General features: G+C 44.8%; 1 protein-coding gene across 1 annotated transcript; it reads left to right on the forward strand.

Moving 5' to 3' along the window:
- Positions 1-313: 313 nt before the first annotated feature.
- Positions 314-231,156, forward strand: SPIRE2 (spire type actin nucleation factor 2). Its single transcript, XM_078670918.1, has 15 exons — positions 314-664; positions 116,309-116,358; positions 140,611-140,967; positions 154,941-155,024; positions 160,259-160,423; positions 172,269-172,355; positions 180,754-180,877; positions 184,859-185,022; positions 189,391-189,607; positions 198,662-198,801; positions 199,273-199,410; positions 204,291-204,358; positions 212,213-212,240; positions 216,246-216,361; positions 222,465-231,156. Exons 1-15 carry the CDS (start codon positions 424-426, stop codon positions 222,679-222,681), a joined length of 2,196 nt encoding a protein of 731 aa, XP_078527044.1. The 5' UTR covers positions 314-423; the 3' UTR covers positions 222,682-231,156.
- The last annotated feature ends 57,202 nt before the right edge of the window (positions 231,157-288,358 follow it).

Consider the following 288,358-nt stretch of genomic DNA (forward strand, 5'->3'; position numbering starts at 1 on the left):
CTCCCTCATCTTCCCCTCATTCCCTCGATGACCTGGACTCTCCCTTCCTTCTTTGTGTATCCTTCCCCCTCCTTTTTTCATCCCTCCTTCTCTCACTCTCCTTCCCTCGTGTCCAGCCTCCCTCCGTAATTTCCACGCTCCCTCCACCCTCCCTCTCGGTGCGTGATTCTAGCTGCCGCCGCCTTCTCTGGCTCACCCCTCCGCCTCTCCCTACACCTGTCCCTCCCTTCATCCTTCCCCTGTCCCTCTGCCCTCCCTCCCGTCCCTCCTTCTCCCCCTCCCCCGCCCCGCGGCTCTGACGGGCCTCCGCAGCCCTCGCACAGTCCGGCGGCCCTGCACGGAGCGGCTGGAGCCCTGCCCCGCAGCCCGTGGATGGAGCGCAGGGGCCCGGCGGGGACCTGGGGCGGCCCGTGATGGGCGGCCATGGCCCAGGCCGGCGGCAGAGAGCGCGGCGCCCCCCCGGCGGGGCTCCCACCCGAGCCCGAGGAGCTGTCCCTGGAGCAGGTGCTGAAGTGCTACGAGCAGCCGGTGAACGAGGAGCAGGCCTGGGCGCTCACCTTCCAGGGCTGCCGGGGGCTGCTGGGTCCCGGGGGGGCCCCGGCCGGTCGCCTCTCGGGGCCCTCCGCCCTCGTCCTGCACCGGGATGGCACGGTCACCGTGACGGGTGAGTGACTCCGCGAGGGCGAGTCCGGGGGGAGGCGGTGGAAGTGCCACTGTGATTTGTTTCTCCTGGGGGGCTCTTTGGGGGCACAGTGGATACCACGGGAGGGGTAGCTGAACAAACCTCCCTCTGCGCCGTTCTCCTCTGCAGCAAGGTGTATGTGTGTCTTGGAACCGTACTATGAAATGTGAATTCCGTGGGATTTTATTTAAACAAATATTTGTGGTACGGTACGGGTGGAGGAGTCTGTCGCCATGAGGGGTCCGATGGGTGGATCCCCGTGAGGAGCAGGGGGTGCCACCCCAAGAGATGATACTCTCAGTGAGGTAAAGTGGGGCGCTGTGATGGCCCTGGGAGGGAGTCCTCAGGAATGTGGCAGTTAAACATGCTGTGAGTTGACGGGGCGTGTCTAGAGGCAAGGGCACATTAAAGTCAAAGGGCTTGGTGGGTACCACTGATGTGCAGGGTCTTGGTGGAGAGGGCTGAGGGGATGTGTGGCTGGAAGAGAAGTCAGGAGGTAAAAGGATTAGTTAGAAAGACTAGGTCTCGGCTGCTGGAACCTGAGTTAGCAGGTGGTGCTGCAATTCATGCTTTTCGCGCCAAGAAGCCGCCGAGTGCGTGCGCTCTCATTACGTACTTTATTCACTCACTCCTTCATTCATGGTTGCAGCTCACTGGACGTGGGCTTCTCTTCGGTGTTATCGGAGGTGGGGGTGCTTAGGCGCGCTTTGCATTAGCATGGCAGCATGGTCTCACTCCTGCAACAGCAGTGCCAAGCGGCAGGAGTGAGGTGCACTGGCAGAGCTGCGCGTGGGTCTGCGCATTGGAGCAGTGGGGTCCACTGCAAGAAGCATCAGAGGTGCCACTGGGAGAGCTGTGCTTAGACCTCAGTGGTGACATGACAGGGACGTTGCAGGACGGGAGTGAGGTGCACTGGCAGAGCTGCGCGTGGGTCCCAGCACTGGAGCAGTGGGGTCTACTGCAAGAAGCATCAGAGGGGCACTGGGAGAGCTGTGCTGAGAGCTCAGTGCCAGCATAGCAGGGGTGCTGCAAGGCAGGAGTGAGGTGCACTGGCAGAGCTGCACGTGGGTCCCAGCACTGGAGCAGTGGGGTCCACTGCAAGAAGCATCAGAGGGGCACTGGGAGAGCTGTGCTGAGAGCTCAGTGCCAGCATAGCTGGGGTGCTGCAAGGCAGGAGTGAGGTGCACTGGCAGAGCTGCGCGTGGGTCCCAGCACTGGAGCAGTGGGGTCTACTGCAAGAAGCATCAGAGGGGCACTGGGAGAGCTGTGCTGAGAGCTCAGTGCCAGCATAGCAGGGGTGCTGCAAGGCAGGAGTGAGGTGCACTGGCAGAGCTGCACGTGGGTCCCAGCACTGGAGCAGTGGGGTCCACTGCAAGAAGCATCAGAGGGGCACTGGGAGAGCTGTGCTGAGAGCTCAGTGCCAGCATAGCTGGGGTGCTGCAAGGCAGGAGTGAGGTGCACTGGCAGAGCTGCGCGTGGGTCCCAGCACTGGAGCAGTGGGGTCTACTGCAAGAAGCATCAGAGGGGCACTGGGAGAGCTGTGCTGAGAGCTCAGTGCCAGCATAGCAGGGGTGCTGCAAGGCAGGAGTGAGGTGCACTGGCAGAGCTGCGCGTGGGTCCCAGCACTGGAGCAGTAGGGTCTACTGCAAGAAGCATCAGAGGGGCACTGGGAGAGCTGTGCTGAGAGCTCAGTGCCAGCATAGCAGGGGTGCTGCAAGGCAGGAGTGAGGTGCACTGGCAGAGCTGCGCGTGGGTCCCAGCACTGGAGCAGTAGGGTCTACTGCAAGAAGCATCAGAGGGGCACTGGGAGAGCTGTGCTGAGAGCTCAGTGCCAGCATAGCAGGGGTGCTGCAAGGCAGGAGTGAGGTGCACTGGCAGAGCTGCGCGTGGGTCCCAGCACTGGAGCAGTAGGGTCTACTGCAAGAAGCATCAGAGGGGCACTGGGAGAGCTGTGCTGAGAGCTCAGTGCCAGCATAGCAGGGGTGCTGCAAGGCAGGAGTGAGGTGCACTGGCAGAGCTGCGCGTGGGTCCCAGCACTGGAGCAGTAGGGTCTACTGCAAGAAGCATCAGAGGGGCACTGGGAGAGCTGTGCTGAGAGCTCAGTGCCAGCATAGCAGGGGTGCTGCAAGGCAGGAGTGAGGTGCACTGGCAGAGCTGCGCGTGGGTCCCAGCACTGGAGCAGTAGGGTCTACTGCAAGAAGCATCAGAGGCGCCACTGGGAGAGCTGTGCTGAGAGCTCAGTGCCAGCATAGCAGGGGTGCTGCAAGGCAGGAGTGAGGTGCACTGGCAGAGCTGCGCGTGGGTCCCAGCACTGGAGCAGTAGGGTCTACTGCAAGAAGCATCAGAGGCGCCACTGGGAGAGCTGTGCTGAGAGCTCAGTGCCAGCATAGCAGGGGTGCTGCAAGGCAGGAGTGAGGTGCACTGGCAGAGCTGCGCGTGGGTCCCAGCACTGGAGCAGTAGGGTCTACTGCAAGAAGCATCAGAGGCGCCACTGGGAGAGCTGTGCTGAGAGCTCAGTGCCAGCATAGCAGGGGTGCTGCAAGGCAGGAGTGAGGTGCACTGGCAGAGCTGCGCGTGGGTCCCAGCACTGGAGCAGTGGGCCTACTTCAGGACGCATCAGAGGCGCCACTGGGAGAGCTGTGCTGAGAGCTCAGTGCCAGCATAGCAGGGGTGCTGCAAGGCAGGAGTGAGGTGCACTGGCAGAGCTGCGCGTGGGTCCCAGCACTGGAGCAGTAGGGTCTACTGCAAGAAGCATCAGAGGCGCCACTGGGAGAGCTGTGCTGAGAGCTCAGTGCCAGCATAGCAGGGGTGCTGCAAGGCAGGAGTGAGGTGCACTGGCAGAGCTGCGCGTGGGTCCCAGCACTGGAGCAGTGGGCCTACTTCAGGACGCATCAGAGGCGCCACTGGGAGAGCTGTGCTGAGAGCTCAGTGCCAGCATAGCAGGGGTGCTGCAAGGCAGGAGTGAGGTGCACTGGCAGAGCTGCGCGTGGGTCCCAGCACTGGAGCAGTAGGGTCTACTGCAAGAAGCATCAGAGGCGCCACTGGGAGAGCTGTGCTGAGAGCTCAGTGCCAGCATAGCAGGGGTGCTGCAAGGCAGGAGTGAGGTGCACTGGCAGAGCTGCGCGTGGGTCCCAGCACTGGAGCAGTAGGGTCTACTGCAAGAAGCATCAGAGGCGCCACTGGGAGAGCTGTGCTGAGAGCTCAGTGCCAGCATAGCAGGGGTGCTGCAAGGCAGGAGTGAGGTGCACTGGTAGAGCTGCGCGTGGGTCCCAGCACTGGAGCAGTAGGGTCTACTGCAAGAAGCATCAGAGGCGCCACTGGGAGAGCTGTGCTGAGAGCTCAGTGCCAGCATAGCAGGGGTGCTGCAAGGCAGGAGTGAGGTGCACTGGCAGAGCTGCGCGTGGGTCCCAGCACTGGAGCAGTGGGCCTACTTCAGGACGCATCAGAGGCGCCACTGGGAGAGCTGTGCTGAGAGCTCAGTGCCAGCATAGCAGGGGTGCTGCAAGGCAGGAGTGAGGTGCACTGGCAGAGCTGCGCGTGGGTCCCAGCACTGGAGCAGTAGGGTCTACTGCAAGAAGCATCAGAGGCGCCACTGGGAGAGCTGCGCTTAGACCTCAGTGGTGACATGACAGGTACGCTGCAGGACAGGAGTGAGGTGCATTTCATGGGCCAAGACATTCCTGCCACTGAAATAGCAGGCGATTATGCAGGGCAGTGCTGATGTAGCCTACAAGAGTTGTGCTTGGAAGTCCGTGCTAAAACAGCAGGGGCGCTGCAGATTGTGGTGCACGGGCAGAGACGGGTGCGGGTGTCAGCACTGGCACAGCTGGGCTAGTTCCGAGGTGCACTGACAGAGCTGCGTGCTGTTTGTGGACAATGGAATTCATACAGGACCACGCAGGAGTGAAGCATCTTCAGAAAATGGTGAATCTTTGGCCTCATGTGACACACATCTCTGGCTACAAGGGCCACACTCACCACAGGTTGTGTTATGTTAAATACAAATAAAGCGCTTGATTACCCAAAGGTGTCCTGGCGCTAGCTCACATGTTTGAACAAGGAACGACTGTAGAACAGAACAGGGCCTAGTTGTTAAAAAGCTACATTTTCAACTCCTTCCTAAATGTGAGAAGATTGAAGGCAGAACGAATAGGGTAAGGTAAAGGGTTCCATGCCTTCGCTGTGCAGGGGATGACACTTTTGCCACCCCAGTTAGTTCTCTTAAATCTGGGGACAGCAAGAGTTTTAGCTCCCAATGAACCAAGGGTTCTGTTCGGTTCGTACCATGAAAAGTATAGCCTACGGTGGAATTGACCTGTATTGTGTAAAGCCTTAAAGGCAATGAAAAGAGTTTTGAATTTGATCCTGTGCCTTACCGGTAGCCAGTACAGTTTTTTGATTTCCATTTTGACAGACTTAAATCTGAGGGTGCCAGCGTTTTGGAGCGTATGTCATTTATTAAGATGATGCTGCTGTATGTTGAGGTAGAGTCCATTACAATAGTCCACTTTTGACAGGGGATGAACTTAAGAATCTTTTTATTCATCCTCAGTGTGAGGAAGGTGGAGGCTGGGACTGAATTTACCTGGTCACCAAAGGTGAGTTTATTGCCCATCTGGACACCCAGGTGTTTGGCCTTCCTCACTGGTGTGGGCAGGGAGCCTAATTCTGCTGGCCACCAGGCTGGAGACCAGAAGGAAGTATTGTTTCCAAAAAGAATGACATGAGTTTTTTCGGAGTTCAATTTTAAGCATTTATTGCTCATCCAATTGCTAATGGCCTGCATGCAGTCATGAAATCTACTGCCTGTGTCTATACCTTGGTTAGATAGTGACCCAACAATTTGTGTGTCGACAGAAAAGGAAGTCAGTGAGAAGTGAAAGATCTTATTAAAGGAACCAGGGAAGGTACATATACATGAAACAGAGTGGGACTGAGTGAGGACCCCTGTGGGACCCCGCAAGGGAAAGAGAAAGGCTCAGAGACAAATGCATCCACTGCCACCATGTCGCGTCTGCACGGGCCCCGCCCCAGGCACCTTGCACGCAGGTATAATTTACCATCATATTGAATCTCATTGGCAGATGTGAACTAGGAGTCGTCCTACTCCATTGTGGGTGTGTGGGGTGGTCCTTTCACCCACAGCCTGCGCAGTACCACAGCACAGTGCTCAGAGACGACAAAGGTGTTGTCCAGGTGTGCATGCTCTAAACGCAGCCCAGTCTGTTCATTGTTCCTTTTCCCGAGAGCCCCTCCACCAGACTACTGCATTCCTCCCCCAAACTCTTCTCCATCACTGTCTACTGTACCTCCAACCTCTCCCCTTGCCTCATCCCATCACTGCGCATTCCACATCGAGGCACTTCACCAGTGCTGCCCGTTCCTCATCTAGCCTCTTCACCATCACTGCCCTAGCCACATACAGCTTCTTCACCTTCACTGCCCATTCTACATCCAGCCTCTTCACAATTACTGCCCATTCCACATCCAGACTCTTCCCCGTTCCTGTTATTCTCCATCCAGCCTCTTGCATTTTACCACTGCATATACCCATCCATCATCTTGCATATTGACAAAGCACATTCCGCATCCATCCTCTTGGATATCACCACTGCACATTCCCCATCCATCCTCTTGCATATTGACAAAGCACATTCCGCATCCATCCTCTTGCATATCACCACTGCACATTTCCCATCCATCCTATTGTATATCACCACTGCACATTTCCCATCCATCCAATTGTATATCACCACTGCACATTCTCCATCCATCCTATTGCATATCACCACTGCACATTTCCCATCCATCCTATTGTATATCACCACTGCACATTCTCCATCCATCCTCTTGCATATCACTACTGCACATTTCCCATCCATCCTATTGTATATCCCCACTGCACATTCTCCATCCATCCTCTTGCATATCACCACTGCACATTTCCCATCCATCCTATTGTATATCACCACTGCACATTTCCCATCCATCCAATTGTATATCACCACTGCACATTTCCCATCCATCCTATTGTATATCACCACTGCACATTCTCCATCCATCCTCTTGCATATCACTACTGCACATTTCCCATCCATCCTATTGCAAATCACCACTGCACATTTCCCATCCATCCTATTGTATATCGCCACTGCACATTCTCCATCCAAACTCTTGCATATCACCACTGCACATTCCCTATCCAGTGTCTTGGATATCACCACTGCACATTCCCCATCCATCATCTTGCATGTTGACAAAGCACATTCCACATCCATTCTCTTGTATATCGCCACTGCACATTCTCCATCCAGTCTCTTGCATATCACCACTGCACATTTTCCACCCATTCTCTTGCATATCACCACTGCACATTTCCCATCCATCCTATTGTATATCACCACTGCACATTCTCCATCCAGCCTCTTGCATATCACCACTGCACATTCCCTATCCAGTGTCTTGCATATCACCGCTGCACATTCCCTATCCAGCGTCTTGCATATCACCACTGCACATTCCCCATCCATCATCTTGCATGTTGACAAAGCACATTCCACATCAATTCTCTTGTATATCACCACTGCACATACTTCATCCAGTCTCTTGCATATCACCACTGCAAGTTCCCCATCCATCATCTTGGATATCGACAAAGCACATTCCACATCCAGCCTCTTGCACATCATCACTGCACATTTCCCATCCATCCTCTTGTATATCATCACTGCACATTCCCCATCCATTCTATTGCATATCATCACTGCACATTCTCCATCCATCCTCTTGTATATCGACAAAGCACATTCCACATCCATCCTCTTGCATATCACCACTGCACATTCCCCATCCATCATCTTGGATATCGACAAAGCACATTCCACATCCATCCTCTTGCATATCACCACTGCACATTTCCCATCCATCATCTTGGATATCGACAAAGCACATTCCACATCCATCCTCTTGCATATCATCACTGCACATTTCCCATCCATCCTCTTGTATATCACCACTGCACATTCCCCATCCATCATCTTGGATATCGACAAAGCACATTCCACATCCATCCTCTTGTATATCATCACTGCACATTCCCCATCCATTCTCTGCATATCACCACTGCACATTCCCCATCCATCCTCTTGTATATCACCACTGCACCTTCTCCATCCAGCCTCTTGTAAGTCACCCCTGCACATTCCCCATCCAGTATCTTGCAAATCACCACTGCACATTCCCCATCCATCATCTTGCATATTGACAAAGCACATTCCACATCCAACCTTTTGAATATCACCACTGCACATTCCCCATCCATCTTCTTGTGTATCACCATTGACGTACCCCATCCAGCATCTTGCATATCACCACTGCACATTCCCCATCCATTCTCTTGTATATCACCACTGCACATTCCCCATCCATTCTCTTGTATATCACCACTGCACATTCTCCATCCAGCCTTTTGTAGATGACTACTGCTCTTTCCCCATCCAGCCTCTTGCATATCACCCCTGCACATTTCAGTCCGTTCTTTTGCATATACTCACTGCAAATTCCCCTTCCATCATCCTGCATATCGCCAATGCACATTCCCCTCCATCCCTTTGCATATCGCCACTGCACATTCCCCATGCATCCTCTTGCCTACCACCACTGCATATTCCCCAACCATGGTCTTGTATATCACCACTGCACTCTCCCCATCCAGCGTCTCGCTTTTCACCACAGCACGCTCCCCATAAGCGTCTGGCGTATCATCACTGGATGTTCCCATCCATCTCCTTCCGTATCACCACTGCACGTTCCCCATCCATCCATTTGCATATCACCACTGCACATTCCCATCCATCCTCTTGTAAATCACCACTGCACATTCCCCATACACCCTCTTGTATATCACCACTGCACATTCCCCATACATCCTCTTGTATATCACCACTGCATATTCCCCATCCATCCTCTTGCATATCACCACTGCACATTCCCCATTCATCCTCTTGCATATCACCACTGCACAATCTCATCCATCCTTTGCATATCACCACTGCACATTCCCCATTTATCCTCTTGCATATCACCACTGCACATTCCCATACATCCTTTGCATATCACCACTGCACATTCCCCATCCAGCCTCTTGCATATCACCACTGCACATTCCCCATCCAGCCTCTTGCATCACCACTGCACATTCACATCCATCCTCTTGCATATCACCACTGCACATTCCCCATCCAGCCTCTTGCATATCACCACTGCACATTCCCCATCCATCCTCTTGCATATCACCACTGCACATTCCCCATCCATCACCCTGTACACCATTACTGCCCATTCCCCATCCTCTTGTATATCATCACTGCACATTCCCAACCATCCTCCTGTATAACACCACTGCACAATCTCATCCATCCTTTGCATATCACCACTGCACATTCCCCATTTATCCTCTTGCATATCACCACTGCACATTCCCATACATCCTTTGCATATCACCACTGCACATTCCCCATCCAGCCTCTTGCATATCACCACTGCACATTCCCCATCCAGCCTCTTGCATCACCACTGCACATTCACATCCATCCTCTTGCATATCACCACTGCACATTCCCCATCCAGCCTCTTGCATATCACCACTGCACATTCCCCATCCATCCTCTTGCATATCACCACTGCACATTCCCCATCCATCACCCTGTACACCATTACTGCCCATTCCCCATCCTCTTGTATATCATCACTGCACATTCCCAACCATCCTCCTGTATAACACCACTGCACAGTCCCAATCAGCCCTTCCCATCCTGCCCCTACCCCTCCAGAGTCCACCATCATATTTCTGCCTATCCCATCCACTCTTCATCTTCAGTTCCCATTTCTCATCCACTCCCCTTCCCCAGGGGCATCATTCCCACCTGCCCCAGCCTCTCTCCACCACAGCATCTTTCCCCATGCAGCCTCTTCCCCACCACCACCCATTGTCTAATCAGCCTCTTCCCCCTGAAGACTCTACTGCATCTAGCCCCTTCCCCAGAGGCACGATGGCCCATCCCCTCCCACTGCACCCAGCCTCTTCCCCATCAATGTCCCTTTCCATCCATCTTCTTCCCCATCACTTCCAAATGACCATCCAGCCTCTTCTCATTCCCGAGCAAGCCTCTCCCAGTTGTTGCTGCCTTCCCCACCCATCACTGCCAATTCCCCATCTCTCCCCAGCCCACCACTGCCCCTTCACCACCCAGCCTTACCACTGCTCTCTCCCTCAGGCCTGGTCCATGCCAACCAGCCGTGCCTGGCATCATGTGCCGACTCTTTTATTGCACAAGCATCCTTGTCTCGGTTTGGCTTCCTATTGCCCAGTAAGTAGCCTCCTCCAGGCCCTGAGTCTTTCTATCGCCAGCGGCAGCTGGAGTCCTGGGCAGGGGAGGGCTGCAGGGAGCAGTGCCGGGAAGCCCTGGGCATTGTTTACACTCTGCTGCATCAACGCGGATAAAAAGACAGGTCAGCAGAAGCGGCCACGCTATCTCCCTCCCTCCCTCCCCCCTCTCCCTCATATATCTGGAAGGCGCTGCGCATCTCTGCCAGGGCCTCGCTCATCTCCTGTGACGCGGCTCTCCCTTCATCATGTCCTCTGGGCGCCCTGCGCGCCTCTGTTTATCTGCCTTGCTTTAAAACGCACGCGGGCGTCAGTTGTGGGCGCCCTCTGGTGACCCGGACGCAGTCCCTCCTTTCCTGGTCCCAGGGGTCATGGAGGCGGCAGCAGGAACTGAATGTAAAGAAAGAGCCTTTCAGTTCTTGATCTCCCCCTGCCTCTCAGCAATTACAGGAGGCCATTGAGGAACCGAGAGTGGAACAAGAGATAAATTCGAGGATTGTCACCGACAGTTAAACCCTGCGTGTGACGTCACTTCCGTTACTGGTAGAATATTGCTGATTCAATGTAGCTCACCCCCTGCAGCACACTCTTTCTAATGGTCACTCGGTATCATAGTCTTCATGAATTGTGCTGTCATTAAAGTCCTGTCTCTGTGCTCCTCGTATGCCGCAGAGTTTCTCTCAGTCTCCGTCTATCATGGCATCCGTGCCTTGTCAATGCGAATGTCTTTTAGCCATGTTGTCTAGCAGCACATCTGCTGTTCAGCACTGATAAAAAAATACTGAAAGCCCAGAATCAGTGTTGAGGAGACATTGGGTCTCTTCCCCCCTCATGTTGAGTTTATTGTCCTGCCCCTCCTAACACCAAAAAAGCGCTATGACATGGCCTGCGTTGGCCGTATCAGCGCTTTTTTCAGGGACTTTCAGCCATGCTGAACAAAGCCGATATACTGCTAGACAACATGCCTAAAAGACATTCACATTGACAAGGCCAATAGCTTGGGCATTGCCGTGAACTACTAGCTTTGCCAGTGCTTGTTTGGTGTTGACAGGGTCTCACTGAACAAATATTGAAAGAATAGTGAGAAACAGTTGAGGAGCTTTGAAGTGAGGATATTGAATAATGGCCAGAGCTGCTGAAAGGTGAACTGGGGAACCAGGTTCGAATCTAGGGGTTGGCTGAATAATTTGTGATTCTGGGCAAATCACTTAATCTTTCTCCTGCCTACGACAATGAATGTGTCATTGTGTAATGTAACTGGTGAGCAATGAAAGCGCTCCAATACCATTGGATCATGCAATTAAAAAAATAGCAGCGAGGAGGGAGGTTGTGGGGGGACAGGTCGAGCAGGAAGGCAGGAGGAGATGGGGATATGGGCAAGCAACAACAGTATAAAAAGTAATTGAAGCAGGTAAATGTGCCATTGTGTAATGTAACTCGTGAGCACTTAAAGTGCTCCATTACCATCGGCTTATGTTTGCACTGTGGCAAGATGGACGACTGAGAGAGCGCTCCAATACTATGGAATTGTGCATAAAAATAAGTAAACAGGTGCTGTTCGTGTTTAACAACTTTTTAAGAAATGCATTTTCTATGTACGTGCATGCTTTTTAGTGGTATGTGTGTATGTATACAAGGGAGACGGCCTGAAAACAAAAGTACTCCTATGGAGTGCTTGAAAAAACAGAAAAAAATAGCTCCACAAATCTGGAGCAGTGTAAGAAGACATGTAATTGGTCCTTGCGCTATAGGACGGCCAAACACAAGACAAGGGCATGACGCCCACATGCCATGATGAATGGCATCAAAGAAAATGAGAGCGACACTGAAGCTTACCAAAGGTAGGAGATGGACGATCTATAAGCCCACAGAAAGAAACACGTCTCTACGAGAGAGTGCATGCACTGTCTAGCCGAGGCCTGAAAATGAGGGCAATAGACCGGTACGGAGGGGTGATAGAAGTGAGGTGGAATCCCCATCGTTAAAACTCAGGGCCCCAAAACTATTCGGAAGGCTAAAACCCCCTTATCATTAAAAAAGGGGGACAAAACACTAGCTGTAGGACCAGAATCACTGCCACTACAAATGAGGGCCACAGACAGGTGCAATGGGGGATGATAGAGTGGGGCAGAACTCCCATCAATAAAAGAGAGCCCCGAAAGCATTAGAAAGACCAGACACCAACTGTTATTAAAACCGAGGTCCATTGATGTTATGGGAGGGGGGAATATCCCTTCTATCATTAAAACTGAGGTTTAGAGTAAGACCAGAATCCCTCTTTCATGAAATCAGAGAGACCCTCAACATGACCAGTAAGTCCAGAATCACACTGCCGTTAATTCAGATGGTCACAGGCACAAGGCCCGAGACACTGTCGGTAAGACAGAACTCCACTGTCATTAAAACAGTTTTTTTTGTGGAGAGGGGAGGCTAAAAGTGTCTCACTTGTATTTGGGCAGCCATCTGTTGGGTGTCCAGAGAATCTCAGACCACTCTCCAGGGGCCTGGCTGTCATAAAATCACAAACAGTAGCACCCCAGTTCTGTCTTCTGCTACTCAGCAGGAGGGGGCATATTTTCCTTGCTTGTACTAGAGCCCATGGTACCCTTACTACATCATCACAGCGGCACTCATTATTCAGGATTTCCCAGGGCTTCCCAGTCATGTTGCATTACCCCAGAGGTGTCACTTCACTTCATTTACACTAAGAGAGAGAGACGGAATAATGATTTGCAGTGAATTGTTTGCACACAGAGAGGTAGAGTATAGGCACCAGCCACAAGCCTGCTGGAAGACGGCGGTGTTCTGAAGCTTACTTTTTTCATTTTTCATTTTCTTTATTGAGTGTTTGACATAGGCCAGCAAATCACAGATTTAAACAAAGAAAGCAGAAAAATTAACTTAGAACATCGAAAGCTTTCTGAACCTTGCATCATCCTGTAAGGAGTTTGATTCTGGTTGCTGGCCCACTCACACACAGAAGACAAAAAAGTGGGTTTTGCTTTTTTAACATACAGTTTATGCGATTCTTTGCAAAACATAAAGAAATCATGTTAAGAAAACACAAACATAAAATACAAGGACCTCACATCACTTTATTTAGGAGATTAAGTTAGTGCTACACTTCATCTCACAGTGCGCGTGGGATAGTGTGATTCAAGTCCAGGTTTGTGGTTTAGGAGGAGCTCAAACACCTGCAGCCCATGACTCCTTTCCAGTATTCCTCATTCACTACTATCCAATCTGTGGTCGCTGAAAAAGTGTCAAAGTCTATCTTTAGTGGTGTCCTGAAGTACTGATAGTGAGATAAAGAGTTGGGAACAAGATAAATGTTGGCAAGGACTGGATGCAGTGAAGTTCTGCTCAGCTTCCTTCTTGATTGCTCAAGGAAAGGGCCACGCCTCCCAGTAGCCACATTGTCACCCTGCACGGTATTACACAAATGAATGGCGTCAAGTGTATCCTGACCAGGGTCCCAGATTGGAGGAAAAAACATTAAAGTAAAAAAACACTGCTTTGGCAATACTTGCTTGGAGATGGAGGATTGTGTTGCAGTAGATTCGCCAGGCACCAGGCTCTCCCTGAGATCAGGAAGAGAGAAGAGCCCTACCAAAGAATCCAGAAGAAGAATCCAAATAGCATCCAGCTGCAAAAATACAAGAATCAGGTGCAAGAATTCTGAACAAGTGGGTGATGAACTTGCCTAAAAATATGGAACAAATGCGTTGCAACTTCCTATCGTAATTGGCTTACTTATATATGATTTAAACAGAAACTGACCTCACAAGAAAAGCTCATAATGCATCTGTGACTGGTAGTTCATAAGCCTAACCACGCCTCTTCCTTCAGAATCATGAAGTTGGCTGTGCTATTTGCTAATGCACCGACTACTGTCTTGAATTTATTTTGTTATACTGTGTTAGAACATTGGAATGTTGGGAGCTCCATTGAAGACAATGGAGTTCTGCGGGCTGCTAATGGCTGGTAAAACCTCGGAGCTACAACATTCCAATGTTTGCCATTCACAGCTGTTGCTGTGAAAAAAGGCCTCATGGAGACCAAGGGGATTAAATCCCCTCTGACTCACAGAGGCCTTTGTTTTATTTGTTAAAACATTCTGCCCTCTAGTGGCGGAAACTTACAATAGCCTAATAACCCATCGTAGCTGGGCTATACCGGCCATTAAAGGCCCGCGTCCTTGTTAAAGGCCCGAGCCGATATAGCCTGCTACGGTGGGCTATAAGGCTATATTATTATTTTTCCATTCCAAGAGGTCTGATAACCATTTTAGAACAGTAAATTCAGTGGTGCTGGAACAATTTTAAAAGTGGGGGTGCTGCCATCAATGTTACATCACTAAAGTCATAGGGATTGTGAAAAATCCAAGTGTCAGTCAAAAACAAATGTATTCAGTAGTAGAGTGGTAAGGGTGCAGCATGAAGCTGATGGTGGATTTTCGGGCACATTGTGGCAAATATATTACTAAAGTATGGTGAGGTAGAACACTGTCATTTACAGAGCACATTTGTCACTGAAATGGCCACTAAATTTGCACATTCGTACAGTTTTACTGATAATACTATACACCAAGCAAAAAAAAAATGTGTGGAAATTGGGGTTCGGTAAATATTTCATTTGCACATCACCAAGTGTATTGATTTATTTTGATCCTTTTAAAATCTTTGTATCCATCACACTTGAGAATTACAGACAAAAAGCGTAATTTGTGCTTTCATAACTGCTGATGTATTCTGAACAATTTGTACAGTTAATTTGCCATTTTTTAAATCTGAATTTTGTTTTGTATTATGAAAAAATTACTTCCGATAGCCTTTTCATACACACTCACTGTACCCAGCAAAAATTGTTGCATAGTTCACTATACAAAATCCTCTAACTTTGAAGTCAAAGAAAGAAAAGTAGACACCAAGCCCCCTTTTAACCCCTTCGACGCTCATGACGAGCTGGGCTCGTCATGAGGTAGCCTCCTCGCACGCTCATGACGAGCCCAGCTCGTCATGTAAAGTGCGCTTTCGCAAAATCCAGCGTACGGGGGGGAATCATGCCGCACGCATGCGGTTAAAAGGATAAGCAGCAAGTTATCAGAAGACATAGTGTGACATTTGACCTCTGTCTTTGACCTCACAGCAAATGTGATAAGATAAAAACTACATTTAAAGACAGCTATGTTGCTCATTCATTTTCTGAACTCCAGAATAGATAATTTAGGGGCACTACAGCACCTATGCACTTCTACTTCCAGCACCTATGAGTAAATTAAGTATAAACTAAAAGTGATGTCAAAAACAAACAAGCCCTGTCAACGCCAATAGCTTTGTGAAAGAATAATTTATTTTGGCAGTGCTTGTTCATTGAGGACTCGCATGAATAAATAATGACTGTGAAATGGATGATGGACAAGGTGGCTATGCCTCTTATTAAGAGGATATCCCCAGCCATCAGTAATGTTCAAGGGACAGGTACTCTTTCACTTTACAGACTTTTGCATTGCTAATTTGGGTTCCAGGCCATTTTCATGTATGTTCCTGAGTGGTCTGCCCTTTTTTTGTGTTTATCATGCCTGCTTGCTGTGTGCCCTCTTTCTTGAGATCGCCTGAGTTGTGCCTTTTATCGTGGTATAGCCTGTATTCACGAAGTCCATGAACTCTTGTGTAGTATTGCCTGGGCAGTGCTCTGAAAAACGATGCAAAGGGTAAAGCCACCTGTAGCCAAACTCTCTGTACATGAGCTTGAGAGTAACCTCTTGCATCTCACTTCTAGTGCTTGACGTGTTTTGAGAGAAATGTATATGTATGTGGGATTGCTACCTTTAGAACAATGAGGTGTCTATCATGGTTCCTCTTTAAAGATATGTTCCGCAAATGAACATTTGGATAGGAGGAAGTTTGATGCAAATGTCTCTGGACCATAAATAATGTAATGGGCTTATTGGGGCAGATGTATCAAAATACCTATTTGCGATTCTCAAATAGCGATTTTTTGAGAATTGCAAAATGGTATGTATCTAAAAAATCGCAATTTTTGAGCGATTTCTTATTATTCCTTATTTGTGAATAGCAAATTGCGAATTCGCAATTAAGGAATAATTTCCCATTCATTTCTATGGGCCAGGAGACCCATAGGAATGAATGGGAAGTTATTCTCAATTTGCGATTCGCAATTTGAGAATCGCAAATTGAGAATAATATCAAGGGTGCTAGGGTGTCATAAGGACACCCTGATGCACCCCTGAAATTCACATGTGTGTGCATAGGGCATGTATGTGCGCCACATGACACCTTCACAAATGCAAAAAAGTGCTTTTATGGAAGAAATCGCAAATTACCCCAACTTCAAGTTGGTGGTAATTTGCGATTTCTTAATGAGAAATCGCAAAACCTGGGTGCTTCATACATTGCATTTAACGAATCGCAAAATTTGCGATTCCTTAAATGCAATAGCAAAATAAGGAATCGCAAATTTGCGATTCCTTATTTTGCACTGAAATTTGCTACATACATACCATTTTGCGAAAATGAGTTCGCAAACGCCGAAATTCTGTGAATTTCGGCGTTTGCGAACCCATTTGAGCTTCATACATCTGGCCCATTATTCCCATCGTGTGGGCTTTGTCAGCACTGCTCACGAATAGATCTGGCCCGTATAGCAATTCCCTGAGAGAACATTTAAATAGACCAGTATTTTACTTCTTTCATTGTTTTCTTTGACGATCTTCAAATCTCCATATTCTCTCCCAGATTTATCCACAAATTGTCACCTTCATATTTCAATGTTCTGGTGCAGTCGTCCGGGGACTCTCTTTCCTGCTTCTCTTCATCCACTGATCCTCACAGTTGCATCAGGGAGTTTCATTCAATGAACTCGATCTCCAGTTTGCTGGATTTGTCTTCAAATATCTGATATGGATGTAAACATTTTCCCTACCAAAGACTGGAGCTGTGCATTGAATATCACTGCCCAGTGCCCTCAGAGGTCTCACACACACAATGTCAGGCCTTCAGATAGCGCTGCTTTGTCCTAGTTGAGGTTCACTTCAAGGGAAGTCGGAGTTATGCAGGATATACAATGTTGTAAAACTTCTTGCTTTGCACCTTTATCAATTTGTTTAAAAAACTCCAGTCTTCATGATATTCTCAAAAGCTGCTAAGCAGTTAGAACTTGGTAGAAGTCTTGCACACCAAGTAGATGTGCAATGATAAAATCCTCAAGTTAAACACTATTTGTGCAGGAATCGTCTTGTAAAGCGAGTTGTGAAAAATTAGAAAGCTTGGCAAATTGCACCCTTCACAAACGCTGAAGTTTGCCAATTTCGCCGGGGCAGTTTACGCTTTGTCCATGCTATTCTGGGCCAATATTGTGATTAGAGCACCACTTGGCATCCACTTTCATGATCTTATTGTTTGTGATAACCCCTTGCAGTTTTAAATACTTCCTTTCTGCACGTGGACCGTTCTTTCCGTCCTCTCTTGGATGCATTGTCCGTAGAGGCTCTTCTCAGGTCTGGAGATCAAGCATTGATAAAGCCAAAGAGACTAGAACCCAACGCCAGACATATTAGTTTTGCCAATGCTAGGTTGTTTTTATTTAATGAAAGTGGAAAAACAGCGATAACTGTTTCTAGGTCAGACTTAACAAGAACAGCTCTATTGGCTGTAACTGCTGCAATAGTCCGCATGCAACCCACAGGTAGCAGATTTGCATCCCAATGAGTCAATTCCACCTTTCACGCTTTTAATTTTGACAAAAGAAGTACCAATAAATTGACTAATGGGTAGTATCTAACCACAAGAATATGGCAGCAAGCACTGTATAAAACAAGTTAGTTATCATACAGGATTGGTCTTGCTTACTCAATGGAAATTGTAATTGCCACACACTAGCGAAATATGCCAAGAATGCATTCATAGTGTGCATTGAATATATCTGTCGGCAAACTGTTCTCCCTCTTAGTTGCCTTGTAAGCGTAATAATCCCTTGCACCAATGCATTCTCTTAGAAGCCCTGAGTTCAGGCTTGGCCCTGTAGGGTTGCTTGCTACAGGTGAAGTTGGGTTCACAGGGGCACCGTGTCTTACAGGCATCATTGTCTAAAGCAGTCTGTGCTTTCAGCTGGCACTGGAGAAGACTTTGTCCCCAGGCTGGTGAAAGCATGGTGGGTGGGTTGGAAAGAGACAGATCTAAAGCGCATAACCTGTTATATAACAGGCTCTTTACTGCAAGGCCTCAGTTAACAGCCAGGAAGGGATGCAGGCACAACTGCATCTCTATGTCTGTAACTTGGCATCTTTGATTTCAAGTGCTGGTTTGAATGGTTGCTTATGACGCAAACAATGGCTGTATAAGTGCATAAGTTTATCTTCCTGTTAACCTGTATATTGTGCTGACCATGTCTATATCCACGTAAACTGTACTTGCATCTTTATCCTGTTGTTAACCTGTTTGTTGGACAGGGCTCTAAACCCCCAGAGGGTTAAGTTTGCGATTAGTGGTCGGCGAAACTCATTGAGCTTCACTCTGTGGAATTCCGCAGAGTTACCTAAAACCTCTACGAGATTCCGCGAGTAGGCGGAATTTGGCATGTCGTGCTGCTCGTGTTGATTTTTATTGCCGGGAGATTGTTCCATGCTGTAAAATCAGCACGAACTGCACCACGCGGCACACTGCTTCTTTCTGCCACTTGAGTCGATTTTCAACTCGAGCGGCAGCTTTCTCAACACGAACTGTAGCGACCTGCCGTGACGCCTACATTGAGAGATCTCGCTGGGAAAGGGTTCTAGTGCTCGAAATTACGCTAGGGGATGCACATTCTTGCTCACATTCACCAACTTAACGTTGGCGAGCCATGGGCAAGAAAAAACACCTTCATGCAGCACTTGGCAAAGCTTTGCCGGAACTCCATGCTCCAAGCGGAGCACGGAGTGGGCAAAACTCTGCAAACAATGCTGGCGAAGCAGATTTTTTCACCCACCCCTATTTGTGATACATTTTTGAATGAATCCCTGGTCCTTTCATAAGGGGAAGCATACAGGATACTGAGGTTCCCACAAAAAATTTGGACAAAAGGTCCTCAGGTGAGAACTCTTGATGCTCTTGACAGACCAGTCTCATCTGTTCTTTTGGTAGCTCAATCTGTGGTTATGGAGGACGCAGAAGAGCCCAGCCAAGTTTTTGGCTCTTGTTCCCTTGATCCCAGCAGTAAGGATCATATGTTTTATGAATATGTTAGGTTTGTAAAATACAAAACAATTATACATAAAATAAAGAAAAAAATAACCCTAGTGATTAACCCTTTTCTAAGGGAAAATAAATGTCCTGACATATTAACTGAACTACTAGGGATCGCACACTTTGGCAAAGTCGGCAAGTCGAACTCGACAAGCATGTTTATTTGGTTTATTAAGATTAAACACCCATAAAATATTACCCTAATACATAATCAATAATAAAAAGCAAAAAAAGTGATTTGATATTTGAATACAGTTTTAAATAAACAATAATAAGTCAAGATAATAATAAAACAAGAAGGCAAGAAGAAGTTCCATAGGATTAGCTCCAGGTTAGAGTTCTCAATCCATTAACAAGCCTAGATTTAAATATAAGATTGTCCCTAGAATGTAATGTGTCAGGGGAGGGACACATATCAGGGACCTCTAGGTAAAAGAACAAACATTTTATTTGCCTGATCCTTGCAAATGATGCAATGCCCTTACTAGCAAGTAGAGAACTCACAGTAGTTTTGAAAACATTTACATCAGGGATAGTCTATAGCAGTGCTTAATTTGTAAAAAAAAAAAAAAATGAGCGCCAGGGCTTTTGTCAGGAGGTCACTGTAGCTTCCTTCACACATTGCCCCTGCCATGCTGCCAAAAGTAGTAACAACACAACTACTAACCATCACACTCCTCCAAGTGTGAAAATTCGGAGTATTATTCACCTGAAGCTACAAGAATGGCTTAGTTGGCAGTCATTTTTAATGTATATTGAATTAATAATTAACTGTTGCTGATGTCATCTTTAATTAGCCAGACACCGCCACCTTGTGGCAGACTTTCACAAGTACCGGTGTTGACAATTAAGCACTGGTGGTGAGAAGACGAAAGCACAGACTCAAATTAAGCACTGGTCCAAAGCCGTACCCATAAAGAAGGGCTCTAAAATTAGCACAGCGAGAAATGCTTAAGAAGCCAACTTTTTCCTAGAGGACCAGAGTGGGGTGACTTGAGGCTTTGACAATAGTGGTGTAAACAATTGTTTACAGCAATAATCAAACTGTCCCCCAGAGTTCTGCCACATAAATTGATCTGCCAAGGCACCTGGCGATGTAAAGAGTCAAGGCTCAGCTGCCATACTTGCGGTTAAAAAAACTACAAGCCAGCAACTGTTATGCTCATATTATTTCGGAATTGTTTAATTTGGTAGTGCCATTTGCTCGATGCAGCAAACCAAATTCCTATATAATCAAACTCCTAGACTTTGGCCAAAGCAGGTCCATTAAGACAAAAGTTTTTTCCACCTTTGCTTAAAGACCACAGCCAGTATCTTAGACTCTTGCATGGTAATATAATGAGTTTGAATTCAGTGCAGTACCTGTCAAAGCGCGCCAGAACCACATCAGGCCAGGCTATTGTCTGTCTGACCGAAATAAACAGGAATGTTGGCAGAAGTTAACGCGGCATTTTGACGAATCCCAATTTAGGATCATCATACTGTGTTTCCTTTATGGCAACATCAAGGCAATTAATGTTGCTAATGTAAAAGAAAGGGGGCTAAAATACAGCCTTTGATGAACTCCCTTTATTGTACTTAAAGCCCTTGTATATTCCCCATCATTGCCTTATCAGATGCAAGACAGTGCGCGGGTGTATCGGCAGACCACCTTTATCAGGCCTAGATCAACCCCAGTTCTCTTCATGGTATTAATTCGAGATCTCTCCACCACATCAACAGCACTTTTTAGATCCAAAAAAGCAATTCAGATAGTCTGGTTTTTAAGATGGGTATACATCATAATAATGGCTTGCAAGCAAAACGCTAGGTCGGCTGTCCCATGTCCTTACCAAACCAAGACTTGTGCCCTGCTCAGAAGTCTGTGTTCCTTACCCCACTCCTGAAGCCTCTGTAAGACGAGTCTCCCATAGCCTCACAAGCCTCAATAGTGCCCTGGGTCTGAAGTATTGCCATTTTACTGTCTCAAAACAGACAGCTACAGTTGTCTGTCAGGAGAAAGCCTTGTATACAATACTTCACAGAGCAAATTGTTTCTCAAGATTGGATGGCTTTTGTGTCGATCTCAGTTGCTTTGCTTCTGTTTTTGCTTTCCTCCCTTTCTGTGTTTTTGATTTTGCGGTTGGTAGATTTGTCGTTCTTCTTGCCCTGAACGCAGCATTGCAAACAGAGCTGCATTTTCATAACACTAGTTCACTGTCTTTCAGTGCCACCTAGTTGTCACTACAGCAGCAGAAATGTGGAATATAAAACAATGATCTTGAAAGAATACTATAAACAAGCATTGGCAATGTCAATAGGTCGTCCTTGTATGTAAGGATTAGTAAGACCATAGGCTTGCCAATACATGTGGGGGCTATTTCTGCTTTCCTCTAGGGTCTGGATAAGTAACCAGACTTGGCAATTGCATCAACAGTTTCAATATAAGGCAAGACCAAAGATCTGGGTTGTTCACATGGAAGTCCCTGGGTGACCTGTCGGGATCAGGCACTTTCCTACAACCGGTGGGTTATGCTCACTCAACTTCACTGATTTTATTCTGGAAAGACTATCCAAATCTAGGATAATAACAGTGTCGATCCTAAAGTCTGTACAATGTCTGGAAATGCGGCAGAACTTTATGCTGACAAGGAATAGATTAGTATTCATAGTCAGCATCATCTTCTGCCTCAAACATCTTAGACCAGGCAGTAGTAATACATCCATCATGATAACTGCACACTAATTGCACTCTGTTGCAATTACTTCACAGAGAATTGTCTCAAAAGAGCTTTAACCAACATTGTAATGAAATTGTCAGAAGGACTAATCATCGGCATACTGCTGGGCTTGTCAATCCACACTACACACACACACACACACAAACACACAGTGCCTTTGCAGAACTGTAATCCCCCTTTGGAAGGTAGCATTGATGATTTGTGATCATATTGCTGTCTGCACTGATAAGTTGACTTTCTTGTTAGTGGCCATGAAGCTTTCTAAAGAAAATGGCCAGTTAACCTCCTCACCTATACCCGTGTTTAAAACAGAATAGCCACACCGCTAAAACTTCCATTTTTTGTATTTATGTATTGCTTTACAATGTGCCACAAATAGAGCCAAGAAGCCACCTTTTGGTTGCTCTGGAACTCATTGGGAAACTGTAGACACAGAGAAATAGAAGAAAGATTGGTGAACTGCTGCAGACAAGTCAAACGTTGTGCATCACCGTGCCACCGAGTACTTGTAAAAATAAGATAAGCAGACAGAATCATAGAGGTGTTAGAAGCATTGGTGCATTGCAAATTATCAGAAACAACAATGCAGAAATGGAGTGTGCATAGAAAACCACCATTAGTCGTGAGCAATTTCAGTGAAAAGGGGAAAAGGGGCAAGAAAAACAAAGTGAGGATAGGTGAGATTGCAGAAGGCACAAAGGTAGCCAGTGCTTAATTTACAAAAAAAAGGAAGTTCCAGTGCCCTCGTCAGGAGACCACTGCATCTTGCTCCTCCTACTCTCCCACTACTGTAGACAGAACCTTTGAATTATAGGGCACAGCCAAACACATGATAAAAATTGGCAGAGCATTGCCACACCGAGGGCATGAGGGCTCGGGAAGCAGACCTGCACAGTGCAGCCGAGCTGGAGAGAGACAGGCACTATATAAGTAGTATGTTTGGAGCAGGTGTAACTTGGAAGAGGTTGTGACCATCCTTGGTGCCATAAGTGGGTCCCACCAGTCGTCATCCTCAAGAGGCCTTAGCCACGCCTTCCATCGGCCCCATAGGTGGTCCAGGGTACCTGCTGTATTAATTATGAGGGTTTGGTACATTTTTGAGACTCCCTTTTTGCCTAAATTACCCATCAACAGCTTAGCCTCTTGTGGACTAAACTACAGACGTGAGTCAATTTGAGAGAGATGCGACTGAAGTGCATGTCTTAATTGGAGGTATTGATAGAATTGTGCATGGATCAAGGCATATGTGGTTTGCAGTTCCTGATAAGAGTGCATATGGGTCCTGATCTGACGTCCCCAAGCTGTGTGATCCCAATAGGGTCCCATCGTCCAAAACCCTGTAAAGACACTACCTCTCTCAGCCCGGTACCATGCCAGAGAGGTGTTTGCTGTGTGAGTTTGGTGTCCCAGCGGGTGAGCCGTAAAGCTGCCCTCCATGCCTGTAGGGCCAATTTAGTCACTGAGGGTGTAGAGTTAGAATTAGGAGAACCATACAGCATAGACAGAAGTTGAAGGAATCCCATTAGGGTTAGCAGGAGTTCCCAGCAGCAATCCTGTTGGCACTACAGCTATCACAATACAAGTTGATTGTGAACCAAAAGACATTAAATTCTAAAACCCATATCCAAAGAGGACTAAGAAATAAATAATTATTTTAGGACAAGGTCACAAATATCTGGTGGATAGGAACGCAGGGGTTTTGTAAGCAGGGCCGGACTGGGAACCACAACCCCGGCCCTGGCAAAGTGCTCGGCCGCCCCCCCCCACCCCCTCCCTACTTGGAGGGGGGGGGAATGGGGGCCGGCCGATCTCTTTGCCGGGGCAGGTTTTCGGCCGATTTTGTTACAGGGCCGATTTTGCAGCTATGCTGCAAAAACGGCCCTGTAACAAAAACGGCCTCCAGGGGCCCAAAACCGGCCCCCACCCGAGATTGCCCGGTGCCCGCTATGGCCAGTCCGGGCCTGTTTGTAAGGAGAATGCCTGAGTGGCTACGTACACATCTTTTCTTAATATTGATCTACAAATAAGAAAGTAATCATAGAAACCAGTGTCTTTTAACCACTGAAAATAGACTGTATCAGCGACCTTTCCGTAACTTCATCATACTGTGACACCTGATGTGGATGTTGTGTCAGGAAATCAGCACACCCATCCGGGATCTTTACACAATGTACAGGCCTTATGCTCACTGTTAATGATACATTATGGACGTGGAACAATGGACAGTAAATTAGGGGGACAACAATAAAAGGTATTTTGGGAAACAACAAAATAGGGTAATATGCGTTAAATGACGTCTTTCAAATTCCTAATTTAACTATTTAGTGGAAATTTCACCATAAGGCTGTACCTCTGAATCGCCCATGACCAACTAGATGGTATACCAGAATTGATCTGTTAAGCGAGTGGCGGTGAGAGTGCTGGTTTATCGCTAAGTTTAAAAAGGGCTCCACTAGGAAAGCGAAGGTACAAAATACAGCATAAAGGAACAAGTAGGAATTCTTAAGAGACAAGAAACAAGAAAAGTTATCTTGTGAGAAACTGGCTAGCCACATTGTATTCCCTTCTTTCCCTTACAAACACACACAGGTGCACACACACTTTCTAATAGGGATCTGTTGTGGAATTAAAAAGTTAATGTAAGATTCATCTAGGTGCTGAAGAATGCCTCCCACTCAAAGAGAAGACAAAGGCTGAAACATGTTGACAAATACATATTTAGCAGATGCGTAGCGTCCCCATAGCTCTCATCTCTGCTGCTTTTAATCTTGTCAACAGATGTATTAACAAAGCAAATATGTCTCATACTTAACTGAAAGTGTCTGGATGATTCCATCAGTGCAATAACTCATCCATCCATCCATCCCTGCACCTAATCACTCATATTTGCGCTCATTCATCTACTCATCCACCCATTGACTCTCTTTTTAGTTTTGATATGATCAAAAGGTCTTGACTAATACTACACCTAGAAAGGATGTCTGTTTAGCTTGATGTAGCATTATTTTTCATTTTTCTGTTGATACTATATTGAGACAGGGCGTCTGGACTGCTGATCCTAACAATTACCCTCTCACTACTTCTTTGTTTTTTAATATTACTTGTTTTTTTGCCATAACGTCACTCTCTTCAAGGCAACTACCTTCAGTTTTTGTGCATGCTCTCCGGTTCTGATATACATTCAAGGTTGCAACTTAAATTTAATATAAACAACATTCACCAGGTTTGTACAGTTCACACTGACACCAATAAATCGCTTTCCTAAGCACATACTGATACCTTAAATGAAATATATGCATCGTGATGCGATCTATAGTCTTTAAAGGTGACAAGGAATCTTCCCATCCCTCAAATGTTTATAGTCCTTCAAGATAATCTATTAATTAGTACTTTAAACTATTCAAATTCATTTTCAAAATGTGATTAAATTCCTTTGAATACTTCTCTGTGTTCAACTTCAATCATGCTTCCAAAATGGCAACTATCCAAGGTTTTCTCAAGGTGTGGTATCAGGCATTGATCAATTTGTAAAAACATAAGTACTGGCCTTCTCGTCAGGAGGCAGCTTGCACCAGCCCATTTCTACTGTAAGCGCCACCTAAAACAGAACAAACTACTAACCATGAAAGTGGGGAGAGGATGTAGCATACCAGCCTGAGCTGCTAACTTCGGAGCTGGGGAACCACGTTCAAGTCTCGGCGTAAGCTCAACATCCTGTGATTCTGGGCAAATTACTTAATCTTAATAAAATAAATGAATGTGTCCTTAACTGGTGCTCGTGAAAAGCTCTGGTGTTGATGATTAAGTGCTGTGCTGATTACCGGAAATCACCAGCTCAAATTAAGCACCGTATCAGAGTCATGGAAGCAACATCAAAATATCTTGATTGCCTAGCAAGGACGCTCTGATATCTTCAAAATGGCCGCCGAAAGTTCCAAACATTAGGCGAGTCCTGCGGCCTTATGCGGATTCTGGTTTCTGAAACTGTGTTCAGCTGCCTATGCACAGTGCATTCTCCAGTGATGCAATGCCTTTCACAAGGGCGCCGGTTTTCCTGGTGCAGGGCCAGCATTTTCTTCTCCTGAATGACTCCAGTGCTAACATGTTTAGAGCATTATGCTGGGTAGGTGCTCAAACTCATAAAGGTGCATCTGTGCCAAAAATCACGACAGATGGAATATAAAAGCAAAATACCTATTATGACACATGCAGATAAATCGACAGAGTTTGTGAGAGATATTCCTAAAAAGTGTACTTAACGGAATGAGAAGTGAGATGGCCAATGAGCAGCACACAAGGACCCATGGGATTATTCAACTAAAAACACCCAATCCCTTTGGAGACTCTACATTACTATTACAATGTAGGTACAATAAACAAAAATAAAAAAAACTTAAAGAAACAGTGTGCCATTACATTTATTTTATACAAATTTGCAAACGTAGCTGCTAACCTTAAAAATATAGAACCGATTTCCTCTGTGTACAGTCTTTATGATGTTTAATCCAAATTATAACGGGAGAGCAGATTAATTTATATTTGCAGTGCACGGGGAACGTTGAGGAGAGGTGAGCTAAGGGATAAATCGTCAGGATCTGGAATACTTTAACAAGTTTCTTAACCATTGCCAAGTCTTTTTTTTCAGTCCAGCTGCTACTGTTTCATTATCTGCCAAAACCGAGAGTGCTCCACCTCACCAGCATTAGGCGCTATGTACATTTATGTGTTTTCTTTACCAAGGGCCCACTGTCTGTGCCCAGTGTATGAGCCAGATTATTTCTTGTGAAAAGCATTGCTAATGTAAATACCTCCACAAGTGTAATTTCCATTGAGGGGTCTCTTCTAGGAGAATTACCTCTTCCATGCAGTACCGCAGTGCTGCCTTTTCAAGGATTTTTGCAGTGCACAACTTACTGCTCCCATTCTCTAGCACAACAGTGGTAGTTCCTTTGACAGACCCTCCTCTGATAGAAAACACACTTCAGAAGGAAAACAAGTTACCACTGCTTGTTGAAGGGTTTTATGTTTCCACCATTCCCTAAAACCTTCCATTTAGCTTCATTTACATGTGGGCAACAATAGAAAATCCTTCCATTTTGGAGCCAATGCTAAATGAAAGGAGAATCAACCAATAGAATGATGGGGGGGCGGGGGAGCAGGGGGTTCTAGTTTGAATCTCCCCAGACATTGGCGTTTGACCCCTAACACTCAACCCAAAATTAGGCCCGAAAAAGTATTTGGCAATTGATAATCCCCTAATTTCTGGACAATAATGGCAGATGCAGAAGAGAATGCTTAGGTTGAATTTCCTCCATCACATGATTCCAGCGTTGCTGGAAATTTGTTTGGTGGATCCTTCTCTTGAGCTGGCAAAATTCCTGCAGAATTTAGAGGATTTCCCACCTCCAACTCAAAATCAGGCACTGGACTCATTTGGCGGCATTGGAAGATGTGCCTGCCTGTGAAGGGGGCACAGGTCTACGGTGGTAGGGCGGGAGCCATGCAGTACTACTTACATGGAATCCATACACGTTCTTGTGCCACGCGGCACAAATAGGACATCTATGCCGAATGTATGCGGATGAAGGCCTATACCGCCTTTCTTCTTAAGAGATGCATTACTTCAGAGTATCAGATTTATCAGCTCAGGAAGCCTCCCTGGAGTCATAACAACCCCTGTCCTTCCCTACAGGTAGGATGGGGGTTGACACAGTTAAGAGAATAGGCGCCCATTGTTCCAGGATCCCTGTGGCATTCCCATGCATACACAATACACGATGCGCTGCCGCCTGCCCTGCTTTTAGTTTCCTATGAGGTGCACAGGCCTACTGGGTGTGTGTTTTCAGTGCTAGACTGGGTACAGGTTTCCAGCCCGAAGCCCCTTCCCTCTGGCAGATGGATATCGATTTCAGGACACAGAGGGGTCTTTGATTGAATGCCACTGATACTCCTGGCCTTATGAATAGGCTGCAGTACCATTGTCCAACAGAAAGGCCTTCACTGGGGACGGTGGGCCAATGGCTGTTGTTGCTGCTGGTCACGTGTAGGGTTAGTATTCCGTCCTGCTCATTGGCTGTGAGCCTCACATCTAGGAGCAAAGTTCCACGGTCAGGCAGTCCAAATCCCTCGCTGACTGCAATGGAGTTTGGTGACCTTTTTTCTGTTACAACAAAGTTTGGGGACAAATCAATTTTATGGTCTCCTTTTTATTATTCTTGAGATAATGATGCGATATGTTGAATAATTACAAAAAATAGCCAGTGCTTAATTTGTGCAGGAGGAGGGCACCAGAAATCATTTTTTGGGACAGGAACTTATTTTTCTGTATCAGACACTGATTCGGAGTAAGAAAGACAGAAATTGAAAAAGTAAGAAGGAGGGATTAATATAGAAAGACAGAGACAATGTGAAAAAAGAGGATGTAAAAGGATCCGCAACTGTGAAATAAAGAGACAGGAAGCATAGGGGGGTGGATGAAAGAGACTAGAGGTGGAAGCCAGACTAGGCAGCCTTGATATTTGTTAACACCACTGGCGAGAGACTCCTACGAAAAACTATGGGCATTTCTACTTTAAAAAACCCCCCAAAAAACATTTTTTACAAGTGGTTATGTAAAGTTTCATAAAAATCAATCGATTAAAAATTATAGTTAAGACTTAGCCCCTTTTATTCCGAAATATAATTTAAGTTTGTATAATCTCATCATAGATCCAACTCATATAAAGAGTCAGAGGCTCCTTCCAAAGCGGCTCAGCAATCTCCACTTACGCGCTGCGCCTTGTCTGGCGGCTCAGTGGATTAATGCGCCCACCGTAGGGGCCTGTGTTTGAACTCATGGTCACAGGTTCAAATCCCGGCGGGTCCACTCAGCCTTTCATCCTACTGAGGTCGATAGAATGAGCACCATTGAGTTGGGTAACAATAAACATCTGTTATTCAGCGCAAACATACCCGTCGTGGTGAACATGCACTTTACAAATACACGTTATGTTATGTTCTCTGTTATTAATGGAGGGTCAAAAGTTGCTATTTTTTTGGACTTGAATATTTGAGAAGGTCTTTGGAATTCTTTGCTTAGTTTGAGAGGCTTTTTGCTATGAGACGTGTTTATTAAGTATGGCTTTTGCGACATATTATGCTGCAGATATTGTTGTATAGCGCTAAACATGATTCTGCAGCTGGTATAATGCACAGAAAAGAGTTCATGCTCTTCTAGTGATATAGAAATCGTCGTTCCTGTAACCTTGCCCCTCGGGGAAATTATGAATAAAGTATGTCAATGGCCTAAATGGGGAACAGCCTTTACAACGCGGGCATTACCACGCGCTGCCATTACTACGCTGCTTTTACAACGCAAGTCATTTCAACGACTTGCGCTGGGGGGCGCTGTTGGACAAGGAATAGTTTAATTTTCTATTCCAACACCTTCCCTACTGTAACATGGGCTGGAGTTGAAATAGAAAATTAAACTATTCCACTATCCAGCGCTTACAGCGCAAGTCGTTGTAACGACTTGCGTTGTAAAAACAGCGTTGTAATGGCACGCGTGGTAATAGCCCACGTTGTGCTGACATACAACCCCATAAATAGCACTCCATAGCTCGTTTGTATATGCTCTGGGCTCTATTAAAGTGAAAATGACCTTGCTTAGGGCAGAGACAACTTTAGACGTGAAGTCGAGAAAAAAAACCTTTAACAACCCCTCTCCCCCCACTATGACTCAGAATTTGTACATCATACCCATAAAAATGTAATGATGTTGCCTGCGTCTTTGTGCAATATAAAAACTACAATGGTTCAGGGAAGAAAATTATTTCATAAACAACAAATATAAAAAGAAAAGAAAGAAAACAAGGTATACCCACAAAACAGACATTTTTCAAGGCCGCAAGGCTTATTATTGGAAAATCTATACAAATATAACTCAACAATACAATATACAAACGAACAATTTGTGCTCACAGTGTTACACTAGACAATTATATACTAACAATATACAGAGTAAATGAAAAAAATACTATCACTATGGCGAAGGATCATTGATTCAAAAAAAAGTTTGCTGTATTTAAAACTGGAACATGACCCTGTTGATACTTTTCCCAATTTGCCAGAGGTATGTCGACGGCATTTCGACCCTTTACAACTTGTTAGGTCATCATCAGGACACAAAGAATACTTTATGAGCAACCACACACGAAGCAATTAATAGTATATAGCACTCCGAGCTCAGAATGAATTCTCGAAGCAGGGGCGGCCTTAGTTATGTGCAAGCTGTGCACCTGCACAGGGCCACCAAACCCCAGGGGCCACCACACCAATATATATCCTTAATATAATAATCCTCTGAGGATGGATACATATTTGCGTGGCGGCCCCTGGCAGGGGTTTGGAGGCCTCCGGCTCTGTTCCACTTCCAAACACCCTGACCTCCCCTCTTCACTGGCCTCCGCGCTCCACCCCTCCCGGACCCCCTCTTCCGGGGCCCCCTACCTACCCTCCCTGCCCAGGGCCGCCATGAGCCTAGAGCCTCCCCCTGCTCGAAGTCCAGTGCTCTTTTTGGGACACATACACAGCCAATTTTAGGCCATCACCGTTTAGACTTACCAGGAACAAGCTATCCGGGACAGCATAAAGTCAATCCAGGTGAACTACATAGCTCTATTATTTTAACACGATCAATGCCATGCAAGAAGTTCACTTCCAGGAACTACATTTTGAATGTTGTCGTGGCATTGCAGGAGTCCGTGGCAAACTTAGTTCCCCCAAATTGAACTTCTTGGATGGCATTGATTGATGGGATTGTTTGCTGTGGGACCATTGGTCAGTTGCTTGCAACATTGTCAATCAGAGCAATATTACAATTTTTCCGCTTTTCTATTGACTGTTTGAGTGTGTCCTGCTCCTTCAACTGGAACACAAGAAGGACTATTTTACAGTCTTCAACCAACTCCGTATACTTAGAAACCGAGCAGTGACAAAAGAGCATCTGAATGAAAAGAGAATGCTACAGAAAAAGCGTTAATTTATTTTCTGTGATATCCGTTTATCAGATGTTCTGCAGTACACAAACAATCACTGGTAAGGCCAGCAGCACGCTGCGCAAATGTGAAACCTTTTTTGCTTTACCAGTGCTTGTTTTTGTCTTTATAACTTAATACCGGGATAAGACTTCTTCTAAGTACTCTCAGTTTTTTGCAGATAATGTTACTGAGATGCAAGCAAATTAAGTGATTTGTCTAGGATGCCACAATGTGGTTAGGTGGTAAAGCCAAGATGAGGGCCCTATTCCTCTGGTTCCAGGACAGAGTGCAAGATAGCTGCTGGAACACATTGTTTCCACTTTCTGGGGAGTAGTGATAGGCTAAGTCTACATTTTGAGGTCTTGCCTGAGTCCACAAAAGGGGCTTGGAGCACACCCATCACTTATCATTGTTTGGCCTCATAGTCACTGTCATTACATTGCTTCTCCTTGGTCAACACTTCTCCTTTTTTTATGGCGCACTCTACCAAATACTGCATGCTGTTGGCAGCCAGTGTCCTTCCACTGGTTGCGCACTTATGGAGGTACTTTTTTTTTAACGTGTAGCACTCCATAGGATTTCATGTGTTTTCAGGCCGTCTCCCCTCCTCCTCGTCTCTCCATCTCCACCCTCACTGCTTGCCCATTACCCTCTTGCTTTGTTGCCCTGTCATTATTGCTTGCTCCCTTCCCCTTCCCCCTCCCTACTGTTGCCCTGTCCTCACCGTCCTCATTGTTTACTCTGTCCCCCTACCACCTCGCACCCCTCCACCATCATTATGTGCCTCATCCAACCGCCTCCCCGCCCTGAAATTACTTGCTCTGTACTCCCGCCTCTCCCCCCAGTGTGGCTTGCCAATTCCCTTGCCCCCTACAGCCAGAAAAAAAAATCTCTATGGGGCAGCAGTCGCTGGCTGCACCATTGTGCTTTTTAGTCCGAGCCTAGCGTAGTGCGCATGCGCTGCACTACGGGAGGCTTCTTATGAACACTCAAAACCTCCCCTAAACTTCTCTGTGTGAGTTTGGTAACTCCCACACATTCTATTGGCCTTTGCGTGTGGCTATCAATAATGAAAGCACGCAAATTGCCAAACGCGGGTGCATGTCCCACCTTTCTCTAAAGGTTCCTTCCCACAGCGTTTGGGTCTCGGGAGCGAGCAGCGGTGTGAATTGTGCAGTTGCATTCCTCCCTTATCGTGGCTCATGTTACTAATTAAACACAGCACGGTCGCTTTCACTTTCGCGGCCACGCTTGTTTAATGTTTTTTTTGTTTCCTCTGCTCCCGCCCCCCACCCGCTGTCCATGTTCTGAATGCGCCTACCCCCCTCCCATTCTCCGCATTCCGTTTGTGTCTTGAGAGGTGGCAACCCTATCCATGACGTATGATACCACACGGGTGGTTCTGGGGCAGGAGAAGGTGAGGAGGGCCGCAGTGTGCTCCTATTGTAGTTGCTAATACTTATCTCCCTCCAAATTATTCCCTCATACAAAGCACGGCGGAGAAATGCGCGGACTGGGCTCCTATGGCACGATTAGCATCCAAACCACGAAAGCTACATACCTGGCAGAAACTGAAAGGAGACTTCAAAGCCTGCAGGCGACCTTTGAACACCGCTCCTCGTCCCTGACCTCCACCCGCTTCTTCACTCTAGAGGCTTCCCTGGGAACACGAGCACTTAAAAACCATTTCAGCATGTCTGGCTGCAGTCGTGGGTGCACACACACAGTCCTGGTGTGATTTCGCCGCGCGAACTGTTGGCACTAGTTTGTTCCTCCGACAGGTCATACAAAGGTATTATCAAGTAGGTGGGTGGGAGAGGCGAGACAGCAGATAATCAGGTGTGATGGCCCATCGTCAGCCAACTCAGACGGACCTCAGCGTCTGAGGATTCCAGAGTGCACTGCATACATACACACACTGTACTCGAGGCCTTCATTTTTAAGGCTGTGCTTTTACCTGGTTACACCAAAAGATTTCTGCTGGTTGTATGTCCATTTGTTGGTGGTGAAAGCTTTCGATACTTGAATTTGACAACTGTGATTGTGGTATAAACACCCTTACAGTAGATGGACCCATTACCTGAGGGTGAGGATTATTAATATGGAGATAAAGTATGTCATTGTGGGTAAAGAAATTGAGCGCACTTCTATGCAAGATTATGTTTATTTGTTGTATAGCTCCAAAATTCTTGATGGCACACCACCCAGAATAATATCCTGCATAGCTAAACACTTATAAGGTCCCAAAGGCAAGACCTATTGGCTATGCCAATGCTTGTTTACACTTTCAGCCATGCTTCAGAGCAGCCAAGCTGTGTTACAACATGTCTAAAAAAATTGCCAGAGCTAATAGATCATGCATAGGGTGAGACCTATTGACTTTGCCAAGGCTTGCTGTATTTTTCATAAACAGTGCATCAACTATTTGGATGACAGCCATGGCATATGGGGGCAAAAATACTGACGCGCCACAAAAAACACTTTTTGCTGCAGAATTTGTTGATTTACGGAGTAAAAAAATATAGCTGCGGTTTCAAACACATACTTGATGGAAAGGATCATTCAAGTAAAGAAAAATGGTGCCCTTTTAAAAACCTTATTTTGCATATATTCTCCGGCATTAAGATACAGTGGTTTATGAGGTAGACAAATGGACAGCGGGCTGACAACATATTTACGAGTTTTACATTATCCTCTTTGCAAATGATGCAGTTCACACCAGTTACGGTTAGAAAGCTCGACAACAAAACGAGAATATGCACACGGTCATAATGCTAATTTAGTTTAGCTGGAGTAGTTTGGACATGTTTGAAAACCACATTACCAAAACTAGTGCTTATATGCTTCCACGGTGTGACAAAACCTTGGGGGTCTCTAAAAGGGCGTGTCCTATGTAATTAAGGGTGTGGTTTATACATGTAAACGACATCTTTGTGATCCCTATAATCTGCCAATTAACCGGTATTTTTGTGAAAGATAATACATGTGAAATAAGCAGAGACGAAATCGCTACAATTGAATATTTTACCGTTTTTATATAAATTACTAGCAGCCCGTCCCGACGTTGTCCGGGTATGAATTGCTGCCGGCCAATAGTATATTGTTTGGTAGGATTTCGTTTTGATAGCATTTCTTATCTGTGACAGGCCTGTGAAACGCTCCGATTCACAGTGCACTGCTGATGCACTTAAGAGTGCGCGTTCAGTAGTGTGTGAACTCGAGTTTCCCTACTTTATTTTTCCTTGCAATATTATATAGCGACAACATGGCATGAGCACAATTTACATTACAGAAGAACACATTCATTTGTGGTAGGCACGGGGAGACAAAGCGATTTGCCTTGAATCACAGGATGTTGAGCTGATGCCGAGATTCGAATGTAGCTCCCCAGTTCTAAAGTTCGCAATTCTAGAACTTGTGGCGGGAGGTGTGTCTAAAAGTGTATGTCGGTGCTGGCCATCAATGAGAGAGACCTGTGCATTTTTCAAATCGTTGGTGAAAAAATATGAGTATGTTGCTGGAGATGTGGGCCGCCGTGCCACCAATGTACTTACCAGGGGAGGGTAAACACCCATTATTCCGCAACTTTCTTTCCGCATACCATCACTCCGCATACTTTCATTACGAAAGTACCATGACTCCGCAATGCCATTATAACGCATGGCATTACATTGTATATGCTTTTACCACGCATACATTTACAACGAAATTCGTTGTAAATGCATGAATGGTAAAAGTATGTTTTTTTTATGTTTGGATAAGGTAAGTATGGGTATAGGGATATATGTTTTAGGGTACTGAGGTATATGTTTTGGGGTGTTTGGGTATTTTAAGGGTTCAGATATAGTTTTGGGTTATGGGGTACAGGGGTAGTTTTAGGGTTTAGGGATAGGTATGGGTTTTGGGGTACAGGGGTATTTTTAGGGTTCAGGGCTAGGTTTGGGATTTGGGGTATAGGTGTATTTTTAGGGTTCAGGGGTAGGTTTGGGTTTTGGGGTACAGGGGTATTTTAAGGGTTCAGGGCTAGGTTTGGGTTGTGGGGTACAGGGGTACTTTTAGGGTTCAGGGCTAGGTTTGGGTTTTGGGGTACAGGGGTATTTTAGGGTTCAGGAGTAGGTTTGGGTTTTGGGGTACAGGGTTATTTTTTATGGTTCCGGGCTAGGTTTGGGTTTTGGGGTACAGGGGTATTTTTAGGGTTCAGGGGTAGGTTTGGGTTTTGGGGTACAGGGGTATTAAGGGTTCAGGGCTAGGTTTGGGTTTTGGGGTACAGGGGTATTTTAGGGTTCAGGGGTAGGTTTGGGATTTGGGGTACAGGGGTATTTTTAGGGTTCAAGGCTAGGTTTAGGTTTTGGGGTACAGGGATATTTTTAGGGTTCAGGGGTAGGTTTGGGTTTTGAGGTACTTCTGCTGCAACTGACCTTTCCAATGCTGTATTGGGTGTTGTGATTGGTGCTGTGGTTCCTGAGATTACCCGCCTCGAAGGTTTGGGCTCTCTCTTTATTATATTAGTATAGATACAGAAATCGATCGATGTTTTTTAACCAGTAAAGTTAAGGACATGAATCTAGGGCCCGATAGGGTTTGTTTCAATGGTTGTTTATATTTACTAGCGGGTCTGAGTGGCCCCGCTTTAACCTCTGAGATACAGGCTTCTATTCAAGTCCCTGTAAGTAGTGCACCCAGACCTGTCATCTCACACAGTGCCACAGTGTGTCACACAATTTCGGTTCCCTTCACACAGTCACCTGTTGAGGAGCTGAAATCACACCGCGGCAGGAAAATTGAGATGAAAAGCAATGTAAACATTTGATTTCCAACTCGTTTTAAAGCCTGTAAGCAGCTGATGTCCATTAATAGGTGTGAGAACCCCCGAGGACATAGGTGACAGCCTTAATGACCGTTGGATTTTTCTTTTCGTTTTTTTTGGGAGGGTTTGCGGGGGCTTGGTGAGGGGTACCTCTTAGGAAGCTCTTGGCAAGAGGCCCCACCCCCTACAAGGCCCCACCTTCTCCTCACACCTTTGCAAGTTGGCAGGTATATGCACCCAAAGAAGAAGAATGGGCTTGTTGAAAGGATTAACAGGGCTCGAGTTGGGGGTACACGCAGGCACACGGCGTCCCCCCACTCTTTTCACAGGGTGGACGCAGTCCCCCCTCTCAAGAAGCTGGGCCCCACAGAAATATGGTGAACGTGTCCCGGTGTATTTTTCAGACACCAGGACACGTTCAGCACGTGACGTCATGCGGTCGTTTGCATATTGTCAGTCCCCCCACTTCTTTTTACAGGACTTGTGCCCTGAGTATTAATATGCCGTCATCTCCAAAACAAAATAAAATGGTCCCTAGCCAGTACAGTATCCACGCTCAACAGAACCCCAAAATGGAGATGAATGTCTGGGCTTTGCGCAGACCTTCTTAAGTTTCTTGTAAGTGACCGCAAGACGCCACAGAGGTGAACCACAGCAGAAAGTAATGTTTACCAGCACTGTGGGCGTGAACACAATATGACTGCAGCGCTGCAAAATGGCTGCCAGCCAGTCTGCTTGCAGCACAAAGCATTGGAGAACAAAGTGTGGCATTTTTCTAGCCTGGTCATGACAATGAGCAAGCCATATGCGCACAAATGAGAAATAAAGTAACTATTACTTAAATATACTTAAATCGTATTCATTATGCTACGGCAAAAAAAGTAAATTTGATAATATTCCCTGGTTCAGAGATATTAAAATTTAAGCCAGTGTTGATATCGCTGTATCTGTAACTTTACAAATTGACATTGTGTAGCAGGGGGCTGCTTGGATCCACTTTAAATAAGCTTTGGCAAAGGCAATATTTCTGGCCTTTGACAAAAGGCGCTGACCTACTGGCATTGCTAATGTTTTTTTTCACCAGATAACCGCTGAGTCGGCTTGTACACGCTCGGCAGCCATTTTGCACTGCTACTGCTTGTGAAGCAATTCAGCAAACATTGGCATAGCCAAAAGCATGAGTAGTGCCTGTGCTACATAGGAGACTGCACCATATGGCAGCGGGGGTCACATCCTACACAAGGGAAGGATGGGCAGAAGGATATTGTCAGTAGTTAAGAGGTTATCATCACTGAGGACAGTTTAAAACCTCATGTACCCAACCATGAAATGTCATGGATTTAAGGACAGCCCACCCAGCCAATGGCAACTGTTAAAATATACTAAACCACCAATGGCTGAACTGGGGACTGTCCAAAAGCTCATTCTCATGCCAATACCTTTGGTCAATTTAGGTGTGAAATCCCTACTAACCAGACAGTCAGAACTGGCTACCTGCTGCCCAGCAGAGCCATTCCAAATAGCGCACCTTCTTGGAGGGCTCTTGTGCCCCTTGTTAGGTGTCGCCTGCACAGTGCTTGCGAAATCTCTTGTATTAAAAAAAAATCTCAAAAGGGGCTTAGAACCCGCCCAATATTTATCTGAACTTATCATTCGTTGATTCCAACATCACTCAAATCTAATTGCTTATGATTGGCCAGCTCTTTCACTTCCTGCTCTGCTTTAACGTTAATGCCGCGGTGTGGAGCTTGGCCAAAGTAAAGCTTCCGAACCACTGGCTACTCACTCAGAAGGTACTTTTTTTTCATTTCTGAATAAGCACCCCGTCAGAGTGCATGTGTTTGTTGTCTTCCTGCACCACATTGCATTTTAACTTTTAATAGCTATTCAAGGACTTTTTTTTATTTTTTATTTTTTGTTGGCTCATTTATGTAGCGCAACCATGTGGTATTGGCGTGCTTTAAATAAGCCTGACTTACATTTCGTAGGGACAATTAGCAAGCACTCCATAAGAGTGCATCTGTAGCAGTCTTCTCGCCATGCTGACATGTAACCCCACCACCCACCGCCACTGCCGTTGTTTTGAACAACCCTCCCCGCTGCCTTTAATTCACCACCTCCTCCTCCATGCTCCTGCCACCTCCCTCGTGTCCCCACCCTCTTACCTCATGTCCTTTTCATTTCCATTCAGGGACTTTCATTTTTATTTAATAAAATTTTTGCTGATTTTTATGTAGCACAAACTCAACTCGAAGATACACTTATATTCTACAGGGACACTTTTCTTTTTAAAAACATGTTGCAAACTGGCGCTAGCTGCTGTATAACATGTTTTACTGTTTTTTTTTTTAAGTGCTATGACGCTGCCAATGTCGACCGCGTCACAGGGCTTTTTATTTTTTTACTTTAAGCCATGCTGCACAGCAGCTCATGCTGTTGTGTAACAAGACTAACAAAAAATTGACAAATCCAATAGAATTTGCAGGGGCGAAACTTATTGACTTTGCCAGTGCGTGTTAATACTGCATCAGGGCTCCTAAAAATAACCTCTGCCTCCAATCGAGACGTGGGGAAACCCTGCTCCTTTGGATCCTTGGAGATGAGCCCTGACTACATGAGTGGCACTGAGAGAATGCCATGGGCCATAATTCAGGTCAAACAGACACTGGTAAAGCCATTAGGTTTGACCTGGGCAAGAATCCTGGGTTTTATTTTTGCAAACATGAACAGTTGACATTAAAAGTAAATAAATACCCAAAATGCCAATTTCTGATGGTGGCAGGCATATGTTTCTAAAACAAGCAGAAAAAAAGCCCCATCACAAAAACAAATGTTAAAACACATGAAATTAAAGCAGGAATTGAAAAATAAACAAGCACTGGCAAAGCCAATCGGCCACACATTTGTGACACTGCCAATTGTTTTTATACAAAATGTTTTTTTTCCAAGGCTTGGCAACAGTGGAAAAAAATAGAAAATAAAAAGACATGATGACACAACAAGTGCAGGTATGTGTCAGGACATCATATGGCCATGTTATTCAGTGGGCGTACAACGTGTGATGCATGTGTGTTCCTCCAGCATGACAGGGCGCCATTTTATTTATTTTTTATTTACCAATCGAAAAAGGAAGATGCCACTTGGAGCAATAAATTAAAAAAAAATTCAGTTGTGCTAAAGCATTATTTATAACAGAATATCACCTCAACAATTTGGAGCTGTTAAGTCTTCCAAAAGATGTAAAACAAACTATTTTGAGAGGTAGGGGAGCAATGAAGAAGTGGGTAGTGGGAGCAGGCAGGAGAACCCTCGGGGAGTGGAGCGCAACAGATGGGAGGGCAGATTATATAAAGATTAAAAAAGCCAGTTTAGGGAAAAAGGGATCGAAAAGGCTGATAGCGGGCACGCATCAACAGGAAAAGCAGTACATGAGGGATAGAGCAAGTTGGTGGAGCAACACAGAGCACGGAGGTGAGTATTTAGGGGGAAGAAGCACAGAAAAGAGTGGACTGTAAGACACATGCACTCCCATAAAGCTCGTACAGAACAAGAAAAAAGCAGTTTCCAACATGTGAGCATTTGAATTATGCTAGTTAGCCAATCAAAAGGAGTGTGAAGAGGCAATGCTCCAAGGGAGGGACAAATACACTAAGAGGAAGGCTAACCATGAAATAAGAAGCAAGCAAATGAGAGTGACAATAAAGCCAACAAATGGTAAGCAGTGGGCGGTATTTTAGTCCACTGTAAGTTTTTATATGGTTCAAAGTGGGCTTTCGCCATCTGAGATGCAAGACCTAAAAACAAAAATTGGGCCTCAAACCGCGTCACTTAATTGAGCTACTTTTTTTTATCAATACATTTTATTAGATTTTATAGCAAAAGGTGGTTCATTGTGAATAAGTAGTCAACAATGGAGAAGAGGCACAAGTTATTTAAAGGACAGGTTGTAGGGCCATCCTGCCTGGCAGTGTGGCCAGTGTTGACCCGTCTACATTAAACAATAAAAAAGCAATAAACATGGCAAACAACAATCACAACCCCAGGGTATCCACCGTTGAATTAGCTACTTCTAAGGCAGATGGGCTGAGTGCACTTAGTGAGCCAATGGCTGAAGTGGGCACACCCACTGTCCCCATGATGCATGCTGTGGTCGGGGGGAGTAAAAGGTGATTGGCACTCTAACAGACCATTGAGTAAAGAGGGCTGCTAGAGGAAGCCCCTGTATGTGTGACACAGCTAAAGCCATCTTTGGCAAGACGTAAAAATACTACCACTGCCTCTGACATATTATATTTTGCGGGCCAGAACGTCACTCACAGCCCTGGTCCTCGCTCAGTGCCTCTGCACCTGCTGCACTAAAATAAGTGGATAATAAGTGGATTTGCCCCAGAATCACGGGATGTTGAGCGCCCCTGCCGAGACTTTGTTCCAGAACTTCGAGGTTGACCGCTGTAGCCGTTAGGCCACATCGTCTTGGAGGAGATAGGAAAGGAGGAGAATGGAGGAAGGAAACCTCAGCAGTGTGCAGTGATTGGTAGCCGCTGACATAAATCACCCTGTAACAGCAATCCAAAGAGGGCAGTTAAGTGCTAGTTTGCTTTGAATGCAAAGCGGCTCAAATGATATGCTTGCACTGTATGTTTTGGGCTGTTTTTAATTAACACTTCAGTTTATCTTGCGACGTGTATGCTGCAGTCCTCCTACCACGGCTCTTTCAATGACAGGCTGCCAGATATACTGGCGCATCGTCATTGTTAAAGCATAATTAATTAATGCGAAAATTGCCGCAGAGTAAGTCAGTTTCCTGCTGGGGGAAGACGGCTCCGCTGATGTCGAGGCTGCTCTGGCGGAGTGTGGCGGGAATCCAAAGTGCCTGGTTATGTCGAGCGCTGAGAAACACCCGAAGAACCTGCAGTGAAATGACAAGCGCCTCCGTTATCATTAACACAGACAGACACGAGAAACAGGCTGCTGAGGCCGGATACAGAGAGCCGGGCTTTCACTGCAGCTGGAAAACACATCCCAAAGGTACTGCAATGAAGCGGGTACAATGGAAGGCCCTGCTTAATATTATGTATTTATTTTATTTATTTATTTATGCATTTTTATATAGCGCGGACTTTACCCGAAGGTGTCAGAGCGCTTCACAATAGGAACAGAACTGATACATGAGAACATTACAAGTGAGCAAAATACAAAATCAAACGTTACATTAAATGAAGCAAAAATGACAATTGTGCGCCAACAAAATATAAGAGGTAGCAAACGGTGCATTACAAAAGTGACAATCGTGAGTCAACAAAATATTAATATTAAAAATATTAGCACTGGAAACACAACACGGGCAGACTGCAGGCACACGCGTTCGCTTAGTGTTCCTGGCAATCACTTACACTGGAAAACAGGTCACAAACACATTAGAAAACAGGTCACAAACACACTTGAAAACAGGTCACAAACACACTAGAAAACAGGTCACAAAGCCACTGTGGGAAACAGAGGTAGATTCTCAGTCCCCACGGTGTCACTATCCCTGGAAAACACAAAAGAAAGTACAATCTATGGTCCTGCCTGTTTCTAACTCTTGAAAACACAACACAACTGCACAGCAGTGACTCAGAGCCACAGTTTGTGGTCCTGTGTCACAAACACTATGGTGCCGGTTACGAGTTTGACGGTGGTCCGCCGCATTATGACTGTCACTGGCGGGCGATTCCTTTGGCATTCCCTTGGTAGTGCCTATAAAAGGCACTGCCATGGAAACATCAAAATCAGTTCCAGCAGTCCATGCTGTCGCGCTGCAGCCCGCCCAAGGAGACACAGGACACAGAGCTCAGGTAGGGCAACCTTCTTTATTCCCTGACAGGAAGTTACTGGCTTACAATCTACTTACTCCTCCTTTTCCTGTCCTTCATTTCCGCTTCCTCCTCGCCTGACCTGTCTCTGTGTGGTCAGGCATGACGACATGACATCTCCCCCTTTTGTACAAAGAATCGATGCTACATCTCTTCGACGAGTCGCCGTGGTTTCCTCACCTGGCGTCTGGGACGAGCTTCTCGGTCTGTCATGTAGCTGCGCCGATCGGGGCTACTGGTCATCCTTGGAGATGGATGGTAGTGGACCTCATTGCTGTCACTTTGACTGGCGGGGTCACTTGATGTCTGACCTGAGGACGTTTCTTGTCTGTTCACAGGATTGTGTCTCTTGAAGTGGGATATGTTCCTCGTTATTTGCTTATGGTCAGCTTTGGCTGTGATCATGGTCCCTTTCTTCTTGTGGACCTGTAGGGGAAGATTCAAGTATCGGCTGTCCGCTTTCGTTCGCCGGTCACCTCTTACTATGACCCAGTCTCCTTCACGGATGTCGGCGTCTTTGGCATGTCGGCGACGGTCTGCATACGTTTTCATCTTCTGTTTCTTCTTCCTGTCGATGTCGACCAGTGTGTCGTGGTCAACAGTGATTGTTCGTGGTTGAGCTGTCGTGTTCATCGTGGGTACTCATGTCCTGGGTGTTCTCCCCAACATTATTGTGGCCGGGCATTGATTCGTGGTATTGTGAGGAGTGGTCCGGTATGCCCGCAGTACTTCGTTTAGAGTTTGTTGGACGTCTCGGCGTGTCACTTCCGCTTGTTGGATAGCTCTCTTCAGTGTTCCCATGAACCGCTCCACCATGCCGTTGGCTTGTGGCCACAGTGTGGTGATCTTTTGATGTTTAAAGTCTAGATGGTTCGCGAACTCTGCGAATTCATGGCCATTGAATGGGGGTCCGTTGTCGGACTTGACTCTTGAGGGGACACCCCATGCTGCGAAGATGTCATCCAGTACGGGAATGACGGCCGTTGCTCTGGTGGATGGTATCATGTGTGCAAAAGGAAATCTCGAATACTCGTCCATGACAACCATGATGTACTGTCCGGATTGTAGGGGTCCGAAGAAGTCAACCGCCACTTGTTTCCACACTCCATCTGGTAATTCGGACATGTGGAGTGGTGCTGGGGGTTCTTCGCGACTTACAAGTTGACAAGTCATGCAGTCTCTTAGGGTTGTCTCAACCATTAGATCAAGAGAGGGGAACCAGACTCGTTCTCTCAAGGTCTTCTTTGTGGCGTTTATGCCTCTGTGGCCTTCGTGGGCTAGGTTGACAATTCCTTGGCGTAGCTTGTGCGGGATCACAATCCTCCCCCCTCTCAAGAGAAGGCCATTGTCACTGATGGACAGTTCATCGTGAACACGTTGGAATGCCGTGAGGTCATGGAGGAGTGGTTCCGAGCCAGGAGCAATGTTTTTGGCATGCCGCCAGGAGTTGGCGCGCACGTGGGTCATGACTGTTTGAATCAGTGGGTCTGAGGCAGATGCTTCTTGAATGGCCTCCAGGGGGACCGCCGGAGGGCACGCAGCATCAATGACGAAGTGAATGTAGTCATCAGCTAGTGATTGGGCGGTCGTGGCACTCGGCAGAGGGTGTCGAGACATATAGTCCGCTGGGTTTTCAGCTTTTCCAGGCTTGTGAACGATCGTGTACACATAGTCTTGGAGTCGCAAACCCCATCGTTCGATGCGGGGGGGCATCTTGGCGTTAGGATTCCCAAATATGGTGAGTAGGGCTTGATGGTCAGTGATGATGGTAAAGTGTTTTCCATACACGAAGAGGTGAAAGTGTTCACACGCCCATACTACAGCTAGGCTTTCTTTCTCCGGCTGGGAGTATGCTTTTTCCGTGTCCGTGAGGCTGCGACTGGCATATGCAATAATGTGTCGCTGGTCAGAGTGTTCACGATATTGAGCCAGAATGGCGCCCAGGCACACCGGACTGGCGTCTACGGTGATTTCTGTCCTCTTGTGTGTGTCAAAGTATGCGAGGTTGATGGCAGAACCAACCGCTTGTTTGATTTCAGTGAAAGCTCTGGCACATGCATGGGACCACTCAAAAGGTTGGCCTTGGCGTGTTAGTTCTCGAAGTGGGTAGCTGATGGTGGCGTAGTCCCAGATGTATCGCGCGCAGTAGCTTGCCATTCCCAGGAAAGAGCGGAGATCACTCACGTCTTTGGGTGTCGGAGTGTCGGCAAGTGCAGCTACCTTGTCGGGGTCTGGCGTCATTCCTTCACTGGAGAATGTGTGTCCGTAGAATTTGAGGGTATTTTTGTGGAATTCGCATTTGTCGGCGTTCAGCGTCAAGTTTGCTTTCAGTAGTGCATGGCACACTCTGTCCAAGGCAGTGTCGTGCTCAACCTGATCTTTGCCAAAGACCAGTAGGTCGTCGCTGTAGTTGAATGAGTTCGGGATCCCTTGAATGATCCTTCGGATTGTTTCTTGGAAGATTTCGGCGGCAGATGAAATGCTGAAATTGAGACGCTTGTAGCGGAACAGGCCTTGATGCGTGGTGAATGTAGTGATATATCGTGATTGTTCGTGGAGCTCTAATTGGTGGTACCGTTTATTCAGGTCGAGTTTAGAGAATATTGTGGCACCATTCAGCTTCGTGATCATATCACTTATGTGTGGCCCTGGGTGGCGTTCTCGCTCGATGGCGGTGTTGGGCGCTCTCATGTCCACGCACAGCCTGACTTTGTTGTCTTGTCCTTTCTTCGGGACCACCACGACAGGGGAGACCCATGGGGTGGGTCCAGATGTGCGCTCTATGATGTCCGTTTGCAAGAGGTCTTGTAACTCGTCATCGACGGCTTGTTGTAGGTGAAACGGCACTTTCCTGTGGTGCTGGGCAACAGGTGTGACGTTTTCGTTGATGTGAAGCTTTACTTTGAAATGATTCAACTTGCCCAGGCCTTTGAATAGCTTTGGAAATTTCGCCACTATGTCAGGGGCGTCTTCAGTCATGTACAACAGCTCTACCAATTTCAGTCTTTCAGCTGTTGGCAAACTGAGCAGGCAGTCGGCAAAGTCGGGTCCTTCCACCACGTGGACATATGCTGGGATTTTCCTATTTTTGAAAGTCAGTGTGGTGTGGAATCGGCCGAGACATGGTAATGGTTTCCGGCACATCCACGTGAAGATGCGAACCGCCGCTGGCTCTAGTTTGGGCCGGGTTTTCATCTTGTGATACTCCAGCGCACAGATGTAATTTAGTGAGGCTCCCGAGTCCAGGACGAACTTTGCTGGATGGTCCCCTATCATGATGTCTAATTTAGGGTATCTTTTGAGCCGGTCCGGGTCAGCCACCATACAGATGTATTCGTCACTGTCCTGTAGCATTGTGGTGAGTGACGACGAGCCGCTGGACGAGGATCGGTGAGCTTGGCGTGATCTCGTGGCGTGTTGTCGAGAGCGAGGCATGCTTGTGGATCTACTTCGCCGTTGGTGAGAGCGGGTTGAGCGAATGCTGGAGCCTGATGAGTCGGATGAGTGGCTCTCTCTTCTTGTCACGGCACGTGCATGATGTCGGGTGTCAGATCGTGGAGCGGGAGACTGACGAGTAGATTGTCTTGCTTGACATGCGACTTCAAAGTGATTGTCCTTCCCGCAGCGGTGACAACGCTGGCCGATGGCTGGGCACTGTCCCGAGTGAGGATAGTCTTGGCCACATCGGTAACATGCAGGCGCAGATCTGGTGGATTTTGTGTGTCGTGATTCACGTCTGGGTGACGTTTTCCGGGAGCTGTGATGATGCTTGCTTGTCCTGTGCGTGCTCATCACCGGCCGGGTGACCTTGCGCGTCTGTACTCGAAGGGCGTGCTCCTTGTGTTCTTTGTGGTCGGGCTTGTGTGTTTCTATTCTCTTGGCATGGTCTTCCGCTTGGTCGTTAATCCTTGTGAGTTCCTCGATCTGTTCTAGAGTGTATGATTTCTTTAAGAGGCGTCTGCGTAGTGCTTCCGAACGGCAGCCGTCGATGATGCGGAGCCGCAATGCGTCTTCCGTTTTGAAGTTTTCAAAATCGCAGTGGCGCGTCATCCTCTTGATGCGTGTAATGAAATCACCCATGCATTCTCCTTTCTCTTGAGAGGCTAGGTTGAAGACGTAGCGTTCATAATCTACGTTGCGTTTGTGCAGGAATCGCCTGTCAAGGGCAGCTTTGACTTCGTCGTAAGTAGCAGTGGCAGCGTCGGGCATTTCTTTGATTATTTGTGCTATTTCCTGGCCTGCTAAATTTCGCAGTGCAACCAGCTTGCGTTTTGAGTCTTGTACCAGGGACCCTTCCATGTAGTCTTCGAAGTCCTCGCTCCAGGTTTTCCAGGCAGGCCCCATGGTGTTACCAGGCGTCAGCACCAGCGGCTGTGGTTGTCGCATGAAGGGTGCTCCTACGGACGCTGCTTGAGGCATCATCGTTGTGCTGGGTCGCGCAGGCGGGCCTCCGGTTGTGGAGGTGCTCTGAGCGTCAGTATCAGACATGCTGTTTCTGTAGGCTTCAGCAGTGAATTGTAATTATGCACCTTATTGCCACTCCTGGCTTGGTATTGGCGTCTTTTGCTTGCTGCTGCTTTTCTTTTGCTTGTAAAGAGGCTTAGTGGTGATGTTCCCGCTTTTTCCTGCTTGTTTTTGTGGCCTGGAGTGGTCCTGCCTGACTCCAAGATGGCCGCCGTAGTAGAAACGTGGGTTTCGATAGGGCTGGCGCCTGACTTCAAGATGGCCGCCGTGTGAGACGTCGTCTCCTTGGCCCCGGCCGGCTCTGGCACGTGTCTGGGCCACGCTTCACTCGCCTGGCCGTCGCTTGCACTGCGGGGCTCACTCTCGCAGTTCTCTGGCCTCGGAGGGGGGGGCGGGGCACTCGCGCTCACCTTGAGGTTGCTTTGCCGGCTTTTCGCGTCTTCTGCCACGCGACCACGCGGCGCTCCCCTCGATGCCGCTCTGCAAGGCACTTGAGTGTCGCGGGAACACTTTCCTGGCGTGCGCTTCTGCGAGCGCTTCTTCCTTCGCTCCCCAGGGTAGCGGTCAGTCTGTTTCGCGCTCTTTTGGGAGCGGAGCTTCCGGAGCTGCTGGCTTGTCTTTGGGGCCGTTTGTTCAGCTGGGCGGCGCGACGGTGTATGTGGGGTCAATGCATCCCACCCTCGTCGCCATTGTCGCGCTGCAGCCCGCCCAAGGAGACACAGGACACAGAGCTCAGGTAGGGCAACCTTCTTTATTCCCTGCCAGGAAGTTACTGGCTTACAATCTACTTACTCCTCCTTTTCCTGTCCTTCATTTCCGCTTCCTCCTCGCCTGACCTGTCTCTGTGTGGTCAGGCATGACGACATGACACATGCCGTGCTGGAACTTCTGTGCATGCTCACAGGGCGCACAAGTTGTACCCCCCTTTTTGTATTCACAGGGCGTGAGGCAAAAGGGGGCCCAGCAGGGCCCCTTTGTTTCCTCTCCACCAGGGTTTTCATGGAGGAGGGACCGCCATGAAAACCCTGGCGGAGAGGAAACTCCTAATATGCTTGGTGGGACCACGACGGTCCGGCCAAGTATATGGATGCCTATGAACCGCTGTGCCACCACCGGGAAACGGTGGTTCCCTGGTGATGTCGGCAGTCCCAGGGCGGCACCACCACTAGGGTCGTAATGTGGTTGTCGCAAGACCGCCACTGCTGCCCCACTATGAGTCGTCAGTCCGAGGACCGCAAGACTCGTAATGGGCCCCTAACAGGGCTGGACTGGCTTTCCGGCTTTCCTTAACAAACAATGCAAAACACTTGGTTTTTTAGGAAAAAAGTATGCTTTAAAGCTATTTGTTTTGTATTGTTCATATATAAGCGCTGGCAGCTCCTCAGCAACAAAAACAGCCCCTCAGCAGTGAACCTGGGCCCCACCCTGCCACCCCAGCAAAAACACCCCGTAGCCAGTCCGGCCCTGGCCCCCTAATTTTGGAAACACAACACAAATAGATTGCAAAGGCACATGGGTACAAGGAAAGGGCTTAGGCAACAGTAATAATGGAAACACAATACAAATATATTGCACAGACAGAGAGGTACACAAGAAAGGTCTGAGTAACACTAACACTTTAAAACAAAAATATTCAACTGGAATGACATGGGCTAATTTAATGCCACTGCTATCAATAACACTCGAAAACTAGTATGACACCGAACTGTTAATATTGACTAGCTCATTATCGACTCCATATTATCGATTAGCAACATATTGTCAAGGTAAGTAGATGTGGAGTTAGAATAGTAAGGACCAGATAAATCACAAAGTACGGTTTGTGCTCTGTCTGGGCGACTGAGTAAAATATTCCATCGCCTTGACTGAGCAACTGCTGTCATGGCAAACTTTTCACAAGTTTTTTTCTTTTTTTGAAAATAAAATCCTAAAGGGGTGTTTCATTTTTAAGAAAGAAAAAGCAAGTTCCTCCCAACACAATAGAAGTTGTTTCCTATGGTGTGGGGGTAATTATTATTCTTTTTTACTGTCCCTCACTACCTTTACCTGGAGGTGACGAATGGCAAAAAAAATAACACCATTCAGTGTAAATCGGGTGGACGGTGTTACATGTAAATCTCTGATGGCCTGTACTCCGCGGGGCCATTAGAGGATTATGTCAGCGACGCACTGGAGTAGGCTTTATCGCTGAAACACTTATAGTCCAGTCCACCTGTCTGGAAGTCAGGCAGGCCGACCAAGGGCTTGGTGGGAGCATACTTTGTTGGGCAGTCGGCGGAGTATGTCAGCAACGCATGTGGAATAAGCTGACATACTTATGGTCCAGTCTGCCTATCTGCAAGTCAAGCAGGCAGACCGAGGGTTTGGTGGGGAGCAGACACCGTTGCAATGAAGTACCCTCTCTGCCAAACTCTAAATCAGGCCATACATCTCCAGTGCCCTTGACAATATGGTGGTTACTGATCTTGTGCAGTTGATGTTGGTGCAGGCTAATATTAATTACCTTGATGTTGTGATATACAACTGGATGATCTCACTACACATAGGCACTGACTAAGAGTTTTTAGCAGAGGGGTGGTGCAGCGGTGCAAACAGCTGTGTCATTTTTCCACCAAAACTCCCGCCGGTCAACTGCCTGCCTACCAGGGTACGACTTTCTCATAGTCTGGCAGGCGGGCAGCACGGCGGTCCCATGACTGTTTTTAAAGGCAGCAATGCCATTAAAAATGGCACCGCAATGGGACCGCATTGCAATGTTCCTGCACTGTACGTACTCGAAAGTACATACCCTGCTGGCCCTTATATGCATGCACACAGTGGGCCACATGTTATGCCCCCCTGTGTGTATCCAAATATGTTTGAGGCACAGGAGGACTACCTTTGTTTCCTCTCCACCAGGGTTTTCATGGTGGCACACCACCATGAAAAGCCTGGCTGAGAGGAAACTCGCAACATACTTTGCGGGACAGTGGTGGCCCCGGCAAGCATATTGCGGCCTCTGACTGTTGCTCCTATGCCAGGGAACAATGGTTCCCTGGCAGAGCCGGCCGTCTGACTGCCCAAGTTGTAATCGGGAGGTCGCCACTGCCGCGCCACCACGAGTCTGGCAGTCCTCGGACCACGAAAGTCATAATCGGGCCCATAGAGTGCGTCCACCTGCACACAGTCCACTAATGATGATGGATCAAGTTAGCACCCCAGCCAATATGTTCCCATTAGTAACTAATGCTGTCACTCAATATCATCAACACCAGCTGAGAAGCCCCTGACTCCTCTGCGAGTTTTGGCTTTTCAGAAACACACCACAAAGTGATTAACTGCTCTGACCGCAGAACTAAAAGGTGCAACTGCATATGACACAGGTGGCGTTTTCTTTGTCAGGAATAGGCATTTTGACAAGAGATGCTGCACAAAGTAATCCACCAAGGGTACAAAAGATAATGTACAATTTGAGTGGCAACATGTAAATTTTTTAGGATAAATGCACTAGGAGTGCTGAACGGGGGCCAAAATACAAACAAGGAAAAAATGTAACAATGCACAGGTTAGGCTACATGTACATACCTAAAAACATAAAGATAAAACGTAAACATAACATAAAAAGCATAACGTAAGATAAAGGTGTATTTGTAAAGCGCACCTTCACCCAGAAGAGTACTTGGTGCTGAAGAATAGATGTTTATTGTGTATATCTATTTACACGAGTACACTAGCGGGTTTCCCAAGCCCTCTCTAATTGCCAAAATTGGGGGTGTTCTGAAACAAGCTAACCCCATATTTAGGTTCTAAATGTAGTATTTCTGTGTATGGTCGCAAGGTAGTATTATATAGCTTGGTTACAATGCATTAAGCTGGCCTCCAGTGTGGTCAGTGCACGGGCTGGTCCCATGGGACCTTATTAGATTAGAGTCCTTGGTGTAGATTAGAGGTGGGAGGTCATGCAGGGCCTGCTCTCCCCTGCAGGTGTGGCATGCTGAGGAAAGATCAAAGCAAACACAAGGAGATGATGGACGGAGAGCTGAAACTTTTTAGGCACTCACCCCCAGTCACAGATCTGGGTTGAATCCATCAACCTAGCTCACTCCGCCAGGATGGTGGGGGCAGGCTAGGGGTGACGGGCGACCACGCTGGTGTTGTGTTAAAGGCTCATGTGCCTCCTCGCCGAGCCCTGCCAGCTGTTACCAGCCCTTTGTGCTGGCACTGCGGTCAGGCTCCGCGGGGGCCTCGATGTGCCCGATCTTCAGAGATCAATACACCTAACAATAGGTTCAGGGAGAAGAAACACTGAAGTTAAAATATTTCCAGCAATTCAGAGAGAAATAAACAAACAAAAGAAAAGAGATGAAAAGAGTGGTTAAAGAGGCCCTTTGAAACAAAGTACTAGTATCAAAAATCACATATTTATTGTGTCATATATCAACAGTTCCTTAAAAAGAATTAGTTAACGTTCAAATGTGCTCAAGACAAAAAATGCTGGTATACAAAAAAGGGGGGAACATACAAACCAGACTGTGGCATTCAAAAACATTACATATCAGGATAAAGGAGCAACATAAACATAAGTATTGTGTCCTTAATTCAAATTGAGCCACAAAGGAGCGTCGATGGCGTTTCGACCGATATATTATTGTACGGTCATCTTCAGGACTTGGAATTATTCTTGAACAATATTTATCTGTACAATAAGAAATAGCAGTTAATTCCTTCTCTCAAATATACAATCATATCATAGTAGGCTTCTTCAGAAGAAAAGGGACTATATAGAGACCACGTGGAAGTTATAAAGACGAGAAAATAGAGAAGAGAGTAACCCAATCACAGACACCAAACTGACTAAAAAGGTCCTCGAACCAGAATAAAAAAAGGGGAAGGCAACATCACCTTCAGCTTAAAACAGGGGAAGACCAATCTTTAATTGAGGTCATCCAAGGATACTTTTAGTGGCTAAAAAGACAGACAAAGCAAAGGTTACATCGTGAACCATTGCAATATGGGGGCTCTAAATAGATCCACAAACTGTTCCACTTACCACATATAGCGGATACAGACACCCTTCATTGGACTGGCTTCACAGTGTCAAGGCAGTGGCCACAAAATTTCAACCAACTGCTCGCCCCTTTATATGGCTATTAAAAAAGGGGCGGAAAAAGGGGAGAAGGTTTGTGTTGTCATTTACTGCAAAAACCAAACTGTAATGACACTTTAAATATAAATCATAAAAAATGATGTCATTGTTAAAGCATGTAAATGCTGTGGGTTTCTCACTGGGATTCAGGAGAAAAGCTCAGTCAAGGAAGTAAAGGGTTTTGGACTGAAATTGCCACATCCTGAGGGAAGTGCAGAGATTCGAACTAGAAACAGCACAAGCCGAGGCTGAAACGGCCACAGAGAGATGGAGAAGTTTACAAAGAAAGCCCATCATTTTCAGTTAAAAACAAGAGAGGAGCGCTCCACACCGCCATGTTTCTCCGAGGTCATGCAGAAATGCCTCGGAGAAAGGCCCCGTCATTTTCCGACTGGGGGCGTGTTTTTCTTTCTCTCCTCTTCCCATTGGCTGGAATGTAAAATTCCAGCCAATGGGAAGAGGAGAGAAAGGACATGAAAAAACACACCCCGAATCCCAAAAAGACGGGGCTTAAACGGACAGACGCCCCTCTTCTCCAATGGCTGGCCTACGTTTAGGAAGCCAGCCAATGGAAAAGAGGGGTGGGTTCAAGCCCCACACTCTAAAACATAAGATCTCGCCGGCGAGACTGCGCAAGCGCAGCCTACGCAGGCCGAGACCTAAAAATGAGTGACAGGGCCCTTGTCAGGAGGCCACTGCAGCTTGCACTGCCAATTACAGTACCAACACAACTAATTATCACACTTCTACAAGTGTGACAATTCAGACTTGTAATATACATTAAAAATGACTTAATATTTGCCTCCCAAGCTATTCTTGTAGCCTTGTGTAGTAGAGTTTAGTTATGTTAATGTATATTGAGTTATTAAACAATTGTTGTTGTGCTTATCAGAAAATTAGATAAACAGCACCACCATGTGACAGGCTAACATAAGTGCTGATGTTGACAATAAAGTGCTAGTACCAAGTACCAGATATCACTGGCTCAAATTAACTATTGACCTAGAATGCACTAACGCTGCATTACTTTCTATGGCTCTAGTCCGTGTCGGACGGCCTATCAGGCACTCAGGCAGCGCTCTATTGGCAGGTCTGACAGTCAGTGTGTGAATAATTTTTTTTGCTCTTGTAGGCCTGTTTTATGGTCTGCTCGGCTGGTTTTTACTGTTGATTTCCCTGGTATTAGAACAAACATAGGCAGCAGTAAGCTCAAATGCATGCATTCTTCTGTACCCTGCAAAACACTTATACAGCGTGTCTTTACAAATTCACCACTGTCCCAATTTACAAACATTGGACTACTTTTTTTTAGTTACCTAACTCACAAATGGGGACACTTATATTTTGGTGCCCAGGCTTATTTTCTGCCCCAGTCCGACCCTGGCTCTAGCTGTTTTTAGATGGCACTGGGATGATGGGCGCCTCTGGCCCACATTATCTTCCTCAGGCTACAGTGCCAGGTCCCTGAAGGAGCCTGCTCCCCCCGCACTGATTATTCAGTTACTAGCTGAAAGGTCTCCGGCCGCCAGAAATGTTATTAAATCTGGGGCTGCGGCTCAGCAAATGGCTGACTCCAGATATTGGTATTGATTAGCGCCTTCGTCTCATTCTCCACCTGTCAGCGCCAGTCTTTTAATTCAGCGTGGCCTCTGGGCAAGGCCCGTGAAGAGGCCTCAGAATGAGTTATTTCCTGTGATTCTTCTGTGCAGTGGAGCAGTCACAGCAGCCAGTGGTGTAGCAATGCAGCCCTGCTGTAAGCAAGAAAAATGGGCCTTATAAGTAGTAAAATTCAGCAATAATGGGTTTTCTGTGGGTCTCCAACTCTCCTGGGCCCTGGTGCTACTGCACCTGCTGCACTATGTATGTGTAAATGTATGTATACTTGTAAAGCGCACTATCACCTTTCAGGCATCCTGGCGCTGTATACCGCTGTAGAACCCTTCCTGGCTTTTCCTGTGAGATGTCCCCTACTGGGCACCCCCAAGGTGAAGCCAGGCATCCTAGCGCTTTCAGGGCCGTTGTGGAGATTAAGCAAGCTATTGCCCAGAGTTGCAGAGTGGGACCCATGATTAGAGTAGGCACCGAGGCGAGAATTATCGAGTCCGTGGACATTGAGCCCAAGACCCTGCCGCGTCGGGAATTGAACCCTGGTCCCGGGCCAGACCTCAGCCTCAGGGTCTGCCGCTCTAATCGGTGAGCCACACTTCTCCACTATATCTCTATGATGTGCACTCTGACCAAAGCTACCAGGATGACAAGGCTGGACAGAGTGAGTCACATACATAACGAGGTTTAACAACAGCTCATCGCCTCTGGAAGTACAGAAGAATAACAACATAGGACTTTCAGTGAATCAGGATTTTTCCTGCCAGGCTGGTACCTCTCAGCAGCCGTTCGAGCTCGGTCTCAGCCCACCTGGCTAAAGGTGGGTATGGGGAATATTCTCAAACTGAATTAACGAGGAGCCAACATCATTTCTGCAGAGTAAAGCATGGCACCCTAAATGTATTTCCATAAAAAAAACTACAAATATGCAGCAATTTCGTTGTCTTTTGTGGTCTACCTGGACTTTCATAAAGCACTTGACAATGTATTGTATTGTATTAGATGACGAACAGACATGTCAATCATTTTGATTGGCCTGGGTGTGGTGATAGGGGCCTAGAGGATATGGGGAGATGGAGCAGAATCAGCAGAAGGGTGCAAGAAATGGGATTTACTCACCGATTGGTACTAATTATTTAAATTCACTTAGGTCTAAACGAATGTGGCACCGGTGTTGTTCAGGTCTTTTTTGCCGGATAGATGTTGGTGGTGCCTGAGCTGGCCAGACCTTTATTTGTGCTTAGATGGCTGTGGTGTGGGATGTCCAAACATTCCTCTGGAAATAGATCGCTTTGATAATGGATTATAAGCTTTCCTGTGATTACAGCTTGCTATAATCCTGGTTTATCAAGCCTTTCGGTGCTAACAGATCATCATCACATTGGCTTCTTACTGTTAGATGACCAAGATCTTAGGTTTGAGAAGTTTTCGACTAGAGATAAATGCTTAACTTATCAGTTGGTCAAACCTTCTTGGAAAGGTTCTTTGAATGGATAAGGAGTGAACCAAGCCATGTACTTGAAGATAAATGGAATGGCAGGAATGCAAACTTGGCAAGGCTTAGTTTACTTTTAGGAAAAGAATGTACCAATTTGAACTCGGACAATCCTCCTGCCAGATAGAGCGGAGTGTAGATTTGGTCATCCATTTTTTAATGCACCATGTTGCATGCCAAGGATTTTGTATAGCAAGGCATATGCCATTTACGCGATCCCTTAACTTGTCGTAGTAGAGGTTAATTCTCACCAAACGGATATATGTGAGTTTTTTCTTTCAGCCTTGGCATATTCTTGGTCTTGCGTTGCATGTTCATGGCTCACTGCTGCTCTGTTCTTTGAGGTTTATTTGCTTTTGCATGTTGGAGATGTTCCTCAGACCCTATGTGGCTTGCTCAGAGCCTCTGGCATGCCACCTTTTGCTTTATCCCGGTTGATATACCTAGAGGGAAACCGGCTTTGCCACCTTCCATATCCATGTGGTGTGATTCTGAGTCATGTGTGTTGGTAGTCCATGTGAAGGCCTCTGAATCTTTCATCCTTGTGCCCCCATACGCGGAGCCGCATGTGGGGGCACAAGGATATTTTCTCTCATTGAGATCCTAGCCGATTGGCATGCCAACCCCCAACGTTAGAAGGCTCATGAGGCTCACAAGACTAAAGAGACAAGTTGTGCAAATAGCAGATACCTTTGATTTTTCGCTGTAGGTACATTGTAGCCTGCATTTCATTTTCACTTTTCTGTAAATAGCAACCACATTTTTACATAGTGAAACGTGAGTAAGGTGGGGATTTGTGCACCCCGTCCTGAAGAAGGAGTTGATCTCCGAAACATGTCGACGCACACAAGAGTTGATGTACATCACGTAACATAGACACCTCGCATTTCACTTTTTTTAACAGTACCAGCCCGGGGGCCCATTAAAATTTTTGGGGGGAGTATACCCCACGAGCCAGGCACTTTTTATCTTTATCACTCACTTATAACCCCAACACTCACTCACATCCAACCCTCACACACACCACGCATTGTCATTGAAATAAGTGCTCCCGTGTAGTCGTAGGTAGTAGCACGCCGCATCCAGTAGAGGGGTGCGAAGACCCCAATGAAAAAGCATGACACCAAGGGTCCTTTTGGTGTGTGAGGGGTATTTTAAAAACACAATGTGCTCCCCACCATTGTAGGGAACACCTGACAGCTATTGGTGGATTCTTGTTGTTTATACATACTCAGCCAGGGAGGACGAATCCACTCAATTAGACTCTCTCTCCTTTTTTGTTATTTTCGTGGTTTTGAGGACGCCAGCTTGTGTTCTGTGGTGTGGGCTTGTGAGTCGTACGGTGTGATACACATCAGTATGTAGTGGCAGGATGAGGTATGTTGTGATAAGGTGAGTGTTAGACCTAGCACCATTGGCGTGGGTCTCCCTTCCATTTTATTCTGTTGCCTCATGTGTTTTTGCTGTTGTTAGATGCTTTGGGCACTGCCACTGCTGTCCAGTGCCACAGTGCAAGTGCTCCCTATTGTAAATTGATGTATGGATTAGTGATTCCAAGATTGGATGTTTGGTTTACTTGTCAGACCCTAGTACAGTGCACTGAGTGTGCCCAGGGCGTGTAAATCCAAATGCTGCTGGTGGGCTTGCAGCACTGGTCGTGCCACCCACAGAAGCAGCCTTGTAAAATGTGTCTAAGGGCTGCCATTGCAGAGCCTGCATGCAGTCTGGTACTGTCATGCTGACTGGGGAAGTGCACCCACTTGCCAGTCCCTAAACCTTTCCTTTTCTTCATATCAGTCACCCCTATGGTAGGCCCAAGGGCAGGGTGCATTGTAAGTATAAGGTAGGGTAGGACAAGCCCTGGTGTGTGTGGCATGTACTAATAGTGAATTACAGCCATTTTCGTTTTTCACTATTGCAAGGCTACCTGTTCTCCACTGGCCAGAATGGGCTGTTAGATTATTACATGTTTATAACCCTAACTGTCTCAGAGAACATGGTAGAAATTTGAGTTTAGTATGCCTGAACTCAGAGTAATAAAATACATCTTTTAGTGAAGTTTATTTTAATATTCTGTGTTTGCAAATACCACTTTTAGAAAGTAGGTATTTGCTTGTCGAACCATTCAAACCTGCCTCTGCTAGGTTGTGTATTCCTTTGTCTGGTTTTGTGAGTGACAGGGCTGGGGGATTTCAAGAGACAGGCTGAGTCACCCAGTGGTGAATAGAGAGATCTGCATCTAGATGGGAGGGAGGAGTTGCACCTGAACCTTGAATATGGTTGTGCCTGCCTTCCACAATGCTGGCTCCACCCCATGGGGAGTGGCTAATGTCTCTGCCCTGCACACTGAAAGAAGAGAAGGAGTCCTGCAAACAAAGTGCTCCAGGTCTGTACTTGCGTTCCACAATGCTAGCTCCACCTCCTGTGGGGCGTCTGGTGTTTCTGCCCTGCACTTTGAAAGGAGAGGAGAAGTCTGGAAAACAGAGTGCTTCAGAACTGGTTTGGACTGGGCAAAGGCCCCTCTCCCCTCAGAGAGCAAAGGATTTTGGGGTATAAATATTGGGACCCTGATCCCATAAAATTAGATCACTTTTGGACTACAAGAAGAAACCTTTACTGAGGAGAGGAACCTGAAGAAACTGAGGAGAGACTATTCCCAAGCTGAAGTGTTGCTTGGGGGATTAGCCTGCATTGGTTGCCTTACTGCCAAAGGAAGGAGAAAGGAACTTTGTGTACTTTGCTTTCAACTTGTGAAGGATCTCCAAGGGCTTGGAAAAGAGCTTGCCTCCTGCTGAAGTCTCAGGGACAACAGACTTCAACCCCCAGCTCCCCAGAGTTCTTTTGGAAGTGCCTGCTGCTGTTTTGGGCCTTCTGAGGAACTGCGTGTCGCAAGGAGCTGGAAGCGCGACTCAACAAGAAGAAGCGCGTCGCCATCGCTGTGCCTGCCGTCGCAACTCCGAAGGAGGGTGTCGCTGCTGGAACTGTGGCACTGCACTGCATCGAAGAGAAGCATGCTGCAACGAAGAGGAAGCGTGTCGCCGTCGCTGCTGCTGCCGTCGCAACGCCGAAGGAGGGTGTCGCCGCTGTAGTTGTCGCACTGCACCGCATCAGAAGAAGAATCTCGCAACGAGGTCGGAGCGTGTCGCCGTCGCTGTGTCTGCCATCGCAACTCCGAAGGAGGGTGTCGCTGCTGGAACTGTCGCATTGCACCACATCGACCAAGAGCACCTCGCATCCCTGAGAAGCGCGCCGCCGTCGGAGCTGCTGCCGTCGCATCTTGGATGTCACCGCTGTAGTTGTTGCATTGAGCAGAAGCTTCACGCATCGTGGGAGAAGAGCGTCGCTGGTGGAGCTGCTGCCGTCGCATCTTGGATGTCGCCACTGTAGTCCACGCATCGAACCGAGAACTTCTCGCATCCCCAAGAAACATGCCGCATCTGGAAGATCTTCACGTCTTTATTTCTTTGTATCTGAACTTTGTTGCATTTCCCATCGCTGCGACATTGCTCGTCGTGGAAGAGCAACGCAACTTAAGGTACATTGATGCAGAGTGTCGCATCTAAGAACTGAACTGAACTAAGCTTAAATCTACCATCTTAAAGTAATCATAGAGTGTATTTTTGTCGTTTATGGTCTTGTGGTAACTCTATATAAAGCCTACTTATTTTTTTATATAAAACCTGTGTGGTGTCCATTGTAGTGTCGTCACTGGGTTACTGTGTGTGGTCACAACTGCTTAACTTACAACGCCTTTGAAGTAAAGCCCTTCTGCTCGTGCCAAGCTACCAAGGGGGTGAGCAGGGGTTATTTTGGGAGTGTAATCCCCTTATCCTGACTAGAGGAGAGGGTCCCTATTTGTCACAAGTACCTACCTGTGCCAACTAGAGAACCCCAAATCCATCAGTGAGGTATAAAATATGGTGTCAGGACGGTTGTTGTGGTGGTTTGTTGTGTGGACAGTGTGGTGTGATTTGGGTGGTGTGTACAATGTAAACTAGTGTGCCGTTTTTTTCTGTGGTGTTGAATGTTTGATTTGATGTGGTATCGATTAGTTTGATGTAGCATGGAATGGTATAGTTTAATAACTTATGGTCTGTTGTGATGTGGTGTTCAGAGGTGTGATGTGGTGCTCTGTCGCGAGGTGTATGTGTGTGGGGGAACAGCGTTTACAATGCAACTTTTACAACGCAGTACCTTTACCACGCAACTTTTACAACGCAAGTCGTTACAATGACTTGCACTGGGGGGCACTCTAGGATAGGGAATAGTTAATTTACTATCCAAAACCTTCCCTACTATCCACGGGAACTGGAGTTGGAATAGTAAATTAAATTATTCACTATCCAGCACCCCCCAACGCAAGTCGTTGTAACGACTTGCGTTGTGAAGGTTGCGTGGTAAAGGCATGCGTTGTAAAAGCATGCGTGGTAATGACATACATCCATGTGTGTGCTGTGGTGTAGCATGGTGTGGTATAAGATGTTGTGGATAGCAATGCAGTGTTAATGGTTGTACTTGCTCTTTTTACTTAACAAAATGGTGTGCGTGTGCGTGCGTGCGTGCTTCTTTCGTTTTCTTTCGTTTCCATGTGTGTCCCTGTCTGTGATGCTCCCTTGTGCCTGAGTGGTCATCTGTTGTGTTTTAGGTAGTGGACAGTCTTACTGCGGTCTGGGCAAGGCAGTAGTGAAAGTGATGAAACGTGGAAAATGGACTCAGGGCAGTAATGAGACGTAATGAGCCTCGCTGGAAAAAGAAATCACCTTTGTAAACAATCCTCGAACTGTAAACCAGCTCTGCATGCCACAGTATGGGAGTCATTTCATCTAACTGACTTATGGACAGATCCACCATTATTTAAATGGCCTCCTGTCACAATTCTTGCAGAATTGGCAAGAACAGCCCCGCTCGCTCTATTAGTGTCGGATTAAAGAGGAAAGAGTGAGATTTTCCGAGGCAGCAGAACTGAAAGCGGCGCACAGTGGGGCGATCTGTCAGGGTGGGAGACAGAGAAGCCCCCAGCTGAGATCTCTGCAGTCACCCCGCCTTCGGGATTTTCTATTTCCATTCATCAATGAGTTTTATCGTCCCTGTATTTTGCCAAAGCCTCCACGGCTTGCTCAATCACTCTGGGGAGCCAGTCGAGAGAGTCTGCGGATTTAGTCCATTATTATTGTCCCCATGTTAGCAGAGATGAAAAATGTACACTTACAAAAACTGCAAATCTGAAAGCTGTGAGCTACAAAAAGGTACTTTTGTTCGTCTGCTTTCATCCAACCCAGAGAATGGAAATGAAGTGAAGGCCTCTCAGCACATCAAACTTAGGGACACCGATCAATCCATAGATAATTATATCTTCAGGTCTTATGAAGCTACCTTATAAGCCAGCTGTTCGTGCTTTTTGCCAGGTTATCCCTTTTGTTGATGTGAAGGGGGTATGCAGTGCAACACTTGCAAAAAAGACCCCAAATTACAGATCAGCAACGCTGACTCCCAGGGTGCAGATCAAACACAGATTTTCTGATCTGTCGAATGAGACACACTGACATATAATGATCAGTGGTTTTCCTAAAAATCTCTCATGGCTTCGAACCTTGTGTTCCAGAGCAGGAAATACTTACACTAAAGTTTCTGATACATTTCCCATATAGAAATAACGTATCCAACAAGAAGCAAAGAAGTGCCCTGTACTGTCCGGTCACCCTGAGATTTCTTCCCCCACGACATCAGAAAAAATGTGAACGAGTGGGAAGGCTAAAATCCTGTGTCCCACGGGGAACAGTCCCTTGTCCAGAATAGCACTGTATATGGCAGATATGAAGAAGATGTACTCCTGTTGCTTCTCCTACTCCATTCCAGTGAGCCCCACAGTATTCAGGAGGCAGGGTTGACAGACCATCTACTGTGTCATGTACCAGAACACCAGGGCTGGACTGGCCGTAGCGGGCACTGGGCATTTTCCTGGTGGGCCGGAAGCTTGGGTCGGTTTTGGACCGGTTGGGGCCGTTTTTGGTACAGGGAGCAATTTCGGCTCCCTGCACCAAAAGCAGAAACAGCAGTGTTTCACACCAGCACCGCCCCCTATCCCCTGTGGTCGGTCTGATTTAATTGCCAGGGCGGGTCTGTGTTATCAGTTCGGCCCTGCAAAACACGTCTCTCAGTCATGCTCCTTTTTCCTCCAGAGAGGAACAGAACATTCTGTTTCCTGTTGGTCCTACCAAACAGGACCCAAGGATTGCATGGATGCACTGGCTAACTTTTCTAGGCCCTCCAGGAAATGACATGGGCCGGACTGAAATTATTATATGTACAACATGCAGTAACTTCTGCATTTTAACCAGCCTTGGAAAAGCTTAAAATTACCTTTTGATCATGCCTACTGCTTAACACTGAATGCCTATTAAACAGAGGTATTGATTCTGGGAAGTGACCATCTTTCGAAATTGTTAGAACTGTCAGCCTTAGGATGGTCTGCCCCCAAACATTTTGCTTTACTCTTTCATTTTGTTTGCTGATCTCGTTTTTGTTGGCTTTAGGACTCTGTACATTTTACCACTGCTAATCAGTGCTAAAGTGCATATGCTCCTGAAACATGGTAATATTGGCTTACACCCAACTGGCATATTTAATTTACCTGTAAGTCCCCTAGTAGAGTGTTACTACATGTGCCCAGGGCCTGTAAATTAAATGATACCATTGGGCCTGCAGCACTTATTGTGCCATCCACTTTAGTAACCCCCTGAACATGTCTCAGGCTTGCCAAAGCAGCCTGGGTGTGCAGTTTAAAATGCCATTTCAACATGGCAAAACAAACTTTTTGCCAGGCCTAAACCTCCCTTTTTAATAAATATGTCACCCCTAGAGTAGGGTCTAAACAGCCCATAGGGTAGCGTGCAGTGTATTTATAAATTTGGACATGTACTTTTAACTTTTACATGTCCTGATAGTGAAAAACTGTTGAATTTGTTTTTTTGCTACAGCAAGGCCTACCTCTACCATTGAATAACATAGGATTACCTTATTGCATTTAATAAGTTATAACTTTCGATTGGGAGTATGTAGGAATATCAAGTGGTATCTAAAGAATTGTAATTTAAAACCCTCTTTAGTGGTAAAGTTAGATTTTAAGTCACAATTCTGAAAACTGTTTTTAGAAAGTTAGCATTTTCTTGTACTGACCATTTCATGCCTGCCGCCTGTTTCCTGGGCCACATGACTAGGTGTAGCTGGCAGTTGGTCTATCTGGTTTGCTAGCTGGTGGTGAGACAAAGTGGTAATAGGTGTTGGCAAGATGGATCATCCCTGACTTAATGAGGGTGAGAAGCTGTCACCTACCACTTATGTACAACACAAAGACTCTGTCTAAACACACTCACAAAGAGTTTGACACTAGTCTTTTGTGACCCCAGACAAGCTCGGACCATGACAGGGAGGCAGGAAATTCCAAAAACCTCTTGGGGTGGACACCTCCAGAACCTTCTCCTACTTCAAAGCTGGCACCAAGGATAAATGGTGGGCCCTCAGGTCCATTTCTTCAGTACACCTTTTGACCTGTGGAAGAATGAGAAGGACTGCTGTGCAGCTCTGCCGCAGGGACTGCTACTTTGCTACTCTGGTACTCTTTTCCCTGGTGCCTGACTGAAAAGGACCATACCTAAATCTTGAACCCAGGACCGCCAGAGTGTCAGGTCGTTGAATCCTCGGAGACGTATGAAGCTCTAGAGGGTCCACCTCCTGATAGCTCAAAAGGCCTGAATTATGTCCACAGACACTATCGAGTGATCAGGTGAGGGAAGGAAAGGGAGGGATCAGCAGGGAAGGAGACCTGCAAAGATAAGCACAAAAAAGATAAATATTCCTTGCAGTGAACTCTAGTGGAACACACAACATATTTAATAGCTGCACTGAATGTTCCCTCACAAGTACCTGTAAAGCAAATACCTGTACTTTAATCCAGGGTATAGATGCTGCTACGCCACTGCCTCTATTTGATCTAGAGATAGAAGAACGGCTTTACGATATACATAGTAGCATTGCACAGCCAGAATTCACTATATATATCATCTATGTTCATGGCATACCTAGAGGTGCGTAGAGGCATGGATCAGGGGATTTGGAGCTAACATCCGTGGAGCTCAATAAGCCCCTGCTAAAGAATAATTAAACAGAGACACTATTATTTGTGGTCCAAAAGAATACTATGAGAAAACAGTATCAAGTAGATGAACTCAAAGGGCAACTCAACGTAATGTCTCTCAGGTAAGAATAATCTAGCAAGAATAGTGCTTTCTCTTAAAATATGTATGTGCTGCATAACTCCCAGTTCCATAGGACAAAAGCAGCTAGTTATGCAGAGGAGTGTTTCCAATGTCCTTGCTGTATTACCACATACATGCCAAGGAAAATGTGGATTTAACTAACGTTAATGCAGCTAGGCGGTCGCGCAGCTGTAGATATCAGAATGTTCCCCCCGTATCGAGGGCTAAGCCAGAGAAAGCTGAGTGCTCCTAGCAACCCGGCACGAGCCACAAAAGCTCAGCCAACGGGGTTACGGAACGTTAATGAATAAAGGTGTCTGACGCGATAATCCTCGTGTTAGAGAGATACTAGATACCACAAGGATAAAGAACAACCCCGCAAGAGTCAATCATTCGACTCATCCAACGGGGCTGCAAAAGTCTGTTGACGCTCATGAACGGAGCAAAACACGAAAGGAAAAGAACACTTAAGGCAAGGGACTTCGGTGCATGTGCACCCCTACCGAAATACTATTGCCGCCTCCACCGCAGAGCATAATCCAAGAATTAACTGCACCATTCTCCCAAACCAGGAAGCACTTAACCCGGCTTCCAGCGTGTATCAGGATGACATCGACGGCACGTCCCCCATTGCCTCATGGGATGTGTAGTTCAGTAGTTACAGTTTCCGTCTACACGGAGCTGCACGTCTTGGCAGTGTTCTCCTGTGACCCCTGGAGTGCGCCGTGACACAGAGTGACTCCAAGGGTTAACTGGCAGGCCTCCTGATCAGAGCCTCAGGGACAGAAAAGGATCCAACCACCTTCAAAGTAGCACCTTGACTCTGTCTGCTGTGAGTCTTGCACTCCCAAGTAGTGCCATCCCAGTCCTGGACACTTGGAAGTGAGGGTGAAGGTGCTCTGACAGCCCAGCTGTGATCCTGTGGGCAGAACCGACACAGCACAATGCATCTCCTCATAGCACTGCACTGCACAGACTGAGACCAGCAAACCCAGCGCCTGGATACACTTGCGGATGAATAGCTGTGCTTTACAAATGTGATTTGATTGACTGATCGGAACCGCTGCTGCGCAGTGCATCCCCAAAGCATCCAAGATTCAGGGTTTTGCAGCTCCAAGGAACTGTCACTGCATGATGCTTCCTCGATGCAGGACCTCGCATCTCATCCCGCAGCTCCCCAGGACTGCAGCTGTGTAAAGCATGCGCAACGCAGGATCTGACAATGCTCTGCAACCAGGATTTAAGAAACTTTGTTCAGCAAGCCTAACTTGGTCCCTGTACCTGGCCCGCGCTATCGTGGTTGAGCTGAACTTGTGACTTTGTCTCGGTCAAGTGCGACCAGATAAACACATTTGGTGCTTTGAGCTTTGAGGCACTATTTTCACTTAAATCTTTAAAATTGCATATCTCTGGTTCTACTGATTGATTTTTTGTCATTTTGGTCTCAAATAATTTATTACGTCTTAGTCTATTGTTCTAAATTGTGTGGGATTTTTCTTGTGTCATATTTTCACGTTATTACTGTTTAAAGTGCTGTGTAAATACTTTACACATTCCCTGTATGTTAAGCCTGACTGTTTTGTGACAAAGTACCAGAGGGTTGAACACAGGCTTAATTTGGGGTTTTCTTGTATTTCACCAAGACAAGAATTGTGGTTGCCGATTGAGTTGGTCCCCCTCCTCAACCAATAACCCAATTTCCTGTAGAAATCCTCTTTCTGGGTAGCACAAGTAGGTGATATCCCAATTCCAGTAGCCAAGTCCAAAAGCCTGGGTTTCTTCTTGGATAAGAGTCTCTCAATGACTCCCCAGATAAACGCTATAATCGCCTCTTACTTTCTTCCAATTAGGCTATTTTCTCCCACAGAACCTTCGGATTGCATTGGTGGCTGCTAACATTGTGTCCAGGTTGCATTCTGTGACTGCCTGAGAGCATGTTTATCATCAGACTCCAGTTAATTTAGAATATGGCTCTGAGGCTTTGCCTTCAAATATGCACTCAGGGCAGCACTTCACAGCAATTCGAAATTGCATCTTTTAACCTTTTTTAAAGTACTTGGTGAACTTTTAACTTTCCCTAAAATATTCCAGGACTAAAGATAGACGAATAAAGCGGCTTCCTGGACTATTTTGGGGAAAATTGCACTTTTGTCATAGCCTACTTAGGCTGCATGTCACACGGAATTCCAATTCAAGGCGCTTTGTATGGTACATTGCACATTTTATGGGTCTTGCCCCAGACGTCTTCATGCCAGAATAGCACATAACTCTCCTGGTAGAAATCGAAGCTCAGAGGCTTCCAGTGGTGCTCAGAGTTAAAAGAGCACGTGCAGGAGGAAGAGCACTGTCTTTTGTGATCCTCCCCAATTCCGGAACCACTTGCCTTTTGCCTTAAAGCAAGTAGAAAGCCATTCTGCATTTCACAAGGGCCTAAAAATACACCTGTTCCCTTCGGTATCTGATTGGTGTTTATTGCAGTCTAGCGCCAACAAGCCTTTGGGTGAAAGAGCACTTTATAAGGATTCCACTTACTCATTTAAATCCGAACTAAACATAGGATGACAGATGACTGTGGAAGCGGCCATCTGCCTGTAGGATATCCTTAGATGTTACAGCAAAGCTCGTCATTAACTGTGAAGTGGTTCTGAAGTGGTTTCCCGCGCTTGACGGAAGCCCAGAGAGACGGCTCCATGAATGGACCTGTGCACGCGCCGCGCCCTTCCAGGTTACAGCGCGTGTCTGTGGGTGACATGCACACTTATTCTGTTTCCAGGGCTCTTAAGAGCTCAGTAAGCCGTGTATCAGCCCCAAACACCCGGCCTCTCAGCCGGAATCCCCCGGTGACAGATCTCCATGAAGTGTTTCGTCTCTGTTGTGCTGAATCATTCCGATAGAAAACAGACTGCGTATTTCGTGTCTGTGTTTAAACTAGTATATCAGAGTTAGTCATGTCAATCATCCTGTCTTCGTGTGTGCTCGCTTGGTCCTTGTGCACCACGTTTTGTTGGAACAGGGCAGGGAGAGAGAACAAAGGAGAAATTATCATATTCCACCCAATCGATCATTCTCTGACCCAGGATTTGATTTTACAATTATAGCAATAAAGCCAGTTGTGAAGGGGGGTTTACCTGTCATTATAAACATCTGACAATGGGCATATGTCACGTTTTAAAATTATGATGACTGAATGCGCCAAACACCTACACAGTCAGCTTCACTTGTTGCACGGTAAACAAACATCTAGAACTACACGTACAAAATTGTTTTTTTCAATGCTTGTTCAAGGTTTCCTTCAAAATTGGACCCAGGTCTGCCAACATCGAGTGATAAAGAGTTATTGTTTACTGGGAGTTCTATTGGCAGAATTTTATCACATCTCCCACCTCCACCACTGGCATATCACATGGTAACCCATGTGCATGTTTCTATTTACCAAGCCGTGTGTGTGCCTCCCTTCACCAGAGCAGGCTTGTACAGAAGAAGAGTGCACTTAGAACAGGGGTGTCCCACATAGGTCCAGGGGGACGAATGCTTAGAAGTTTGCCAGATTTTCAGAACAAATATCATATAAATAAGCTCTTTTCTGATCCACTGAATCTGTATTTAACTTGTGTGACTACCCTGAAAATTTGGCATATATATGTCCATTCTGGCCATATGTTATGGCATCGCTGATACAGAATAACACTACTGGGTTCGGGCTCCCAACAGTAAGGCCAAGCCACTGAGCACTCAAAAACTGAACAATTGCCAATACTGTTCTTTTAACTTGTTTCTTTTCCAACACGCATTTGATTGAAACTAAATGTGAATGTGAGCTATATGCTTCACTCTGAATCGATCATTTACTTTATTATAATCTTTTTTTGTACATTTGTTGGTTAAATTTCACCAAATTTTCATAATCAACATCTACAATACAAAACACATTCCATTAAAATACACCTTACTTTTGTACATATTCACAAATATTCATAAATCCCAATCATTCAAACATTCAACCGTTTGTCATCCACAAGCACCCATACACTCATATATACATCTTAATCAAAAATAAAAATGTTTACAATAGCCATAGCAAAAAAAACCAATCTTTCTTATTTCCTTCAATTTGGAACTGTGAATTATCTTAGATTCAAAATTCTTATGGCTCTACGATAAACTGGTCTACGCGTTTCGAACTCCTATCTGGTGGGGAGTTCTCATCAGGACCCAAAGCTTAAGTCCAAAAAACCTGGCTCCTTTCTAGCCGTCGCTTGACAAGTAATCCAGAACTGTCACCCTCGTCTAGCTTGTATGCTTTTGGCTGTGCTCTTATTATTCCAGAAGCTGACCTTATCGGATTTGTAGATGTTTGAGAGGAGCTTCCGGCTACGCCTCTGAGGGAAACCAAATTTCGTGTCCGCAGCATGGGCTCAATCGCGTACTGCAAGGCAGTACACAATTGAGCCCACGCTGCGGACACGAAATCCGATAAGGTCAGCTTCTGGAATAATAAGAGCACAGTCAAAAGCATACAAGCTAGACGAGGGTGACAGTTCTGGATTACTTGTCAAGCGACGGCTAGAAAGGAGCCAGGTTTTTTGGACTTAAGCTTTGGGTCCTGATGAGAACTCCCCACCAGATAGGAGTTCGAAACGCGTAGACCAGTTTATCGTAGAGCCATAAGAATTTTGAATCTAAGATAATTCACAGTTCCAAATTGAAGGAAATAAGAAAGATTTTTTTTTTTTGCTATGGCTATTGTAAACATTTTTATTTTTGATTAAGATGTATATATGAGTGTATGGGTGCTTGTGGATGACAAACGGTTGAATGTTTGAATGATTGGGATTTATGAATATTTGTGAATATGTACAAAAGTAAGGTGTATTTTAATTGAATGTGTTTTGTATTGTAGATGTTGATTATGCAAATTTGGTGAAATTTAACCAACAAATGTACAAAAAAAGAGTATAATAAAGTAAATGATCAATTCAGAGTGAAGCATATAGCTCACATTCACATTTAGTTTCAATCAAATGTGTGTTGGAAAAGAAACAAGTTAAAAGAACAGTATTGGCAATTGTTCCGTTTTTGAGTTGTTTGATCACTGATACAGAGCAGTGTGTTGCGGGAAGCTGGCGCCGCAGGGATAAGCAGTTGAAATGTTATTCAAGTAGCAAAAAAAAGCTAGAAGTATTTAGAACAATCACAGAGGCTTAGTCCTACATGTAGCATGTCTAGAAAAGGATATTTATAGCACCGATGTAGGTCCAGGAGGGACGGATCCATTCTGGATTTGTTCACATTAGTTACATCCACAATTTTACAAAGGCAACAGTTATCCTAAATATTTCGCATAGATCCGGCTATCTTGGAACCTATGTTGGACACTCCAACTACAGCGAAGGTTTGCAGTCTAGGTACTTAAATTGGCAACCCAAGATTTTCTCCTAAATGTGGAAGAGGCAGGATAGTCACCACGATGATCATCTGCAGGTTTGAATCTCAATCTCCCAGACATCAGTGGAAGCAAATCAATTACCTTTGAACTTGATGAACAGGACTACAGTTTTATTTTAGTAGAGGCATGTGGTAGGGTAGTGCTTTGCCTTGTACTTTATGGGGGTCAGATATCCCTTTTTGGAATGGGGGCCCATCAAACCTTCACCTGTCTCTGTGATGGCGTTCCCTTGGTATATCCCAGCATACCCTCTGCAGTGATACGAATTGCTGCTTCAGTGGTTTCTATTTCCCCCCCATCATCATAGCTGCAGGGTTTAGTGACCAACATCTTTTAAGGATGAAAGTCCAGAGCTCCCTGTTGCAGCTGCATCACCTTCAAGCCTTTTGCTCCTACCTCCACAAAGTCCCCCTTTCCACCTGGTTGCCTCCGTCTGCTCAATGGCAGCTTTGTTATGTTACCAAGCAGCACGGCTTTGCCTGGTGAAGTCACCACCAATGGCGTTCCTCCTTACATCTACCAGTGACTAACAACAGAAACTCTGGGGCTGAGTCACAAAGCCATTTTCAGCCGTAAAAGTACTTTTCAGATTAAAAATAGCTGAAGCTATGGTTTTACAAACGGTGACCAGGCAGGTGAAGGTCCCGTTTCGCTTGTGTTGTATTACCACACAGTGCCGCGCCATTACGAAAGAGTAAATCCCATGCAAGTGGTGGGGAGTGGGCGGATCAGCAGCTGGCTTTGTTTGAGAGTTTCTGAATGTTCACAGTCACAAATTCATATCAAACACTTTTACACCCTGAACATGGGCAGAGATTTAAACCAGTCAAGGGCTGGAATAAAGCCTTTCTAGGTTGGGAAGGGGAATGGAACCCCCTTAACTTTCTTGAGGGAATAGGGAAATACGTTTCTCAAGGGGGAAATATATTTTCCTGGTGAAGAATAGTGAAAAGAAAATGTGTAATTGCATAGTGGCGCTGCTGTTCCCTCTGTCGGAGTTGTACTATGACTACAATTCAAGACTAGGGAAATGCCTAATCAGAAAAAGCATTGGCAAAACCAATAGTTCTTATCTATGCGAGAGATATTGGCTTTGATAATGTGTTTTAGGCATGTTGTACACCAGTGTAGCTGCTGTTAAGCATGGATAAAAGTTAGTGGTGTGAAGAGGGGCGGGGTGGGGTTCAGTGGAGTAGATCAGTGTAGATTGATGTAGAGCTCGGTACAGTAGATTGTAGTGGTTGAGATTGGGGTAGACTATAGTGAAATAGAGTGGGGTATATTGAAATGGAATAGAATGGGGTACATTGGAGTTGCGCGGAGCAGAATAGAGTGGGGTGGAGTGGAGTGGACTAGATTGGAAAGGGGGAGTGAGGTAGATTAGAGTGGGGTAGACAAGAGTGGGCTAGATTAAATGGGGGTAGGTTGGGGTGGGGTAGATTGGAGTGGGGCATACTGGGGTGGAGTGGAGTGTGATTGATGGGGTAGATTGGAGTGGGGTACCCTAGGGTAGATTGGAGTGGGGTAGATTGGGTGGTTTAGAGTGGGGTTTGGAATGGAGTGGGGCAGATTGGGTTAGGTTGGAGTTTGATAGGGGGTTAGATTGATTTGAGTTGGGTAGATTGGAGTGTACTGGGGTAGATGTGGTCGAGTGGAGTGGGGTAGACTGGGTAGAGTGAAGTGAGATAGAGTGGAGTTGATTGGGTGGATTGCACTGGAATAGATTGGGTTATATTGGAGTGGAGTGGGGTAGATTGTGGTAGATTGCAGTGGGGTACATTGTGCTAGACTGGTCTAGGCTAGACTGGGGTGGGATAGATTGGGGTAGAGTGGACTGGCATGGGATAGATTGGGGTAGAGTTGAGTAGACTGGGTGGAGTGAAGTGGGGTAAACTGAAGTGTGGTAGATTGTAGTAGATCGGAGTAGGGTAGATTGTTGTAGACTGGAGTGGTGTATACTGGGCTAGACTGGAGTGGGTAGATTGGAGTGTAGTGGAGATTAGAATAGAGCGGAGAAGACTGGAGTGGGGTAGACTGTGGTGGAGTCGGGTTGATTGAAGTTGGGTAGCTTGGATTAGATTAGAGTAGATTGGAGTGGAGTGGGGTGGATTGTGGTAGATTTGAGTGTATTGGAGTGGAGTGGGGCAGCTTGGAGTTGAGTGGTGTAGACTGGAGTGGAGTGGGGTAGATCGGGGTACAGTAGAGTGGGGTAGATTGGAGGGGAGTGAGGTAGATTAAGTGGAGTATGGTAGATTGGAGTGGAGTAGAGTAGAGTGGGTAGAGTGGAATAGATTAGAGTGGAGTGGGGTAAATTGGGTTGGAGTATATTGGTGTAAACTGTAGCGAAGCGGAGTGTGCTTGATTGGAGTAGATTGGAGTGGAGTGGATAGGGGTAGAGTAGAGTGGAGTGGGCTACATTGTGGTGGAGTATAGTGAGGAATATTGGGGTGGAGTCGGGTAGATTGGGGTAGACCGGAGTGGAGTGGGGTAGATCGGAGTGGACTGAAGTGGAGTAAGTTTTTTTTGTTTTTGTTTTTGCAGAGTTTTATATAGTGCGAACTTGACCCTAATCGGGTATCAGAGCGCTTTACATAGCACCAGTTACGTTACATGAGGACACACATTCATTTTTTGTTGGGCATGGGGAGATTAAGTGATTTGCCCAGAATCACAGGATGTTTAGCGTCATTACCGAGACTCAAACCCAGTTCCCCAGGTACGATGGTGTTGTGCTACAGACACATCACCATCAGTGCCCACCCTCTGCATGTCTGAACCAGATGGCAGAAAAAAAACTATCTAACATGAAATGGATGTCAATGCGCATTCTTCAAGCAGAAGAGTCACACTATACCTCGGGACTCAAAACACTTCCCCGAAGAAAAACAACCTGCAAACATCCAAACCCAACACTGGAAAGCAGGAGCATGCCAAGCATGTTATTCTAAAAGACACGACATGCAACGAAGATATCTTTTAAAAAGCAAAGAAAGCAAAGGTCAAAAATATAAGAAAACAAATAGAACCTTTCAATAAAGTTTGACAACACAGCAAAAGCTTAGAAAAAGTCAAATAAAGTATTCTAAAGCACACGGAGAAGAAGGACAGACAGATGTAGAGTGGAGGGGCATAGAGTGGTGTAGAGTGGCATGTTGTAGAGTGGAGTGGAGAGACAAGTTGTGGAATGGGGTGACATAAAGTGTAGTAGAGTGGAGTGGACTGTCATAAAATGAAGTGGCATGGTGTAGAGTGGAGGGGCATAGAATGGTGTCGAGTATTTAGAGTGAAGTGGTGTAGACTGGAGCGGCGTATTGTGGAGTAAGCATGGTGTGGTAACGCACTGCCATTACAGACAACATATTTTGAATTGAAATCTTGCAGAATCAGAGCCTTACCGGGACGAGAGGAGCACGTAGCGCCATCGGGCTGAGCCGTGAGGTGAACGGCTGGGTTGTGGGTGGTCCAGGAGCGCCGCTAGCCACCATTGGACTCCAGCCCCCAGCAGCACCAGGGGCGACGCGCCCGTGACGCGTAGGGAGCGCCAGGAGGCGCTGAAAAGGAGACGCTGCCGGGAGCTCAGGGGAGTAATCTGGCAGAATCAGAGCCTTACCGGGACGAGAGGAGCACGTAGCGCCATCGGGCTGAGCCGTGAGGTGAACGGCTGTGTTGTGGGTGGTCCAGGAGCGCCGCTAGCCACCATTGGACTCCAGCCCCAGCAGCACCAGGGGCGACGCGCCCGTGACGCGTAGGGAGCGCCAGGAGGTGCTGAAAAGGAGACGCCCCCTCTCGCCCCGCAAGTCGCGCGCGGGACGCGCCCGGGCTAAGCCCGGGACAAGGGCGGGACAGTCTTAGACAGTCCGAGACTGGCCGTGACTGGACTGAGCCACTCCCTTTGTCTCACAAGTAAGGACAATATAATTATCTATCAATACCTTTCTTCCTGTGTGAATGCAAAGCGGAGTATTTCATTCTCGGTGTATGACTTGTATGTTCTAGTTTCAATGTCTTGGTATACTCATTTCTGCTTAAGCCAACACGTAATCTGATACTGTCTGCGATCCTATTGGGCCATTTATATGCCGGTGAAGTAAGAGCCTCTGTTTGCTAATTCTTCTTGCCAATCGGGATAAGCAACAACGCAGTGTTCAACATGCCAAAAAATATGTCAAAAAAACTGCCCCCAGATAACACAAAAACCATAGACAACTATATGGTCCAGGTGGTTGCTAAAATTAATAACGAAAGGAGACAGTCATTGGGTCTAAGTCAGTCTCCCAATTTACAGCTATTAAGCCCAACCCAAAGTCCACAACAGACAGTTTTCACAGCACTTGATGTCCCTACGGATCTGATAGATATCACGGTTCATTCGAATCAAAATCATGCTGACCAAAACAGTCTCATGTTGGACGATGTAGTAAATATAGTGCCATCAGATTTAGAAAACAATAATGACTCTGATCATGAGATTACGGCCCACAGTTCTGATGAGCTTTCATCTCCCGAACAGGAAATTCGACCTGCGAGAACACGTAGAAAAACCCAGCAAAAACGGACAGGTCTACGCTCGGGAAATAGGAAAACAATAGCAATACCCACAGGGAAAAATAAGGTCAAAACCACCGAATATGGAGATGACCACGACCACGATAAAAGCTACAGGGACGATGATCTGCTCCAGAAGATAGCTGATATTATAGACTTTAAAATTAAAACCATAATTAAACCTCTAGTTGCTAAGATCGACAAACTAAATGCCGAGGTAAAAAGAATGAGTGGTCTTCAGTCTAAGGCTGTGGATGGGGTTGACAAGCTAACAACTCTGGTAACAAAATCGGGACATCCAACTGAGAATAATGTGAGAAGTTCCACAGAAAAGGGGAGTGGGTTGACGCTCCCTGTTTGTGTAGTCCAAAATCCAACTAACCCTACCAACCAGTCCCTGGCTATTGACGGTGCACCAGCAATAACAAGAATCCCGCCAATAATATGTCAGGAAACGGACCCCCTCCAATTTATTGAAGAAGCCTCTCCAGTGGTATTAGTGCTGGCTAACGTTCCTCCATCAATGGATGGCCAAACGGAATCGCCAGCATTTTTTTCCAGTAAGGCACTGCACTGGCTAACGGGAAACATGCAGATGGCACCAGGAGGCAAGCAACAGCTTGCATGCGAAATTAAGTCAGTGAAAAGGGTCGCTTGGATTGGGAATCGACCGAAAAAGTTTAAAGGAGACTGTGTTATAGTGACTTTTTCTCATCCGGCTGTTCTACCCAATGTCTTAAATCATATTTTCCCCCCACAAAGAAGATCTGGGACTGTTGTCCCCCTCACTCTTAAATTTTTCTATGGGGAACAACAAAATGTAACATTTCCCAAGACTCCGGGACCTGTGTGGGACATTGTGAGAAACAACAGAGGAATAAAGGTTCCACTTAACGAATGGGGTATGGCCCTAGGAAACAGATATGAAGCTCTATCAGGGCTAAATGATTGTGATTGACTGGGTAGATGTAATTCTGCTTTCCTCACTCCCTCTGGTGATCGAGCAGGGGGAGACTCGATAGATTCGATAGCCCAGACAAATGTTGAGACAGCCGATACACTGATAAATGTTAGTAACATACAGGCCGATCTGGGCGCTACAAAAGATGATCATCACCCCATTGGCCAATCTGACCACATTGTTGAAAGTGATCAAAATGTAAATTTATCCCCAAACTTGATTGTAAGTGGGAATAATACAAATGAATATGATCTTCCCCAACAACATAGGGAGAGCCAATTTAGCAGTATGAAACCCAATAATGACAATGTGCATGCTCAATTTATTTTAATGTCATGGAATGTTGCAGGTTTAAAAAGTAAAATTCCATCACAGGACTGGTCAACTTTCCTGGATTCGAAGGACATAATCCTTTTCCAGGAAACCTGGCAGCCAGATCCAGAACCTATTCAAGGCTATTTACATTTTTATGTCTCAGCTATACCGAGTTTAAGGGGAAGGTCTAAGGGTGGCCTGGTGACATGGGTCAAACAGAACAGTGAACATTCAGCTTTTCAATTGGTTACTAACAGTCCTGATATATTGTTGGTTAAATTACAGTGACCCCATTGTAAGGATCTTTATATCTTTAATATTTACTCGAGGGGTTTACCAGGTGGCAAACCTACTGAGGCGGTTGATCAGCTAGATTCTCTTTTAAAACAATATTGTTTGAACGCTAATGTTATTGTTGGCGGTGATTTTAATTGTTGTTTTGAACCACTTGATAACCAAGATGTAGATCTTACGACAGAAGAGGACTATATCTGGGATATCCCTCAGCTTTCCTTAATACCTACTAAAAAGTGGTCTGAGGCTGCACTACAATTAAAAGTCCTATGTGTAGAGCATGGTTTGCGGGCCACTAACGGAAGAACGGGCTCGGATAAACAGGGTGCCCCTACTTTTACCAATGGCACTTCACATAGTCGCATCGACTATATTTTGATTAATAAAGAGAACTGGGCTAGCGTTGATGATATGTGGATTGAGCCAAGGGTTGAAAGTGACCACGACCCATTAATTTTGACATTTAAATTGTTTGACCTATCGAAAGGAAATGAATTGAGAGAAAATGTTCAAGTAACTCTCTCAAATGATAATAGACGTATCAGATGGTCAAATTGTGCAACTAATGAGGAAAGCATAATAGCTATGAGGGACTTAACAACTCAGGCCATTAGAGAATTAAGGAGAAAATCTACTATGGACCCTCCGACATCTGAAATAACTATGATCCATGATGAGTTTTTTAATAAATTGAAATCCTTTTTTGTAAAAAAAGTTACTAAAAGCAGTGTAGGCCAATAAGGAAGGAAGATCAGTGGTACGACAAATCCTGTAGGGTTGCCTATAGGGCCCTATCCGATGCAGTAAAAACAAAAGATAAAAACAAGATAAGGGACGCCCGAGTCACGTATAAAAAAATGCAAACTAGAGCAAAGGGGGACTGGGAGGAAGGCTACTGGAGGGATCTCCTAAAAGCTAGCAAAGAAAGGTCTATGACCTCCTTCTGGAACATTGTTAAATGGGGAAGGGGGGCCAAAAGAGGTGAACCCATGAACCACGTGTCACCAGAAGCATGGGTTTCTCATTATTCGACCCAGTTTTCTGCTGAGGATAGAGATGAAGAAGAGTGTGTGGCTCCTGTAAACACCACTATGAGCCACCTACTCTTTACTAAAGCCGACGTCCTAAAAACATTAAATAACATACCCAAAGCTAGAGCTCCAGGATTGGATTTTGTTCCTGCAGACTTGTTTATACATGATAAAGACCTATGGGCTACCTATATCCAGCTGCTAGCCAATGGTATCGCGAAGGGCTCGCCCATTCCTGAGACTTGGAAAGGAGCCGAGATAATCCCCATCTTTAAAAGGGGGGCATGCTCGGATCCAGGTAATTATAGGCCTATTAGCCTGATCGCATGTATACAAAAAGTATTGGCGAGGCTTTTACTGCAGCGCATCCATGGATGGATTGACGAACAGGACATATTGTCACCCTTGCAAGCAGGTTTTCGTAGCCACACTAGCACTATTGATCAAGTTTTTAGATTTGTTTTAATATATTGGCGCGTTGTTCTTCTTGGGGGGGGGATGCTATTTGCAGCTTTTGTTGATTTAAAATCTGCATTTGATTTAGTTCCTCGCCCCAAGTTGTGGAATACTCTACAAGAACAGGGTATTCCAAATGAAATTTTGTCCTTATTAATTAGAATGCATGAGAATAATTTTGCGCAAGTTCGCTGGAACCAGCAGGGCAGCATTACCGATAAATTTCCTATTGAAAAGGGAGTACGCCAAGGATGCGTTTTAGCTCCCAACGCTCTTCTCGCTATACATCGACAGGGTGATCAGGTACTTCAAACAACAACCTACAGATGCCCCAAAGTTGGCAGGAAGACTGATCCCCCTGTTGATGTTTGCGGACGATACCCTGCTGATATCTAAGACTCAACAGGGACTCCAGAGGGCCATTGGAGTTTTTGAATCGTTTTGTGCAGACCATGGTCTTGTTATTAATACAAGTAAAACAAAATTTATGGTCTTGCACAAACGAAGACACATTAGAGGGAAGGCTATTATGGACGGGGTCCAACTTGAATAGACCCAGGTCTTTAAGTACCTCTGTATTACCCTGTCTTATAACCTAGACTGGAAACAACACACTAACGAGCTAGCCACAAGGCATGCTCAATTGACAGGAGCCCTTATCAAGGAATTATTTTCCTCACATTCTAAACCTATTAGTCCGGCTTTAAAAATTTATAACGCAAAGGTTGGAGCGGCGGTTCTATATGGGGCAGAACTTTGGGGGCCTAGTAATCTCACAAAGTTGACGGTAGCACAAAATAAATTTCTCCGCAACATCACTGGCTTACCAATGTCAACCCCTTTTCTACCTCTAAATTATGATCTGGGATTCCATAGCTTCGAGGATATGGCCAGGTATAGATCAGTTGCCTACTGGAGGAGGTTATGGGTAACCCCAGAACTCTCTCAGTACGCCCAAGGCTTCCTTGAGGTTAGAACCCAGGACACAAGACACAAAATAGTATGGATGAGAGAGGTAAAAACTATCTATAGGGCTATGGGATTATCTCAATTGTGGGATGACCCTGTAAATAATGTTTTCCCACCCAAAAAAATACTTCGAGATTTGTATTGAAGCATGATTGAGACTAAGTGCTTTGGAAGTCGTATTGATCGATCTTTTACTAATGACTTCCTAGAACTCAAGCATGCACCGGCCCTAGAATCTTATTGGGATTGGATTACCATCCCAGGTGACCGGAAGAGGTATCACCAATTGAGGGTGGGGACACTACCATTAAATGCCCTAACTGAAAAATGGTACAAGAACCAAACTTCAAGGTGCCCCTTTTGCCCTGATCATAAGGAAAATATTGGACATGTGTTGTTTGCTTGCCCCGAATATAGCGCCCCCAGACGATCATGGCTAAAACCGATTTGTGCCCAGTTAGGCTTAAAATCAGCAAACGAGGCTGCTAGGATCTTAAGAACTGACATCTCCCAGCCTGTTGTTATAGCCATGTCGAAATTCCTCCACTGGATGTAGATAATTCGGGCACGTAAAATGAGCTTGGAGTAGCCATCATATCCTGCTATTCAAATTTGCACATTGTATTTAGTAAGTGACATACTATGAATACTGCATAAGTAACTGATATATTTTGTATTGATGAATTTTGCTCTTATAACTGTTTTTATAATTGTTTTAATACTATATATTTAAAAATATGTAAATATGTAAATAGGATGAGTTAGGTTGATATATTCCTTTTTAGATTAGACTGAAATGATTCATTGTGGATATTGTATTCTTGTGGGGTGTGGGTGGCAACAAAAAAAACTTTTAATTGTAAAATGTCTTTTTATGATTGAAAAAATATCGAATAAAGACTAATTTGAATTGAATTGAATTGAATTGAAATTACCATTACATTTGAACAGACCTACAGATTTACTGCAAGCTAAGGGTAATGTCTGGAAACATTATCACCTACTGTATCAACATATTTTAATTGTATTCAAATACTTTATTCCACCATACTTCATAATTTACAAAAAACAATGCTTGATTTGTAGTTTCCTAATTCTGATATATTCTGAAATATCACCACAGTTAATTTTTATTACATGCTATAAAAAAGCTTTTTCACAGCAAGATTGTCACATAAATTCTCTCACTTCGAAGTCAGAGACAGTAAAGTAAACACCAAGCTCCCTCAGAAGATATAGTCTGATATTTGACCTCTGTCTTTGAATGCACAGCAGATGGGACAAGATAAGAACGAGATTTAAAGACGTGTTTGCAGAAAGCAATTACCAGTAAACCTGTGGTGATTCATGGAAGGGATGACATCAAGCTGGCCAGCCTAAAACAAAAAGAAAGTTAGTAAATAGAAAGCAAGCAACTGTGAGTTACAAACCACAAAGCCAATGCTAAGCAATGGGCGGAATACATTCCCAGGGAAGCTTTCAGAATGCGCATAAGACACTGTTAGCAAACCAGACAGCTGTGCTGTCTGGTAGGCTTCAAACTTAAAAGGACTAGAAAGTTTTCAGGAGTATTTCTGAAACGCTGCTATTCTGTGGATAGCCAAAAGGCATATATTGGCGTCTCTGTGTAGATATAAATGGGCGGGTGCAATTTAAAGACTTTACTGTGTGAATCCAATAGTTTCCTCTTGGAAGAAACCCGGAACTTTAAACAGCTGGTGCTCATGAAAGCAAAATATGAAATGGTTGACAAGGAGACGGGCGCATTTATGTCTTGTGCTTGTCGTGTTTTATCCCATCTCCTTTTGAGTGTGTTTTTCTTTTTTTTTTATTAATTCACTATGAATCTGGATAATGAGGACCTGGTATCCAAGCATCTCCCGTAGTGGCAGCAAGAGCTCATACTCCTAATTCAGGGTGACATTGGCAAATGATCAGCTACATACATCTCCCCCCCCCCCCCACACTCCCACTTAACCCATAGAATGAAGGGGTTTGCTTACAAGGGAAAATGAGGGTTGCAGGCTAAAACTTGGCTGCAAAATCCAGTTTTTGTTCCAGATGTGCTCAAATTATTAGGAGTTTTTGGGTGGGGAGTGTACTATTACACTAGCAGTGCTTAATTTGAGCCAGTGGTTTTCCATACCGACACTTAATTGTCACACTGGCTCTTATGGTAGTCTGCTACATAGTAGCGCTGTTATATAATTTAGAGACGAGCACAACAAGAGTTGTTTGTTCATTCAAAATACCTTAAAAATGACTAATACCGGCCTCCCAATCCATTCGTATAGCTCTGGGAGCTGGAAAAGTCTGAATTGTCACACTTGGAGAAGTGTAACACATAGTAGTTTTGTTGGCACTGTCACTGACAGCACTGATAGGGGGAATGGGAGGTGCACGCTGCAGTGGCCTCTTGACAAGGGCCCTAGCACTTATTTTGTCACAAATTAAACCCCTACGAAATGGCACATTATCGCTAAAGGGCGCCGGGTTACATATATTTACATTGAACAGTCATTGGTCAATATTGGACTAAACTTGTGCCCCTGCAAGTGAAAGGCTTGTAATACACCACTGCCCATAGTAAGACCATTATATACGTGCAATATGGTGGCATTGTCTATGGACAGCCATGATGAATTGAAACACTGTGTTTGGATTGGACGCCCCTAGAATCAACCGAAGAGGGATCTGGCATTTCAAGCTATACGACCACTGGCCATGCTGCATCCTTGGTTCGAGGGCTCCTATGATATCTGTTCTGAATAAATAGTCCAAGTAGTAGACCAGATGGTAAGTTCCAAGTAGTTCTTTTATTAAGTTACAATTGTAGTTGTAGGAAGATGAAGATTAGATGGAAATAAGATAGAAGTATAGCTGTATAGCCCCACCAGGAGCAGTCTCCCTCTGCTCAGCCTCTCATCTTCAACTGACACTCTTTCCACCAGTCCACACACCAACATTCCATGACATCACACAGCATTCTCCAGCTATGCAGACTGAACAGAAGAGAGAGGATTGATATAAAGAAAGAAGAGAGGAATTAACCATTACAACAATATCCCTGTAGACAATTCCGAATCTTTAGGTCTTCATGAACACCTTACTAACATCCAGATCAAGGGAAAGCACATGAGAATGAGGGAATCTGCCCATTGAGAGAGCCTCATGGTTTATGCAGTTTCCGGCCCTGGAACCTGGTACATCTGGACATTTGCCTTGGGCAGCAGGAGATCAGGAACAACACAATCATTTCATCCAAGGGAAACTCTTTATCTCAGCTTGACTGCTTTATTGCCTGGCTTCCTGATTGTCATGTAAAAGTGATCATTGTGCTCAAGGTTGCTATTCAGGCTCTTTCATGCACTGGCTGGCTTGCCCTATCTGAGTAATTAAAATATGCACCTTGTATTTTATGGTTTTATATGCCATCTAAACAAAAAAAGCCATTCCCTGAAAAAAAGAAGCAGTACATTTTATTTATTCAATGCCAGTGTAAAGTCCACTCTTTATTTGTGCTGGCCAAGGTCACTTGCGATTTATACACTCCATTAGTCCCTTAAATGTTGAAGAGACATAGGTGGTTTACAATAAGTTAAAACAGCATTTGTATCTAGGCCTGGGCACCCACATGCCTCGAAAGGGCAGGTGTGATGGGGTGCACTAGGGCCATATTACTTTGGGTGGCCAAAAACTCCAGGCCTGGCCTGCAATATTGCTGCATGAAAAATTGCAGCAAGTATGGAGGAAAATACTATTTATCATACCCCATTTGGGGGCTACAGAGCAGCTAGATGCTACCAAACCACAACCGCTGTGGTTAAGGTAATTTACAAGTTCAAGTTTGTTTATTATGTTTTGGAACTCCAAAGAGGCCCACATAAAAAGATACATAATACAGGGTACTCGTACAAATGCAAAAGACATTAACAAATTTTTACCAAAATACAATATAATCAGTACAACACAGTTAAATAAAACCCTCTAGTAGATATCTAAGAAACATTTAAAGAAATTAAAAATGCTAAAACAGAACATTTCATTAGGAGGATTATATAAAGCATATAAGAAAGAATTGGCTGTAAGGATATTCAATTTCAAACAAATTTGTCTTAACCACTTGCGACGAAATAAACGAAGTACAGGACATATAAAGAGAACATGTATAAAGTCCTGGGTAGACAAATTACAAAAGTTGCAAATTACAGAGCAACCATACCACCTAGCCATAAGCTTATTAAGAGGGAGTAAATCCTGCCTCAAGAGCAGCCAAAAACGCCGTATGGCATGGGATAGGTTCCAGGCGACATAGGGTTGCTTGCGTTTTAGTATGTAAGTATCAGTGAGGGGGGATACTCCCTTCTTCGCAAGGATAGATTCCCTGTCCAACCTAAAACTAAGATCCCACGAGGCCTGTTTCAAAAGTGATTTTAACTGTACGGCAGATAAAGTGAAGAGAGTGCTCTCCTCCAACTGTAAAAGCACAACAGCCCTCCTGAAGTTCTTCACAATTGAGGAGAACTCCCTTAGAGTGCCCAACAATTCCAACTTCATTAAGTGTCTCAAAGTCCCCACTTCCCCTCTGGCCAGACTGGCTACCCAACGCACTAACCCTGCCAAGCCCTGCACCCAACTACTACGGATACCGAACTCAAGTCTTAGGGACGCCACTGTGCAGGCAGTGTTAATAGAAGCTAAAAAACGTAGAATTTTTCCTTCTGTAACATGTAAAAAAACCCATTGCCCTATATCAACTATTTCAATTCCGTACAGAAGGGAAGATGGGATTTTCGCCCTAAAGACCTCTAGCAGGTAAGAGAAATGTCTTCTCCCTGTGGCAGAGTACAATGCACTCAAACTTTTACCCTGAGACAGGGCCTTCCAGGAATTACTATCAATGTGGGCCTTGTCACTTAGGTTATCAGATATTATTTTCCCCAGGAAGACATAGGACTTAACCACCTCCAGCTTATGACCTCCTATGGACCAACCAAAATTCTCATATTTTGTTTTTTTCCTCCCTGAGATACTCATAATTTTACTTTTAGCTGTATTTATCTTGGAGTTCGCATAAAGATGTAGAGCATGTAGACGATTGTTTAACCCTTTGGGCGTTAAATTCAATATAATGATATCGTCCGCATATAACAAACAGGTAATTGGAGATCCCCCTAATGATGGTGCAATACCATCACTAGCAGATAAAGACGTAGGAAGATCTGAAATGTATAAGGAAAAGGCGCCAAAAGACAACCCTGCTTTAGTCCGTTGATGGAAGGAATGATTTGGGATAACCCCCTTTCCCCTCCTTGAAGGACTTGGCCCCATGTATCTGAATGAAGGGCCTTAACCAAATCTAACAGGAGAGGAGGCATGCCTAGAGCGGCTAATTTTCTCCACAGCAACGGCCGATCCACTTTGTCGAACGCTGTGGAGAAATCTATAAACGCCGCATGTACTCTTCCTCCACGAACCCTTACATATTTATCAGAGATTATCTGAAGTGCAGTGAGGTTGTCCAAAGTGCCATGTCCCTTGCGAAAACCTGTCTGTTCTAGAGGTACTATATGATTCCTCTCAACCCAGTCGTTAATAGAATATAGGAGACATTTAGAGAAAACTTTACCAATTGCGTCAAGAAGGGCGATTTGCCGATAATTCTTAGGTTCGTTCCTATCTCCCTTCTTGAACAATGGCACCAATATGCTCCCTTTCCAGGATGAGGGGACAGATTTATTCAGGAAACAAAATCTAAATATAGAGAACAAAATTTTGCTCCAGGAAACTGGGTCCTGCTTCAGGACAGATATAGGGAGCTCATCAGGCCCCATAGCACCTGAAAGGCGAAGTTCTTTTATGGCCAATTCAATGGTTTTTTCGGACGGGAAATCTATTAGGAGATCACTATCATTGCAGGATCCCACATTCTCGGCCGCAGGCCCATTACTGGCATATAAATTAGCAATATATTTAACCCAGATTTGCTCGGAAATGTGGATAGGGCGGGGACTAACTCTAGTTCCACAACCCTCCCCGATTATAGACCAAAATAGTCTAGCGTGACCATTTACTGCGGCCTCTCGCAGATTGATCCAGAAAGAATCCTCTTTTTCTTTTTTTATTTTAATCTTGGCCCTTCGTCTCCTTCTTTTTAAGAGGGCTATTTTGCGGTATCTTTCGGGAGATCTGGACAAGTATTGCTCCCTCACCAGTTTATTTATTTCCTTATTTAAGGAGATGACCGAACTGGGGAGTATGGACTTTTTTGTAATTAAGTTGGATTTTCTTGCAGCTAGAGTAACCTCCTTCATACAAACCTCAAAGGAAATTAATTCAGCCCCTAGCCAATTATGGAGATCTTTTAGTGTTATATCTAGAATATGTTCCAGACCCCTCATGGCTCTTGAATTCCAAAAACACCTTCGAGTTTTAGCACCAAAATTGACCAGATCACCATAAAGAGCCCAAGGATCAGCGGGAGGCAGAAGTATAGAAAGGGTTAAAGTAATTACCTTATGGTCACTGAATGCAGTCTGTGAGACCACCAGATCCCTCAGAAGATAGAAAAGGCAATATTCAATGATTATATAATCCAAGATCGACTCACTGTGATTGGATTTATGCGTATAAAGTGCAGGAGTGTCGGAGGGAAGCCTTCCGTTAGCAATAATACCCTCGGTTTCGGACAATTCTTTCAGGAGCAATTTCCCTCTCTTATTCGTTCTGATTTTTACTGGAAAAAGAGCTTGTGGGATCTGGAAATATTCCTCTTTGAGCTTGTTTCTAAATAGATCCAAGCTTAAATTGGAGACTTTACAGTTAAGATCACCCAGTAAGATTACATGGGGGGAGGGAACTGTATCCTTAATTTGTTTAATATAGACAAAAACTTGTTTTAACACTCCATTAAAACAGTCATCGGGGGGATATAGGCATTTATTATTACCAGGGGGTGTTTCTTTTCCACATTGTCAAAACTAAATAGTGTCACAGCCTGAAAAAGGTTACTCGGATCTAAGTGGTGTGAATAATTCCACTTTATTTGATTAGATAACAGGCATGCAATTCCCCCTTTAGCATGTCCCCTCTTAGAAGCGACAGCCCCTCCTTCTAGGGCGATATAATCCCTCCCCACAATCATTTTGTCCACACACCACGTCTCTTGAATACAAATCACATTAGCCTTCAAGGAATAAAGATATTGCAACTTTTCAGGGTTATTATTGATTCCAGCAGCATTCCATGAAATAATTTTTAAGCTATTGCTAAAGATGAGAAAATAATTTGGGATTGTCCGTAGATTTGATTGATAAAGCGCCAGGTAACCAATTCCATTGCTGACTATCTTCTACTCTATTTCCATTAAGGGATAAAGATGGGGGAATTATATGTGTTATTAGGCGTTTAGATTTAGAAAGGCAGATCTTTAAGTCCTCAAAAGGGAAAGGAGGACCGGCTTGTCTCGAGCCAGGAAACCTCTTGTCAAAGGAATCAACTCTACAGATGGGAAGAAAGGGTATTACGTCAATCCCGCGGCTCTGAAAACTCTCGGCCTGCTTCAAAATGTGGTTCACAATAAGTTTGGAGTAGAACCTTACCCTGGTGCAAGAACTTGCCTCGACTCTCAAAATTGATACCAAATCAATGTCGCTGGTTTGGATTAACTTCAGACTCTCCATCTCTTTAAAACACTTAAGAAGCCAACTTCTATTCATTATTAATTCAGTATCAAAGAGAGGGAGAAAATCCAACGTCAGCGTATCTATAATATCCTCTATTGGAGTTACCGGGGGTTTATTGATACATGTTGCATCATCTACCAAGGCGAAAAAGGGAGGAGCAGTTGGGTTAAGAGCAGATGCTAATCCAGGAGCAGATTTTATCGTCTTCACTATCGGAAAAGGGGTCGTTGACCTCCCCAGTCCGATAATGGAGCTTCTTAAATTGGGATTCGTACAACTGGAAGTGTTATCGTTGTACTCAACAAGAGGAGCTGGAGCATCATCTCTTTGCAAATTGGGGCCCTGCTTCAAATTTCCATCTACAGTCCCAACAGTAGCCGGCAAAGAAATATTATCATCACTCTTAACATATTGGTCTAAAACCTCATCAAAAATTATTTGTCTCTGCCTCTTTTTTTTGATTCTGCGAATAGGTTTCCTCTTTTTTCCTCTACACTTTTTTGGCTTTTCCATTTTTTCTTTTTCCCCCTTCTCCTTTGTCTCTTGGGCAAAGATAGGAAAGAACTCTTTGACAGTATTTAAGTCAACTACTTCGCCAGTATCTTCTACAACTTCAAGAGCTAAGTCCACAATACAATTGTATGCAGATGATTTAGGGACTGAAAAAGTCTTATTTGATGTAAGCTCATTTCTGACGAAGGCAGGCGGAGTATTCTGGGTTGAGTTATGGGGAAAGTCTAAGTGCCTAGATCCTGGAGAGACATCACCACCGGATTTAGGCCCTAGCTAACATTCTTGAGAAACTATACCGGGTATCTTTTCCAAAGAATTATTTAAGAGGACCTTCAATATCTGGGTAACTGTTACTAGAACACAATCACTACTGCCCACAAATTTACCCAATAGCAATAATATGGAGGACAGCAGATGTTCTAAAGCGATCAGGGACTCAGAGATAGGTTTATCAAGACTCTCTGGACGAGGGAAGACAGTTGGATGAATGCCAGATATATTCAGCTCAGGGCTTTTTGAGATGTTGGACTGGGAGGAAATATCTTGGGATTTAATTGAAGGGGTGCTACTATAGAGTCGGAGACCCGAGGGAATGGAACCAAGCGGGGTTTTTGTGGCCTCAAATAACTTCAAAGATCCATCTACTAAGTAGCGCCCACAGAGTTCCAGATCAATATCTAGCATTTGAGAGTCCTCATTTCCTACTTCCCTATGAGGGGAACCACCAGCTAGTTCTTGAATCCGGTTGACCCTGGGCATTGTAAGAGTATTATGCTGCTGCGCACACTCAACTCTAGGTGCGGGCAATTTAATAAAACGGGAAGCAGTGAGTTGTGTTGGATTAATTTCTTCACAAAACGGTGAGTTCATGGCTAATTTATTTTCCACAAGTGGACCCTCCAATGTCGATTTGGGAGACCCCCCAGGGGCACACACTACACCCATATCTGTAGGATTGTTCTTATCTTTAGGCTTCTCCCATAATTGGAATAATTGACACTTGCCCTTTAGTTGCAGATTTTGGACCTCCTTGTTTCTGAGTGGGTTAGACTTGGTTTTTGCACAAGACCTTCCCATCAGAAGTCTCCCTGAACGAAGCTTTTTAGCTGTCATGATTATATTTAAAAAAGTGAGATATCAAATGTAGTCCTTAATGCAAATTAACTAATAAATAAGATAGTTGTAAGGAATTGGGCAAGAAAAACAGTGCAAAGCCAAAACTAACCAACAAAGAGACACTGTCTTGGCAAGACACAGATAGAGGGACAATAAATTCAAACGTAAAATGAAAATGAGTGGGCCCAGCCCAGCCTACTTCGGCCTCTGAGGGCCTAAGAGGGCCCGCCCTTTGCCCGGGCTAGGTCCCACGCGCGTCCCGCAATGCGCGTTGGGAGTATCAGTTAAGTACAAAAAAGTAAGTAAAGGTGGGGGCGGCGCGCGCCCGGGAAGAGGCACCAGCTGTTGATGGAATGGAGAATGCTGGTCCTCGCAGTCCCGGGCGGCCGCTAGTTCTCCTTGCAATCAGGTACTTTCCCCGTGTGCTCACAGCCTCGCAGCGCCCAATGTCAGTGACACAGCAAGAATTAGAATAACTCCAGGCGAGGTAAAACAAAAGCTCCAATGGTCCTGCAACTGCTACGAGCGGTAGATGGGGGCGGAGCGCGCCCGGGAAGAGGCACCAGCTGTTGATGGAATGGAGAATGCTGGTCCTCGCAGTCCCGGGCGGCCGCTAGTTCTCCTTGCAATCAGGTACTTTCCCCCGTGTGCTCACAACCTCGCAGCACCCAATGTCAGTGACACAGCAAGGATTAGAATAACTCCAGGCGAGGTGAAACAAAAGCTCTAATGGACCTGCAACTGCTACGAGCGGTAGATGGGGGCGGAGCGCGCCCGGGAAGAGGCACCAGCTGTTGATGGAATGGAGAATGCTGGTCCTCGCAGTCCCGGGCGGCCGCTAGTTCTCCTTGCAATCAGGTACTTTCCCCCGTGTGCTCACAGCCTCGCAGCGCCCAATGTCAGTGACACAGCAAGGATAGGATAACTCCAGGCGAGGTAGAACAAAAGCTCCAAAAGCGCGCACATCAATCAGTGAAGACTCCCAGAGGGAGTTGTAAATAGAATGCCCAACCGGGCCAGCAGCAGTCAGTAGGTTTAAGCTCCCATCGGGAGTCTGTCCATTACAACGCCCGCGGGATGAAAATACATTACAAGTGGTGTCCATCCTAGTATGGCTGTGTAAACTGGGCCAAGCACAAACGCTTCCACACCTAACTCTCAGGGTAGTGAAGGCGAGCAGTCACAGGCTTCTCTGGGAAGAAGTGTGGGGGTGTATGAGAACAGAACTCACCAAGCAACCACCTGACGCATTCACTTCAATGTCCAGCTCAGCTGGTATCTTTTGAGGAATAAAAAACTACTTGCAATCCTAAAATGTTACTAAATACTACACAAGTCAATTTAAGGTACAAGTCAGTGGCCCACCTGGGCCAAGCACGCAGTTTTATCCCTGGTCAGGACAATGTTGGGATACAGCAGTTGCAGCCCCAACTGGGCTAAGGAGGCAGTTGTGGCCTCAATCAGACCGATGTCATTGTGCTGCAGGTGCAGCACTGGCCAGGCCAGCTAGGCCATAGCAGCCTCAATCGGGCTGGGGTCATCGTACGGCAGTTGCAGCCTTGACAAGGGCAATTAGACAGGTACAGCTGTGACCAGGCTACGTCATCGCACAGCAGTATCAGACTCACTCGGACTGATATGGTTGAATGGCAGCTGCAGCCCCAATCAGCTCAATCACTCAGCTGCAGCCCCAATCAGCTCAATCAGTCATCTGCAGCCCCGATCGTGCCAAACAGGTATTACACAGAGAGGTGTCAACCAGGAACTGGGTAGGCGATACTACAACTACCAACCACAGCAGAGATCACTCCTAGCTCACTCTCAGCAGCCTACTTCCTCTGGATGTCCCACAGCCCTGAGGTCATACTGGACATTTAATTCTGGATAGCCTCTTCTCTTCCAGGGTGAAGCTGTCTCCTTCACTCTCTCACAGCCATGCAGGGTTCTAGGTACTCAGACTGACCCTTAGCTTCTCCAGCATACAGTTTAGACATCATGCGATGTCCCCTCACCACTACGCGACTGGATGTCAAGCAGAGCACAGCCGTGGTTCACAGCAGTACTTCAAGTGCTCAGTAGAGCACTCCCTGGGTCTTGAATTACTTGGAACTGGAACAACGTGGGGAGGTTTGGGTACCACTTTTACACATATGTTCTGTAGAGGGGATGTGAATCCACTGTCTTAAATTTCACAATGGGTAGGGATGGTTCTCCTTTCAAGTGTCCTTCTCAGGCTGCTCTTCAGACAAAGCCTTTGTGTAGAGTGATGCTTCTCACAACAGGTAGCACTAGAGCGGTCTTCAAATCACAGCATTAATAAGTAAGGCACAATGACGTATGAGGTTTCTGCACCTAGTTGTCATCAGCTCAACTCAAGCAGTAATCAAGGACAGACAAAAAGGCAGGCCTCACCTAAAAACGTCTTCACCTTACGAAGTGGTAACTGCAGTCCTACCCTCACCACTACCATCAAGAAGCATCAAGTGAAATATTTAACAACCCCTTGCTAACAAAAGTCCTCTAGGAATTTCTAAATGCAGCACTGTTTCCGTGTTCCTCACTTCAGTGTTTGGACCTCCACCCTCCCGCCACATGAACGCAAACAATACACTGCCACTGTCTGGGGAAGCTGTCCTCATCCCCTATCTTGTGCTATGCCAAATGTCAGCTCACACTATCAAAACACAGTATACTGACACTTGCTCGTTATAAACTATACCAAGGACAATGACATTAGTCTCCTGCCAACAACGAGGGCACACTTGGTGAACCCCTCCATGTCAATGGACACGTCCAGGACCACATACAGTCAGGGAAGCATAGGTCTCTGCAGATATGCTGAGATTAGTGTGATGACAAAGCCAAAATAAAAGCCAGGATACCTGAAATGCATGAATTTGGGTACTCAGGCCAGAGAAACACACCCATATGCCATGTAGAGGACATTTCTTCCCAACACTTTTGAGTGAATGATTAACTACAGTCTTACAGTGCACACTATCACTGCTGTCGTCTCTATACCGGGGTGTGGAGCATATCCTTACAGATTAAGCTATAAAAAATTTACGTAGTCAGAGTTTATCCTAAAAAACTAGAATGGATCTGACACTTCCAGACCTACACAGGACAAGCTTTATCTTAGGAACTTTGTCAGGCTTTTTATCTTTGTTCAGTACCCACATTGTGTGTTGCTTTCTGAAGATAGCCATTGTGGGACTGCTGTAAACTTTGAAGGTCATGGGTTTCAGACTTTTGGTATTAGGACCAAAAATAATATTCAGGCCTTTAAGTTGAGGGCAATGCTGTGATAGGTAGTGGTATGTTTGTCGCACAAACCTAGCTAGATTGCAGATGACCACAGAACAGTGGGGGTAAGAGCTGGGATACAATTCATGTTCATTTACAAGAACCAGGTTATTTCTGTTAGTAGAGTCCTATTGTATGGGCATGGAGTGTTACCATGAATTAATGTGCCTTCAGTCTCTGAATTGCCCAATGGCTGGAGCTGTTATGATGTCAATGGGGATATTATTCCTGATCTTGGTGAGTAGGCACCAAAGTCCTGCTCTCTGGTCTTTTCCTTCTACCATTTCCTTATCTCCAGTCTGGTGATGTTCCGGCAACTGATTTGGTGCTGTCTGCCTGAAGGAGTCATTTTCTATGACAGATGCTTAAGAATGCCATTTGTGAGTGATGGGCAATATAAATAAAATAAACAAAATAAAATGAGGGAGCAGGCCATAGTAATGTCACTGGACTTATAATGGTGTTCGACACATTAGAATAGAACTATATGTTTGCTGTCTTGGACAGAATGGGCTTAAGACGACTGTAAAGCCACCCATTGGCCAAGGTCTAAGTGAATGGAACGTGCTCGGATATATTCAAGCTACAGAGGGGCATTAGACAAGGATGTCCACTATCAACAAGGATCTTTTCATGGGTGCACAACCTCTGGCGGTGAGGATTAGACAAAACCATCTGGTGAAAGGAATCTACTGGGAGAGGGCATAGGGGGACTGTATATCCCTATACGCTGATGACATCCTACACTGTATGGCAGACCCCGAGCTAACCATCAATAGACTAATGCAAATCGTGCGGAACGTTGGTAAATATGCTGGATACAGTATAAATTGGGTCAAATCCCTAGTGTACACCCTGAAGGAAGCCCATCTGGTGCTACCCCGAGACTGCAAGATGCCCATCGTGAAGGATGGCTTTAAACATATGGTGATATACATAACCAGTGACCCAACTAAATTCCTAAAGCACAATTTATATACAGTTCTAGAACCCCTCAAACAGGACGTCCGTCACACTTTTGCACAACCCAGGAGAGGGAGGTTCGACTCCTGCTATGGGATGGGAAACCCCCTCAGAATTGCACTGCCAAAGCTAATGGAGAAGAGTATATGAGGGGGGAATAACCTTACTGGATGTCTGTAAATACTACAGGGCAACCCAACTGGCTGTAATAAATTATTGGGTATATGCAGACCAAACGGAGCCAGCAATGCGAATAGATAGACACGTAATAAGGGACAGAGGCTACCCCGCAGGGCTCTCTGGCAGGATGCCCTTGGCCAGCCTCCCTCCTCACACCAGAACAGTGTCAGTCAGTCAGTCAGTCAAAATACTTTATTTCGATAAATCAATATAAAAAAAGGCGCAGTACAATAAATACACAGTGTCAAGAATTCATACAAAACAAAACACACATCATTCAAAATGTTAAAATATACTTCAGTGTTTTTTTTTTAAAAGACAACCATGTTAAAAAGAAGAGGAGTAAAATTTTAAAAATACATCACTAATTTCATAAAATCAACATTTATCACAATATAAATTAATCTCTCCTCCATTGTCCTAAAATCAACATTTACCACAATGTAAATTGATCTCTCCTCCGTTGTCCTTACTCCCAATACACGGTATCCTTTATATAACAAGATGCAAACTTCATAAGTATATAGTCAATCTCGCGTTTCCCAGGAGCCTGTTCTTTGAGCGCACAGCACCCACCAAGTAACTGGCTACGTGGAAGATGACACTAGGGTTATTTAGTAGCTGCAGGTAAAGGAGTGCTGGCCTAACCTGCAAAAACCCTGCCTTTTTAAGAACAGGCACAAGAAACTTTCTCCTCTCCTCTATGAAATGACCACAAAACATCATGAAGTGCATGGTGTCCTGCGAAGAAAAATTATCGCAGGAACATGGTAGTGACTGTTCAGGCTTACACCATGTTGGATATTGACCTAATATCAAATGTATCATGTTTAGACGGAAGCAAGTTAAAAGAAACCTATGAAAGCGGCGGTTAACCAGGGTGAGGTAAAATTCTGGACCGGGGTGATTGGCAACCAAAAGGTTAGCTCTTACAGTTGGTTTTATGAGCTCCTTTTCCTCTCTTACTGAGGTCAACCTCGTATACATATCCCTTTTGGTTATGGCAATGTCTTTATGTGTGATTATTTCCGGTGAGGAAAAGAGCTCCGGTCTTCCCAGTACATTAAACCCATTTTTTACATAAGTCAGCCACTTAATTTTATGTACATTATCAAGTGAGAGACAATCTTTGAAGATAGACCGATTAAGGGACAGTTCGTCGTTCAGCCAGGTCTTAAGCCACATAATTAAAGGGGCCACTCTGATTATGTCTGTTATAAAACCAGCCCCCAACTCAGAATGGACAGAGTAAGATGGCGTAGATTGGGGCACAGACAGAACTGATCTAAAAAATGTATTCTCTGTAACTTGAAGACAGTCTGTCGGACCATAGCCCCATAATGAACAACCATAGGTGGCCACAGACAGGCACTTGGCTTTATAAATGTTCATAAGGGCTGAGATTGGCCTTGCCCCCAATCTTCTGCTAAAGCCCATAATAGCCGACGATGTTCTTACAAGGGCGCTGTTTCTATTTTTTATTTGTGGGCCCCAGCTTCCTTTGTTCTCAAAAATGATCCCCAAGTAAGGAAATGTGGGCACTCTGCATAATTCTTCCTTGCAACAATAAAAAGTTTTCACTCTCTTACACCGTGAGCCACCTCCCGTTATCATTATTTGTGATTTTTTAGCATTTATTTTAAGGTCTAGGGAATTCATGAATAGACCAAAGGTGTCTAATAACCGTTGTAGCCCGACCCCTGTACGTGACAAAAGCACAGCGTCATCCGCGTACAGGAGGACCGGTACACAAGTCTCCCCTATGCGCGGTATATCAGGGGTTGCTTCCTTAAGCACAGGTTCAAGGGCATTAATGTAAACTGTGAACAGCAGAGGGGCCAGAATGCACCCCTGCCTCATCCCTCTTTTAGATTTAAAGTGGCTGGTGCGTCGCACGTCTGAACTAACCCTAACTGAAGCCAAAAGGCCTGAGTGAAGGTCCGCCAACAGGTTCACAAGAGCACGGTCAAGCCCTAAATCAACCAGGATATGCCAAAGTTTAGTACGGTTCACGAGGTCAAAGGCCGAAGATAGGTCCATAAACCCCAAATACATCGAACCATCTTTGGCCCTGGTGTATTTGTCCACTAGTAACTGCAGGTTTAAGCACTGATCCAAGGTTCCACGCTTAGATCTGAAGCCGTATTGCATATTAGATAGAACCCCTCTATCAGCAAGCCACATCTGTAATCTATAGAGAATGACCCGCCCCAAGATTTTCACTGATGAATCAATAAGGGATATTGGGCGATAACACGCTGGGTCAACCCTACTACCCTTCTTAAAGACTGGGATGATTACAGACTCCTTCCAGGAGGCAGGGATGCTGTTCTGGCTCAGAACGTTGAAGACCCTGCACAAAACCCTAGACCACAGTTTTGGATCACTTTTAAGGAAGTCGGCTGGAACCCCATCTGGGCCAGGGGCCTTGTTTTTTAATGTCTGTTCAATTGCCCTCTCGACTTCATAGACCTCAAAAACTACTCCCGGAACCCCCAGAGTGTAAAGGGATGAATTTGGCAGGTCCTCATTAAGAGCGGTAGAGTATATCTTTTCAAAATGATTAATCCAATCATCATCCGGGATGTTGGATTCGAGGGAAGAAGTATCCTCGTTTGAAAAGAATGGCTGATTAACTACCTTCCAAAACTCTGCGCTATTTTTAATAACCTCAGGATCAAGTAGTTGCAACCAAGCATTGTCTTTTATCTCCTTTTTCCTGGTTAGTATGGCTTTCTTGTAGGTAGATCTTAATGTGGATATTAGTGAACGATCTTTTGGGGTAGCTTTAAGGGCCTTAAGCAGATCAGCATGCGCCCTAGAACATGCACGGTCAAACCATTTTCTCCCCATAGGCCTAGACAATTTTTTGCTAGATGTAAGACTACTGTTAATATGTTTACAGATGTTGTCAAAGGCAATTACTACTTGGAGGTTTGATGCCCTTAATTCCAAGCAGGTAATCACATCGCTTTCTGCTCTATCCATGACAGACTGTGAAACATCCTCTGGAACAACACTTGACCATTTCAATCTACGGCCCTGATCCTTTACGACCACATCTTGACCTCCAATCACCCTTAGCCCCCTGCGAGTTAAAATAACCGTAGACAGCACCTCTGCTACTACTGGGTTGTGGTCGCTAAATACTGAGACCACAGTGCTGTAGCTAACCACCTTAGCTAAAATTTGACACGTCATAAAAATATAATCAATTACAGTACCGTCGCCATTTCCGTTAAAAGTGGGAATTCTACTACCAACCTCCCCACAGCTTGACTCATATAAGTTCCATGCTTCCAAGTAATTTTCAAGTGCCTCCCCCCTATTAGAATGCTCAAAATGCATTGCTATCGAGTGAGGTGGCCCCTCTGCTAGGAAACTGGTGCATGGCTCGTTGCAGGGATGGATATTGAAATCGCCCAAAAGAATTATTTCAAAATCCTTTACTTTGGTTCTATAGTCTGACAAAAAAGATTCAATTATATCTAAATTATACCTAGTACATTCATTTGGACTAGAATTATAAAAATATATGAATAACATTTTTGAAAAAGAAGGAGGATTCTATTCAACAATCATACAGTTTGGGGAGTCTACATTGTACTGTGTTAGCACACCTTTTAGGTCAGTTTTAAACAAAGTTAATAAGCCCCCCTTTGGTCTTCCTGCCCCACCGCTAGTAGCAGGGGTAATGAAATGTCTATACCCATCCAAGGAAAAACTGTTCGATAAGTCCCACGTTTCCTGGAATGCGAGAATGTCAAAGGTTTTCAGCAATTTAATCCATTCGTCATTCCCAGCCTTGGCCCTAATGCCAGCAATGTTCCAAGTCACGATGCGGCATAGATGGCCTGTTGTCCCTGGATTTTTAGACAGTCAATCATTTTCTCCTAATGATGATAACGGGGAAAACCAATTAAACAAGGGCAAGATTGGTTCAGGTTGTGGATTAGGCCTACACAAATTATAACGATATGCATCCGTAGGCATAGGAAGTTGGTGATCGTGTTATGCCCTAGGGAAAGAAACCTGCCTGTGTATGGGATATGTAGGAGTCTGATGACCAGCGTGGGGACTGGTATTCATACTAAGATGGTTGTAAAAAAATCCTAACGGGCGCACACATATATTGTCTTCTGTGACCGGTAAGGAGACGGCCCTTAACAATACAGTGGCGACGTGCTGAGGGTGCTTAAAGTTTACAATAACGCAGTCGCCTCTGCATGCTTTTCTCGAAGTACCAATCCAGTCAACTCTGCGCACTGACAATATGTCATTACAAAAAGCAGTGGTGAAGCCGCAATATTTATTTAGCCATGCTATTACTTTATTGCTTAAAGAATTTGACATTTCCTCCCGTGCTTCATATGAGTTCGGGTCGACTATTGGGACATTAGTCAGAACCACTGTATACGGTGCACAATCAGGGGGCAAATTAACTATTAGTCTTTTTTTCCCAGAGAACCGCCCCGAATTATTTTCCACTGCCCTACTGGCTGAGCTATTGTTCCTCAAAGTCGAAGCAGTAGTATCAGACTTTGACAGAGACTGAGCTGATCTTACTGATGACACCAATTGTGTCACTTTCTCCCCCCTGTCATTAGGGCTTGCGGCCCTTATAGATGCAGATGTTCCAGCGCTAGCGTTCTCGGGTAATTTAGCCTGGGACAGATGTGAGGATAGAAGGCCCCCGAGTCTAGATACCTCCTTTGAGACCTGATCTAGTTTGTCCCCAACCCCCTTGCTATCAACAGCAGCACCTTTATGTGTTGCATCACTCTTGTTAACGTTAGTGCTCTTCTTTACAGTTACAGACAACTGGTGGGGATATGAGAGTACTTAATCTGGCTACCTCTTTTGATACTAAATCAACTTTTACCATTAAAGGTTTAATCAAAAGCTCCATTTTGGTAGACAACATGTTAGCGAGGAGCTGGATATGGTCGCTATTTAAGGTGTTCATATCTGCCTCGTTTGTAATATCATTAGTAAGCTCGGGTTGTTTGGGTGGAGAAATAACTTTCTTAGTTCTTCTAGACCCTCCCCGCTTATTGATCTGCCTTCTGCATGCCCTCACTGGTCTGCGGACCGGTGATGGCACCGCCATAGGAGTCAAGGGAATGTGAGATGTTGATGGAAGCGGACTGTCCAATAAATTCATATTGGCTGGGAGGTTAGCAGAAGTTGAGACAGTATCTGAATCCATCTCCACTAAAGGCAAAACAACCTGAGTAGCCCCAATAGTGTCATCGAGGTTGTCTGAGGTAGAAAGTGCATTAGTAGATGAGACAGGGGGGCTAATCCTACTAAGTGAAAGGCGTCGATCAGAGTTGATCTTGCTGACCACCTTGACCATATAATTATCCATGGTGCGGGATGATGTCGATGTTTTTACAGAGTGCAGTTTAGCCATTTAGAAGTATGGACAGGCAATTTAAACACAGTGTATTAAACACTCACGGTGAGGAGCAGAGTCCTATATCCCAGCAAGGAAGGATAAGGGTCCGTGGCCCAGCCCAGCCTCTTCCTGCCCCGGACGGCCACAGACGGCCCACCCTCTGCCCGCGCTCAGCCCGGCGCCGCCCGCGCGCGTCCCGCGATGCGGGAGGTGTTCCGCGCTGTTAAGCGCTTGCGGGCGCAGCAGGAGCGTCACGGGAGCGCCGGGGTGCCGGGGCTGCTGGGGAGTGTAGTTCTGCTGTGGCCGTTCCCCTCACGGCAATGGAGTGGTGTTTGCTGGCCGTTCCCCTCACGGCTAATGGACGCTGGCCGTCGGCCGTTCCCCTCACGGCAAGACAGGTAAGCCCAAATGATTATGTCCCCGCGCCCCGCTCGGTGCTCCGCGCTGTTAAGCGCTTGCGGGCGCAGCAGGAGCGTCACGGGAGCGCCGGGGTGCCGGGGCTGCTGGGGAGTGTAGTTCTGCTGTGGCCGTTCCCCTCACGGCAATGGAGTGGTGTTTGCTGGCCGTTCCCCTCACGTCTAATGGACGCTGGCCGTCGGCCGTTCCCCTCACGGCAAGACAGGTAAGCCCAAATGATGATGTCCCCGCGCCCCGCTCGGTGCTCCGCGCTGTTAAGCGCTTGCGGGCGCAGCAGGAGCGTCACGGGAGCGCCGGGGTGCCGGGGCTGCTGGGGAGTGTAGTTCTGCTGTGGCCGTTCCCCTCACGGCAATGGAGTGGTGTTTGCTGGCCGTTCCCCTCACGGCTAATGGACGCTGGCCGTCGGCCGTTCCCCTCGCGGCAAGACAGGTAAGCCCAAATGATGATGTCACCAGAACAGTGATATTGGGGTAGTGGGAGGCCACAGGGTTCCTGGGCTGAAGAGGAAACCTCACCAGGAAAACACTGCTATGGATCTGCAAACTATTGGTAGCAGTGGAAACCTTAAAGGGGCTGGTACGATGGGACACAATAAGTATCTTGGAGCTAGGCAACCTAGAGGCATGGACGTCATTTAGGGGTTGCCAGGGGTAGCATCTGACTTGCTCCATGTGCCCCCTGGCATTATCTTTGCTACCCCTGACATCAGAGTTGGAAAAATCAGTGTCTGGGACACAGCACGTCCTTATGGATGTCAGTTGAGGCTCACGCTCCTTGTTATCAGTCAATGTTTTTATTACACTAATAGTGAAGGGTATTACGTTTTTCACTAGCAGTGTAATAAAATTGGAGTACAATTAGCGGGAATATTTCTTTCCCTGGTAGCTAAGGTAAGTACAGAAAATGCTTTTAAATGTATGTTGTGTGCGCGCTTGTGGGTGCGAGTGCGTTTATGGTTGAATGTGTGTATGTATGTGTGAATGTGTGTATATGTGTAAGCATAAGTGTGGGAGACAAAGTGAAGGTCAAAGGGCATGTGATGTCACTTCCGCTACCCCTGGCATTTTGGCGAATTGATGTCCATGCCTATAGGGGAGGCAGGGGAAATTATATCCCTGGAAAAACTCCAAAATGACTACCGTCTGGACATGGGGAAGACCTACCACTACCTCCAGGTCAGGCATGCACTAATGCTGCACATCATCGTAGGGATAGAGATCCCGGAGTCTACGCCGCTGGAGGAGAGAATGCTGGACGTGCTCTTAACCAGAGGGGCCATAAACTTCCTATACAGGAAAATTATGAACAACTCCCTAAAACATATACATATGCTGGAAGAAGCATGGGAGGCACACCTGAGGACATTCCTGGTGGAAGAGTGGGAGGAGGCACTACAGCGCCCACAAGAGGTAGCCATAATAGCGGGGTTTCGCCTGGTGCAGCTCCACGTACTACACAGGGCATACACTACTGAAAATGGGGTGTGCGGATCAGATAAGTGCCTGGAGACCTGCAACAGTGTGGGCTCCTTGGGTCATATTATATTGTAGTGTTCAGTGATATAAACATACTGGCAAGCAATAAGAAAACGCATGTCAGAAACACTGGGAACTCGCACAGGGGACGTGCCGAAGCAAGCCCTCTTCACCATAGTGTGCGAGGAAGAGAACACAACATACCAAAAACTCTATATTGCCTTTGGCTTTGTGATACCAACACAAAACATTGCCCATATATGGATAGTAGGAGGGGCCCCTACTCTGGAGGAATGGTGGTGTGCTGACATGGACTGGTGCATGACAGTGAAAAAAATTATCCATGAGAGGAAGAGCTGCCCCAGGAAATTGAACAACATACGGAGGCAGACAATGGACACTGAGAGAACTCCAGACAACAAGCTTAAGCTTGCGCTGCACCTATCCGGCTACCAACATTAATTCCATTGGATGGGGGATTGGAGGGTGGGTTAAGCGTCTCGAAAGGTCCGAGATTATGTACATGTTCCACTTGATGGGAAGTACCTGACTGAGTAATATTGTGTTTGATATCATTTGAAAATGCCAATAAAAACATGTTTTTAAAAAATGTTTATAAAAAAGAGTGCCATTTGTGATGGCCTTGCAGGTGGCACAGCTGGTCTTCAAGGTGATGCATGCTTGAAATGGAAGCCAAAGAAGTCCTTTTACTGTTTGAGTGATGTGGTCAAAATTACTCATCAGGATTACATAAGTCTAAGTGGAGTTGGTAAACTGTTGAGCTTGTGCTCCCAACCAGGTGAGAGTGGACTTAGCCCTTCACTGCCACCTCAAAATAATTTGCCCTTGAAATGGTAAAGTACTTACCAAGAAAATAAATCAGGGAAAATGAGATACTGAAAGGGAGATGACAGAAGCATAATGCAGACAAGGACCTAACACTTTAAAGAGATAGAGTAGTCAACTTTTATTGAGAGCTGCATGTAAATCATCAGCATGTTTCACTGCCAGATAAGGATGTCTAGTGTTAAACAAAGATTGGGCAAACATCAGACACCTGCAACCTAAAAGTACCTCATAGGTCACCATATGAAATGTATCATCATTAGTAATTGAGAGGGAAGGATTCCATGCTTGAGGGGTCCTATGCTCTGATTGGAAGCTGACTGGGTGGAACAAAAACAATACTTCATTTCCAGAAAGATTTGCAGTGGTGTTAAGATGGTGTTTACACATATACACACATTCACAAATACACACAATCACTCGCCCATAAACGCGTGCTCACCCACAAGCACAAAATACATTTAAAAGCAGTTTTTGTAACTCCCATAGCTGCTAGGGAAAGTCATATTCATGCTTATTGTACTCCAATTTTATTAGTGATTAGTCCACAAACAGTCAATGCGGAAGAAACAGATCGATTAATCAGTAAATGTTGAAGAAGATAGGGCAGAGATCAGATCTTTGCATCGAAACAAGGCCCCAGGCCCTAATGGATTCTCACTGTTATTCAATAAGGCATACCAAGAATTGCTGTTGGGACCATTTGGTAAGCTTTATAATGTTTTCCATGCATCCCGCTCAGTCACTGGCTCTATACTAGAACCTACTGTTTCCCTCCTGCTAAAACCCAATGAATACCCTATGGCTTATGGATCGTGTAGCTCAATGGTCTCACTTAACTACGATGTTAAAATATTCACCGCTGTCTTGGTGACATGTCTCCATAACAAGTGGCCAACTTTGGTCTCTCCATCACCACTGGGCTTCAATAAAGGCCAGCAGGCTAACAACAACACTAAGTTGGTGGCCGACTTGTTTGACTTCAATAAAAATGAAAATAAAAATAATTCTTTGCTTGCGGTGGAGAAGGCATTTGATTGAGTAGACTGGCACTATCCCAAGAAAATAATTCGAAAAAAGGGGTAGCCTCTCAAAGCGAGGACTTCTTGGAAGGCAAACTTCATATCACCTTCTACCAAACTCAAAATATATGGTGAGCTCTCTGACTCAATCCCGGTAACTAGATGCACGAGACGGGTGTCCACTCTGACCTTTGTATTCACTCTCACGATGGAGCCATTGATCTATCACATAAAACAAAATCCAGAAATTCTCGACCACACAATAAACCAAAAATTATAAAAGCTTGGACTATTCGCCGATGGTATTGTGTTTTGTTACCAGTACCTGAGACGTCCATTCCAGCCCCATAGAAAGACTGCTTCAATTTTTTAGATGTTTCAAGCTTCAAATTCATTTTACCAAATTTCAGGATATTGGTATATCCGATACCCAACATACTCCAAAAAGCATATTACTCTGCCATGGCCTGTTCTGGACAATGGGGCCATAAACTATCTAGGAATTAAACTTGTTTGTGGGATTGCAGACTTATATACCAGCAATGTTTCCTCTCTACTGGAAGACCTATGCAAGGACCTTTATAGATGGGGTACACTGAAAATATCTTGGTTAGGATGGCATGCAGGCGTGATTTTTTTTTTTTTGCCTGGCTTCTTTACGTGGCCCAAGCTCTTCCTGTTAGGTTCCCTAGAGATCATGTAAAACGTATACAAATTAAGCTTCTTTCTTTTGTCTGGATTGATAACCGAGACAGTGCGCCTAAGGTAATCTTATACAAAGGCTAGATTGAGAAAGGGCTGGGACTTCCTGATATGGAACAATATTTATTGGTCGCCCATCCATTGATTGGCACTGCCTATCGTACACTAAACTAGGAGTAAGTGTAGAGAAGGGGTTTTCTACAGTCCCATTACATCTCGCACTGTGGCTGTCACGTGACACCCATGAACATGTAGGAGAGCACTAATGGCATTCCAGCTAACTCAGATTGAGGATTTGTGCCTTAAAAAGCAGCTGAACTGTGCAAATAGGAGAAAAATACAAAATAGTGCAGCCAAGAAGAGACACCCACTGAGGCATCTATCTCATAACCACGCATCAAAAATGATATTTCAATCTGTACACCCCTGTAGATACCCTGCCACCGACCACAAACATAATTTGATATATTTCAGAATAAGAGATGCAAATAGGGAATTAACAGAAGGGAAATAGACCTATGTTGAGACTAGGGAAGCAAAGTCCTCTGTCTACATGCAACATTAAGAGAATGCCAATAACATCAAAACAAGGTAGCATTTTACTCCTTCCTTACTGGCCAAATGCTGCATTTTTACAGCACTATATTTCAAATATATCACCTAAAATGTATATGTTTTATTGGCTTTTCTGCAAAGGAAGTAATGAAATATTCTAATTATTCAGACTCTCATACTGTACACGTGTAACGTTGAAAGAGATAACTATAGTGCTTAGTGCACGTTTGCTCGGCATTTACACATCTGTTAATGACACCACTCACATTTAGGAATATGGAACTGTTTACACCTGTAAATACTGCTGGAAAGTTGTGATTATCGCACATTCCCAAAAGTAACCCTTGAAGGACTGCAGCGTATTCATAACACAGGGGAAACCAATAGGTGTAGATTTGCAAATATTTTGCTGAGAATGTTTGATAGTGGCTCCCAGGGCTTAAAGTGGGCCGGGTCCTGCCGGTGTTCAGCACAGGCAGTTCTAAAAAGCAGGTGCTAAGACGGGTCTCTGTCAGGCTCTCCAAAAAATTAATCATAACTCTGCAGCAGTGCCACCCTTCACTGCCTTTGGTGTGACTTCAAAGAGACTCAGTATAGTTCTTTCACAGTCTCATCTTTTCAGAACAGAAGCATTTTTAAAGTTATAACAACGAATCCGTAATTGTTGCTTATTTATCTTACGCAACTAACAAACATTGGCAAATCCAATAGCCTTGACCTGTAGGTGTAATGCTACTTGTTGTATTATATATCTGTATACAATGACAGAAGCACCAATAAACCATTCGGGCGTTCACACTATGCTAAGCACAGATGTTTAAGCCACGTCCTTAATTGCATCGGCTTCGCCCCTTTGAGAGACCCCTTAGTTGTTTCATTCCACTTAAAGCCCTGGTGGTTCCTGTTTATTTTGGTGCACTTGTGCCTGCATATTTCTGCATCCGAGGATCCAATTTCTATTGCGTTACAGTCAACAAAAAGCTGCCTTTCGTTTTGCCTTGTGCCAGTGCTACACTAGTTCTATCCATGCAACGAGGGGAGAGGGTGGGCGGTTGAACTGTGCGATTCCAGAGGTCGTGGTGTAATATGTGCCTGTGGCACAGTTAATATGTCCCTGTAGGACCGGATCATTCCTGTGCCCGTTACAGAGTCAGATCTCTAAGTGCCTGCTGTCTCGGATGCTTGGACGAAACGCCGTGGCATCCTGGGGCCAGGGGCGGCTCTAGGCTCAAGGTGGCCCTGGGCAGGGAGCGTAGGTAGGAGGCCCCGGAAGAGGGGGCCCGGGCGGGGCGGAGCCCCCCCCGCCCCGCCTCAGGAGGGAGGAGTCAGAGTGTTAGGAAGTGGAACAGAGCCGGAGGCCGCCAAATCCCTGCCACGGGTCGCCACACAAATATGTATCCATCCTCAGAGGATTATTATATTAAGGATATATATTGGCGTGGAGGCCCCTGGGGTTTGGTGGCCCTATGCAGGTGCACAGCTTGCACATGCCTAGAGCCGCCCCTGCTGGGGCAGCATCGCGGCAGTAAGGCCGTGGAAAGACTGTCTCCGAGGAGACCAAAGACACTGCCGGATGGCTGGCTCTGAGATGTAACCAGAGACACAGCGAAGTCGGAGCCCCCAAAGCTTCAGGGGATGAAGGGAAGAAGCGTGAGACCCGGAGAAATCTGTAACTTTAGTAAGGTGACCCTGGGAGACTGAAAGTAAAACCCGGAAAGAGCGCGCTGGAGAATAAGAGAGGCCGGAAATAGCTGAGTACCGGAGGGTCCGTGAGTGGGAGCAGAAAGCTTTGTTTAAAATCCACTGCTGTAACAATTAGACCGTTTCAAGACACTCCCATGGGTGCGGTAATAACATTCTGCTATTTATGTAATGCTATGCATAGCACTATTTCATCAACAATCAATAATAACCATCTTCTCAAGTTAACAATATCATTTTTGTAACAAACACAGCATCCACCTCAGGTGTTTGTGGCCAACATCTTGCAGCTGTCCTGTTCCAATGGAGCTTCAGTCAATTTCACTCCTTTACTTAATATCTTTAAGAGAGGCAACTGATAATCTCCTCAAAAGGGGTAGAAAAGGGACTACTTTGTGAGAGGATGTGCACCATGTTAAGGGGAAAATGCCCTAGCTCACAGTGAAGTTAGCCAATGGCTGAAGTAGGCTGAACCACTGCCCCATGCTTTATGCTGTAGTAGGCAGAAGAAAACAGTGAATGACAATATAACAGCCCAATGGATGAAGATGTCTGGCTTCAAGCTCCTACAAGTATATTATACACACCATTTTATTAAAATCAAAAGGTCTTCGCTAATGCCAGTCCTAATGACTCTCACGCACGGGAGAAAGCTCCTGGTGTGCCAGACTCATTATTATTTGTTTTATTAAAAATAAATTCTGGCTTTGCGAAAAAAGTTTGCTGAGCGACTGCATAAAACAGCAACTGCTCAGCAACCTTACATCAATCGTGGCTCCTCAGAGGGCTATAAGATTTTTGCCAGGTAAGCAGAAGTATGGAAAGCTGAATGTCTGCCAGGGTAGCGGCATACATCACTCTGCGGCCATGGTGGAACAGAATCCAGCCCGTTACATTCTAAATGACCCCCATTGGGTCCTATTCCATAGATGATAAATTACCACTCAGCCACGACTGCCACTCTCGTATTAGTATTCTGCGTTAGTGCCAGTAACAGGCATTACCACCTGAAGGCAAACACTAGCGGTTTTAAAATTCCTATCAGCTCAACTCCCAATTATTGGCTTTTCAGCCAATAAGACCTTCGTTTTTTTTTTTACAGCTATGGGCACGTTATTATTCGCATATAAGTGGTGATCTGTAGCTCCTGAATTTGAATTCCACCAAGGCAGAGGTAGCATTCCATCCTTCTGAAGTCAGGAAATTGAGTAGCATTAAATTTGGTAAGAGTAACACACAGGGCCAGATTTACTGAGGACGTGTGCACTGCTAACAGAAGCCGTGGATCTGCTTTTAGTATAGAAGCTATCTTGCGCTGAAAGTTGACTCTTGCGCTGCACCTAAAGCTCTTTGCCCCACCCCTGCTAATGTATGCAAGCGGCCTGGGGCGGGCCTGCACAAAAACTTTAGGTTTTGGTGTAAAGTCAGATTTACCAATGTAGGGTGATTGGACCTTGCTCCAAATTAAAAAATTTAAAAAATGTGGCGCAAGTGAGGGAACAACCTGTATATCTCCTGGTGTGTCTACATGTAACATGTGTACTATACCCTAAAGCACACATCTTACATTTCTGACCCTGTGCTGCTGTCTACACTTTGGAGTTCTTAATAGAAGGCCCCCCTCGCCTTCCCATATGGCACAGCCTCTGCTGTTTCCTGGCATCCTCCTCATGCCTGTCTCCTACAACAGCCCCCATAGTTCCATTTACCACCTTCTCCGAACAAGTGGGACATCTTAGTGAATTTGTTCCTGCAATGGGGACATCACCTGTACTCATCATTCCGCCACCACGTGTTAATCCCCATTTCGGGCACAACTACTCGTGTTAGCTGCATTTATGTGTGCGGATCTCACCGGGAGACATTATTTTCGGCTGGAAGGCGTGGCCACACATGAATCCAGCCACCTTTTAATCAGTGCCTGACTGAGATCATGTTTGCAAATCATAAAACTTATTTTTTCTGCGAGCAAGCATGCCTTTCTCCTGAAATTAGTGGTAAGACAGAACAAAGACTGGAGTAAGACACAACATTTTACTGAAAAAACTTTCTGAAATCCCCCTGGATATTCAGGTATAATTCACTTCTAAGACAAAGGTGGGGCTCAACTATTGAATAAGGCCTGAAATGTTTTGCTAGAGAACAACATTTTAAAAATCCCCAAATATTTGGAAAAAATGTGTTAACGTAATAATTTAGAAATTGCTGCATGTACTGTCCTGGCGGCGCAGCTGAATGCAACACTCAAGGTCTGCTGCGGTGCAGAGTAAAGCTACTCTTTCTTCCACAGCAGCCCCTTGACCACATGTACCGGCAGAGGGGGGTGGGGGGGGGGGGGCTGTGATCTCCCTGCAGTCTCATGTTTGCATCCGATTGCCTGCAGGGAAGATCAGCTCTCTGCAGAAGTGCTGTAAACATTCTGCGGCAGTTTGGATGTATAACTCGAGCTGGCACCTTTTTTTTCCACAACTGTAAGCAATGTGGAAAATGCCCGCTAGCCCTGTTGCCATGGCTTCACGTCTGAAAGTGTGCCATCTGAGGACCTATGTTGCCAGGAGACCGTGGCATTCCTCTAAGACACAATCACTATAAACCTTGCTTTGACACAGAAATCTGCAGTGGTCTTACAGCGCCCGGTCAGACATGCGCTGATTACTTACCAGTAATCTTCATTACTCTGATTACCCTTCCTTGCCGCAGTACTTAGTGACCGAGATAGATCCACCTCCCCCTGGCACCGAGGAACGAAGGTCAAACCAAAAAGCCCTCCCTACCGCTCCTTCTGTCCTCCCACTGAGGAGCCTCATCATTGCACAGGGCCCCAAAGGGGTGCACACCTGTAAGAAAAAAAAAAATAATGAAAGTGTGAAAGTGTGTCCTCATGTAACGTAACTGGTGCTATGTAAAGTGCTCTGATACCTGATTCGGTTCGGTTCTAGTTCGCGCTATATAAAACTCTGCCAAAAAAAAAAAAAGACCTGTCGTCAACAAACTTCAGCGATCGAGGTCCCAACACTACTAAGCAAGACTGGAAATATGTACTGGGACAAGGAAGGGCCTGATTATGATGTCGGTCGGACAGCCACCGACTGGTGGTGGGTGGCAGTCCAACCACCGGATTACAATGCCGGCGGTTGGACCCTAAATGATCGGAGAAAGACCACCACATGGTGAAGATAAATGCTGTCATGAACACTCACTTTATTTAAGGGTCACACAGATTTCCTCAGCCTTTGAAGTTCACTTCTGCCTTCAAAGAGAAAAGGAAAACAGACAAGTATTCTCCACGCCCTTGCACCGAGTTGTTCTTACAGGATTGAAGCGGAATAGGGAATCTGATTTACCTTCTAGATAATCTCTTACACCTGAAGGGAAAGAGGCCCCGCACTGAACCCTCACAATCGGTACACACACACAAAGCTTGGTTTGTATAATTACGTTTTATTATGAAACTGAACAAGATATAGACTTCAAACATAGTTTATCATGTATCCCTAACCAGTTAATCCAAGACTCTCTATCTGCCTTCTGGCATCATCTTATTGTTCTGTTTGTTGTGGAGTCTTGTAGTGTGCCCTGCACAGCAGCTGCAGACCACAGACACACACAGCAGGCCTCCCGACCTTTGTGTTCTCTCTCCACCAAGCCCTATTTATTTATTTATTTTGAAGCTTGTAGAGCGCACAGCTACCTCCGGCGGAGGTGTCCCGGCGCTAGATTACAAGATTATCCCCATAGAGAATAAACCAGACACATATCCCACAAAAGGACTAAGAAAGTACAATCGTCAGATAATACCAAACCCTAACACTTGGTGAACAACCAGGTCTTGAGATTGCGACGAAAGGCAGGCTCAGATTCGCAAAACCTGAGATCAAGTGGGAGGCTATTCCAGAGCTTGGCGGCAGTGACGGTGAAAGATCTGCCGCCACTTCGAGAAAGCCTGAATCTAGGTACCATCAGTAACCGAAGGCTGTTAGATCTTAGATGCCTAACTGAAGCAGAGATTTTGAGACGTTTTCTCAGATAGGACGGGCCAATCCCATGAATAGCACGAAATGCCAGGATCAGAATTTTAAAATCGATGCGTCGTGAAATAGGGAGCCAGTGAAGCTCCTCTCGGTAGGCTCTGACTGAAGTGCGGGCGGGGATATTACCAATGAGCCGGGCTGCCGAGTTTTGAACTATTTGCAGACGATCGATCAGGTAAAGGGGGGCACCTGCATATAGACTATTAGCATAGTCCAGGTGGGTGGTAATAAGTGCCTGGACCACAGTTCTGCGTGAAGATTGGGGAAGGAAGGGGAAGATTTTCCTAATCATACGCAATTTGGAAAAACAGGCCCCTACCACTTTATTGACTTGGGCACTTCCAGACAGAGAATTGTCAAAAATGAAGCCCAAATTACGAGCTGCTTGAGCAGGGGTGGGTGGGGGATTCAAGATGGTAGGCCACCAAAGGTTTGCAGGGGGGGGGGATTTTTTGCTGAAAAAAAGGACCTCCGTTTTATCGGTGTTGAGGGCAAGATGGTTGGCTGACATCCATGTGCAAATGTTGCCAAGGCAGTTTCTAAAGTTGGAAAAAAGGGAGTCAGAGTGGTCTCGAAATGAAAAGATAAGCTGAGTATCATCAGCATAAGAGACCACCCTGACACCCCAAGACTCAACTACCTTGGCCAATGGAGCCACATAGGCATTAAATAATAGAGGGCTTAAAGCAGAGCCCTGGGGCACTCCGCACAGAAGGGGTTTGTCCTCGGATTCAAAAGGGTGCAACGTGACCCTTTGAGAACGGCTAGACAGAAAAGAAGTGATCCAAGCCAGCACTGTCCCACCGACCCCAAGCTGTTGTAAACGGATGATAAGTTTTTTATGGGAAACGGTGTCGAAAGCAGCGGATAGGTCGAGGAGGACCAACATGGCCTCCTCGCCCCTATCCACTGATTCCCTGATGGTATCTGAGACTTCAAGCAGCGCTGTCTCCGTGCTGTAGCCGGTTCTAAAGCCGGACTGGGAGTCATGCAACAGCTGGTTTGACTCAAGGTACAGTGCTAACTGTTTCTGTACCACCTTTTCTAGAATCTTGGCAGGTTTGGGCAGGAGTGAGATAGGTCGATAGTTACTAAATAATAAAGGGTCGGTACCAGCTTTTTTCAATATGGGGACAAGCCTAGCCTGTTTCCATGGTGAAGGGAATTGGCCATGCGATAGAGAAGCATTCCAGATGGAAAGAAACGGGTTCACTAGAATAGGGGCAAGAATGCCCATAATTCTGGCCGGGACTATGTCCAGGGGGGAACCAGACTGAATGCTGCGCAGCAGAGCTAACGCCAGATCTGGGGTTAGCTCACTAAAAGAATTAAAAGAGCAGGAAAGGTGACAAGAGGGGTCTTCGGAGTCATTAGAAGTCGTAACGGCAAAGGAAGAGGAGAGTTTAACTATCTTCTCCTGAAAAAAATCAGACAAACCATTGCAGAGATCCTGAGTGGGGGTACAGAGGGATTTCAAAGCAGGGGGGTTAACAAAATCTTTCACAATGGAAAAAAGGGTTTTAGAAGAATTCTGCGCCTGTTGAATACGATTAGCAAAGTAAACTCTCATTGCAGAGCGTAAGAGTTTGCGGAATTTATTCAGGGCAGATTTGTATACCAATTTGGCTAAGGGATCAAAGTTCTGTCTCCATTTACGTTCAAGCTGCTTACACTTGCTCTTTTCTTCCCGCAACAAAGGGGAAAACCAAGGAGCAGAGGGACGGGATCTGCAGGAAGTAAGAGGAACAAGGGGGGAAACAGAGTCGAGCGCATCTGAGAGAGACGAGTTAAATCTCAAAATTTCTGAGTTGAGGTCTTTTTGGTGGTTCAGTTGAAAATGAAGGTGAGCTTCCAAGGACTCACAAGTAACTTTATTCCATTTACGCCCTCTAACTCGTTTAAGGGGAATAGGGGAAGGAGGGGTGGGGGTTGTGAAAGAGAAAGGAATGAGAAAGTGATCAGTCCACGTCAAAGGAATGGGGGGGAGGGAGGAAATGGAAGGATGATTAGAAAAAATAAGGTCAAGTGTATGGCCTGCAATATGAGTCGGACCAACAACTAATTGGGACAGGGTGAGTCCTTGTAGAGTTTCTAACAGGGAGGAAGATTGTGTACAGGAAGGATTATCAATATGAATATTGAAATCTCCTAATACAGTAAAATGAGGATGTTTAAGCGAGAAATCAGCTATGGAATGCATCAAAGTATTAAGGGAGGAAGAAGTAGTGTTAGGGGGATTGTAAATTAGAATGCCTGCACAAATGGTACTAGCGGAGTTCATAATTGTGAAATATGCGGCTTCAATAAGGCCCAGATTAAGAATTTTCAGAAGATTGACTTTGAGATGGGATTTAGCAATTATCGCAAGACCCCCTCCGGTCTTGGAATTGTCTCGATTAATGCCTGTAAAGCAATAGCCAGGGGGAGTAGCTAAAGTGATGTCGGGTTTGGAAGAATCTTTTAACCACGTTTCAGTAAGAAACAGTAAATCCCATTTATGGGTGTCAAGAGATAGCCAGATATCATGGGCGTGGGCAGGAAGAGATCTGCAGTTAACTAGTGCGGCCTTTAAGGTGGTAGATAACTGATCATTAACAATCAAGGAACGTGGCGGTGCTATAGGGACCACAGGAAGAGAAAAATTGCAGTGTGGGCAGAGATAAGCAGTTGAATCAAGGCTAAGAGTGTTGCAGCAGATTAAGGGGGAGCACGTAGCCGGGCGGAGGTGTAACAATTGATCCGAGGACCAACTGATTGCAGGGGCGTGTGGAACAGGGGTTCTGGCGCGAGGCGCGGGTCCGGCGCGGACGGGCGCAGACGGGCTTGCCTTAGGCGCGCCTTCGGCGCGCCATCGGCGCGCCCGCTGCGCCCGCCCGCTGCGCGGACGGGAGAGTCCCTTCATTTTATCCATGTTTTACTAGAGGGTGGGAGGAGGGTGGGAGGCGTCCAGGAGCTGGAGCGCTACCCTGCCTCCCCCCAAGATGGCGGTTCCGCTTTACTCAGCCGGCAAGAGCGCTGTGCTCGGCTGCACCGGTAAAGGAGTGAAGATCGGGACCCCTGTGACGACTCAATCTCGTCAAAACATGCAGGCGGTCAGTATCATAAAATAGAAGTATTAAGATATGTACAATTTTAAAAACAATTAAATGCCGGTCAGCGGGACTGTACCGAGGTCGTAAGATCACCACACATACAGTTACACGCCTTTACAATTCACACGCTCTCACAGGAGAAAGGTTTGTCATACAGCAGAAAGGAGAAATGCCCCCGGCTTTCCGCCTCAGGGGAAAACAAGTAATCTACGTAAAATACCACCAGAACTCCTTATGTAGTGAGGGAGGGCGGGAGGCGTCCAGGAGCTGGAGCGCTACCCTGCCTCCCCCCAAGATGGCGGTTCCGCTTTACTCAGCCGGCAAGAGCGCTGTGCTCGGCTGCACCGGTAAAGGAGTGAAGATCGGGACCCCTGTGACGACTCAATCTCGTCAAAACATGCAGGCGGTCAGTATCATAAAATAGAAGTATTAAGATATGTACAATTTTAAAAACAATTAAATGCCGGTCAGCGGGACTGTACCGAGGTCGTAAGATCACCACAAATACAGTTACACGCCTTTACAATTCACACGCTCTCACAGGAGAAAGGTTTGTCATACAGCAGAAAGGAGAAATGCCCCCGGCTTTCCGCCTCAGGGGAAAACAAGTAATCCCTATATGTGGTGAGATCATATACCTTTTCAGTCTTAGCTTTTCAATGGAGCAGGTGGATGCCCTGCTTGGAAATCTATGTTTACAACACCCAGTTGAAGATAATACTTTCCTTTGAAGCATTTGGAAGCATCAGTTCTTATCACTTTTTGAACCCAACACTATGGAAACCAACACTTGTTGCAAGGTCAGTCGTACCTCGGTACTGCTGTGGCTGCTAACGCCCAGCAGGAAAAACAGGGAATTCCACTTCAATTCAACACATAAGACAATTTCGCACAAAAAAATCAGTCAGCTTGCACAAAAGGAAGCAAGAAAGCTCACATATATGTTGAAGCCTCAGCTTGAAGCCTAGTACACTTATGTTAAGGGACCACACTTAGGGGCCTATTATGATTGCGGTTTTTCCGCATCCTCTGGGCCGGCGGAAGCCACCGCCGGCCCGGAGGATGCGGAAAAACCGCAGCGGACCCACCAAAGACCCACCGCCACATTAGGATGGCTGGTGGGTCCTGGTTTCCGTCCGCAGCTTTTCCGCCACGGTTGGCTTACAACCGCGGCGGAAAAGCTCTAATATGGTGGCGGTGTCTCTCAGACACCGTCCGCGATATTAGGAAGGGCTTTAAAACATGCTTTTCCTCGGCGGGTTTTCCGCCGTGGAAAAGCATGTGTAACTTCACTGCGGGGCCCGTTGCAGGTCCCCTAGGTGAAGGGGGGGTGGGGGGTGCACATGGGGGTTACCTATGGTACCCCCCTGCATTTGTATGCAGAAATCGGCAGGCACCGCACGGTGCCTGCTGCTTTCTGCAAACAAATGCAATGTATGCATTTTTACCATTGCGGCGGATGCAGCTTGAAGCTGCACCCGCCGCAATGGTAAAAATAGAGGATGTGACCGCCAGGGTGGCGGTCATATCCTAATTGCACAGGAGGGAACTCCGCAGGCCATGCGGAGGTTCCCTCCTGCTCTATGGTGGCGGACGGACTCAGGTCCGTCCGCCATCATAATCAGCCCCTAAATGCACATTGCAGTGCACAGATATCGGCCACGTGGCTTCTTACCCGTATTGTAACGGGGAAACGTCAGATATCTGTAGACTCAAAAAACAGTGAAGGCTCAAAGTTGTTGTAGTGGGACACTGTGACATTTTTTCAGGTGCTTTGAGAAAGTGGGTGCTTACGCCTTCTGTACTGAGATAGTTCTTTCAGATATCAGCGTGCACTATAAGAGGGTGAGTACTCACACGTCTAGTAACAGGCAGCATTATCTCTGAAAGATGTTGTGAGACTGCGAGTACTTGTGCTTCTTGTAGAGTAGCACTACTGTCAGAGATCTGCAGGCATTTTGAGACAGTGAGTACTTGCACTTCTGGCAACGGGACAGTACTATCCCATTTCTGCGACCGCCGTACGACTGTGAGCATACTGCCACTTATATGCAGGCACTTTGGGAAAAGTGGTTGTAATGTGACCGTACTGTCACATATCTAAAGGCATGTTTGGATAGTGAGTTTGTGAGCTGTATGAAATGGTATAGTATTGTCTGACATCTGTAGATATTGTAGGATAGTTCTATCAGGTATCCGCAGCGGCTGTGAGGCAGTGAGTGCCCATGCCTCGTGTAGAGGGACAGTACTGCCAGATATGTACAAGTGATGTGACTCCATGTGAGACCGTGAGCACATACACTTCTGATAATGGGATAGTACTGTCAGATATCTGAAGATGTTGTGAGATGTTAGGGAGTTTCTTTTAATGGTACAGTACTATCAGATATCTGATGCGCTGGGAGGTAGTGAGTACCTGCTCTTGTTTTTGTTGCACAGTATGTTACAATATTGGCAGATATCTTCAGTGATTGTGTGGGACAGGGAGTATGGTGGTTCTTCCATCTGTCCTACATTGCCCTACCACCTCATCTGACTGAGCTTGCATCCGGATGCATTACACGCAAGTGCATTGACATGGCCATATTTTTAGTCTCTCTGCCTGCCGACACTATGCTAAGGGCATCGAAAACTGCTAGATGACAGAGCTGGAGTTAGGATAGTACATTATCCTGTGCTTGAATATTTGTGCATAACTCTCTTTAGTGGCATAACAAGGAGGCAAGGGGCCCTAATGGAAGCAAGGGAAATGCTCCCTCCCGCAGTTTGAGTAGTAAAAGAAATCATCTATAGGAGTGTAGTGGGTTGCTCACCCAGGGTGGAACTGGAATCCAAAATCAGCCCTGGTAAATATGTTCATACCAGCCTCACAGTGCTCAAGGCTGTGTCATAATGGAGCATTGGGGCATGGTTGGGTCATGGCAGCCCATTCTGCTCAGAAAGGAGACTCCTACTTGCAACCTACCAGGGAAAAGCCAGGGTTGCACAATGGCCAGTCTGGCCCTGCCTGGAACTCAGGATTCACTGCACTTGCTGCACTAATGATAGCTGGTCCCAGTTTCTAGGCCTCTCCTTTGTTTTGCATGGGAACCATCCAAACATAGCTGCTTCTCATAGCACAGAAACAAAAAAAAAGAAGAAATAGAACTCTTGAGTGCTCATTCACTCCGCGTGACAACGGTCCCTGGCAGTTCAGCTGGCAGGAGTCCAGCTACTTATTTCACTGTCGTAGCTGTTGCTAGCCTCGGTGGCAGTGTCATGTACCTACCACAACAAAGAGCTGATGCTATGTACACACCAGAGCGAGCATTGTCTTCTGGTTGACAGTCCTGTGCAGGTGGCGTGCATGCGCTTGGATCAAGGTGACGTTGACGATAAACAAGCCCAGGCAGGTGACCCTGTTCTGAATCAACCGAATTTACCTTGTGAACACAAATCTTTTGTCTCGCAATGCAAACACATGTGACTTATAATGACATTTCCACAATACCACGAGCAATCTAGTTGAAAAAGTTGAAATATAACCATATCCACTGGCTTGTTCACACAATACGCAGCTCATCAATACAACGAGTTTAAGAAAACCCTAGTCATATGATATAGGCATAAATGTTATCATTTTAAGGCAAATTTTTCACCGTTTGCCACTTTGTTGCCCATTTCCCATGGTGCTGCGAAAGAACAAATGAGTGAGGTATTTGTAGAGCACAACAGCATCCCTAAAAACAGGGCGCCCTGGCACTAAAGGCCACAGAAGATGAAGTAATGCTAGTTGGATGCAAAAAGTCAGGCTGCAGACGTAAGTTAAATTGCTGCACCTCAAAGGTCCAATGGGAAAGAATTTTAGAATTAGGCTCCTAAGAAGTAGAAGGATCTGGCTCAAATATGACTCGATTGATGTGTGGTCCTCTTAGCAAGTGTTATTTTCTGGTCTAAGAGCCTTAGTAGGTGTGTATCGCTGAACCAGCTTCTGGAGACACATGGGGCCGGTCTTGGCCAGGGCCTGATAGGCAACCAGGAGCAGTTTTCATTTGATCCTACTGTAAACACGAAGCCAATGAAGATATTTAAGATGTGAAAAGATTGACAGATACAGATGTCTAAGAAGTTTAAGCACCAGTCTAGCGGCAGCATTTTGAACAATCTGCAACCGGACTGCAGAGTATTTGGCAAAGGCTGAGTAGAGGGCGTTCCCATAGTCCTATTGCGGTGTGATATTGCATTTTTCTGAAAGACAATCCTCTCCCTTTCTTGAAGGCAAATGAGGCAGTGTTACACCCCATGAGTTACACCCTGCTCCACATTCATTCCAGATCCACATGATCACTGAGAAATACCTTCACATCAACCTAATATGCCCAGTAACAAATAACACAACCACATTTGTAAAAATTCACAATGCACTACTTGGCTGCCTAAAAGGACCGTCATTTTCCAAAACAGATGCCCATGGACAGCGACAATACTCTTAGCAGACACTAGATAATACCATAAAGGAAAAAACATTTCAGATACTATTTTGTTTTTATTTGAGTTTTATATAGCGCTGGCTAGACCCAGAGGTATCAGAGCGCTTTACATAAGGTTCCACAAAATTACCAAGTTACATCAGTTACAAGTTGCATCAGTTACTAGGAAAAAGTTTCAAGAGCGTAGAAGACTAAATAAATGGAGTTTAGAAGGGTAAAGGGGTAAGAGGTAGATAGGATGGAGAGACGAAGGAGAGTCTGCCCAAAGTCCGGCTGGGTAGGTGACGGCCAAGGGGGGAGTCCACAGCCCATCTCCTCTATAGCTATCGGGTAGCTCCACCGGGCATCTGCCAAACAGCTAGGTCTCAACAGGAAAACAATTAAAGAGTAAAGAGGAGGGATACATGGAGCGTAAAGTGGGTGGAGTAAAGGGGTAGGAGGGAGTATACAATGGAGAGACATTTCTTTTATGTCAGATGGGATTTGACAGATATTTCAGAGGTGTGCAAACTGAAAATCAATTTCAGAATATCGAGGCTTGCAAATATCCAATCCAAAATATCCACAGGTAAGTAAGCATACATTTCTATACCTACCTCCACATGTATATGCGCAGGTTATGTAACTGTGGAGTTAGTAATTATGAAATCTATACTTCCCTACAGATACTTACCTTTCAATCTTTTGTTCCTCGATATTCTGTTCATGATATTCTTTGATGTCGATATTCTTGGGCTCGATATTCAGTAGTACAACCATAAATAACACAAGCTTTGAGCGACATCCATAATTCTCTAACCTGCGGAAATATCCAACAATTTTGGTTTTGTGTCCCGTCCATGACCGGTGGTGGCAGTTACAAAATTCGTGACCGGATACACTCATTGAGATATTGTATTATTCACTGTATTAACGGATGAAAAAACTATTCCTGACAACCATTAGATGTGATCTTACTAGAAAAATGCCTTTAGTTTTGTAAAAGTTGCATCTAACCTATCAAATAGTTTTAGACTATATTTGCATCTCGAACTTGTATAATCTACAATTGACCACGGTAGGTTTATCTAGATGAGAGGAAGTTAGTTCTGTCATGAATTATCCTGTTTTTTACTTGTCATGTAATTGTACAGATACTATATATCATTGATTTTAGAAATATTTTGCTGGAACAAAATAATATTTTAGGTTTGTTTCTATGTGTACTCCCAGCCTTCTTAAGAATGAATTCGCAATTATTCTACATAATGCTAAATAAGTAAGTAGTTGCCTAGGAATTTGTACAACTGTATTTTCACTGCCATGGGAACTGATATCATTAGAAAGGGGTCCTGATATTCACACTAACAAAAATCATAATGTACATACTTTATGGATCTTTATCAAGCCTACCCTCTCAATTTCTTAGCCACAATTCAACCACATACAATCATATATTTAAAACCAACATTAAATGTAGTAGAGTTTCCTTAGCGGAAACCCCAGATGAAGTTCCTATACTCATTTCCCAAGCTTATCCCACAGATTGAGCAAACATGCAATTCCTTGTTTTATGCAAGTAGAGCTGTGTACCTGCTTCAGAAACTCATTCCAGCCAGGCTTCAACCCCCACTTATCTTTCTGACAATATCTGTTGCTTGAAGCTGTCCCCACCAGTTACAATTAGTGCCATTGGAGGGCACAATTTTCTATGCCATGTTCCAGGTGGCCTTATTATCCTTTTATCCCAATCCGCAGTTGGACCATGACCACTCCCAGAGCAGATAACACTTTTACTAACCACGCTGCATCCCCACCCTCACATATGTTATCACTGCCTTTGTACCTGTGTTGCCTTTTCTTGTTGGCCACGAATCATAAGCAGTAGAATTAGGATTGCAAACAACATTGATTGCAGCAGACTAGTTAAGATAACATGTCTTTGTAAAGGGCAGGTTAAACCCATGTCACCTTGGCACTGCAGAACGGATGCTTACTCCTATCTATTTCAATGACACCCTTTTACTCCACCTTGGAAGGATGAGAGGCAGAGTGTATGGGATGGGAATTAGAACCTGTGAGCATGAGGCCAAACACAGATTCCTGCAGTGAATGCATTCGTTTTCTGAGCCACCAGCCTCGGCGTGTTGATGAACATTCTGCTTTCTCTCTTTTTGCAGACCCTGAGCAGAGGTTTCCAGTGCCAATGTCTATCGCCATGGAAAACCAGGTAAGGTGAATTCATGTTTAACAAGCATTGGCAAAGACAAATGTGTGTCTTTTTTTAATGACAGCTGATGGCAGATCTTGAATGTGTGGTTGTGCAGATGTGTCAATAAATGTGAGAATAAGTTAAATGGTGGATAAATGACCAAACATGCCATGAAACACCCATAACACCACCACTCTCAGGCGGGAAACAGCCTTTACAATGAAGTCCTTACTGCACAATCCTTTTACCACACAGCCTTTACCTTGCAGGCAAGTTCCACTCAGGTAGGTATTTGCACCTTTACTACGCCAGTAAGTATTTGTGCCTTTACCGCGCCAGTAAGTATTCATGCGTTTACCACGCCAGTAAGTATTTGTGCCTTTATGATGCCAGTAAGTATCTGTGGGACAAATCACATAATGATTATGGTATTCTTTTTTTTTAAAAGCGTTTAGCTGCAGGTAGTGGTAAAGAGAGGTATGGCTAATTTTAGGGTTTGGGGGTTGGCAGTGGTAAAGGGAGATGGTGTAGTTTTAGGGTTTCGTTGTGGGTATAGGTACATGGAGGTAGGGGTGGTTTTAAGATTTAGGGGCGGGCAATGGTTAAGGGAGTTAAGTGCAATTTTAGGGGTTTGGGGTGGGCAGTGGTATAGGGAGATAAGGTAGTTTTGGGGTTTAGTGGTGGGTAGAGGCAAAGGGAGGTAGTGGTTGTTTTAGGTTTAGGGATGTGCAGTGGTAAAGAGAGGTAGAGGTAGCTTTAGGGCTTAGTGGTGGGTAGCGGCAAAGGGGGGAAAGGGTCATTTTAGGGTGGGTAGGGGTCAAGGGAGGTTGGGGTAATTTTAGGATTATGGGGTGGGTACATTTAATGGGGGTAAAGTTAATTTTAAGGTTTAGGAGTAGGTAGTGGTAAAGAGAGGTATGGGACATTTTAGGGTTATGGGCTGGTGAGAGGTAAAGGAAAGTTAGGAGTAAATTAAAAACATGGTGGGTTTGGGAGTTTCCCTAAAGACATTGCATGATAGAGGCAACTGTGTGGTAAAGACTGTGTGGAAAGGCATGTGTTGTAATTGCATGCATTGTAAAGTCATACATTCCTCACACGTACACACTTAAAACTCCACAGTTGATCAAATACATGTACAAAAACACACACAATCACCACCAAACACCAGTATATACCATCAGACACTCCTACACCCCTTAACTACACACACACCACCTAACACCAACACTCCATCAAACAAGCCAACCCACATCAAACATCTTGCCCATACACAACATCTGATACCCACTCACATGAGCAGACGTCCACATACATTAACTGATGCCCATGCACAGCATCAGTTGCCCTTCTTCAGATATCCATGCATGTCACTAGGCACTGACACAAACCCATGTACACAGTTAGATTCCCCTTACATGCCAACAGCCACCACTGCATGCCAGCACTCACGAAAATACATAATTAAGCCTCCAAGCATGTGATCTGACATTGTGCAAACAGCCCATACAACTCTCACACACATATTCACAGATGAATGCAAGGCACCCGGCACTTCTGTGTACCAACAGACACTGATATATATATATTTATGCTGTTAGGTTGTTGTGACATGAAATACAACTATATTGGGTAAATTGGTTTTAGAGCAAAGAAACTACAAAACCCAGCATACATTGGTATATAGTATTTTTTCTATGTTTAACACTGAGATGAGGTGAAAGCATCACGCCAAAAATGTATAAAAATAAAAAGCGGACCATTTGTTTGTTACATTGAGAAAGAATACGGAGGTATTCGAAACGCGTCTGGCTATAATTGGATAATAAAGACCTGCTGATCCACAAAAATTGGAGTCTGTAATCCGTTCCTTTGGTTTTGTCCCGGCTGGGCTCTGCAGAAGGGAAACGGAGATATTTCTATATCAATTGCGGAATATCGGGTTGATTTCGCCTACAGACCCCCTGTCCAGGAAGTGGCTGCTGCAATCAACCCCTCTCTTGTTCGACTTCCGTTAAGGAAACCACTGCGGCGGCCCCCGAGTGAAACAGCGCGGAGACCAGACTGCTGTAAGCGCGGTAACTCTAGCGAGGTCGGAGGACCAGCGGGAGCAAAGCGGGAACAGCGGTGAGTGTCCAAGCGCGAATGAGACTCGGTGGGCAGGTGTGGGCAGGCAATACGGCTCTGACATTTAAACACGGGTCGTGTGTTATTTAACACGAAAATAAAATAGCACAAACAGACAATATGTCAGAAGATGAAGTTCGCGCTAGAGAGGCAGCTGCGGAGGATATTTACAGTAAGCTGCCGGTTGTGGAAAAGAGGGGAGCAGTAGCGAGCACCACTAACACTGTACGGGTGGACGACTCAGCCAGGACTCTCTTAAGAAAGCTAGAAAAACAAATGAGAGCTGAAGTGACTAAATGGTGGGAGAGAAAATCCCTAAGTAAATATGCAGAAGCTGGGCGAGTCCCACGGGGGCTAAGAATTCTATTGGCTCCTAATTATGAGAATCCAGATCCACAAATGTTGAGAAAATGGGGTACATTGAATCTAGAGGCGTCAATGAATCTAGTTCATCTGCTAATTGAATATGCAGAATCTGACAGACTGAAATTACTGGATGAAATTAAAAAGACAAATGAAGAGCTGGCAAAATTGGAACCAAATGACTATATTGCAAAAACGCGCAAGGAGATTAAAGATAGGTTGCTGAAACAAGAAGAGAAAATCAAACAGCGCAAAGTATATAAATTCGCCCGTGACCTGGCAGACTATGAGCAAGGCAGAATCTATACATTTGCTAAAAAATTTGATGCGGCAAAAAAACTGAAAGCAGACTCAAAAAAGATAACAGGGCACGAAGCGAGTGAACAAGCAACCTGCTCAAACCAACTAGCCCCTGACAACAATGATGTTGTAAGCGAACAAAGTGATAATAGTTCAGTCTATAGTGTCAGTGGAACTAACAGCACGGACGATGAGGATACTACTCCCAGAACCCTAAACCTCGGTGAAGAAATTGATTTTTTAATCGAGGACAGATTAAAAACACTGAGGCCACGGAAGCAACAACAGTCACAGCCACTGGTGACACAAAAACCAGAAATGCCAAAAGGAGGGAAAGGCGCAACAAAACCAAAAGGAAGAGGGAAAAGAAACTATTGGCGCAATCAACAGCAACCAACATAATAGATAAAACAATCATCAATATTACATCTTTAACATTGGACGACAGGGAAGAACAAATCTTAAAATTGGGACTGTCATATTGTCCTCCAAGAAATTTCAATTTTGCACAGACCCGTATAGATATCTTCAGTTATATCAGAAAATTAAAACTGCTTAAATTCTATAAAATCAAAAGTGGACTAGCTAAAAAATCAACCACGGAACAATCGACCTCTGACATTAGACTAACGGCTACTGATGTTGAAGGAATAGTGGCAGCCAGAACTCTAGAAGAGAACATCGATGTGGCAATTGAAAGCAACATATCTACCCAAGAACATTTACAAGCAGCCTCAATAGCTCAACTGGGGGCGGGCAAGAGCCCATTCAAGCCAAAATCAGTCTTTGTACCCATCATGCCCAAAGATGCTATCGATATTTTCCACGATAGGGTAACAGAGGATATAAAAAATCTACACTATCAAGTGAGTCATCACTCCAAGAAACTAAGTCAAAACGATCTGGAATATAATCGATTAATGACTAAATTAGGTACCAACACTGAGATCATCATAAAAGCTTCGGATAAAGGCGGCAATATAGTACTGTGGCCTAAGCAAGACTATATAAGAGAAGCCAATCGACAGCTGTCAGACACCCTGTGTTATGTGGAAACAACCAATAAAGAATACACAAGGGCTTTGGAAACTTTGCGGAAACATCTAACTCAATGCAAGAGAGATAGTATGATCTCTAAAGAGGAATATAATTTTCTATGCAATGATTCACCTGTTTTGCCATCTATATACTTTCTCCCGAAAACTCATAAGGAGAGAACCCCGGTCCCGGGACGCCCAATAATATCGGCGATTGAAAGTGCAAGTGAGCACCTATCACAATACATTGATTACTTCTTACAAGATTTGGTCAGAGATTTACCCTCCTATGTTAAGGATACGGGTGATTTTTTAACAAAAATCAGTAACATCAAATGGGAAGACAATATGAGAATGTTAACATTAGACATTGAATCCTTATACACTTGTATAGACCACCAAGTAGGATTGGATGCTATTAAACATTTCTTGTCTTCAAGACCTATCGAATATTACGAACATAACAAAGTAATTATGAGAAGTATTGACTGGTGCCTAAACAATAACTTCTTTGCATTTTCTAAAAAAATCTACAGACAGTGCAGGGGCGTGGCAATGGGGTCTTGCTTCTCCCCCAGCTATGCCTGTCTAGTGGTTGGCTGGTGGGAGGAGCAGATATTGAGGAAAGAATTGTCGTCAAAATATGGTAACAATATAACAATTTGGTTACGTTATATAGACGATGTCTTTTTGTTGTGGAGAGGGGACAATGAAAGTGCAAATGCTTTTTTACATGATATCAATGTGAACAAAATGAATTTGAATTTTACTTCAAACATGAGTTGTATTGAGGTGGAATTCTTGGACACAAAGGTTTATGTAGAAAATGGTGAATTACATACAACATTGCATAGAAAACCTACAGCAGGTAACTCAACATTACATGCTTCTAGTGCCCACCCCAGACACCTAATTGACAGTATTCCCTACGGTGAGCTTCTTAGAATAAAACGCATATGTAGTGATGAGAAACAACAAACTATATGTATGCAAGAAGCTGTGGAAAGATTCCGTAGGAGAGGTTACACGGCAAAAACTCTACAAAGGGCTTTGGACAAAGCCAACAGTAGATCTAGGGTATCACTATTACCTAATGTAGAAGAAAATGCCTTGCAAGAAAATGAAAATACCTCTAAGATACCCAGGCTGATACTAACCTACAATAACCAGCACCGTCAAATTCGCTCAATAATTAATCAAAATTGGGCGATAGTGCAGACAGATGCAGTCATAACATCGGAATTGCCTCAAAAACCCACAATAACCTTTCGGAGAGGCATTTCGATGAGAAATAAAATAGCCAAAAGCATCCCAGACCTGGGTACCAAGAAGAAGAGCAGTCTTTGGTTACCAGAAAAACAGGGTTTCTTTAAATGCTCATCCTGCCGGGCATGTAAATTTGGAATAACCACCAAAAAGTACACCACACCTTTCAGCCCGAGGGAGTTCAAAATTCAGGGATGCTATGACTGCAAGACGGAATATGCAGTTTATATTCTGACGTGTACCTGCGGGCTCAGATATGTGGGTAGCACCAAGCAGCAGGTACACGTCAGAATTTTGCAACATCTCCGTGCTATCGTGAACAACGACAGTACATATCCTGTTGCAAGACACTTTAAGGCAGTCCACCAAAACAACTTGGCAGATTTAAAATATTTTGTCATCGGAGCAGTGAATGAGAATCCGTGTGGTGGTAACAGAGAAAAAAGCCTTAGACAGCTGGAATCCAAATTTATTGTAGAACTAGATAGTAGACAGCCCAATGGTTTGAATAATACAGAGGATTTACACCATTTCCTCTAAGACAACATCTATCTATATATATATTTTTTGAGGTTAGGACATGACCGTTTAAGTTTTTCTCAGACCCTTAGGTTTCTGAAAACTAGTCTGAAAACCATACTGCGGCCCTAGTTACGTTTCCACACTCTTTTCTAAAAAATACTTTTTCAATTTTGGTTTTAGTCTTTCACGTTATAAGTATAATTACTTTTATCTTATAAATTTTAAAAAAATCTCACAAAACTTGTAAATATTAAGTTTTCCTTTTTCCCTTTTAAAAAGGAAACAACACTATTATGGAATGGGAAAATATCACTGTAATTTTTGCACTTTTACCGAAAAAATACTATTATGCTGCTATAAAACATTATATGCACTTTATTTGTAAGTTTGCACATGAGCTCTATTTTGCACAACTCTCCATGTTGCCTAGATCAACATGGATGAAGTTAGGTCCTTACTATCTAGGAATTCATTCCGGTATTTGTGTATAACCATAAAATTGAGGTATCAATATTTTATAATATATTTCTATTTTTATATTGTATATAGAATGCATATTTATTTTTATATATATAGATATATTTTTTCAAATTATATGAGGGAAATTATTTGTATATATATATTTTTATATGCTGTAGATACACTCAGGAAAAATTATGGAGCTATACGAATAAGTGACCTTGACTGCAAATTAGGATATGTTCTGTGTCAAGATATCAAATATATCGGTGCGTCATGTTTTATTTACTATTTTTTATGACTGAGCATTTATGCTGTTAGGTTGTTGTGACATGAAATACAACTATATTGGGTAAATTGGTTTTAGAGCAAAGAAACTACAAAACCCAGCATACATTGGTATATAGTATTTTTTCTATGTTTAACACTGAGATGAGGTGAAAGCATCACGCCAAAAATGTATAAAAATAAAAAGCGGACCATTTGTTTGTTACATTGAGAAAGAATACGGAGGTATTCGAAACGCGTCTGGCTATAATTGGATAATAAAGACCTGCTGATCCACAAAAATTGGAGTCTGTAATCCGTTCCTTTGGTTTTGTCCCGGCTGGGCTCTGCAGAAGGGAAACGGAGATATTTATATATATATATATATATATATATATATATATATATATATATATATATATACTCGGCACCTATGCACATGATCAGAAACCCATGAAATAGATCAGACTCCCAAGCATGCAGTGAGACACCCACATATTACAGAAGATCCTCCTATACCCAAACTCAACATGTAAACTCCCTCGGACCGTTAGGTACACTTTCATTGTCTCATGAACAAGATTATACATACAGATACTTACTCAGAGAGACTGTTACACACTAAAGACACTCAGATATCAACAAACTGACTCTCAAAACAACACACACAAAACTTCGATCTCAGCGTTGTCAAGAGGTGGGAAAGGGGAAAATGTTGCAGGACATCGATGGTGTCCCAGTCGGTTTGCTCATGTGTTGGAGACCACTATCAGTCTATGATGAGCTCCTGAACTTGGTGATCTACTGACTGAGAAACACAACTGACGGATGGGCAACCTGAATGAGACCTCATTTATTCGGATGTATGACGTTACAACGCAGGCTATTACAACGCCTGCCTTTACAACGCGGTTTTTACATCGCATACCATTACAACGCATAGCGCTTTTGGGTGCTGAATAGTGAATAGTTTAATTTACTATTCCAACTCCAGTCCCCGTGGACACTAGGGAAGGTTATTGGATAGTAAATTAACCTATTCCCTAACCTAGAGCGTCCCCCAGCGCAATGCGTTGTAATGGTTTGCGTTGTAATGACCGCGTTGTAATGGTAGTGCGTTGTAAAAGTTTCGTTGTAAGTGATGTTTCCCCATTTATTCAGACAGCCCCTGCTTTCATAGATCACTCTCTCCGCCAGCATGCACCAATCCATGTCTTGCTTCAGACCTTCCTGTTGTGGTGCTAGCTCTGCCACCCACAGTCGCACCACATTGAGTTTGCCTAACATCAATCCCAGTGTCATCCAGATCTGGTCCATACGGGTATGGTCAGTCACGTCACAGACATTTAAGAGGCACCACTTCATGAAGGCCTCCAAGTTGCTATCTCAATATTGTTCAGACAAGCAACCGCTGACTCCCAATAGTGCAGAATTAACAGGCAGTTCCATATCATGTGGAAATAAATCCCTACTTGGCCACATTTCCTAAGACACAGTGCGGTCCATGCCGTGCCCATCTTTAGCATAGTAGTGCATGCATAGTAGCATCTGTGTAGAATTTTTAGTTGCACTAGGCAGCACCTAGACCTCATAGCCACCTGGGGCAATGTTAAGGCATCAGGTCATTTATCATCCTCCATGCGCTCAAGATCTCACTCCCAATGCTCTCATAGATGAGTCAGGGAATCAGAGGAGTTATTGATCAGGTGCACTATAAGTAAGGGAGATTGTCTTTTCGGGCATGTGTTGATCTAGTAATCTATCCTCAAGCGGTGATGATTTGGGGGGCTCCTCGCACTTTGGCAGTGCCTTCTGCAAGGTCTGACGTATTTGCAGTTATCAGTAGGTTTCAGTGTGCGCTAGTTTGTACTTGCTTTCCAGGTCTGCAAACAAGACCACCCCTCCTCATACCCAAAGGTCTACTACTAGCTAATAAGGTCCCGCTTGTTAAAACCCTTCTGTGTAGCTAGGGTGACCAAAAGAAATGTTTTTGAGAATATTAATGAAATGCCTTAATATAAATAACTTGACAAGACTAAATCAAATACAACTGATTCAGGCTACGTTCCCGCTTTTCAATCCCATAATAGCCCAAGGAGGCCATATGGTTATAACCTATAAGGGGTAGGAATCACATAAATTCCATACTTGTAGACATTATATGTTAAGAGTGAACGGTCGGGAGAAACACAAAGTCAGGATATAAAACATAAAGCAGTGATTGTGGTTATTTATACTAATAAGGCTTTATTTCTTCTTAAAGGAACCCTTTTTTGCAATCTTAGCATAACACCATGAGCGATTGCCAGTGGTTAGACACCTTGAAAGTATTCCTCCCATCACCTTTTGTGTGTTGTGTTATATTATACCACTAAGTGCAAAATAAAGAGGCTTGGAGGTTGATGTTGCAGGGCGGGGAACTGAGAAGTTTGTTGTCGTTGGTGGCATGAACGTTGCCTGCTTTATCCCCGTCCATCCCCAAAAGGACTGGGTACTTGTTGTAGCAGCAGTGGGCCTTGGTGTTGCCAGCAATCCAAACCTCTGGAGTAGCCTCGAAAGGGGTGAAATTTTGGAAGGTCTGTCTCTCAGAGGCAGAAAGGCCTAAGGAAAGCACCATCGCCCAGATGTCCTTGAAGCATTCCAATGCTGAATCGTCATTCTCACCAAACAGCGAGATCTGTTGAATGGCCTATCCATTAAAAAAGTGTGAATGTCACTAGAGAAGCACATGGATCTCATCCAGACAAGGCGTCAAAGCATTCGGTAGTGTATGATGTATTTGGCAACGTCCTGACCATCCTGGACAAATCAGATTGGCCTGACATTCCTTGGGGACTGCAAGCAAGATCTAGCCAACCATGACCCATAAGGGATAGGTATATCTGTACAAGAAACAGCTGGCATTGACTGACCAGAGGACTAGACTAGCTTAAGAAACATCTATTTCCGAAATGTTTCTATTTATTTTGACTCTTGGTCGGGGGGGGGGGGGGGAGTCGTAGTGAATGAATTAGGTTTCAACCTCCTGGTGGAAGCCTGGAACACCAGACTTTCTAGTGTAGAGGGCTGATTCAAGAAGTCAAGGTCACCTGGCACTGGCCTGTCGCGCCTGTCAATCTGTGTGTTCACCTCTTAGACTAGAAGTCTCTTATGGTGCCAGCCAGGGCTTCATTTAATGGAAGCAAAGGCTCAAAAAGTATGGTAATACATTATGTCTCACTTCCATACTTGGAAATGTAATACCTCTGTTGCCCATCTCATCACCACAACAAAGGAGGCACTCTGTTCTTTTGAAGGCATGGGGGAGAACCCACTGTCAGGGGAAGTGTCCAACCCATAAGCCTCCTGCAAGTCCATGTAAAAAATGTCATTGTCATATTGTGGGGGAAAAGAATTCCCATCATCTCTATTGTTCTCTCAAAAGACTGGTTATCTCTGACCAAAGTAGGAACCGAAAGGTTGCTGGAGAGCTGGGGTACATTTCAGAGATAGAGACATGGCTCTGTCTAAGACAGGCAGGGTGCGTTGATACAGCTTCTGGATGTCACTGGGTCAAGGCCAAGACAAATATGGCTCGGAATTGCATAGAAATATTGGGACAAGGTCTTCCTCCAGCACCGGAGGCGTTGGGCAGAGGTCGACATCAAAGGGACCGGTGCAGATTTTGATGCCAGATTGCATATCGGCTTTGATGTCCGAGCAGAACCCACAACAGCTTCATGACGCACGGATGGCACCAAGGGCTGACTCTTCAGTGGTAACCAGAGTGGAGATCTTTTCAGATCTTGGGGCCCAAAGGCTCACTAGAGGGCGCAGGAAGAGTGCCAAAGATTTGCAAAATTGCCTCTTTAACGGCCTTGATCTGTTGCAATGTTGTCAACGGCCCGGAAACTTGGGGTGCATTGGGATCAGTGGCGGAATGGCTCCTTTGTGGGGGACATGGAGTGAGACACAGGCGCCCCGACATCCTTGCGACTTCTCAGGCTACGAGTGGCGGGACTGGGACGAATCTTGCTTTGCCATTTGTGCTTCCACTTCAACTTACCTGAAAACTTGTACCGCAGAGACGACCTGTTGCTAGAACGGCCCAAGAGCGGAACGAGTCCGCACCCTCAACTTTAAGCAGGAGTGGGATTTCCGTTAGTTCTTTGAGTGTTCGGTGATGTACTGTTTCATTTTGCGTTCACCAGATCACCTTAAGATTCATAAGGGCACACTCCTTCCAGGACTTAGAGTCGTGCCAAACCCAAACACCAAAGGCACACTTTGTTAGGATTTGTCACAGACGTTTGTTTGTAACAGTCCCTGGAGTTTTAGGAGGAGACCCTTGCACACTGGAAAAAAGTTGCATTTTGAGGAAAGAGTTGGGAGAGCCATGTATCTGCGACAGCGCGTAAAGAAAGGAACTGACTATGAAGCACAGGGGCGGTGCTTATATGCAGCTCCATCATCACTTCTGGGGCTGAGCGAAGTCAATCAGAGCTGCACAGCGCCACCTACCGGCACGTGGGACCAAAGCTCCTGAAATCTTCTGAATCCAGTCTGGCTCCTGAGGATATTCTAAAAGTGAGGAATCTGCGGTTAGAAGTATCCATCAGAAGCTCCCACTCAGCAATGCTTACCTGGCATTCCCGGTTGCACACCAGACCATTCCATCTGTTCCATTCTCTGCTAATTAATTTTTTGAAGCCTCTCCTATATTACTTCTGAGTCCAGGATCACACGAAGCCACCTAGTTGATCTTCAATTTTCTTGGTGATTGTTGGGAATTCACTTACCTGATCGCTGTGTCTGTTCACCGTCTCTCCCACGTTGTGTCTCCTCCGCTCGTCTTCCAGGCTCCCCCGAGCCAATCACAATGCTGGAATGCAGAGTTGTGATTGGTAAGCATCCAGGCTCTCCTGAGCCAATCACAACACCGCAATGCAGTGTTGTGATTGGTCTGAGTGCTGCGGTTCGACGCTCAGACAGTGAATGGGAGCCTGGGCATGTTCCCCACCCAGGCTGTAAGGCAACCTGGGTGGGGAACATGTAAAGTGTGCATGACCTTTTGGCCGGCCTGCGAAGGTTGGCCAAAGCATCATGCGCTTTTTTTCCTGCAGCAACCACTCCTCCTCCCCGGCATCAGGGGAGCCAAGCCCTACCCCACCCTAACCTGACGATACTAAAAATAAAATGACAATAACTTCAGTTATAATCATTTTCTTTTTTCTTTTACACTGCTCATGAGCAGTGAGGCGACGCACCTCCGCCTTAGCAGAGGAGCCACCACTATATTCACCCAGTACTACAGTGGGCTAATCCAAATGTTGCAGGCATTTCAAGTATGCAAATGGCCGTAGAGGTTTGACGCAAGCAAGTTAGTGACTTGTAGGGAGCTGACCCAAAGCCCGCTTGGTGTGAATTGTTCAAAGTAGGTGTTTATCTGATCCTAATATGTGGCTGTTTCCATTGAGCTAATTTTTCTAGAGTGTAAAATACTGACTTAACCACATCTAGGTGATATTGTCTGACACCCCAAAGGTAAAGAATGGTTTAACATATCAGGTCATTCCATTTCCTAAATTCCATTAGTTTCATGTGGTGCCCCATGTGATCCTGCAAACAAAGGGGCATCCAAGGTAGGTCCAAGTTGGGCCAGGAGGGCTAATGCATGCCGGATTTTCAGGATAGTCACATACAATACATTTACATACAATGAATCTAAATAAAACTAATTTGTACAAACAATGATTAGGTTTATAATCGGCAAGGATCTGAGCCACCTAGCAGTACAGTGCACATGCCTTTGCTAACGTAATATTGTTATTTAAAATATATTTAAAGTATATTTTGCACTATTGCAAAACCTCTTTACCCACCTTAACTCTAATCTCAGAACCCACTTTCCCTAAGCACATTGGTTCCATGATAGGTTACAGGGCATTAGAAAACAGGTTGGGCTTAAATGGTAAAAAACTGAGCTAAAGCTCTGAAAACAAAAACTGTCTTCTAGATTAATGAAATTCCAAACAGAGGTGCATAGGTGAAATATTACAGTATTTTGTGTCAAACTGTTTATTCCGTAGGTGATATTACATCCAAGTTAACTGACCAGAGCCAGAGGAGGCACCCTCCATTTTGCGATCCCAACCTCCCTCAAAAAAAGCCCAGGCATCAGCTTATATTGCTATTGCCAAAGAATTTGAGGATAGTTTGGAATTTCAATGGTTTCAAGCCCAAACCATTTTCCTCTATATTCCGCTGTACCATTGTAATTCTGTAAACTTGTGGTCAGTGTGCAAAATATATTACTGAATACTCATTTATAATTCATGCTGGGCATACTCTGATAAGACTTTAGCTTTACAAACAACTTATTAGTTTTATTTGTGAACATTGATTACTGAATAAATTAAATCTTGTAACCGCACAAAATAGTATAACCTTGCTTGTCAGGGATCATTTCCTGAACCAGCTCTCCCACTTTGGGGAGCAACCTGTCAGCATATTTAGTAACTTATTTTTGGTAGTGGTAGGGTCAGAGTTCTTCACATTGTACATTTTAGTTCCAATTTCTTGAATAATCTGCAGTAGACTTAACTGTGGTCAGGTGATTTGATTTTTAGACTCTTTCCCCTTTCCAGGGTAATCAAGAACAAACACATACATTTGTACTCCAAAGAGTATTTGTATGGAGTGTGACCATCTAATACTCCTCTAGGTAAATTATTTAGTGCTCTTAATTCTCATACAGGCTATTTAGACATGTCAATCCTGTGTCCAGTACTCTAGTAGTCAAGGCTTGTTTAAGTGTTCACTAACTCTACAGCGCCATTCAATTACGGGTGAAACAGGTGCGAATATACCAGTTGTACTCCCACAGCAGACACAGCATCTATAATGCCTGAGCAGTGAATGCAGGATCATTGTCTGAATGAAAGGTAAGAACTGCTTCCATTGCTACCAGGCACTGCAAGTCTTTTATGACCACTCCAGTACGGGCAGTCTTTTGTGGGCAAACTCAAAGGAATTTAGAGCAGGAATCAACCTCAACCTCTATTTACTTAAATATATCGGTAATGGACTGATATGGTTCAGGAAAACTACTCTGAACAGTTTGTCAAAAGTAGTAGTTGTAGTAGGTGCAGGTCTTATAACAGTTAAATTCTTTATTTGTTGACAAACGTTACATTGCTGTGTATTTTTTTGGATAATCTTTGGTAAGTGTGGCCACCTGTAATATTGTTGTAGCACTGATTCCTACATGAGCAGACGCTATCCCCTCATGAGCTGCCTTGACTATTTCTAATCTACCTTATTCAATTGGAATATGCATATTCCCAATCCCAGGAATGAAAACCATAGGAAAATTGTCTTTTGTAAGAGTATAATACTATCTGGAGGGGGAACCATCAGGACGTTTTTTGTTTTCTGTATTGCCACTAAAATGTCTGCTTTGATCTTCATTTGAGATGAAGTTACACCAGCTACCTTTAGGGTTTTCACCTCTGTTGTAGCCAAGTCTACTGCAAAGTTATCTTTAGCATAAATTCATTCACTTTTACTGACCATGGTGGGCAAAGCATGGCGCAAAGATGCTTGTCTTGTAGAACAGTTTCCTTTCTCCAAAACTGTTTACTGTTTATCGATTTACCATTTGAATATCTGAATCCAATTAAATGCCAATACAGTAAATCTACATTGTAGCCCTGTACACAGAATGCAGAATCAGGCACAATGAGTGCAGGCACTGATGGTTCTGCCTTCTGAAGGGCAAGTAGTAGGGCATGTATTTCTGCTAGATGTGCAGTGTTGTCACCTAGATCTTTAGTCTGTGTGTTTGTGCTTAGCGCCTTGAAGTTGCTATCTTAAAAAACTCACTTCATTGGAGCACAAATACTCGGCTGCTGTGCTGCAGTGGATTTGTGGTTAGTGACAACCGAAGGCTGAGCAGAGCCATCCACGCAGAGCAGCTCTTATTCTCATACGTAGTTTGGAGTTTTTAGAATATTTTGAATGTACTGTAAACATTTCTGAGTCCAACATATTGGATCATATTTAAATTTCACATCATTGGCATTTAACAATATGACCCACTGCACCCGACAAAAGAATAGAAGATGCACATTGGGGATACTAAAGTTTTTTGCCGGTGTCATTGTAGGTATTGGGAAAACTATAATGATTGTTTTCCTTATGCAAGAAGATGTTCCTCCAGTAAGGGCGGGTTTGATATTCCTGATTTTGAAGCATATTATATTAGTGCGCAGGCTCGCTATGCATATCACTGGATGGCACCTTCACCGTTTATGCCTCAGTTAGCAGCGGAGGACTGGTTGGCGCGCCCATTACCCTTAAACGGCATAATTCATGGACTTGTGAGTATACTGGAGACGCCGCCTACGACAATAATGTGCACGGTTGACGCCTGGCGACGTATGGCGAAGATGCTGCAGTTCACACTGTTGTATTCGCCGCGGATGCCCCTCACCTATCACCCGAAAATGGTATTATTACAGGAAACCGGTTTTCGAGCCCTGTGCAGACGCCTAAAAGTGTTCACTTGGGGGGACCTGTTTCTGGGATGGATATTTCGCACTATGGCCCTTTTTTTAAAAGATGTAGTCCCCACACCTCTGGAGGTATTCTATTATGTGCGACTGCGACAGGGTATGATAGATATTTTAACAGATTTCCCTAGGGAGCCTAATACCATGGCACTGCTACACCTTATGCTAAGTTCTGCAGATGGGAGACATTTGGTGTCTGGTATATATAACAGTTTTAGAACACAGCGTCAGGGAATAGAAGGGTCGGCTCGGTTACATTGGAGTGAAGATCTGGGAACAGAAATTACCGACGACCAATGGGTATACTGTTGTGGACTTACAGGGAATATATCTGCTAGCTGCAGATTCAAAGTTATTCATTATAAATTCCTGCAGTGGATATACTACACACCTGCCAGGAAATATAGATTTCAATTGTCTGATAATGATGGGTGCGAAAGATGCAGAAGCCCTGGAGCTGGCTTTATGCATCTTGCGTGGGAATGCCCGACTATATGGGAGTATTGGACACAGGTGCACACAGCCTTAGAGGACATGCTGGGGATTACGTTCGACAAAGATCCACTGATCATGTTGCTGGGATATACTGCTAAAATACCTAAAAGCTGTAGAAAGTTTTTAGACATTACACTGCTTATGGCTAAACGGAGGCTGGCATGTCGATGGGGGCGGGGAAGGGCCCCGAAGTTTAAGGAATGGCTGAAGGATGTTATATACTGTCAAGAACAAAATATGATTTATGCTAAAACTCAACCACTGGCCATGAGGCCTAGAGATGTCTGGGGGCCATTACAGGATTATCTCATACATACGAGTGACAATGACTCTGTGGGGGCGTCCCAGGATACTGCTCAGGAACAGGAGGATGGGGAGGAGCCGGCTAATTCCATCTAGTTCACGTTTGATAACTGGCTTGTCCTTAAGCAAAGTTTCTTAATCCAAGCTGCCTATCTATCGGTCTACATTGTGATGCAATCTCTTATAACCCTTTATTTTTCTGTATGCCATGCCTGTATCTTCTGTCAGAAAATGAAACTGCATTCTATGCATGGGATTAATGACAAATGCTGATTGTATGTATTATATGAAATTCGGATAACTTACAGATGTGTCAATATGTGATGCAACATGTCAAATATGGAAAACCACGTGATGCATGTCATTGGTTATGTTTTAAAAACCTTACAAATAAACATTTAAAAAAAAAAAGATGTTCCTCCGGTTTAGCTATCTGTCATAGAAGTTCTTAACCCACTCAGCATTTTCTGGCAAGTAAGCTCTTCCAAAGTTAAGAAACCCCATTAGGCTAAGCAACTTCCCTAAGGTATTTGCAGATGGTAAAGTAGCACTCTTCTGCAAGACGCCAAGTGCCAATCCTTTACCCTCACTGGATAATTCCTTTCAAAGACAAAACACATAAAGCTATCCAATTTTAGATTAAAAAATAATCATTTTATGAACTCATGATTGGCTAAGAGTGTTACTATCCTGCCCTGCCCTGTTCAGCCAGTCATCATCTGTGAGGTAGATGTTGCTAATATATGATAGCGCCTGAGGATCTTTTTTCAAGATCTCCCAAATCCTTGCTGCAAAGAGTCCAGGGCTATTTTCATAGACCCATGGCAATCTTTTATAAGCGTACTGAAATCATCAAATGAAAGAGCACTTAGATACTGGGATATAGGCCTATGTTTTGATTGACAACAAGGGGTGGTGAGGGACAGAGTCTCTGAATTAAGCAGAATACTCTCACCCAGTCAAGAGATCAGGGCTAGATCCAACACCGTTTTTTAGCTCACTGCACCATCCCAGTTTCAGAACCTGGCTGTATGCAAATTAGTCTGTTCCTGTCCCAGTGCATGATGGGAACAGGGCAAACCAAACTACAAAAGCCAATTCTTACACTGGGAAGGAAACAAGCTTCCGGGGACCGGTTTCTGGCATTACAGCCGTCTTCGGCCCGGCTTGCTTGAATCCTGATGGTGCAATGAGCAAGGGACTCATGTCTGAGTATACCCTTCCACGCTTAGGGTGGACAAAAATATTTACAACAAGGGGTGGTGAGGGACAGAGTCTCTGAATTAAGCAGAATACTCTCACCCAGTCAAGAGATCAGGGCTAGATCCAACACCGTTTTTTAGCTCACTGCACCATCCCAGTTTCAGAACCTGGCTGTATGCAAATTAGTCTGTTCCTGTCCCAGTGCATGATGGGAACAGCGCAAACCAACCTACAAAAGCCAATTCTTACACTGGGAAGGAAACAAGCTTCCGGGGACCGGTTTCTGGCATTGCAGCCGTCTTCGGCCCGGCTTGCTTGAATCCTGATGGTGCAATGAGCAAGGGACTCATGTCTGAGTATACCCTTCCACACTTAGGGTGGACAAAAATATTTACAACAAGGGGTGGTGAGGGACAGAGTCTCTGAATTAAGCAGAATACTCTCACCCAGTCAAGAGATCAGGGCTAGATCCAACACCGTTTTTTAGCTCACTGCACCATCCCAGTTTCAGAACCTGGCTGTATGCAAATTAGTCTGTTCCTGTCCCAGTGCATGATGGGAACAGGGCAAACCAAACTACAAAAGCCAATTCTTACACTGGGAAGGAAACAAGCTTCCGGGGACCGGTTTCTGGCATTGCAGCCGTCTTCGGCCCGGCTTGCTTGAATCCTGATGGTGCAATGAGCAAGGGACTCATGTCTGAGTATACCCTTCCACGCTTAGGGTGGACAAAAATATTTACAACAAGGGGTGGTGAGGGACAGAGTCTCTGAATTAAGCAGAATACCACCCCCTTTGAAGGGTATGCTCAGATGTGAGTCCCTTGCTCACTGCACCATCAGGATTCAAGCAAGCCGGGCCGAAGACGGCTGTAATGCCAGAAACCGGTCCCCGGAAGCTTGTTTCCTTTCCAGTAAAGAATTGGCTTGGTAGTTTGGTCTGCCCTGTTCCCATGATGCACTGGGCCAGAGACAGACTAATTTGCATGTAGCCAGGTTCTGAACTGGGATGGTGCAGTGAGCTAAAAAACGGTGATGGATCAAGCCCTGATCTGTTGACTGGGTAGGAGTGTTCTGATTAACTCAGATACTCTGTCCATCACCACCCCCTTTTTGAATCGTTTTGGCCACCACAAGTGTGGAAGGGTATGCTCAGATGTGAGTCCCTTGCTCACTGCACCATCAGGATTCAAGCAAGCCGGGCCGAAGACGGCTGTAATGCCAGAAACCGCTCCCCGGAAGCTTGTTTCCTTTCCAGTAAAGAATTGGCTTGGTAGTTTGGTCTGCCCTGTTCCCATGATGCACTGGGCCAGGGACAGACTAATTTGCATGTAGCCAGGTTCTGAACTGGGATGGATCAAGCCCTGATCTGTTGACTGGGTAGGAGTGTTCTGATTAACTCAGATACTCTGTCCATCACCACCCCCTTTTTGAAATGTTTTGATTGAAGCATCATTTATACATATCTAACATTCTTTTGCATTTCTTCCTGACTAGACTAGATCTGTTATGAATCCAGAACTATGAGTGTTTTGTACAGCTTGTGTGTACGGAAGTGCATTCAAGTTCCTGTAATCTACAACTATTCTGTGTAAATTACCAATATGTAATACCAGAAAAGAGGAGTGTTCAAGGTGGAATGGGAAGACATTATACCTTGATATTGTAACTGCTCTTTTTATATATCACGCTTAGCTTCTGGTTTAAGGAAGTCACTAAACATGGGCGCACTCCTTAGGGGAATCACATGTAAAACAGATTCTTTGCCCACATTGCTTGGTTTCTATACAACGCTGGAGCCTGTTTTAAGGCCCACCTGCATACATATTTTCCCCTGAGCTCTTTAGATAATAAGGACGAAATGCTTGCATTATTAACTACTTACCTCCAGTGCATGCCTTAGGAAAACCATGGCCAGTCATTCTCTGAAAGGAAGATGTCATATGCATTCAATAAGTGGGATCAGAATATAATTTTAATTTTGTGCAATATATCTCCTTCAAACGGTATTTCTACATCAGAAACCCTGCCTGAAAGGGTTTATGTATCCATCCAGTGTCTTTACCTGTATATATTATTTAATTGGAGTCACCACCTGATGCTCTTTGAGAATCTGGTTTCTATTGCCACTTCTGCTGCGATGTCCAGAAGTGCTACTGCCCAAGTCCTGTTGTTCCAAGGCATACCTTTTCTGAACACTAGCTACTTTCTTTTTCTTAAATTTAGTGTTTAAATCCAAATCTTACAATTCCTTCATTACACTAAATTCAGGTTCATGTGCCAGTTCACTTTCTGTTTGATGTATTCATCCTTTCTGCAGTACTCAGTTCGTCCCCTCCATTCTGGCCTTTTATTGTCCCCAGAGTCTTGCAGAGAACAGGAAGAATGTATATTAGAATACTGATAGTGATCCAGCTTTCCAATTTTATTGTGTTCGCTCAAATTATATCCACCACTACTGGACTTCTGTAAACAATGAGATGCAGTCTTGGTTTTCTGTTTATGTTTTCTTCTTTTTCTTAGCCTCTGATGTACCTTTGTCTATATACCGGAACCCGCAGTCTCTTTTTTTCTTTGAGGTCTGGTTTTGGGGTTAGGGAACCTAAAATACCATGGCCCACAGAGGTGTTAACTTCTGTATAAATTTTAAGAAGCTTCAGTTCATAATCTTGGTCAGGAACTGCTGCCAACCGCTGACTTCTCAAAAGAACTGTAACATCTTGTTGAATACTACTTAGAAACTTCCAAAATCTCCCGTTAATTTAATTGTTAAATCATCAAGAGCCTGTGTAGCTCTATGCTCATTCTGTATCTCTTTTAAAGTCTCCGGTATCACCGCTAATGAGAGTGTGCCATGCAGTGTTGTGTAAATACTCACAAAAGTTGTTCCCCATGTCGTACACTCTTCTAAATGTGGTACCATCCCAAGTGAAACACACATAATTAGCATCCTATGCTTATCTTAGGGTGGGGTAGGAGGATAGTGAAGTAATCCACAGCCGCTGGTGCGATCAAAACACGTGAAAAACAGGAAACACAGTACCTGTTTAGTTACAAGTGAACGCTGTCTGTCTGTAAATCCTGATCGTCGCCAATTCATGAAGTAATACACAAACGCAGGTTCATGAAGAGAATGTAGTTTATTCTCATAAGAGAGCTTGTACATCCACAACCAGTAATTTCATGACCTTAACTCCCACTCCCCGCTAATGGAATACTCAGCATGAAAGAAAGATAACATTCCATACAAGAACCAAGAACAAATGCTTCTGTCGTTATAGATTGTCAAACAAACTTTTAAACTTGCCTATTGAAGGCAACATACTGATTTAGTAACTGCATTACCTCTGGAGCTGGCACATTTACAGAATCAAGATATGGTGTATAGCTGGCGAATACAGGCTATGTAGCCCCTTTATTAATCAAGGGACTCATTCAAACATTCAGAACTACATGAAAATAGTTGCCCACCAAACCATGGTTGATGTTCTTGGTTTCCTAACAGGACTTCTAAGTCGCAATGGGGTTCATAATTAGCAGGTATTGCAGCAACTCTGTATGTATGAAGTTTCCCATATTGGATCTACAGCATCAAACTCCATCCACCAATATTTCAAAGGGGTATTCAGCATGTGGATTTACTACAAAAGATACCCCACCCTCTGTGCTGGGAAAAACTCTAGGTAAGAGATTCGGGGTATTTGGTACTCTTAAATGTACTCCTATCTAAACAGGTTGCTGCATTATTATAAAACAGATTCAAAACAGAAATTGAAACGTGGAATTACCCTTTAATAAGTCAAGCACCTGACAAATGCTCAGCAAAGAGTGAATATCTCTCTGTTATATCTTGCTTATGTATTTATGCATCTCCCCTGTAACCTTGGTTGCTAGATGCTCAGCCAGTGTAAGTGTTCTGAGTGGAATGTTGCTGTGATGGAGATGATCGGGAGTTTGAGTGCCTGTGTGGTGAGTGGTGACAGTTGGAGTATGGGCTGAGCAGCAGGCAGGCACTCCTGATGGGTGTGCTGTACTTGCATATCATCCAGCAACTAAGACTAATAAACAATCTTCAAAGATACTCCTTGGCTACTTGTCATACATCACAGCACTATCTGAACTGAAGCAGGAGACCAATATTTGGTTATAATTGTGTGTGTGTTATCCAAGATTACTCAAAAGATCTGGTTCTGCTTTGAGGGCCAAAGATGCATTTTCAGGACTTTTCTCCAGAACATGGCCAGATAGAGGGTTCTCTAAGTCCTTGGAAACTAAAGACTTGGTCAATGTATCAACATGAGCCAGAGAACCCGAAGGGCTGTAATCTCGCTAGCAACCCATTGAGTATTACATGAGTAAGGTGCATATTAGGTTACCATTTGTCCTGTACGACAGGACTAGTTAATGGAACCCAAACCATCTTTCATCATGAATACACACATTCAATAACAACAGGAAGCAAGGAATATATTTCAAGATTTATTACAATTAAAATATCGTAGAGCACACAATATGAATTGTAACTATTATAAAAACAAAACAAAACAGTGACAATTATAGGGGGAACAATAGACAATATTGTAATATTTTTAATGTATTTAGGGCTTATTTACATCAGTTATCTCCAACCCCTTCTTTCCTTAAGCTAAACGTAGAACCAAAAAGGGGCTTACTGGAGTTTCATAGATGGTCCGCACCCTTTTGATCTCTGAACAATAGAAGCAATGCTCATTTAAAAAATAAAAAAGAGATGTCCTTGAACCAGCAGATAAGCAGGTAGGAGGACTCAATGTCCATTCTCTGTAGTTTTCTGCAAAGAAATGGGTTTACAACTACTGAATGAACCTCAGCGTCGGGTCCTTGGATTGAAGTTTCAGTCTATCTGATAATGTTTTGTTCCAGTTTATATACTCTACCTGAACATTGCTGAAAATCTGTAGAATAAACAAATAATATTGGAGCCTCTCCAACCTTTCACCTGCTTATATTCTGTGAAATATGGCTTGTTGTTTAAAATAAAATTACTGAGAAATCAAGATATTGATTTCTATGAGGCCTTATTCATTATTGATAAACAATAACTAGAAATGCAGTTCAAGCCAGACAAAAATAGAATATGAATATAATCGAGCAAGCTGAGTTATCACGTTGCTATGAAACAAATACTTAACGACATTGGCATTTGTCCATTTGCATTTAAAACATGTACAAAAATAAATGAACATGCATAATTCAAAAGGAGATACCTAAAATAGAAAATATATGAAAAATCCCATCAAAAGGCAACTGATGAGCGGCCGTCTGCCTTAAATGTGAAACTGTGCAAAAAATAAGATGAACTGTTGCATTCTGTAGTAGTTGAAGCAGTCTCAGCCTTGTCTTATATAACATTCCACAAAAGTGCATGCAAATCAAAACGACATACATCACAAAACGCAACATATAAAGTGTAATGTTTGCCATATACAAGGTAATGCTATCTCATGTGTGTTTGGATTAGGTTACCTGTTTGTTGGCATGTTAGGCAGAGGAAGCCGGTGGGAGTCCATTCTTTTTCTGGTAGCGATCAGTTTCTCAATGAGTACTGTCCACAGATAGGCCTACTATGTGCTGGCTGACTCAGTGCACGTAGGGCCTATATGCCTGTGACAGTTGCATTTATGTGAAAGAGTCGTAGAGCGCACTGGAGGCAGTGCATCCTCTTGACTGAGTGTTTCAGGACAGAATTGGTTGATCATTGGTCGACCTATCTACTGCTCTTTTCTGCTGCTCTCTTCTTGTCTCACTCTGTGGCTGAAGGACTCTCTTATATTTTTGTGTCAGCCGCTTTCTTTTCTTTTCGTCACTACAGTTCTCCTCTTGGATATATTTTGTTTTTGCCACTCTTTTTGTTTTCAGTTTACTAAATCGGATCTTTCACTGGTCTGCTTTGTGCCTGCAGTCCTAATTTGCCTCTTTTTATCTCTCCAGTTTGTTCTTGTCTCTTTTTATAATATCTGCATTGCTCTTATGGACTCGTTTCTATTTCTCTATTCTTGCAGTTATTTTGTTGTGTCTTTTGTGATCTCCAATCCCTTCTTTTCGGGTACCATTAAGGCCGTCACATGCCTTCACTCTCGGATGTTACATGAGGGCCTGCGCCCGTTGGACGCCCTAAAATTAAAATGGGAAACAAGTATAGGCCGCGTCATACCCGATGCGGCATGGGGCCACATTCTTAAGAGAGCTTGGAAGGGAAGTCGTAATGCACGTTTTCAGCAGGTACAGTTCTTCATACTACACCGAGCCTACCTGACCCCGGGGAAGATTAGGAGATATTTCCAGGTCCAAGACGCAGTATGCCCTAGATGTTTGGAGCACGATGTGGAACTGGAGCATATGCTATGGGACTGTCCGAATATGGGTCAATATTGGGCGGATGTGGGAGACCTCCTGAATGCCATAACAGACAGACAATTAGAATATGATATGGCAACTTGTTTGTTGCACTGGTTCCCGCACACACCTAAGACCAAAATAACTAGCAAGTTTATTGATCTGGGGCTATTGTTGGCTAAGCGAGAAATAACTTGGCACTGGAAATCGAGCGAAGGTCGTCAAGCAAGCGCTGGCGCGCAGAGTTGTGTAAATGGGCCAGTAGTGAGAGTGTCATTCGATTTCACCAAGCTAAGCGAGTACCTAATGAAAAGACTCTGGAGATGGCGAGAGCTTGGGAGGCACTGGTTCAGGCTTTGAGGGATTTACAAACGGAAGAAGGGTACTCATAAGTGTTATTCGTGCATGTGATCATTGCTCAGTAACTACCATTGTAAATACCGGTCTAAATAGCTGATATTGTGTTGTACTAGGTGAATCTGTAATGAGCCCACACCAACGAGAAAGGGGGGGGGCTTAAGGGGTGAGTTGGGAGTAAAACATGGAGACATATTTGATGAACATGGATTATGTGATAACCGCTTCAGATTGTATGATGAAAAATTAATAAAATGTGTTTTTAAAAAAAAATACAATCCCTTCTTTTCGCTAATTGTTCAGCTTTTCAGGTCTTTTCTTGACTTCTTCTGGATTTTCTAGTCACTTCTTGTCTTTCTGTGCTTCTACAGTTTTCTTCTTGTCCCCCGTTTTGTGGCTGCAGATAGATTTGGGGGTTTTCATGTCTTGGATTCTTTTTTCTTGTTTCTTTAGGTCTCGGACATTCTTCTTCAAGTTTCACAACTGTCATTTTATTTTTCTTGTTTTCTTATTGCCAGTTCATTTGCCTCTTCTTTGATTGTTTCTTGTGCTCTGTACGGATCTCTAACAGAACCCTAGTTTATGTAATGTTTTCCATTTGTTGCATTTTAATGTCTCTCTTTCTGGTTTCCTTCTGTTCTGCAGATGGTGCAGTCACTAGGATTCGCAATCTATCGAGCCCTAGACTGGGGTCTGGAAGACAACGAGGAGCGCGAGCTGAGTCCCCAGCTGGAGCAGCTCATTGACCTCATGGCCAACAGTGACACTGAAAGCACTAGCTCTGGCACCATGGACGAAGGCTATGGGGGGCAGGAAGATGAGGAAGAGGCTGATGGATCAGCCAAAGTCCTCCGTCCCTTTCAGCAGGTGATGATGGTGTGTGCATCCCATCTAACAGACCCAAAGGAGGCGAAGTGTCACTACCAGGCTGTGTGCCGGGCCCTCTTCATGGAGACGGTGGAGCTTCAGGCATTTTTGTCCAAGATTCGGGAATCCAAAGAGGTAGGTTCCCAACCTTGCGTTGGATCTCTGGCGGGGCAGGTGATTCTTAGGCACATCCCCCCATTGCAGCACTCACATAGCAATCAAACAAATAGTGCTCAAGTCAAATTCAATATCATCTTTTCCAGGTGAACCTCTGCACCCTTAATCAATGGTCAAAACATGATGAATAGTCTTAACGGGTCTAATGTAGACACAAGGTAGAAGGGCAAAAAGATAGACCATGCACCACCATCTATGCTCCATCCAGCCCTCCACCTTTTATTTTACTGTCAAGTTCTTCTGTATGTCCCATGCACTTTCTACTGACCTGCCCTATTCCCTTCAAGTCAACTTCCCCATCCTTTACTAGCCATACCTTATTTTCTTTTCTATTACTGTCACACATCCCTGTAATGTAATTTACCCACTGTTCAGCCCCCTTACCAACCATCTTACTAAGTCCTTTTCCAGCCTCTGCCCCTTAAGAGTGCCACACTCCTGAACTCTTTACTCTCACTGTGTGCACATTTAGCATTCCCACGTCTCTAGTCTTCAACCCTTCTTTTCGTTAGGATCCTGCCTAACCACTCAATACTGTCCTGCACGGCTGCCTTCGTGCCACATCTCACCCATCTGTACTGTGTCTGTCCCAATCAACTCTATCTCCCCTTTAAGTCACTGCAACTCTGAACCAAAAGAGCCCTGTAGTTGTTCCAACAAACTCTACCATTTCTGTGACACAAAAACCTGGAAACATGTTAATAAAGGACAGGATTTAAACAGTGCCCTAATCGTGTGTGACAGAGGTGTGTAACCTCGGCGCAGAGGGATCAGTCTCCGCCATTGTTACACCAAAGGTCCGCCAACATTTAAATCAGGCAGGCGGACCATTATGTTGCAGGAAAGGGTACTTCATCGCTGTTGCAATGGAGTACCTTTTCGCCAACATATAAATGGGGCCCTCAATCAAGTTAACCTTTCCGGTGAAGGTTCACTGTTGAAGCTCACTGTTTTGCATCTAAAGATATTTTGGGAGGAATGTTGCGTCACGTGACACACGCAGACACACATGCAAGGACCATGATGCTGGGTGTAGCAACAGAGGGTTCATAAGAGAAGGATGAAGCTGTGCACGGACAGGCTTAGGTTTTGCTTCTGTCAATTCTAGTGTTAGCTTTATTATAGTGCGTCAGACAACATGAGGGTCGCTACAGTCGATAATGTAAAAGAGTACTCTTAAATGCATTTGTGGGTCAGCCCACTGTGTGTCCAAGTTGTGTGTGTACATTTTTAGATCTCTCTTGTAGGGGTATTGCTTAGAATAAAGCTTTTTGAGCGCACCTATTGTTTACCATTCGTTGGCTTCATTGTCAATCTTTTTTGCTGCCTCCTAATTGGCCCGTGCATGCTGGACGTCACTTACATTTTCTTTCTTTGGAGCATGGACCAAGCACAGATTGATTTAACTTAATTAGTATCCGTCCGCTGATCGCGCTGTGGTTGAGGTACATGTTTCAGGACACATCCCCTACTTACATTTCCCATGCAGCTTTCTCCATTCGTTCTGCTTTCAAATGCATTTTTGAACAATGTTTATCTAGGCCTGCATCATTTGGGGTACTTGTACCTATACTACTCTATGCTACGCTACTCCACTCCATTCAATCAATTAATCAATCAATCAATCAATCAATCAATCAGGGGTTTGATAAGAGCGGCTACCCACATGTGAGGGTCTGAAGGTGCTGACCCCCTCAGGCCGAAAGAGAGATGGCTGCTGATCTGTCTGGGCTCTGGTGTTCAGTTGAAGAGCCAGGTCTTGAGATCCTTCCTGAATTGGGTCAGCGACAGGCATTACCTGAGGTGGAGAGGCAGGGTGTTCCGGGTCTTGGTGGTGAGGTAGGAGAAGGATCTTCCTCCGGTTCTAGTCTTGTGGATCTGTGGGACGGTGGCCAGGGCCGGTTGGGCAGAGCAGAGGTGTCTGGTGGGGACATGGGATGAGAGGCGGCGGTTCGGATATGCTGGTCCTGCGTCGTCAAGGGCTTTGTAGGTGTGTGTGAGGAGCTTGAAAGGGATTCTTTTGTTGACTGGGAGCCAGTGGAGTTCTCGAAGGTGCTTGGTGATTTGGCTGCGGCTGCAGCATGGGATGTTGAGGACCAGTCTGGCCGCGGCATTTTGAACATTCTGTAGTTTCTTGAGGAGTTTCCGGGTGACGCTGGAGTAGAGTGGTTTGCCGTAGTCGAGTCTGCTGCTGATGGGTGACAATCTTTCTGGATTTGGTGGGGACCAATCTGAATGTCTTTCGAAGCAGGTGAAGCATGTGGAAGCATGATGAGAATACATCGTTGATCTGGCGGTTCATTGTGAGCGAGGATTCCAGTATGATGCAGAGGTTTTGTGCATGGTCCATGGGGGTAGGGGGTTCCCAATGCAGTGGGCCACAAGAAGTCGTCCCAAGCTGAGGGGCTGGGTCCCAGGATGAGGACTTCGGTCTTGTCTGAGTTGAGTTTGAGGCAACTGTATTTCATCCAGGTGACAACAGCCTTCATCCCGATGTGGAAGTTGTTTCTGGAAGCTGTGGGTTTGTGAAGGAGGGAGAGTATCAGCTGGGTGATGTCAGCGTAGGAGACAATGTGGAGTCCATGGTTCCTGATGATGGCTGTGAGTGGGGTCATGTAGACGTTGAAGAGGTTGGGGCTCAGGGAGGTGCCCTGGTGCACTCAACAGCTGATCTCTGCGGGTTCTGAGAGGAATGGAGGTAGTCTGACTCTCTGTGTTCGACCGGTGAGAAAGGAATAGATCCAGTCCAGGGCCTTGTCACAGAGGCCGACATTGTGGAGTCTCGAGATTAGGGTGCAATGTGAGACGGTGTCTAATGAGGCTGAGAGATCCAGAAGGATGAGTGCTGCGTTTTCTACCTGGTCGAGGAGGGAGCGGATGTCGTTGGTGGCGCCAGTAGTGCGGTCTTGGTTCTGTGATTGCTTCAGAAACCGGACTGGGAGATGTCCAGGACGTGGTTCGCTTTGATGAACTTGGAGAACTGGGCTTTGATGGCCTTCTCTATGACCTTGACTGGGAAGAGGAGCAGAGAGATGGGTCTGAAGTTCTTGAGGTCTGTCCAGTTGATGGATGGCTTTTTCAGCAGGGGGTTGGTCTTGGCGTGTTTCAAGTCATCTGGGAAGGTGGTGTCTCGATGGAGCAATGGATGGTGCTGCAAAGAACAGGGCAATGGAGTTGGCTACTCTATGGAAGATGTGGTGCTGGCATGTGTCCATAGGTGCTCTAGAGTGGATGGTCTTCATGGTCTTGAGTGTGTGGTCTGGTTGAGCAGTGTCCAGTTGAATGGGCTCTTATGGGGTGCAGCATGGTTGGGTGCGTTGGTGTTGGGCGTGGTGGGAGGGTTTTGGGTGTTAAAGCTGTTTTAGAGCTACCTGATCTTGTGGTGGAAGAAGGTGCCAAGTTTGTTGCAAAGGTCTTGAGAGGGTGGGATGTGTGTGGTCTCCCTGCTGGGCTGGCAAACTCCTTGATGATGGTGAGGAGTTCTTTGCTGTTGTGTGCGTTGGTGTTGCTTCTATCTTGATGGGCCATTTTCTTTGTGGTTTTGAGGATGAGGTTATATGCAGTGATGGTGGCTTTGAAGGTTGCGTGGGTTTCTGGGGATTTGTTGTTCCTCCGTCTCTTCTCGAGTCGTCTACAGGTGTGTCTGGACTCGTGGGGGGTCGGAGTGAACCAGGTGGCTTTCCTGGAGTGTTGCTTGGCAGATGCTTTCTTGAGGGGTGCCAGAGTGTCGGAGCAGTTGGAGATCCATCCGTGGAGGTTGCATACTGAGGTATTAGTGTCGGCAGATGTCAGCGGTGTGGTAGTGCTGGGAGAGGCGTGAGATGTTCTTTGGCGACCTTGTTCCAGCTACAGCGGGCCGGCGGTGAGAGCGGTGGTATAGGGTGGGTTTGGTGAGGTGCACCCAGTGTTGGTCATTCCAGAGGAGTGCAGTGGTGTGGCTGTCGGGAATGTTTTTCGCTGGTGGAGAAGATGGGGTTGAGCGTGTGTCTTGCTGTGTGGGTTGGAGAGGTGACTAGCTGCTTGAGTCCTGTGTTCGCAAGGTTCTCCAGAAGGGATGCAGAGTTCTAGTCGTTGGGGTTGTCCAGGTGAAAGTTGAGGTCGACGAGTAGGATTTAAAAAGGTGGATGTGAGAGCCTGGGATGCGATGAAGTCAACAATGGCATTGGGTGAAGGGCGGGCCTGGGCCAGGAGGTCTGTAGACGGGGGTACTGCGGAGGGTGGTGTTGTCCATTCTACACCACTCCACTCTACTCTATTGCACTCCACTCCACATAATGCCACTCTACGTTATGCCTTGTCACTTCACACCACTCCATGCCCCTCCATTCTATGCCACTCTAGTCTACCCCACTCCACGTTATGCCACTACTCTCTACTGTATGCCACTCTACTCCACGCCACTCTAAACCACTCCATGGCACTCTATGCCACTCCACTATATGCCACTTCACTTTACTATACACCACTTCACTAGACTCTATGCCACTCTACTTCAATCTTCTCCACTCAACTTCATGCCACTCGACTCAACGCCACTCTATGCCATTCTACTTTCCACCACTGTACTCTATGCCACTCCAAGCCACTGTACTCTGTGACACCCCACTCTGTTACTTTACCCTTCTCCACTCAAATCCACACCACTTCTTTCCATACCACTCTACACCACGCGGTGCCACTCTATTCCACACCACACCACTCTAAGCCACACCATGCCTCTCCACACAACTCTCCTCTATGTCACACCACTAACTTTTAGCCACACTGAACCGCAGCCACATGGTTAAAAGACACTTGCAAAGCAAATAGCTCTCACATACTAGAGACCTATTGGTTTTGACAAAGCTTGATACTGTTAGTTGCCTTTCCAGCCTTTGGTACCGGCATGTAACAAAACGTGTCGTGTCGGTCGGTCATTGCGAGCCTGCGTCATCTTGACTTATAAGTCTACAATTATAATTAACACAAATAATAAGTTCACTTTGAAGCAGGCCCGGCTCCAGGAATTTTTATTTGGGTGGGCCAAGGGTGCATTTGGGTGGGTCACTGGGACTCAATTTGTCGCATATATTTCTGGGCAGGCCTGCTTCAGGGCCCTCATTTATCTCTTCTTACTCTTGCAAGTCCCAGTAAAACGCACTCTTTTCCAAATCTCTTTCTAAATGTTATTACTCTCAAAAAGTGATTTTTCCTTGTAATGTTCCTTTGATGGGAAGAGGAGGTTTCTGAGGTAGGGGTATCAGGCAAATGACACTTCTCGGCTCCCTCTGTGCGAGCCTTCAGGGAGAATCCCTCTTCATTACTACCTCCACCTGACCCCAGACTCTGCACACTCCCTTACAGGCTTGAATATCCACTACTCCTCTCCAGTGCATCTTATCTCACAGCTGACCTTGGGCCCCAGCCCCATATCAGGCACCATCGGGCTCCACTTTCATTTTGCCAGGTAAAAACATTAGAAAAATCACCTTCAAACTTAAAACATTGAATATAGCAGTAAATGTAATTAGCACGCACTTTAAAGTATGTTCCACAGTAGCCCTTATGACCCGACTGCTAATTAAATAAACAAAAACAGAAAGGCCATGACAGGGCCGGCTTTATCACTGATGCGAAAGTCTTTTTTGGTGTCACACCAATAACCTCTTTCTCCGTAAATACCTTTACTACCACCTTCCAACAGTGCCCCTCATCCCTCCATGCCCCCCTATTGACCTCCTCCTCAGATTTCCTCACTGCCTCACGCCACAAGTGCCCCTCATATCCCCATAGCCCCTCCCCCTCATGACCTCCCCCTTGGAGACCAGTACCCATTATATCTTTGTAGCCCCTCCCACTTAAGACCTTCTTGTCTAACTCCCTCACTACCACCCTCCACCAGTGCCCCTCATCTCTCCCTAGCTCCCCCTCCACCCCATGACATCTTCCTCGGATTCCCTCACTGCCACCCTCCAACAGTGCCCCTCCTCTTTACGTAGCCCCTCTCTCATATACATTTCATTTGTTGTATAGCGCTACTCATATCAGTATAGTGTGTGTCAGTACTTTACATCACACACACATTATACAGAGACAATGAATCATACAAGTATGTAAATCAGTCTATAGGGAATGTCACATAAGCCAATGAGGATTACAAGGTGTATGAATCACATGTCATCCATACTGGTGGGCAGTATATTTTAAAAGGGTTTGGTATGGGGAAACACAACTTTAGGATTTAAAGACTATTCCATGGGGGTCAGCTTTACTGATAAATAGCAACATTAGAATAATGAAAGACTGGGGAAGTTCTAACTATATCACAAAACAAAAAAAAAGCGAAGTTCTAACTATACCATTCATGTTTGTAGACAGCTCTTAGATGACAGTTCATAGGTCACTGTCCTAGGATACGAATATAACTTCTGAACTCCAAGTAACACAAGGATCTCTGCAAGAAAGGCAGTAACCCACTGAGCTATCCAGATACAATACAGTTCATCTGCATTTAAAAACTACTAACAAATAAATGATTGCTCTCCAGCAGGATCATTAATCACCAGCATTATCTGGGCATTTTGTATTGTCTTATTGCTGTCCTGCATCGGCCATGAAAAAGATAAAAACTGTTTAAATGAAGCACACACGAAGTATGTGTCCTGCTGGGCCTGTGCAGATTTTAAAAGAAAAAAATGTAGTAACACATTCTCTTACCTGCTCCATTAGTCAAACTTTGTCTCACAGTCTGATGTGATAAGCCACTGCAGGGGTCAGGAAAGGTGAATAGGAATAAACAAACTTCTTTTCGCCTGAGCTGCATCGAAAAAGAAATATCAACGCAGCAGGACAATAGGCAAAGGTTACCAAATGTTACCACCGTCAAAGAAAGGATTTGTCACCTTTCGCTGTGCCGAGATGAAGGGGTGAAAAAAGTAAACAAAGCCTGGTTAACATGTTAATGGTCTTTAAAGACCTGTGAAGTACTAGGGTGTGGGGCTGCGATAATCTCTAAATCTGTTTGTGTGTGTGCGCCCGGGAAAGCTGTCTCGCCCGGGCTGACACACACGACCTGCGCGTTGCGCGCCTGCCTTCCAGCCCTCACTGCTGAGGGCCAAGGCTCCTGTTTGGGTGGGCCTGGCCCACCCGGCCCACCCGCTAGAACCGGGCCTGCTTTAAAGGCGTGTCTGGAGTTGAGGGTGCGATACCTGCACCATGGAGTCTGCTGTTAGGCTTCCTAGCAGCGCGGACTTCTCAGGGCGTCGAGACAGCCATTGCACAGAGGCCATACAGCTCCACGCCCAGGACTTCAGGTGTTTGTTTGTTTCTGCTCAGTCGGACATGTAGGGCGTTCTTCACGCTCCGCTGCCTCATTTCACAGAGCTGTATTGTTAGATTTGACAGCTGCAGTCAGTCATAACAATAGGAGCGCCTCCTTCCCCGAGGGCGCTGTCTGTGTGCAAACATCTCTCGAGGCCTCGTCCACGGCGGGTGACGTGGGCGAGGAGAATGAAGGCTCTGCGGGAGCGACGGGCGCTCTATGCAAGCGCGCATCATTGCTTCGGTTATCAGTTCGCTCTCTGTTGAGTGAACGTCTTCCTGGAGGTGGGAGGCACTTAGGCAGAACGAGGCATGATAAGTGTACAAATGCAAGCCTTACTAAAGCCGTTAAAGGTAGAGTAATTCTGTTTTTAAATATTCTTGACATTACAGACAAGAGAACCGAGACACGGGTAATCAAACTGAATTCACAACTTCGCTCGGGTGGACTGGACAGTCTGCCGCTCTGGCATGTCCACAAACAGGATTCAGAGCAGAAAGAGCTGCTATGACCCGACCACACCTCACGGCCACATTTTACTTGTCCTCTCCTGCAGTTTGAGGATTGTTTGAGCATTTCTGCTACGGTTGGTTTTCAACCGGAGTGGGGATTCGGTAAACTGTGGCTTCCACAGGTTCTGCACCAACAACACGCCCACCATCCCACGAAGTGGAGTACGATGGAGAACTTTCACGACTGTGGCCTACTACGACAAAGCAGTAAAGTCACTCTGGGCACACAACAGCGTCACGCATGTGGGCACGCAAGTGTCAAACAGTTGGTTGGAGCATATAATTTTGATGGGCATATTATTGGTGTTGTCAGTCTGTATTTGGCCCCACAGCAGAGCTTCTTCAGTGCGGTGGGAGGAGGATCCGGTGTGGAGCACCCTAGCAGGGGTCTGACCACGCCCTATGTGTCAAAATACAAGCTGAGCCTTGAGCAAAATGTCATTTATAGAACCCTACACGTGCTCCAGTTTAGCACGATGGATTTTTAATGCACTGGGTGACGTAATTAAAAATGTTAATCTCTAAACATAAACACTTATAAACTTTCTAGAAAGAATACCCCCGCACAATGGCATGGGTAACCTGCCATGATTCGACCCACAGACACTTCAGAGTGTAATGTTCACTGTTTAAACGGCCAATGTTGTTATCTGTAGAGCAAAGTTATGTTTTTTATTTCATGCAGGAGTGAGGATTTTGTTTCAGTATAGCTCCCACTCAGAGCTCAGGTCCTAGGTTTTTCAAGATTTCTTAGTCATGAAAGAGACAGTGAAGCACAGCAAGATGCCTGGGAGCACACAATTTGGTCAAGGGCAGAAGCCAGGATTTGAGCTCAGGTTCCAGACACCTTGTTTGTCATTCAGCCACTTGACAACATGCACTCCTGTCCAGTTTGATGCTAAAGAACAACGCCCCGGGCTTAGTTGTCTTTAAGATCTTAATTAGTACACTTTGTTCAATACACCAACTGTAAGCTCAGTTTATCTACTTTGGAGAAACCCTCCATTTCAGAAGGTGTCAGTCTGTGATGGTAACCTGTACACCAGAGGGCTCATAGCATCATTCAGTGTGCAGATGAGATTAAGCGTTGCCATGACTCCCACGTGTGTTACATCAATAGCCTTCTGTTATACTTTTTAGGGTTCGCCTAGGCGTCGTGTGCGCTGTCTCTTCCAGACATTTCGACGTCTTGAAAAAAAGGAAAGCGAAAAGCCCTGGCTCAGAATATATGTTTTTCATAACAACAAAGTATTTTTTTTTAAAAGCAAGTTCATATGGCATAACTACATTTAGAATAGTAACCCAAAGAATACTCCTAGCTTACCAGTTATTTAAATCATAAGCAGATATCATTTTTACAAAATTAAAAAATATTCCTTTTTAGGGGAAATGTCACAGACATCTAAAAAATTATTTGAGGAAAAAAATACTAGTAAGGCTCAAACACATAATAGGATTGATTGCTATAAGGTATTTAAGCCACAGCTATTGAACTCAGCAAAAATGCATGATAACCTATCATGTATGTATTGAAGAGAGTCAGAAGTAAAAGTCTGCGCTCTTTTCTGGCGCCTCTCTTTATAGTGGTACTTATTACTGAGTTCCATGTGCTCACCTCACTGTTCTGGTATCACAAAATTCTCTATGGACAGAGGGTAACATGGTACGTTCCATTTTCTAACGTGCAAAGATCAAGGTTAGTGAGAGCTGATTTCTCATTGACTCTATACGATCCAAACAACCATAGGTCAATGAAATTAGGTATTGAAGAATCAATCTTATTTCGTGAATTAAAAAAAAAATGAAAGAAAAAAAATGATGTGAGTCTAAATAGAAAATAAATCCTTAAATGCACCAGACATGCCACCACGATGTTCATTTCCCATTAGCAGCTTCAAGTTACAGTCAATACCAATACAAGTGAAAATTATACACATAAATTGGGAATAGAACCCAGCAACGTTAATGTCACAAATATTGACACTTCCTGTGAGACAGCAGGATTTTTATATTACAACGGCAACTAAGCGGCTCTAGATATTAGATTTAAATATTTTGAAGTAAACGCCCAATTTCTTAAAAGATAACAAGGTAAAGGTCACCTTTATTTTCCTATATCTGATATAGGAATACCTAAGCACACATTAATATTAGATACAACAGTTACATTAAATAGTCTTTCTCTGTAGATGCACAGAACATAAATGATTTTTTATTAAAAATAACACAAGTAAAGTCCCAGAAGTGCCGGCTTGTATTACATGATTGGCTCATTCAACAGTTCCACAAGTCTTATTTAGACATCCAATTCTTGAATTACACTGGCAGTTGACACTTGTTTCATCTATAAGAAACTTTTTCAAGGTTCTATGTTATCCGTATGAAAGAAGATCGCTAGCATCCAAGGCAAAAGTGTCCCGCCTCTTGGAAAATCAAGGACGTTCATTCAACTGTGCAAACAGAGTGAAGAGTTTTCCGATACCAGATCTTGGCTTTGTGGCATTTTTTCCCAAAGAATACACACTATAGTGGTATCATAGTGTCTGGATACCATGTGAGCACCACAGTGTGGTGCTGATACTTACTCGTGCTTAGTTACTTAATCCAGAAGTGTTTTGGATGTGCGATGCTGTAAACCACTGCTACCAATTCTTCCTTTAGTTTACTTTCTCAGCAATCGTGAACTACCCTTCTCATAGTAGCAAACGCTTAGTGTCCTTTGATGAATTCGGCTTGACTGCAATCTGTCAAGTCTAGGAGCGCCTGTCAGTGATCCTCGTTGTCACTCACCGGCAATGTCAATGTGTATCTTCAGACAGTTATTGCAGACAGTGGGGAAGGCTGCTAGCATAGGTGATCCAATGCCTCTCTGGAGAGGGAACACCATGCTCACAGTCCCACCAGTAAGCCATTTTAGAGTTTATCGGCCTTCAAACTAACCGACAGAAGAAAACACTGGAAAAAACTGAGAATAACCCTGATTGACATAAATTTGCTGTGTACTGTCATGAATTAAGTTCAAGACGTGACAGTGATTAAAATGGAATCAAGGGTGCCAGGATCAAGTTTATTCTAGAGGTCCCTTGGCTCCAATTAAAAATTGGACTAGGACTAGACTTGTAGGGAAATAATGTACCCTAGTACAAGGCTAACCTGGTCTGTGACCCAGTCACATACCAGGTTAGCCTTGTACTAGGGTACATTAATTGGAGCCAAGGGACCTCTAGAATAAACTTGATCCTGGCACCCTTGATTCCATTTTAATCACTGTCACGTCTACTCTTCCCCGGCCCCACACCCGCACTTCACCCATACGGCAGTTGGAAAAAGATCTCCGCTAAAGAGCCCCTCTATGAGGTGTTGCCCATTGGGTATTGCACCGCCGACCCAACGAGGAGCATTGCCGATGATGAAGCATGACACTTGCAAGGGTGTGTGAGGCCATTACATCCCACAAAATGGATGCCCGTTTGTAGGTACCCCACATTGTCCTACAGCATCCCTAACCTGACACCGACCTAACACGCACTCTTCTAGGAACGGCCTGGTACCCTTCTTGAACTTGATATTTCTGGCGAATACCAGGGCTGGACCTATCACTCCTTTGTACGAGTGGTGATTTCGCCAAACCTGGCACATAGAGAGATCTTCCGTTGTGCCTTCCCCCCTTCCCCTTTGTTGTACATACTGTCATGAATTTCCACGACAAACCACTTCACGGCTAGGCATGGGTGTACAAGTTAAATGCTCAGCGCCATTTAGCTTTAATCGACGTGTCATGGAAAAATGTTTCCTGGCTCCAATACTGTTGAACCTGTCTGTAAATGACATACATGTCTGAAGCAATACTGCTAGCTATTTCCAAAGTACTGTATGTCACCTTCTACTGCCCTCAAATGTTTTCTGAAATGTAGTGTTAATGTAAGGATTTAAAGCAAGTTCGTTAATATATCTTTAAAATAATTTGGGTAAGTCACACCGTCCCTGTCCATAAGAGTACTTAGACCATCATTTATTGGAACAATTCCATTTCACTCCAGAATGCAGGTCAGTTGCCAGGAGCAAACAACAGAGTTTTCTACAATTATTTGCCCTTTTTAATGACACATCACTTATTCAATCGACTTTTGAGTTTATTTCAACATGAAATTGTTTAATCATTATCAGTCAAAACGGTATTCACCAATGTGTTTGTAATACTCCAAATATCGAATAGCGATCTGTAATTTTATTGATTTCTGAGAGAATGGTTCTATTTCGTCAAGATCTGCCCCAATTAATTTTATGATTGCCTCAAGGAAGAATGTTATCTGTATACAGAAATATATATAGATACAGAAAATGATTTTTTAGGTAAACATTAAAGAGTCTTCACAAATTGTTCTTGTATAAATATGACCAATCCACTACCTTAACTGTTGAACTTAACATTAAAAAAAGACATTTATTTATTGAAGCTTCTCCAAATGTAAAAAAAACAAAAAAGATATGCCAGAGTATAACTTGTAGTATAACTCTCAAAAGTCTGTTTCTACATACAATTTTTCAGCGTGGAGATTGCATTGTTTGCCTTACCTTTATATAGTGATGAGCGCCATCTTAAGTCACCCTTAGAAGGAAAGGCACAGCCATGCGATTCACAGGCATGCTCCTGTGACCCAAAGCAAAACCGTGCCTCACTCCTCGGTCCAGTGTCTTCTCTGCGGACAAACAGAATAGCACGGTTGAACATGGTGCCGAGCGGACAATCCCAGTAAGCAGCCATTTTGTTCTTGCAGAACTAGGTAACAGAGTAACGACAGTGACATGCAGGTTGCTCTATCTTACCAAAATGTCCCTCAAGAAAGTTCTTTCAATATTGTAAATTTGTAATCTATGCCTCTACGATCTTCATCCTAATGTGTTTTTAGTTTTTTATGTGACTGCCATCTATTGTTTTATTCTACTTTTTCTTCATTCGCGTTGGTTTTTATAACATGTAAATATGTAAAATTCTCCACATGTAACGTACTTGCTTCTATTGTGAAGCGCTCTGACACCTTTGGGTAAAGTCCGCGCTATATAAAAATAAATTAAATAAAAAATGGACGTCGATTCACCAAAACGTCAGTGAAAGGGAATGTGACACCATGAACCATTTGACCCCCAATTATATCACAGGATTGACTTGTGCTAACCTTAACACCTCAGCAGCCTCCTGTTTACTTACACTGGGTATGGGGAAGGGCAAGGAGTGAAAGGTACAGAAAGTAAACAGAGCTCGTAGACCCCCTGGGGGGCCCCAGGATGGGAGATGTAGGCTTTGGGTTGGGGAAACACAAGCAATGAAGACTTAGACACTGGAACAAGGAGACACAGATCCTGGGAAAGGAAAGCATGGAGACTGGGCCAGACGTGGGCACTGAAAGATGATGGACAAATTGCAGAAGGGACATCCCAACAAATAAACTCCTGTCTGGAGGAAATTCCACACCACAGCCCAAAGCCTGAAGAACACATGCTCCAAAGAACCCACAGTGCTGCAAGGCCATACCAAGTAACACAACTTAAGAAAACATCTAAGGGACCAATGTTGTGATGCATACCTTAGTTTCGGCGCCGGGATGCTCTTTGAGTAGCTGTGTTATAAAACTACGCATTCATTCATTCATGTCTAGTGTCTTCTATTGGCTGTAAATTGCAGCAAAATGATTGGGTCAATTTTGTTGAATCAGAGAATAGGTTCAATTTTTTATGAATTCTATTGTGGGTTATTTCAGACAGAGAGTAGTAGACAAGTTCGGGTTTTGAGACTGAAACTGTGTGAAAACATGAAAAACCTTGTTCTCTTTAAATATAATTTGGCATTCAACTAGAAAACAGAGGGAACATTTTTATGGATAGGAATTGGAAATTAAGCGACCTAGGAAACTAGTAACACAAATCAAGTGCACCATCCAACTGAACACTAAATTGTCCTTAGTGCATCAGCACTGCAGTCCAGGCTGTCTTGAAGCTGATTTAGTTCCCCGCGCATCCTCGAAATTAAAGTAGCCAAGGCTTGTTGTTTAATTTGCGCTTGCTGTGCTTCTAAGGGAAGATTTACTGCTTACTTCGAGTTCATTACGATGCTTTTGCAGATGCTGAAAAAGCTGAGGGCTGGCGAAGAAACATCACAAGACACAACATATGCAGATCTGGATACCTTGCGCAACACGGATTGGGTAAAGTAGACATTGTTGCATTGCCCTTAAATGTAACACAGGCCCTATGGGATAGCTGTTCACTGCACTGTGTAGGGAGCATAGCTGATATCTATACAAAAGTCATATTTGTCAGAAAGAGTTATTACAGTCCCAAACTACTTGAAACCTTCTTCTAAGATTAGGGGTGACCAAGTGCTCAAATGACATCAAGGTATGAGATTTTCCAATAGCCTTAAGTCACATATACTCTTTAGGTCTGGCATTATACAAGACCTTTTGATTTGACTAAATTTAGTAAAATTCTATGTATAATATATTTAGTGATGGGGCTTTCAGTGAGCTCTCTTCATCAATTGGTCTGTTGTTGTGTCATTCACATTTTTCTTCCACCCACTACGGAATACGACATGAGGCTGTGGTCAGCCCACTTCAGCCACTGGCTAACTGAATTGTGAGTGGTGGCATTCTGCCCTTACCAACGGAGCACATCCACACACAAAGTAGTTCCCTTCAGTTCCAGTGATCGTTTTTACTTTATTATTACTTTAGTCAGTGTGTACATCAGTGTTTGGATCCTGATGTGATAACCGTTGTTTTCTACCTGCTCATATTTTGTATGATGTGAGCACAGGGCACCTTCTAACTTTATCAGTTTCTGTAAGCTGCTCATGATGTTGTAAATTTCTTTTGTAAAACAATTTAGTTTGGTTTCTGAGACCCTGTATGACCAGCTTATTTGACATTCTACTTTGTATGCACTGCTCCGGTGCGTTGTACATACAGAGACAATTAACTATTGTTATTAATTGAAGCTGTACCACGTATTCCAATTTCCTGTTCTATCTATATATGCAACCATTTCCCTCTCTATATATCCCTATCTAGCCATCTCTTCTGACTTATCTTTGAAACACTACATAGTTGTCTATCTATCTGTCTATCTATCTAGCACTCTGTCTATATATCTATCTATCTGCCTATCTATCTGCCTATCTATCTATCTGTCTATCTATCTGTCTGTCTGTCTGTCTGTCTGTCTGTCTATCTGTCTATCTATCTATCTATCTATCTATCTATCTATCTATCTATCTATCTATCTATCTATCTATCTATCTATCTATCTATCTAGCACACTGTCTGTCTGTCTGTCTATCTATCTAGCACTCGGTCTATCCATCTATCTAGCACTCTATCTGTCTATCTATCTGTCTGTCTGTCTGTCTGTCTGTCTGTCTGTCTATCTGTCTATCTATCTATCTATCTATCTATCTATCTATCTATCTATCTATCTATCTATCTATCTATCTATCTATCTAGCACACTGTCTGTCTGTCTGTCTATCTATCTAGCACTCGGTCTATCCATCTATCTAGCACTCTATCTGTCTATCTAGCGCTTTATATATCTATCTATTTATCTAGCACTCTGTCTGTCTATCTATTTATCTATCTAGCACTCTGTTTGTCTATCTATCTAGTACTCTATCTGGCATTCTGTCTGTCTATCTAGCACTCTAATTGGCTATCTATCTATCTATCTATCTATCTATCTATCTATCTATCTATCTATCTATCTATATTTGCAACCCTATCTATAATTGAAAGCCTCTCTAGCTACCTATCTAGCTTTGCAACCCTCTATATTTATCTGTGCAAACTCATTTATCTACCTTACAACCGCATCTATGAAACCCTATCTATTTATGCAACTATCTTTGTAATGCTATCCATCTTTACAACCCTATCTATATTTGAAAACCTATCTACCTCTGAAAATCTATCTTTGCAACTCTAGCTATATATTTGTAATTTTCTCTACCTATGTAACTCTATCTATCTATCTATCTATCTATCTATCTATCTATCTATCTATCTATCTATCTATCTATCTATCTATCTATCTATCTATCTATCTATCTATCTTTGTAACCTTGTCTAGCGGTTTCCTAAATAGAGAACACAAGTAAAAGTCAAGAACTACAAAAGCAATCAAGTCATAAAACAGGAAAGGTAACACATTAAAACAAAGATAAAACACCTTGCAAAGAGAAACTGCTAAGACACAGGTTTTGCAGATGTTGGTATATGACGTGTATCTTGAGAGAAAATATTTTATATTTTTGGCAGGACCTCATATGACCTTATCATGCTGTGATCTACAGAGTCAGGTGCATTTGTAGAGCACTGCATAGCCCTGATGAGGCCCTGAAGCACTTGTGGGTGTATGAGTAGGAGACTGCTCAGTTCATAGTGCTTGTTTGCTAGAGGGCATTTATAGTATGCCATGTATGGGAAGAGATGTGGTGTCTTGCTTAAGTTTGGGCAAGGTGCTCCAAACAAATTGTGGCAAACTAGTAGCTGTGCTTCCAAATGAAGTGAAGAGAACAGGAGTAAGTAATACCAGCACATTTTCTTTATTCTTCCCATCTTTGTGTGTTGGCTAAGGTTTTTTGTGGAGGTTGCGAGGGCAAGGAATGGCCTGTATCAATAGCATTTCGTGTTGTCGATGAGGCATGGAGGGGTGCTCCCCACATGTCATGGCAAGTTTTTTGTTGCACTTAAGCATGGTCTGTCATAGGTTCTGCAGTGCTACATTCATGAAGTTTGGTCTTATATTTGTATCTATGCCTTGGGTGCATTGGAATACTAGGGTTTTCAGAGTTGTGTGTTTTCCTCCTCGAAGAATAAGCCCATTGTCGGAACTATCACACCTTTACACTATGTTTCAGAATTCCTGATGGTCCTGGATGATCCACAGCTTAACTGTTGAATTAAAAAGTACACCGAACGTGCATTTTCTTGAAAGACGGGACACGTAGGAGGTGGACCAGTCTTGTTATGGGCATATCAACAAACTATCAACCGTATGAAGTTTGCTCTGACACTGTGAATAGCCTTGTGGGCGATGCAGGGAGCATTGAATGAGCTGCATCTAGCCATGGGCTACCAGTAGGAAGCCCATAAGGCTAGAGTGATGTGATTGCGTATACAGGTGCAGCAATTGTCGTGCGAATGCATTTACAAGTCTCTTTAGTTTTTGGGCCTGATTTAGAGTTTGACAGACAGGTTACTCGGTCACAAATGTGGCAGATATCCTATCTGACTTATTACATATGATTTGTATCCTATGGAACTTGCAATAAAGTGGATGGGGTATTTGTTTTGAAGTAACCCGGCTGCCAAACTCTAAATCAGGCCCTCTGTAGTGGGTAGAGAAAGACTGCCATGTATAGATCGTTTGCTTCGTCTAGGCATGACAGCGCCACAAATATTGTGGCTCGGACCATTTTTGGGAATCTCAATGAGGAAAAGTGTGGTGCATGGGGAAAAAGGTACTTCTGATAAGTTGATTTACTGGTGAAAAAGGGAAACCGTTGAAGACCAGTCTCGCTGACAGGATTTTTACTTTGATCGTTGTGGTTGGTGGTGAGCTACGCTCTGAAGGTGTGGTGCCTTGTGTGGAACCATCTAGGTAGCTGTCAATGATGTGGAAAAGAGTTTATGAATATGGTGGTGAGAATGCTCAGTTTTTTGGAGCGGTGGAAGACAAGGCCGTTTACCATCTGTAGTAGTGTGAAATAGAAACCTTCATCAAAGATTGACTCAAATTTCAGTATTAGTGCAACAACTCATTTTCTGTTGACTGTTGTCTTGAGATAAAGAGTCCAGGTGGACAGCAACGTGGATTCTACTCTTCTCCCCGGCAATAAATACATTTAGTGATCCAAAGGCTGGTTGTTTTCTTCCAGGAAACTGGAGATCTGATTGAAGGCAGCTCTTGATGAGTTTGCTGGTTAATGGGCCAGTGGAGATTAGGCAGCACCTGACCAGATTTATTGGACTGAAAATTGTTTTCTTTGTGATGGGTTTGTAATCTTTGGGTTTTGGGAAAGCTGCTTAATCAAAGGGTTCACTCAAGTTTGATCTAGCCAGGACAGCAGAGGAGCACAGCTTCACTGTTTACAGAAAAGGCAGCTCCTTCCAAGAAGCCAGCAGAGGTATGGTTGTGATATTTATATTGCATTAACATAGCTAAAAGGAAGCAGAGTGATGTAAAGGGTCAAAGACGAGCATACATTAAAGTGATAGGAGAGGTAGTTGGTTTGTGAACTGTTAATACATTGTGTAGTATTCTTTACAGAGCTGCATCTTCCAACTCTTTCCTAAATTAGAGTAGCTTTGGCTCAATTCTGATGGATGCAGGGATGTTGTTCCAGATCCTGGTACATAAATGAAAAGTGACTGCTGCCTTGGTTTTTGTGTTTTACTCCTCTTGGTCAGCAGTCTGACTGTGTCCTAGCTGATGGTTTTACAAACCACCAAAAAAGGTGAGCTTGTCTGCAAGCTAAGTGGGAATGATGGTTGTGATAGCTCTGTAAATGACACAGCTAGTTTTAAAGTTCGGGGGGCTGACCAGGGGAGCCAGCGGAGTTCCATCTGGATGGGGCTGGTGTGATCATATTTGTTCCGTTTCTGGATGAGACATCCTGTGGCGTGTAGGATGTCATTAAGGAGTGCCAGTCTAGAGTTTGGGAGGCCACAGAGCAGGGCGTTACCACCATCTAGATGCGAGAGTGTGAGGGCTTCACTCTCTTTAGAAGAGAGAGCTCGGTATCCGGCAATCTTCATTTTTTTACCAATATGTTTCTTGAGGGGGGAGTTAGTGTCTAGAAGGAATCCAAATGACTTGGAATTCAGTGAAAATTGGGGTTCAAAGCTGTCAAGGTTAATGCCATTGACACCGGTTTGTACTGTTTCCTGTTTCTTGGCAAATAACAGGAACTCTTTTTCGGCTGGGTTGATCTTCAGGTAGGCACTGGATATTGTGCAGGCAGTGATTGAGGTACTGAATGTCTGAAGCTGAGGGGGCTTCCAGGTAGAGTTGAGTATCATCAGCATATTGGGGACTCTTGAAGCTATCATCTGTGAGTACTATAATCAGTTGACTATGCCCCTTCTTCCTAAGCCTTTGCAAGCCACAGCCACTTGGTAAATGTCAAAAGGCCCTATCAACAAATTCAATTAGCCTTTTACATACACTATATCGCTTAACAGTAATTGCTCGGTGGGTGTTTTTACCACCTCATTTTGTGCTTATTAGTGGTCAACATGTCTTAATTTCTAAAACTATCTAGCTTGCAGTTGCTTTTCTTTCTTGAACTGCCATGAGTCTGTCTTCAAGACTGATCTATGTGTGAAATGTGTGCTCACTTAGCAAGATAATATGTTGGCTTCTTTCTTGTGTCTTCACAGGCGCGGCTGTGGGTGCAGCTGATGCGGGACCTGCGTCAGGGTGTGAAACTAAAGAAGGTCCAGGAAATGCAGTTCAACCCCCTACCCACTGAGTATCAGCTAACACCCTTTGAGATGTTGATGCAAGATATCCGGGCACGCAACTATAAACTGCGCACAGTAATGGTGAGTTGTGAATGCACTGTCATGTGCTCTTTGGAAGTGACACCAGGGGCCCTATTACGTATAGGATGCACTTTCACTTCAAACAGGTGTACCAGGCGCAAACAGGGTAAGTGCACCCTGTTAGGTTGAATACGCTGCCCTCAGGGCAGTGGCGAACACGTACTACCCTGGGGGCAGCACATTAAAGTGCAATATAGAGTGGCTGATTCAAATCAGCTCTGTGGTTCACTGTGTAGGCGGCACCTGCCTGCGCTTTGAAAAGGGGAGAGAGATTCCCTTTCAGGCAGGTGCAGTGAGTGACTATACCCAACTTCAAAGGGATATCTGGAATGGTCCATAGGACCACCATGACCCCCTCCAGAGGGCTGCTATTAGCGGGGCTCACTTACAGCGCGCCTTTTTTTTCCTACTTTGTGCTTTCAATTTATACCAGGTTTTAGATGCTGGTGAGATTGTCTCTGGCGATTTGTTACTCTAAATATGTGTTAGTGATAAAATGAGCACGAATACAGTTTGCAGATATTTGGCATTAACACCAGGTTCCAACTGAGGGCTGTACTGTAATAGAAACCAGGAATGGGTTATCACTTACCCCAATTTTGAAGCACAATGTGTTGAATAAAACATCCCAGGATGTCACACATCCTAGCCACATACATATCCATTTCACCTATGGATAAATGCAAAAGATTGTAGGGTTCCCCCAGAATTCTATGGAACCACGTGGACATCGGATTAGATTTACAAATAAAAAATTGTTGCTAAAGAAAAAGCTACTTACCTATGATAATTTATTTCTGGTCAATACTCTTTCCGCCAAAATAGGCCGGAGGCCACTGTCCTTTTCTAGGATGAGGAAAAAGCAAGGTTAACAGTCACCATCTTTCTCGGAGTTACTAGCCAGTACCTTTGGCATGCAACAGGCGTACCTTCTATAATACGTTTGACAGCTGTTCTAATGAAATTTGTTCTGTGTGCGAGGAATATTGGGTGGGTAGGAGAGAAAAGGTAGGGCAGAAGTGCTGAATCCTTCTCTGTACTTGTTCAGTATGTGCTGCTGAGGGCAAACAGTGGTTTATTGGTGGTTGTAGCAGAGGAAGAGGAGTGGAAAGACTAGGGTCCCTTCTGGCCCTCAAGTTGCCTGCTCGATCACAATCACCAGTCCAGAAAGAGCTGAACTTGTTGATGCACCACTTGTTGGTAAGGCTGTCTCTACTGATATGGCAGTCCTCTGGTGTAGCCCCTACATTTCTGGAACTGGTGCGGAAATTGTTTGGCAGGGGTCAGCAGTCCCAAAGAATGGGCTGTGGGTCTGCTATCCTTAAAGTGTTATAAAGTAGAGTTCCCCTCTGAAGAGGTGAGATCCATCAAAGTGTATGTCCATTAGCATAGCCTGAACATCACTGGAGAACCAATAGACCTCATTGAGGTATGCCTATGAAGGACAACCCAGGTACCCACTACCCTACCAATGCATTACTTGGTCGCATTCTGCAGGGCATGTATCATGTGAGTTAGAAGGGCCTTAAGATCCCCCCGGACTGCCAGCAAGATCTCGCTGACCATATCCCAAACTGCATGTTTGTATCGACCAAACAGACATATGGCATTTACGGATAGTGGTACCAACTTGACAGGGGAAAACATATGCTTCCAAAAGTTGTCAATCTGGAGGATTGGTCCAAAATGAGTTGGGGTTCACCCTACTGGCTGAGATCTGAACAATACGGCTATCCGCAGTGGGTTGCTTCTTGATACAATCCAAATCACCCAGCACCAGTCTATGTCATCTGGTCCTCTGCCTGTTCACAGAAGGACAAGAACATGATTTAGAGCAGGTAGTATTGAAGAATCTTTGAGGACATCATTGAATGGGAGCAACAGCTCGGATATTGCCAGAGACAGGTAGCTGCAATTTTAGCAATTTAGCTGCCTTTCGAACCACCACTCTAAATTAGCACTTTTTCAATTGGTTGCCCATGTGAGTCAAACTGTTTCTCAGGGAGATTATCAAGTCCCTTGGCATTTTGCAAATCAAGGTATAAGGCACCATCAGTATAAAAAGGTGGGAGAAAGCCATTCTCCTTCCCATCATCATCATCAGTATCCTGGGGTGCACACTGCAGAGGGTCAGAATCAGAACCAAAAAGAGAATGGAGCCACTGCTGATAGCTGCAGCGCAATAGAGACACAGGGTAAGAGTCAGGTGACACTTTTGTAATCTCCAGGCACATCAGTCGAGCACGAGTTGACATCAGTTTGGGATCTGACATAGGCACCGGATCATTCATCAGCGCCGGTGGCACTGGCACCGGTGTTGGGTGGTGGGGACCAGCGTGGGGCTCAGAGACATGGTGGAAAGGTGTACCAGATCCGATACAGGCCATTTATTGGGTTCTGAGGAGACAGACAGTGCCAGGCACAGACCTGCCAGCGGTAACCCAACTGTAGGCCCTTGCAGTTCCACAGGGCCATAAGGTCTACCAGATGGCAGTAGAGGCGCAATTAAAATCTGTAGAATGTCCCCTTCAAGGCCTCGATCTGCTGCAGGTTGACGATGACCTGAGAAACGTGCCCAAGGACCAAGTGAGGAATCGGCTTCAGGGCTGGTGACCTCGATGCAGTTCGACTCACATCTTGATGTCCTCATGCCTTTTATCTTGAGTCAAAGTGGCCAAATGGGGTCGAGTCCAGGTCTGCTTTTTTATGCTTCATTTGAACTTGGACTTAAGAAAGGACTTTGAGCAGAAAGTGGAGCGGTCATTGGAACAACCTGTGGCTAGGCCTATGACTTGGAGTGGAATCTACATGAAGGCAGCAACTGGTAAGGCCTGGTAAGGCCCCCCATTATCTGTCTGCCTTAGTGCACCATTACGTTCCTCCCCGGACACTCAGGTCTTCTACGCAGAACAAGTACATGATTCCTCGTACCAACAGAGCCAAAATGGGGGGACGTTCGTTTGCCCTATTGGCCCCTTCCTTATGGAATGCCCTGCCTCAACTGTTGCGCTCCGAATCTTGCTTCCTTACTTTCCGTAAGGGAATTAAAACCTGGCTTTTTAACTCCTGATCCCCATTGTTTATTATTTTCTCTTACTTTCTCTGACCGCCTAGTCTGCCTCAGCGCCGGGAAACCTTCGGGTAGCTGCGCGCTTAACAAATGTAATTATAAATAAATAAATAAACTTCTTCTTGTGTTCTGTAACATACAAATTCACCTCCAGGTTTCAATTTGTTTCTTGGTGCTTGAGGGTGCACTTATCACATGACTTCGAATCATATGCTGAGCCTAGGCACCAATGGAACACTGCATACGGGTCCATGACCGACATCTGCTTCCTTCAGTCTTGGCACAGTTTGAATCTAGTTGATTTCAGTGGGAACATCATTCCCTATCACACTGAGGAAAAGTTCTGGAGTTATCTGAAAACTGACAACATCAGAGCAGTTCTCCGGATTCACGTCATAAGACATGGAAAGAAAGCAACTGATAGCTATCCAGAGTGGTGCTCACATGGGGCCCTCCTCTGTCCTTTCAGGGGAAATATGGGTTCAGCACGGAGCCATAGGACACCACCTAACAGCTCACTGGGGCACTAGTACAAAAAATGTCAAGATCTAGTCTAGCTCCTTGGGGATATTCTAAGGTGAGGAATCTACAGTTAGAAGTATCCATTAAAAATATAATTCATTAGCAGCTGTGCAACAGGACACCCCATATTGGCTTCTTACCCTTGACCTGACTCTCTGCTTCACCCACAAGTCCATCCAGAAGCATAGGACCAACCCTTGTTGATGCACTCATAACAAGACACTTCATTCAAGTCTAGCCCACCTCCTGACCATGCTGCAGCTCAAGAAAATTCTAGTTGGCAGTACTTCTTAGCTATCAAGCTCTGGATCTTCCGGGAGCATCAGGAATTTAGGGAACACAGTAAAAGTGTGGTAGAACAGATGCTTTTCTTATTCTTAGAGGAGGATAATATGCAACTCTGTCTGTAAACCCCACACTTCTAATGCATCTAAGATCTAACAATAAATATAATAGCGAAATCGTGGAATGCTGCATGACAGACTATTTTAGGCTATGCCTAAGTGCAGCTAAAAGCTTGCTGTGACATGGTGGGAACACCCCTCCAAGCCTCAACCCAGTATCTCGAGTTATTTATTCCATCATAAAAGTACATGTTTAGGCACTTTGAGTCTTTCTCCCTTTCCAGATATTGCATAACTCTGCAATTGAAAATCATAATAAATTGTTCCTGCACCTTGGCAATTTTTGTGTAATAGTGATTACAGGGAACTTGCAGTTAGAAGGAAGAGGATGGCAGATGTTTGGTCCCTATGACTGCAGCAGGAGAATTTGTTCCCGCCTGGTCTGCCCCAGAAGGATCCAAAGGTTAGTGCTTGGTCGGGTGATTCATAGATGAAGAGCGGAGCTCAGAGGTCATGGCTGTTGTAAAGTAGACCTTAGGGACAGCAATCGCAGTGACAACAAGGGGTACAGGCCTGAAGGAAAGCAGACCACAGACCTTGTCTGACAGGGCATCGAGTGTGGAGGGTAAGACGGGGCAAATTCACCAAAGCTCCCCAGACAGCAGAATGCGGCACCCCTTGCGAGCAGAGGAACAGGTGCAGTTACAGGCTGGATATCTCCTCCAGGGACGAAGTGAGCAGAGTGCCTGCAGTGGAGATGCTGGAAGTACTCCGGATTTATAAAACTGGAAGCAGAGGAAGTTGGACCACAAGATTTCTGGCACAGTTAGCGGACAGAGGGGACTTCAGTGAGGAGGTCACAAAGCCTGCCTGGCACAATACAAGGAAGGAATAGACCACAGTGAAGGCATGAGGTAATGATCTTCCACCGAAGAACAGCAAGAAGCCAATAATGTAACCTTTATGCAGGGGCACTGTGAGAAGAGTGAGGGCTGTGCTGTCCTACTTGACTGGGTGGGGTGGAAGTGGCTAAGCCATAAACAGGACAAGGTAGTGACCAGCTAATGTGTTGTGGAAGTGAGGCTCCTCTCCCATTGTCAACCCACCAATGATACACGCACAAGACCTGAAGGGTGTGCAGATGTGAGGCACCTGAGACTGATTCTCAGATGGATGGCCTTGGAGAGGGTGTTTCACCTGCCACCTGAGGCTCAAGGTGGTGCTGCCCCAAAGACACAGGAGGGAGCCGCATACGTTAAAGCTAGGGCTCCAGGTGTGGTCTTTGACAGGTTTTTAGAGGCATGGCACATGAAGGTTGTGAATGGCACTGGCCCCGTAAGAAACTTGGCCTCGCAGCTTAATGGTAAAATAAGGTGAGCAATAGCAAAGGGGAATTACAAAGGAAGAGCAGATATGCGAAGAGCAGCAAGTAAGACAAAGGCAGTCCATTACCAGCCTAGGACAGCTGAATCAAGGATGAGAAATTCTCTTTAAGTAACTACTTATTTTGACAACTTAGTCTGGTGTAGGCTTCATAAATATTAAGTTCAGCCTCACATTTCATGCACACATGGAATAGTTTCTACAGATGCACAGGGATATAATGAGACAATCACAAGTCTGAGAAAAAAGAGAGAGGGCAATATAAAAGAGCTGCTAGAGCAGAGAAGCTCCAACCTGAAAAAGATAGTTGAAGTATTGTGAGGAGAAAAAAATGCCCATAGAAGCCCAAGATTCTGGCAACAATAAGGCAGTGATCAAGAGCTTTACGAAGCAAATAATTGTGGACATCATTTTGGAAATCAGCACCATTGGGGAAGAGCTAAAGAAAGACTTAAAAGATGCCAACATGGATTTTTCAGATTTGGGCAATAGAGTAAACAATGGATAAAGCACCTTGGATCAAAAAGAATTCAGAGCCCATACTGTGGAACTGGAGGAGTAGAAACAATCTTACAATAAAAGCAAGAGGACCTTGAGAACAGGTTCAGATGGAACATTATCAGTACTAGAGGAGTTCCCAGGTGGGGCAGTGATAATGACATCACACAATATAAGCAAGAACTTGTCATGCCTGTCGTGTACATGGGAGTGGTGCACTTGCCCAAACATAGATTCAGAGGCAGTTGCCCGTTCAAGCTCTGTGATTCTGCCTGTTATTCATACGTGGTTGGCAATGGTTGGCAAATTCAGCTACAAGAGTTATGGCGCATGCGTCGTTACCGCGGATGCGCAGAGGTATTGCGTTTCAGGTCTTAAACCCGCCCCGAACCTGTAGGAAGTGCTTCGCGTTTAGCCAGTGTGTTTCCCTACTCGTTCCGGGTTGTGTTCGTGGCGTCCGAGGAGCTAGCTGTTCGTGGCGGTTGGAGTCCGTCTCTTACGGTATTTGCGGGCCCGTTCTGGTGATTGTTAGTCCTTAGAAGCGGCTTGCTTCCAGGATTCTTGTTCTGTTCTTGTTTTCTGTTATTTCGTTTTCCGCTGAGATTAATAGCGGTGATAATTGGAGTTTGGTTTCCAATTCTTTTTGTTTGTATCAGGGGATTTTGTACTGTGGTCGGAGTGATTCTACAGGTAGATATAATCACACCTTTCTAGTGGAAAGGTTTTGGAGATAATTTACGGAGCGTTTACATGGTGACAGTGGTGAGTGCTTCTCCTAATAGAGATACCCTGGTGGGGTGTAGTGCACGCTTTACATATTGTGTTGTTTTGTGTTTTAGCTTACAAATACACACCACAAACCCTATCAAGGCAAACTACAGCGTTCCAGACATCTTCCTTGTTTTCCTTATTATTCTCCTCAGTATTCCACAAGGTATTATTAAGTATATGACACTTACTACATTAGGGTTTGTGAGGGAGGGAATAGTTTTCACTTACTTTTCTTATATCTTACTGCAGTGTCATAACAGAAGATAAGAATATCCTCTGAGTGGAAGAAGACCGGTGGAGAACCATCCTTTTTTCCCCTTCCTACCCTTGTTTTGTTCCCCTGTGTTCCCCTTGAGTACCTTTCGGGTGTTAGCGTTCATTCCTGACGCCCGGGAGGTGACGGGGGGAAGATAGGGTGTTTATCATCGTGGATCCAGGACACTTCTGAGACAAAAAGGTGCGTGCATGACAGAACTGATTAGGTCATCTTGGAAACCAGAGACTGAACTCTTATCCAAATTGACAGGGGCACATCAAATTGCCTGTTGGTCCCACAAAACCTCAGCTCTCCTGGACATTCTAGTTCCTGTACACCACTTTGAAGACTAGGAGTGTATCATGGCCTTGTCCCATGGTGATGTAGAGGTGTCCTACAATAGTGCAGGTATACACATATTTTAGGACCGTTTACAGGTCATGCTAGAGAAGAGGAAAGCTTTCAGACCAGTGACAACCTTTTCAGGGCTTAAGGAGGCAAATAGAGATGGGGACACCTGTTCAGAATCAACTTTAGATTGCAAGAGAAACAGTGGTCTACAAGATCCCTAACAAATGCTCACACGATATTGGGGATGAGATGAAGGCTCAATCTGCTGTAGAGAAAGAGTAGTAGTTTTAATTGCAGAGGTGTTTATTGAAAAAAGGCAGAGGGGAAGACAAATGTATTGGCTTTACAGCAACATGATGTAACGTATCATGCAAAGTATGCCCCTGATAAACTTAAGGGTTGTGCACATACTGCATTAAGGCCTATTTCTCACACAATGGTGACCATAACTACATATAATTCCAGGGCTTAAAATCCCTGTCAAGCATATCGAGGGAGTTGGGTGTTTGCTTCTTACATTCTAACGAAAGCTGCATGCGAACTACATACGTTCCATAACTTCTCTTTCCCGTTGAAGGAAGTTGCAGGGATAGGAATTCTTCTCATTCTTCTTTCTCGGGGAGTGGAATATAAAGTCCTGGCATCCCAGACAAAGAGGGAGGAAGGATACTGCTCAACGATGCGATGATTGAGGACATTGTAGCTATTATATCCCTAACATGGGATGGGAATATCGCCTTAGGAAAGCTATGGAAGAAATGTTGAGCAAAGCATGGGACCTCATTAAGTGGCAGGTCACCTACATTTAGTAATTATTACAACAAACCACAGGCCACACATATGGGGGCTTGGCTGCACTTTCATGCAATGGGGAGAAATGGACTTATGGAGGTGACACCATCCGCTCACAACAGACTTCCTCCTTTACTCAAGGGCGCACTGAACTTATGCTAAGCTGTATGATCTCTTGGCAGACAAATGCCTTTTGAACATAGTGGAGGAGGTGGGCCGGGAATGATTAGATGGGCGGGAGTGAGATGTTCTTGCCATAGAAGTCATTGGAGATTGAATTATACTGTAGTGCAAGAGAACATCACATAATCTATTAAGGATTACTTAACCAATAGCTCAGTGGGAGAAGTGAGCACAGGAAACTTACGGGATGTCCTGAAGAAGGTGGTAAGATCAAAAGAATGGGGTGGCTGCAGGTGTCTCTGAGACAGGAGCTATGGGCTGCAAAATCGACATACAAGGCACACAATCACAATGGTTATGGTGTAAGGTTTTGATTCTGAGAGGGTAGGTTAGAATCTTTGAGATGAATAAAATATACTGCTTGATGACCAGGTTAGATTCACAATATCATGTGGAAAGAAATAAAGTTGGAAAAGTACTGTCTCTTAAATTGTTAGTTGAACAAACATGTTTCTTCATAGAGAGATCGATGAGAAGAAGCAAGGTTACAGAAGAAGAGGATAAACTACACAGCTTCCAGCATTTTTCATAGGACTATACTCTGCCGAAGGTTTAGTGAAAGATGCCGATGATCCCAGATATGAACATAAAGGTTCTGGAGGCCTCAAAATCTAAAGATGTGGCGCTAAAGGTTATAAGAGCTGTATATCTTCTAAGTCACTGAGCTCAGTTGGGCTCTTAGTTGGCTTCTTTAGGGTCTTTAGCTTACTAGTGCTGAAAACTACACCCAAACTATTCAAAGAGGTACTATCTGGGGCGGCTCTGCTCCCAGCGGCTCTAGTCCCAAATATGAATGAGGTGTTCAAATCTCATACATAGAAAACAGATATTCTTCCTTAATCTGATTGGTGCTCTTTTTATCCAAAATACTAGTGATGAGGTTAGAAAGCATTCTTCCTGGCTTGATTAAGCCTATTCAGGCAAGTTTTATTAAGGATAGGTAGTCCAGTGCCGATACAAAACAATTCTGCATATTGTGTCCAGAAATATTTTGAGGGGAACTGTCCTCCTGTCAAAGCTGATAAGGCGTTTGACAAGGTGGAAGTGCTGCTTACAGCAGGGCTTGCAGACCTATTTGAATGGGGGTTCCTGGGAAATTATCAGCGCCCAGAAGCAAACATTGAGGTCAATGGCAGGCTGCCATGATCTCTCCAAGCAAAGGCGGCTCAGATTGCCTTCGAACTGATGCAGATGGGATTGTCTCTAATTTTCTCTGGTTTGTCGATAGTTACATGGCTGCAATCACCTTTTTCTTCTGCAGTTGTTTAAGTACCTTTGGACCAAAGTACAGAAGAATTGTAATTAGAGATTTTTTATTTGCCTGCATCTGCCAGGACTTTAATCATAAATGTCTCTGAGAAGCAATTCCAGTCCCTGAAGCACTTGCTATCGACCAAAGATCATCAAAGCTAGTGTAAGCAAGAATATTGTGCCTAACTCCAATGAAGCTAAAATGTACTAACGGCCTTTCCTTTATTGCACTGACTCAAAGAATTTGGAAACCATTCAATATAATATGACTTGCACATGCACTGTAAGATCCAGCAAGCATAAAAATGTTCATAGCTGAATATTATACTTTTCAACTTGCTACAACTTTGTTACCCCCTGGATCATAAGGAGTAGATTTTTCAGATGCATTAAAGGGAACGGCAGCTATAACTGCAAAAATAGAATTCACTTTTGGAAATGATAGAAGTTCTGTTTAAAAATGTTCTACAGGGCATCTCTTTGATTGGAGTGAGGAAACCTATCAGAATCCACATCCTTGCATTATTTCCATATCATGTTCCTAATGGTTTTATTTGTAGAAAAATAATCCATAGTGTCCCTTTTAAATTGACAGACTAGTTCCTCAGGTTCAGACACAGAAGTTTCAAACCATAACTCTCTAATACGTAACATAATCTCTGTTAATTGACTTCCTTATCCTGACAGTAGTCTCTCCACTTACAATTGCCCCATCTCTGATTCGCCATAAAGTAAGGGGCGTAAGAGAACGACATGTGCATTAAAGCTTTGTCTGTTCGTGCTGGACTTAATACTTTATGAAATGTAGAAATATTATATTTTCTTAATACACTGTTACCTGTGCTCGCATGATTATTACTGCATCAAATACAGAGTTCCTCAGAATACAGAATAAACCAACACTGAAAAGCTTGGAGTATAACAATAGGGTCTTGTGTTATTTTTGTTCACTAGGGAAATTTATGTGCATGTTTTTCTATAAGGATTGTTTAATATTGTCCTCATGCTTAGAAATATCCATGACTTTTCATGGTTGTACTAATTGTCTACGAGGGTGCTGAATGCAGTTCTATTTGAATGCGTATTGGTTTGACATTAGGTATCTAATGGACAACAGTCACCTTTGGTGGTAGGGTGTCAGAACTGCGATAGCACCTCTATAGCTACAATTCGTCTGGGAATGTTTCTCAATAACTAAGTGATTCATAAAAGGTCAATTTGTGGGGTGCAGTGATTGGCCCATTTGGGTCCACTACCACCACATACAGTCATTGCAGGTAATGAAACGCGTTGATGAAAGAAGTAGGGACTGCTCAATAGTTCTGCTTTCCATCAATTCAATTCAAGCTGAGCTAATGAAATGAAAGCTGTGCCATTTCTATTTCCTTATTGCATCATCCTGGCCCTTGTCCCGTTTATGACTTGCTCAGATTACATTATCAGTGTTTGTGCATGCTGGCCCTGATTTTACAAATAATTTGCACGTGACCACATATCAGTTCATTTGATGCTGTTTGATTATCAGCCTGAGTCAACAAAACACACCTTGCTAACAATTACATCACTCTTTGCCCGTAGCATCCAACCCTTTACTCATCTAAGCGTTTTAACTCTTTTAGTCCTGTTGTACAGCTCCCCCCAGATCTACAGTCTCTCCTCGTTTACTTATTTCTCCATCACTGTATTCTTCCTCAAACACACATTTTCTTTCTCCGTACATTGCCCTCATCATTTTATATCTTTCCCTCCATCTGAGCCGCTTCCTCTCCCCTTTTCTGGTCTTCTTTTCCCAGGTCTTCTTCTTTCCTTCTCCACACTCCTTTATGTCCCAAGGTCATTTCCTGTTGCGGACCTGAACCATACTCTCTCGTACCAGAGGTGATGTTCCTTGTCACTTATCTGATCCAAAAACTCACCTGTATTTTGTCATAAGAAAGATTATTTTCCCTAATAGGAAGAAGAAGAAATTAAGTAGAAATTTCCTTATTCTGGGGCTGGTGCTAGCAAAGCAGAGGGTAGTAATAGGGTGGATGTTGTCGAGAGCACCGAAAGTTGCTGAATGGCTGAAGGATTGTGCCCTGTGTATGCTCTGCTTGCATTACTGTCTTTTGATCTATTACGTCGACACAGCACTGTTCGATTTATCCTACAAAGAAGGTGTTAGAGCCTGCGGAGGATTGGGGGGGGGATGTTTGGGGGAGAGAGGGGACTTTAAGAGAAGTTCTGTTTGATGTGATATAATGCATTTTAGTCAAATCTGGTCATGTACTTTTGGAAAGGCCAGTAACATCTATAGTTCAAAAAGAAGATGATTTCCCAATCCTTTCTCTATTCCACACTTCAGCTGTACTCTCTCATCCACAGGGGGATATTTCTCGGTTTCTTCTTTAAGCTAAACCTCATCTGTACTCTCTCATTCCACAGGTGGATGGTGATATCCCTCCAAAAGTGAAGAAAGATGCCCATGAACTCATTTTGGACTTTATAAGGTCTCGACCACCTCTCAAACCGGTAGGCTTTTTACATCTTTGAAAGGTTGTGTTTGGTAGAGACTAGCAAGGGGGGCCAGGGGTAAAGGTGGGGCTTGGAAAGTTATTCCTTCCCCTTTCTATAAAATCTTTCATCACAGTGAGGTAGTATATTTTTCAAAAATTGGTCACATATCGCCCCAAACCCATAGTTTAAGAAACATCTGTTTCCACGTAAGACGAGGCAGTGTTTTTGGAAACTAAATGCAACAAAAGGAGTAATTTTGGACACATTCATATTTGCTGAGTATTGAAGTATTAAAGAGAAGTCAAAAATGCACATTGTGCTGACCTACTTCTCTACATTGCATTGTGGAATTGTTTTGTATATTTGCATGCTTATACCTGTTTCAACAACCCTACTCCTGTGGTTTCTAAGGAGAATTCAAACTCTGCAAGCTTAATGTTAGCAAAATCTGCATAATTCACACAATTTTAAAACTTTCCTTTCTATCATAGAAACTATTTTACTCATGAAGAAATGTTCCCCATTACACTCTCACACACTACCTTAATCACGTGCACCTACTTTATTTAGATGTAAGCTTTGTAGTGCATAAATGTGCGATGGTATTAGCAAATGTTTGTCAATAGCAATAATCTTATGAATATATGATTGTTCACCATACTTGTGTTACCTGTTCCCAAACCAATCCTTTGGAAAAGCCACTTCCATAACCCAAGGTAACATGCCAGCAGAGAAATTCACACAACTTACAGATTTACTGAACTTTTGTGTAAGCAACTGGCTTGAAACCACCAGTTTAAGGAATCGGGTTCTAACACAAATGGATGCCCTGATAAATCTCCCATCTAATGATAACGCCACACGTCAAGAATTTCATTTCACAAGTTATATATGTAATAGAACAATGAACCAATGAGGGTACAGGCACCTAATGCTAATGTCCAGTATCACTGGCGCTTCAACTTCCAGCATATGTCGGTGACATAACCTCAAGATCATCTTGCATCTATGAAATATTATCAAATAATGCGTGATAATGAAAGGTTTTGTGATAGCTCCTTACTAAATATAATCAAAATCAATATACAAACACAGGACCAATAAATTAATTCATCCATCTAATGTAATAATCTGGCAATGTGTCTTGATGAAAAATTAAAACTCATTGAGATATAAATGTCGATTAATATATATGAATTGTTGCATTTACTGTTGCAAAATTCCTGTTATTGTTTATATTGATTAAAGCTAAAAATATTGCCAAAGGCACACATTTAGACTATGCCGTGATGTTCACAATATTATTCCAGTTTCCATCACTGTGAAGTCTCTCTCGTCAGACAAACACAAACACTGCTTCTCAATATTGTCAACGTACTATCACAAGACATCTTTCATACACATGTAAAACTGGACAGGGACTCCTTATACAGCAACCTCTATTCAGTCAACAATACCCGCTGCCAATCCATCAGGCATGTACCGTTCCCCAGAGAGAAACCAAGAGAGAAGTTGTTATCGCTCTATGAGGTCAAATTAACGCCAGTTACTTCCACACGATTAACAGTAGGGTTTCAAACCATGCAATGGCACGAGTACCTCACAGTCCCGGTCATCGATCATACCCTGCACCAAACAACAGCACCTCCACCTCAAACTCATGCTTGATCTATTGCCCACCTTTAATACCAATGACCAAGGTCCAATGAGCATTACATCATCATACATGGAATTTGGGGATGCATTCTTTTACTGGTTCTCCTCCTAACTGACATCAAGTTGCCCAGATCAACAACCCAATATCCCAGCAATTACACCACTGTGAAATTTCTGCAGGACTGGGGCTACGGTAAATGTGAAACTTTACTTTTTTCCAAGAAGAAAATGACTTTCAACGCAATTTCACACATTAAAAAAAATGGAGGTGTCCTAAGCCCTGCTCCACAAATTATCCACTGTTTACTTGTGCAGCATTAAGTTGGAGCAGTTTCTGTCCTGTAACTCCAGTTCTGTAGTAGGGGATCTCTGTGTATAGTCATAATCTAGTGAATAGTCCCGTTCATGTACGGGGACTCCAGAGCAATCAAAAATAATCTCTTAAGCTGTCTTCTGTGCAGTCCTGCATAGACACTTGAGAGAATTAAAGACAAATAATGCAGCCTATACCTGTAAGGCTACACTGTCCAGTACTTCAACTAGAAATGCAAAGGATATTCCACCAATATCATATTCAGCACAGTCTGCCCAGTTTCACCCATAGAGAAACTTCCCCCTTCACAAAATCCTTGGAATGATAGAGAGGAAGGGATGGACAGACAAGCCCCCCATAGGCTGCCATTATGTGGCTTAAAAAGGGATACCGTGCCTTTAAGGAAACGTTCCAGAACTCTCGGTATCCCAGAATGCACAGCAACTCCCTCCATTTTCAGTTCTTTTTGGAGGTGTATAAAGCTAGACCTGTAGCATTCAGTATTTCATCCTTTTCTCCACCGGGGAGGAGGGCGGGCGCTTATGACTATAACAGAGATACCCCTACTACAGAACTGGAGTTACAGGTAAGAAACTACTCCTTCTGTAGTAGAGGATCTCAGTGTATAATCATAATCTAGTGAATAGAATGGCAAGCCCATCCCCACAACCAAACCGGCGGTGGAGGAAAAGGACAACACCGCTTATGTGCAAACAGATTTCGTAACAAAGCCTGCCCAACCTGAGCATCTACTCTGGCATCAGAGTCCAGACAGTAATGCTTGGCAAACGTATGGACCGACTTCCACGTGGCAGCCCTGCAGATCTCTGCAATGGGAACATTACGTAGCAAAGCCGTTGTATCCGCTTTGCCCCTGGTGGAATAAGCCTTAGGCTTACCTCCTAAGGTCTTATTAGCCTTTTGATAACACAACTGGATGCAGGACACAATCCACCTTGAGATGGACTGCTTAGAGGTAGCAAGACCAGTCCTGAAAGACCCATAGTTGACAAACAGTCGGTCTGACCTACGAATATCCTTGGTCTTATCCAGATAGAATTTCAAAACCCTTCTGACATCCAGGGAATGAAGAGACCTTTCCGCTGGAGTGGAAGGATTCTGAAAAAACGTAGGCAACGTAATAGTCTGGTTAACATGAAAATCAAAAATCACCTAGGAAGGAACTTAGGGTGAGTACGCATTACAACCTTAGCAGCATGAAATACAGTATAAGGTTCCTGGCAACACAATGCCTATTTCACTCACCCTGCGGGCCAAATGTAATGGCCACGAGGAACGCCGCCTTCCAGGACAGGTGCTGCAGCGAGGCCTTATGAATGGGTTCAAAAGGGTCCTTCATCAGCCTAGAAAGCACCACATTCAGCTCCCACGAAGGCGAAGGAAGCCGAACAGGAGTAAACACTTTCTTCAAGCCTTCCAAAAAATCCTTTATCACAGGAATCTGGAAGAAGGATGTCTGTGAAGGGCATTTCCTGTAGGCAGTCAGTGCAGCGAGATGAACCTTAATAGAATGGAAATTAAGGCCAGACTGCGCCAAATGCAAAAGATATTAGAAGGTTGACATCTTCCTTGCATGTCGTCGGATCATAGTTCTTGGACGTGCACCAGATGCAGAACCTCTTCCACTTATAAGCATAGGAAGTCCTAGTGGAAGGACGCTTAGCCTCCTTCAGTATGTCCATACAATCTTCAGGAAGATTCAAATGACCATATTACACTATCTCAGGAGCCATGCCGCTAAACTCAAAGACGAGAGGTTGGGGTGCACCATCTGCCCCCTGAACTTTGTGAGAAGGTCCGGCCGGCACGGCAGTCGTATGTGAGGAAGGAGAGACCGGTGCAGCAGGTCCGTGAACCACCACTGTGTGGGCCATTCCGGAGCAATGAGGATTATCCGCACCCTGGACTGGGACAGCTTGATGAGCACCGCCGGAATCAGGGGAATGGGCGGAAAAGCGTACAGAAAGCTGTTCGACCAGTTGATCCATAACGCATTTCCCAGAGTCCCTTGCTGGTAATACCTGGATGCGAAGTCTCGGCATTTGCTGTTGTCGGCGGTGGCGAACAGATCCACGTCTGGAGTGCCTCACCTGGCGAAGACGTCTTTGAGCACTTCGTCGTTTATGACCCACTCGTGGTTTTCCTGGATCAGTCTGCTGAGTGCGTCCGCCTGAGCATTCTGCACACCTGGCAGATAGGTAGCCGTTATCGTCAGTCCTCTGGCTAGCAGCCAGTGCCAGATTGCCTGCGCTTCTTGTGACAGTGTGCGCGATCTCGAGCCCCCCTGCTTGTTGAGGTAATACATCGTGGTCTGTACAAGCAGAGAGTTGGTCTGGAAAGACGGACAAAAGGCCTTCAGCGCCAAGTGAGCAGCTCTGAGTTCCAGGAAATTGATGTGGTACGTGGACTCCGTCGGGGACCACGTTCCTTGGATCTGTAACTGTCCGGAATGCGATTCCCAGCCGTGGAGAGAAGCATCCGTCATGATAGTCTGAGTGGGAATGTCCTTCCTTGTGGAACGGAACCCCCTTGAGGAGGTTCGCTGCCGAACACCACCATCTCAGGGACTGCTGAGCGTGCAGAGACAGTCGTATCCTGTCGTCCCAGCTCCCTCGCCTCTGGTCCCACTGATCCTCCTGACATTCCTGGAGCGGCCGCATGTGTAGGCGTGCATGTGGAGTGAGGAAGATACAAGAGGCCATCAACCCCAGTAGCGAAGACACCATCCTCACTGTTGCAGATGGAACAGCTATGAGAGCCTGAGCCTTCCGAAGGAGCGATAAGCGTCTCTCCTCCGAAGGAGGCACGCTTGCTGACAGCGTATTGATGGAGGCTCCCAAGTACTGTAGGCACTGGACCGGAGTCGGGACAGACTTGGACATGTTTATGTGCAACCCCAGCTGTGTCAACGTAACGGCCGTCCTGTTGAAGTGCAATTGCGCTTCCTGGAAGGTGGAGGCTTTGATCAACCAATCGTTCAGGTAGGGGTACACAAACACCTTGTTCTTTCTCAGGTGTGCAGCCACCACTGCCATGCACTTTGAAAAAGTCCTGGGCGCAGACTTCAGTCCAAACAGGAGTACGGTGTATTGGTAGTGATTGGTGCCTACTTGGAAGCGCAGGAACTTCCGGTGTTTCCGTGCAATGGGCACATGGAAGTACACATCCTGCAGATCTATCGCGCAAAGCCAGTCTCCCCTTTGCAGCTGAGGGTAAATCTGGTGCAAAGACAGCATGTGAAACTTTTCCCTGCGAATCCATTTGTTTGCTTGCCGCAAATCCAGAATGGGCCTGAACTCGTTCTTGTCTTTCTTGCGCACCAGAAAGAAGCGTGAGTAAAGACCCTTTCCCCTTTGAGACAGAGGGACGTCTTCTATCGCCCTTTTTCTTAACAGGGTATCTGCTTCCGCCTGGAGCTCGTGCAGTTGGAACTGCGAGCAAACCGGTGGAAGTGCTGGAGGCGGGCTGAGAAAACGAAGAATGTATTAATTGCAAACAATATTCAGCACCCACTTGTCCTGAGTAATTTTTTTCCACTCTGCCTAGTAATTTTGTATGCTTCCCTCCACCGGAGCGGGTAACGGAAGAGGGGGAAGTAGCGCCTCAGGGCTTAGACCTGGCCGGGCCCTTGTTCACGGAGGAGGACTGCTGACCACCTCTGCCCCTCTGGCGCTTTTGGAACGGCCGCCGCTGGTACTGTTGCTGCTGGTGTTGCTGCTGTCCAGCCTGCCGACCTTGCCCTCTGCCCTTCGCACCGTAACGCCTCTGGAACGGGCGGAAGGTCTTCCTCTGTTCCGTCGGCTTTTCCAACCCGACAGCCTTCAGGGTTTCAGCCTCCGCCTTCATGCAGGCCATCTCCTCATCCGCATGTTTGCCGAACAGGGTCGCTCCTGAAAACGGTAGGTTGGCGACCCTCTGCTGCACCTCCGGCTTCAGCGACGTCAGACGCAACAGAGCCGAGGCACTCACGGCCTTCATAGAAGTGGAGGCCGTACCACAGACTTTCCTGCTGGCCGAGTCCATCCAGCGGCTCTCCTTGTCAGGAGGCACCGTCGACGACGGGGCGGTGAAGTGCTGTTTTCTCACCACCATCACTATCACCGAGTCCGGTACAGGGTCCGAGCGAAGGAACGCCGGGTCTGAGTCCGGGGCCCTGTATTTCTTTTGCAGCCTGGTGGCAGGACCTAGACCTGTCCCTCCTGTGGTGCCTTCTGGACCGTGTGGAAGAACGACGGCCACTTCTGGATCTGTCCCTCCGTCTGGAGCGAGGAGGAGGTTTATGGGGAGGGACAGGAGGCGGTGGAGGCGTAGGATTACGCGGAGGAGGGTCCTTGGGCAACGGGGGAGGCGTGGGCGTCCTGGGCCATGAGGGCAAAAAGGCCTGGGAGTACTCCGAGCCCGGAGACTCTACCACTCTTCTTCTTTTCTGCGCCGGCCTTGATGGGGGTGACCTAGAGGCCGACCTCCTCGTGGACGACCGACGGCGCCGCCGCAACCATGGGCTCGTGGAAGCCGAGGAAAGGCTGACTACAGAGCCCTGGGACTCCGTCCTGGTCTTAGAACGCCCCTAGACGTCGATTTTCTCCTTCTCGACGCTGACCTCCTCTTCGACGTCAAGCGTCTCGGCATCGATCGTCTTTTCAATGTCGATGATCGCCTTCTCGATGTCTATGATCGTCCTCTTCTCAAAGTCGAAGATCTTCGTCTCGACGTCGATGATCTTCGTCTCGACGACGAACGTCGAGTAGACGCCGAACGGCAGTGTCGCCTCGACGGCGAGCGCCGGTGCCTTCCAGACCCTTCACGACGTCAATGGCGTCTCGATGACGAAGCGGTCCTCGACGTCGACCTCCCCTCGACGTTGAACGGCGAAGTCCCTTCGACCCAGAGCCCTGGGGAGACGGGGAGCAGACGGTGGTCATCCCTCTCGACGCCGACGTCGAGGCTATCGACGTCGACGGAGACCTGGGTCGTTTTCTGGCCTTCTCTTTCCTGAGGAGCCCCCCAGAGGCCGAAGTAAGGGCAGAGGAAGAGGCCTCTCCATGCCCAGACCCACCTTGATCTTGCTGTCTTCTTTGCTCCAGTCCTCGGAGCCGAGTCTTCTCTCTGTCCTTCAGGGTCCTGTTGGAGAACTGCTGGCAGATCTCACAATCCACACGGACATGAGAAGAAGGGAGACAGAGTATATACACCCTGTGTGGATCAGATTTGGCCTTCTTCCTGGCACACTCAGGGCATTTGTCAAATAAGGAAGGCATATCTGACAAAAGAGTGGCCAAACTCACCAGAAAACTCCAAAGGGAAGAAGGAGCAAAAACACGTCAAGTGAAACACTCTAAACACTTGAAAAGTGCAAAAAATTAGACAAAACACCCAAAAACGGGAGAGCTCAATGCTCCAGGGTCCTGCTAGCAGGAGCCGGAAAAAAGAACTGAAAGTGGAGGGAGTTGCTGTGCATTCTGGGATACCGAGCGTTCTGGAAAGTTTCCTTAAAGGCACGGTATTCCTTTTTAAGCCACATAATGGCAGCCTATGGGGGGCTTGTCTATCCCTCCCTTCATCTCTATCATTCCAAGGATTTTGTGAAGGGGGAAGTTTCTCTATGGGTGAAACTGGGAAGACTGTGCTAAATATGATATTGGTGGAATATCCTTTGCATTTCTAGTTGAAGTACTGGACAGTGTAGCCTTACAGGTACAGGCTGTATTATTTGTCTTTAATTCTCTCTTAAGTGTCTATGCAGGACTGCACAGAAGACAGCTTAAGAGATTATTTTTGATTGCTCCGGGGTCCCCGCACATGAGCGGGACTATTCACTAGATTATGACTATACACAGAGATCCCCTACTACAGAAGTAAATTTACTAGAAACATACAGATGTTTGAGAAACACAGTGCAAATGTTTGTCAATATCTACAAAGTTTCAACTTTCACACTATTTACATTGGTCATGCTCCTTACACTCATCCAATGCGATATGGCATACATTTGTGGTAAATATATACTCATCTTTTAGACTTCCTTTGTCTTTCATAGTGACATTGGTGCTACAAGAAATCCAAAGATCCTGACATTGTCAATCGGGAACAACAGTTTATGTGGCTGTTTTCAGTTTCTTGTACTTAGCCTGAAGACTCATTAAACACAGTGAAGTTCTAGGAATATGTCCAATGAACCTAAAACAACCTTAAACAGAGTAAACCACATGGGCCTCCTCTACCTAATCTCAACACCATGTAAATACAAGCCAACTCTAGGAATTTCCCCAACCAGTTGAAATGCCCTTTGCCATAAAGGACCACAATGACTAATCTAAGAGATCTGCCCTGAAATTGTAAGAGACAATTCATTGAATCAAATGGCGTTTCAACGCATAAGTGTTCAACATAAACATTTACCCATTTGCACTTCAATGCCTTTAGGTATCAGAAAGGAGTCTGAAGCCTATGCCTCTGAAGCAGAGGAGCCTTCATGAAAAGATTCTGGAAGAAATCAAACAAGAGCGGAAACTTCGCCCTGTAGAAGCACACCACAAGAGTGGGAAAGGTAGGCTGACTAATGGGAAAACAATGGAAATTGTGGGCACCCTGCTTCTGTAACTAGTGTAGCTTCCAAGGGCACTTGGTTCGGTGATTCATTTGAAGACTATAAATTACAAGATGGAGGTAAGACATATTTTCCCTAGGTTGGGTACATTTCTGATTATATCAGAGAATTATATGTAAATAGTCACTTCTGAAATGCATGCGCCTCTCCAGGTCACCGATGAGCCAAGAAAGAACTAACAGATGTTTTCAGGTCCCGTTCCCTGGACTAATAGCTCTGTTGAGATATAAAGTATTGGAATTGGTGGCGAAACAGGTTATGAATGATTTTATGTGCAGACTTGAAGATACGGAATTAATTCCTGGCATGAATGTGTGCGGATTTTATGGATATTAATTGGCAAGAAGACTGGATTGGCTCCTCTAGGCCACTAAATGCATCATATTATACAGTATTTTCTAGTACGGTGAGAGGGAAGATATTGAAATCCCAGCAAGTGTGTCTGAAAGAATGAGTAGATGTGTGGTGAGTCGTGGTGAAGTGAAGACCGTGGAACACCTATGTGAAGTCTGCGGTTGGGCTTACTGACCTCAAATGATCCTATATGCATGTAGTCAAGCTTTCCCCAGGTACCGCCATGAATTTTATCTGCAGCCGCCTGCGGGTATAGAGATGCCAGAAGCACACAAGAAAACAAACACGATTTGGGAGCCACAGAATGTACAAAGGTGGCGCTTCCATGAAGTGCAACTGAGAAAGTAGTGAAGGCTCTTCAAGTACGCACGGTAGCTGCAGTGCAGCCCATAAGTAACTGGTCCAAGCCAGAAATCGGCACAAAAACTTTTTGAAATTGTCGAGCAACAATCCAGCAACCAACCGTACTTTCCCGGTGTTGGTTCCAACAAGCCTTCTAATTGCAAATAATTTGCTTCCTTCTTAATGGAAAAATCAGTCATTATTGAAAATGACTTGAAAAGGAGTTACAGACACTGAGTGAGCTGATACCATCTAACTTACCCACCATTAGTCATCCATCATAGTCTGCTATCCCTATCGGTCACCCTGAGCTCTCCCCTAAAAACAATGCCTCCTGGCACACATTCACCCCTCAAGGAAAGTGACATTTACTAATTGGTCACAGTGCTGACACCATCTAATCACTTCATTGACCCTTTACCTCCTTTTATCTTTAAAATTGTCTATCCTCCTTCCAAGGACTAAGATTGTAAATGCCTCTCCCTTTCAAGGCACCCTCCCTGATTGTCTAAAAGTAGGACAGGTAACCCCCATCCTAAAAAAAAAACAACAGCAGATGGCGCAAACTTAAACAATTTCCGTCCAATCTCCGACATTCCCACTCTGGCGAAGTTTGTCGAGAAATGTGTACAGATCCAACTCTGTAATCACATAGATCAGTACCAACTCCTAGACCACTACCAGTCTGGTTTCCGCCAAGATCACAGCACAGAAACAGCACTCACACACATAGTGGATGACGTTCTGTCAATGTTGGATCAGAATGAACTGTCTTATCTTACCTATCCTCAGTATTTGACACTGTGAAACACGTCAACCTTCTAAACCTACCTGAAAGAAGGATGGGGTTATTAGGGATCCTCATTCAATGGTTTACTTTATTTCTCCATAACAGAACCCAAAGAATCAAGGTCAAGCGTTCTCTGTCGAAGCCCTCTACGGTCACTCTGGGAGTCCCACAGGGATCTTCCCTCTCTCCCATTCTCTTCAACTTATTCATGGAACCTTTAGCAGACTCCTTAGCATCCTCCAACATTCATTATCACTTGTGTGCAGATGACAGACAACTGTACCTGAAAATCTCCCCCCCTGATGACCCCAATACCCTCAACGTTATTCTACAAAATACTCAGAACTGGCTTGCGCTCAACCATCTCAAACTTAACGCCATCAAAACAGAATTCTTTTCCAAATGAAATCCATCTGATTCCCTCTACCGCCTCCCTCAAATTAGAAGTGAAAACATTCCTGATAAATAAATGGTTGGCCTAAAATTCTTCACCATACCATATATCAATCGACCTTACCTCTTTGTACTCTTATTCTGTTGATCACGACTACCTCGTTCTGATATCCTAGGGAGGTCACGCTCCTCAATTGTTTATTCTTCTATGATTGTATTTATGTCGTAACCACACTTTATTACTGTGTCTTTTACTGGTTTATTCACTCTCCCCCGTAAAGCGCTCTGATACCCCTACTGGTCATGTTCGGGCTATACAAAACTTTATAAATAAAAATAAATAAATAAGTTGATTCCTCATGCGATAAGTAGGTCTTTAGCTAAAAGGCTTATGTAAAAGGAAGGACAAATTGAGAGTGCATGACATGGCTGTACACCTGGGTTGCTTTAACTAAAAAATAACGAGGAGTGGAACTGGCAGGAGACAAAATGGCCACGTGAGCCCTCAGCTCCAATGCACGGCCGTGTAGGCAGTGATCCTGCAGCTCCCCAGGTGAATGGCGGGCTGGTGGTGAAACCGGAATGTTATGGGGCCCTGGTGTGAGTGGTGACACAGGCCGGGTGGTCCATGAGGGCCACAAGATGTGTGTTGCTGATGGCCTGCTCCCAGCACGGGCTGGATAAGATGGCAGTGCCCATGGCCGTGTAACTTGGAGGACCGAGCAGCCTTGCACTAGCAGCCGGGTGCAGGCTCTGGCAGCCCCCACAGTGGGCAACAAACGGGCCTGCGTGGGGAGAACGGACACCACCAGAGTCTGAGGGGCTGGGGTCCCAGAGGCAGGGACGGCCTGCAGAGGGCCCCGGAGAACCCTGCAAAAAAGACACGAGCGCCGAGTGGGCACCAATGGCCCCGGGGAGACCGAGGAAGAAAACACTGCAGGGCCCATGCTGGAGATTGAGGTGGTGACCCTGGGGGCCTTTGTAGCACCCCCTGGTGTGGGAGGGATCACACCCTCGCAAAGAGAAGGGCAACAGGAGAGAGATGGCTATGACAACAGACCGGGCCTCCAATCTCCTAGGGGTAAGCGGAGGGTGCTTGTGCCTGCAGAGGGCAGTGGTGGGGTCTGCTTGGGGTGGGTCTTGCCCCTGACCACGTCATGTGGGTGGTTGGGAAGCCGTCTCGGGGGGTGGGGGGCGACGTGCGGGGGAGTGTCTGATTCTGCCCCATGCATGGCAGGCCGGTTGCAGTGAACCATGAGCCGTGGCCACTAAGGTGGACTGTGTCCCAGGGTAGACCAAAAATAAATTTTTATAGATGCCATAATATTGACCCTGAGAAACCATAGTACCATAGGTGATTGATGTTTTGAAGATATCTATGGCAGTTGCTAGTTTCAAAGTAAACTTGGATAAGTTTCAGATTATGAGTGTTGTACTTCACAGGAATACTCATAACAACTGGATAGAACCTGCCCCTATTTTTTATTTCCACGTTTTTCCACAGCCCCTGTTGCCTACTTGGTGTTAAAGTGCTTTACATAGAACTTTAACTTCATATGAAATTTATGTTTACATGATGTCGCAAACTTTTGAATACTGCCTACAATCTATTTATTGGAACAGAAGAGGGTGTGACAGATAAGAACTGAGATGCACCAGCAGAGATGTGTTTAGGTCCAGGCAGCAGATTGTAGAGCAGTCCCCAAAGCAGAGTTGATTTTCTGTGGCAGACTTGTCTGTAGCTCTTGTGGTAGAAAAGAAGATGATACATGCATTGAGAAAGCGGTCAGTGTGCAAAGTATGACTGAATAGTTCTTAAAGGTAAAGACTTTTGCCTTTTTGTCTAGGAGTCCAAGGATTCTCAGCTTAATCACAGTCTCAGTGTCAGAGCTGTTATTGGGTAACACTAGTTCTGACATTGGAAATCTCTACACTGATAGCTTGTCAATACTGACCTATAGTAGCAGAACTAGTTAGGTATACATTTCCAGACACCTGCTTGTATTCTTTTTTCTCATGGCTATTTGATCTTCTTTCAACAGGTTTCGGTTCTTTGCCTTGCATCGTGAATGCCTGTACAGCTGACACCAAGTCCACATCCTGCATAAACCTTTCGCTATCCGAGCCAGGTAGTTATCGGCAACTGCCCAGAGTCCTGCTCAAGGCACCTACACTTGCAGAGATGGAGGAGATGAACATCTCAGAAGTAAGAGCCCACATCCTGTTTGTTAATCGGGTCTGTACCAAAATGCATTACCAAGATAGGAAGAACTATCCTGTTCCAGTTCTTTTCAAGCACTTAAGACTGTAGAATTCACTCAGTGGGATAAACATGTAGAGTGACCACCACCTGAAGAACTGGTGAGAAACCACTAACATATACCACCTAGTTTCCTGCAGAAAAATGTTCAGCAAAGTGAGAGCTACCCTTAGCGGTGGGAGCCCCAGCACTGCAGGGCCTATGTTACCCTCAAGAATGCCCTGCAACAAATAAGTAATCCTGAATGCTTCTGACTGGTGAAAATTCCCAACTCTCCTGCAGTTTAGAAAAAAGATGAAGGCTCTTTTCTTAAAGAAGCACTAATTAAGCACAGTAGTGTTCTGTTCACTGCCCCTTGTATAGGATATTGGGCTCTCACCTATTCTTCAGTGTTTTGGCAAGTACCAGACATTTTTTGAATGCTACTTTTATGACTCGTGTGCAAGCCCAGCATGACCACTATTGTAGTTTATTGGCTTTTCATTGGGTACGTATTGAAAGCCTGACTAGCACCACCATTACTATCACCAACAACTACACGACAACCATCAAAACACCACCATCGCCAAAACCACTAATAACACCTCCACTTCTAACACCACCACCAGTACCACCAATTACACCATTTGTACCATCACCACACCACCCATACCATACCACCACCACTAAATACAACACTACCTAGCATTGGAAAAGCCAGTTGGTCTGCTTTTAAGATGCTACTGCATGGAAACATAATTTCTGTGTGCCTGTTGTTGCCTGCATTGTCACAATAAAGCCAGGCCAATTACCTTTACTAATGCCTGTTTAGAAGACTGCTTTTTTACTGCATACTCGAAACCCTAAAGAAAATTTGAAGTACCCAAGGGCTTAAACAGTGGTGCTTATTGTGGCATGAAAGAAGAATGCTTTAGCTGCCATTTCATGTTTACTAGATCAACTTGTTTATTGTTCAAGAACTGTGCTACAGATATCCCTTAATAAACATTCATGTGTGTTATGGCAGTTCATGCAATATAGTATTAGTACAGGTGCACAAACATGCATGAACACACCATCCATAAATGTCAATTCCTCAGTCATCGATATCTGTAAAGTTAAATGCTCACATTGCTTAGAATCTCTAAAGTGAGTCTAGAATGATGTGTTGGGCCCTTATAGCTTACAGATCATTGATTACAATAATGCAAGCTGTCTCCCAGTTGAGTGCTGCCTCCTGGATCAGACTTGCACCTGATGTTAGGATGGTTATAGTAGGAGACACTGGGGAGTCTATGATAGTTAAAGTGGAAAGACCTTACTTCACTTTCCTGGGGCTCTGTAAGAAAGCTCCAATAGTGCTCAGTTGTAGAGATTTGACAAAGCCCCAACTGTTGTGGAAGGGATACTAAATATGAAGTAAAGTATCCATCGGGAAACTCTTATACAATGGCATGTATGTATGTGCTATTTGATAGCGCAAACCTAGCCAAAAGGCAGTTTGGCCCTGTACCTGATCAAAGGCAAAGACACAATGAACAAGTGATTGGAGGGGGAGCACAGTAAAGATAGCAGACAGATTGTTGTCATGATGTAATATTGTTTGAAGCTATTTCCTAACTTCTTTGTCTTTATTTAATGTCCATATGAACAAGTACAGCACATGGTTCAATACTAACAAATAAGCAAACACCTGCAACAAGCCTCTGATGTACAGCACATTATACTGTCCACATAAGTCTTATGCAGGTAGAGCTCCCATAATACAACAGTTCCCCCAGTTAGAACCTATATAATCTTCCCTTCCATCTTCTGTGTAGGTCAACACCCCATTCAGTGACACCCAAGGGAAGTTGAGATCAGTTTTCCAGCACCACAATGTTGCAAACCAAAACAGCTACATGTATATCTGCACCCAGCAGACCCACTCATTCTGCATCCCTAGTGTCTTGACTTAGTTGATAGGTCTGAGCCCCCATATGTCCTTATGTCTCTGGGTCTGTGGAATCATTGTGTAGTTGAGCTTCAATTGTTCATTACAGTGCACCATATCTACAGCGAATCTTGAGCTCTGGGACTGCGGTCACCCCCCACACAGTATACCTGCCTCTTCACCAGCAACAATACCAGGGAGACGAATCACCTCACAGTATTTAATACGGTTTTGGTATAGCCCAGAAATGCCTTTTTTGGGGTTAAGTTGATCACTTCGTTTGTCATGGGCAACATTGCAGGACCCACCTCACACCGGTAATCTGCTACAGTTCTACAGCTCCACACCGAGTGGAGGAAGTCCACACCTGTGATACTGCATCTGGTGCAGCGGGGATGATCTCTGAGTCTGTTTAGATTTAGTGCGTTTGAGGAGTGTGATAGCCTTCCTGGAAGTAGTTAGAGTGAATGAGTTGCAGTCTGCCATTAGACAATAGTTCCCTGGTTTGGCCACAGCAATAGACCTACTCAGTGTCCGAGAGTTCCCATCCTAGGTCCTCCTCCCACTGTAATCGTGCTCTGGGATTCGGCATGGGAGTTTCAGGTGAATGTTGGAGTATAGATTTGTTACCAAGGGTTTTGAGTAGAAATAATGTTAATGTTTTTGACTCTGATGGTTCTAGTGGGAACATTGAGTAGATTTCTCTACATACCACCCATAGTAGGTATTAAGTGAAAGTATCCAGTGGACAAGGCTCCACCTCTTCCGCCCCCACTGAGTGCTCCATAAACCAACTCAACAGGACCATGTCGCCCACTGTATACAATCCCCGGTTATGAAACTGTCGGAGTGTGCTTGCACTGCCTGTGAGCTATTATAATGGAAGAAGGTTCAGGGCCTGTTCAGTTGAATAAAGTATTAGGGAGGTACGTTTCTTGCAAATATTTTCCCACGCTGACTGCGTACTGTGTTAATCTCAGTTCGGTTGTAGCAAGGGATCTGTCCCCGCAGGGCTGTCTTCAAGATGGGGTGTGCTCTATCATGTTCGATTGCCAGGAGTGCCATATATGAAGGAGGGAAATGCCGAAATTGTGTGAAGTGCATTCGACATCTAGGGCTGCTAAGCCACCCTGTTAATGTGGTAGCGTCAGTATTCCCATTGGACCTGTGGTTGTCTGCCTGCCCAGGCTTGTGATATCAAATGCGAGTTTATAGTTTAGTAGATTTGCTGAGTTAATGGTATTGGAATAGGACAAAATACGTATAGAAGCTCAGCAATATGGCCATTTTCATCAATGCAATTTTGTCCATCGGTTAAAATGGGAGTGATGCCCAGCGCTGGGGGAATATTACATTGGATAAACCCTACAGGCACAGCCCATGGGTCATGCAGTAGCCATACAAATCTTTGGCAGCATGCTAGACAACGGATGGTGCCAGATATTGTACAGATAATTGTGCAGGCGCAAGGAGCCTCACTAGAGTGCGGCCATCCTGGAGCCAGGCTCTCTGGTGCCCCAAGCTGCTTCCCAACTTAGGGCAATGGATAGAGGTATGTTGTTCCAAATCCTGAGTGCATAAGTAGAGAAGGCTGTTTAATATTTTTTTACACTTCTACTTGTCAATAGCCACTTGAGGTCATGAGTTCCTCAGCCAAACAGGCGGGAGTGTTGTCGTGATGGCTTTGTAGATAATGCGGTTAGCTTTGAAGATGGGGTTGGCTGAGGGGAAGGTGGGGGTGTGGAGCTATCAGTCGGCAAAAATACATTAATAAATGTGATTACAAGGGTTCCTAAGATCATAATGCTATGATCACTATAATGGTGAACAACACTTACAACGCAACTTTTACATCGTAGAGCCTTTACAACGCAACCTTTACAACGCAAACTATTACAACGCATTGCTCTGGGGGGTGCTCTAGGATAGGGAATAGGTTAATTTACTATCCAATAACCTTCCCTAGTGTCCACGGGGACTGGAGTTGGAATAGTAAATTAAACTATTCACTATCCAGCGCCCAAAAGCACTATGCGTTGTAATGGACTGCGTTGTAATACTTGCGTTGTAAAGGCATGCAATGTAAATGCATGCGTTGTAGTGTCATACATCCCACTATAATGCGTAGAGTTCATATAATGGGAGCTCCTCTGATGCTATTAAAGTGTGAATCTCACCATGCTTAACAATCACATCATGTGACTGCCATGATTCCTAAGATGCACATGTTGAAAACTACGATGTTTTTCTCAATGACTTAACAATTCTTGAGTATTGGAGCACTGAACAAAGTACACCCACATCAAGTAAAATCCATTAGGAATTGGTCTCTCTAAAACGCTTCTCAGATTGCAGCCCTGACATATGGCTTTAAAATATTAAATATCCCTACATTTTTGCAGGAGGAGGAGTCCCCCAGCGTAGAGATGCGGAGGGTGACCAGTTCCCCATTACCTCTGAAGAGGGACCGCTCCTTCTCTGAACACGATTTGGCACAGCTTCAGAGTGAGATGGCTGACAGCCAGCCAAGTCAAGGACACCTAAGACCAGTGAAGACCGATACCAGACCTCGTTCAGGAAGCATGATAGCCACGCCAATCTACAGTTTGAAAAGCAAGGGTATGTATTTCATGTGACTTAATGTACTTAATCATTAAATGAATGGCTAGGTTGTTGCCTGACAACATATATTGAGGTGTGCAGCTAAGATAATTGAGAAATAATAACAGAATCAATGCCATTATTAGGAAATCCTTGGACAGAGCTATTTTATCACCAGCAGGCCAGTATGCATGGCTGGTGGACTAACGAATATGTAAGTGGTGTCATTGCGTCGGGTTCCTGTATGATTATTTAAAAACTGTCTTTTGTCAGCCGACAATACAAAAAGCTCCTTTGTGACTGAGGCATTTGTGCATTATGCTCTGTTTGCATACATTTGCACAAAAGCAATTTATACTGCACCACCTGGGCATGCCTTCATTGGAAACGACTGCATGGTCCTGACAACATAGAAGAAGCTATTACCACAAATGGAAAGGTGCGCCCAGGAAAAAACTATAATACATAAAGATCCATAAAAGATTTTTTTAATCCATATACGTACAAAAACATCCAGCCAACGCTTTTCGTTCACAATATCTCTCCTGAACTTCATCAGGGATCATATGACTTGAAATCAAATGGCAACGTCTCTTATTTGTATCGATAAACTCATATACCAGATCAATGAATATGTGATTCAAAGTAAGTTACATCCTTGATTATATGTACAAGATGTTAAATCCAAATATATTTGCAGCGTATTGTCCATTAGTACTGTGAAATGGGTGCAATGACCCCAGGTTTGATACCTTAATACATATCACAGCTGTCCTCAAAAAGTTTACTTGTACATATAATCACGGATGCAACCAGGCAGCCCACCAGGTGGAACAGATGACTTCGAAGAGGGAGACAACACAAACTGGTTCTTCATCTGGATCTCAAACAATGCCGAGCCCGGTGGTTGTCGCATGCTTGCCATGAACAGTTTCACCTCCCACTTCTTCATGGCATTGGAGTGCATGAGGCCACAATACTCGCACAACTTGAATTCATATTTGGGCCCCAAGTGCCATAAGCAGGCCTGGTGGTCGTCTGAAATGGACATCTGACCAATGCAGGAGTGACACGGCTTGGAACATTACTTTTTAATGTTAAAGTACCTTGGCAGTACTTTCTTGTTCCCAAGAAGAACGGCAATCTGCAACCTATCCTGGATCTGAGGGCCTTGAATTCCTTTCTTCACAAGGAAAAGTTAATGATGCTATCCCTAACTTAGGTGGTTCTGTTGCTGGAACTAGAAGACTAGATGGTAGCCCTTGACTTGAAGGACAATTATTTCCACATAATGATACTATAGCCCCACAGACGGTAGCTGCGAATTTTGGTAGGCACTACTGACTACCAATTCTCAGTCCTCCCATTCAGGTTAATATCAGCATGTATGGTGATGGTGGTGGTTGCTGCACACCTGCACAGGTCAGAAAATCTCACAATTCTCATCCCTGGATAATTGGCTGCTAGAGGTGAGCTCATCACTATTGCTGGTGGACCACCTGAACACCACATCATCTCTGCTGTTCAACTTAGGCTTTCCCATCAAACTTCTGCACATGGAGTTTTCCAGGCGAAGTAGGGGGCAGTACTGGACATGATATCTCTCAAAGTCTTTTTTTCCTCCCCAGAGAATTTCAGACATTTGTGATAGAATTCTGATGTTTAGGGAGAGAGCTCGGATTCCAGTCCTGAAGGTCCTCCACTTACTATTCTGGCTTACTGCATACTGTTAGTCATGCATGCACACTGGTATAGGAGAGCTCTCCAGTGGTGCCTTCTTCTGCAGTGGTTCCAACATAGGGAAAGCAGACAAATCTCATCAGGATCCCGTAGGACACTGCAACGTACCTCCTTTGGTGTTGGGTACTGGAGAACTAGTCATGAGGCAAGTCCTTCTGCCTACTACCAGCAGCAGCCACAGTAGTAACTTGGGTGCCCATTTGGAAGAGCTGGAAACCTGAGACCTTTGAATTGTTCCCAGGTCCTTCTTGTGTCTGTGTATTTTTCTGGCTTCAGATCTACCTTCAGCTCCAGCTTTTCATCAACTCTAGAATCTCTACCACCTGTCTCAATCTTTTGGGAAGATTTTTGCCACCTGGCTTTTTCCGCGGATTGTGCTCTTTCTTGAATGCACCTATTGCCTGTTATGCTTTTAGACACCCGGGACATAGTGGCTACTGGAAAGCGTAGCCTTATCTCTGGCAGATGAAGACAAGGAAGGTACGCTGACTGGATGCCCAGTTCTTGACAGATTGTGCCACTCAGAAATCAGGCTTGATGAAGAGACCTTAGGTCCACTACAAGAGCTGTCACTGGATTTTTCACAGGCTCCTGTGTAAACCACACAACAACAGTCACACTTGATTCAGCAATTGAGGAATTAGAATGTGCCTTAAGACAAGAATCCTTGTCTGCTAGAGGACTGGACCTTCCATTAAAGTCATGCCTTTAATGCCACGTCTTATGGGGATTTGAAGATGCTAAACAAATGTCTGGATGCCCTAACTCTGCATTTTGCCTTTCATTCAGCTTAGTAAGCTGATGATAAAGCTAATGTGGGTTATTTGATTGGTGCCTTGAAAGTCTCTGCATTAGCTTGTCCAACACCACTGGTTACTTCCGAAGATCCTAGTCTCACTAATTATTACATTTTTCTCATAAATTATTAGAGAATGGTTCAAAGGAAGCCAGGTGCACTTTAAAGCAGGGGAATGCTGACATTTTAACCTACATTACCAGATTCCCTCAGTTAGCTGCCAACACTACCTGAGGACTTTGTTTCTCATAGGGCTTAGATGAGAAAAGGGAAGTGTGCGTCCATTCAGTTTGTCCGTCTATTTGGTAAATTTGCTGCTTCCCACATAACACCGTCTACGTGAACTTAGGATGGAGAAATGCAAGTCATCTTATGTTTGATTACACAGAATATAAGGCTGCTTACGGTATCAGAAGAAACTAGACCACATTTATGGTGTACAACAACTCACTAATAGCATTGTCGTTAGGCCAGGGTGAGGAAACAGGAATGTTTCTAAATCCGTATTTAAAAAAATAATTTTTAAATGACAGCAGGCACACACTGCTTGTTTGGCATTCACTGGAGAGGGGACAGGGAGATTTTTGCTATATTGAACATGTGACGCAGCAAGAATAAAAGCAACTGCCAAACGCAACCCCAACAAACTCCCCAGCCTGCGCCCCCCCCTTACTCGGATAAGTCAAAAGCAGCTAAAGCATGTGCGCTGTTTCTTTATGTGCGCTTACCGCTCAGTAGTTGCGGCTTAGTCTGGAAGTGGAGGCAGAGGACACCACCCATGTAGGCCAGAGTCACTCTGGCAGCATAGTGCTAATATCAGCAACACTCACCATCCCCCCATACAGCAATCTCCTAGAGAAATAACCATACAAGACACCTTCTTTGTGGAGAAAACTGCTGCAGGATTATTAGCATTACAAATATGCCAACATTGGTGGGTTATCTTACGGGTGATCCCAAGGCAGGCAGCCCCTCCCCGCCTGCCACCTGATGAGCCAAATTACACTGTGGCCCTGACCAATGGTGTTAGCCATATTTGTGGCTGTGCGCGAAACTGCACTGGTCCGTGCCCTTCAGCCAACGGTGCTCTAAATCTTCAACCTTTGCCTGCAACGACTACCCTCCTTGGATGGGCCCTGAGCCCTTCCTGGATATGCTTGAGTGAATGGCCTAGAGTGAAGGGCTGGAGGGGGTGGATGCAGTCGCGTGTGCGCCGCGAGCTTTTTTAATGCCGCATGGGGCGAAGAGGCGGACAACATGGTCACTGAAAAACAAACTTCCCCCCATAGTGAAGTTCCTAGACAAGGCAGTGGTAAATTACTATGGCACACCTAAAGCTGGTATGGCAGAATGATTTACTGTTCTGACGTCGTCGGACAAGGTTTTCTTGGTATGAGGTACACTAGGATATGCCTGTATACAGTATCTAGTCTTTTTTTTTTTATAAATCTTTTTATTATTTTAAATCAAGAAGAAGTAGACACATCCGGCGCCATACATTCATACACAATAATGGATTGGATAGTTACTTTGACAGGATAGACTTGGAACAACAGGAAGATCCCTGATGCGCCTGCGTTGATAAGTCCAAAACAGCTAATGCGACAATACAATCAAGAAACAATTTAAGCACAAGCCATCCAATCCCGCCCACAGCATATAAACAGGATAATAGAAGAAGCGAGGCCACCGGACATTAGAATTTAAAAATTATCAGGATATGCCACCAATTATTTTAAAAGGGAAAGACCAGAAAGACTAAGGAAAGAGAAACTAAGAAAAGGACACACAAAGAAAATAATAAACCCATCCCCCCACCCTGCACCCCTGCATATGGCTGTCGCCTAACCCCAACTAGCAGCGTGCCTGTCGCCCCAACTAACTAGGTTCCAAAGATGGAAAAAGAGAAAAACATGGGGGAGGGCATATCCGTATAGGCTCCCAGCCCCTTTCCTCCCCTACCAGAGATCGGCACCCCCTATAATGAAAATACGAGTGTATCAGAGACCACAGTAGAAGAAAATTAGGGGGAGCCATAATACACCGCCCAGCCTCACGTAAGTCCAACAGTTGCAGTTCGAACACCCAATTGAGCCAAATCAATCGCCCCGGTCAATCGATCTCAGCCTTGACCCCTCCGAACCATCCCGCGAACCCCTCCCGGCGAGACTAACATGCCAACAAGAGAGTCAAAGAGGAAAAGGAATCCAACAGAAATCAGTTTGTTACTTCTCGCAGTCAATGAGTCCACGGGAACTTCAGCCACACAAAAAGGTGCCCTCTTGGATGAATAGTCCCAATGTAGTTTTTCCCGCAATCGTACAGTCACCAAGGAAGGAAAGGATGAAGACAAAGTGGAAGAACAGTCAACAACAAAAGTCTCCGGGAGGGGAACGTAAATCGATACATCCAAAGTCAGCAATGATGGAAGACTTAGCGATATGTTCATGTCCTCGGGAATACAGTTCTCCAAAGCACCAAACGAGGGTTTCGACTCTTGTTGGCTCACGGGGTCCTCGCACAGAATCAAAATGGCCGTCGCTTGAATCGTAGCCGGTTGTTGTTCCAGCAGTTGAGCAGGGTCCGGTTCCCCAGACACCATCTCAGATAGGCCTGTATCAATTTTGTGAATCAGGGCATCCATATACGAATGAAATGCCCCGAGCACTGCCAGTACTGACCTCGGCGATGGCTCATGCTCCGTTCGGTCCGTTATCTCTCGCCCAGTACCAATCATAATCACCTCCCCCGGTGAATCCGGTATCCCCGGGGGAGCAAACAGGACCAGGAACGGGCAGCGTCGGACGGTGACTGTTCGTTATATGCGGCAGTAATCCGCCCGTCTACACCGTAGGCAAGTCCCCGAGCCCCTAAACCCCAGCGGGAGCCAAAACCCGGGCCCGCGGGACGGGGACCACAACCCACAGTCGATATCGTACCAAGTCACTCCTCCCTCGATGTTGAGTTGGCAGACGATCGCCGACAAATCCGGGCGAAAAAAGAAACCTCCACTTCGATGGACCGGACCCTGCTGGAATCACTCGGCCGATGTTGTTGAACTACAACCCGGCCATGCAGATACTCGAGGCCCCGGCTTCCCCGCTGGACTAGGCCACTAACTTAGACTCGACGCAACTCCGTCAAACAAGCCGATCAAAAGTTCAGGATTACACCATTAGAGTGCGTAACAGGTCATCTACACGGAGGTAGGGCGTTAAAACAGGATAGTGGACAGGATCATCTGGCAGGATACGGAGGTCGGCGGAGCCGGGAGCCTAAGCAGCCATCTTGTTTGCCAGCGTAGCTCCACCCTCAGTATCTAGTCTTTTAAGAGAACTGTCAGCAGGTTTGGTTAAGGTAAAAATTTAGATTTCCTAGTTGTGCGGTGTGTCTGAATAGCTATTAGAGATGGGGTAAAGTCAATCACATGATGTGGCAGCATGACACGTGTGTGCCTATGCCACAGCTTTGATATTTCAAAGGGCCCGGCCTGATATATTATAAATAAGGCTCCCTGTTTTCCGTTTTTACTGATTTTTACAGATAAATACAGACACAAAACATTCATTTTCTTGTCTGTATTTATTTTTAAATGTGGATACAAATTGGGTTGCTTTTTGAATAATTCTAAATACTGTCTACCATGACTGCCAGGCCAATAGATGTGTGCATTGATAGATAAGGGGATAAAAAGAAAGGAATTTGAGTAAAGAGGCTTTAACAGCAGTAGATATGCATAAAGTTAATACTGAAATGTGCCGATTTTCATATAAGTGCACTGATTTATCTTCTGCGAGTGTTCACAGCACTGAAACCTGGCAGACATTCAAGCTTGAGTGCATATTTATCAGTTAAATAAAGGTGGAAATATACTAATTTCAGCTTACTTTTTCCACAAAACCTAGAATAAATATGGATAAATACAGATAACATTAGCAAAACATAAATATGGATAAATACAGACGGAAATTGCCAAAAAATAAATACCATAAAACCGGGAGCCCTAATTATAAAGCACCCGTTCTAGCAGGCCTGATATGTGATCAATTCTACCCACTCCTACCAGCCCACCAGAGACGCACCCGCCTTCCTAGTTTCGAGTCTCTGTCAATCTTACAAAGACACTGACTGCCCTGACAATCATACCTTCCTGTCTGTATATTGTTTTTGCTCCAATTGACATGTTCTGTTGTGAGATGGTTTGTAAAGCGCCGCACATTGCCTCACCACTGCTTCATGGCGTTCAGGCCTTCCTTCATCTCAACCCCCTCTGTTGAGGCCTCCTCCTGCATAAGGCATTCTAGGCATACATTCCGACTCTCCCGATGTTGAGGACAATCACCCATTTTTTGGCGTTTTCCTTCCTTCATTAGCCCATCAATCCACTTCTTTCCATTTGAAAAGCTTCCCAGAGTGTTCTTATGCACAAAGGGAGGGGACAGGGCTTTAAGTGGGATGAAAAAACTGGGGGAGTCTCTCATAGGAAGGTGCTTCAGGATGACGTCCTAGCGCGAACCTAACCAATCCTGGCGCTGCTCTCATGCTGAGAGAAGCAACAAGACTGGTTCTAGCAGGCTAACCCAGTGCTCCTTTTGAGCCTAGGTGCCTGTGCCTGCAATCAGGTTAACATGGCTGGGATTTGTGCAATCTGAAGTGCGCATGTCGAGCTGGCCATCGCAAGTGGGCCGGGCAATCTGACATGCGCACTGGCAGCCAGCTTCACAAATCATCCTGATCCTGCTGTTACAATGATCAGCTCTGCTCCCACCCTCCCCACTCCAACACTTGTCAACAGGCGTGACTCTAATAAATTAGTAAAAATGACTATTACGTGTACCTGCTGTGCTTGTGACGCTCCTCCGCCCTCTAGGGGGGACCGCCGCCACATCCGCCAAACTCTAAATCAGACTCTATATCTGTACAGAAGGAAGGATGACTTAAGAGTGTGTACGTCTAGGCCTTTTCCTGAATGGCTGTGCTGTAGATAGATGACTGGGTGTGGTTCTGCAGGAGAGTTGCTGTAGTGGGCTCATGGATCCTCCACTGGATTCCAGATTGAATCAGAAAGTGCTATGATCCTGCAAGTGAGCTAAAAGCAGCACAGGCCTGGGGCGCCTTGGCTGTGGGCCAGGCTGGCAGAGTGAACATAATATAGATGTGAAAGCTGACGAGCCTGTCAGTGTTTTTCACAAGGACAAATTGGATCAGTGGCTACAGAAAAATTTAAAGGAACAGACCTTTTCAGAGTTTCAGAGAACTTTGATAAAAAGTGTTTTTATCATTTTTATTAATTTGTTTCCAGGAAAGCTTTTTTAACAAAAAAGTATATAACAATGGTACTCAGTAAAATTGTCTACGTTTATGAATCTAGGAAGAGTGCACCTGCTGTAGAAATGTAATGACTACTAGGTAATGTTTCCTTATTTTTAGTGTATACTTCTATGGCTTCAAAGCATTTTCACGACTTGTTTATTGCATTTTTAAAGAAGAGGGGAGTATGAAAACCTAACCTGTATGGGATTCAAACTTGCAGCCCCCTTGTTTAACTTATCCTTGGCTTTTGAGCGTTTGCGTGACCGTCTCCCCACCGTGAAGTTATCCGAGTCTCGGCGTTAATGAAAGAAGCCCTGCTGGATTCAGTTTTATAACGCTTCTGTTTTTTAACTTACAAAATGTCGCTGCAATGGAATGGTTAAAGATGAGCATATAAGACACTACTGCCGGATCAAAGTAAACAGATTAAGGGTTACTTATTTAAGTGGAAAGAACCTGTACTTGCAGTGATGGCGATGCACATTAAAGTGAATACTGAGGAGAACGGCAATAATAAATAATATTTGAGGGTCGGCAAACACAATTGTATATCCATTGCTGAAGAAATAGTCAGAGTATCCCCTGGGTGTAGAGACTAAGTAATCTGCCAGGTCCTGATGAAGGTGGTGCTTATCCTTTCTTTAAACCACCGAAACGCGTTGACCAATGCTTTTTAGATCCTGCCATATGCAGTTGCTTTAAGTGGTCAAGGAGATTGAAACAAGTTCTATGTCTCCGATTTTCCAGAGATATGTAGTTGTGAATGGAATATGAATGTAGTTGAATGTATGAATGTATGAGAGATTGTTGGAATGCTTAGATCAATGTTTCTTCACCTGGGGCGTTATGATGTTTAGTCATGAAAATGTTAGGATAGTATGAAGTGATGTACATATGTCTATAATATTCATCTGAGATGTTTACACGATAAATAACAGAAAAATAACTTTTGATAAAAGAAAGAAAACGAATAAACAAAATCATAAATCTGTATATGTTTCTGTATGTTGTTATGGTTTAATTGTATGTACAGCCTATGTCGAATTCATAATTGAATTGGAAAAAAAGAAAGATAGGTAACGAGGGAGTATTCTTAAGTGTGTTTTGTAAACTTATCCATGCAACATACTCATGATTGATGACGTACATGAAGCATGCAAACACAGCATTCTCTAGAGAGATCTTATCATGCTGTATTGATTTTCCTTGTCTCTCAATTCCAGGGGTGTCAGCAGTTGGTTACCAGGCACCATGTGGGTCAAGTGCATTCCACACGGAACGCGGCAACCTCTCTCTGGTTGAAGAAAGGACAGAATCTGAGTTGAGTCCAGCCATAGACGGGCACTCAAAACATCTGTGGTTGGTAAGCACCAGGACATCAAGAATATTGAACAGGTTCTCGCCTCCCCAGCCTAGAAGGCATCTCTGTACACATTTGACTCCTACTTGTTTTAATGTTTGCCTTGTTAGCGTGCAGGAGATCATTTAAGCACAGTGGAAGATTACAAGCTATGATGAATGGCTAACCAATGACGCAAATGAGGTTTGAAAATGCATACAATAACCAATGCTTCCATTCTTAGACATGTAAAATGATTAATAATGTGGGTTCTGTCTACTAGCAAATTATAGGGAATAAGATAGCAGGCCACTGGCAGATGGTCAAAGGTTTTAGACCAGAAAAGCAGAGAACTTGTCAGAGCTATGGCTGCAGTGCAGTGTTGTTACACACATATACAGAAGACATTTCCTTAGGTATCCATGGTACATAGATGAGGAGAGACCACCAGAAGCCTCCATTCACTGTGTTCTTCTCTTGTTACTTTATCATCAGCAGGAGTTCAGTCATCCTGTGGAGAGCCTGGCCTTGACCGTGGAGGAGGTGATCAGTGTGCGAAAGGTGCTGGTGAAAGCAGAGATGGAGAAATTTCTCCAGTACAAGGAGCTTTATAACAACTTAAAGAGGGGAAAGGTAAGTGTCATGGATGGATGTCATTGGTGATCACCACACTATGAAATGAAAGGGGGGCTTAATATAAACTGCATAAACAAAGTCAGAACAAGAGATAGTTGACCTTTGATCACTTTACTTATAGGTTAGTGTATGTGATAGAGATCACCTGATGCCACTTGTGTTCACTTTGCTAAAAGGAGAGTGTAAGTACAGGAGGCTACTTGGTGCCACCTATGATCACCGCCCTAAAGGATTACAGGGTAGGAGTCTAAGGTTTCTGTGCACCACACATGACAATTGTGATGAATAACCCCGCCATATACCAACAAAACAACAAGAAAAGGATATGCATAGGTTGGGTGTCTTCTCTGATCACTGGGCTAGAGAAGGTGTAGAAAAATCCACAGCTATATGCCACTGTGATTACTTTTCTAAATGGAAGGAGGGTTTCTTGACATGATAAGTGAGAGAAATCAACCAGAGAAGAATGGATATGGATGATAGCTATGATCACAGTGCTAAAAAAAGAATGTAAAGACCATGGACCTGTGCTCACTGTGCTAAAGTTATTAACACCTTCAGCGCGGCGCGAATTTTCACGCTATGCTGAAGGTTCTAATGAGCCAACGGGCTCATGACGGAACAGTTCCGTCATGAGCACAGCTCAACCGACGCTCATGACGGAACCGTTCCGTCATGGGCATCGAAGGGGTTAAAGGGAAAACCAAAGGACGCTGGGTGCAGCCTCAAACCTCTGTGCTAAAGATAGCTTTCAATATGCTTGAAAGGAGGCACTGAAGGAGGATTCAGATTTAGCACTTAGCTCCAAGGAGATGCAGCGATAGAAGGAAACCATTTCAATGTTTCCACAAGTTCCCACCACTCTTCTACTAGTTAAGTTATCTATGTGTCACATTAAAGTCAGTCAATGAGGTTCTTTTGAAGGCACTCAATCCATCTAAATATTTATGTCTCCATGGGGAGTCTTCACCTTATATAGTAACAACTGTAATAAACAAGCATTGGCACGGGCAATAGGTATTTTAGCCCTAGTACCGCACCCTGCCTGGAGCATTCTTTTGCAGCCGAATATAAATCATGGGCCAAAGCACCGCAGCATCAAAGGTTCTATCCATATGCGCCCCTGCAAGTCGGCAAGATATCCCAACCACAAGCCTCTGGAGAAAGTAATAAACCTTTCTTGGCCGCATGAAAGAAGAATAAAAGGAAGGAGCCCGGCCAGTGCAAAAATCCACTCCAGACTACTCTCTTAACCAACACCACAGGAGATAACCATGTACCTCGGGAGAACAATAAACATCTTCTGAGGCCCCGGTATGAATATACAATGGCATAGACCAGCCCACATCCAACGACATCAATTTAACATCTGCTCTGATAGAAAGACTTGTGGTGCATAACTACGCTCAAAGCTAATGTGTTTTTTTGTCTTAGTGGACGATGAAGCCTGGCTTTGTTTACCTAAATAAGTTCCTCAGTCGAAGCACTGTAAACCTCAATATGGAAGGCGCAAAATAAATAGTGGTATGCAGCTAGAGGCCCGATCACCTATTACCATATTATGGAGGATTTGTTTCCTGTAGGAACTATGATCGCAGGTTCCCCAGTTACTGCTCAATTAGGTGAAAAAACTAAGACCGGATTAAAGTCATGACTACGAAGTGACCCCAAGTTTTGCATTTGCACCATTGTAAATATAGCTTTGGTTTCCTTGGAGGACTGCCTGAGGAGTCCTATATGACAGCTATGAAGAGCAAAAACTGTAACCACTGCAAAGCTAAAAGGTCACAATTACTACAGATGGCATAGTAGGCGTCTTTTTTAACACTTTACAAGCAAATAACTAAATTATTAGTCATGCTCCATCAACACTAAAACAATCATGAAGAAAAGTTGGTGGTTCTGTTACATAGTACACGTATTACACAATTTGTACATGTTGTTTGCATTTAGAAGTGCTTGTAACAGGTCTGCCATAAGTAATCGGGTACCAGGTTTTCCAGCGGAAGTACTTTAATATTCGAAATATGTTTTTTGGCTCGTAAGTTCAATTGTTTCCTACTAACATATGCACAAGTATGCCTTGTTCATTGCTACCAAACATCGTGCATTTAAGGGAAATGCTGCAAACAAACATGGAAGACATTCCTCAAATTAGAGAGGATCACTGCGGGGGATTCACTTTTAGCTAAACTGTACATTTTTGCTCAGGTTGCAGACTTTGTACATCATTAAAACATCCCTTTTCCTGGCTGCAGCCTCGGTGGCAGTCTTCTATTCTGGGAACATGCTTCTGAGGGCGGATAAGCAGTGACAACCGCTGGTGGTGGCTCCTCACCAGAGCTACATCGGGTGAGGAATCAGCACACTAGAGGGCTCTGCACATAAGACCACCCTTCTCAGATTCCTGCGGCTGAGCCCTGGCTTTAAACAAACGAGACTCTAAAACACACAGATGTGCTAAAAACAGCATCACAACCCCAGCAGTCAACCAACCGCATGACAATGAGACTAATAATTCTACACTGACAAGCAAGCCTGAAAACACAAACCCAGCGCACATCTAAACAAACAAAGCACAGGCGGCAGCTGGCATGTTCCTTTTTGCTGCTGGGCATGCAGCAATGTCAATGCCCCGACAGTGCAGGTACAATACCTGCAGCCAAGCCTCCTCCACAGAAGTCATGGCGCAGGGGATGTGCCATTGCACAATCACTCAGGGAAAAAAGAACAGACTGGGAAGTGTGTTGGAAGGTAAAGGAAGCAACAGGAATAGGGTTATGGGAGAGAGCCTGAAAACAAAAGCACTCATATGGAGTGCTCAAACACAAAGAAAAAAGTAGCTCCTAAATTGGGAGCCATGGATGGACACAAGTACTTGGTCCATGCTCTGGGGGAGGGCTAAACACAAGAAGAAGAATAAAGCATTCATGCCATCGTCAAATGGGAACAAAGGATACGAGAGCAGTAATGTAGTGAGCAATTGGTAAAACTATGGGCGGGCTGAAGCCGACAGATTGAAAACAACATGTCGCTTCCAGATAGTGCATGCACTGTCTAGCCGAGACCTAAAAATGATGAGGTGGGAATGAGTTAATGATTTACCAGCTTGCTGTGCTACAGTACATTGACTTCTCTCTGCCACACATTAATCTGTTATCCCTCCTAATCAAGAAGCCACACAATGTTTTATTTATTTATTGATTCAATTGAGATTGGACCAAATGCACCTTACGATCAATTACAACATAGCACAATCACAGGGAATGAAAAAGTCTTAACATTTTTAAAAAGTCTGTAAAACACAGGAATGCAATTTGCATTAAATAAAACATACAAGGCGTGAATAGTAGACCTCAATGACCCATTTGCAAACAAAGGTTTGATAAACCTATGATGCATGTAGATCAAATATGGGCAAACAAATAACATACGACTTAAGCTCTGCACCCTGCTGTGACCGATTACAATATTTCTGTGCATGTTCAATGTCTTCTGAACCTTGTCTTTTATTTGCCAAGAGGGGTCCCCCTGAGTTAAAGTTCAGATAAAAACAGTAATGCTGCACTCAGATAAAACGAGCAAACGTCGAGCCAGTTGTTATTTAAATTGGGTAGAGTTGTTAAATAGTTATGCAATAGTCAACATCCAATTAAAAACTTAAGGGCTTATTTAGAGAGTTTTGAGTTTGTTTTTGAAAAAAACAAAAAGCTTTGCTATGCGCACCAACTGAATATGGCGTCCACAAAGAAAATCTTCAGTGCCTGCAGCACACTCACCCGAGGCACTGAAATTGCTGCCTACCTAGCTGAGATCTCTAAATATGTTGCGCTATAGTCTACCAGGGTGGTGAAGTGCACTCTAGTGCTGTCCTGGGGGGATGAAATACAACCTGCCAAACCCTAAATACACCCCTAAGTGACTGGATGTATCTTTCCAACCTGGCCTTCAATCAGTGTCAGCTGCTACTGAATAGTAGAGTTGGGGTGGGGAGGGAAGGTAGAAAAAAAAACATTTCACTTACTTGTCGGCCACCACCTTTCGTCTATCATTCTTCTCTCCACAACGCATGGAAGCAGGAAGGACACAGGTTCCCAGACTCCCCTAGCCAATCACGATGCTGCTGTCGCCAGCAATGCAGCAGCATCGTGATTGGTCTGAGCGGCTTGGTTTGCCGATCAGACAGGGACTGAGAGCCTGGGACAGTTCTCTACTTGGCTGTACAACACAGCTGGGTGGAGAAATGCTAAAGTGCGCAAGACAGCTTGGCCGGCTCCATAGGGCTGGCCAAACCGTCATGCACACTTATGATGATGTATCAAGCACTCCTCCATGTAACACCGCCCAGCCCCACCCTGACCAGTTGTAAAAACCAAACTGGTGCTGTACGAAAAAATAAAATGATAATAGAATTGCGTTATCATTCTAATTTTCCTTTTTGCAAGTGGGGTGACATTCGTCCGCCTTAGAGGTGGAGCCATCGCTGCCAAACTATTAGAAGATCCAATTATACAGATCTAATGCAACCCAATTTCGAAACATTTTATAGCATGTATTTGAACAACAATGACAGATCCTGATCTGATGTCCTCTGGGCAAGCCAGCTTAAAGCCTAAGTAAAATATATTTATAGGTAAGTGACCATATCCTGAACCATTTAAAACTCTCCTGTGGTGATCTCGAGCCATCCATACTGCCTAAAAAAAGGGTAAATCAGTAACTTTTAGTGCTAATTTGTGAGAAACCCAGAGCAGTATAAACAACACAGAGATACTAGTGCGCTGTCGGGGTGGCACATAAGAAGTGAAAATTGATTTAGTAGCCTGGCAGAATACATCATTGCTCTGATCTCACTTTTGCTCTTTTTTGCCTTTTAGATCTGTTGCTGCTGCAGGGTGAAATTTCCATTGTTTTCCTGGCCTGCCACCTGCCTTTTCTGCAAGAGGTGAGAAAGAAAAGAATAAAGAGAACAGAGATTCAGGAGAGAAAGCTCTCTGAGGGGTCGTGGGGTTTACTGCATTGAAACTATATGCAAAACCTTTTTATTTTTGAGGGGAAGAACTTAAAACAGAAAACAGAAAGTTAGAGACTTTCAAGGAAATTCCAATCCCAATTTAAACCCTCATTAATTGTAATTAGTGAATGGGTATTTTGAATAGGTTTTATCATTCATAAAACATATAAATGTAACATTTGTAAGAGATATGCCTCCTTCTCAAAACATATCTTGCATAAACATTTCCTAAAAACACATAAAAAAAGTTCAACATCTGGGCATAGCTTGGGCATCTCCAGGCGGTGGAGTAAAGGGGGGCGCTTCTCCCCCCTGGATTTTTCACTTGCCCTTTGTTGACTTTGCCCCTACTCTTTGACATTGTACAAAAGGGTCAGAAGATGGACAACATTACAATTAGGCCCCCCCCCCAAACAAATGTCTGCAGACGGCCTTGTTAGATACACCTATTTTCTTTAAGACAAGCTCTACAAAGACTACGGGTCTGATTCACAAAGGGCCTCCGCACTCTTGGGGGAGTTTCCGCACTAGGGGCAGAATCTCCTCACTGAGAATTATCAGTGTGGAGATTCTGCCTGAGTGCAGAGACTCTGTTCTGAGTGCAGAGTCTCCGCCCGAGTGCAGAGACTCCGCCCCCAGAGCAGAGACTCCGCCCCTGGATCAGAGACTCCGCCTGAGTGCAGAGAATCCGCTACAAATGCAGAGAATCTGTCCGAGTGCAGAGACTCCGCCCGAGTGCAGAGACTCCGCCCGAGTGCAGAGACTTTGCCCCCGGAGCAGAGACTCCGCCCGAGTCCAGAGAATCCGCTACGAGTGCAGAGACTCCGCCCCGAGTGCAGAGACTCCGCCCCAAGTGCAGAGACTCCGCCCCGAGTGCAGAGACTCCGCCCCAAGTGCAGAGACTCCACCCCGAGTGCAGAGAATCCGCCCGAGTGCAGAGAATCCGCCCGAGTGCAGAGACTCAGCCCGAGTGCAGAGACTCCACCCCGAGGGCAGAGAATCTGCCCGAGTGCGGAGACTCCGCCCCGAGTGCAGAGAATCCGCTACGAGTGCAGAGACTCCGTCCCGAGTGCAGAGATTCCGCCCCAAGTGCAGAGACTCCACCCCGAGTGCAGAGAATCTGCCCGAGTGCAGAGACTCCGCCCGAGTGCAGAGACTCCACCCCTGGGGCAGAGAATCTGCCCGAGTGCAGAGACTCCGCCCCGAGTGCAGAGAATCCACCACAAGTGAATCAGATCCTGTATTAAAAACGGTGTTTGTTACACAGTCAGGTGTCCCCAACTGAGCTCCTAATCTTAGTGGTGTTGCCTAATAAATCTGTTAATGTGAGCCTGCAATATTCTTAGACCGCAGCTGCCACGTCGAAAGCAAAAGCAAAAAAGATCGCTGACCCGAAAGTATCTGATTTACTTTGTCTGAGAGCTTCCCCACATAACCTGCCAATATTCCTAAAAAATAATAGTAAAAATGTTTTCTAATTTCTTTTATACCATGGAAAAAAGAATAAAAAGTGACTCTCAGGCACACGGAGCAATGTGAAAAAGGCTGGTAGCTAGCTGATCTAAGCTGGGTTGTCAAAGACTAGCTAGAATCAGCTAGAGGTAGAGTGATCAAACAAAATCTCAAGACGGGTCACCTGGCAAATTGAGGTTCTACATTATTTAAGCCCTATTCAAAAAGGGGCTCGGTCTTATATGGAAGAAATTAACCAATAAGTAATCCAACATTAGGGCATACATTTACCTGCTCACACCATTAAATATTAGTGGATTTTACTATTTTGGCATCACCTGAATTTATCTCTCCAAGGTTACTTCAGACATTCCCCAGCCCTATCAAGTGAAACTGGCTGCAACAAATTTAAACGATTTAATATTACCACTTCCCTTAATGGATGTTACTTCCTTGAATCACATCACCACGAGGAAGACGCCGTACTCGGGACTGGACAGACCACCAGGCCATTGTGGAGCCATTTGGGACAATTGGAGTGACACTACCAAGTTAATTTGTACATCTAATCAATCATTGACGTTACACCCACGTCTGTTCAGACCTCTATACCGGCTTTTACTTACCGACTACACCGATACAGCGTTTCTCTTTGACTGTCCTTCCCCACCCGCCGAACAATCTTCAGATACCCTTACTGGGTTGGAATTATCACACGTTGTGGGGGATTGATTTTTTCGTATCTATTAGGATCTAGCCCTGAAGAATTGGAGTGTACTGTACTCCAATGAAACACGTATCGGCTGGCGCATTAAAACAACGAGATCAACAAGCGTCAACTGCTTTTCTCTTCTAATTTCGCAAATTGTCATATTACATGTTTGATGGTTATGTGTGTGCACAGATTTCCTTCACTTCCTTGAGGGCTGCTCTTCAGAAATACAAATATTCATAGCTCTCCCTATGTACCAAATACATTATGAACATCAGACATTTGCTTGTATCAATGAGTACTGGCACTTATTCGATAGAAAGAGAAACATTGAGCATTCTTAGAGGTAACCACACTGAAGCTTTTATAAATCCACTTTCAGTAGGTGATGGAATATGCATTTAGTATGACCCCAGATCTCAGTGCCATAACTGGATGCCACACCTGCCTAGGCCTTGTAGACAGGCATGACAGGTGACAGAGCTCTCCAGATTTCTAGCACAAACAGCTATAGCACCTGCCCTCTGTGTAAAAATAACATTACTGTTTTGGATCTAGCTGCCACGTTAGCCTTTATCAGCTAAACCTGATAACCACATAATCAAAGTATTTGACAGTTTCAAGGTTATGTTATGTTATTGGTGTTTTTATAGCGCGCCGATCACCCGTGAGGGTATCGAGGCGCTCTGTAGCAGGTGTGTGAGGTCAACGCTGGGAGCTTACTCGAAAAGACAGGGCTTCAGCTTCTTGCGAAATTCAAGAAGAGAGGAGGCAAATAGTATTCAAAATTAGATTGTTTTAGAATGATTTTTGTGAGTTAAATGTCATAAGTGTTGTTTTACGTAAACTGATTCCTGTTAACAGTAGTTTAGAAAGTTGTTTAAGAAGTTCTCATTCGCATCATCGTGTGGAGACAAGTGGCTTGGAGTTCCCACATAACTATCCTCCTAATGAGGGAGCATCATTACAACAATTGCTAAGCCAAGTCACAACATTGGTGATGAATAAAATAAATGTCTGGACTAACACCCGCCCCCCACCCCCTGCCAATCCCTATATTTTACTGGTAAAGGAGTGGTCCACTCCCCACTCTGATCCCATCATCCTCTAGCATACTTACTTATGCGTGCTCAGTCACATTAGTGGCGTGAGTAAATAAGCCATTGTTCCAAGTGAGTCAAGCCTGTGATTATTCTCCACGGATACTTTCAAACGAGGGGAATAGCCATTACAATGCAGTCATTACTACGCATCAAACACCGACTCTAAGTGAACCAACATCACATACAATGGTTATTTTAAGTCCCACATACTTCTGGCTCAGCAGATGCCACCTGAATGCCTGGTCTCTGGTACCGACAGAGGCGGGGGAAGTAGGGAAGCGTGGGTGCTGTAGCACCCCCAGAAATACCCAGGCTGGAGTTGAGAAGGTAAATCCATACTAATATTATAAAGAGAGAGCCCAAACCTTTGAGGCGGGTAATCTCAGTAACCACAGCACCAATCACAACACCCAATACAGCGTTGGAAAGGGCAGTTGCAGCAGAAGGACATAGGCTATGCAGACGGCCACCATATTTTTTTGGCAGAGTTTTGTATAGCGCGAACTTGACCCGAACTGAATCAGGTATCAGAGTGCTTTACATAGCACCAGTTACATTACATGAGGACACTCATTCATTTTTGTTAGGCATGGGGAGATTAAGTGATTTGCCCAGAATCACAGGATGTTTGGCGTCGTTACCAAGACTCGAACCCAGATCCCCAGGTCCGAGGTCGAGCGCCATAGCCGTTAGGCCAACTCCTCTATACATTTAAAAGGTAAAAGAACCGTGTCATTGTGGGCGTGTCTGTGTTGTGCTGTGGGCTGGGGGCGTGACTAACGCTAGGGGCGTGTGGTACGGCCATCACATCGTGGGCTGCGGGCGTGTGCTGGGGGCGCGACAAACGCTGGGGGCGTGACAAACGCTGGGGGTGTGTGTCCGCCCTTCATGCCATGTGAGTCGCACATACAAGCGGCAATTACGTTGCTGCGCAGCATCAAGGGGCACGCTGGGGGTGTGACGCGCTGGGGGCGTGAGAAACGCTGGGGCGTGTGTCCGGCCTTCATGCCATGTGAACGCAATTGCGCCGCATCAAGGGGCACGCTGGGGGCGTAAGAAACGCTGGGGGCATGTGCTACGTTCCGCCCTTCATGCCATGTGGGTCGTACATTAATCAGAAGATCGTCTGCTGTGGCCGTGTGCTGGGGGCGTGACAAACGCGCTCACCTGGAGGCCTGGTAAGTAACGTTATTGCAGCTTCTCCTGCACGCTGTTACTGAACTTTCTCATTCAACAAAATTACACGCGCCTGCTACCATCAACCAGGGCTCTAGCCGGGCTCATGCGGCGGATCAGTACACTAATTACACACGCCTGATAACATCAACCAGGGTTGCAGCTGGGCCTCAAGCGGGGGAACACGCAAATGAGCGTGTCTGCGGGGACAATTACTGCAGCCTCTCCTACTCGCTGTCACTCAACTCTCTCATTAAACGGATTTACACGCGGCTGATAACTCTCTCATTCAACGACATTACACGTGCCTGCTAACATCAACCAGGGATGTAGCCGCGCTCAGGCGGCGGATCACTACACCAATTACACGCGCCTGCTAACATTAACCAGGGCTGCAGCTGGGCCTTCTCTGTCCCTATTCTAATGAAACAAAAAATGTTGTCTACCGCGAGATTTTAAAATAAATTGCCCTTGCCAAATACACACATTACACACATTCTATTTCATACCCGGACAACATCGGGACGGGCTGCTAGTGAGCAATAAAGATGATTTTAAGGTTTGTATTTTTCTTGTCACTTTGCTGTGCCGTTCACAGACAAAGGTCAAATGTCAGGCTATATCTTCTGACAAATAGCTGCTTATTTGTGTAACATGGGGATTGGTGTTTACTCTTCAATCTCTGACCATAAAGACAGAGTATTTTGTAAAGTGAACTATGTGACAATCTCGCTGGACTGGGTATGCGGTGCATGAGCAGTGGGTCCCTGTGGATTAATACTGTATGAGGTGTGCCACAAGGGAGAACATGTGGATTAATACTGTATGCAGTGAGTGAGCAGGGAGACCCTGTGGATTAATAATGTACGCAGTGTGTGAGCAGAGAGACCCGGAGGATTAATACTTTATGCAGTGCAAGAGCAGTGGGTCCCTGTGGATTAATACTGTATGAGGTGTGCAACAAGGGAGAACATGTGGATTAATACTGTATGCAGTGAGTGAGCAGGGAGACCCTGTGAATTAATACTGTCTGCAGGGTGTGAGCAGAGACACCCAGAGGATTAATACTGTATGCAGTGCATGAGCAGTGGGTCCCTGTGGATTAATACTGTATGCAGTGTGTGAGCAGAGAGACCCTGTGGATTAATACTGTATGCAGTGTGCGAGAAGAGAGACCCTGTGGATTAATACTGTATGCAGTGCATGAGCAGTGGGTCCCTGTGGATTAATGCTGTATGAGGTGTGCGACAAGGGAGACCCTGTGGATTAATACTGTATGCAGTGTGTGAGCAGAGAGACCCGGAGGATTAATACTGTATGCAGTGTGCGAGAAGAGAGACCCTGTGGATTAGTACTGTATGCAGTGCATGAGCAGTGGGTCCCTGTGGATTAATTATGTATGAGGTGTGCGACAAGGGAGACCCTGTGGATTAATACGTTATGCAGTGTGTGAGCAGGGAGACCCTGTGGATTAATACTGTATGAGGCGTGCGACAAGAGAGAACATGTGGATTAATACTGTATGCAGTGCATGAGCAGTGGGCCCCTGTGGATTAATGCTGTATGGGGTGTGCGACAAGGGAGACCCTGTGGATTAATACTGTATGCAGTGTGTGAGCAGGGAGACCCTGTGGATTAATACTGTATGCAGTGTGTGAGCAGAGAGACCCAGAGGATTAATACTATATGCAGTGTGCGAGAAGAGAGACCCTGTGGATTAATACTGTATGCAGTGTGTGAGCAGAGAGACCCTGAGGATTAATACGGAATGCCTTTGCGTAAGCAGTGAGTCCCTTTGGATTAATACTGTATGCAGTGTGTGATCAGGGAGACCCTGAGGATTAATACTGAATGCCCTTGCGGAAGCAGTGAGTCCCTTTGGATTAATACTGTATGCAGTGTATGAGCAGGGAGACCCTGAGGATTAATACTGAATGCCCTTGCGTAAGCAGTGAGTCCCTTTGGATTAATACTGTATGCAGTGTGTGAGCAGAGAGACCCTGTGGATTAATACTGTATGCAGTACGCAAGCAGAGTGTCGCTTTTATTTAATACTGTATGCAGTGTGCGAGCAGGGAGACCCTGTAGATTAACACTGTATGCGGTACATAAGCAGTAAATCCCTGTGGAGTAACACTGTATGCAGTGTGTGAGCAAGGAGACCCTGAGGATTAATACTGAATGCCCTTGCGTAAGCAGTGAGTCCCTTTGGATTAATACTGTATGCAGTGTGTGAGCAGAGAGACCCTGTGGATTAATACTGTATGCAGTACGCAAGCAGAGTGTCGCTTTTATTTAATACTGTATGTAGTGTGTGAGCAGAGAGACCCTGTGGATTAATACTGTATGCAGTACGCAAGCAGAGTGTCGCTTTTATTTAATACTGTATGCAGTGTGCGAGCAGGGAGACCCTGTAGATTAACACTGTATGTGGTACATAAGCAGTGAGTCCCTGTGGAGTAACACGATATGCAGTGTGTGAGCAGGGAGACCCTGAGGTTTAATACTGAATGCCCTTGTGTAAGCAGTGAGTCCCTTTGGATTAATACTGTATTCAGTGTGTGAGCAGTTGAGACCCTGTGGATTAATACTGTATGCAGTACGCAAGCAGAGTGTCGCTTTTATTTAATACTGTATGCAGTGTGCGCGCAGGGAGACCCTGTAGATTAACACTGTATGTGGTACATAAGCAGTGAGTCCCTGTGGAGTAACACGATATGCAGTGTGTGAGCAGGGAGACCCTGAGGTTTAATACTGAATGCCCTTGCGTAAGCAGTGAGTCCCTTTGGATTAATACTGTATTCAGTGTGTGAGCAGGGTGACCCTGTGGATTAACACTGTATGCGGTACATAAGCAGTGAGTCCCTTTGGATCAATATCTTATGCAGTGTGTGAGCAGGGAGACCCTGAGGATTAATACTGTATGCAGTACGCAAGCAGAGTGTCGCTTTGGATTAATACTGTATGCAGTGTGCGAGCAGGGAGAACCTGTAGATTAACACTGTATGCGGTACATAAGCAGTGAGTCCCTTTGGATCAATATCTTATGCAGTGTGTGAGCAGGGAGACTCTTGAGTGATCCCCACGCACAGCGTTTGAGCTTTGAGTCCCTGTTTGGAAGAAGAGATTGTTAGCTTGGTTCAACAGATCAGCTTAACAAGTAAAACCTGACAGCATATGACTGGGCATATCAAGAAGGGAGAACAAAAGTTGGATTTTTAGAGTGAAACCTTCCTGTGTATAACAGATCGCCATTTCTCTCCTGCCATTCATTGCTCACTGTATTTTCCCTGCTGCACATGTATCACTGTGTTTCTCATTCTTGCCGTCTTCTCTCGACAGGTCAGTGTGCAGCGCCTGTAGTGTAAAGGTGAGTAGTTTTTGGAACACACTTTTTGGAAGTTGGGGCCAAAATCAGGCTGAAGACAGTGCTAGAAAAGTTACAACTGCAATAAAATCTCTTACCATGAGGTGGTCATGTCCTGTTCCATTTGGTACGCAATGCTGATGTGAACCCCATAAGACAGGCTCTCTCTCCTAGAAGGATATGTGCCATGGAATGCATTCTAGTTGCATTTCTATTACTATTTATGGCACTGAAGTAAGTTTGCAAACAAGTGCCTTGAAGCTCTGTGAGTGTGCCTGTGTATTGGGATCTAGATTGGAAATGTTTCGATGTCCTACATGATGACCAGATTTGTGCTCTTATCAAGTTCGTTTTGCGACGTCGATGACGTGCAGCGAAGTGAAAGAAGTGACCAAAAGGTATTGAGACACTGGTGTATGGATGAAGAGGGGCATCAATGCAGTCAAGTGTAAGTTGTCTTTCACTGTCATGTATACAAGGGCGAGGCTACTTGTATCATGTCACTACATGTGTATAGTTGTGGTTACTCATGGAGTAAAATGAAGAAGGGTGAGCGAAAGCTGTTCATCTGGTTGTGCCTACAACGTTTGGGTTTATTGGCTAAATAAAATAAAAAATAGTTAGTTTTCATCTCACAACATGTAGAGGGTCTTCTGTTCAGCACTGAACCAGAGACATATGAGATAGCTGTCAAGCAAAAATCCCACCAAGGTTCCATCAATCAAAACAACTAAACAGGCATTGGCTAAGCAGAAAGGTCAAGCATTTGGGACCTATTGACTTTGTCAGCAGCTTTGGACGATGTTGCGCAACATTGCCAAAAGGTTAAAAAAAATAAGTGGCTGCGTCATTTTGTAGGTGAGAGCATGAGTTATTAGTGTGTCTACAAAGTGAAGTGAACACCATATTTTTAAATTTGCAGGTTCAAGATGGATCTATAAATTTAAAAAAATGAAAAAGAAGTAAAGCAAAAGCGCTCTTTATTAATGCGTAAGGCCCAATTTACTGTCTGCCCCCAAAAATCCAGTTAAAAAAAAAAAAGATGGTGGCCCTGGGGAGCAACGGGGAGTGTGTGGGCAGAGGGTGTAAAATCAGCACAATTGTGAGAGCAACATGGGGTGGGGGAAAAAGCACATAAATGCGAAAGCGCCACAGAGTTCAAAGGAGGAAGGGGGTTTTGCTGCGGAGAAGCACACGAAAGAGAGCTTGCAACACAAGGCAGACAGCAACCTGGAGCACTGGGGGTTGGAATTTGGATCACAGGCAGAAGGGATAACCTTTCTGAGGTTGAGTTGGGTTGTAGCACTGAGCCAGTGAATGCATTGAGGAAGACACTTTCCTATCATAGGATAACTTGCACCATCGAATGTTATGCATCAAAAAGTACATATTTTGCAGACCAGACTTATCCTTACTCTATGGCCTTTGTATGATGCCATCTCTCTATATAGTACACTAAAACAAAGTACACTCTTTAGAGTCCAGTGAGACCCAGATTGGTATCCAGAGGCAAATGTACATAATACTAACACTCTATTTGTGGTAGTGTGGGCAAGCAGATAGGTTTATCAAAGGGTAGTGCTAAGCATTTGTTGTACTCACAGAGGGAATAAATGAGACACACATTCAAGAATAGATCCAAGACCAATTTGCAAAACAAAATCGATTTTTATATAACGTTTGAGACCAAGAACTTCGTTCTAAAGTAAGTACTTTTTAAGATAGCAATTTTCAAAGTTCGCAAAATGAATTACTTTTGTGCGCAATTATGCACCACTGAAGTCAATGGGAAGAAATAAGAAAATGCATATAAAATCACACAGTTGGATCGGATTCAGCCGGGAGCAGGGTGCTGAGGTCGCTGGTAGCTAGTGCGCTACGAGCTACGAAGAAGGGGGTGACTTGAAAACACATTGCACAAAGGGAGTTAAAGAAAAATCTGAGGGGTCCCTCTCGGAGCAGGTCGCAAACGCCTCAGGACCACGGGAGCACAGCTGGATCGTCATACCAAGGCTGGTCGGGCTGGGTGCAGAGCAGATAGGTCAGCCGGGCTGCATGCGTCAAGATGTCCTTGCGGTCAGGAGCAGGCAGTTTGTAGAGGGGATTCCGGGACAACTGGGCCACTCACAAAGTGAGTCTCAGGAGTCTGGACGTCCCTCAACAGATGCTTACTGCCTGGGCAGTTGGAGTCCGGAGTGAACTCTTTGTCATGCTGTATGCAGCAGAGGTTCTGGCATTTCGGGTATTGGTGTGGCACACCTCTTGTATAGCTTGGTGTCTTCACACTTGGTGGGGAGACAGATTTGATCCTCCGTAACTGGTGTACCACTTTTGGTTTGGGTGTTGCATTGGAGTCGCCGGGGAGCAGCAAGTCGATAAACCCAGATTGTGCAGTTTGGTGCCTGTGGTTGCAGGGGAGTGGTGATTTATCGAAGAATGGTGGGCTCCGGGGTTTTTGGAGGCCTCAGAGTTGCAGGACGAAACAGCACACCATGATTGTTGAGTCCTTAAGGCAGCAGGCAGGGTTTGATGCCAAAATTATGCAGCAGGGGTTTAGTTTTCAGGTCAGCAGCTCTTCTGTGTCAGTTTCTTCTTTGTGTCTGTTGAATCTAAGTTGCAAGGTCCAGGGATGCCACCTAAATACTAAATGTAGGGGTGTTAAAGGGAATGACAAGTACTAGCCAGTAGGCTACCTACTATTCTAGCCCTGATAGGTTTAAGTATTGCCATGCCAAGATCGAGGAATTGGAAAAGTCTTGTCCACATCACCTTCCTCGCCTTAGTGGTGGTGCTGGCTGAATGTGGGCACACCTCCTAATCTGACTAATTTTCCCGCCTGTCCTCCCGCCAAAGGTGGAGCAGGACAGGGGGGTTCGCATCCTCCACTATCTGGAGATGCCTGGGTTGCATTTAAAAGGGGGCATTGCCATTGAAGCTCCTTTCCTGGAAGGCCATTACAGCCTGGGAGAGGTGTGAAGCAACTCTGCCCACAGTAGGATTTGTTTCTGGTCTCTGAGAGCGCTGGCTCTCACCCTGACGTCAGAAACATGTCTGATGGTGGCAGGCTGGGTATGACTAGTCAGAGACCACACAGGTGCCTGGTAGGTTTTCAGAGGGCCCGCTAAGGTGACCCCAGGGTGCATTTATTAATAAATCCAACAGTGGCATCAGTGAGGATTTATTAATACAAGATGTTTGGTACCAAACATCTTTGGGTATAGTGAAGCCATCATGGAGCTAGGAAACTCGTAATGACAAGTACCCAGCCCATGTACTCTCTATGGCTTCCCTGTGCACATACAATATCAAATAATGGACTTAGATATTGTAGGGCCATAGCTGCTCAAGCAGATATGTCCACACATGGGGTATAAAGCACACTGCCTTAGGGCTATAAGGCCTGCAATTAGGGTGACTTACCTATACCTCATGCAGTGCCTACGGGCATGGCACACAGGGCTGTGTGCCATGTTGACTTTCCCATTTCTTTGCATCTAGACACACCCAGCAATGGCAGTCTGCATGGTGTTGGTGAAGGGTCCCTGGGGTGGTACATTGGAACTGCAGCCCTAGAGGACCCTCTACAGTTCCCATGCCCTGGGTACAGAGGGTACTATTTACTAGGGACCTATAGGGGTTGTGCCAATAATGGTACAGTTTTAGGGAAAGAACACTGGCACTGGGGACCTCGTAAGCAGGGACCCAGTACACCTCAGTCAAAGTTGCATCAAAAACCGACAACAAGTGTGTGTCGGTGTAGGGGAGTTACTGCAACAAGAACCCAGCTTCCTGCAGAGTTTTGTAAAAACACTCCTTTTGCCTAGCACCCCTTCCAGCATGGTATCCATTATGCTGGAATGCTCATCTGTTATTTCACATACTAGAATGGTTGTGTTCATGACTATTCAATCCAGCTCATCATACACATTTAAAACAGTGATACAGCAGTGTCACATCTGATTTCTTTTGTCTTTTTTTCTCTCCTCATTCATGTACCAAATTGAACAGATGAAGATTCCTTCCAAGAAGTTGGCACATATTCCTGTATACACAGTGGGCTTTGAAGGCCTTCCTGGATCTGTCACCACATGGGGAAACCCACCCAGAAAGAAAGATGCCTTCCAGTGAGTTTTCTGCTTCCCCTTCTTCTCGTGTGCAGCTATCATCTATTGACAATGTTTAATCTATATTGGAGAAGGTTGCCAAATTTCTTCTGGTCGAAAGGACATCATGTATCCAGTCTTGATATATTTGGTTACAATTCATTGTTATCTGATGTGCTAACCCAAGTGATGAAAGCAAGTCATGAATACATCCAATGCAACACATTAATATGTAAATAAAGCCCAGGACTACAGTCAGAGTGTACCATTGTAAAGGTAGCAACTACCACTGAGAAGACCGTCTCTGGCATGGCTGCTCAATGTTGGAAGTTGAATGAGAGACTAATAAACACATTGGGCCAGATGTACAAAGCAGTTTTCCAGTTGCAAACGGCCCAATTCCCACAATCGGGACATTTACGGCCGGAAAATTCTTTTTTCACATGAACAAAATGTAATTTGGTAACATGTTACCGATTCGCAATTTGCATTTGTGATATGGAATTTGGAAGGGGCATGTTTTGGGCGCTCCTTCCAAATATCGAAACGGTATGGTGTGTATCACTGTTTCAAATTCAAGTTGCAAAACAGTAATACTTTGCCACCATTTTGAAAGTGGTGGTAACCCATTCGCAAATGAGAATGTTGAAAAACGTACCACTGCCACACTCTTAAAAAATTCAACTTCAAAGTTTCATATTTTTTTTTAAACGCATCCCGTTTTCCTTTCAGGAAAACGGGCTGCATTAAAATAAAAGATTGCTTTATTTAAAAGCAATCACAGACACGGTGGTCTGCTGACCTCAGCAGGCCACCATCCCTTCGATGGCTGCGATTCATAATGGGTTTCAAATTGCGACCTACCTCATTAATATTTATGAGGTAGGTTGATTTGTGACCTACTAGGAATCGCGTTTTGGGGGGGGGGGGAATATCCTAGATTAGGAATACCTATTCCCTGATTGCGATTCTGAGATAATCACAATTAGGAAATCGGTATTCCTAATGTTTGCACATCTGGCCCTTTGTTCTCTAAACATAGTGCCTACATGACAAAAAGATTTGGAATTAACCAGTTAAGGTAGCTATGCAATAGTAATTCCGAACCTGAATCCACTGCTCAGATCTCAAACATGATGTCACAAAACACATAAAAAGTTACATCATGTTAGGAAGACCCATTTGGCATGCAAGGGGAAACCAGGGACTACTGTGCCTCAGCCTTGGGGGTGATGGTCTTTGCATCAGATGTTTCAGGATCTGTTCTACTATGGCCCTGCAAAACTAGGCCAAGTACAACCTCTTCAGCCCCTGACCCTCAGTGGTGGTGATGGGGAGCATTCACAGGCTTCTCAGAGAGATAATGTAGGGGCACACAAAGTCAGAACTTAGCAGTCACCTAACAGCACAAAAACTGATTGCCCAATCTACTGCTTTACTTTCGCAAAGAAAAGTACTTAAATACGCATGTAAAACTTAATACTTCACAGAAAAGGCTACAGGTACAATCACTTAACTTGCACTTGGACTATTCCACCTTGGGTCCTAGTCCCCTTCTCCTGAGTGCCCCTCCATTGTGTTATTATGCAGGCCCCCACTTCTGGGTTGGAGCTCTCTTAGGGCAGGTATCAAGGCTCAATGCAGATTAACCCAATGCATGGATTGTGTGCACAGTTGTCTTACACAGTCTCCAGGTTGCAATTCCCACCACAGTGGAGTTGTTTCAGTTCCTCAGGGCATGCAGATCACTCTCTTCAGTCTACCTGTTGTGACAGACCCACATAACACCAGGGGTCAAGCAGTTTCTCCCTGGGATAGTGATACCACCTGCAGAGTTGGCAGACACCTTCCCTGTCTTAGCAGGCAGGTTGGCTTCTAGGGACTTCAGGGCAGGGGAACAGCTTTTTCCATCCCGGCAAGAGTTTAAGTGATGGCCCCTCACCTGTGGAAAGCTGGCTCTCAGGCAAACACCAGCTCTGCTCGTACACTAGTCCTCTAAGTACCCTGTAGAGCACTCCCTTCCTTGGTCAAAGAGAACTTTGAATTGGAACAGCAAGTGGATCAGTGGCTCCCACCTTTATACAGTCATAGCAAATAAAAGATGTGGGTCCACAGTCTGACTTTCGGGGTAAAGGGGGGGGGGGTATTCTTTCAAGTCTCCTTTCCAAGGTGCTTAGAAAAATAGCCTTTGTGTACACAGTGATGCTCCTAACAGCAGGATAGTCTCAAGTCTGCAGTAGCCACAGCAGAGGAACAAAGAAGTGTGAGCTTTCTGCACCTAACAGCTGCACTGAATAGTGGTCAGGGGAGATATAAAAGGCTGGTCTCGTCTAATGGTGTCCCTTTCATATTAACAAGAGAGACGGAAGTCCAGCCCTTCACCCCCACTGTGAGCAGCTGGATTATTATTTGGGGTGTCTGCTCACCTCAAGGAAGTATCACAACTCTTGTCAGGGTGAACCTTTAAAGTTACTAAGTTAACCTGTGTTCAACTCCCTGATAGCTATGGAACAGAGTAGACGGCCTTACTTTAGGGCAATGTGTAAAGTATTTATGAAGTACAATAGCAGTAATAAAGTCAAACCACTAAGCAGTAAAAATCCGTAACAGAATATGAAAAATAGAGAAACAATGAGCCAAAAATAGAAAGGAATTATGGCAAAAGAACAAAAATCCCATAAGGGGAACTGGCTATAAGAATGTTTAAAGATTTAAGTGAAAATATCACCAAAAAGCAGTTAACACCATAGCTGCTGAGGATATTCTTCTCCTGTGCTGGGCCATAAAAAAAACGGGTGTGGTCATGACGAACTCAGCTCGTCATGAGCACCTGAGAGGTATATGCCATGATGAGCTGAGCTCGTCATGAGCACCGAAGGGGTTAACAGATGTGTCAAACTGTGACCTAGTTGCAATTTATTTGAAGCAGACCGGGATAGAGGCCTGGATGCATACACCAATTAATTGGTTGCAATAAAAATCTGGAAGTCAAAAGGTTTGAAAAACTTTCAAAGACTCATCCAAAAATGGACTTTGTAGTTTTTTAGAAGAAAAAGTTGTCTCCCCATGGGAAAAATCTGAAATTGTAGCCACTGCTGTGGAACTGCTGGTCAGATACCTGAGCAGGTTGGTCCCGCTAAGGCTTTAGGGCTTCTGATCTTTTGCTTAAAAAAGTTGATAAGTTCTACAAAAAAGGGATATTGGAGCGATTTAGCCATGGTAATATTAATTTTCTACCTGTCCCACTTTTAAATACCATGCACCCTGTCTTGTGGGCTACAAGGCCTGCATAGGGATGACATACTAATATTTAAAAGGGAGGTCTTAACCTGTCAAAAGGGTTATTTTGACAGGTCCCATTGCAGGTTTTGCACTGCAACAGTCAAGCTACACAGGGTAAACCATGTCGCCATGTTTGCACTGCCACTGTAGTGAATAGCCCAATAGGTACTGCAATCCGCCATTAACATTTAACTACCAGGCCCTGGGTGCAATTTCTACACCATATACAAGAACTTAAAAGAAAGTTCAATTTGCAAATAAGGACTAAGCCAAGTCAACCAAGTTGAAAGGGGGGCATAGAACCTTTACTCCTGGTATAGCAGGGGTACAGTGCACAAAGTTTTAAAACCAGCAGAAATACGGTCCAGCAAAAAAAGTGAAAAATCTTAGGAGACCATACAGAAAAGGTAGGGGTTTTCTACACCTACCATCTACGAACTGGCATTTTTAATGGAAGGCTAATCGACAGCTCCACTTAGCAAAATCCCCAGTTTGATATCTAAAGAAGCTCTTCTTTTCTGTCCCCCCCTTCATTGTCTAGGTTTACTCCCTTCAGCTTCGGGAATGGGAGCAATATACTTCCACTGTCTGGAAAAATAGTCTCACTTCCATTGTGTGCACAGCAACATGCTTGGGACTTCCAAAATAGAACGCAGAGGCCTCCATTACTGTTGCTTAATCATACACACAATGCACGTGCCCCACAGGACACATACACACTCCAGCATAACATAAACTTGAAATATTAGCTCTAAGATCTGGGTTAGTTCATAGAGGCAGAACCTTACACAAATAGGCCAGTTGGTCTCCACTCCTGTGACCCAGGTAAAAAAAGTCTAATCAGAACTAAGGATTCACAAAACATAGTATGCTGCCACCACAGCCATACATGCAGTAGTCCACTTCGAGGGGATGCTTGGTGCACCTCTCCAAGTCACATGACAGGTCCAGGACCTCATTCATGCCAAAGGACAGGCCTATATCTCTTCCCACAACTAGATCAGTGTGAGGCCTAGGGGCAACAATAAAGATACCAGATACTCATAATTGGGCCCTAGGGGCAGGGGAACACAACTGCACACCTCACAGGAAACGTTTCATTCTCAAAGCACTGATGACTTGACTGGGGATATCACATATCACATCATCACTGAGATCTGTGGCACCACTGAAGCCACCAAAGAACAATTCAGAATGCAGACCAGTAGCCTAAACCTCTGATGGTGTCCTGCGGAATGTGGGCGCAGAAAATGTTCTTTTGCCTTGCCCTATGCTAAAGTGTAGAGTTCAGGGACCAATAAGCCTAGGCTATCCTTTGTGATGCCATCTTTCAAATCATATTTGAGGACATGAGAAGTGCATGTGGGTGGGAGTTGGGTTGTATAGCGCCTTAAATAGTGACACTGAAAACTTGTAAAGTTTGTGTCATAGAATATTCTTCACAAAAAAACCCTTAACATGCTCATAATTTTTTTTCAGTAAATATATGTGCTTACTGACTGAAAATGCTTTATTAAAGGTAAATCATGGTTATTTATTCAGAAACATAAAATGATGTTTATTCCTATAAAAAATGAAAGTCCGCAATAAAAACCTCAGTTGAACAGAAATCACGATGCAAAATCTAAACACCTTTGATAGCTCCTACCGTATCGCCCTCTCAATACAGTGCTCATAGTCTCTATCATGAAGTTACAGATGGCATCACCCATGACATAATCAATAACATTAATTAAGCTCCAGAAGGTGTAAGCGAGACTCTGCACCCAGAATAAAAGGCCATAGCATATATACGAGTCAAGTGAGTTGTGGCTCGTCGACGTCCCAACACTTCACAATGATTACAAAAACAACTATTACACTTGTTATGTGCATATGTACATTGTATTATAGTTACGAGTAAGTTGAATTTAGATACAAACACCATTTAGTAAGATATCTAACAATTTTGGCTCATTCTGACTTATTTGGAAAAAGGAAAAAATGTATGCATTCACAGATCTAATTTCTTTTTTTTCTCGTATTTCATGTATATTGGTTGGGGGCAAAGTTATATGGAAGGTCCTGAAATAAGCCATTGTTGTTGTAAACAGAAATCCAATGCAACTTGTTGGTCTCAACTACAACAAAAATTACAGGACAGATTAACGCTTAATTTGGCAGGAACAAATGGTTTGTTCTAACTTTAAATTATATGTACTTTCAGGTACATTTCCATAGTATGTTATAAAATATAGTCATTTAATAAAGAGAAACATCTGATTGGAGCTCAAATATTTGAAAATGTCTAATCTTAAAGAGGGCATCCAGTAAATGATGTCACAATAACCCTAAAAAACATCACATAAACAAACATTTTCCAACACTATTGTTGGCGAGTGTTAGAGATGGAAAACTCACAAAGAGAACTGTCTTTTCTTTACATTGGATGCCCCTCTAAGTTTAAGAACCTCTCACTTGGGATAAAAAGTAACAATACAACAGGGAGGGTTATGACAAAACTAACACTAAAAAACTCAAGGACACTTGAAAGAATATCCTAACAAATCTCTATAACTGTCAAAGAAACGTACATTATGCTCGAGTTACGTAATAAATCTTTGAAATTGGCCACTTGTGGGTAACATTAAGCTTAATTTTTGCTCTCTTTTGTGGACAAAAAGGGCTAATCAGCATTACAGTAAACTTGGCCTGAAGGTACACTCTGGTCTAACACAGCCCCTTTGTTTGGTTTGATGTAAATCTGTTCAATATATTCTTTGACAGTAAACCTTTTTCCTCCTTTCTTAGTTGACATTGACACAAAAAGCATTCAGATCTAATTTGTCTCCTTATCTTCCAGGTCCCTGAGGGGCACTTCATGGCGGAGCGTGGAAGAGGAGTTCCCTCACATCTATGCCCATGGCTGCATGCTTAAGGATGTATGCAGAGACTGCACCAGCTTTGTTGCTGATGTCATCACTTCAAGCCGTAAGAGTGTGGACATCTTGAACAACACACCGAGCCGCAAAGCCAAGCCGACGCAGTATCATCACAGCAGAGCAGCACCATGGAAGTGAGCTGCTGTCTCAACAAGCTTACCAAAGGAGTGGAAGAACAGCATCTCCTTGGGGGATATCGCCATTGGCCTTCTAATATTCAGCGCCTCCAGAGCTTCAGATAGTACCATGCTTTACTGCAGCTAATCGCATCTTCAGAAACCTCCACTATTTCCAAAATTAGCTAGTTCCGGGGGACGGTGCTTTAAAAACTCAACGCAGCTGTTCTTGCATGACGGTACAACATTCTGCAAGAGGGTGAAAAAGAGTTCAATGCTTCAGCACCTGAATTCACATGCTGCTTGAATGGTATAGTGAAAAGCCTGTCCCCTGATGAAACACACAAATGCCTTATCACCTGGATTTTTGGCCAAAGTAGGTCTCTGCTGCAGTTAATCAGCACTTTTCTCCGAAAAATTGATTGAAGCCGTTTGATTGCAAGTCAGAGCAAAGTATCTCTGGATTTTGGTCAATTGCCCTCTGCAAAACCCGTTTGCAAGGCTATCATCACTCCAAATTCTAAAAAAGACCTTTAAAAAAGCAAGAATATGGGGACATTATTATACTTCCTTTCTTTAATCACTGAAACACATATTGAAGGATACATCTAAGGATGATGTCTGTATTCTCGAGCACACCTATAGACTTCAACAACGTATCGGAGAAATAGGCACATACGCAGCAACGTTTTTGCACGTTCAAGCAAAGAGATGCTCACGCTGTATACATGTGGTGTAAAGAATATGGGCCATATTGGTATCTTGTAGCAAAGTGTATGGATCATTTCATTGTACAGTTAAACAGACAATATCAGCAAGATAAAGGAGAGATGTGTATACAGACCGTATCGGTGCGTTGGAGAGGTATTCGGACCATATTGGTGCTTTGAGACTTGTCCGAACTTGGCAACCTGTTGTTTTTATCTGTATATCATGTGACGCTGTCATCCTCGATGGAAAGTGTGCTGGGTCAATGGGCCGGGACCATAGATCTACTATGTATTTGCAGGCAGAGCTCTACAGGGACATTGTGCATGATAGGCTGCACACAGCTTGCCTGGGTGCACAGCATGTCCAGGCACTGTATTTTAAAGGCATGGGCAGGGTGTTGTGAGAGTGCTCGCCCGTTGCGCCCCAGTATGGACAGAGCACAAATGAAATTTGTCATGGGTGTTTCCGACAGTACATATGGCTATTATTCTACGTTGACTATTTACATGGGGTCCCACTTTTGTCTCAGCTTCCATTATTCAAAGATAGGCTAATATCCTAAAGCAGCAGATATATAGGCCAAGGCTTTCAAATGCACCTATATTCCAGTGCTAAACGCAGCTTGGGGGTGGGGGTCTCTTTCTGTGTATGGAGCTATCCCGTGTTGGATGCAATGCAAGTACAGTGCATCTATTTCAATATGCTTATGCATGGTTCTGTTTTATATTCCACACACAGGTATGGCAGAGGCTCAGTTCTTGGTTGAATTCCATGTGCAATACAGAGATCTCAAGAGTCCCTTTTCTGGACTGAGCTATGCGAGCCTCACAGCACAACCAGCATCACAGTTTCCAGTTGAATTTCATGTAATGCAGTAGGCAGATATCCCAGTCTCTCGTTGGGTCCACCTGAATACACATATTTCAGAGTCTCAAATCCTTAATGTGGTATGTGTGCCATGAAGTTATTGTCCCTGTGTTCTTGTTGGTTGTTGGGCTCCATATAGCAGTACATGTCCCAGCATCGTAGTTCTTGTTTGGATTCCAAGTGTCAAAGTTATATCTAATTTCCCCAGGGTTCCCTGAGCCATGCCAATATTCCAGGGCTCTTCATTTTGCTTGAATACTGGGTGCCATGAATCTATCTCAACTGCATACTTGTTGCTGGGTATCCTATGCCTGGGTTTATAGAGATATCTATGCCTCCAGGGTTGCCAATGCTTTTTGGATTCCATGCACATAATCCAGTTTCCTGTTTTCTCAGCTGGTTCTATTTATCTTGCAGATATACCTTTTAGAATGTGGATATCACAGTTTATAGACTGTGTGTATACAAGGGTAAATTTACAGAACCCCCACCCCCACCACCTCTCAATCTACAGCTGCTTTCTATGTGCATGCTATGCCAAATATAAAATGCCTTCTGCAGTTGGTATCAGCATGCATGCCATGCCAAGGTCATAGGGATATGAATTAGCTGGGAGGGTTGTCATCAAAGTCTGCAGGGGCCTCCTGGTAGGGTTTGAGCCAGTAGGAATATTATTGGCTTTAAAGACAGTCCTTAACTGCTGCATGATAAGCTTCAGATAAGAAGTCCCTATCAAATGGACACTGATTCATAAGTTAGTCTGTATGTATACCAAAACAGTATCAAAGAGATCACAATTTAAGGCTGTTGTTGTGTATGTGTGCCATGTCGGTAAGAAGCAGACACAGATTTAGGGCCTCTGTGCTATGCCCATATCACTGGACCCCAATTTGCAGTTCCTGTCAGTGTGCCTACCATGCCAATATAAATAGACCTCCTGTTTGTAGCTGCTGAGTGAGCTGCTTTGTGTGCCTGCATGGCATGTAACCGTAACAAGGAATGCCACTCATCACTGCAGTTTGTTTAAATGAACTGGACATATTGCAGAGACTCTCAATGCACAGCTTCAGTCTCTATCCATGCCCTGCCAATATCATAAGAACTTCCAATGCCACATCTGCATGCCATTCTAGTATCACCCCATAGCCAGTAGTGCATAGTTGGCTTTGTGCTGTATTATAAAGCAATCTTTGCTGCCTAAGGTCTTGGCATACTGCAGCTAGTTTCTCATGCCTAGGAAGGTAGACCAATAGCAAAGGGACCCAATGAAGATGGGTAATGTGTGTACAAATGCCAATCCAGTGTAGCATAGACAACGATTGCTGGGTGCGTTTTGTATGTATACCATCCCAATACCATTGGGGCACAGCTATTTCATTAAGGGGCACATATTTCATTCATCTAACCACATTTGTCCTATACATCACATTAAGCTGTTACTAAATGCACATACATCTGTTTTGTGATCTACATGGAAAGAGTGTTGTATTTTCACAAGTGATCAGTATTTCATTTAATTTGATGGGCTTATAGAAGCAGGGGGCATTCAGAGGTGGTACGCACCCCATAAGGCTTAGAACGGAAGGGCCCGGATGTCACATCCTTGTGTGCGGTCCTCCTTTCGGCAGTGGTGTAGCAAGAGGCCTTCAATCCTATCCGGCTGTAAATGGGATGTGTTTAAGTGGCAGTACACTTTGAGGTGTAAAGTCTCATATCCCTGTACATGTACTATGCCAATGCCATGGTGCATGGCTAGCCCCATGTTTGTATGAGTGCCATTTTTAAGCACCACTGTGTCCAAGCCCTGGCAGTCTGATTCCTCCATGTACCTGTATTTGGACAGGACTATGACCTAAATTTCACATGTTGGTGTAGGTGCAAGAGCTGGTGCTTAGTGCATGCCACAAATAAGACACTGACAGATGACCAGTCCATGAATGTTATGTCCATGGTTATATGCCAAGTCTACACATTGGCACATGTAACAGCACCAAATGTTACATCGCTGCATGAGTGCCTTTTCGAAGCATCTGAGCATGACCAGACCTTGCAGTCAAATATGGTCATGTCCTAGCGCCCCTTGACCAAAGCTAAGGAACATCTGTTCTGTTAGGGGGACAGCTCACATTTTGAACACTGAAGGAAGTAAACTAACAATCTGGATGCTCATGTGTTTGCACATACTGCTATCTGTGCCCTGAGAAATAGTATTCGACAAGCCTGTCAGCTTCCCTTACCTTTAGTACTCGCTCTCCACCTCAAGAGGGGTCAAATATGTTTGGGCGCAGTTTCTCAGCGGTCTCCCTCATGCCTATTTATAGTGTCAGGAGTGTTTGAGTCGTATCCACCCCAAGCAGTTCTCCTATATTTTTTAACTTAGACAGACAAGACCTGATTGTCCCCTTGGATGGAACTCTTTGAAAGCCCTACTGCTTATAATTTAGGGAATTCCTTGATTTGATTCAGAAGATACAAAAATCTTTTTTACATATCTCCACCGGCCGGGTGATTTGTGATTTCCAATAAGAACTTCCTAAAAGAGTACGAAATCTAGAACACACAAGATGGGCGTCTCTCATGAACCACACCACTGGTGGCAATTGCCAGAGGGCAAGAAGTCCTAACACAAAGGCACAGCCTGAGACGGTCACATGGCCAATCCCAGGGTTCCCCGTGAGGTGCCTATCCTGTCTAACATGGGGTTTGTCATAGAAGGCTACTGTGACCTTGCACTGTGCTTTCTAGATGCCTTCTTTGCCTCGTCTAAGCAAACACAATTAGGACCCAGGGATGAAGACTGTTTCATCTCACTTGTCTCTTCTGGGCTGCCTAATCACCTCACTCTCAACATGGGCTATACGTATCCACCAATGATGCTCCCTGTAACTTCATCATGCTCGCACACAGATTCCTTCAGATTCTTCCTCAGCACCCTCCATCAGCCCCTTCACAACACACTCCTTATTGTTTCCTTTAAAAAATGTGCTGTTCACCCATCTACTCTGCCTATTGCCTGTCCTGCTCCTCCTTCCTTTGCTCTTAGGGTCCACAGGATCACTTCCATCATTCTAGATTAATAGGACTTCTGGTGCCTCTTGAAGATCTCCAACATCACCAGTTCCCAGTTGGTTGTAAACACTCATGCAGATTCCTCGGTTGATTGAGTAAATGAGCTTGACAATGAGGACTTCATGAAGATAAGCACCATCCATTTTCTTGTGTTTGAGGCCACCAGTTTGATAGGGATTTAATTGACACATTTTCAAACTTAAGGTAGTTTTGGGCTCTGTACTACTGGCCCTGTCCAGAAGGGGTTTATCTATTCTGTTACAGCCTGGTGTTCTTATGTGCTTAGTGTGGTAATACACCAGTGGCAGAGGTATGGTTTTTCCAACACTGTTGGCAAAAAAAGGTAAACAATAATTTCCAAGCACCTGCTGATGAGAAGTTGTGTGCATAGACTCATGTTTAGTGCTAGCAGAATATATTGATTTCAGTAACGAAATAGTGCTATCTAAAAGCATCCCTGTACCTACACCAGGTTAGTGCTGATGTGTTGAAAACTGAAGATATGGACAAAAATTGAAAATCTGTATCAGGCACAAACTCGCTGGCTTACATTAGGAATGTTCCAGGAGATTGTCTGACAGATGGCTAAAACACCGACAGCTAAATTGCAAAGCATGTGACCATGTGGATACAGATGCTGTGGGTAAGACCTTGGGACCTGCAGTACAATGACAAACCTGGCTTCACTGCTCTGGCTTGCTGTCAGGAGTTGAAGGACACAGTAGTGGACTTCTCTCTCATGACATTTTCTTCTTTTCCACCACAAATTAGGATGCCTAAATCGTCTCAAGTGCTGGAGTCCTTTTAAAATTAGGCAGATTTAAAGCTTATTGTAAATTTGGTGGTTTTCCAAAATGCAGTGCTCAACACAGTAGGTATTTGCGTCGTCATAGGACGATGAATACCCTTGTTGTTTGCATCAAAAACGACAACTGCTTAGGCCTCCTATGTTCCATCAATGATTGGTCAAGCTCCCTCTTCCACAGTCTTCCTTTTTCTCTCCACACCTAGTAGAATCCGAGTTCCTTTTAGAGGTGCAGTGACTTTTGAATCAACCATAGCTTCAATTAGCACTTCGACGTGGTGAACAAAGAGCTGGAAAATGAATATACTATGCAGAATCTCCGCTTCACAATCTCTTCCGTCTTACAAAAGTCCTTCAGGGTTCTCACTTTGGAACAGATCATACCCGCTTACCAGTCGAGGATTGATTCTGTGTAATGGAAGGATGCTTATTTCAACAAAGGTAATAACACTTGTTTGCAGCTTGAAGAGTAATTGTCTATACAACGCTCCACAAAATGTACTCTTTATCGGGGTGTCAGAAGATGATGTTATAATTACTCAGCTCGAACATTAATGCCCTGGAAAAACAGAAAGGGAGTGTCAGCCCTACCAGGAATCAAGCCTACGACCTGCAGGTGTGGGTGTCTGGTTAGATGCATTACAGCTATTACTAGTAATTAATACAACTACAACGTACTCTCATTTTCCGAGATTTGCCCTACATGTATTATTTAATCGTGTGATATTGGCTGGTTATTTTATGCCTCTTAAGTGGTCAAGCCTGCCCCTTCTTGGTTGAATGAAGGAATACTTCTCAGGAAGTATTGGTCTTCCTACGGCACAGAACCTCCCTCCTATTGGATTTCAGTCTCCCAAAGAGTGAGATGAGGTCATCTCTAGTCCCATCTCACTGTCTGCCATCAGGGTTTTCAGGATGGCCGTTTGGGAAATCGTTCACCCTGCCTAGAGATCAGGATATGACTCTTCAATTTCTTTTCATCCAATTATCACGATATGGTAGGTCCAAAGGACATTTGTCACTGTGGCTGCTTGAGTTCTGGTGGCCCTCCATGCATGACTCAGAATGGTCCATGCTTAACTACAGCCATTACAGCACTGGGCCAGGAGAATGATGCTTCTTCAAGCTCCTATCTCCAAAGTCATGATGCAGATCTAGAATGGTAAGGTGCCACAGTCTACAGGCTGATAGGCCCTCCTTTAAAATGCAATCGGGGCCGCTGACCACCCATGACCCTTACCTGTAGTGCACTGTTTACTTCATATCTATGTTATTAATTCAGATAGTTGGCTAGGCCATATAAAGGTTTTTCCTATAAGCCTACAACCTAGGTATACAACAATAAGGTTGTGATCTATAAAGAAAATCTCAATATAACCACCCAGAAGGCGGGAACTCCTTTTCCCAGCAATGCAGACTGGCAGTGTATTTGGGTGCTAGGCAAGGAAATTCTGTTCTCTGTCATGCATGTGACTGGGTCAGAATGTGCTGGGGAAGATGTTCAGGGGTCTGATATATTCAGTGGAACAATGATGTGCTTCCAGACTGGCAGTTATTCAAGTACAATCTTTTCTGGTACCCTGCAAAAAGTGGAATGCATACTTTTGGATGGTCAAGGACCAAACTATCTTGGGAGATTAATGATCAACTTGTAGAGAGATGTGCATTGATCCCTTTCAGTGTCTCCTCCAGTTCCCTTGATCCAAAAGATCATCTAAATGTTTCGAAGAAGCCAAAGATGTGGCATCATTCGGCTGGGCCCCAGCACACCCTCATTCGGCTCCCTCTGTGGATAATCTCATACATTAGCAGTGGAGCATTTTTCTACATCATTTTTCTCAATCATTGAGCTTGTCTATTTAGCTCTTAAGACATTGACCACCAATATGGCCTGTATTAGCATAATGGTCAGGACCTTCATGCAGATATGAAATATTCCATTACGCCAACGAAAAAAGCAAGTGGATCACATTATGTCACTAGGATTGATAAAAAATGATTAATTCACTTTGGTGTACTATGTATGGAATCACACACGTGCCTGGCCTTCCAAATTACTTTGAGCTATATAAAAATAACCAGTCCCCTCCTGCACTACATGGACGGCATCCCTAGAAAATCTGGGGATATACATTAACGAGTGAGTAGCAGTCATTAAGGTTAGTACTTTGCATTTCTCTGTATAAAGATCACGTTTAAGTACGGCTGCATTGCTGTTAGTGTCACAGCTTCACGTATGTGCCATGCTGAGGCAGTGGTACATAACCATGTCCTGAATGTCACATTCTGTATATGTGCCATGTGTTAGAATGAGTGCATGTGTGGGCAATGAATGTAATTTGCACAATTAAAAGTAATTTGTGACCAGGCCATAGATGCCATGTCCACGCACAAGCATATGTGCCTCATTTAACTGTCACGTAACCAGTCACACTCCTGCATACGTGTCACATTTCTACAGTCTTCCATATGTGTCATGTTTAGGTGCCGTGGGATCAGCTGACAATAATTGTGTGCCACATTTAAACATGGGTGCCATTATACGCCTCCATATGCCACCTTTAATAGTTGGGTCATAACAAGGCCCAGAAAAACATGAACCTTCATGAGTATTACACTTACTACTGGACAGTCAATGGGTTTCGTACATTGTGGTATAAACTCGTTAATTAAGGACTGGCGCATGTACATTTTCTGATGTTTCTATGGACAATAAGACAAAACAGCTTTGCCAGAATCGAATCATCAGCACTGTATCCTAAGCTGGTTCCCACGCTACCGCCAAGGACCCAGAAACAGCATACACATCCTCACTTCACTGGAGAAAGAGACATACTGCACCTTCACTGTTCCCTGGGCTGCTAGCAAGAACCCGGTCCCTGATGAAGGTGACACAATGTGCTTTACTTAAGTTACTGTTTTTGCAGAAGTATTTGTGGATATTTATTTTTCTGTTCACTTTGTGTTTTGGCACCGGAGTGCACGCTCACCAGAATGCCCCCTCCTGGATTATCAAACCACAATAAAGATTGTTTCTTTGTTTTTTGCCTTTCTCAGCTGTCTGTGATGTGGAAGCTGCTATTGGAAGCTCAGCACCTCTGCCTGGGATTGTATGGAGACCTCGGATTTTTCCAGTGGGAGGGGATGCTCACTTATCGTCTGGAGGCTATAAGAGATTTTTGCAAAGCGTTATAAAGAAACTAAGCACGGTTCTGGAAGGTCTGCAGTTATACTTCATTTTTAGGTCCCATCTAGTAAGCGCATGCGCTGTCTCTTCAAGACATGCTGCATCTAGGATATGGGCTTCAACAAACGCCCATCTTTTTCATTGGTTCGTCTTGTTGTCCTTTAGAAATGCTGGCTTTTCATTGGTGAATACACTTAGTAGGCCCTTCTTTTGGAATTTTACCATCCCCCTGTTAGGACTGGCCCTGTTACATGTGTTCTTACTCTTCAGGTTATTTATACTTTGAGAGTACTCTTTTTTTGGGTGGCCTGACTCGTGAAGTGTCCTGTTTACTTGTGCAATAAAACTTTGATCCGCTTCATTTGCTCGCCATCCCTTAGTCTCCCCATACCTCCCCCAAAACTGCTCACAGACCCCCACCACCCCTCCGGGGCCACTGCTCGTTTTTCATTTGGTTAATTTACCATGATTTGCAGGGCAGTGCCCTCATTTAATCTCCCATTGCAATTTCCCCCATCCCCCTCGCACAACATTGCTTGCCCGCCCCCACCTCCGAGATCGCTAAATTGATTTCCTATTGTCTTATTGTTATTTTAAATTAGTAGCTTTCGTTTATATACCGCAGCTATCCAGGAGCTCGAGGGAAATTAAAAGATCAGCATGTAATCACAAGATTTTGAGCCGACAAGACTTGAACAGAGATCCCCAGCTCCCCAGTCGGCAGCTCTCACTCTGCACCACATCCTTTCCCTATCCATGTTGCAGGGTGAAGTACCTTATGTGGCCAAAAGAGGTCACTAAGGACACCTTGTGGCAGCCTGTGATACTGCACCCTCACAACACTGCTTGCCCGCACCCACCTCCGAGCTCGCTGCATTGATTTCTTAGCGTTATTTTAAATTAGTAGCTTTCATTTATATAGCGCAGCTATCCAGATGCTTGGGGGAAATTAAAGGATCAGCCCATAATATCAGATTAGGAAATTTATGAGTCCTTGCCACAGGTTTACCCATGATGGACAAGCAATGGGATTTAAGATTTTTTGGGCCACAAGACATAACTAAAGTTTTTGTTAGATTAGTTTCCAGGTTCAAGTGGTCCATAAAGTCTATGAAGGCGTCCAACAATATTTTGAGGTTCTTCAGAGGAGCACAGATTCATCAGCATACAGTAATAAGGGGACAGGCTTGTTCTTTATAACTGGCATCTCCTCACCTTGAAGGCCCCTAGATCTTGTAAAACTAACCCTCTTCAGTGTTTTTCGAATACTTTTGTTTGGTAAGTAACCACACGAAAACTGTGAAAGAAACAAAAATCCAGCCAATTTCAAGAAACACATTATAAACGGAAGCCTCTGCATCGTCACTTTCCTCATAAATTAGTTTATTTCTTAGCTCCCCCAGAAATATTTGCAGCGAAAATATCAAAGTCCATCAATATCTGGTTTTTAGAGATGGATCACTGGGGATGTAGTAAGAGTGAAATGATCAGGGGACAATTTAAAAAAAACTTTAAATACAAATGTTAAACAAAGATTGTGTCCCTCTATTCCATTTTTTCCTTTTAATGCTGCAGGCCATTGGCTCTGCCACATTTCATCTAAACCCAAGACCACTAGGACATTTCAGACCTCCAATAAGGGAACCGTGTAAACTGGCAGGGAAATAAACTCATTTCTTCAAACCACGATCATGAGCTCTAGGTAAACTTCCAAAAGGCCTTGCCTTCAATGCTAATGTGATGCTACTGTGATTCAGATTGAATCCCATACTTCTCAATACTTCCTTTTTGGTACCAGTTTTACGATGACTACTCTCTCTGGCACACTATAGTTTCTCACCAATGCAGGGACTGCAGTAGGATGCTCCCACAAGATTCTATAATTGAACCTCTTCTTGGAGGCCATACAGAACTTGAAAATGTTTCTTTACCCATTCACTCACCGGCACTGAATCTAGTTTATGAGTGCGTTCGAAGACTCCACCAGAAATGATGTGTTGGCTGATAAACAAAGTACCACGCTCACTGGTGGACTCAATTTCATCCTTTTATTACCAACCCACCCACCTCCACAGGTTAAAGGATATAAAAAATTACAGCAATTAACAACAGATACAGAATACATATAAGGTACACGGATACAGTTGATGCCGGCATATCCAACAGAAAAATGCTACAATTTCTAATTCCTATTAGATTCACCACATTCCCTACTTGAACAACCGAAAGTACATCAAAAAGAGGAGAGCTGCTGATATTATACCTCCTTAACCCCTTCGACGCTCATGACGAGCTGGGCTCGTCATGCAGTAGCCTCCTGCTACGCTGATGACGAGCCCAGCTCGTCATGTAAAGTGGTATCTGCACATTCCCAGCACAGGAGAAAAATCCCCATAGCGTTCAAGGTGTTAAAGAAAGAAAGATAGTAATATTGCCACACCAAATTGCGATTGAGCAGAGGTTCTCACCTCCGGGCAATAATGTTTTGTGCAACTATCTAGGGATAGGGGACCAAGAAGTGGCAATACAAAAAGACTGCACTGAACAACGATCAACTTGCAGCCGCACATCCTCCGGAATTAGCCCTAAAACCCCATCAAGAGTGTTTACCAGTCATCTCATTACTTTGTTTTACTTCCCAGGAAATACTTCAGGATATAGTCTTCTTTCAAACTGAATAGTCCATCAGTTGGGCCTTGTAAGAATAAGAAGGTATTCTGATCCTTACTAAATTGGGCAGAAATTATGTATCTAATAATACAAAGCACTTTCATAGTCAAGTCTGTGAAGCCTGTCCTGCGCCTTTGATGGATGCTGAGGGGGAAAGAACTACAGGTAACAAAATGCAAACCATACACCATTAAAATAAAAAAGAAGGTATACCTGGGAAGCACCTTCTTCTTATGAAACACTTTGAAAGAATGTGAAACAGATAGAACCTAAAGCATGATGATTATTCCAGCAGAAGTGGCGAAAACCATAAAAGCAACTTTCCTAGAAACATTTCAGTTAACAGGAGTGCATTGGTTCCATTAGAGATCAATACTGAATTTGATCCCAACCAAGATATGAAAAGGCCGTGGTCGGGCAGTAGTTTTTCTATAAACTTCTAAGAAACAATGGTACATGTGGCAATCTGAAAAAGAGCCGTGCTTGGAGAAAGAAAAACGACCCAAGATAGCGGCTAACTAGCTCTTCACTGCGCCAATATTAATTCCGTATACCACCTGCAAAAATTTGAACTGCTGAGTCTCACAATTTGTTAATTCTGTGCAATTGCAATAAAAAAGATTTTGTCAAAAAAATGTGAACTGCACAATCTATGTTGCCTGAACCTGCAAACAATCAGCAGACTGAATACAGCATCAAGACGTGAGATCTTACTACATTAGTTAAAGGTCTTTGAGCTGCCAAAAGGCAGCCAAAAACTCATTAGGTAACTAATATGGTGAAAGAGCAAGCCTCTCACTCTCTGGGCATGAAGACTGAAGACCCTGAAGTTGGGAATAAATAATTGTCCTCTGTTTCGAGCTCGAATGTCCTCTTTCTAAAGAAGAGGCAACAGAGGTGCGCAGGTGAAAAGGTCTGGATCCCATGGGAGACAATTTCAATCCAGATTGATAAGAATGGCAGGAGTCTTGTGAAACTGAATATTTTAAACCACCATGTGCATGTATGGCAGGGAGAAAAGAAAGGAGAGTAATGAAAAATGCAATTCCACTTTAGAGATAAAGCACCTCCTAGAGATTGTCCCAGAGGAACTCCTAAGAACAATACGGGGGACACATTGTTACTCCATGGTGGCAAAAGTTCTAGCCAGAGGAGACCCACATCCCAGAAAAATCCTGGGAGCGGCCTCTGGATGAAGATGTCACTCATGGCTCACCGAGAAAGGTCTGCTGAGGAAGTCTGCAATTTCATTTTACTTCCCATTTAGATGAAGTGATGATGCTAATAGACCAATTCCTCTGTCTTTGTCCCACTGCCAGAGCTCCAGCACTTCCTTGCACAGTGAAAGAGATCCTGCTCCTCCTTGATTGTTCGGTTGATTGTCACACATTCTCACTACTCTTACCTAGGTACTTTCGCTCATGCCTCAGGCTTCATCCTGCTGCTTGTCTGTGTGGAGACCCAAGTTAAACTGATCGAAGACAGATCTGGAATCACATTAAAGGTACATAGGCAATGGTTAAACTGCCTGATGTTTTCCTAGCATATCTTGGGATTCATGTGGGCTGCTACAGATTTCCTGACAAATGACATGCAGCAATAGCTCTTGATTCCTTTTTCTCTGGATACTGGCAAAGGTTATTGGTAATGTCCTGGCACTGTGTCCCTGTTCAACTCCATGCTAAGCACTTTACTGATGCAAATCCCTATTTTGCCAAATGTCCTGTATACACATTTGCAATTCTCTTCAGAGATTGCACAGTGCCTCTTTACCAAATGCACTAATATATTGGTGTACAATACACTTTGGACAGCCACGCATATTGTTAATATATTAATTTCTGTGGTCCCTATGGGCATCAGAGCACTATAGATAAATGAATGGTTGCCTGTGGAACACATAAAAATCAGCTAGAACAAGAGACAGCATCACAGATTAGTCAAGGTACTTAGCGTCTAACACCGATCATTGGACCCATGGTGGCAGCATGCTCTTATTCCCCAGAACACGTTTTTGCTGCTACAGAAAACAGTTCTTTGCTTGGAAGAAAATGATAGCCCTTAACCTCAATGCAACTTTAAGAATCAGTAGTACTCCTGGCCTTCGAGGTCATCTACTGCATCCTTCCCTTATCCAGGGTGTGTTTGGGAAAAGAAACGTCTCACAAGCCCTTACCTGCTGCTGACTTATTTCTTACTAATGGGTTGCAAACCTGATTAAAAGGGAACGTGGGAAAGATACAGATTTTCCACACAACGAAATACGGTAGCCCAGATACCGGCCTTCAAAGAAAATGGAAGAAATCTTTCCAGGCTAATGTTTCTGAATGGTGGGGTGGGATAAGTGGCTAAGCAGGGCTGGACTGGGCGCCCAAAGCAGCCCTGGCAATTTTAATGGACCAGCGCCCCTGCTGTGTTGTTACTGGGGGCCGATATAGCAGCACCACTGCAAAACCGGCTCCCAGTACCAACAAGCAATTACAATGCAACGGTCTCGCCTTTGCCAAAGTTAGAGCTATTGGCATTGTAAATGACAACATTTTTATTTATGTGTTGGTTTTGAAAACAGATAAATAAATGGCATTGTCATTTACAATGTAAATAGCTTAATCTCTCGCAAATGCGAGACCTATTGCATTTGCACCCACACACACACCCACCCGCACAGAGCCACACACACACACAGAGCCACACAGAGCCACACACACACACAGAGCCCCCCCCACACAGAGCCCCCACACACAGAGCCCTCCACACACACAGAGACCCCCTCACACACACATAGCCCCCCACACACACAGAGCCCCCCAACACACACACAGAGTCCCCAAAACACACACAGAGCCCCCCACACACACAGAGCCCCACACACATACAGAGCCCCACACACACAGAGAGCCCCACACACACACAGAGCCCCCCCCCCACACACAGAGCGAGCCCCCCCCCACACATACACAGAGCCACACACAGGGAACAGAGGCCAGAAAAAACGATCACAATGAGGGAACAGGGGAGGGGGCAGAAAAGCAAGCACAACGAGGGAACGGGGGGCAGAGAAGCAAGCACAACGAGGGAACCGGGGGGGGCAGAAAAGCAAGCACAACGAGGGAACAGGGGGGGCAGAAAAGCAAGCACAACGAGGGAACAGGGGGGCCAGAAAAGCAAGCACAACGAAGGAACAGGGGGCAGAAAAGGAAGCACAACGAGGGAACAGGGGGGGCAGAAAAGCAAGCACAACGAGGGAACAGGGGGGCAGAAAAGCAAGCACAACGAGGGAAGGGGGGGGCAGAAAAGCAAGCACAACGAGGGAACAGTGGGGGGCAGAAAAGCAAGCACAACGAGGAACGGGGGGGCAGAAAAGCAAGCACAACTAGGAAACAGGGGGTGCAGAAAAGTAAGCACAAGCACAACGTGGAACAGGGGGGGCAGAAAAGCAAGCACAACGAGGGAACGGGGGGGCAGAAAAGCAAGCACAACGAGGGAACGGGGGGCAGAAAAGCAAGCACAATGAGGGAACAGGGGGCAGAAAAGCAAGCTCAACGAGGGAACGGGGGGCAGAAAAGCAAGCACAATGAGGGAACGGGGGGGCAGAAAAGCAAGCACAACGAGGGAACAGGTGGGGGGGCAGAAAAGCAAGCACAACGAGGGAACAGGGGGGGCAGAAAAGCAAGCACAACGAGGGAACGGGGGACAGAAAAGCAAGCACAACGAGGGAACAGATGGGGGGGCCGGAAAGCAAGCACAACTAGGGAACGGGGGGAGGGGCAGAAAAGCAAGCACAACGGGGGAACAGGGGGGGGACAGAAAAGCAAGCACAACGAGGGAACGGGGGGGCAGAAAAGCAAGCACAACGAGGGAACAGAGGCAAGAAGAGGCATCTTCAAGGCAGGTGGCGTCTCCTGCGTGTTCTCTGCCAGGGCTGTGCCCAGGTCCACGATTCAGCAAAGATCCGATCTATCCTATCGAACTTACCGAGGGTCACACAGCGCGTCAGTCCTGCCATGCAGCCGTTCCGCCTGAAGATCGTGGGGCTGTAATATACCAACTTTATGCCCTCCACCCCCATTGCAAGGCCCAGCTTTGAAGGTGGGGATGTGTCAGAAAAGACACCTTGTGTCAGTAGATGAGCCATAACCAGCGCTTGAGGTGTCTAGTCCAAACGCCAAGAATGTAAACATGGAGCAGGAGAGGGGACTGGTGTCCGCTCTATCGAAAACCATAATCAGTAAAATACTGTAGGGCATAAAGATACGAGTTCCAAGTGCGTGAGTGCCATTTAAATAGCTATTATGCATCCATTCAAATGTATACATTGATTAAAACACGTACAAAACCGCGACAGCTAGCCTAACAGGGTGTCCAGGCGCTAAAAGAGAGATTATTACAGATGAGAGTCGTTAACGCTTGGCATGGTCTTATTAATGACCGGTGGGGGTCCTCGGTGAAGGACCCAGAGAAGGGTGAAGCTGTAGTTTTCCCCAGTCAGAGCCCCTCAACAGGTGCATTAACCCTCGGGGATATCTCGTATAAATACATTCCTCATACCCGCACCCACGCTCCTTCAATACCAGATCTGAAACAATCGGAACCAGTAACGTGAAAACATACTCCGGCCTCAGCAGCAGGTGCATTACCCGATCAAGCCACCGAACTACAAAAGTTATATTTAAGAGCCGGCTCCTCGACATGCACCGATGAGGGTCTGGTTCTTGAGACCCACGCACGCCACCCCCCCCGCCCGCCTGCCCGCCCCAGGGTACAGGGGTGCTCACCTGCAGCAGACCTCCCCCACTCCTGTCCCCCCCCCTCCTCAGGTACAGGGATGCTCACCTGTAGCGAGGGCAGGTGATGACGTTCAGCACCGCCGCAGCCTGGCCCTGCATGGTGTAAGGCGCCTGGGCCCACAGATCTGCGCCAGTCCCGGCCCTACCTGCCTCTCTGCAGCCCTCACCCCGGGTCTCTACCCCCAGGGGTGCTCACGCACCTCCTGCCCCCTCCCCCTGGGCCTCCCACAGACACCACCGCGGCAGCCAATGGGCTCCGGCCGTCACCTGTCACCGGGTGAAGCTCTCTGCGGAGGAGCCTGGAAGAGACGTGGAAAGTGAAAGTGGAGCGGGATGTGGCGAGGAGGAGGGAGAGGAGTCAGAACAGGACTCACAAACACGGCGGGGGAGGGGCCACCCCGAGGCTGGGCGGCAGGAGAGTGACTCACTGTCACGGGGAGCGCTGTTTACGGAGACTCTGAGCAAGTGTGGGCGTCCACACAGCACCCAGCTCACTGAAATGAACCGCATCTTGGCGCTGTGATCTGAAATATGTACCACTTAAGAGAGAAATGGCACCGAATTTACCCCTTTATATTATAGCTTTCTTAGCTTGGGTGACCCGTCCCTGAGGCTGGGCGGCAGGAGAGTGACTCTCTGTCACGGGGAGCGCTGTTTACAAGGCTCTGAGCGAGTGTGAGCGTCCACACAGCCGGGCAGAAAAACAAGCACAACGAGGGAACAGGGGGGGGGGCAGAAAAGCAAGCACAACGAGGGAACGGGGGGAAGAAAAGTAAGCACAAGGAGGGAACGGGGTGGCAGAAACGACGGAACGGGGGGGCATAAAAGCAAGCACAATGAGGGAACAGAGGCAAGAAGAGGCACGAAAACGGGCACAATCAGGGAACAGAGGCCAGAAAAGCGAGCACTAACCGGCTGAGGCGGAGGACTCGGCAGCTTCTCTTCTTATTCCGGCGGCGGTCCAGCAGAAATGGCTCTCCGAGAGGAGAATGCATGAGTAGGGAGAAACATGGCGGCAGCAGGCTGACTGCCGTAGTGCTCCGCTCTGACCCGCTATGAGTGCCACGGCTTTTCCTTCGTTTTTGTTCGTTTCCTGCTCGCTAGCAAGACAATGCGAAAGAAGAAATGAATTGTAACTCCGGTTAAAAGACTAAAAATAACTTTTCGTCCGTCACCTGCGCACTCGGTCGACGAGGCTTTTTTCAGCTCACGGCTCCGGCTCGATGTGTGTGGATCTAGGCGTGGAGGCTGACAGCGGGGACGCCCAGCGAGAGAGCAGCGGGCGCCAGAGCTGCTGCACTGGAGTCAGGCCGCCCTGGAGCTCCGAAGGACCAGACACATACGGAGTCTCCGTAGAGACTCTCACACGAGCCAAAGTAGCGAGAGTGTGCTAGCTTCTAGCGCTTGTGCTGGCTCAAGCGTTAGTCTCTCAAAAACGGGGACAGACGCCAGACTGCCAGTAGGTGGACGGCTGGAAGAGGTCGAGGCTGACAGCATAACTGAGGTAAAGGGGAAGGAAGGTGGGAGTGAGACGAAAGTTTTTGAATCTTCCCCTTGGCATATGAAAGCAGTTGAGAACAAAAAAGCAAGCCAAAGCCAGAGCAAGGGTTCAGCTAAAGGCCTGGGAAAGGTAAAGTGTCCCCGTAAAAGGAGGGGCAAAGGTGGGGAGTTGTCTTCAGCAGAGAAATCTGTAAGAGAAACGTCAGAAACCTCAGTAGCGGGGGAGGAGCCAAGATGGAGATCGGAACAGTCGCATGAACGCCTCGCTCTGAGGTCCCTTCCTCCCCGCTTGCCTATCCTGTCGATAATCCTGATCGAGGCTTTCTGCTGTTAGAGAAAATCGCTCACTTACCGTCTGATTTTGGGGCTCCAACGTGCAGTGGTTCCTGCGATCTGCCCTTGTCTGCTTGCTGGCCTTCCCGGCCCTGACGCCGGGGCCTCGAGTGCAGCGCCTGCCCGGCGGGGTTCGGAGTGTTGGTGGCCCTGGTCCGGATGAGAAGCCTGTTGGTGGGAGCCTGGGAGCCGCGAGCCGGGAGAGATGGAGCTGACCCACTCCCAATAGTGGGTCACCCCGTATGCCCGAGCAGTTGGTGAGCCGGAGAGAAGCCGTGTTGTCCGGTTCCCCTTGGGTGTGACGCCCACTCATGTTAATAGTCCCGTCCGGGAACCGGTGCCTGGCTCCCGGAGAGCTGCTGGGAGCACACCCGGCCTTCTGGTGACTCTCCTTTCCTCGCCGGGCGCCGACCGCCGCTGATCGGCTGTGAGTCCCGTTGCCTCTGGCGGTCGTAATGGACTTGGAGGTGGAGGGGATAATGGCGGCGAACGAAGTGCTCAAGATGGCGGATGACCCCTTGGAGTGTATCCCTCCCGGAGACGGAGACACTGTTGCATTTGAGACCCCCGGACCTCGGTTACATGGGGCGGCGCTTACACGTAGTCATGTGCTGTTTGCACTGGTTACTCTGCGGACCGCTCTGCTCAGGAAGTCCCGGGACTTGGAGTTACGGATCGCTGCCATTGTCGATCCGCCATTTTGTGGCGTAGTGCCTTCTCCCCGAGTTGGTGCCGTTGAATCTCCTCCGGTTGCTGAGCCGGGGTCCCCGGATGAATCTACGATTTTGAGGGAACAAATGGATCTGGCGCCTGTGCTGCAATGTTTCCCACATCTTGTGTTCTCCAATCCGTGCTGGGCAGACCTGTTTTTGGACTTGGCCGCGTTGGTGATTGGCGTACTGTTGCATTCTGGCTGCCGCCATGTATCGTTGGCTGCTTCTTGGTGGCTGGGACAGTGTTGTGCGAAGATGCCGCCTGCCTCACCTGACTGGTATGGACTTTTTGTATCGTACTGTCTCCTGACTGCACGGATGTTTGGCAGTTCTACTATTCACAGAAGTGGCCAGGGGTGACCTTGCTTAGGTCCTGGCGGGACTTCCTCTTAGTTAATGGCGAATCCGGGACACGTCTTGTGGACTGTTATTGATTGCATCCTGTGCGTTGGCTTTTCTCTGTATTCTTTCTGGCCTCGATCTTTAAGCTTTTAGCTGCGGGGATGGGGGGGACCGGGTGTTTACATAGCCGGCTCCTCTCCTCATTCTCTTTTTCGTTACATTTCTCTTCTTTTTCTTTTATTTCCTTTCTTTCGGGTGACTCTGGGGCGACAGACACGCTGTTAGTGGGGTAGGCCATAGCCATTACGGTGATGTAGGGTGGCGGGTGATGGGGGGGGGTTGTTATTTTAATTTGTTTTGTTCTATGGTCCCTTTTTCTCCCTTTTCAAGGGGGTTGGCTATGTCTTCTTTTTCTCTCCTTTACTTATTCGGTGTCTGCACTTGCCTTTCTTACTGTCTGGTACGGGTGGGCTTTCTACACGACATCTTGCTAAATTGCTTGCTATTGTTTGACCTTTACTTCTGGCCTACCTTTGGCAGGCGTAGGGTATATTTGGCCCCGTTACTTATTATTGCTTTCTGATTGCATGGAGGGATATACCCCTCCCGTCTCTTTTTGTCTGATTGTGTTGTATGACGCCTTTGTTGATATAGCCGCTGCCTCCTCTTAATATTATATAAATGAAACCTCTTTTATCCTTGTGCTTTCCTGTGTTACGACCACATCTTACGGCTATAATGTACTTATTTTTTATCGTACACGTCTAAACTGCTCTGTTTTTGATCTCCTGATTTTGCGGCCGGCCCCTGTGGTTGTAGGCCTGCGCTTGTATTGCTCTGCTTACATTAATAAAGGTTTTTTAAAAAAAAAGAAACCTCAGTAGCTCTAGTGGGCTCCGGGTCTGGGGTGCCCTCCCAAGTCTTCACTCAATTACCCTCAGATTTAAACTTGGAAAAAACATCATCGTATCTTTCGGTAGAGGTGAAGGCTAAGAGGGGAAGAAAGTGCAGCAAGGCGGCCAAACCTCCCCCAGCTTCAACCTCAAATATTACTCCCTCGCTGCGCTCCTACTTTAAAGCGCTCCCGCAGGTACTAGAAATAGGTCAAGACCGTCTGTTGAGGGATAATAATTCTATTGAACCAATTACTGAGTACAGTGAAATGGCATCACTGGAGCAAGACCTGGAGCCAGACCTCCCCAGAGGAACTATGGGACAGTCTCTAGATGCAGACTCCGAAGCTCAACTGCACCTCTGTGCAGGGACAGGGAAAGGTCTACCAGCTCCAACTGTCCCAGACCTATTTAGCAGTCAAGAGGAAGCCCCAGGGTCAGTTCATGAAGTCGATATACCAGGGGCTATGTCAGCTCACGCCGTAGCCCTGACTCCCTTACCCTCCCAAGATGAAAACAGGGGCAAAGATCATCTAACAGCAACAGACCTGGGGAATTCTGAGTACAGTGTGGAAATTAACGTGTTATCACCTCCGGGGTCTCTTCTGGCCTCTAGTTCCGCTGTTGACTGTGTTTATCTTAGTCCTGAGGAAAGCGGGGGCTTGGATCCTAGCTCTACTCCCATTTCTGTTGCCTCATTGCAGCAGATGTTTGCAACACTATCAGCCGAGATAAAGCGAGGCTTTGAGGAGTCTGCCTCCAATCAAAGAGAAATAAGAAGTTTTTGTGAGTCCCTGGACGAAAAGATTGTTGGCCTCTCGACAAGAACTCAAGCCTTAGAAGAGACTGTAGGGCAAATCTCTATGCGTGCAGAAAGCGTTCAGGACGATATACTGAAATTAAAAAGAGAAGATTTGGCCTTATCAGAGAGAATGGAGGTTGTGGAGAACAATGCCAGACGATGCAATATCCGCATCTTAAATGTCCCGGAAGGTAGTGAAGGAACAGATATTAAGGGCTTCATAATCTTGCTGTTAAAAGAGTCTCTCAATCTGCAACATTCCAACGAAGATCTCGCAATGGACATACAGCGCATCCACAGGGATCCATTTAGGCGAAATCCGCAGAGAACCAAGCCGAGAAAAATCCTTGTGAACTTCCATATGTACACTCTGAAAGAACAAATCTTGAACCTTGCCTTAAAACAAAAATCTTTAGCAGGCAAGGGATTTAACTTTCAGGTACGCTCGGACCTGTCTAGATTCACCCTTGATAAACAGTGGGAGCTGGGCAGAAGAATGAAAGCTTTTCGAAGGTTGGGTGCTACGGTGCAGATGGGCTTCCCAGCATCCCTTAAAATAATGCATGACAACAAAATGCACAATATACGATCGGTTCAGGCTGCAGACGAGCTATTATTGTCCTTAGGTAATAGGAAGGAGAAAGGGCCAGCTGACTAGGGCAATAGGACGATCCATTCCAATAAGATTAATAAGTCCTCTCCTTAGTATCTTTAAATTCAATAGGCTTAGGCCTAGGAGGCTATGGAAGAACTAACAAATAAACAACATGAAAACAAAAAAAAATAAAAAAAAATAAAAAAATTAAAAAAATGGTTAACCTCTAGCTTAGGTTTGGTAAGGAAATAAACCTAGGAACCATACCAAATGTTCTAGGATGCAACAACAAAGCATGAGCAAAAAAAAAAAAACAAAAAAAAAAGAAAGGGAGAAAGGGGGGCGAACAAGAACACAATAAAATAAATTCAGAGGCACTTATGGGGGGGCTTGGGAAGAGCAGGGGCACTTACTTCCGGAATTTCCGGACAGTGAATACAAGGGTTTCTCATGGGAGGGGGGGAGGCTTGGGAGGTCACTGGGGGGTGAAGGGATGGGATAAAAAGGGAAAAAAATATTTATTCTCGTTCGTGCTCCAATCAAAGTATATTATGGAATTTATTTTTATTTGGCAGATAAACAGGGAATCATATAATCAGGCAGCATTTTCTACTAACATCTACTCCCAGAGCCATGAGTAAGCTTAAGATTTTCTCCTGGTATGTCACTGGTCTCCGCACCAAACCTCGAGCAAATAAAATTCTGCAGTACTTACGTGATGTTGATGCGGGAATCATTGTACTCCAGGAGACACACTTAATTGAGAGTGAAATGCTTGAGCTAGTCAAGAAGAATAGGTGGCTAGATACATCAGTCTCTACCTCTCAATTGCTGAACATAAGGGGCGTGTCTATCCTGTTCAAAAAACCCATGAACATGAAAATCGTACAGCAAAAGGCGGACACTGGAGGGAGATGGGCCATTGCAGTGGTCGAGATAGGAGGCACAGCCATTACATTAGTCGGCCATTACGGGCCGAATCGTGATGACCCTACGGCATTAGAATCTTTATTTTTTCACCTCTTACAATTCCCAGAGCCAGTTATAATTACTGGGGACCTTAACATCGTGTTGAATCCTTCACTGGACAAGTCACCAACAAGTAGACAGCAGGTTCTTTCAAAATCCAGAAACTGCTTACTTGGGTGTATGAACCAATATGGCTACGTCGATATTTGGAGGGTTAGAGAAGGGCAGAGGCAAGGATTTTCGTTCAGAAATCTTAAATATCGACATCGGTCGAGGATAGATTTTATCCTAATCAGCCGGGCCCTGGTCGATTCGGTTAAGAGTGTAGGCTACATCCCTTCGCACCTCTCCGACCACTCTGCCATGAAGCTGGAACTCGAGTGGGGAGATAAGCCTCCTACTCGGACGTGGTCTTTCGATAGATCTCTCTTTACCTCTTTGGAGGATATAGAGTTTATACAATCAAAAGCACTGGAGTTTTTTATAACCAACATTGGTTCAGCACCACTTGGCGTTGTCTGGGATGCCTTTAAGTGTTCATTAAGAGGGATAATAAAGAATAGGACCGTATACAGAAGAAGGCAGTATATGGAAGAGGTGTCCTCTATCTAAGCGAGTATGACAGCAGCCCAGATAGACATTGATAATTGTAGAGTTGACGACAGTCATGATTTACCCCTGAAACTCACAAAACTGGCAGAATTGAAAAATAAATTGTCATCTGTTCTAGACAAACGCATTTTGCAGAGATGGGAGGCGAGCAAATGATCTCACTTTCAATACGGGGAGGGGGCTGGCAGACTGCTAGCATGGAAAATAAAATCCGATCGGGTGCGAAATCATATTGACTCGGTTACAACAGACAGAGGCACTTTTACAAAAGATGTAGACATTAGGGAAACCTTTAAGGATTTCTTCCAGGCAATATATCAGGAAGACCTTAGTGTTACATCTGAAAACATTACGAGCTGGCTAGAGGATATCTCTCTACCATCTCTGTCGGTTGTACAGAGTAACTTCTTAGAGAAGGAAATAACCAAGACTGAGGTAGAGCAGGCCATAAGGGGAGCTAAGGGAGGTAAGGCTGCAGGAACTGACGGCTTACCGTCTGAAATGTATAAAAACTTGATATCAGAGGTGTCTCCCGTCCTGGCGACCTTGTTCAATCAGATATTGAAGGAAGGAGAGGCCCCTCCCGTCTCCTGGGATAACGCCTCAATAACACTCATCTTGAAGCCAGGAAAGCCCCCATCCGACTGTGGCTCATATCGGCCAATATTAATTTTAAATGCTGATTACAAGATTCTTGCGACTATATTGGCCAAAAGGCTCGGTCAGGTAGCCCCGGATATATTGCATCCCAACCAAAAAGGTTTTGTAAAGGGGAGGCAGTTATACGAGCTCACTTACGATCTTGTGGGCGCTATAGACGTGGCTACGAAGGAAGCTTTGCCCCTCTCGGTTCTCACGTTGGACGCTACCAAGGCCTTCGACAGGGTAAATTGGCTGTACCTGACGGAGGCCTTGCAAAAATTCAACGTGGGGGACAAATTCCGTAGAGCAATAAATCTGCTATATAGAAGCCCTTCAGCCTCAATCTTGATTAATGGGGGCCTATCCGAGCCATTCAGGGTAACGAGGGGTACGAGACAGGGGTGTCCCCTGTCTCCCCTGTTATTGGACTTATATATAGAGCCATTCGCACAAAAATTAAGAGAAAACACACTAATCAAACCTTTTGTTTGTTGCGATTGGGTCAAAAAAGTGGCACTCTACGCAGACGATATCATGATCTTTTCACCAGACATCACTACTGCGTTCCCAGTGGTCATAGACTTAGCCCTGGAATTTGGAAAGGTTTCAGGATATGAGGTGAATGCCTCCAAAACTGAGTCAATGTCATGGAATGTCAACTTAAATAGCCATAAAGAAACATCAAGAGCTAACTTGCGGTACCTGGGGATTAATATAGTCAAAGACATAAATTTGATAGCCTCCTCAAACTTTGCTAAAGTAGCAGCGCAGTGCCGAAAATTGATGAGAACTTGGGCACACCTTCCTCTTACCATCTTGGGGAAGGTGAATCTTGTAAAAATTTCTATTTTGCCAAAGGTTTCTTTTTTATTTAATTCAATTCCGCTGTTTTTTTACCCTAAATTAATTTCAAAGCTACAGAGTGAGATATCTTCATTCATTTGGAACAATAAGAATCCAAGAATTGCTTGGAAAAAGATAAGGCGTCGCAGGGATAAGGGCGGGTTGGCGGGCCCAGATCTCCAGGCTTACGCATGGGCATTTCAGCTATCACATGCACGAATGCTTTTAAAAATTCCTACCGAGACTGGCGTGGGCCTTATGTTTTCCACCTTGCTGAACTGTGAGGGAGTTGGACAGGGCAGTTTCTTGTTTAAATTCGGAGACCCTAAATTAAAAAAAAAAATAAAGCTGAAGGTGCTACAGGGGATGGCCAATACTTGGCATAAAGTGAGGCAGCTGATCAAACTAGGCTATCACTCAAGTAGAGCTCCTATATGGGATCTACCTGCCCCGGCCTGGGCTGAAGATGCATTAGCACTACCTCTGAAAGAGGCCGGAATTGTATCCTGGGGCGACTTGTTTATGGATGGATCTCTACTTCCATGGAACTACTTGGTCAACAAAGCTGGGCCTAGACTCTCAAGATTTAAATATCTACAAATTTCAAGTTGGGCTCAGGCATCTCGTTCACAGTCTTCGCGGAACAGCAGCTTACCTATAGGGGGAGGAAGTGAGTTAGAGGCGTGTCTAATGGATAAACCCCCTGTAAAGAAGGAGATCTCGCTTTGGTACAACATGATTTTAGAGGAAGTAGATGGCAAATTTTGTCTCCCAACGCAATTGTGGGCTGAGTCGTTGCCAGGAAAAGATGTGGAAGAACTCTGGACAACTTCATGCAGGATGTTGTGGGACTTGGTCAAACCAGCCTGGCTCCGAAGGAACTACTTATTTACAATACATAGGGCTTACTATTCCCCGCAGAGGCTGTCAAAATTCTCCCTGCTAGGCCCGGTCTCTTGCCCAAGATGTGGACTGCGGGCGGCGTCCGACATTCACATGTTCTTTGAATGTCCGCAAATTACCTCCTTCTGGGATTCCATAAGTAGCAAACTGTCTTCGATACTGGACTCTCACATCTCCATAGATTTAGGCCTAGTCATCTTTGGTCTGAGCGGGAAGTCCCGCAGCGCTGCCTCCAACCTAGTGTTTTATTCCATACTGGCGGCGCGTAGGGAAATTTGCAGACATTGGAAAGACGCCTTGCCACCCACTTTCTATGAATGGCGTTCTTCAATCCTCCAGATCTCAAAACTCGATCTGGCAAGGGGAGGGAATCAGGGAAAGAGAGCCTTTTGGAACCTGCTGGAGTGTTCACGTTGAGCCTGGGTTTTTTTTTTTTCCCCAGGTCCAATGATTAATGCAGACATGGCTCACCTTCTGGTTCCGCGGCAGTACGCTGCGGTGCTTTTGGGGCCCTGGTACCTCGGGCATTATTGACCAACAAAATAGTCCTTATGCCAGAGTTTCATGGCTTGCCAGCAGTTACTGTTGGGATTTGGTCGCCATCCTTCCTATGTTATCCCTGCCAGCTAACGCTGAGACAGTTCTGAGGCACAGCCTGATCTTCTGCTCTGTGGCAGTTTTTGTTTTGATAGATTGGAGCCATGAATGTAAATGAGGATAAAAAAAAAAAAAAAAAATAATAAAATAAACGGCTCTCCGAAAAGCCCCGACATTTTCGGACTGGGGGGCGTGTTTTTCATTCTCTCCTCTATTCATTGGCTGGAATGTAAAATTCCAGCCAATGGGAAGAGGAGAGAAAGAACATGAAAAAACACGCCCCCGAATCCCAAAATGACGGGGCTTAAACTGACAGACGCCCCTCTTCTCCAATGGCTGGCCTCCGTTTAGGAAGCCAGCCAATGGAGAAGAGGGGCGGGTTCAAGCCCAACACTAAGAGACATACGATTTCGCAGGCGAGACTGCGCAAGTGCAGCCTAGGCAGGCCGAGACCTAAAAAGGCTCCCACCGCTGCAAGATTGTCCCCCATCCTTCTAGCCTCCAGGGGAAACGCCCAATGCCCAATACGACCAGCCCAGCCCTGGGGATAAGAAAGGGACAGCAATATGTCAGGCAACCTTTGACTCTGACTCTGAATGAGCACTAGGAGTCACAAAGCTCATGTACCTCGCTTATGCAAATGTTGTGAACGTATCTAGGACCCTATTTAAATATTCCCGATTTATGCCCTAATGTGGTTATTACAAATCATATTATCAAAAAGGGGGGGGGACCAAGGAGCTATAAAGGTCCAGTGTCCATGCTCCTAATATAAGTCTATTAATCAACAAGAGGACAAAGTTCCTAGAACAGGGTGCAAAAGTCACCCATAGATCAAGGTGCAAACAGTCACCAACAAGGGTGCAAAAGTCACCCATGTATCAAGGGGCAAAAAGTCACCACACAGGGTGCAAAAAGTCACCCATGTATCGGGGTGCTAACAGTCACCCATATATTAAAACAAAGAAAAATTAAGAAAAAGGGTAGACTAAAGTAATCCTAGGTTTGAAAATGTCCTAATGTGAGAGGGAAGATAATTCTACATCCTCTGCTGCCCTCACACACCCCGGGGGGTGTCATGCTTCATCATCGGGCGTTTGCTCTTCGTAGGGCCGGCGCTGCAATTCCCTACGGGTCCCCCTAAGGGTCACTTTATCGGAGATCTTTTTTGAGGATTGCCGGATGTTGCATGCGGGTGTGTGGGGACTAGATAAAAGGAGGGTAAATCAATTTATGTGCACGTGATAGTGTAAAAAATTACTGACCCCAAAAGGGCCCATTCGGCCTGGGTGTCAAAAGTCATGGCCAACATGTTTCGCGCCTCTGTTGCCCGTAGGTCATTGGCGCTTCTTCAGGACCACAATAATAAACAGTGTAGTGCACGTGCTATAATAAGTAAAGATTAAAATGAGAACCCTCTTAACTCAGCCAGGGCGGGTCTGTATACCCTCAAAGTGGTTACAGCTGCTACATGGAATCCGCTCCTGGGTAACACCTAGGAAAAGGAAAAACATAGTAAACCACAAGTGCGCATCAATGGCATCTTAAGCTTTACAGAGTGCCATTATTGTGCACACATCCTTCCAAACAGAAAACTTGAGCAGACACACGGGACCAGTCCAACACGGGGCGGGGGGCGCTATTCACAGGGGCCCAAGGCTGGATTAACATTTTTAGTGGTAAAGTACCTAGACTGAGCTTAGGGTTTTGTATAGCGGGTAGCAACGATGTAACAGTAATGTAACGTACTCAAGTCGGCATCACTATCTGCATGTAGAGTTGGTAATTAACCATCAGCATGCTTACCAAGGACTCGTTACAAGTGCTCCTCCGAGCGTCAAGTCAAGGGACACCCACGTATGGTCGGGCTATGGAAACACGCCAGGACATAATACAGAATATAAAAAAAAAGGGCCCCATATAGTCAATAGGTAAAGCTTGTTCACATTAAACAAGTATCTAAAATGTACTTACAATTGTATGTGGGTGCTGCCTCTTGTGCACCTACCCTGCCCCGACCAGACGCTTGCCGTGAGAAAATACAGGCGGCAAAACGCAGCAATTAAAAGTTCGGGTCAGGGGAACGGCGGTTTAAATATCCGGTGAAACCTCACAGCGTTATAACTCAATGCGCATGTGCAGCATGGCGGCGCCACCGCGCATGTGTATCACAGGGGCATACTACTCCCTCACTCATGCGCACTCGCTTGATGAAGGTAGAAGGATGACGTTGCCGGTAATAATGTGCAGTAGCCAGCAACACTGAAAGACATACCCCGATCTGACACCCTTCACCGTCTCGAGTATCACCGTTAGGGCCAATGTCCCAAATTCGTTCCTGTGTCACCCCTAGTGTAACAGTACCATAACTCTGATTCAATGAACCTCAATCCTAAACCCTCCATATCCCGAACCAAATGATTGCATTACAAGGATAGGGAGTTGGATCCCCTAAATAGAAGGACTATGGTGTATGTCCTTACATCTGTCACTACAGGAACTCTACATGCAGATAGTGATGCCGACTTGAGTACGTTACATTACTGTTACATCGTTGCTACCCGCTATACAAAACCCTAAGCTCAGTCTAGGTACTTTACCACTAAAAATGTTAATCCAGCCTTGGGCCCCTGTGAATAGCGGCCCCCGCCCCGTGTTGGACTGGTCCCGTGTGTCTGCTCAAGTTTTCTGTTTGGAAGGATGTGTGGACAATAATGGCACTCTGTGAAGCTTAAGATGTCATTGATGCGCACTTGTGGTTTACTATGTTTTTCCTTTTCCTAGGTGTTACCCAGGAGCGGCTTCCATGTAGCAGCTGTAACCACTTTGAGGGTATACAGACCCGCCCTGGCTAAGTTAAGAGGGTTCTCATTTTAATCTTTACTTATTATAGCACGTGCACTACAGTGACTACACTGTTTATTATTGTGGTCCTGAAGAAGCGCCAATGACCTACGGGCAACAGAGGCGCGAAACATGTTGGCCTTGACTTTTGACACCCAGGCCGAATGGGCCCTTTTGGGGTCAGTCATTTTTTACACTATCACGTGCACATAAATTGATTTACCCTCCTTTTATCTAGTCCCCACACACCTGCATGCAACATCCGGCAATCCTCAAAAAAGATCTCCGATAAAGTGACCCTTCGGGGGACCCGTAGGGAATTGCAGAGCCGGCCCTACGAGGAGCAAACGCCCGATGATGAAGCATGACACCCCCCGGGGTGTGTGAGGGCAGCAGAGGATGTAGAATTATCTTCCCTCTCACATTAGGACATTTTCAAACCTAGGATTACTTTAGTCTACCCTTTTTGTTAATTTTTCTTTGTTTTAATATATGGGTGACTGTTAGCACCCCGATACATGGGTGACTTTTTGCACCCTGTATGGTGACTTTTTGCCCTTTGATACATGGGTGACTTTTGCACCCTTGTTGGTGACTGTTTGCACCTTGATCTATGGGTGACTTTTGCACCCTGTTCTAGGAACTTTGTCCTCTTGTTGATTAATATTACAAATCATATCCTTATAAAGGCATAAGAATCATATCCATATTTAGTCATAACCAATGCAGTCCAAATACGGCAAGGCTACTCCCATAGACTCCTAGAAAGTACAGCGCGTTCTTAAACAAACCAAGCCTCCAGCAGCCCGGGAATTCCCCCTGCTTCTGTTTTGATTTGTCCAAGAACTCCTGGAGTCCTGAAAGAACTGCGAGTTCTTAGTGACGTCTTATGTCCAACTTTACGTCAAACTCGGCAACTTCCAGGTATAAATATACCAGCATCTGCCTTAGCAAACACACGGTGGCTTGGAGCAGATCGGCTATCAACTTCACCGACGCCCTGCTGTAACGAGTGCCGAAGGAAGCCGACCCTCCCATTGATGCACTGAGAGAGACGCTGTCTTTTCTCCTGCCGAGAAATCCAGCTCCAGTTATTTCTGGTCACCCTTGCGGGTTGCTGGGAAATCGAGTCCTGAGAGAGAGATACAAGAACTCCTTCATTCTATAACCAAGGTACGGAGCTGATTAGACCCTTAGAGAATTCTTGATTCAGATTCTTGGCAAAAACAATCTTAACTCAAACTACATCTCACTTACTCCTTCCCACGTACTAGGCTTAGGTTAGGTACACCGGGGTAGGCATATTTTAGAAGCACCAGTTGAGAACGTTTAGTCAACTTTTATCATTGCATGTATTTTATCCGTTTTAAGTATCTTACGGCTTAGAAACCATATCAATGCTTTTACAATATTATTTCATAATACTCCTTTTACTGTATGCACGTAACTTTACGACAAGTATTGCAATTGTGGCAATTCACTTCTCTTGCATGAGAAAGAAGACTGCTCCATAAATAACCACTTTTATTGAAAACGCCCGTCTCTCTATTTCTCTGCACTCCTGGTGAAACTAAGTATGCACGATTGACTGAGTGAAATAACTATCTATTATTTCCGCGACTCTGGAGATATACTCCTTATTCTGGAGGGAGCAAAGTTGTCATGTTTATGCGGTTGTCAGAAACTAATCCCTTCTTGTCTATTCAGGAAAGTTAACTCCTCCTGTTCACTCGAGAAAGTGTCTAGTGACCTCTGAGCTAGCTGGCATTGATAATTAAGTCTAACATATTCAATAGAGACCTAGTCGACCTCAGTCCTACGTCTAAACTATCGTTTATGTTATTCCAATGCGCAGAGCCTATAGGAATATAGGAACTACACTACATGGCGCCCAACATTTGGTAAGGCGATAATCTAATGCTAGATACTAGAGTAACTCAGTTGTGCTTTTCACACAGACCCCTTTTTTCCTGTAAAAACTCCAATAGACGTCTGGAGTCGGTAAAAGGTTAATATCCGCCAGAACTTAGTAGGATGAGAATCCTATGAATTAGTTTTTGGTTTAGTCAACGTTGAAGGATACAGTGTTCCAAAATATTGTGCACCTAATCTTTGTTTCCTTGAAACTTGCTCTGCAAACTTTCTGTCAGCAAAATGTCGGAAAGTGAAGACGAAAGGGAGAGAGCTAAAATAGCAGCTCAACTTTTAGCGGAAGACACAACTCTCCAACAAGATAACCCGAATGCTATAATCATCCCAGTCAATGTAAGGAAGAGTGTAACTTACAAACTTATAAATGATGGGGTATCATCAAGAGGTGGTACAGTCATATTTGTGGTAGAGGCCCATGAATATCGGCAGACAGAGGTATTCTATTCCTGGGTACATTTTCCGGCAGCAAATGCCGTGACACGCGATTTTCACTACTACAAAGTAGATGAATCTCCAGAGGAATACGTCCCCTCCGAGGACATTGAAATTCCACTAACTTACCAAGAGCATCAGCTCTGGTTTAACATCAAAATCACTTCACTAGCCTCGGTCCACTAGGTAGACCAGGAGCGACATGCCAGTTCTAGCCGGCTACACACCACATCCCGACATTGAAAAAATGTCAAGCGGGGAACTTTTAGTTCAGCTAAAACAACTAATTAAAATACATAGACAATTGGTCCAATATGTCATGCGGACTTTAACAGTCCAACCGGCAATAAGAATTCCACAGCACACCCCTCACCAGGGGAACACAAATAAAATTACACCACAGACTATACAATCAGTCATTGGCAAATAACCCGCAAAACGGGAACAAATTCCATTTTAGTTAGCGCGAAAAATCACTCAGATAGAGGCAGTATTTAGTGATACTACACCTCATGACAAACACAGAATTCTGACTATCTGTCTTCCAATGGGGATCGCACCACACGTGGAGGACTGTGACACTTGGGGAACAGTCTTTGCTTCAATATACACAAAAAAACATGGTGTTCTGTCTATGGCGGTTATACCCGACGTACTAAGACAGATTCAAAATGAATACGGTCCAGAACCTGCTTTAACTCTAGGTATGAAGTTACTAAAAGACTTTAAGCAAGTCTCGGCTATATTACTAGCCAACATAAAAGGAGAAGCAGCATGTGTGGCGATCCGCCAAAAATTGAAAGAAACAGATATAGCAGAACAACCTTTTGAACTTGCCAGAATAATTGAAAAATCCTATGAAGAACTAGGAAGAGATAGTTTGGGTGGGAAGCCACTAAAACCACAACTAACTGAAAATCCTGAAAAAAAACTTTATTAAGAATAATCTCAATACTCCAAAAAAGAGGTGGGAGGGTAATAAACAAACCACTCCCAGAGAAAAACAGTTTCAGTCCAGAGGAAGGTCTCCTCAACGAAGAGATAGATCTCCAGAACGAGGGGGCAAGTCTCCACAAAGGGAACCCTCTGAAACAGATATAACCTTAGAAAAAGAGTCAATTTGAGAAAATCTGACAGATATCAAGATATTGATACACGTCCCTCTCGATCTTTTCAGACTTCCTCTCAGAAATCGGAAAGAAGAGGACGGTCAGAACATAAAGAAGAGCGCTTCAAGTCCAAAGACAAGGAACCTGCTCATCAAAGTAAAAAGTTACAATTTCCAAAAAAGAAGGTAGCTAGTATTAAAATAAAACATGCCAAGGATTCTGAGGACACAACTGAAAAACGGAGAATGGGCCCAGACAATGCTAGACAGCGCAGCAGATGTGACCATAGCTCGCAAGATCCTGATGAATCTTCTGGAGACAGTGGACACGAATGAATACATTCAAGTGGAAACTGCAGACACCAGAGTTAGTGTACCCCATAAATGATATGAAATAACATTACGTATAGAGGGGGACAAAACTAGGAAAATAAGAGGTCTCTTTTGGCAGAATCTATCTAAAGGCTATGATATCCTTCTAGCAGAGAAAGACTGGCCACCAGAGTTTGTCAGGGAGTGCCCACACGGCGAAGAAATGATTATGCCTGCCTTCTCAAATCACATTCCAATTCATAAACAATACACATATGCTAGAAAATGGGCAGTGGCCCAAGCCCCTGCATTATATAAAAATCATGTAGGATGGGATGAGGATTCTCCTCACCACAAAATTCAGTTAAAAAATCAACCTACTGCACAAAGGCAGTATCCTGTTACGCAAGAAGCTAAAAAGCAAGTAAGGGAGATCTTAGATCAACTTGAATATTAGAGGGTGATTGAAACATGCACCTCACAAATGAACAATCCTTTGTTTCCTGTCTCCAAACCAGACAATTCATATCGTCTAGTTTTGGACTACAGACACCTAAACTCTTGTTGCAAAACATTTGCAGTACAAAACTCACACAGTGCAGCACTAATGAATAACATCGTGCGCAAAAAAATATAAAACGACATTAGATATTTCAAATGGTTTCTTCTGTCAAAACATTGCACCAGAAAGCAGGTATTTGACCGCTTTCTCCAGTATGCGGGCCAAAGAGCAATTTTGTCGTCTCCCACAGGGATTCAAGAATAGCCCAGGATTATTTTCAGCCAGGGTAACAGAGTTACTACAAATGTATGATGATGAGGCATTATCTTATGACGATGACATCAATCTTACAGACGATGACCTGGAGACACACTTGAAAAGAGTGAACACAATCATACCTGGGTTCGCATCTGAAGGGTACAAATTCAACTTTAAAAAGTCACGAATTGCCCACCTAACAGTCCTATTTTTAGGATATGAATTATCAAGTGAAGGCAAAAGCCTAGCAGACAACTTCTTAGAGAAGTGTGCAGTACTCCAAGCTCCAAAAACACTGAAAAACTTACAATCAATTCTAGGTTTCCTGAATTTCGGAAGAACTTACATTCTAAATTATGCAGAGAGGGTTAAACCTCTCTACGAATTAATAAAACCTGATTTCAAACCAATTAATTGGACTCAGAAACACACAGAAATTTTAAGATCATTACAAACAGACATGTTAACTAAAACAAAACTGCAAACACGCGCAAATGAACGCAACCTTTTAATCAGAGTCATCCCAGGAAAATGCAGATTCACGTACCTGACCTCTAATGAGGGGGAAACGGTACCAATAGCTTATAAATCATACTTGTACACACAAGCTGAAATGAAATTCAGTTCTACTGAAGCAATTCTGACTGCGGTTCAAACTGCTGTAGCAAAAGAAAGAGCCCTAGCCCAAGGGAAGAGTATATCTGTTTTAACAGCAGTATCAGCCCTAGAGGCAGTAACAAGACCAAGCATTCCCAATGCTAAAACTTTACACCCAAGATGGATACAATGGGAAAATTCTCTTGCTGCAACAGACGTGAAACACGCATTTGATCCCAAAATGAAAAAGCTAGAAGATCTACAATACGAACATGAATACCCTCTGCCAATCGAAATTCTGCCTCTAGAACAATACACCAGTGTAATCTACACAGACAGATTTACACAACACTACGTTGTGGATAAAAAAGCTTACAATGCAGCATGCGCGATTGTTAAAGGTCGCTGGCGCAAAGGTAAATTCAGACCAATGGTCCCTAAAACTGAATAACTCGGAAACTGTACAGCTCAGCGAGCTGAACTACGAGCATTGAAGACGGCGCTCGAGAATGCTGATCGCGAATACCCCACACTAATAGTGTGCAATTCGCATTTCTGCGTCCAGTCTTACAATAATTTCATGCAGACCTGGATTGAAAACGGTTACAAAGATGAGACAGGTGTCACAATAAAGCATAAAAAACTATGGGAACAAGTAGTTCTTTTACAGAAAGAACTACGAAAGACTCACGTGATACATACGCAGAGTCTTCAACGTGATGGCGTTCACGTTGCAGGGAATTCATTGGCTAACAGAGCCACAGCGGCAGCTGTTCAACCGGCTTCCGTAGCTACAAAAAAGCGTTCGAAAAAACAAATAGATGGAGAAACCATGCTGGCAGTAAAAGACTCTTTAAAAGGCGACTATGCGGCATTACCTCTCAACTATCCACTCAATAATACATACATAATTGATGCGAAAGCCGTTCCTTTTGCTCGAATCCCTGGAGTGGGGGATAGAGTAATTCCAAACACGAACCGGAGGGCTTACTTGATTCAAGAAGCACACGTGGGAATGGGTATGAGGCACCAAGAGATCTTGAAATCTCTAATAGAATTGTAATACTGCTCGCCGGGGATGAGCGTGCAAATTTATAATTTTGCAATGAACTGTCAGGACTGCAACAGAGATCGCAGTTGTGAACCGGACCAGATACCAGCCCAGACAGCTCTATTAGACAGCATTAGGCTATCTACACGCAGACATCCACACGGAAGAATGCGACCCCATAATTATTAAGACAAGATTCGTTGGGATGTGGCCCCAGCGCTCGGCTGACGCCAGAACTGTTATAAAAGATTTGCGAGTCTTTATCGGCACATACGCAATTGGCATGCTACATTCTGACCAGGGTCCTGTGTTTAGCTCTTGAGCTTACAAGGAGGCCATGGCCAGCATGGGCATTGCATTGCGGTACTCTTGTCCATTCCATCCCGAGGGAAATGTGGTAGTGGAGAGAAAAAAACGTGACATAAAGCAATCTATAACAGCGAGGGTATTAGGTTCGGGTGACGGGTGGGTCAAACATCTAATAAGTGTCCAACGTAGTCTTAATAATCTGCCAAGAAATTCTCTGGGGGGGATCACTCCGTATGAACTTTTGTTTGGTACTAGAATGTTAATCAAAGACCTCGATCGTCAGACTTCAGTGGTGAAACAAAAAACCTTTGATATCAAAGATCGTTTGGCTGTTTTACAGGACTTAAATAAAACAAGAAGAAGTCTAAGTAACACAAAGCTAAAGCCAACGGCCACTGAAGAAAAACCACCTGTCCCAGCAAGACCTGTCTGGATTCCAAAGATTGGGGATCTGGTCAGAGAAAAGATCGCGGTGAGAAGGAATTTGGGCTTTCTTACAGAAAAGCAGTACCTGTCTTAGCTATCAGCGGAACAAGATCAGTAGTACTACCGCCCCTTGCTGGTAAAAAGGAGAACAGAGTTGTATCAATCGACCTGGTAAAACCACAATCATGTGGCCAATAATAAGTAGTAGGCCCAGTGGACTCCCAAGAAGTAGCAGAAGACCAAACCTTGCTACAATCCAAGAGGTTCAAACTGAGAGACTAATCACATTTGATAAACCTGCAGTAAATAAAGAAGGACTATGCAACAAAGCCATGGAACTTGTGCCTCTTGAAACCCAAATTGCAACAGTTCGTCAAGAAACACCAGTCTACAATGATGTAGCCTCTGAACATACAAATACAAAGATTAATGAAAATCCAGAAGCAATTCCAACAATTGACAGAACTGCATCTGGCTACTTCATCAATTTCGATGACTTTTCTGATGATCCAAGTGAACATGAGGACAAGCCAGCAAACAAAACTTTCAAAAACAAAATTACAGAACTCTTTCATCAACTTGGAGAAACATATCTGAATTCACCATGGACTGAATTATGGATTGTGTACTTTTCCTCCTACTTTGGCTCATTTTGGTTTTATGTTTGGGTAGATTTATTGATGGAAAATATAGTACAATGGACACAGCAAGTCAGAACATCAACTTGGTTCTAAAACCTCACAAATCGTCTCACATCGAAAAAAGAGAACTGTCATCAGTGAACATCACAGCCATTCCAATACCTGGTGGTGTAGCATGGGACGCTACTGATTACGAAATCTATGGCCCGGTTGAACTCTTGAAATATCCACACCAGTTCAAGGTTTCTTTAAGTGACTTTGTATCACCTAGTACTTTCTCTGATGATTGAGACTTTGAAAATATTAATAATATTAATAATATGATGTCAGATTTAGAAATGTCAGCAAAATTTACAGAACATGATTATTTGCAAGGTTCATCAAATTATGAAGAAATGTATTGTTTTAATCATTATGGACATCACTATTTGCATAAATCTGCTAAACCTAGAAATGTTTTTACTTATAATCAATGGGAACATTGTCCAACACCGCCAAAAGGCAGTTCAAAAACATTTTATGAGAAATTCCCATACTTCTCAAGGTATAATAATACTGATCCAGAAACGTTTTATTTTAAGATTATGAATAAGACAGGAATGAAAAACATGTTGACAAATACTAAACTGATTTATTCTGAAAATTTTTATGAAAAAATGTCTACATTTGGTTTTGAATTTTAGAAAAACAACATTGAGACTAAAACAGTCTGGGGTACAAAAGACTGGCAGGTACAAGGTTTAGAATCATTGTTCAGAGCCTGCATGATCCCAGAACAGATAATATTCCTGAATGACACCATTCAACAAACAACCTGTCTTGGCCTAGCCAAGATAAAAGACTTAAACAAACCGTCTATTCCAAAACCCATACCTGATAGTAACAGCACTACAGATGTGGAGATAGACGTATCCCATATTTTACACCAAAACAGAACTAATCCTGATTGGAGAAAATGGTTGATCTGGCCCACAGACACTAATAATTGTCAAGATAGATTCCTGAACAAAACACAGGGGTTCAAACAGAACAGGCCAGACCCAAGATATTCCCAGAGACAACATCCAGGGATAATAACAACATACAGTGTAGGAAAACTATGCCTCGAATGGCTACAGAAATCCACACTACCTGAAATTAAGCAACACTTGACTTTACTTAAAGAAGGTGCTGACTTGCGAGATTTCATATTGGGACCTCACAAACAGCATAAAAAACGTTTCATATACGCCGGTATATACGCTGCTTACAACGAAGCTTGGAAAGTAACGCAAATTGAAACTGCTGAAAAAATACGAGAAATTGATCGTATTAATTTAGAAAAATCACTGTCTGTAGTGGACAATGGGTTAACGACTCTGTCCTCCAGAATTTATTCACTGGACAGCATTGTATCATCTGCTATTGATATAATAGAACAGGATATGCTATTGTTACAACATGGCCAGTCCCAATTACGTTCTATTGTACAGTTAGGCTCCGTTCAGGCTACGTGCCATGGCGTCTAATCAACACAACGTCATTATTTTCTATCTTTAACCTTACAGATAAACAAATCTCTTTGGCACAAAAAGGAGCAGACTATACGGTGCTGAGCATTGAAAAACTAGAAAAATTACCATTGACAATGTCAGAACGACCTGTCATTGAATGGATAATACATGGTACAATTACAATTCCGATAACGACTTTTCAGTTTCAATATTGCCAAAAGCATATACCAGCAGGCCTGTATGAAAGGTTGGGTAAAGGATACATCAAGTCAACCTGGAATTTACCTTATACACATAGATTTTATAGTGAAGGGAAAAAAGAGGTATTTCTTAGTGGTAACAACTGTAAAAATTCACTAAGCGGTACACTTCTGTGTCAAGGTATTAACTTGCATCGAGCCTGCGAAGGTTCATCAAATAACCTTTCATGTCACCTGCACGGCACCCCTGCTACACAGATAGAGCCTTTTTTCAGACAGCTTTTCAACGGCAGCTACGTTATAATAAGTGACCACAGCTGTTGTGGCATGGTGCCAGGAACGGCCTATCTCGTGAGCGTTACTTCCAGGGTCATTTGCTGTATGCAAGTATTATATCCAAACAGCAAACCAGACAAGGAGGCAGCAATATGGCCTTCTCTGAATATTTCTTCTATTCGAATTGATACTTTAAGCAGAATGAAGTCTATTCTTTTACGGACAACTGTGCCTTTAATCTCATCTACAGAAACGTATGATCTGCAAGTCGCAAGGACAGCAGCAGAGATACATGCATTATTATCGACAAATTGCCCCGTGCATTTCGTAGAAATGTTAGGTCAAATCTTAAACATGTCAGATACCAGTGACATCGCACATGTATTTAAGACAATTTTTTCGGGACTATTAGCACCCTTTGAAGCAGTCCTGAGCATCTTCCCGAACTTCGTGCACTCTGTGTTGGACGGGCTGCCTCTCATCTTGGGACTTGTAGCAGGAATCTTATTTTTGTTCCTTCTGCTCCGATATGGCAAGTCCAGTCACAGACAAAACTCAGGCAACGATGGAAGACACGATCCTAGCAATGAGATACCGAGAGCGGATTACTAAGGTCCTCGGATTGGCTCGGCTAAGAGATCTGAATACCACCTGGTTTCTTTCATTCAGACCAATCTGGCAAGATTGCATCTTACCTGTTCTACGATGCCTGCTATGCGGAGAAGAATGCGTGTTGGACATCTGTCTTACACTACCATCAGCAGTACCTATGGATATCGATACTTTGCTTGGTTCGGTAACGGCTCATGCAACGTGTTGTCCCCAGAGGCTACCTATTCTGATGACAGCATTCGTTGAGACCTCACCATTACGATTAGGTGGCGGTGAGGTACGAGATGAAAGCGGCACACAGGTACAACCTTCTGTGACCATTGCTGATCTAGACACCGATGACGGCAATGCCTCTCACATTTGCACTATTTCTACTTTTTCGGACTTGGTCCAACTTTCACCTATTGTTGTAGACGAATTCTTTGCCAGCCTATCTCAGTTAATGTTCTCCGAACAACAAGAATAACTTTTAAGAAAAAACGAGTACACAGCATTCCCTAAACTCTGAATTCGGTCTTCAGTTTTGATAAACAGAACTTCTAAAAAAACATTGGAAATATTTTTCTTCCCTGAAAGCAACATTTTTTTTCCGTTCCCAAAATATTTACCTTTTTTTTTTTGGCACATGATACTCTGCTTAAAGTAGAACTATTCTTAGAGAACAAGATTTCTATTTTTAGAGACTCTAGAGACAATATTTTTTATTTAGCCTCTAGCACATGTACAGTCTTGTATAAATATGTGATGAAATGGTCTCGACCTTCTCTTCTGTATTAAGAGCCATTTCATAAATGTAATTTTCGCAATTCATTCAGCCAATATTTCAACGTACTATATATGCATTATCTGAATGATACTAATGCTTGAAAACGTACAGTGTAATACTCATTTTTCGTGTTTATACCATTTCAAATGCATTTCATGTATTTTGGGGTGGGCTGGAAAACACATGCATAGTTATATGTTTAATATTGCTTAGTATTTAGTAATGATGGACATTATACGTGGAGTGGGTGTTGTGAACGTATCTAGGACCCTATTTAAATATTCCCGATTTATGCCCTTATGTGGTTATAACAAATCATATCCTTATAAAGGCATAAGAATCATATCCATATTTAGTCATAGCCAATGCAGTCCAAATACGGCAAGGCTACTCCCATAGACTCCTAGAAAGTACAACGCGTTCTTAAACAAACCAAGCCTCCAGCAGCCCGGGAATTCCCCCTGCTTCTGTTTTGATTTGTCCAAGAACTCCTGGAGTCCTGAAAGAACTGCGAGTTCTTAGTGACGTCTTATGTCCAACCTTACGTCAAACTCGGCACCTTCCAGGTATAAATATACCAGCATCTGCCTTAGCAAACACACAGTGGTTTGGAGCAGATCGGCTATCTATTTACCCGACGCCCTGCTGTAACGAGTGCCGAAGGAAGCCGACCCTCCCATTGACGCACTGAGAGAGACGCTGTCTTTTCTCCTGCCAAGAAATCCAGCTCCAGTGTTTTCCGGTCACCCTTGCGGGTTGCTGGGAAATCCAGTCCTGAGAGAGACATACAAGACCTCCTTCATTCTATAACCAAGGTACAGAGCTGATTAGACCCTTAGAGAATTCTTGATTCAGATTATTGGCAAAAACTATCTTAACTCAAACTACATCTCACTTACTCCTTCCCACGTACTAGGCTTAGGTTAGGTACACCGGGGTAGGCATATTTTAGAAGCACCAGTTGAGAATGTTTAGTCAACTTATATCATTGTATGTATTTTATCCGTTTTAAGTATCTTATGGCTTAGAAACCATATCAATGCTTTTACAGTATTTTTTCATAATACTCCTTTTACTGTACGCACTTTACTTTATGACAAGTATTGCAATTGTGGCAATTCACTACTCTTGCATGAGAAAGAAGACTTCTCAATAAATAACCACTTTTATTGAAAACGCCCGTCTCTCTATTTCTCTGCACTCCTGGTGAAACTAAGCATGCACGATTGACTGAGTGAAATAGCTGTCTATTGTTTCCGCGACTCTGGAGATATACTCCTTATTCTGGAGGGAGCTAAGTTGTCATGTTTATGCGGTTGTCAGAAACTAATCCCTTCTTGTCTATTCAGGAAAGTTAACTCCTTCCTGTTCACTCGAGAAAGTTTCTAGTGACCTCTGAGCTAGCTGGCATTCATAATTAAGTCTAACATATTCAATAGAGACCTAGTCGACCTCAGTCCTATGTCTAAACTATCATTTATGTTATTCCAATGCGCAGAGCCTATTGGGAATATAGGAACTACACTACACAAATTGCATATTTTATGGATCAATTCAGTTAATTTATGGCCAGAGCGGAACATTTGTATACACGGCGGTCAGCCTACAACCCAGGGGCCGGGAGTCTCAGTAATGCACAGCCAGAATCAAAGCTTTACACAGCTGCCTGCCTACAACCCTGGGTCCGGCAGCATTTTTAAGGCTTTATTCAAATCACATCAATACAAACATCCCATGAACAAACCCCACTTCCTTGACTATTTCAAAAGAGGTAGTTACAGTAACCTATGAGAGCAGTCTAGTGGCTCATGTTTCAGGGCCTAGGTGTATATGTGTCGCATTTAGTGCTTAGGGCACTATCAGAACCCCATGCGGTGAGAATGACTTGATGGGCAGCTCCTAGAGCCAGGGCCTTTTGTTTCCTCCTCAGTGAGCGCAAGGAGTAAGGTCAGAGGGTTGGGAAACCCCAGGATGGTGCAGGCCGGAAATGTCGGGATCATGGTCTTGAAGGCCTTGACTATGTCATCTAGAATACGCTCCCAATAGTGGACCAGCTTCGGGCAGCGCCAGAGAAGGTGGACTCAGGTGTCCATACCCCTGCATCCCCTCCAGTAGTCTTTCATGTGCCCTGGGCTCCACACGTAAAGTACCAGTAGGAGACTATTTTATATACCGTCTCTGTACTAGCCATATTATGGGCAGTTTGACAGGCTCAGCAGCAGATGTCCTTTCACTCTTTGATGGATAGGGCTCTACGCGGTTCAGGTTCCCACCTTTTCTGTCTGGCTTTCTTGGCCTAGGGTGCCACCCCACCTAATAATGCACAGATCTCCGTAATAAGATATCTGTAAGTCTTCTTGGTGAAAACCCATTTTTCAAAAGGCGTAAGGGAAGTCCCCCTGCATAGGGTCTAATGGTGGGCTGCAGAACCAAGTGCCGAATTTGTAAATAGTGGATACGGTCGGCCTCTTCCAGGTCATAATCTGCCTTCAATTGATCAAACAGGATTATCTCTTAAATGTCGAATAGGCAGCCTATGTACTTGCAGCTCCCTCTCGCCAGCGTCTGAACCCTTCTTGGTGTATCCCTCGGGCAAAGTCTGGGTTAGCTAAGATTGGGGTCATGGGGAAAGGGAAGAGGTCAATCCAGTCCTGGTCACCACTGTATCCCAGAGTCTGAATGCAAAGCCTGGCGCAGGAGACCCCACACTTTGATGTTTTCGGGGGAGCCATAGCTCTTTTCATATGGGGGAGCCCGTCACAGCCTGGTCCATGTAGCACCACTGCTTCTCGGAGGCCGGTCGGTTCCATTCCATCAGAAAGCGTAGTTGAGAGGCTTGGTAATAACGAACAATCATGGGTACTGCGAGTTCCCCCTCATCGGCCTTGCGATAGAGTTAACTGCCTGTGGAGATACGGTTTCTTCCCATCCAAGATAAACTTGTTTATCCCTAGCGGCAGGGACCAAAGCATGTGTGCTGGTAGAGTCAGTGGAAGAGCCTGAAAGATGTAGAGGATTCAAGGGAGAACTGTCATTTTAACAGTTGATTTCCTACCAACTCAGGACAGTTGTAGGCGACGCCATTGAGCGAGGTCTGACAAGACTTGAGAGGTGAGGGCAGAGTTGTTAAGTGTTAAGGTTTTAGCCACCGATCTAGCCAACCTAACATCGAGATATGGTATATTCTCTCCTGCCCAGTCGAAAGGGAACGATGAGCGGAGGTGTTGTAAATGAATCTAGGATTCTAGTGTAATTTTTCCCGATTCATGCCCTTATATAGGTATAGATTTTTCGATCCTTATATAGGCATATAAATGATTACCATATTTAAACTGAGCCTATGCAGCCGAAATACAGCATGGCTACTTCCACTAAATTCCAAGAATCAACAACGATTTCTTAGAGAAACCCGCCTTCAGCAGCTAGGAACTTCCCCTTGCCTGAATACTAATTTGTCTAGGAAATCATGGACTTTTCGAAAAACGGAGTCTTTGATGACGTTAATAAGTCCAATCACACGTCAAACTCGGCACCGTCAAAGTATATATATGCCTAGATTTGCCCAGACAAACACAGAGTGGTTTGGAGCAGATCGACTTACTACTTGCCCGACGCCCTGCAGCAGCAAGTGCCGAAGGAAGCCGACCCTCCAGCTGACGCACTAAGAGAAGCTGTCTTTTCTCCTGCCGAGAAATCCAGCTCCAGTGTTTCCAGACTACCCTTGCGGGTTGCTGGGAAATCGAGTACTGATATAGAGATACAAGACCTCCTTCATTCTAAACCAAGGTACGGAGCTGATTAGACCCTTAGAGAATTCTTGGACAGATTCTCGGCAGAGAAATACTAAACTTAAGCTACTCCTCACTTACTTCTTCCCTTGTACTAGACTTAGGTTAGGTACACCGGGGTAGGCGTATTTTAGCAGCACCAGTTGAGTACTTTTAGTCATTATTTTATCACTGTATGTATTTTATGGCTTAGAAACCATATCATGCTTTTACAGTACTACTTTATAATACCTTTCGTATTATATGCTCTGTACTTTATAACCAGTATTATGATTGTAGCAGTACATTTCTTCAGCAGCGGTGCGTCCATTGGGGCGTAGGGGCGTAGCCCCACAAGCCCCATGGACGCTGCTGCAATAAAATAAACACACACACTGACTGTTGTTGAAAAAGTTAATCGCCGAGCGAGCGCCGCCGGGAATTTGGGAAGCACCCGAGTTATCCGGGAGTGCAGGGGCTGGTCTGGACTGCTGCGCAGCTTGAGTGACAGTCCACGTGACGCACTCACTCAGCTGCAGCAGCAGACAGCCAGCCAGCCAAGGTAACTAGCGCGCAAGTGACAGGGGGGCAGAAACTACTTCGAGCATGCGCATTAGTGTTCCCCCATAAAGAGTGACCAGGGGGTGTTTGTTTAAGCTGGCCGGCTTTTCAAGGGCGACACAGGGCGAGCAGTCGGTGAGCCCCCCTAGCCAATGGATTGGCTGGTCACCGCGCAGCAGGGCAGGGCAATCCATTATTGGATGCCGCGCGTGGGGATTGCATAATGGCCAATCACTGTGTGTGACTTCATGTAGTCATGCAGTGATTGGCCATTTTGCGGCGCTGCTGACTGGTCAGATCCTCTCTCTATTACTCGCCACCAGTCGCCTCGTGTGGACCGTGTGCGGGAGCCAGCCTGTGTGTGCCCTTTCTCTCGACTCGAGAGTGTCAGTGAGTACTTACTTACTTGATCAGGTATAAATATTTTCATTTACTAAAACTGACATACTATGAAGAAAGCTGTGGCATGCTCTGTAAGTGATGGCAAAATCTACCCACTAAGGGGAATAATTTAATTGGCGCACTGCAATAACCATAATGCACTGTGCTATTTCAATAGAGCCACTTAAGCAAACTCTAAACGTAGTGCGTCAACAGCGCCGGAAATCTACATGCAATGCCTTTGAGAAAGAAGCTCTGCTTCGAAACGGGTCAGGCACGAAGAGCTTTCAGAATGCACTTGCCGTTTTCAATATGAAAGGTCTTGGGAGCCAGCTGTTGTGGAGTGCGTCCTTGCAGCAGAGCACTTTGTTGGAGAAACAAACTATACACGACGGCTTCGGTCGTGAAGGGCTGCACCACCCATCGCACTGCTGTGTGGGGCCGGAGGAGCTGGGAACATTACAGAATCTTAATGGCACAACAGAATTCTAAAATAATAACCGGAGTGCTGCCTGAAGCTCAGTGAGGGTTGAATAACTGCAATAATTATAGAAGCATTTTCGGGACCCACTAAGGGGAATAATTTAATTGGCGCACTGCGTTTAACCATAATGCGCTGTGCTATGTTAGGAGAGCTACTTAAGCAAACTCGTAACGTAGTGCATCAACAGCGCCGGAAATCTACATGCAATGCCTTTGAGAAAGAAGCTCTGCTTCGAAACGGGTCAGGCACGAAGAGCTTTCAGAATGCACTTGCCGTTTTCAATATGAAAGGTCTTGGGAGCCAGCTGTTGTGGAGTGCGTCCTTGCAGCAGAGCACTTTGTTGGAGAACATATATATAAATATATATATCCACCAAAACACCGCAATAATTGAACAGCAGCAGCCACGGACACGTTAGTAGACGTTTCAGCAACATGAATTTATTGACAAAAGACCGGCAGGGTGTCAGCAACACCCTACGTGTTTCGGGATTACTCCCTTGATCACTTGAGTGTTAGAGTGTATGTTCCGCCATGATTTAAAGGGACATGTGATTTTCCACAACATGGTCAGCGAAAAAAGACTATATATAAAAATAAATTCATCGTGTGATCTCAATAAAGTCAGGGCCGTTTCTACCATTAGGCTATACTAGGCGGCCGCCTAGGGCGGCAAAAGGAGGAGGGCGGAAAAAACCTGAATTTGGGATTAGGAATGATTAATGTTAATGAGTACCTGTACTTTCCATTTAAAGCACTGCTCACATGCATCTCAAGACATGCGGCAGCGGGTCCTCCCTTCATCCTCTTTTGTGAGCGATATATCATGCTTTTTACTGACCCCAATACCTGCCTCGCACTGTGGGAAAAGCTACTCTGGTCTTTTTAGCTAGTGGACAGAATTCGGACCATTTGTCCAAATGCAGCATTCACGAAGACTTTAGTGCCCAAATACAAACTGTGGACAGCAGATTGTACGAAATAAAAGCCGTGCACTTCCAACCACACAGCCAACACGCCGTAGCCTACAACTACCATAAATGCGGGGTTCAGTGCTCTCCTGGCAGTTGAAAGCCAACATAAATATTACAATATAATAAAATACAATACAAGCAAGCACTGACAGTCCGGGCTGTACAGAGCAATCCCTTATGCAGCAGCGGGTGGTTTCTTCGCTGGTCTGTGGGTCGTCTTTTGCGTGCCTTTTTTGCTAACCAATCACACAATTTTATGGGGCAGTGCAACCAAACCCCAATTACCCCCTACTACCGGCCCTGCCCTGTCAATCAGTATAAACTAGATTTCCGATTTCCTCTACCTGTCTTCACTTATTTAAAGTCAGTTTAATGCTTCGTATATTAAAGTGGGTCAGAGTCGTAACCAAGGTGTACCTGTTGTCGGATTTTTAAGATGCTCTTCATTGGATGACGAGAGGAAAGAACAGCTTTTGGGGACCTCACACCACACGTGCTGCGGCAGGGTTGTTACGTGCAAAACTTGAAATTATTCTGACAACACCAGTGACAGGTATTTGTAACGTGCAGAGTAAAGTGAAAAATACCAGTATAGAGTCAAGGGTTTAATTTGTTTCCTGTTCGTCTCTGAATGATGTGCAAATCCCAAAATATTCAATTATTTTCATATTATCAACTAATCGGGTGAGTGGGCGTGAAGCTTTGAATGCCTTTGCAAAGCATTTGAGAATCTCATTGTTTTTACTGTAAAGAGAGTGTATACATGGTACTTTCAGCAGCGGCGAGCGCCGTTCGTTTTTTTTTTATCGAAATGTGTGGAGCCTTAGTTTTCATTTCAAATTGTTTGGGTAAAATTAATGGTATAAACTGAGCAAAGCAAATTTCGGAAACATGCATACAGTGTTGTTATAAACGGTGCAAAGAAAATATGTCAAACAACCATAACAGTACGAAGTTCAACACTTCTGTCCATGAATATCTTCTTTTGAAGTACCCACTGTGGATTTTACAATGTCTAAAACTGGAGGTCAATTTCCAACCAAACTTGGCAACATTTTTCGGTTTCCAAATTCCATATCACTATTAAAGAGTGTTTTCTGGCTCAGAAAAAAAATTCGGTCCATCCGGCTATCTAATGCTATTAAGCGAGGGATATGTTTAGAAATATAATTAACAGATTCTGCAAATTAAGACTTACTTAAGCACTTCTATACTCCTTATTTTCTTATTGTACCCAATTGGATGAGTTGTTTACCTCTGCCTTATTATCCATAATGTTTGTTGTATGCTGTTGCTTTTATTTTTGTCACATCTTGTTATATATGTAAAGCGTTTTGACCCTTGCTGGCCTCATACGTGTTACAAAAAACTGCTAAATAGGAATGGGACACAAAGTTGAAATAACGTGGAGTATTTGCCAGCTATACACTGGGGAGGTGTTCTTTGGGGTTAGCATTCCATTTTGATCTGTGATTGAGGCATGCAAGCCTGGTATCATGGAGAGGCCATGGTAGTAAAAGGGAGGGGGCGGCATTTTTCAATTCTTGCCTAGGGCAGCAAAACACCTAGAAACTAAAAGAACATTCAAATCCTATACGATTTAAGGGGTTCACCGCGTGCACTAATCCGAAGGCCGGTGTCGTAAGAGTGCGCCTTTCAATCCAAAGCACTCACTCACTCATCACCGTGCACAGCCTTTGCCCCAATGCCTCTGTTTCTTTCTCATTTGTGGCCCGGCCTGGCAGTGGCACTAGGCCCTGACAGCAGCCATATAATTATTATACAAAGTGTGCTCTTAAATATACACTTTAAATAAGGACGGGGTTTCTTGTGTTTACGTTGCAAAATCTACACATCAAGCCGTTGCACAGAGGCGTGGGCCCCGGGGCCGGGGACGCCTGTTCATTTTATTTTCTAAACATGCCAGTGTTCTGCTAATGTTTGGTGCATTAACAGGTTTCAGTTCCAACAGATTTTCCCCGTCTTTTTGCCATTGACTTTTCACTTTCATTTACCGACTGCATCAGTGTAAGCAAAGGCCATCTGCTTCCCTGCTGCTATCCGGCACACTTTTAATTACCCGCCCCGCAGCCTAATAGAGATGATATATTATTAAACTAAATCTTTCTGACATTAAAAGTAATTATCTCCGAACCAATATTGCAAGAAATGAAATGAAAATTAGCCGCCAGTTGGAGAGGGAAAGGCGTCTCGGGTTGAGAAATGTTTGTTCGCAATTGGTGTTTTAAGCAATATGAGTAGCAGTGGATTAACTCGCCAGAGATTCGTGACATGTTTGCCAAGAACTGCGTCACAAATGTATTTCTTAAGAAATGTAAGGTGGTATGTGTTGGTTTGCGAGGAAATGGCTGATGTTGAGGGAAAGGTTTAAATGTTAACTGTTTCTCATTATTTCTGTTGAATTTCTGTTGAATTAAACATGTCCAATGCAGGCGTGGCCATTGTCCTACCATAATGTGCCTGGTAACAGAAAGAGAGGCATTTTGATAGCAAATTAATTCACATTACTAATAATACCTTGGTTTTGTTTGTTATTGTTTAGTGGCTTTCGTACATTTGTACACACCTGGAAGTGCAGAGTGTACTTTGTGCTGTTCACAGCATATGAAACCTCAAGCCTCCACACTCAACAAAACCTTAGTCAATCAAGTGTATGCAGCGTGCTATAATCTATAATTGGGAAGGTGGTGGGAGGTAATCACACTTTATTGAGCATCAGCCAAACAGCGGAATTAGCGGTGTGCGTCAGAGTCTGAGCTTCAGCCAAACAGCAGAATTAGCAGTGTGCTTCAGAGTTAGGGGCAACTTTGCATGTTATTATACATTTTTAGCTAATTCAAGCCCAATGTTGCCTAAAAATCTTGAATTATAAGTTAAGGTGTATAAATACACAGACAGGGCTGGACTGGCCGCAGTGGGCACCGTGCGTTTCCCCGTGGGCTGCCAGGGGGAACGTGTCCATAACAATAGCACAAGGCACATTTTGTATTTTGTTCACTACCTGTGGACCATTGCCACGTAAGAAGACTTAGTGACACTTAACCTGTCATGCCAGAAACGTTGGCGAGGCTGGAATGAAATAAAACTTTTTGGGACCATTAAAAAGTGTCCTTTCACACACGTTGTCACATCAAGCATCATCCATCCATCCACCACCCAGCCACCCACTCATCCATCCACCCACCCATCCATCATTCATGCATCCATCCACCCATCCATCCATCATGCATCCACTCATCATGCATGCATCCATCCACCCACCCATCACGCATCCATCCATGAACCACCCAGCCAGCCACCAGGGTTGGATTAAGAAATATCGAGGGTTGAATTAAGAAATAGAGCCACTCGTGAGTGTCATAAAAAAGCTTTAGCTAGATACGAGGCTCGAACCTTGTTTTCCAGCACCAAAGTTGGCCACGCTAGCCGTCAGACCACACCCTCTCCCCTTTTGTGTGGCCCTGCAGTTTTCACATCTTATGATTTCTGCGAGGCTGCAGACTTATTACAGACGGTATTCTTTAGAATAACTTGTTATTGCGAGGCTGGAATGAAAAAAAACTTTTCCGGGCCATTAAACAGTGTCCTGTCAGTGTCATACACGTTGCCATCGCTATAGCCGCAGTTTCTGCGGGGCTACAATGAAAATACTACTTGTTATTGCGAGAGACATCTGAACCATCGAAAGCAGGGGAGTGGAGTTTTTCTGCATAAAGCGGAGTGGCATCAAATTTGTTTTCACGAAGGATGCTAACTGGCCAAAGGTGAGCGCTGAATGGGTGAATCATTACCACCAAGCATGACAGAGGTTGTAGAACACTTCGACATCCTGCCAAAAATATAAAGGGACACGTTACGAAGTATAGGATGTGTGTTCTCTCCCAGCTCATGTAAAGCACTCTGATACCTTTAGGTCGAGTTCGCACTATATAAAACTGCAATTTGGAGAAAGAGAGTGAGGGAGAGGGTGAGGGTGAGGGAGAGGGCGAGGGAGAGACGGAGAGAGAGACAGAGAGAGACGGAGAGAGACGGAGAGAGAGACAGAGAGAGAGACAGAGAGAGAGACAGAGAGAGAGACAGAGAGAGAGACAGAGAGAGAGAGACACAGAGAGACACAGAGAGAGAGACACAGAGAGAGAGAGACAGAGAGAGAGAGAGACAGAGAGAGAGAGACAGAGAGAGAGACACACAGAGAGAGACACAGAGAGAGACAGACAGAGAGAGAGAGACACACATCTGGTGGCCAAATCTCAAAACATAAAATCAGATAACGTGCAATACCGGCTTCCCTGCTTATCCAAACTGTGTGATCCTAGGCAAACATTTTATTCCACAGAGCCTCATTTTTAGGTTGAAGCCTACCAGACGGTGCAGCTAATTGGTTTGCTCATGACATCGTGGGGAAATTCTGAAAGCTTCTCTGGGAATACATTTCACCTATTGCTTACCATTGTCTTTGTAGTTTGTAACTCACAGTTGCCTGCTTTTTATTTTCTGGTTTTAGTTGCTTTGGGCTGTCCAGCTTGAGTACAAGCGTGGTTCCCAATGCTTTGTGAAAGCTGTTTCCCAACTGCTGTGCAACTTTTTCTACTCTTAGAGCTGAGATTTCCATGAAAGTCTTATAGTCTGAATTCAGCACCTGAGCATAATAGGATGGAATGTATGAAGCTCTGTGGTTATATTGAATAAGCAGCTACCTATGTTATGCCATCTATTAATGTAATAACTGCACTTTCACAATTGCTTTATTAACCTTCCTGCTTTCTCAAATTTGCTTGAAAATGCACGATTTTTCTTCTTTTTTTTCAAAATTTTCGGGGGGGGGGGTTATCCCCCCAAACCCCCCTTTTGGGGTTCGGGCTCGCTCGCTGCGCTCGCTCGCTATGGTGCAGCATGCTAATCACTGTGCGCCCCACCACTTTCAAATGTCACCCACGGCCCCTGCATTTCTTATGCTTGAGAAAGAAGACTGTTCAATAAATACGTTTTATTGAAAACGCCCGTCTCTCTATTTTCTCAGCACCTCTGGTGAAACGAAGCATGCACGATTGACTGAGTAAAATTGCTATCTATTGTTTGCGTGACTCTAGAGATTGATTTCTTATTCTTGGGAAACAAAGTTGTCATGTTTTTGCGGTTGTCAGAAACTAATCCCTTCTTGTGAATACATGAAAGTTTCTAGTGACCTCTGAGCTAGCTGACACTCACAATTAAGTCTAATATATACGATAGAGACCTAGTCGACCTCAGTCCTACGTCTAAACTATAGTATATGTTATTCCAATGCACAGAGCCTATTGGGAATATAGGAACTACACTACATGGTGCCCAACGTTTGGTAAGGTGATAATTTAACACTAGATACTAGAGTAACTCAGACCCCTTTCTCCCGTAAAAACTCCAATAGACGTCTGGAGTGGGTGAAAGGATAATATCCGCCAAAACTGAGTAGGACGAAAATCCTATGTATTAGTTTTTGGTTTTTTCAACGTTGAAGGATACAGTGTTCCAAAATATTGTGCACCTAATCTTTGTTTCCTTGAAACTTGCTCTGCAAATTCTGAGTCAACGAAATGACGGATACTGACGAAGAATTAGAAAGAGCTGCAGCAGCAGCTCAAGCAGCCTTAAATGACAGAAATCTCCTAGAGAATGACCCGGATGCTATAATCATCCCGGCAAATGTAAGGAAAACTATAACTTACAAACTGATAAATAATGGAGTATCATCGAGAGGTGGTAAAGTAATCTTTGTTATAGAGGCACATGAGTATCGGCAGACAGAGGTATTCTATTTATGGATTCACTTTCCTCCAGCAGATGGAGGGACACACGAGTTTCACTACTACAAAGTAAAAGAACCTCCAACGGAATACGTTCCTTACGAGGACGTTGAAATTCCATTAACTTACCAAGAGCATCAGCTCTGGTTTAAAGGCGCCCTACAACATCAAAATCGCATTACCAGGCTCGGTCCACTAGGTAGACCAGGAGCTACATGGCCGGTACTAGCCAGCTATACACCACATCCTGACATAGAAAACATGACAGGTCGAGGACTGTTAGCACAGCTGAAATAGTTAATTAAAATACATAGACAATTGGTTCAATATGTCATGCGGACCTTAACAGTCCAACCTACTCTAAGGATTCCACAACACACCCCCACCAAGGGAATACAAACAAAATCACACCACAGACTATACAATCAGTCATTGGTAAAATGCCTGCCCAAAAGGAACAAATTCCTTTTTTGGTTAGCACAAAAAATTACTCAAATTGAGGCAGTATTCCCTGATAGTACACCTCATGAGAAACACAGAATTCTGACAATCTGTTTACCATTGGGGATAGGACCGCATGTGGAGGGCTGTGACACTTGGGGTACAGTCTTTGCTTCAATCTACACAAAAACACATGGTGTCCCGTCTATGGCGGTAATACCAGACGTTCTGAGACAAATTCAAAATGAATACGGTCCAGAACCGGCCTTAAATGTAGGTATGAAATTATTGAAAGATTTCAAACAGGTCTCGGCTATACTATTAGCCAACATCAAAGGTGAAGCAGCATCTGTGGCAATCCGCCAGAAGTTAAAAGAACCAGATAAACAGACCAACCATATGAGCTTGCAAGAATTATTGAAAAATCATATGAAGAATTAAGTAGAGATAGTTTGGGTGGAAACTGAAAATCCTGAAAAAGTTTTTATTAAAAATAATCTCGCTGAGGAGCCAAGCCTGCAACCATGATGGCCGCGTAGGCTCTCGGCTCCGCCGACCTTCTTGCTTTGTTCCTACATCCTGCAATTTATCCTGCACTCGAGCCGTGTTTTTGTGATGGCGAAATGATTCTGCTCTCTTTGGAGTGTCTCCGGGATTCCTACCAGCTGTAACACCGGCGAAATGTCTTCACCTCTTCCCCGGCCTTTAATGTCCACGAGACCGGGTCTTTGAGTGTTGGGGTCGGCCAGCCCCTGCTGCAACAACAACGGCCATCGAATACGGGGAGGAGTCGGCCGGCCGGAGTGTGTCTACTGCACTGTTCTTCCCTTGCCGCAGCTATCCAGCTTACCCGGCGGTTCCGTGTGCCCGAGAGACATCACAGATCCAGGGGATTACATTATATCTATTCTCCGCCCGTGAACTGCCCGGACAACTTTTTCATCTTTCCCTAGCTATTGTGGGTGACATTTTGAGCACCACGTACTCGGCGCTTGGCACTGAAGGCTCCGTATCGTTATTGTGGGCCCAGGTGACTGCTGACGCCGCATCAACGCCACCGATCGTAAGATATGGAGTCTGCTACTCCTGTGCTCCTGACTCGATCGTACTCTGGTGAGTGGCAGCGGAGTGATCAATTGTACGCATGGGAAGACACCGGTCGGGCTCGAGAGTCGCTACCTGCCGGTGAGCCTCGAATGAGGAGGAATGCTGGAGCCCATGCTCTTGGGGCAGCGCCGGGGACTGGTGATGTTCTGGTTGCTTTAGGTGCTTTGCGGGCTGCCCTGGATTGCAGCGCCCGGGACCTGGGGAGCCGACTGGACGCCATCACTCCCTCTGTGTGCTTTGTTGAACGTGATTGTTCTCGAGTGCGGGACACTGCGCCACACCCTGCACTTGACTGCGGTGTACTGCTTAACCCCGGGGATACGGAGATGTCGGGGGACCAGGATCTCGAGACTGCCATGGGGCTGACTGATCTTGTTGGGAAGAGGTCTGGTGTTCGTGGACTTGTGCAGTGGTTGGAGAAGCGGCTCCGGACGCCGTGTCCGGCAACTCATGTGTGGTTTGATGGGGTGGCTCTCCCTCTTCTCCTGGAACTGGTGTTACTGGACTGGTCTACTGACTTTGGGGGATTAATGCTGCGCGTGGATCCCTCCCACATCGTCTTTGATCACACACTATTGTTTTTGGCTGACTTTGATGGGCAGCTTAACGTATTATCATGGCCATTCCGTTCGCCTACTCCATCTAAAATGGCGGCTGGTCTGCTGGGCTCCGTTGATACAATTGATCGCATGGGACAAGGTTGAGGATGTTTTTTTGCTTATTGTTGCATGCACAGCTGATGACTACGAGAGACGGGCGGGATATTGACTGATTCGAATGTTGGTTTTGTATCGGTTCGAGGGTCTGCGTTTGGAGGGTGGGCGGCTGGGAGCCCGTACGCTAATTGTCTTCTCCTCCTCCATTTTCTTTTCTTTTCTTTCTCTCTTCTTATCTACTATATTTCGGGTTTCCTATTTAGGGCGACAGGCACACTGCTGGGGGGATAGACCATGGCCTTCTGCAGGGGTGCGGGGTGGTTTCTATGTATCTTCTTATTTCTTCCTTGGTTCTATGGTCCTTTTTCTTTATTCTTTTTCTGCCTTATCTTGCAGGGTATCTATGGCGTATTCAGTTTTTGTGGGGTGGGGCAATGGTTTGTCACGTATAATGATTGTGTTGATGGCTATTTTGCATTGCTTACTTCGCCCATCACTCCCACTTTAATCGTCAAGCTAGTTGCCTCTGTACAATTTGGAAGCCAGCTGCAGATCCTGAAACGACCGCTTGGCATTGACCCTGTATTCATTAGACTAAAAAAAAACAACAAAAAAACCTCATTTATCCTGGTATCGTTCTGATACGGACTTTATCCTGAGCTGCGATGGGGCTCTTGGAAGACATAATGTTGCATGCTTATGGCTTTATTGATTTGCTTGCCCATGATTGTAACTGCTATACGTATAATAAAGGTTTTAAAAAAATAAATAAATAAATAAATAATCTCACTACTCCTAAAAAGAAGTGGGAAAACACTAAGCAAACACTTCCTAAAGAGAAGCATCCGCAGTCCAGAGGTAGGTCTCCCCAACTGGAGCCCTCTGAAAAAAGGTATAACCTTAGAAATAGGGATACTTTAAGAAAACCTGATAGATATCAAGATACTGATACACGTTCCTCTCGTACCTTTCAGACTTCCTCGCAGAAATCCGAGAGAAGAGGACGATCAGAACAAAAAGAGGAACGCGTGAAGTCCAAATAAAAACAGTACGTTCCAAAAAATAAGATAAATCAATTCACCAAAAAGAAGGTAGCGAGCGTAAAGATCAGACATACCGAGGATCTTGAGGACGCAACTCAAGAACGGGGAGTGGGCCCAAACAATGCTAGACAGCGCAGCAGAAGTGACCATAGCTTGCAAGATCCTGATGGATCATCTGGAGACAGTGGACTTGAATGAATGCATTCAAGTTGAAACTGCCGACACCAGGGTTAGTGTACCGCACAAGTTATATGAAATAACACTCCGAATGGAGGGGGACATAACTAGGAAAATAAAAGCTCTCTTTTGGGATAAGCTTTCCAAGGGTTATGACATTCTTCTAGCTGAACGAGATTGGCCACCTGAATTTGTCAGGGAGTGCCCACATGGCAAAGAGATAATTATGCCAGCCTTCTAAAATCATATTAGCAGAGCGTGTTATAAAATATTTTATACATACATACATATTCCTATTCATAAAAAATACACCTATGCCAGAAAATGGGCTGTGGCCCAGGCTCCAGCATTATATAAAAATCATGTGGGATGGGATGAGGACTCTCCTCACCATAAAATCCAGTTAAAAAATCAACCTACTGCACAAAGGCAGTATCCAGTTAAGCAAGAAGCTAAGAAACAAGTCAGGGAGATTTTAAATCAACTTGAATACCAAGGGGTGATTGAAACATGCAACTCGTCAATGAACAATCCTTTGTTTCCTGTCTCCAAACCAGACAATTCATATCGTCTAGTTTTGGATTACAGACATCTAAACTCCTGTTGCAAAACATTTGCAGTACAAAATGCACATAGTGCAGCACTGGTGAATAACATTGTGCGGAAAAAATATAAAACCACATTAGATATTTCAAATGGGTTTTTCTGTCAAAATATTGCATCTGAAAGCAGGCATTTGACTGCTTTCTCAATAATGGGGACACAGCGACAATTTTGCCGTCCCCCCCAAGGATTCAAGAATAGTCCAGGGTTATTTTCAGCCAGGGTAACAGAGTTACTACAAATGTATGATGGTGAGGCATTATCTTATGTCGATGACATCTATGTTACAGACGATGATTTAGACGTGCACTTGAAAAGAGTGAACACCATAATACTCGGGTTCGCATCTGAAGGGTACAAATTCAATTTTAAGAAATCACAAATTGCCCACCTCAACGTCCTATTCTTATGATACGAGTTATCAAGTGAAGGCAAAAGCCTGGCAGCCAACTTCCTAGAGAAATGTGCGCTGCTCCAACCTCCAAAAAACGCTGAAAAATGTACAATCAATTCTAGGTTTCCTGAATTTCTGAAGAACTTATGTTCTAAATTACGCAGAAAGGGTTAAACCTCTCTACGAACTAATCAAACCTGATTTCAAACCAACAAATTGGACTCAAAACCATACAGAAATTTTGCGTTCAGTGCAAACAGACATGTTAGCAAAAACACAATTAGAAACACGCGATAATGCGCGCAATCTTGTGATCCGAATCATCCCAGGGAGATGCGGATTCACATACCTGACCTTTAATGAAGGTGAAAAGGTACCAATAGCATACAAATCACACTTGTACACACAAGCTGAAATAAAATTCACTTCTACAGAAAAAATTCTGACAGTGGTTCAAACTGCAGTAGCAAAAGAGAGAGCCCTCGCACAGGGTAAATGCATAATGATCGTTACACCTGTACCTGCCTTAGAGGCAGTGACAAAAGCAAGCATTCCCAATGCTAAGGCTTTACATCCGAGATGGATACAATGGATACAATGGGTAAATTCTCTTGCTGCAGCAGGCATTGAATACGTTTTTGACCCCTGCTTGAAGACACAAGAATTCCTACAATATGAATACGAAATTCTGCCTCTAGAACATTACGGATGTATAATCTATACAGACGGATCAGCACAGCCTGCAGTTGGGGGTAAACAAGCCTATAGTGCTGTGTGCGCAATTGTTAAAGGTCGCTGGCGCGAAGGTAAATTTAGACCTATGGTCACTAAAACTCAATCACTCGGAGACTGTACAGCTCAGCGAGCTGAACTACAGGCTTTCAAGATGGCGCTTGAAAATACCGATCGCAAATTCCCCACACTAATAGCGTGCGATTCGTATTTCTGCGTCAAATCTTACAACAAGCATTTGCAGAACTGGGTTCGAAGCGGTTTCATAATACAAAAGGTGGCACAATTAAGCATAAAATGCTTTGGGAACAAGTAGTTCTTTTGCAGAAAGAACTACAAAAGACTCACGTGATTCATACACTGAGTCATCAGCGTGATGGCGTTCACGTTGCAGGGAATTAATTGGCTGATGAAGCCGCGAAGGCAGCTGTGCGAACGGCTTCCGTAGCTACAATCACTCACTTGAAAAGAGTAATAGACGGTGAAACATTACTAGCATTAAAAACCTCAATGGAAGGCAGCTATGCAGCGTTACCTCTACACTATCCACTCGGTAATACATACATAATTGATGCAAACTCCGTTCCTTTTGCTCAAATCCCTGGAGTGGGGGACAGAGTAATTCCAAACAGGAACGAGAGAGGTGTTTTGGTTCACGAAGCACATATGGGAGAGGGTCTGAGACATCAAGGGATCTTAAAATTTCTAATAGAATTAGAAAAGATGTACTGGTGGCCGGGAATGAGCATTGATGTGTACAATTTCACAATTCATTGCCCTAACTACAACAGAGATCACAGCAGCGAAAGCCACCAGATACCTGACTACAGTATAGCCAGCCCAGTTCAGATATCATTGCTAGACAGCATTAGACTATCTATACGCAAACGTCATAATGGATGAATGCGGTCCCACAACTACTAGGACAAGATTTATTTGGATGTGGCCCCAGCGCTCGGCTGACGCTAGAACTGTTATAAAGGATTTGCGAGTCTTTATCGGCACATACGCAATCAGCACGCTACACTTTGACCAGGGTCCTGCGTTTAGCTCTCGAGCTTACCAGGAGGCCATGGCTAGCTTGGGCGTTGCACTGCGGTATTCTAGTCCCTTCCATCCTGAGGGTAATGCGGTAGTGGAAAGAAAAAACCGTGACATAAAGCAATCCATAACAGCTAAGGTATTAGGTTCGGGTGATGGGTGGGTCAAACATCTAAGTGTCCAACGTAGTCTTAACAATCTGCCAAGAAGTTCTCTGGGTGGAATCAATCCATATGAATTACTATTTGGTACTAGAATGATAATCGAAGACCTTGATTGTCAAACTTCAGTGGTGGAACAAAAACCCTTTGATGTCAAAGATCGTTTGGCTGTTTTACAGGACTCAAATGAAACAAGAAGAAGTCTGAGTAACACGATACAGAAGCCAACGACCACTGAAGAAAAACCACCTGTCCCAGCAAGACCTGTCTGGATTCCAAAGATTGGGGATCTAGTCAGGGAAAAGATCGCTGTAAAGAAGGAATTTGGGCCTTTATACAGAAAAGCAGTACCTGTCTTGGCAATCCAAGGAACAAGATCATTAGTACTACCGCCCCTTGCTGGTAAAAGGGAGAACAGAGTTGTGTCCATCGACCTGGTCAAACCACAATCATGTGGCCGATAATAAGTAGTAGGCCCAGTGGACTCCCAAGATGTAGCAGACAACCAAATCTTGCTACAATCCAAGAGGTTCAAACTGAAAGACTTATCACCTTTGATAAACCTGCAGTAAGAAAAGAAGGACTAAGAAACAAAGCCATGGAACTTGTGCCTCTCGATACCCAAATAACAGTTTGTCAAGAAACACCTGTCTACAATGATGTAGCCTCTGACTATACAAATATGAGAAAGGAAGAAGCAGCTCCAAAGATTCTTAACAATCCTGATGCAATTCCAACAATTGACAGAATTGCCTCTGGCTATTTTATCAACTTTTATACATTTTCTGAGGATCTCAGTGAACCTGAAAATACGCCAGCAAATAAAACTTTCAAAGAAAAAATAACAGAACTCTTTCATCAACTTGAAAAAACATATCTGGTTTCACCATGGGTTGAATTTTGGATTGTGTTAGGTGTACTTTTCCTCCTGCTCTGGCTCATACTGGTGATGAATGATTGATGGAAAATACAGTACAATGGACACAGCAAGGAAGAAAATCAACTTGGTCCTAAAACCTCACAAATCGTCTCATCGTGAAAAAAGAGACCTGTTATCAGTGAACATCACAGCCGTTCCTATACCTGGTAGTATAGCATGGGACAGAACTGATTATGACATTTATGGCCCGGTGTAGCTGCTGAAGATTCCACACCAGTTTAAGGTTTCATTGAGTGACTTTGTCTCACCCAGCACATTTTCTGATGATTGGGATTTTGAAACTGTTAATAACATGATGACAGATTTAGAAATGTCAGCTAAATTTACAGAACATGAATACTTAGAAGGTTCATCAGATTATGAACAAATGTATTGTTTTAATCATTATGGTCACCATTATTTGCATAAATCTGCAAGCCCGAGGAATGTTTTTACTTACAATCAATGGGAACATTGTCCAACGCCGCAAAAGGGCTGCTCACAAACATTTTATGAAAAGTTTCCGTACTTCTCAGGGTTTAATGTTACAAAGCCAGAAACGTTTTATTTTAAAAATGAGAATAAGACAGGAATGAAAACAATGTTGACCAATACTAAACAAATTTATTCTGCAAACTTGTATGCTCAGCTGTCTACATTAGGTTTTGACTTTTGGAAAGACAACATTGAGACAAAAACTGTCTGGGGCACGAAAGACTGGCAGGTGCAAGGTTTAGACGCCCTGTTCAGAGCCTGCATTATACCAGAACAAATTATGTTTTTAAATGACACTGTTCAACAAACTTCTTGTCTTGGCCTGGCTAAGATAAAAGATTTAAACAAACCGTCTATACCTAAGCCCACATCTGACAGTGATGATACTACAGAAGAGGAAGTAGACGTACCATATATTTTAAAACAAAACAGAACTAATCCTGATTGGAAAAAATGGTTAATCTGGCACACAGACACGAATAACTGTCAAGATAGATTCCTGAACAAAAAACAAGGGTTCACAGTGAATAGGCCAGATCCAAGATATTCCCAGAGACAACATCCAGGGATAGTAACTACTTACAGTGTAGGAAAGCTATGCCTTGAGAGGCTACAAAAATCGACACTTCCAGAAATCAAACAACATTTATCTTTACTTAAAGAAGGCAATGATTTGCGAGATTTCTTAATGGGGCCTCGCAAACCACGTCAAAAACGTTTCATATACGCCGGTATATATGCTGCGTACAACGAAGCTTGGAAAATAACGCAAATGGAAACTGCAGAAAGAATACGAGGAATTGATTGTATTAATTTAGAGAAAAGCCTCTCTGTAGTGGACAATGGGTTAACGACTCTGTCCTCCAGAATTTATTCTTTGGACAGCATCGGATCATCTGCAATTGACATAATAGAGCACGACTTGCTAATGTTACAACATGGCCAGTCTCAATTACGTTCTATAATGCTGCTAGGCTGGACGTTGCAAAATCTCCTTTCAGGCTACGTGCCATGGCGTTTAATCAACACCACGTCATTGTTTACAGTGTTTAACCTTACAGATAAACAACTCTCTTTGGCACAAAAAGGAGCAGACTATACAGTGCTGAGCATTGAAAAACTGGAAAGATTACCATTGACAGTTTCTGAGAAGCCTGTCATTGAATGGATAATACATGGCACCATCACGATACCAGTGACAATTTTCCTATTTCAGTATTGTCTACAGCATATACCAGGGGGCCTGTATGAAAGGTTGGGTAAAGAATACATTAAGTTGACCTGGACTTTACCATACACACACAAATGGTGGAATGGGGGAAAGGAGGTATTCCTTAGTGGTAAAAATTGTAAGCACTCACTAAGTGGTACACTTTTGTGCCAAGGTATTAATTTACACGGACCCTGCGAAGGTTCTGCAAATAATCTCTCTTGCCACCTGCAAGGTACACCCTCCACAATGATAGAACTAATTTTCAGGCAGCTATCCAATGGCAGTTACGTTATGCTCAACGACCACAGCTGTTGTGGCATGTTGCCAGGAAAAGCGTTTCTAATCAGTGTCTCGTCCATGGTCACTTGTTGTATGCAAGTATTGTATCCAACGCATAAGACAGACAGGGGGACGGCATTATGGCCTTCACTGAATATCTCTTTTACACGAATTGATACTTTAAGCAGAATGAAAGTCATTCTTTTACAAAAGACTGTGCCACTGACCTCGTCTAGAGAAACGTATGATCTGCAAGTTGCAAGGACTTCTGCAGAGATACATGCATTTATTATCAACAAACTGCCCAGTATATTTCACAGAAATGTTAAGTCAAATCTTAAATATGTCTGGTACCAGTGGCATCGCACATGTATTTAAGACGATTTTTTCGGGACTGTTAACACCATTTACACCAGTCCTCGGCATTTTTCCAAATTTCGTGCACTCTGTGTTCGGCGGCCTGCCTCTCATCTTGGGACTCGTAGCAGGAATTCTGTTTTTATTCCTTTTGCTCTGATATGGCAAGTCCGGTCACCAGCGACACCCAGACTACCATGGAACAATGCCTCCTTGTCATGAGGTATCGTGAGAGAATTTCACAGATTCTTGGCTTGGCTTGTTTAAGAGATCTGAACACAACTTGGTTTCTATCGTTCAGACCAATCTGGCAAGATTGCATCTTACCTGTTCTACGATACCTGCTTTGCGGACAGGAATGCGTGTTGGACATTTGTCTTCCATCAGTACTGCCATCGGATGTTGACGCTTTGCTAGGTCCAGTAACGACTCATGCATCGTGTTGCCCCCAACGGCTGCCTATTCTGATGACGCCATTCATTGAGGTCTCACCTGCAAGACTAACTGAGGGTGAGATACGAGACACTACAGGCATACAGGTACCACCTACTGCGGACATTGCTAATGCATCAAACGCTGACGGTGATGATCCACACTTCTGCACTTTTGATCTGCTAACTGAAGTGGTTCCACTTTCACCTACTACGGTAGACGGTTTCTTTGCCAGCCTAGACGATCTGATGTTTTCTCTTGACACAGAGAATAACTTTTGACTAATTCACACAGCGTTCCCTTAACCCTGAAATTCGGCCTTCATTTTTCAAAACAAACCATCCACCAATTTGTACTTTTTTCAAAATAGAACTTTTGGCACAGAGTAATCTGCTTAAAGTAGAACTATACCTAGAGAACAAGATTTCTTTTTCATAGCTCATAAATAACAATATTTGGCCTAATCATGAGAACAAAAACGGTTTAGATATTATGCTTTGGGATGGTCTCGAAAATAAAATAAAAACATTTTTTTCCTCTCTGTAAACTTCAGAGACGTTTCATGAATGTAATTTTGTATTTTACAAACGATAGAATGTATACTATGCTTCATGTCTATAGAGAAATGTTTGTTCTACATTTAAACAAGCCTTTTCAAATGCAATTTGTATATTGTATTTTGGGTGGGATTGTAAACACTAGCTTTAGATATGTCAGTGCTTTTACGTTTAGTTGTATTGAACTTAAAATCGTGGAGTGGGTGTTGTAAATGAATCTAGGGCTCTAGTGTAATTTTTCCCGATTCATGTCCTTGTATAGGTATATATTGTTCGATCCTTATATAGGCATAGAAATCATTACCATATTTAGACTGAGCCTCTGCAGCCCAAATACGGCATGGCTACTTCCACTAAATTCCAAGAATCAACAACGATTTCTTAGAGAAACCCGCCTTCAGCAGCTAGGGACTTCCCCTTGCCTGAATACTAATTTATCTAGGAGATCGTGGACTTTTCGAAGAACTGAGTCTTTGATGATGTTATTAAGTCCAATCACACGTCAAACTCGGCACCTACAAAGTATAAATATGCCTAGATTTGCCCAGACAAACCCACGGTGGTTTGGAGCAGATCGACTTATTACTTGCCCGACGCCCTGCAGCAGCAAGTGCCGAAGGAAGTCGACCTTCCAGCTGACGCACTAAGAGACGCTGTGTTTTCTCCTGCCAAGAAATCCAGCTCCAGTGTTTCCAGGCTACCCTTGCGGGTTGCTGGGAAATCGAGTCCTGAGATAGAGATACAAGACCTCCTTCATTCTTAACCAAGGTACGGAGCTGATTAGACCCTTAGAGAATTCTTGGACAGATTCTCGGCAGAGAAATACTAAACTTAAGCTACTCCTCAGTTACTTCTTCCCTTGTACTAGACTTAGGTTAGGTACACCGGGGTAGGCGTATTTTAGAAGCACCAGTTAAGTACTTTTATTCATTATTTTATCACTGTATGTATTTTATATGTTTTAGGCAACTTATGGCTTAGAAACCATATCATGCTTTTACAGTACTACATTATAATACTTTTCGTATTATATGCTCTGTACTTTATAACCAGTATTACGATTGTAGCAGTACATTTCTTATGCTTGAGAAAGAAGACTGTTCAATAAATACGTTTTATTGAAAACGCCCGTCTCTCTATTTACTCAGCACCTCTGGTGAAACGAAGCATGCACGATTGACTGAGTAAAATAGCTATCTATTGTTTCCGCGACTCTAGAGATTGATTTCTTAATCTTGATAAACAAAGTTGTCATGTTTATGTGGTTGTCAGACACTAATCCCTTCTTGTGAATTCGAGAAAGTTTCTAGTGACCTCTGAGCTAGCTGGCACTCACAATTAAGTCTAATATATATGATAGAGACCTAGTCGACCTCAGTCCTAGTCTAAACTATAGTATATGTTATTCCAATGCGCAGAGCCTATTGGGAATATAGGAACTACACTACAGAGGTGGGCTTCCTGGGGTTGGGCAAGCGAAAGGTTCAGGATATGAGATTTCTACATATTAACCTTAAACCTGGATAGTTACCCAAATGAATGACGTTCCACCATAAGAGCAGGAAGGGACATCGAGTCAGTGAGGGCAAGAATCACATCATCCACATATAGGCTGATGAGATGACAATCGCAACCAAAGGTGTCATGATCGCTTCGCCGGGGTGCCGTCAGCACAAGAGGCCGGGCTGGCCGGGAGTTAAAAATCTGCTTCCGGACAGTAGGAGCGCTTCGCGTTCTAGTTGTTTTCTGTTTCTCACCGAAGCTCCTCCCGATCACTTCCGGAATCGTCTCTGCCGTTGCCGCTGCCACAAGTTGTCGACTCTGTCTTCTTCCACAGAGTTTTTGCCGTCCCTCCTCACAGCTACAGGGCGTTCCCTCCTTGGATTTCGCCACGCCACAGTTTCTGAGACCTCCGCTTCCCTTCATGCGGGGAGCACCAGGCACAAATGCTTTAACACGCTTAGCGCTTGAATGTATGCTGTCATCTGTATGACTGTGTTTTTTTCCGCAAAGCACTGTCCCACAAGAAGGGAATCGATATTAGAGCATTTGCATTTCTGTTTGTTTGTTTATATTTGTTTCACGCCGATTCTCATACCCACTTAGGGGCCCATATGTACTGAGCCTCCCTGAAATGCACAAAGCTCATGTTGTGAATGAGTTCTACTCTCCCATTGGCTACTACATAGCTAGCAGTTTGTAATCATCCCGAGATGATGGATGATTAAGTTGAGCCCGCATTATTTTTTCGTGACTTTATTTTTGGTTCATTGTGACCCGATCTATCTACGGACCGCTGGTCATTACTATTTTTGGGCTATTCTTTCATTGTTGTAACACCACATCACTGGTAAGATATTACGACCTTGTTTTCTCTATTTAACTAGATTTCTGGTCTTTTAGTAATATCCCTCTTACTCTGTTCAGGTAGTACCACTTATGTATCCCGTGTTTACGCAATTAGTGGACACCAGCGGAAGAGGGGAAAACAACAGGTATTAGCTCAGTGATAGTCTATGTCTTAAACATTAGTTCAGATTGGTATTAGTTTTGGAGTCATCGTACACAGGAGGTTAACGCTGTTTCTTTTCACAGGATTTCGACGTCTTCAGTGACGGATTGCTCCTGCCGGGCGTACCAAGGTTTCCTTTTCGTGAGGTCGCAGTCAAGGTCAAGACAAGGGTTCTACTGCAGTTGTCTTCTTCCATTGTTTCCCCTCTTCCCCCTGCTTACTGGTTCATAGCTTTGACACAGTTGGGCAGACCAGTGGTAGCGGGAAGTTGGGACCTGTGCATCGGCTTCCTGCCTCTCGTTCCCATGGAAACTCCAGGTGAGCCCTGACAAAAGGGAATTCCTGTGATAGCTAGATTGGCCCTCATTTTTTGCACCAGAGGTTCCAACTATAGGCCAGACAAGAGGGGGGAGAGTGGGCACCCCTGCGGTGCACCTTTCTGGATGGAAAAGGGGTGGGATAAAACGATGTTGATTCTCACAGATACCCGCAGGGCACTGTTGACACTGTAGAATAATCTTCGGAATCTATCCTCGAGAAAAAAATGTTTCAGAATCTCAAAGAGATAGGGCCACTGTACTCTATCAAATGCCTTTTCGGCGTTGATGCAAAGAAGAAGGGCCTCCCTTTGGGTTCAGTGGATCTTGGCCATTTGGTGGAGAAAGTGTTTGGTATTTTCCCCACACTGGAGGTTGGGTATGAAGCCTGCCTGATGAGGGTAGATCAGGCCAGGCATGAGAAAACTGAGGTGGTGGGCCATGATGCTGGTAAGTAGTTTGGCAACAATAGTTAAGAGTGATATAGGTCTGTAAGACCTGCACATGGAAGAGTCTTTACCAGGCTTTGGGATAACTGAAATAGAGGCCTCCAGCATTGTGATGTGACTGTAATGGCCCCTTTATCAGCAAAGAAGTTAAAGAGGTGGGTGAGAAATGGGGCCAGATTCTGACTTTATAAAACTGTTGCGAACAGCCATGGGGCCCCATGGACTTCATGGGCTTCAGGCAGGCA

Source organism: Lissotriton helveticus, chromosome 12 (assembly GCF_964261635.1).
Source record: "Lissotriton helveticus chromosome 12, aLisHel1.1, whole genome shotgun sequence".
Classification (NCBI taxonomy): Eukaryota; Metazoa; Chordata; class Amphibia; order Caudata; family Salamandridae; genus Lissotriton; species Lissotriton helveticus.

What these genes read in the sequence shown, in the direction of transcription:
- SPIRE2 (XM_078670918.1), top strand. Translation starts at nt 424, where the DNA reads ATGGCCCAGGCCGGCGGCAGAGAGCGCGGCGCCCCCCCGGCGGGGCTC. An exon ending in AGATTCGGGAATCCAAAGAG is followed by an intron (nt 140,968 to 154,940) that starts GTAGGTTCCCAA and finishes ATGCTTTTGCAG; the next exon opens with ATGCTGAAAAAGCTGAGGGC. An exon ending in AGAAAGAAAGATGCCTTCCA is followed by an intron (nt 216,362 to 222,464) that starts GTGAGTTTTCTG and finishes CTTATCTTCCAG; the next exon opens with GTCCCTGAGGGGCACTTCAT.